Source organism: Sander lucioperca, chromosome 12, assembly GCF_008315115.2.
Source record: "Sander lucioperca isolate FBNREF2018 chromosome 12, SLUC_FBN_1.2, whole genome shotgun sequence".
Classification (NCBI taxonomy): Eukaryota; Metazoa; Chordata; class Actinopteri; order Perciformes; family Percidae; genus Sander; species Sander lucioperca.
In genome coordinates this window covers 38,083,121-38,337,181 of record NC_050184.1, presented here as the reverse complement: position 1 = coordinate 38,337,181, position 254,061 = coordinate 38,083,121, and the positions used below count along the sequence as shown (strand labels likewise).

The window sequence follows — 254,061 nt, the reverse complement described above, 5'->3', positions numbered from 1 at the left end:
AGATTTCTGGCTTGACATTTTCCCACATGTGAAGGCTTATTTCCAGCTCCTAGAATTATGCCAAAATTTAAAAAAATGACAGCTGTTTTCCTTTGAGAAGAAGTCTCCTCTGCAAAGACCTTTGTAATGATTCTCCTAAGGGACCACTTTATTCAAACAGAGGTGTTGACAATCGTGTGGTCAATCAGGGGCCCTCTTCTGCCTGGAGAAGATAAGGATGGAGACAGTCCTGGAATACACTGAACCGAATCAAAAAACAATCACTCAATCAAGTTCACTTTTCACTCCAAAGTGTTTGGCGTCATCTCCGACTCTGTCAGAGACCAAAAACATGGCTACCATCAACATCAACACAGAGAGAGATGAGACCTAACTAAACGTTCCCTCTAGGGCTGCACGATATCAGGAAAACATGCGGTATGCGATAAAATTGCTAAATATTGCGATGACGATATCACTTGCGATAATTAAACAAATACTTACAGTAAATATACAGTGTCTTTCTGCTTTGCTGGCTAACACCTCACGTAATCCAATACCACCTCAGTCAGTAGCGTCTACATGGGAGATAAGCGTCTAAAGCAGTAGGGCTTCATCTGATTGGCCAAATATTTTTACATGCAGTGTGAATGCATGGCACATGTAATAGGCTATCATCAGTGACGGACTGGCCATCTGGAATTTGGGCAAATGCCAGAAGGGCCGCCCCCCTATGGACCCCAATGGCCACTACTGATAATTTGTCTTTGGTTAATTTTGAGAAGTTATTTTATGCATGCAGCCACAAATATTCACAATTGTAAGTGTGTGGAAAGATACACTCAGGGTTACTAATTTCCAAGCTAGGTTATTGACAAAAATTGGGCTGGTGTGTTTAATGCCAGGGCTGTTTTTTGATCCCAGTCCGTCACTGGCTATCATTTATTGCAGTTCAAGCAGTCTTTGCGATATGCATACTTCGATATCAACATTTGCGATAATGATAAATTTGCGATATATTGTGCTGCATTACATTTGTCTTTCTGTAGGATGGCCTGAATTAGGCCATGTCTTTAAGAAGCGCACAGAGCACAGAACAACACCTGGTCTTACAAAGTTGGCTCTGAAAAGTTAAGGAACATCTGAAGGAATCATTAACTGTCAGCCAAACCATGAATAACAGAGACAGAAGAAGAATTTGGGATTCACCCTGTGTGAATCAATAACCCAGAAAATATATTGTGGGAGAATACATTGCCAGTAAAGTGCACTTTTAGTTATCTCAAAGGTCCAATTACTGTTATTATTCTTCAAGCTCTTTTCCACAAAATGCTACAAGCATGAATCACCACTGCAAACCTGTCACATTCCACTTTTATATTGGACATTGAAGTCAAGGCTCTTATACAGAGCTACAGAGCTTAAAAAGTTAAACATAAATTTATCTATATCACGATAAAATAGTACTTCATTTATAGGGTTGCTTTACCTAAATCCCACATAGTTTCAGCTTTATTTGCAGTTTTAACTATCCTATCTATCTACTTCTCCTCTGCCTCCAGCACAGTGCAATGAAAGTTAAAGGAATTTTGATTGTCAATGGATGGATATCTCAAACACCTGGTCAAATAAAACTGAAACTATTTGCATGGCTAAATACCACTAGAAATAAGTGAAGAAAGTCTTTTTGTTATTTAGGTGAACCCTCCATTGTATGTATCAGGCCTGTATTGAATGTAGAAGTTGTATTGTAGAGGTGTAACATTAGCAGTTGCAGCATAATGTCCTTAAAGAGGAACTCCAATGATTTTACACATCAAAGTCTGTTTACAGGTCTTGGGAAGTTCTACTGCCTATGAGGAAAAAAAAGTTGTACAAATCCCTTTTTATGAGTTAATCAAATATTTGTGCATGATGCTAAACTTCATTTTATGAAGTAGCTACAGCTGTGAAAGCTGTGTTTGTGGTCTAAGAGAGGGCATGAGCTACAACCTACAAGTGCTCTGTAAACAAAAGTCCTGCTGTTGGAAAGTGCAGACATTATTAATTAATGTGTTTTGTTTACTTTATGTTAATTTCAAAAGACAGATTGTCCATGACATAATCTGTTCATGAAATTTCAAAGCATTAAGCGTAGCGAGGTGAATTAATTCATCATATATATCATAGCAAGCTCTGCATATGGTCATAGTACGATAGCCATAACCACTTTTCATAAAGGAATACAGCTATTATCTCTGTGTGATTTGTCATTCTAATAGCTGTAGAAGACATAGAAGAATAAGCAGAATGGCAGACCTGTGACTCTTACTGTCAAGCTGGATGTTAATGGAAGCTTGTGAAGACAGATCTGATCCACTGGCCCTTGCTGGTACAGATGGATCATACATGGATGTTGAATTGATACGAGAAAATAAATTACACCAACAATGCTGTATGAACATGATCCAAATATTTGGTAAACTACAGTAGTACAGTATTCTAATGAATAATAGAAACAATTAAATATTGAATATATTGCACCAAAATCAGTAGCCATTGGGATTTAGGAAAAACATGGATTGAGACATTTCAAATTTCAAAGCATACATGCAACATCAATATTTATAGTATGCGTAGCAAACAGGGGTCCTGAGAACTGGCCTCTCCTGCAGAAGGGTCTGGGATACATACTGTATTTTCTGCAGGGTTGTTGTAACAGTCAAGAATTTAAGCCTGTTTCTTTCTCTCATCTTTATCATCTGTTTGTTCTCCTCTTTGTTTGCACTTAGTTTATATGGTCTGTTTTTTTCAGAATGATGGATTTTCTGTATGCACAACAAACATACAAAAGGATCAGATAAGGACAGGATAAACAACAAAGCAAATCAGAAATAGAAAATCAGTGAAAACAAACAATCAAGGGGAACAATGTTTTAATGGTTTTAACACAGCATGAAGATGCTTTTGAAATGTTTTGTTTCGACCCACTAATAAGAGTTATGTTTAAGGATGTGCCATTTGAACCGTCAATCAGGGGAGGCTGCAACAGAAACAAACTTTGAAAGCTTTCAGCCGCGGGAGTATTTTCCTCCCTGCACACATTATCTCTCCATCCATCCTCCTCTTTCCTGCATCTTCTCTGTGGCGAACAAAGTGGTTGGGAACAGGAAAAACAGGATAGTCTCTAATTCAAGCATAAAAGATGGATAGAAGGCAATGGAATGGTAGATATCTGCATCCTGGAAAAAGAAAAACAGATACCATGAGGAGAAGCAATTTGAGGGATTAAGTAGAAAGGAAGAGATCACGGTAAATTAGAGATGGAGGAGTGGGACTATCTAGTGAAGAAAAAGTAAGAAATGGGAACACCAGTGAAATAAAGTGCACGGTTCAGTAGCATTGTGCCCATTGCCTTGAAAGTGATCGTCCAGAGAAAACAGACTGTAAGCACAATTTGATAGTTGTGGGAGGCAGTGTGGTGGTGTGTACACGGAGCGTGTACATGAGTGAGCAGCGCAGTGTGGAGCGTGTTTCCATACAGATGGAAGTTTGTTTAGAGTAGCATGAGTGTGAGAAGCGAGTATGCAGATGGAGATGCAGATGTGGTGAATAGCACTCTGTGCGCTTTGGGGGTCTCTGGGATAAGCTGGCAGTATCAAGATGGTTTTGCCCTTTGAATTTCCCCTACTTTTTCAATGTCAGCCAACACTCCCACTGGATCTGGACTCACAACCTGCAGTGAGTGTGAGTGTGTGTGTGTGAGTGTGTGTGTGTGTGTGTGTGTGTGTGTGTGTGTGTGTGTGCGTGCGCAGCAGAGGATGCATTGCATCTCGTACATTATCTATGCATGTGCACATTCATGGGTCGAGTTAGAGCTGTGTCTCTGTATGTGTGTGCATCTGAATGTGTAGAAATGACACATTTTCAGACCCCCAGACCCCCAGACGCCCCCAAAACCCTTGGTTTGGTCCTGTGTTGTTGTTATTATTGTGGCCACAATGGACATAAGTTGTGTTTTTATTCTGTCATGCTGCAATGTTATGCATATAATCTTGTTTGTGTTTCATTGTATTTATAGTTTATTGTTAAAGGAATATTTTGTCTGTTTAAAGGAAGAGTTTTGGGAAAGACGGTTATTCACTTTCTGCCTGACTGTCTGAGAGTTAGATGAGAAGATGTATACCTCATTGATACCACTCTCATATTAGAGTGGTATCAATCTTCTCATCTAACTCTCCACCAGAGAGCGAATAACGGTATTTCCCCAAATTTCTAAATTGTGCTCTAATATAATTTCATTTCATTTTTCCTAAAATACAAATATCCCATGTATTTTGCTTTGTATATATTTTGCATGTACTGTATATGTATACATTATATTGTTTTACCCAATATTGAGGCTCTGTCTTGCAGCATCTTTTTAAAGACCTTTTAGTTGATATTGTGCTTACATAGTGCGTATTTCTATTTTCACTATGTCTTTGATCACATTACCACAACACACACAGCAAACCTGGGGTCAGGTGGTATTCCAGCAAAAGAGTAATATTTGGTTTCTGGTGCTCCAGGCAAAATATAATCAAGCTGCCATGTGTAGTCAGTAGTGTGCACTGCACTTGATTGATGCAGGCGAAACAGAGGGTATATACACAATGCACGTACAGAGTAGGAGGAGTTGGAGGTCAAAAGGAGCCCATTAGCTCAATTTTGTTGTGAGGCCGCCTATAGCTGGTTACTCTGGCCATGTGTACCTGTACGTCTTAATGCAGTACAGATTTTGTGTGTGTGAGGAGAAGAATGGCAGTGGAGTGCAGATAACCACCAAATGAGTTGCAGCTATTTGTTTAGACAAATCTCCTTGAAGGAACATCCTGGAACATCCCTCTGTAAAACCCAAAAGATGGACTGAGTAAGACAGTGTTACATTAACACGAAGACATTGCAGACGAGTTGCGGCTGGAAAAAAACAACAAAAAACACATTGACAATATAGGTGTATCTATTTCACTTTGTAAATACAAAGACAGACAAAGAGGAAACCGGAGGAGAAAAGCAAGCGTTCCACTCAAGTGTTTTAAGCGAATGAAAGCAACGTAAATAGTATCAAGGCAATCATTTCTAGATGTTTCACCTAACAAGGACTAAAGGTGGAAGTTGGATTGTAGCCCAAATGTGGACACACACATATAAACACACACTCATCTAAAATGTGCAGTGCTTTCTGTCAAAATGAGCATTTGTTTATGTCATATCAAGAAACCAGTGTTCCCCTGTGGAAAAGTAACTTTTGTGTGTGTTTGTGTGTATGTATGCACTTGGAAAAGCATGCATGTTTCCACATACCTACTTATCACACGTACTCCTGCATGCAGTGAGAGTGCTGACGTCATAGTGCTAATGATGATTATGATGATGGCGTTTATTTATCTGCGGAGGTGGAAAAAGGTAGATCGGGGTTGAATGAGTGCAGTGTCAGGGGCTGCAGAGAGCGGAGCGCGAGCCAGGAAGAGAGAGGGAGCAAGGAAGAGGGAGAGTAGGGAAGAGGGGTGAATAGTTCTCTGTGTGGGGAGCGAGAGAAAAGAGAGAGCCTCTTGTGGTATGTTTATATGTCAATGTAGTTCCTTGTCTGATTGATCGTATCTGTGTGTGTGTGTGTGTGTGTGTGTGTGTGTGTGTGTGCGTGTGCGTGTGTGTGTGTGTGTGTGTGTGTCACTGAGTGGGTTTTCAAATTACAACTACTGGACTTCCCCATGCTATAATTTATTTTTTATATTATTATCTGGCCTATGCTAAGAGGGGGAATGTATTAAAAGGCCTGCTCCTGGTTATTCCACCATTGTGATTAATCACAGCGTAAACCTACAAACCTCCTCCATTTGGCAGGCAGTGTAAATCCGAGCTTGGCTAGATGCTGCTTTGGACTGAAAGATACCAGTGGAGGTATATTTCATAGGAGAATGAACCAAATCTGATGTGCTTAATGGAAATTAAAGGTAACTGCAAACAATAATGCCACAATTAGGCTACTCAGCTGTATTTATAAAATATACCCAATATTCCAAATTATTGGAAAATATTTCCAAAATAAAAAAGGCTTGTTTGTTTGCTTAATTCATGTTTTTCTGAACTGCACTGACCACTTAAATGCAATGTTTGCTATAATCAATTTATTTAATTAGACATATGTATTTATACAAGGGTGTTATCAGGAAACAACCCCTCACCAGCAGACACGCTCTGCTCTGCTTTGAAGCGCGGTTTAAATAATGTGGGAACAATTGCTTTGAGTTGTGAGTGCAGATATAATGTGTTTCCTGAGTTTTAAAGCCGCTAAGGGGCTGATTAAATCAGGCTGGTTGTTATTATTCAACTAGCAAAGAGGGTGAGGAATGGGGGAGAAGATTGTCTTGGGATAGAAGGATGAAAAAGAGGATGGAAAGAGCCAAACAGAATACAGAGACCATAGGAGAAAATGTGTCTACGTTTTGTTTTCACCATAAGGAGGAATCTGTTTAGTTATGTGGTGGAAAACCTGTGATATGATAGCAAGCAGGAAATGTCAAAGTGATGAGGGTGATTAAAAAGGAGGGCAGACACACACACACACACAATGACATGCACAAACAAACATGCATACATAAAAGAGGGTTTTCAGGAAGATGGTGTTCATCTCCTGTTACAATGAAACATTAAGTGTGTCAGTCGCCATAGTGTGTTTGTGAGGTGTCAGGTTAGTGCCCTTCACAGAGGGCCCTACTCACTCGTGGGGGCGTTTCTGCGTTTATGTGTACAGTACATGAAGTCTTGTGCATGCACACCTACCACTTTTTGTTTGTTTAATGAAGCCGTCTCATGTGTAAAATGAGTCTTAACACCTGATAGGGTGCAGGGTGTCAGCCTGACCAAGGGTGCTAATCTGATTCAGTAACATTGTTAGACCATGTCTAGACACACATGTATGGTAATTGTATTTGTGCTAAGCATAGCGAAATCATGATCAACTGCCAGCAGATAATAAAATAAATAGTCTGATGGTGCCAATATCAAGTATATGCTGTAGTGTGACCGTGTTTATGGCAGTGTTTCTCAAGTTGCATGACCCTACAGTTCCCATGGATATGAGACTGAGCCAGCTGTGGAAACCCGGCAACACTTTGTCCATTCAGGATGATATACCAGTTTTCTACTCCTCTCCTTGGACAGAGGTGTCACTTCAACTTAGAAGTTTGGGATGTTGAATCAAACTGTTTTGTGCCCTGCTGAGCAACATGGCAGCACAAGCTCTGTCTCTTTCTCCATCTGTTACTTCTTAGTCTGGGCTCCTGTCTTTATGATGATAAGGCTGTGACATCGCAGTAATGGTGCTGCATCAACCAGCCAAATGGGATGGATGACACGTTTCGGTGACTGACTGGACTAGCTGTTCTCTCTCCCACTTCCTTTCTGCTGTGATGGACACAGAGTCCTGTGACACAGCAAATGCCATCTCTTTGAAGAATGCCACGTTACGCCTTTCACAAACTGAAGAATATTAAGGGAGAACATATACATTGCTGTATTAGGCACTGAGGTAAGGCTCTCACTACAAAGTAAATAGGAGGGCCCTGTTCTTCCTAGCTTTTCAGCAGATGTCCTGAGTACAATAGGTCATATAGAGAGCAACGTAAACAACCCAGCCAGGCTCATAGCATCACTTAGCCATCATGCAGGCAATTAGCCTGAATAATTCCATAGTTATGAATACAAACCATGTCATTTGTCGTTGGTGTATAAACATTTTCTCAAGATTGAAGACATCCTGAGGAAGAGCATGAAGTTAAAGTAAAAGCAAAAGGTCTTGATTAACTTTTTATGGTAGTGTATAGTATAACAGTGAATGGGTGTGAACAAGGGTATAAAGAAAGACAGAAAGAGTTATATTTAGATTGTAGTCTTTGTGTGTCTTCTGTGAGTTGTCCAGTGGAACAGAGCAGGGATTAGGGCTAATTTCTGTATCGCATTTCCATGAAAAATGAGCCGGTGATGTACGTAGTTGACAGGGAACGAAAGGCATCAGAGCTTTGGCTTTTTGATTGTCCTGACTCCCTCTCCCTCCCTGACTCACCCCACACTCCCCACTGCCTCTCCTTAACCAAAATCTTAAAAACACCTTTAGGGGATTCTTTCCACGATTTTGTGTAATCATTTAATGACTGATATTTTAGTGTTGACACACAAGGAGAGTGTAGAAGAAATGTTGGTTGGCCTGCAGTTAGCTGAAATGAGCCAGAACACTACACAGTAATTACCATGTAGTCAAAGTGTGCACGGCTAAAGTTAGAGCAGGAGCGGAGATATAGCTAAATAGATTAGTTCTTATCCTGTGTGAAGACTAAACGGTTAACACTAGCGCTTTTAAGTGCAACATACAATAATTGCTTGAAAATAACATCATGAGATCATAGCAAAATCTGAAAAATGAAGCCATATGTTGAACACATAGACACACATATATTCAGCGGGGCTCTGTGTGTTCTTTTTCTAAGATTAGGGAATTGGATGATAGGAAGCCATGGATAAGGATGGTGGAGGAGCTTTGAAGTGGGTAAACGGAAGGGGCCATGTAGGTATGTGCACTTGAGGGGTTGCTGAAAGACACTTTAGGTCAGCAGCAGTGAAAGAATGTGAGAAAAAAAAATAGTATAAGTGCAGAACTTTTCTCCTCAGAGCCAATAACAACTTGAGGATACAAATGTTGAAAGTCAAATGTTTCAAAAGCCAGTCTGTTTATCAGTTTATAAGGCACATACAAACTACAAGGGCAACATACTGCAAGTCATAAAACTAGGCTGCGCCCGTTGTTCCATCTTCATTCCTTCTTCATGATTCTCCCAGCTGTTCCTTCAAAGCAAGAGAAAGGTTGGAAATACAACAAAAAAAGTTGAGAAGGCTTATTGCTTCATGCCCTCTGGATTTACCCAATGACATGGACTGATTGGTTGACTATTCAAAGATGGCGAGAGATAAAAGAGGAGATTGAAGGTAGGTCATCGCTACACTGTGTTTTTATATTGGCCTCGTCTTAGGTGGCTTTGCACCTCATCAGGTATGTCACTGATTAGCCTGCCCTGAGGCCTGGTATGTTCCTGCCGCTAGTTAAAATCACACTATGCTCTCGGTCTGCAGCCTCCCAGTAGGATCACCAGGATCGAGCACACTACAAATTCACCCCTCTGACAGTGGAAAGTCAGCATACTCACTTCTTTCATTAGCACACATTCAATACAATTGTGACTTAACATGAGCACAGTCTGACTGCCACAGAACCTCAGAAACCCACTTCAGGTTTTGTTAGAACAATGGTATTTCGCCCCCCTCCCCCCCTCCGGCCCAGACTTCAAATTTCATTCAGGAACCAGACAGCATTTATGAAGAGCAGCGCAGACAAGAATCCTGTTGAGCTGTCACAGTGAATGGAGATATATAATCAAAGCTGAGTTTTCTGGTGGATTTGCAGAAATCTGTTTTCATCAAAACTCTTTAGAAATGCTTCACCCGAGGAGAGTGGGGAGAGCACTGCAGACATTCAAAACAAGGGAGGGGGTCGAAATAGATAGAAATCAGGAAATAGTGCCAGATTATATGAGACAGAAAGAAGGGACACAAGAGAAACTGCTCAGGATTGTATATGACTAATATGTCAAGTAGATAGTTGTACTTAACATAGACAATAGTTCAGTAGGAAGGATTTGGAAGAAAACACAACATTTAAATGTCCCATTTCTCAATTTGAGAGTTTTAGAGGGATTGAACATGTATTTTATTATGACATACGTATACTCTCTAAATAGTCTGGCAGCAGGTGGGAGAGGAGATGAATGTTCACAAAGCGCACAGAACTGAATCAATGGTCGTGGATAAGACTAAAAAGATGTAGTAAATTAAACTACATGAGTGTCGCTGTAAAATATGCTTTGTCTTGGCAACCAAGACAACACACTGAACACAGAGCTGGAAAGTGGGGGGTTGCTGAGTTGTCAGAGTGCCAAGACGCTCAAATTTCAGGGGAGCAGAGTTGTGATGACATCAGGGCAGTGTAATGCAGGTTGTCATGAGCGCAGCATACTTGCCTTGATGTAATGTAACTCTGGCAGTGACACCTGAACTCACAGGAAAGGCACAGACGGTAAAACATTTAATAGCATTAGGGATAGAAAGATTGAAAGAGAGAAAGGGCAAGAGAGATTGAAAAAAAGAGAGAAAGAACAAGGGAAATATTGACAAGCATGGAAGAATGCCCATCAATAGCCAATCAATCACTGCTTTTACCTCTCCTCCCTTCCTTTCTTCCTCTCCAGTATACATCTGGCCAAAGTGCTGCAGGGACCCTTGCTTTTTCTCTCTGATGAGAGACAACATATCCCAGAACACCCAGCGGGCAACATAAACCGACTAATTTATAATAAACATAAAACCAAACAGAAATAGCTCACAGACTCCTGTCACTCTAACTTTGCCAAGAGGCTTTTCAGTGCCGGGTCCACACTGGACCTCTGACAGGGCAGAATACCAGGGCAGGGCCATGGAAAGGGCTTGCTCATGTAGCACAGGTGGAATCAGTTTCTCTCCCTGAAGCTAAGATCATGGCTCCAGTAAAAGCATATGCAGATGTGTATGCATGCATAGCCTCCATACCGGTATGCACATACACACGACTATGCCTGAAGCCTCAGATTTCCTCCCCTGGGGAAAAAATAGAAAGCACTACGGACTTACAAATTTCTTTTACAAGGTACAAAATTAGTGCTGGAGTCACATAAAACAAGCAGGCTTTTTTTTTTCTTTTCAAATAAGGAACTGTTTTTTAAGGTCAGAGTGGAGACCCCTTGTATGTATTTTGATCTTAGAGTGATAGCACGGTGACCAAGTTAGTCAAGTAAGAAAGAAAGTCTAACTGCATGACCCCGGTTCAAGCACCATGTTAGCCTGCACATGCTCCTTGGAGTGTCCTTATCCATGGTAGTGAAACTCCAGCAGTTGAATGGATACATGCTCTGCAGGTAAACTAGCAATCAACCCACAAATAGGAAAAGTTAAGCAACCAAAACAGAAAATGGAAAAAAATAAAAGTGTTCTTATAGGGATCAATTAAGTATCACTTCACTTTTAGCAGAGCTGCAATGATATATACCTTATGCTCTCACTAGGTGGTAGTCCTCTGGTGTTAAGCTCCTGATAACGAGGCAGGCAGGAGTCAGATGCTTTATTTTATTTTGAAAGATAAGGTGGTGATGAATTGTTTCAACAGCTAACTGCTCAGTGAACTCCCTGGTTATCAAACTATATCTGCTATATACAGTATCACTCTTCTTCCTTCCACTCCCAACCAAAACCTCACCATCCTCCCCACCCTCAATTCGGCTCTCCACCTTATTCTCCAGCCAACTCTGCACTCTCTCCCCCTTAGTCCTCTGCATGCCACCCCCTTGACCATCTTCCTACATTAATTTCTGCCAAGCAAACACCACCACTAATTTCTCTCAACTATCCGTTCATAATTCTTTTCTGATTGGGGCTTTCACTGCCAAGGAAGACATTGTCAGCCCTGTAAAGAGAAAGCCAGGAGGACAGAGAGAGAGAGAGCCCAAAACACACACAGCCAGGTCCCAAATAATGGAGAATTGCTGGCCACTGACGTAGCTTAATGTAGCTAAGCCATAGCTGTGGGGGAAAAAAAGCTCCATTAACAGAGCAGAGCCGGCTGACTGGATGCAGCTGTGCTCCGCAGAGCCTGATCAGAGGCAAGTTGATTAATTATGATCACCTGCAATGCACTTCCTAGCATAGCAGAGCTGATCAACATGAAAAGAGGGGGCATATTCATATGAAGTGGAAATTACCCATTGGATCTTGAATTACGCTGGACTAGTGTGTGTGTGTGTGTGTGTGTGTGTGTGTGGGCTTGCTTGCGTGCGTGTGTGTGAAAGAGTGACAGAGAGAGAGAGAGAGAGAGAGAGAGAGAGAGAGAATAAGAGGAGGACTCTGGAAATAATCAGGAGCAAGGATTGTGGCCATAAATAAAACCATGTTTTAATATCAGTGTTATGTTATGTCTTGTGGTTTGACTCAACCTTTCAAATTAGCATTTATTTTAGAAAGGCAGATAAAAAAATATTAAACATGGTGTTTCAAAAAGACACAAGAAGGAAAGGAAGGAGGTGCAGGTGAAGGAGCAGAGAAAAAAAAGAGCCACAAGTTTAGTGAGTGCTGGAAAGATAAAACACACCTGTATGAGTGTACATGATATAAGAAATGTCTAGATTTGGTTTGGATGACAATGGATAATTAGGGGAAATTACATGAAATAATGTCACAGAATTTCTTCTTTATCAATCTGGTCAGTCAAGCATGTTCCTTCACTATAGTCTAGAAGCCAGCAGGGAGGGACATTTGTGGAACATTTTACAAAACCATAAAAAAACTATTTCTCACATAGATCTTGTGGTATTTTGACATGCAGATAGTTTTGGTTTAATTTGTGCTGCAACGCTTTCAGATATCTGTCTGTGTCAGCCTCCACCCCAATACAATGGAGGTGGAAACTATTTTGTTTGTGGTGTGCACGCAGTATTAAAACATTTAAATAATTTAATAGCAATGCCTTTTGCATCCCCACTTACCATAACCCCAACATGCTGTTAACAGTTTTCATAGGGACTATTTCAAACTATGTGGATTATCCGGAGTATCAGGGACACTGCTTCTGGAAAGAAAAGCTGGCGTTGAATTTTCCAAATATGATTTTTCAATGCTGTCAGCACCACAAACGAAATACCATAGAACTCAGTATCAGAATGGCATCACAAACCTATAAAACTGGGCATATAAAACCAAAACTATCTGGATAGCTCAATAACACTGGGGGGTAAGTGAGTTTTTTGTTTTTTCAAGTTGGGTGAGCCAACCCAAGCTCTTGCAGCAAAAACTGCACAGAAGGTTGGACCCGTTCACAGGTTTATACAAGGACTGGGGTTGCAGAATTTCGGGAATATTCAAGGTGGAAATCTTCCATGGGAATTTATGTGAATTAACAGAAAATAATGGGAATAAAATAGAAATATAGTGGGTTATACAGCTCAAGCTGTATTCATCATGCCATATGTAGATGGAAACAAACATTTTACCATATCATAAGCAGACATAATCAATTAATTTGACAAATAAATACACCAATTTGTCAAATACATACAATGAAATGTGCCATGTGGTGAGCTGGCATGCAAGTTGGGTAAGGTACTTTGAAAATCTAAGCCAACAATGTGGGCTGTGTGCAAACTTTAATCTTTAAAGTGAACAATTAATTTATAAAAGAAATGTTTTACAATAAAGAATGCATGGGAATAGATTAAAACTTTAAAATACTTTAGCATGCTCAATCAAGCCATATGGTAACAGCTAGCTAGCAAAAACTAACAGGTTTTAACAAGTTATAACTTTAGGCTATGACCTGCTGGTTAACTGACATCACAAAAAATACAAAATGTATTCACTCCAGTAATATAATCAAAACTTACATTAAAGCATGTACTCCTTTGGCTCAGACAGTGCAGTAGTGTTGGCAGTAGTGTGGGCTGCACATGTGAGGGGTGCATGCAGAGTGTTGTAGTTTTACTGAAATCCTATTTGTTGGGATGCTGGCAAACTATCTGTACATGTGATGGAAGAGTGCACTGCTGAATTCAGTGCATTGTTAAATTCAATGAAATGGTAAATGGACTGCACTTATATAGCGCTTCTCATCGACCACTCAAAGCGCTTTACAACACAAGCCAGCGTTCACCCACTTACACACACATTCATACACTTGTGGCAGAACCATGCAAGGTGCCACCTGCTCGTCACGAGCGATAAACATGCACACTCACACAAATTTTGGGTTCAGTATCTTGCTCAAGGACACTTGACATGTAGAATGCAAGGGTCAGGGATCAAACAGCTGACCTTCTGATTTGTGATGACCGCTCTACCTCCTGAGCCCGGGCATACTTTTCACTAAAATGTGCCATAAGACCTAGTATTGCTTTTTATGTGTATTTCACCCCCAAATAAGTTCACAGTGACTTTTATATTGAAAGTTACCGACCCTTTGCAACACTAACAAGGACTGAATGGTGGTCAGTAGAGGTTCAAGTGGCCTGTGATTTTGTTGAGACATCTCACTCTCTCCACAAACGTCTGACCATCAGCCTCATGGCCCGGCTCCAGTGGAGGGTTAGCGGGGACGCAGCAGCTCGGGAGGGAGGGGGAGACCGAGAACAGTGGGCTGACAGGGGAGAGTGTGTGTGTAGCTCTATGTACAGTGATGAGAAGTGATGTGACTGAGGTACAGTGAGGTAAATAGTGAGTGGAAGAAGATGATGAGAAAAGCTGGCCCAGGGTGGGAAACAGAAAGTTAAACAAAAATTGATTGATTCTAAATATCTGTAGAGTGAATAAATGGAGAGGGAGTAAAACAGTTAAACACAGCCAACTGGCAGAGGCCAAAGTACACATGTATTCATTTCCTGCACATTTCACACACTACTCACTGTAAGATTGTGATTGATTGTTGACAACTATATCTAAAGAAAAGGAGCCTCATCAAGAAGGATTTCTTCGCTCAATGTGCAAATACTCTAATAGAAAAAACAGTTTGTAACTTTCCCACAGAATTAGACACGATAAATTGGCCAGTGCCATTACAATGGGATGTGTCCCTGTGACCGCATCGGAGAAAGCGAGGCCAGCTAGGAATAATTGTACAATATATGTGAGCTGAAGGTCACTGTATACTCATAATATACCATGATAACATCCATCTACTCCTCCTCCTGCAGCTGCTGGCTCAGAGGCAGTTTTTCCTTATATGATTGTGTGGTCAGAGTATTTTAAAAAACAGATGAAAAAATAATGGATGGTTTGGTTTTACCAGGTGAAAGTATAATAAATGGTTTGGTTTAATGCTAAATGAGGATCATTTTAACAAAGAGCAAATCCAAAATCCTTCACGTTTGCCTTAGAAACTTGTAGTCTAAATCCAACAGCCTGATGATTCCTAGAAATCAAATGAAAAGACCAAGAATTATTTTGATGTTCCCAATTATGTGGAACAATCTGCCTGCCAGATTCTTGCAGCCCAAGTTTCCCTGCAGCTTTTACACACTACTGTCAGTGCAGTAATAACATGCATACATAGAGATTCATATATTCTGCATTTTGTCCTTGTCTGACAGTGTATGCAACAGCACACACGCATTTGCTCCAAGTTACAGTGTACTCTAACTCTAAAAAGCGTTGTTGCCACCTAGTGATGAAACGTAAAACAGCAACTTGTCATCCAATGTTGCAAGCAAGATGTTGATGGAGCGTGAAATTGTAAAACAAACGGAAGGATCAGTGAGCTTTAACTTATTTGGAGAAAAATAAACTTTATCCCCAGCAGGAGGCCAGAATAGAGCTTCTTTCTTTGAAGCAGAGGCAAAGAATCGAGATAAATCTTAACTAATCTTAGCAGAAAAAGGTCCTGTTTTATGAAGGCTTTATACACTCAGTTGCCAGTTTATTAGGTACACCTGGTTAAAACTAATATGGCCTAATACAACAGCCCTGTAATAAATCTGATCTTTATGAAGCTTATAATGTTGTTTTTGTTGAAACTGTTTTAGAGAGGTGTTGATTCAACTGTATGATCATTTTGAAGGATGTAGTTTGTGGTGCTGTTGAACTGTATTGCATTATACAGAGGTGTTTCTGTTATATAGCTTACACTCATCGATATAAATGGGGTGCACAAAATTATAGAAACGCGTGTACAAACTCATTTGAAAGACGTTTCATATTCAAACTTCCGTGTAAAAAGATAAGGTAGATTATTACTTTATTGATAATATTTGTGTTGTACAGTATATATATACCCGCTCACATATATGATAGACAACTACTTGATGTACACCTCTTCTGATACAGTATATATGAAATAGCTACATCACCATTTTTATAGTACAACTGATCTGATGTAAACACACAGAACACGGAACAACACAGAACAGTACATTATATAACAGTCAACTTGATATTGTAGTTACAGTATGACAAAAAAGGCAAGGCATTAAATGAACATAGCACATTTTGGCTGAGTGAGAAGGCTGTAACATAGTCATAATTTGGAAAATAAATAATGATCCTCATTGACATTCATAAGAATTTCTAAAAACACTTACCTATTTCCAACTGAATGAACCTGATGAACTCAGAAAATATCCTTACAGTAGGATTTATCATCTATTTATCATCTGGAATTTGATCCAAAGTAAACCGTTTTAAATCTGTCTCATGAAGGTCATCATTTATATGTGAAACACACCGGTGTGGATAAAAGGCTGTTTGTACAGTGATCAGTAAGCTGCATCAACTAGAAGAAAAGAAAAAAAGGAACCGGTCTGACGTCAGTGATAAGACCTGATACCATGGAAACTGACATGCATGGAAAGCATGTTCAAACTCACACCTCTGATGAATGTGTGTTTAGAGGTCAGTTGTGAGAGGCCCTTTACTCTGGATGTTCCTCATGATGGACTGGACCACCTCTGACGTGGTGCCCTGACCCCCGATATCGGCTGTGTGCAACTGCAAAAAAACAAAACAGGGTGCTCATAACCGGGGCCCAAAATGTATTTAAGTTAAAAAGCACAAAATTCCAGAAAATGTCAAGTCTTATTTTATTTGTATGATTGCTTTATATATTTTATTAAGTGTATGTATTAGGGATGGGCGTATCGATCCTGTGGTATCGATAGATCGATATACTCACGCTACTCAATTGGCATTGATTTCCTTAAAAAAATATCGATATAAACTAAAAAATAATAATTGGGGGTGTATGCATCACTTTCAGCTGTTTTAGATTACTTACTTAAATTACTATGTGCCGGGACACCCCTGTACCTGGCGGCGTATTGAGCTGGCCCATGTCACGTGACAGGAGACGAGCGAATGAGCGTCAACGTGCGACACAGCCGACAGCGACACAGCCAAGGGCCTGAAAATGTGTATGTTTTTGTTCATATTTAATTTATTTCATTCATATTTATGTTATTTATTTTAATTTTAATTTTACTATGTATTGACCATAATACATTTTGTATAAATGGTCTGTATTTGTCTTGTGATTTGTCTTAAATGTAATAATATTTTTACTGACAAAAATTGCCAATAAGAAATTAACGGTATCGGTATCGGTATCGATGAAAATGCAAGAAAAAGTATCAGTATCGTATCGAATCCTAAAAGTGTGGTATCGCCCATCCCTAGTATGTATGCACTTAATAAAACCGTTTTCCACTCGGTGAAAATAAATACATATCACATATCTTTTAAAAATCCTGCCAAAGCAACAAGCAGTCTAACTTGGATGATAAGCAGATCAGGTTTTTATGAGCTCAAGGACGGTAATTAATGTTACTGCCACACAATGTAAAGTCAGATACTGTACAGTGTAGCATTTCAAAAGAGCTTTGTGAAATTGACAGGGCACGATGCTGCTTTGTGTGAATGTTATGTGATGCCCACGAGGAAACATGCCAGACCTGCCACCAGGGCCTCTAAGCCTCTGACACACAACAATGAGCTAACTATACTACAAAGTTAACCCTAGATTCCACTCCCCCAGCGCGTCTACGCTGTGTTCCGGCGTGTTAGGCGGCCACCACCAGCAATCGCGGCCACTCAAGACTTGTGATTCCACCAGCCACGACGCAGTACGTCCCAGCAGCGTCTCTCCACCCCGCCAGGTCTATTTTGACGGAACCGCAGGGCGATCAACAGGCCGGGCAGGGAGTGAAAGGGCTAGAGTATCCGGTCAATTTTCAAAATAAACACCATGTGGAAACTTCCAAATCGTATATCATTTCACTATTTTAACAACTAAAACACAGCTCCAAATCTTTGATCCATGTCGTTCATAACTGGACTAAATGGAAGAAACCATTTAACTATGTAGACTACTAACTTTGATGGTAGAAGCACAAATATCCAGGTAAAATGACCTAAACAATGAAACCTGCGAGTTGGGCAGGCAAACACTCCGCTTCTGAGACGCTCCCGCTGTGGTATGACGCACGGCGGACAACGGAACAGAACCATGGCACAGCCGGAATGCTGCGCATGTGCGCCTGGTGAAATTTTGGGGGTTAGCTTTGTGGCAGCGAAACAGGTGAGGGGAGAAGCCGGTCAGTGAAGGAAGACTTACCCTGGTTTCATTCATGGTGGTGAGGATTGCATTTCGGATCATACTCGCGTAGTCGTAAAGCCTGGAGACATACAGAAGAAAACATTATTTATGTACTGGTGTACCACAGTGACAGCATTAGAACTCAGATGAAACAACAGAAAGGTATGTACTGAAAGTATTTTATCTGGAAAAGCTTACCTAAGGTGGTCCAGCATCATGCAGCCGGCTAGCAGCATGGCAGTAGGGTTAGCAATGTTCCTGCCAGCAATACTCTTCCCTGTGTTCCTTGTAGCCTGAGAGAACCGGAAAAATAAGACAAAAAAAATTCGGAAGACAGTCATGACAGACATGATTCATGTACTTTTCATTCTATAAAACAGAGGGGACACCATGAACTGCCAAACACTCACCGTCTCAAAGACAGCATAGTCACGGCCATAGTTAGCCCCGGGCACGAGGCCAGGCCCTCCCACCAGGCCTGCACACACGTTGCTCACCACGTTCCCATACAGATTGGGCATCACCATCACATCAAACTGCTGTGGCTTGGACACCAGCTAAAAACACAGACCAACAAAGTGGTTAGTGAATAATTTAGATATATCAACATTGAGAAACTTTTCCAAAACTCAGAGGTGTGTCATTTAATCTTCTATCACCTGCATGGTGGTGTTGTCCACAATCATGCTGTCAAATGTGATGTCTGGGTAACCAGAGGCCACTTCTCTGCAACACTGCAAGAACAAGCCATCGCCAAGCTTCCTGTTGGAGCAGAAAGGCCAAACTCAACATTTTCAGCACTAAGAAACTCACAATATTATGTAAGACTCAGGTGACCAGACAGTTCTGGCAAAATACATTTGTCTCAGAGTAACTCACATGATGTTAGCCTTGTGTACAGCAGTGACCCTACTACGACCTTTCTCCCTGGCCAGTCGGAAGGCATAATCAGCGATCCTGAGGGAATTGTTCCTGGTGATGATCTTGAGGCACTCCACTACCCCTGATACACTCTAAAAGAAGACAGGGAGAAGAATGATAGCTAATGTTCAAGTAGTTGGTGCTGTTATTAATGTAGTAACATTGTTCTCATTTATTTGTGAAGCAGCTTGTGTAACTGTGTAGAACTGACTCGGATCCTTCATCAGGCAACAACATTAATTTAAGAATGGCGTAAATTGTATATCGTTCTAAAAGTTTAATAAAGTTGGCAATTAAGTATTTAATGTGGATCTGTCATGTCTGGCCAATATCATGATCTGCACCAATACTAATCAAGTATATCAGATCAATGTTTTTCCCTTCATAAACGAATGCTGTACTTTTAATAGTGTTATGGGTGGCAGCTCACTCCCATTTCAAAAGGAAGAGAAGAAGGTGGGAGAGAAAGACAGACATAGAGAGGAAAGAGGTCTTTGAAGGACAGAGTATATGTGTGTTTCAGCAGACAGTAGAATTGAGTGTTTCTGTTCTGTCTTACCTCATGCTCTAGACTGCTGTACTCTCCCTCTGTGTTCTCCCTGATGATCATGATGTCAATGTTCTTGTGGCGAGTCTGGACTCCAGGGAGCGACTGGCAGTGCATCACATTGGCATACAGGTCTAAGCTTGTGCTGTTGGACCAAATTATGAAAGGAATGTTAGCCATCTGACAAAAGAGCCTATATCAACTGAATAGTTCATTAAAACGCTTACCGCAGGAGATTATTTCTGGATTTGACAGATGGCGCCATGGTGTGGTTGGTTTCTATGTTACCTATCAGAATAATTACAAAAAGTCACAGTTAGTGTCACACTTGGTCATGGTCTTATTACAAAATGACATGCTTCTCACAGCTGTGCTCTGTTTTCATGCTCTGATTGTGACACAGAAACAAAGGGGGTCTGCTTGCCTTTGAGGGCAACTCCATTACGGCGAATAGCAGTGATGGCATTGTTGATATCATCCTCACTCTCCAAAGCAGAGTTGACATGCACCACCTCAAAGTCCACCGGGACACAGCTGAACCTACAGCATGAGTACAAACCACATGGTGAGGCAATCCTCACTGGCCTGTGGTCAACAATTTGAACATGTTTTAGTTTAAGTCTTACCAACCTGAAAACTTCTTTGACATGATTGAGCAGCTCTGGACCAATTCCATCTCCAGGTATGAGCGTCACAGTGTGTCTGCCTCCATACTTTGCAGGAGGGGGCTGTAACATTAGCATTTCGTACGTTATTAACTGCATTGAACTTAAAGTACAACACTGGTGGTTTTGCACATTTTAACCCAACTACAATTCACTTATACATAAGCCTATAAGTTGTTACTAGTGTGTTATATATATATAGTTTATCATGTATCATTGTCATCATTTTGTAGGGTTTTTTAATATTGTAAATTTAGAACATTTTTTTTTATTAAACTGAAATTACGATGGAACTACTAAGCCAGATATAGCCGTTATTTGTTTGACTTGTGATATTCCATGATGAATTTAACGATACTGTGATGTACACCAATGGTGACATTAGATCCTTTATTCCTACATCACGCAGCTCTAGTATGAAAGGGTAATTTTCGGTCTTGTTTGTGAAGTGATGCATTGTAGTCTAGTATCCATTTATACAGTCTATGAGTAAACCACATCAGAGTCAGCTACTTACAATGTTGTTTCCCTGTTGTTGAAGACGGACAGCAAGGAAAGCAGAAGGACAAGAGTTATGTTGATAGCCACATAAGAATCCAGGTAGTAGTGAGTATAGAGGCATTATAACCTTTCCTCCCCCAAGAAGGTGAAAAAAACAGTTATAAACCACGCCATACAGCTTGGAAATAAATGCTTTAATGAGTAACTTAGCCGTGATTCTAGGGCATTGCTAGTAACGTTACCATTATATACAAATGGACAAAATCACATCTCCTCATTCGAAGATTGAAACCCACAGAGACAATCTGATTCACTCACACTACGCAAGGTCTTATTCCTGTGACTTGTCAGAGTTGTTCCAAATACCTGAAATACAAAAAAATGGTGTGCAATAAGAATACTAGCATGCTTATTCAACTGTATGCTAGTATGACCTTGTGTTTAGATTAAATAATCGACTTTAGTTTGGAGCCACACAACAACAACGTTTACAACCAATGTGACCACAGCGACGTGTCTTATCTTACTTTAACCGTATTTCCAAGGCGTCCACCCCAGAAAGGATTAATTATTTTGGACATCGAAAGCACAGCACTGTGAGCAGCCATCTTGATTCTTAACGCACTGGTCGCGTGAACGAAGATGAGGCGTTGTGCTCACGCGATAGTTATAATGGGTTTTGTCAATGCAAATATTTATTAATTTATTTAAATATAGTGGTAGCTTTCGTGACAATGTAAAGTGAAAGAGAGGAAAGTCGTGATTTATTACATATCTGTTCAACAATTTATATAAAAAAAAAATGTTTACAGCATGATTTTGGTCACGTGAACAACTTTGCGCAGACTCCGTGGTCACGGACTGGGGGTTGGCTATATATCCCGGAAGACAGGTGGAATTTACAATCATCATTTTTTTTTCATGCTTGTTAAACGCGGAGTAATACGGCTTGTTTTATGTTGTTTTAATATTTAATTATCGGCTGAGTATATTGACTTCAGTCTGTGTTCTCACTGAAAGCTGATTCATACCAGAGGAGCCTCAATGAGGAAACAGCGCAAGAAATAGTAGAAGTCCCGAGTGGAAAGAGCAACAGCTTCTCTTTACCGTTCATTAGCTACATAGCCTATACGAGCAAAGGTGCAAAGAAAAGGAAACACTCGCCAGAAGCGTGGACACAGTAGGTAAAATGTCGTTTCTCATTTGCAAGTTCGTATAAGTGATTAATTAAGTTGTCTACGGAATTACCATCTGTTGCCTTGTCTTTGGTTTGGGTTCATGTCACCCCCTTCAAACGTCATCTCTGCAGAGCCATCTTGCATTGCCACTGTAAACATTTAACGCTTTCTGTTAAAGATGTCTTTGACAGCTTTAAATAAAATGACCCCAGAGTTGTATTGCAATTTTTATGATTTTAAGTGTTACATTAAGTACAAATTTAATAAAAGAATACCAAGTATTTTCCTTGAAGACTTACATACATAAACTGTTTACAGTTACATAAAAACTTCATTTATAAATTCTACACAATGAAATGGTATAATTGCCTTTTGTGAAAACGCTTAGAGCTACCTTTTATTTGCACTGTTTTATAACTTCTGTCATGATAAATGGAAATTGAAAAATGTTGATTATGAAAGTTTTTGACAAAAAAAAGCCACTGTAAAACTGTAACTACACTTCGCAAACTGTATAAATCAGAAATTCAAACCACCATAATGAAGCTACTTTCTTTGTCTAGGTCTATGAGACGGTGAACCATGAGATTAACAGGTTGGTTCAAACTTTTATTACGTTTTAGTACACTCCAGTGGGAATTTATTGATCTGGAGGTAATCCCATGTGTGTTGCCTGAACTGGTGTGTCCTGTTTGTATTGACAGGCCCCCTCAGAGCTGTGGTTGTGTTGCTGTTGGTGGGGCTCACCTGGCTGCTGGCAAACACCTTCTTTGGAGGGGAGAGTGGCTCGTCTGTGTGGCATTTCTTCAGCAGTAAGAGAAGTAGTCCTGAAAGGCTTAGTTGATAGACAACAGATTAGTTGAGAACAATTTATCAAACAAAAAATACTTACATTCACTGGTTCTAGCTGCTTAATGTGATGATTTGCTCTGTTTTATATAATTAGAAAATTTAATATCTTTGACTTCTGTACTGTTGCCATCACCATGGGCTCTGGGAAACGTGATAAGTGTTTTTTCACTATTTTCTGACATTTTAGAGACTAAAATTTAAAATAATCGTTAGTAGCAACCCTAAAGACAACTTATTGGCTAAGGTTTAATGCACGGGTGATAAAGGGTATGTGTATAATATGATGATTAGTTAATTTGAGTGTAAAAAGTTTGTGTTTCTTTCAGGTGCAAGCAAGGAACCAACACCTGGTGAGTAAAAGAAACTGTATGATATGACAATTTTATGACTACTTTTCCTGTCAAGTATGATCGTGATAATGTTGTGTCTTTATGTATTATATGTCTTAGCTGAACCCCGTCCCCGAAGGTATAAATGTGGACTTTCAGCTCCCTGTCCCCCAAAACATTTGGCTTTCCGCCTGGTGTCTGGTGCTGCCAACGTCATCGGGCCCAAAATCTGCCTGGAGGACAAGATGTGAGATCCAGTGCTTACCAGTTTCTTTCTGTTCATCTTTGTCTTTGTCTCCCCTGTTGTCTCTGTCGCTTTTTCTTTTTCTTTTTTTGGTTTCACACTGTGTTCTTTTTTTTCCCTCTGTGCTTTCATAACCAGGCCTCCAAGCCTGTCTGGGGAGCTGAATGCAAGTATTCTTCCAGTCTCTGTCCCCCATTTCTTTGTTTTTGTCTATAGTCTTGGTTGCTATATTGGTTGTTGTTTCTCAAGTGTCAGGCAGCGTGTAGACGTGTGTAGATTAATGTGTAGGTGCAAGGCAAGGAAGTGTTCTAACCTTAACCTTTTGTGTTTTTGTCTCACAGGTTAGTGAGCAGTGTGAAGAACAACGTTGGCAGAGGACTAAACATAGCTTTGGTGAATGGTAAGAGTGTCATCCTCCACCATTAACCGACTGTGTTGCATTAAGCTCCTGTGGTGCTATTATGATTATCTGACTGATGTTCCTTTGCTTCAGGTGTGACAGGAGAGCTCTTGGACACAAAGACTTTTGATACGTGGGCGGGAGGTAATAAAACCAGACGCTAATGTATAGTACATATTTCACATCTAGTATACTGTATATGGCTTGGCAAGAACAAGTTCAAGTACCACAGTTCATGGCTCATGTGATGTTTGTTCTCAGATATTTCTGAGCTGTTGAAGTTTCTCCGGCCGCTCCATGAAGGAACACTCGTGTTTGTGGCTTCCTTTGATGATGCAGCTACAAAGTAAGAATTCATGATGTGCTATCAGTTCCAGTCCAACACCCCTCTCTTTCCCCTTTAGACTCGCCTTAAAGCAGTTTTTCACAGATCAAATTGTCAGCTGAAGCTAAATGATATTTAATGTTATAACTTATAAAATATTTTGTAGAGTAAAATAATGATGTGGCACTGATACGGACAATAGCATTGTCATAGCTAAACAACAGCATGACCAATGCAGCTGAAGCCTAGAAGTCCATGTTTGCAGCCAAATTCAACATTGTACACTCCACTTGTGTATGAACAACTTTGCATTTGGTACAGATGTCTTTTAAGTTTATCACGGTGAAAGAGCAAAAGCTCCAATTGTCACTGAAGGAGGTGAACAGAGCAGTTACAAATTTTAATTTTAGGACAAATTGCCCTCTGGGTAATGAAGTGTGAGTTGTCAGAAATCAAGATTTTATTTTTAATATTGCATTTAAATCTGGTGGATGATTCATTTGTTTTTGAACACTTGATGCCTTTCAGTGTATCAAAATCAGCATGATCATAAATCTCTCCTTTACCCTCAAAGGCCTTTATGGCTTAAAAACATATCAGGGTTGTAAATGGTTAATAAACCTTGAGATTGTGTTAAAGCTGAAAAGGAGCCTTCTGAGAAATGGTAATGGCCTGCATTTAATTGCAATCAAATGTAACAGAGGTTAAGCACTTAATTTATCCTGTAAGCCTCTTGCTTAGAAGAACAGCAAATCCACTTAATAAACATTACCCTGTTACTTTATCTTTTTTTTCAGGTTGAATGACGAGTCTCGCCGACTGTTTGAGGAGCTTGGGAGCACGGCAGTGAAGGAGCTGGCCTTTCGAGACAGCTGGGTGTTTGTTGGAGCCAAGGGCATTGAGAATAAGAGTCCCTTTGAGCAGGTATGTTGCCATCGATGCTGAATAGAGCTAAGCTATCGGTAGAAATGTTCAGCTCTTTTGATTTGACGCTGATTTGCCTGCAGTTCTAACATATGTAGTTTAAAAAAATAAATCATGCCTTGGTCATTGTAGAAAATACAATCCAAAATGACTCCCCAGACAATATTATCAAGATTTGTTGCTTACAGTTACAATTATGATGCAGGCGATTCAATGATATGCAATCGAATACGGAGAGGATTTAGTAGAGCGGGCGCCCATATATAGAGGTTTACTCCTCAACGCAGCGGCCCGGGTTCGACTCCGACCTGCGGTCCTTTGCTGCATGTCATTCCCCCTCCTTCTCCTCTTTCATGTCGTCAGCTGTCCTGTCAAATAAAAGCCTAAAAATGCCCAAAAAAAGAATACGGAGAGGATACAACCATGTACCAATACAAAATATTGGTGTGCCTTTTATACTGTAGATAATTTATTGCAATTTCAACATATAGCGATATTGAAGGGGTCCTCTTATGCTTTTCCTTATTTTTTTACATTATTTATATATATATATATATATATATATCTATCTATATCTATATCTATATATCTATCTCAGTGAGGAAAATAAGTATAAGTATTTGCACCCCATCTACACCCTGCTATTTTGCAAGTTCTCCCACTTAGAAATCATGGAGGGGTCTGAAATTGTCATCATAGGTGCATGTCCACTGTGAGAGACATAATCAAAAAAAAAAAAATCCAGAAATCACAATGTATGATTTTTTTAACTATTTATTTGTATGATACAGCTGCAAATAAGTATTTGAACACCTGTCTATCAGCTAGAATTCTGACCCTCAAAGACCTGTTAGTCTGCCTTTAAAATGTCCACCTCCACTCCATTTATTATCCTAAATTAGATGCACCTGTTTGAGGACGTTAGCTGCATAAAGACACCTGTCCACCCCATACAATCAGTAAGAATCCAACTGCTAACATGGCCAAGACCAAAGAGCTGTCCAAAGACACTAGAGACAAAATTGTACACCTCCACAAGGCTGGAAAGGGCTACGGGGAAATTGCCAAGCAGCTTGGTGAAAAAAGGTCCACTGTTGGAGCAATCATTAGAAAATGGAAGAAGCTAAACGTGACTGTCAATCTCCCTCGGACTGGGGCTCCATGCAAGATCTCACCTCGTGGGGTCTCAATGATCCTAAGAAAGGTGAGAAATCAGCCCAGAACTACACGGGAGGAGCTGGTCAATGACCTGAAAAGAGCTGGGACCACCATTTCCAAGGTTACTGTTGGTAATACACTAAGACGTCATGGTTTGAAATCATGCATGGCACGGAAGGTTCCCCTGCTTAAACCAGCACATGTCAAGGCCCGTCTTAAGTTTGCCAATGACCATTTGGATGATCCAGAGGAGTCATGGGAGAAAGTCATGTGGTCAGATGAGACCAAAATAGAACTTTTTGGTCATAATTCCACTAACCGTGTTTGGAGGAAGAAGAATGATGAGTACCATCCCAAGAACACCATCCCTACTGTGAAGCATGGGGGTGGTAGCATCATGCTTTGGGGGTGTTTTTCTGCACATGGGACAGGGCAACTGCACTGTATTAAGGAGAGGATGACCGGGGCCATGTATTGCGAGATTTTGGGGAACAACCTCCTTCCCTCTGTTAGAGCATTGAAGATGGGTCGAGGCTGGGTCTTCCAACATGACAATGACCCGAAGCACACAGCCAGGATAACCAAGGAGTGGCTCTGTAAGAAGCATATCAAGGTTCTGGCGTGGCCTAGCCAGTCTCCAGACCTAAACCCAATAGAGAATCTTTGGAGGGAGCTCAAACTCCGTGTTTCTCAGCGACAGCCCAGAAACCTGACTGATCAAGAGAAGATCTGTGTGGAAGAGTGGGCCAAAATCCCTCCTGCAGTGTGTGCAAACCTGGTGAAAACCTACAGGAAACGTTTGACCTCTGTAATTGCAAACAAAGGCTACTGTACCAAATATTAACATTGATTTTCTCAGGTGTTCAAATACTTATTTGCAGCTGTATCATACAAATAAATAGTTAAAAAATCAAACATTGTGATTTCTGGATTTTTTTTTTTTTTTTTTTTTAGATTATGTCTCTCACAGTGGACATGCACCTATGATGACAATTTCAGACCCCTCCATGATTTCTAAGTGGGAGAACTTGCAAAATAGCAGGGTGTTCAAATACTTATTTTCCTCACTGTGTGTGTGTGTGTGTGTGTGTATATATGTATGTATATATATATATATATATATATATATATATATATATATATATATATATATATATATATATATATATATATATATATATATATATATATATATATATATATATATATATATATATATATATATATATATATATATATATATATATATACACACACACACACTACATACATACACTTCAAAAATAATAGCAGTCCAACATCACTAACCTCATAAATCAAATTTTTTGGTAGAAGTGATATTTCTACATGACATAATTTACTAGTAAGTGTTGTAGAGTCATAGAAAACCAACAGTCATGACATGCATGCTGCTCATTCTGTGTAATTGAAAGGGGCATGTTCAAAATAATAGCAGTGCTGTGTTCAATTAGTGAGGTAATTGATTCTGTGAAGAAACAGGTGTCAATTATGGCCCATATTTAAGGAAGGAAGCAAATGTTGTGCATGCTGGTTATAGTGCATTTCACACTGACATACTCAGCAAAATGGGTCTTTCCAGACATTGCTCTGAGGAACAGCGGACTTTGATTAAAAAGTTGATTGGAGAGGGGAAAACATATAAAGAAGTGCCGAAAATTATAGGCTGCTCGGCCAAAATGATTTCAAATGCCTTGAAATGGCATCCAAAGCCTGAACGACGTGGGGAAAAAATGGTCAACTACCATTCGAATGGATCGAAGAATAGCCAAAATGGCAAAGGCTCAACCAATGATCAGCTCCAGGAAAATCTAAGAAGACTTAGTTACCTGTGAGTACTATTACGATCAGAAGAAGGCTATGGGAAGCAAAGCTATCAGCTAGAAGCCCCCGCAAAGTACCATTGCTGAAAAAAAGACATGTACTGAATAGGTTGAAATTTGCCAAAGGACACGTTGACTGGCCAAAGGAGAAATGAGGCAACATTCTGTGGACTGATGAGAGCAAAATTGTTTTTGGGTCTAGGGGCCGCAGTTTGTCCGACGACCCCCATGCACTGAATTCAAGCCACAGTACACTGTGAAGACAGTTAAGCATGGTGGTGCAAAAATCATGTTATGGGGATGTTTCTCATACTGTGGTGTTGGGCCTATTTATCGCATACCAGGGATCATGGATCAGTTTCAATACATCAAAATACTTGAAGAGGTCATGTTGCCTTATGCTGAAGAGGAAATGCCTTTGAAATGGGTCTTTCAACAATGACCCAAAACACACCAGTAAGCGAGCAAAGATTGATGTTATGGAGTGGCCAGCCCAATCCCCAGACCTCAATCCCATAGAAAACTTGGGGAAAAAAATGCTGTTTCTGAGGCAAAACCCAGTAATGCAGAGGAATTGTGGAATGTAGTTCAATCGTCCTGGGCTGAATACCTGTTCACAGGTGCCAGAAGTTGGTCGACTCCATGCAACACAGATGTGAAGCAGTTCTCAGAAATAATAGTTATGCAACTAAATATTAGTGCAGTGATTCAAAGTAAAGCAAACCATTGAGACATTTTTCAGTTTATACAGTAAATGTTTGAGTTTGTAAAGAAAAATGAACAGCCTAATAATCCTTTTTCTTCACTTTCTGTAAAGGTATAACACAAACTTGATCAATTTTGGTCATGTTTTGATTTAGAATTGAATGTGCAGTGTTCCCAATGCATTGATACTATGGAATTAAAAGCTATTCTAAGGATTTGGAGCATTATTCACTTTTTTAAACACACTGCTATTATTCTGAACACAACTGTATATAATGTCCTGTTGCCATGATGAATCATGTCATCTGCATTCCATTGATGAGGGCTTTTGATGTGCTCGTGCACACACTTTACCCAGAGTTAACTTAACTCAGAGTTGATTGACCTAATTCTTATCCCCTGTTTTGAAACCGGAAACTCTGAGTTTGACAATTCAGAGTTATTCAACCCAGAGTTCAGTTTGTTGTTGTTAAACCTGTTTTCTGAAATACCCCTCTGATCCCAGTCTGTTTTCATGACATTAGTTCTGTTTGGTTATGGTTGTTCCCATCAGCGTATGAAGAACAGTAAGAGCAGCAACAAGTATGAAGGTTGGCCCGAGTCTCTGGAGATGGATGGCTGTATTCCTCTGCGGCCACCCCTGGAAGCATAATACCACCCGATACTCTCACATACAGTACATCAAAACCTGGAGTGGCAGGAGTGTATCCAAATGACTTTTTAAAAAGCTGCTGAGTAAATGAAACCTCCAAGATCTGGACCACAAATGGCGTTTTTATTTCTCCTCTCGTGGCAGAGGCATGAATTGACTGATAGGACTTGATATATATTTAAAATTGCTGGAACTTGTTATAGATGATTTGTGCATTGAGCTTTGTGAGCCACTTTTGAGTGGAAGTAATGTTGTAGAAACAAGAAGGTTATGGGAAACTTTAGAGTCCACATGTTTGATGACCAAAGTGTAACCGCAATGAGTGAATAAATACAGCTGGAGTAGGTCTTCCAAATCCAATTAGGAAATGGACATATTTCCTCTCTGCAAGCCTGTCTGTAGGGTGTCAATATTCTGTGCATGATATTTGATGTTCAGCAGGCAAAAGACACACCTAACTGGTTTCACATTAAGGCATTTGGAAACCTAATCCACATCAGCATAATAACATTTGAGGTATACTAGTAGTTTAAATGTCCTAAGCAAAAGTTTAGGCAGATTTTACATTTAAATCTGTTTAATATATTTTCATTTTGTGATATTTCAGTGATATTATGCTTAGTGTCAGCTCCCATTGTTTCCTTAGAACTTGACAAACTACAGTTATTGCTTGCCACATGTTTACAATTTCTTCAGACAAATTTGTCCTAGGTCATTTTCCTCTGATACAACTATTTATTTAAATACTTTATTAGGAAACGGATTCATAGTGTGAGTTCATCATACCACCGCCCATGGTTTTAATGTTTTCTCAGGCCTGCAAGAATCTTTCAACCGAGTGCTTTAAAGATTCAACCTAAATGTGTGGTTGTGTATGTTTTTTTTTTTTTTTTAATTGTTTAATGTATCCACCTGGCATTTTGCAAGCCTAACAATGAAGGAAATCTATAGAAATAAAAATATTATTTGACAAGTATGGTTAGAAGTCAACATAGCTGCTTTTGTCTGATTTATGTTACATGTTACCTCTAAATGTAAATATTTTCTACAAAGCATCACAGTCTGTCTTTATATTGTGACTACAATGCTGATAAATAAAATTGTCCGAATATTTCTTGTTTTTTGTTTTTGTTTTTTTTCTCTCCTATGGGTCCTCCTGAGTGGGCTTGAGTCAACTGGCATACTTCAGGAAATTCACTAGGGGGCGACACAAGTCAAAGTATCTCTGAGGTTAATCAGTTCATTCTGCTCAAGGCATTTTTGCTTCACTAAGCATATGCCGTGGTGGTGATAAGAAAACACTGCAGACTGAATGAAGAACATTTCAGGTTTGACGGCTAATTCGGTGACAGGCAGCACAGAATCGTGTTGCTCGCTGAAATTGTGCTGTAACGTTATAATGTAATTAAAAACGCGATACATTTTATTGTTACACTGAGATGTGTTATGGGGCCTTCAAGTGTGGTTAGAAAAATCGGGATTTGTACAGGGGTATATTTATGAATGACTTCAGTGTTCTCAAGGACTGTGGGTTATGTGATGTTCAAAGGGAGAGGCAAGAGACTTCGAGCATTATTGAGGTAGAATAACCCTAAGACTTTTTTTACTTACATATTTACTTTTTTATTTTTTTATTTTAGCTCTCTTTGTCACAAAGGAGATAAGGTGCACATTATTTATTTCATCCCAAGTGTCACATCAGAAAAACTTAAATTCTTTGTAGCCTACATTATGAGCATTACATATAGGGGTAATTTGTTTTAACAGTCTCCACATGTCTCACAAGAAAAAAGTAAAATAAATAGAAATGTACAGTATATAAAAGATTAAAATGTACTTGGTGAACATATGGTCTGTATATAATGTGTATATGTAGTTCAAAATTGTACTTAAGTACTTCAGAAAGTTGGGTCAATTTGGAGTACTCAATTTCTGTTATAACCCAATAAGCAAATACATTAAATTTACGTTTTGTGTGTTGTTCTGGCATATATTTGATTATTTTCACTACAGAAATGTCTCTTTCCAGAAAGCATGACCTGGTTACTCAAGATAATTATCTGGTTGTGAACAGTTTAATGTAGGAACATTTTTTTTTACCTGTGAAATTGCTGAGCAATAAAGTAACTATAGAGTAAATGGATGATAATGATGATTCCTGAAAAGAGACATTGCTGTTGTATTTTTAAAAAAAAAAAATGTTTAGGGGTTTTGAGCACCACAAGCCAAGTGCCATTTAGTTCCATTATATTTGACAGAAGGCAGACATCTCTATGGCCAATGTCTCCAAAACTGCGCAACTCACACCAAACCAATCTCGCTTGATAAATTGCACTACAGGTAAGAGGAAAAAAATATTTTTGATTTTGGCGTGAAAATTCCCTTAATATGGGCTGCTGTTCTGAAGCTGAAGCTTACGAGGAGCATTTAAATGCAGCATTAAAGTCACATAACAAGCCGTTGATACAAACGTGTACCACTGCCCTCTTGTGGTGGAGTAAGCTAGCTAGCTAACTGTTGGATGTGTTCGTCCTCAGGATGGTGAGAAGCCTTGTGGCTGGCAAGTGAGAAGAACAAGCAGAGCAGGCAGAGCGTGCTCAGTACACACGCGAACCTGCTGAAGGCTGTTGGAGTCGTGCGTTGTGAATCATGTACATAAGTTACTGATATTATTCGGGAGCACATGAATGGCCAGCCGCACAATTTGGAGCCGTTAAACCGAGCAGCGAGTGTGAATATCTATAAACCAACGGCCAGCATCGTCTGAATTGGAGCACGTAGCTACACCAAGTGCTCTCTGCCTGTCTCTCACACAGACGGAGGCTCGACGACTCCGGTGGGGATATCCAAGCCGAATACACCGCAGCAAAGCGTAAATGTAAAGAGGAAAACAAACGGAACCGCGAATTTTTCTAAAGCTTTTTCGTAAATGTATTTTTTTTCAGTGGGTGTACAAATAATAATTTTGCAGACAGAAAGCCCAGTGTAAATCTCTTGTAGTAACGTTTATAAAAAGCTATAGGAATAATAAGAAATCCAGTTATAGGTGAGTTAACGTTAGCTAACGTTAGCTGTCTGGGCAGAGCAGCTCGTTTTTTAAATGAAGATATCGCTGGACTGACGAGCTATGTTACATTCGGGTGAGTGATGTTTGTTGTTATTTTAATGTACAATGCAAACGGTATTTTCCGTTATTCAAAGACGGTGCCCCCTAATGAGGCATTGTTATTTTGTTCAGTCAGTCTCAAGCCCAGCTACGAGATTGCTTAATTAGGTATTTATCCTCTCCTATGGCTGCTTATTATTCTGAATTAATTGTGCTGTGTAAAAACATTAAAGTCAAATGCAGACCTGCAGACAGACTAATGTTAAGCCCATAATTTGAATGATTTGCCTGTGCCCGGGGCACTAAGGGCCAGGAGGTACGAAAATTCTTGATTTGTATTGGTGTCTGTCGTCTCTGTCACTATGCTCTTGTCTTGTACAGTGACTGCTGTACTTTGTGTCTTTCACCGTTTGCATGGCGTTTCTAAAGTCAGCTGAGCTTCCAGATAGCCAATAGCTGCACTTCATGGTGCGTGCACATCCAGGCTTCACTGTGCTGTAGCCTATAAATAACATACGTCGATTGCATTTTGCTTCAGAGCACGAGTACTGCACGACCAGTCGCATCATGGGTTCTTCTTTGCTCGAAGCAATTTTTCACAATATAGGCTATAGGCTATAATGTCTTATAAGTACAAGAAGTACATAATTATATAACATCAAGCATCCTCTCCTCAACTCATCCTGGATTGATATTTTATTGATATGAATACATTGCATCGGCTTGTCCCACTGGGAGTGATAGTGGTGTACTCAAAACATTAGGGAAGATGCTTCCTCTCCCAAACAAGGCTGACAGGTGCTAAATACTCAAATCAACAATTTGCTGATTTCCATTATCCATAGAAGTGCAGAGACCATTTACAGGTGTAAAAGAGGCTCAGCTGATGATGTGAGCTCCAGGAGTAGTAAGCTTACTTTAGTACCATGTAATCCTGATTCATCATTGGCTGATTAAGGAGCCTTTCCCTTACCTGGATTTGAGGAATCCTTTGGCATGGGATGGTTGTGCTCGCTGAGGGGAATGAAAGAGAACAAAAAGGAGGGTTAGATAACACATATTCTCTCTGTCTCTCTCCCTGAGTGAACAGTGCTCTGTGTGTGCTACCTACACCCCACTCTCCCATGCTTGACCTGGATTGGACAAAAGTCCTTGTTGTGTTTTCAGCCTTGAGTTTCCCTAATGGGAAGAAAACAATCACTGTGTGTTTGATTCTAGTGGCCATCATTTAATATTTCTTTAATCAGATTTCAAAATGCTGCTTATAGACAAAAGATACACAGGGAAGCAACATGTTCTGAACCAACTCCTGCAGTAAGTGAGAAGGAGTAGGAGTCAGTAGTCTTCATTGCATTATCTTTTATTTTACATTTGCACATATATTGTGCTGGATTTAGATGAATACTGCTTTTTTGTGGGTGATTTTTAGGATATGTTCATTAAGACATTAGCTAGTGGGTTCAAATTGTAGTGTTCCACACATTCACAGTTTGATCCTGGCAGCTTCCTGTTTTTCAATGTGACAGTCAGCTCTTTTAAGGTTTACACCTACCACTTACAGTGATGTAGCCTGGTGTGACAGAAGTCATGTCTGTTAGACATGGCCTCAATGAACAAGCATGGTCTTTGTTTTTTCCCTGCTATTGTGAGTCAACAGCTGCGCTGCAGAGTTCAGATGTAGACCTGTGATATTCAGAACAGTTGCTCCTTGACATCAAGCCCATTTGAATTTTGGCCAGTAGCTCTCAGACCTTGTGCTACCTCTGCCTCGTCTCCCCACATCACTCAGACTCCATCTCCTCTTTAAATCTCTGTTAGACTAATGCTGAATTAGAAAAAGACTGGGTAGATTCAAGTGTTGCATTAATTATTTGTTGAAAAGTTATTGTTACAGGCAGGTATTGGTTTGGATTTGATCTACACACACAACATGACTGAGGGGTATTTACACTACTCAATCAACTAAAGTCAACACCTTTTTTATATTTATCTCCTTTCCTAGTCTTCAGTCAAGTTTATCTGCTGAATGTGCCCATTAATTCCTGACTCCCTGTCTGGTATAGCAAAGCTCACTCAGTCTAGTAATCAACAAAAGTATAATATGCAAACTATTGTAGCTGGCAGTTGATGAAGGAACCTTGCTAAAAGACTGCAACACATGCTTATGATAATACACTTGGGCTCTCATAACTTTACACCTGACAATACACCTGATGATGATTACAATCAGTTAAAAGTTTGCCATTTCATTTATAATTAGTCATTTAAAGTTGAAAAAGTTGGAAAGTTAGATTTTACTTAAAAGAAAACATCTAAAATGCAATTTTTTTTTGACTTTCTTAAAATTTCAGGAAATTCATTGCGCAGTAGCAAATTAAGATAGCGATAAGACATTTAAGAAGTCATTGTGTCGTGGCCGGGTTGGGTCAATGGGTAGAGCAGGCACACATATATTTGGAGGTTTATGCCTCGACGCAGAGGTCCAGGGTTTGAATCCGACCTGTGACGATTTCCTGCATGTCTTCCTCCTCTCTCTCCTTTCTCGCCTAGCTGTCCTGTCAAATGAAGGCGGAAAAGCCCAAAAAAATGATCTTTAAAAAAAGAAATCATTGTGTCCATGGTCGTGGACTTAGAACTAGTGCTGCAACTGACAATTATTTTCATCATCAATTAATGTGCTGATTATTTTCTCAGTTAATTGTTTGATGTGACAAATTTCATTAAATAGTGAAAAATCAGGGTGACTTCTTTTATATTGCTTTTATGGTCCAACTAATGGTCCAAAACATATGCAGTTAACTATCACATAAGACAAAAAAAGGAGCATACTGACTCAAGTCGCAATTCTCTGGACTCGTGTCGTGACTCTACTTGAACTCAGGTAATGGTGACTTGGACTCGGACTCGAACACTGGGGACTCGAGACTTGACTCGGACTCGACAGTTGGTGACTCAACTACAACGCTGCTAGCTTATCAACAGGTTTACAGCGATTTAGTCATTCACCCTGCTCTCCCTCGGGCCTTTACACCCAGTCTCACCCCGACACTGGACATACCAACGGAAACTATTCCTATGCTAATGTTATCACCTCATGTTTTTAACCTTTTCCAACCACTAAAAGCATTCTTTTCCTCTCCTCTCCTCTCCTCTCCTCTCCTCTCCTCTCCAACTATAGCTGCTTTTGTCCGGGCTAAAATTTAGCTATAGTCACTGCTTTCATTCACACAAACATTGGCACATATTTTATCAGGCAAAATCCCCCCCAGCCCCCTTTTTGTCTGTGCCACCCCCTCTCTTTATCTCTCTCTTGTTCTCTTTCACACACATTTTTCCCACCCCTTCTACTCGCCGGCCCCTCTCGCTCCATCTCTCCTTCCCTCTCTCTCTCTGTTTGAAACTCTGCTGTCCGCCTGCTCCCACCAACTACAATCCCTTCCTGTCCCCCCTCGCCACTTTTTATTCACTCTTTTCATCTACTCGTCCCCCTCAATTGCTAAAACGGCGCTGTCTGTGCGCTCACAGACGTACGCACGCACTCACGCACGCACAGTCCCCTGGCTCTTCCTTTGTCTGCCTGCTTAATTTCCAGTGGCAGTTTGGTTCCAGGGGATTAAAGTGTGTATCCCCATGAAGTAAGGGATGAAAAAAGTGCAGCATGCAGATAGGGTTGCAATGGATTTGTTGCGTGCTTAAAGTTATAGATTATGTAGGAGATTCTGTGTAGTGCACTTTTGTTTGTCTTTGTGAAATTGATAGTGTACAAACGTAAGTCATGTAGGGCCTTTTTCTCTTCTTGTCTCAAAACTTTGAGCACAGAACAAAAAGTTCTAGCGAAAACAAACATTGCCTTCAGCGGGTTTTGAGAATAGAATAGAAATCACATCTTTGGCAGTCATACATCAAAGGAAGGTGTCACAATGATTTTCACTGCACATTTCAGAAATGATGAGGCAGCTGCAGGTGTTCTCCCCATGCAAGAGTCTCAGGGCAGGTAGTGGGCACCACGTCAGATGTTCAGTTCTCATGTCCTTACAGCACTGCTAGAAAAATGAACAGACAATGATTCTGCCATGTGAACTTGATGTTCGGTCATTTTGCTGCCAAAGAGAGATGTCAACGTTTCAGCTGCTACGTTGGTTTTGTTATCTTTAACTTTGGTTTACCACGTTTGCCCACATGGGCAGTTGCTTGGTCATTTTCCTGGTGTCAGGAAATTCCTTTCGGCATTCTTTCATTGAAAGGGGACATGCTGTTTGGGTGCGAGAGAGGGTTTGCTTTTGGTGTGTGTGTGTGTGTGTGTATGTGTGTGTGTGTGTGTGTGTGTGTGTGTGTGTGTGTGTGTAAAAGATAGAGTGTGATGAGAGAGGGACAGACAGAGAGAAAGAAAGAGTGAAACACAAAGTTTGTTCTAGCCTGCTGGTGTGTGTCTGATATCTGTGTGTGTGTGTGTGTGTGTGTGTCTATGTGTGCTTGTAGACTGGGCGTGTGTGAGAGACAGTGATGAGGTTGAACGTGTTTGATGTACTGTGATAACTCTGTCCGGTATGTGGCTTCCATGGGAACTCCTTGCCCTGGGGACATAAGCTCCTGTTTAAAGGGCAACTTCCCTCTCTTTATTGCCTGTTGTTTCCCCCCCTTTATGTTCCCCACATCCTGTTGGCCTTTACCTTTTTAGACTGTACACTACAGTATCCACTGGGTTGCCGAAATAAGTATTTGATTTAAAAAAAAAAAAAAAAAAAAAAAAAATGAAGATTGTTTGATAATTGATCATTTAATTAATGTTTAATCATTTAATTACACATATGCTGCCCCCATCTTCTGAACTGTAAGGATTTGCTGCTTTTCTTGTTTAACAAATAATATATCACTGGGTTTTAGTAAAGTCCAACTGATATCACAGACATATCGGTATTTATCGTATTGGTGTATATGTTGTCCGATATGTGCCGATATGAATTTTTGTTTTACAGACCACGTGCATGATAAAGGTCGCTCGGGATGATTTAGAAATGGTGTCATTATGTAGTTTGGCCAGCAATTGACTGATACTAAACATACAGTACTGATGTTTATTGAGTTATTTCTTTTTATGCATTCTTTATTGTTTCAGTGTTCATTTCTAGATTTGGTTGACAATGTAATACATTGTTTGCATAATGTAAAATAATGTTAAAAATGATTTAATATAGTTATTTGTTTAAGAGAGCAGCCTTCTAAGTACCTTTTACATAGTCATATTGGGATTGGGAAATCACATACAGTTTAATGTGATAGACAATTAGTATCTTATGGGTCAATGATTTTATAATACAGTTTGCTGCAGCATGGTATTAGGTGTGGAATGTGTTGCAGGAAGCTACTTGCTTAATTACAGTTTGTCTCTAAGAGCATTGTGTCTCAGGAATGTTGCTGAACTGGAATTCTTGTTCAGGAGCCTCTTAGCAGATGGTCTAATATCAGCCTATTGTGTTTTTAGTTTGACTGACAACTACTAGCATTGCACGTCAGACTCATTTGCTCTGGGCCTGAAGAGACAACAGCCATGATGTGAGTGTTAATTGCCGCCTTATAAAAGAGATAAAAGCCGCTGTGAGCCACTAGACGAGCCCCCAGTGGACAAGATGGGCCTTGTTCATTAAAATAGAAGAAAAAAGTCTAGACATGCTGTGACTTTAACTGAGCCAGTCTGGCAGTGAAGAACACATTGCAGGGGTCAAGATAGACATGTGTGGTCCTTGTGGATAGGTTCATACCTAAGAGTACTGTAACCCAAGCCTTGGCCGTGGCCCTTGAAAGTCCCACGTGTTCAGTTGTAAACTAATATGCAAAGTGAGTTAATACCTTGACCCGGACTGCACTTTTTACTTTCCAGTTACTGCACCATTACTCTCCCAGGACAGACACATTCTTGTGGTGCACCTTTTGTTGTTGGTATGCATTAGCACGCTCTCTTCCTTTTTAATAATCATAAACAGAGATGTTGGGCCTTATTGCATCCGTAATTGGTAGACCAACCCTGTCTCTTAGATATTGGCTCCAGAGTGATTTTAGGCTGTAATTATAAAAATAATAAAAACAGCTCTGATGCAGTCACTGAGACATTATTGGCTGCCAGAGGGCCGAGAAGATATAATACCTAGGGACAGATCAGATCAGAAAGATGCCCACCAGTACACACACACACACACACACACACACACACACACACACACACACACACACACACACACACACACACACACACACACACACACACACACACACACAACTACACCTAAACCCAAACTGTGAATGAATAACAGTTTTGCAGGGATATTGCCATGTCAGAGGAAACCTGCTGTGTTCGGTTTCCCATAACACTGATGGCTAATTTAAAGCTGTCTATTATCACCCTGCCTGAATAGTTGACTGAGTATGCAGTGAATACTGTTGGCTGATGCCTTTTGATGATGATAATCACAGTCATAGTTGTGTATATTTATGAGCCCTTTGTTGCAGATGTGTGGTAGTCATTCCAATACAGTTCAGCAGTCCCTCTGCATATGAATTATTCACTCAACCAGCCAATAGTTCATCATCCATATTTAATGGTTGGGATCGCATACTCCAAACTGCAGTTTTCTGGTGACTAATGGAGCCATTGTACACAACTTAAGTCACAAGACGCTGATAACATGCACTTGATGCTTGATGAAGCCATGTGCAATTCCAGGCTAGCTGGATATTCTTTGAGTAGTTTAAATATCAAAGTTTAGCCCATAACAAAGATGAAGCTTTTTTTTGGCAGATTCACAGATTCAATGGTTGCTCTCCTATATGGGTTTTGGGATATTCTTACCATATACGGGTACATGCTGGGCTGCCAGAGTTCACTAATGACTTTGAATTAACATTGCCCAATTAATTACCTCAGGTCACTTTGGCAAGCGACTGTGGAAAAAGTGTCTTACCCTGTATCAGATCACTGGAAACAATCACACCAATTATGGAAATCTTCAAATCTACTCACATTAGGTTTCCTTGAATGTTTGCAGCATTTTGCTACATTGTGAGCTTAATGGTTTAAAATGCATTAGCAGACGTTTTACAGGCAATCAACACTTCACATTCTCAAGGGAAATACAGTGTCTCTTTGCAAGTATTAGCAGTGGTTGGCATTACAAGAAAGAGCGTTGAATGATTCCCACCTCTTCTTTTTAGTAAAATGTTCAGCATTTTATATCCAATCCTATCCAGTTCACACATACTTTTACACAGACTTACTGGGCAACTCTGACAGTCAATTTCCTTACAAAGCTGCTGTGAGGATTTTCTGTAACGTTACTTCTTTGATCTTCTTGGGTCCGTTTCGTCCCTCTGAAGTAAAGGGGACCCTCTGACTTTCCTACTTAAATGTATCTCATCAAATACTAACAGTATCACACTTGTATTCTTCGTAAGAGAATTAAATATGGCAACAACTTCACAATAATTCCCTCTCAGGCTGTCTGAATATTAATGCGATGTTTTGTTTTTGTCTTGCAGGTTTTACTTGAAGATATTCACACAACAGTTTGAAATGAAAACACTGCAGCTTTCCCAGCAGGGTTGAAAAAACTGGTTTAGTGTGTGTTCCTAAGAGCTGGGAGACGTGTGGTTTACTTTCATTAGTACTGCACCTAAGTGGAAATAAAGAGCATGTAGGACATGGTGAGGAGGAACGTGAGGACAGAAACTATTCTCTAACAGCTGTGTTCTAACCCTGCTGTGCTACTGTAAAGCATCTAATAAAAGGAGACAGGGAGGCAGACAGCGGAGGAAACGTGGGAGAGGGTCACCAGTTTGACCAAAGACGGCCTTCAGTCACCTGCAGCACTGGAAGAACAGCCTGACAGACTAGAAGGGGTGAGTGGGTGACCACAGAAAGAGAGAGAGACGGGGACTGACGGAGGAGCAAAGGTTTGGAGGAGGAGGAGGAGGAGGCGGGGGAGGTCGAGGTGTAGTGGGAAAGGCCGTTCCCCATGGCTACTGACCCAGGAGAGCCCACAGCCACCGAGGACTCCTCTGAGAAACCTGATGGACAGAGGGAGGAGGACACGGAGCAGGAGGGCAGGGCCAACCCACAGAGGGAGAGGACACACAGCACCTCCTCAGACTTTTCCTCCTCCCACACTCAGGAGAGGAAAGCGACAGGAGGAGAGGATGGAGGCGGAGGAGGAGGAGAAGGAGGAGGAAGAGGAGTAGGGGAAGCCAGCCAGGAGGGTAAGGAGAACCCAGTCAGACCGATTTCCTTCTCCACGCCCTGCTTACTAGTCGACACTGGCCAGAAACGACTGAGGAGGGAGAAGCGCTTCTTCAGGAAGAGTGTGGAGATTTGTGAGGAGGACAATGAGGTGGAGGTGCTCCCAGAGGCGCCCCACAGTGCCCCCCACCTGGAGCTGCGCTCAGACTCAGTCTTCACCAGCAGTGCCCAGCAGCAAGGGACTGCTTCATCCTGTGCTGCCATGGGCCATGATCCATCCTTCCCCAGCTCCAGCCAGGAGCCGGGCAAGGAGGTACCTTCCTCCGCACCCACCCAAAGGGGGAAGGAGAGGGACCGTGAGCAGGAGGAGGAGGCGGAGATGAAGGCTGTGGCCACCTCTCCTGGAGGCAGGTTCCTTAAGTTTGACATTGAACTGGGCAGAGGAGCCTTCAAGACTGTGTATAAAGGCCTGGACACAGAGACTTGGGTGGAGGTGGCTTGGTGTGAACTTCAGGTAAGACAAACTGTTATCCTTTCTTTTCACACCATGATGCCAAATATTCAAAATGTATAATGAAGAATTCTGTATTAGCAGGCACAATTAGCTGCAAGATAAAATAATCAGTGCACTTAAAGAATCCAGGATGTGTACACAGCCCTAAATAGAAATATTTTATATTGACAAATAATAATTCCAATAAGGTCGCTTTGGAGAACTTTCCGTCCAATTTTGTTCTTTTGAAGTGAATAGTATTAGATGTTTCACAGAGCTCTTCCTCCTGAAATCTGGAAATCTCAACACGTTATATCGATATTCATACTGCGAGACTGCAGTTCAGTGAAGACCAGGGTGAAAAGGAGGAGCATCGCTTGTAGTTAAGTGACAGCACACAGTGAAAGTAGATACTTTGCCTTTTCTGGGACTGTGATGAATAATATAATCATGGGCAGCGCTTCTTCTTGTTGTGATAGGGTATCCTTTTAGAAGCGGCATTTTCTTCATTAGCCTGAATTACACTAATTCAGTCATGACACTTATATATATATATATTATATTATATAATATTAATTTTAGGGATTGCATTAAAGTGCTCATATTATGCTTTTTGGCTTTATCCCTTTCTTTTATTGTGTTATATATCTTTTTTTGTGCATGTTATAGGTTTACAAAGTGAAAAAGCCCAAAGTCCACCCCAAAGGGACTTACCATCTTCCAGAGAAAACACTGTTCACAAACTGCTCCAGCATCGCACAGAAGTGCGATGCCTCACTCTGTAGCTAAAACAGAGAGCTCAACACACCAGGTGAAAAGAGGAGCTGCAGCAATGTGCAGTACAACAAAAATATGTGTTTTGAAAATGAAACCACATAAACATATTCTGGTACAACCTCTAAATACAATTATGAACCTGAAAATGAGCATAATATGAGCACTTTAATGTGTTTTAGGTTTAGTGCTTCAAATCAGGCAAGGGACTCCTCACAGCTCTTGAGAAAAAACATCTTGAGAGGTCAAGAAGGTGTATGTTCACTCTGCCTTGTTACATACTGGAAATTGCTTTTGGAAGAAGCTAATTGTGTCACTAATCATGCAGTCAGCATGAATCACAAGTTTTAAAGTGAGAAGGTATGTTCTTATTAGAAAGTGTATAGTCAAAATGGTGTTGCTAATTAGGCTAGTTTTAGCATGCCCGGGTATAGCGGAGGCTACAGTACACATGTCACAGCCTACTCTTGTATTGTATTATATAATGAGGTCTGAAATGGAAATAGTCATCGTGTGAATGGGAAACTCTGAATGGGGGTGCATTTTGTGAACACAGAGCAAATAGGAACATTGTAGCAAATGTACCACAAACATTACTGTAAGAAACCCTTTGTCATGCATTGGCATTGTAGTGGGAGGAAAATAATGAAAATGATAAATGTCTTATACCAGAGCACTGTCAAAGTCTTTACTGTAGCCAACCGGATTTATCATGCAGAGAAGTAATGGACAACATTGTTAGATGGTGTGAATTCAACATGTGGTGGGAGACAGACATGTGGAGGAGAGAAGAAATGCATCCCTCTGACTCTTGGTCCCACAATAGAGAGCAGTGTTATGGTAAGCCATCTGATTTGACTGCTGGCTTTGTGTGAGAAAAGTCAGTCATGTGTTTGGTTTGGAGCTAATTCCAAAACAAGAGCCTTGACTAATCCTTGAGATCAAGGTCTGTCTGTTGGACTGACAAGGAGCAGGCATGCTTCCATCACCTTTTCTGGTTTTACTCTAGTGAATTAGCTTCACATCAGCAGTTGGTCTCTGCGGCTTGATATATCATACTGCCATAGCTCCTGTTCAGTCCTACTTAAATACTTGATGTGTCCTTTTTTTCCAAGGGATCTGGCCAGCTTGCAAAGGTAGCCTATTTCACCTTGAATGATAATATTATCATTAATATATTTTGCCACCAGACAGCTAGGGCAATCTTTCATGACACCAGCAAAGACACCACACTATATTTTGCCTTGGCTCAGGAGTATGAGCACTTTTTTTTTTTTTTAAATTAAGAGACCGTACGCTTAAGCTGATTTACACACCCATATTGAATCTGCAATATCCAATTTTGTCTCCACATTTGCATTGGGTCAAAGTAAATCTCATGGAGAAAAACGACTTACTTTTACTGGTTGTCTGTTTACAAAGTATAAGGACATTATTACTAATAATGACAAATAATTACTGAGACAATTAGAATCACTCTATGCATATTAGGGGTGTGCAAAAAAATTTATTCACATTCGAATCGCGATTCAAGCTCTACCGATTCAAAATCGATTCATAGAATTCCAAAAATTGATTCATATTTTTTATTTTACTGTCTAATTTAAATTTATATTATAAACAGATAGGAAGACAGCCTTTTAGAGAAAAACAGACTGAGATTCAGACAGACACAGAGCAACAGCAAGGTGAATAAGGCAGAGTGTGAGAAAGAAAAGAGACACAGGAGGTGACCGTGAGTGGGAGAGAGAGAGAGAGAGAGAGAGAGAGGGGAAGACGACGAGCCAAGCAGAGGATTACCATGGCATGCCTCCCAGAGAGCAGTTGTGTAGCTAATGCTTAGTTACCGCATGCAGGGAGACACACGTGCACACACACACACACACACACACACACACACACACACACACACACATACATACAGACAGGACACCGTGGCCTGGTCACACGGCTGATCCAGTGCAACATTTTAGTCACTTAGGTGAGGTCACATCTATCCTATTTACCTCACCTTACCAAGCTTGCATTTAGCATTAGAGTGGACAATAGTGATCAGAATAGTAATGATTAGATATGATTGGCTTGCTGTGTTAATAATGTCAGACTTGATGTAAACATTAATTTGTGCTGCTGGTTACAAAGATGAGCAATCTTCAATAACACAGTACAGTGTGGATGATTAAGGATGATAATGAACAACAATATTATTGTCTATATTTGTATCTAAATGTGTTCATTGTGATAAAAGACAAAAAATTATATGGTTTGGTTTGGTTCCGAAACTGATATCGGATATCGGGCCGAATACTAAAAAACTAAAATAGCTGAATCGGGTATCGCTGACAATGAGACAGATCTACTCAATTCAATTCTGTTTTTATACTATATACATTATATACTGTAATTTGAATTCATTTGTAAGTTTTGACTAATTTGTTGCTGCAATTAAGTTTTACACTTCAATTGTAATTCAAATATTTTACCAAGTTGCTGGTGCACGATTTATTATTTTAATAATAGGCCTACATATCTATGTATTTATTTGTTACATTTTGTTTTAAAAAGTTAGAAAAACTATGTTTAAGTCAAGCCTGATGTTGCCTTATACATAAAAGAATGATCTCAGTCACTTCCACACAGTGAGGTGTCATGACATGGCTCAAAGGTATGACAAAATGTGGAGAACACACGTTTGCTCGATTAAATAAAATTTTATAAAATAAACAAAGTTAAACGTGCTATCAGTTTATCAGTAATGTGTGTAGTGTATGGATGTGTGAAGGTGTAGCAATGTTAGAATGCAAAAGTAACTCAACCAAAGTCCAAGCAACCTTGAGGAGGGAGAGAGAGAGTGACTGCCCAGGCACTCCTATTTATAGACATGTGAGCAATCAGTTCATCCAGGTGTCAATCATCAGTCCTTATAAGCCAATCCCAGCAACCAAAGGGACGTAATAGGTCTTGAGGCCTAGGAGCCGTCACAGAGGCATAAAGCTTATTAATTAAACACTGGTATCAGATCGGTACTCGGTATTAACCCAAATCCAGGTACTGGGGATTGGAAAAAGTCAGATTGGTGCATCCCTAGTTTGGTTTTAAGTCTACAAGTTGGCTCAAATCTTCAGACAACAGTCAATTTCAATTACAATCTAAGGTCCCAGTAATCAAAAAGCATGCACAGAAGAATGTATCATAATGCATAAACAGTCTGTTCAATGTTACCAATTTGAGGGAACTGGATGGGATAGGATGATAAACAGCCTGTACATGACGAGCCAAAGCACTATTTAATGCCATCTCCACTATCCTGTGAGACTGCAGCCTGATAGCACCTAGCTTCTCATCTCCTGTGTCCACAAAGAGAGGGAAGCCAGGGGATTATCTGTCCAAATGCAGTTTGAAAGAGTGTGTAATTAAAGTTCACAGTGCGGACACCATCTCTCTTCTTTCCTTTCTCTTTCCCTGGGAATTCCACGCCTAAGATGGCAGAACTATATATTTCCCTTGCTACTGCCTCCGTCGTATATTTAGCCATTGTTCACCCTCATTGGATGTTTTTGTATGTGTCTTGTACCAACATGTAACATTTATTTGTGCAAGCTGTTGCTCTCTGTCTGTCTGTGTCAACAGATGCCACTGTATGTGTCTGCCTGTCACCCTCTCTCTCTCTCTCTCTTTCTCTTCCTCTCTCACCCTCCCTCCCTCCTTCTCTCCCTCCATCACTTTTTGTCTGTGTGAGTGAGCATGCAGAGTGATCCAGGGAGTTAATTACAGTGGGTGCCTGTAAGGCTGGAACAAAAACCCTGCACAGACAGCATAACTCGGGCGGCAGAAACCAGACTGGTTCAACCCAGTCGTCCCATACTGGTCCAGCTCAGTTCAACTCAGCCACACTCACAGGGCTACAAACACAAGAGCAGCAGTCAAGTCTACAGTACTGAAGCTTGCCATGATGATGATTACCACCATAAATATTTGATTTAACATGTATTGTCATGGAGCCTTTTGGATTTATGTCTGCAGATAAATGCCAGCTTATAAGGTTGCCTGCTACAATCGGCGTGCCATGTTTCTTAGTAAAAAGGCTCATCCTTATTAAGGCCATTAGAGCACTTGGAAACGGTTAAGGATTATATCAACATTAGAGTTCAGTGTGCAGCCCTTGTGAAACAAAGTCTAGACCCCTTGTTCACCTATATACAGTTGAGACCCCAGTTTGGTGATTACACAATGATAATTGATGTAGTTTCTGGTCATAATTCTTTGGCTCATTGTAACAAATAGCAGCAGCAAAAGGGAGTAGTTGGAGATAAGCTTGGTTGTTTCCGATTAAAAGACTACTTGGGTTAAATCAGGTAAAGCATAGACAGACTATTGATGGGTGACTAAAATTAGGAGAGGTGGGATTAAATGGACCACAGCTGAACTCACTAGACCCAAATGGAATCGATTCAACCAAACTCACCAGATGCATGCTCAACTAGGGCACATGCAAGTGTCCCGCGGGCTGAATCCACATTACCTAAGCGACAATAAAGATTCAATTGCTATTGAATGTTTAAAAAAATACCACATAACACTGGCATTAACTGTATGACCTAATTAATACATCTGAAGCACTTATGATCAAATTATTATGACGTGATTATTATCTAAGGCGTATGCCACACAAGGGAAGAACTCTGAGTCAGATTTTAAGATTAAGTTGTAAGGAAGCATTGATGTCCATTAATAAACTGTTGCACACCTTTTTATATAAGGAGCTGAATTGAGTACATATACTGTAGATGAAGACCTCCTGTTAAAAAGTGGTCACCTAAAAAGAAATGACTAGTGCAGTGCATTGGCTAAAGGCATCTATTAATGTTAGTGAACTTGGTCCACTGGCCTCGGGTTCTAATCTGGCGTGTGGGCCAACCCTTTTCCAGCAATCTATCTTGGTAGTCTGAGCTGTTGTAGTTTACAGTAATCCAATCCTTTCCACCCGCCACCTTGATTTTTGACATGCTTTTTCCCACACTGCAGGGCCACACACACCACATACACCCTCATAAATGTACAAATATCTAGATACAGCAAAACTAATGCTCTCCTATGTGTTGATCGTGCCCTAAACCAGCTCTTATTTATCCCACCGTAGCTGAGGCACACTCCTCCTTCAGACGAGAATGTAACCAGGGAAGCCAGTTAATCTTCAGTCTGTATGATATCTGATACTCATGCAGTTTTTGCCAAAATAGATGTTTTAGGGCTCACATGCTTTGGCATTCATGACCCCAGCTCTTACCACCTACCCAATGTGCCTTGTAAGCCATATCCTGTCTATTTCCCTCTGTGTTTTATGAGGCTACTTAACCTACAGTTTGACTTTCTGCTCTACCACATGTCTGAGCTAAAAAAATCTCATGGTGCATAACCAGGTCTTACTCCGTTTACCCTGCCACGGAGGTGCCTTGTGACAACAATATTACATGACTAAACTGACCATGCAGGTGTGGACAAAATAACAAACACCCAAAATATAATCTTATTAATTACAATTACCCTGTAGTAAATACTAGAGTACATTTCTGAAACTTCTATTGTTCTATATTTGTTGAGAGACTGTATCGAAGGGGTGTTCCTGTATTGTAAGGGTTTCCTGATTTTGTAAAGTGATTGTGATAGTTTGTCCTCTAAATGTGGCCAAAATAAGAGCAGAAGCAGAAATCAATACAGCAATACAACAAACTACAGCAATAAACTGCCATAGAGCTGAATCAACATGACACAATCTCAAAATAAATTGAACATCATAATCTTCTTGGATTGCATCATATTTTCTGGTGTTCTTGTTCATTTCAGAATCAATAACATGTAAGCCATGAAAAACCTTGTGCAGGCTACCTTTTTTAAGTTTCTTGGACTATGGTGATTTTGTCTTTGTCTATTCTGCCTATGGTACACTCCACCTTTTAGATTCTGTGTACCACAGAACTACGATGGTTCCCATACTCATCATTGTACACTTTAGGATTTAGTAGACTGATCGTCACTAAGTCTACATAGACAACTTAATTTGTATATTTTTGTAAACAAGGCCATGCTGGGTAAACTCCCCTCATATGTAATCTCCAGACAGAGACCTCCAGCAGTCTTCAGCTTTGTTCCACCAGGTGGATTCCTTACCATGTTTCAAGGGTTTGCACCCTTAATAATAATGATTGATTAGTGATTCTTATTGTGATGATTACTATGTGCCTAAAGCTAGAGTATTCATACAGTTGCAGAAATGGCGAACAACCAGGCTGATTTAGAGGAAGAAAGACATGACTAGTCACCATAGGGCAGTGTCATGGAAACCTGAGCTGTCCTTTCTCTCCCTTACTTTCTGCCTACTTGTTTCTCTATTGCTTTCTCATTTCCATTTATCTGAGGCCTCCTATCAGCAGTAATTGTATTTGGGTGTGTTTAGCAGTTTTGGCAATGGAAATAGAGTTGTGACATATTAATGAAACACTTCTTTTCTAGAGATGTTTTTGATGTTGTGCCTCTCTTTGGGTGCGTGTGGGTGGCTGAGTGTCTAGACACAATCTCACCAACTGAACTCTCTGTGACCTCTGCTGACTGTCTGATGCGACACTCAGTGGGAGACACGATAGATGCTGAGGAGGCAACAGACAGGGACACACAGGCAAGCACTCTGTCTCTCACTGTGCCACACAGTTAGGCAGAGTTATGCTCTGACTGAGTAGGGAGACAGAGGACAGAGGCACCCAAACGCAGACAGTTCTCACTGACAAAATAAAGAACACAACAAAAACACATTTGTAAAGGTGAAGTAGAGACAGGCAGTAGTGAGACATAAGCATGGTTATATACACCTGCACACAGTCAGGTACACACACATACAGTAATTGCATGTGTAATTAGTATGCATGCACATAGTAACTTGAGGTAGTTGGTGTTGAAGGAATGAAAACATGAGGGCAGACCTAAGCTGGGTAACTTGTTCTTAGCCAAAATAGTGCTATGAGGAGCAGCCTTTTTGTTGATGCTACTTCCCTGTTGAGAGGGGTGGAGCCATTGCCTCCACCAGTAGGTCCAGAAAAGGACACTGAACCAGTATAGACACAGTGCATGCTAGAAAAAAAAAAGGATAGATCGACGTAGGGACAGAGAAACTGCATTACATGAAAATCTGTTTATTTGCATCCAATCATTTGGAGTACACCACCTCCCTTTGGGGGGAGCTTTGTGTAAAGCAAAAAGCTCAACATCAATGGAATCGATCAGTGGAAAAGCCAATGTTATGATGACTTCCATTTATAGTTAGGTCTGTTTGTGACCCGACAATAGCTGCCATCCGACTCCGTCGCTGATATCAAGTCAGACACACTGTTTTGTTTTTTCTTATATTTTTCTTTTACATAAATGGTTAAAGGTTGCTTGTTGTTAAAAACAAACACGTGGCAATGAACTCTTTAAATGTGCTTTCTATTCAAACTTTTCAGTACCATCGAAAACAAAAAGCCCTCATAGGTTACAAGGTCAACAAAGGTCAAAAGACCACAGACCTGAAATGCTTTGTTATTTGTACACATGGAGACAACGGCAGTTGCTTGTGATGAGTCTAAAAATACACACTGACTTAGTGGGGACAGGATCTTCTCCACTGTAAAATGCTTTGATTGTGAGCATTGTGTTTGATTATTCAAGACAGCATTTTTCCATCTCCGTAACAACTGCAAAAATTCGACCCATCTTATCATTTTGTGATGTTGAAACTGTAATCCATGTATTTGTGTCTTCCCGACTTCTACTGCAATGCCCTTTTTTCTGGTCTTCCAAATTGTGCCAGTAGAGGCCTTCAACTTGCTCAGAACACTGCAGCCAGAATCCTGACAAAAACTCGAAAATATGATCACATAACACCTGTTCTGGCCTCTCTTCACTGGCTCCCAGTGCAAGCTAGAGCTAATTTAAGGTTCTTCTTTTAATGTATAAGGCCCTGCATGGACTGGCACCACCTTATTTATCTGAGCTTATTACACCATATACACCGGAACACTCTCTCCGCTCCCTTGATGCTAGTCTCCTGGTCATTCCCCTAGTAAACAAAAAAAATCAGTTGGTTATAGAGCATTCTCCTACCGTGTCCCTCATCTTTGGAATGGCCTCCCACTACATGTTAAAGAAGCTCACTCAGTTGACATTTTTAAATCTAGATTGAAAACCCACCTCTACTCATTATGCTACAGCCAACCATAACACACCATTCTTTCTGCGTCCTTCACAAACTAACCTTTTTCACTTATTCTCTTATGTTGCTGGTTTTATATTGTTTATTATTACTGCTTTAATGCTGTTCAATTGTTTTGTTGCTGTCTGTTATTTCTGTTCCTTTAATTGTAAAGTGCACTGAGATGGTGTTTAATGGTGATTTAACACTTTAAATAAAATTTGATTGATTGATTCAATATTATCACTATCACTATTATCACTTGAATATTCATAATTTTGTATTGACTTGATAATATATATGTGGCGTAAATACGTTTTTTTGTCTGAATACAGCAGATTAAATGAATTAAAGAGAGCACTGAGGGTAAGAAAACAGAAGAATACACAAGAAATACAAGATATTCATTACATTCTTTTCTCTAGTGTTTAGGGATAAGTCAATGGCTGTGTCATGTTCCTGTGGGATGCTGGCCATGCCAGTGAATTAAATTTTTGCCACATCCATTCTGGCCGCCGTACTAGTGATGTTTGGCAGATGCAGTAGAAATGTGTTTTATTAAGCCAATACTTGGGTGTTGTCGCACCACTGCTGCAACTCTGTATTGCTAGCACCATCTAGTGGCAGTAGGTGGTAGTGCACAGCCTCATGATGTTTTGTGGCATGGACAGAATCGCGTGGCAGCATTCTTGTACAGCTTATGGACATAAATGAAGCACTGTTTGTAGTAATAGAATTGCCCGCCAGTGTATAGGAAACAATGTCTGTAAAGCTCTGTGGAAGCAAATGTTCACATTCATGCCATATCATTTGGTGTGTACCTCTCACTTCAGGATCGCAAGCTGACCAAGGCGGAGCAGCAACGCTTCAAGGAGGAGGCAGAGATGCTGAAGGGGCTCCAACACCCCAACATCGTCCGCTTCTATGATTCCTGGGAGTCTGTGCTCCGCGGCAAGAAGTGCATTGTCCTGGTCACTGAACTCATGACTTCAGGAACACTTAAAACGTAAGCACAACTTCCAAATATCTAATATTCTTCACTTAATGACAGCTCACTATTATTGTGTCATTTAGTTTTGTCGTTTTTTCATTTGCATAAAAAATAATCTTTTAGCCAAAGTCTCTGATTAGCATAAAATAATAAAATCCTCTAATCCTAGTACACCTGTTCTGTATTTCTTGGTGGTGTCATGACACCCAGTAGAGTAAATGTCACCCACAAGTGTATAGTATAGTAATAATGCACTAAAATTACCAAAAGAAACAAAGCTGATATACAGTATACATCATCATTTACATGTCTTTGAAAGGTCTAGAAAATGTAAAGGAGGTTCTCTGACTGATGCCATCTGTAACGGTGTTCATTTTAGCTACAGTGCAAACCAATAGCTGTAAGCCTGCCTTCATTGTAAGCAAATAACAACATATGGCTCAATTGTTCAGTAAATATTTGGCAGTGCTGCTCAGTCTTCTCCCAAAAAATAAAATTTTCTTTTCTTTTTAGTAAGTTGTACTTTACATATTTCGAAGAACCAACTTTTTAAAAAAAAAAATGTATTAACCTTTATTTTACCAGGAAATAATCCCATTGAGATTCAGAATCTCTTTCAAGGGAGTCCTGGCCGAGACAGCAGTATAATAGTTCCATATTTAAAATATACAGTAAAAAAACAGACAACATAAAACAGAAAAAGACAGTTGGCAATTTAACGTCATCTCAGCATAATCACCAGCAGCGCCCAGTAACACTGTGTCATTGTTGGTAGGTAGTCTAATTTAAGATGATTCTGCAATTTATACCAGGATGAGGGTGCAAAAACTTTAAAGGAACTTTCACTGAAGACAGTTCGCGTTCGGGGAATGTCATACATGATTTGTCCATATGAACAAAGATTACATTTCCTGGTAGTGACTTTAGGAGTCAGGAGAGAACATATGTATGTTTACACAGTATGGCCTTAAAAAGAAAAATATACCAATGATCCAACCTGCAATTGTGCAAAGAAGGCCAACCAACACTCTCATACAAGCTACAGTGATGAGTACGAAAACTAGAATTAGTTACAAATCTTAGTGCTGCATGGTATACTGAGTCCAGCATTTTCAGAGAAGATTGATTTGCATGCATGTATAAAATATCACCATAATCCAACATTGACAGAAATGTTGCTTGTATAAGTGTTTTTCACGAACTAAAAGAGAAACCCCCTTTGTTTCTATAATAGAAACCCAACTTTACTCTAAGTTTTTCTGTTGGAGACTCTATATGCTGCTTGAAGGACAAACTTTCTTCTAAGAAGAAACCAAGATATTTATAGACTGATACTCGTTCAATTACTTTCTCATCTAGTGTAACAATCTGACAAGCATCGTCTGTGTTCCTCGATTTAGAGAAGCACATCAATTTAGTTTTGTCAGAGTTTAGTACAAGTCTCAAGTTATGGAGATTCTTCTGAATAATGTTAAAAGCAGATTGCATGTCTTCTGAGGCCCTTGTTAAGGATGAAGCAGAACACTACAAAATGGTGTCATCTGCATAAAAATGACACTTTGCTTTTGTTACATTCTGACACAAGTCATTTATATAAATAGTAAATAAAATGGGACCCAGAATGGACCCCTGGGGGACACCATTTTGTATAAGTAATGAGTTTGAGGACACACCATCAACCTGAACACTTTGTGTTCGGCCACTCAAGTAGTTGCCAAACCATTTGACAGCTTTTGATGACATTCCAATATCTACCAATCTCTGAGACAGGACAGAGTGGTCAACTGTGTCAAACGCCTTTGACAGATCTAAAAACAGCGCAGCACAATATTCTTTAGAATCAATAGCACTTATTAAATCTTTTAACACTTTCATAGTGGCAGTGACAGTGCTGTGTTTTTTATGAAAACCCGACTGCAAATCATTTAAAATGTTTTTTGTTGCTAAATAATCTTTCAACTGGTCACTTATAAGCCTTTCTAAAACCTTGGCTAAAACAGATAGCTTAGATATTGGCCTATAATTATTTGGATTTGATCGGTCACCACCCTTTAATAAAGGAGTGACATATGCTGACTTCCATACACTAGGTATTAATCCAGTTTCAATAGTCAGGTTGAAAATGTGAGTCAAGGGTTCTGCGATATGTTCAGCAGCAATATTTAAAAAGTATGGATCCAACCCATCAGGACCAGAGGATTTCTTAGTGTTTAACCTTATAAGAGCATCATATACCTCCTGTGTTGCAATAGGAACAAGATCAAAATCGAAAGGTACATTTTCCCTAGACAAAGAGTAATCCTCTTATCTCATCTGTTGTTGTGTTGCATGCTCAAACAACAACCCAGAAGATATAAAGTGCTGGTTTAGGGAATCTAGCGTATTTTTCTTGCCTGTAATAATTTTATCATTCAACTTCAATGCATTTGGCAGCACAGTATCCCTTAATTAACTTAATATTAATGAACATAATAATAATAATTTACTTTATCTTTATGGGACAGAAAATGCATCTAATCAATCTAAATTCATTATATACAATATTCAGAGTGATTCAAGTGAAGTTGCATGCCCCATTATCATGATGCATTGCAATTCTATGGTATTGATGATACTGTTTTGTCTCTCATTGGGATCATATAGCTGTCTATCAGTGGCTGATTACAGAATGTTTTGAGTTTGACTACTCAACATCTTGTTTTGTCTTTCTCTGCAGTTACCTGAAACGCTTTAAGGTGATGAAACCCAAGGTCTTGAGGAGCTGGTGTCGGCAAATCCTGAAGGGGCTTCACTTCCTTCACACCAGGACTCCTCCAATAGTCCATCGGGACCTGAAGTGTGACAACATCTTCATAACAGGCCCCACAGGCTCGGTCAAGATAGGTGACCTGGGACTGGCCACTCTTATGCGGACCTCCTTTGCCAAGAGTGTCATAGGTAGGCTTCATAAGTAGATCAACTACTTCCAAGAACAATGCCAGGCATGTAGTAACTACATCAGCAAACTGAGCAAACTTAAAATATACTTTCTCTGCATTCAGCACTGGTCAGACTTTTACAGAGGATATCAGCTGCCTGGAGGTATAGATTTTTATTGACACAGTCACTTTAAAACCCATGTGGTCCACACTTAATGTAAACAGAGACCACTGATGAGATGTTGGCTCTGTGTGCCAACTTGATCAATGCACTGTGAGTACCATTTAGCTCAATAAAGTTTAACTCAGGAAGCAAGAGCAATCGCCAGGAAGATTGTTATCAGAGTTTCCCTTCGTTCGTTGACTTTGTGGCACCAGTGCTTTGCAGACATTGTTATGTGACAGTAAATACAGATTTTAAACCCTGATAGCCATGACATAGTATTTAGCTGTTCTGCTTGTAATTGACTGCGAACCACCATCTGGTCTTAACAGGAACCCCAGAGTTTATGGCTCCAGAGATGTATGAGGAGCACTATGATGAGTCTGTCGATGTCTACGCCTTCGGGATGTGCATGCTGGAGATGGCCACTTCAGAATACCCCTACTCTGAGTGCCAAAATGCTGCTCAGATCTATCGCAAAGTCACAAGTGTGAGTCTCTTTGACTGCATATAAACTCAGCACATTTGAGGTGATGACGTGTAATTTGAATTCTTTAGTAGTCTATTTAAATGTGACCCCAACTAAATGTCTTCAATGATTATATACAGTATCCCAGAACCTAATGCTATAATTTTCTGTTAATTAATTTTCAATGTTTCCAATATTTCTGCAGGGTATAAAGCCAGCCAGCTTTGATAAAGTGAATGATCCAGAGATCAAAGAGATCATTGAATGCTGCATTCGTCAGAACAAGAGCCAGAGGTAAGCAGGTTTACTTTCATAACATGACATACTACACTGTCTCATGCAGAATTCCTGATCAGGATTATAAAACAAGCTGGTGCCGGTTTCACCATCCCTGGTCTTTTTGTTGCCTCTCCCTTGACAGACTCTCCATCCGAGACCTCCTGAACCATGCATTCTTTGGGGAGGACACAGGGGTCCGGGTGGAGCTGGCAGAGGAGGACACAGGCACCCAGGACTGTCTGGCTCTCCGGATTTGGGTTGAAGATCCCAAGAAGCTAAAGGGGAAGCACAAAGACAACGAAGCCATCGAGTTCAGCTATGACCTGGAGAATGATAGCGCTGAGGAAGTGGCTCTAGAGATGGTGAGACACAGAAACAATTCATGCCTGACAAACAGGGTTCATGGGAGGGTCCGGTGTAGGATAGGGTAGACTGGGAAAAGGCTTTGATGCTTCAAAGCTTGCAGGAAGTTCAGGTGGGGGAAATCCTTCAGCTCATATATCAGTCATTTCAAGGTTCCTCCTTCTGACCTAAATTTCCATCAGCCTACTTCTTGTTATTAATAACTCACAGTTTCTCTCTCTCTCTCTCTCTCTCTCTCTCTCTCTCTCTCTCTCAGGTAAAGTCAGGATTCTTCCATGAGAGTGATGCCAAGGTGGTGGGAAAATCCATCCGGGACCGAGTAAATCTGATCAAAAAGTCACGGGAGCGTCGACAGCAGCAGCTCCTCCAGCAGCAGCAGGGCTTCGAAGAAAGAAGAGACTCCACTCTCACCTCCTACACCTTATCTCATCCATCCTGCCCATCTTCACTGGGGCCAGGGCCAACTGGACAGACAGGAGGAGGAGGAGGAGGGCAGGAGTCTGAAGAGCCTGAGGTGGACCAGCATGTCCGACAGCAACACATTTTCAGTGGGACAAACCTTAGTTTGCCAGGTAAAATATGCACCTTCATGATGTACTTCATACGCCAATAGTTTATTAGAGAGGTACGCAATGAGTTAATTTGTTTTTACATTCCTTCTCCTTTTTAAAAATTGTCTTTAATTCAGAAGGTGAGAGCATTGGGTCTGCCAGCTGTGAATCCTATGCAAGTGGACAGAGCCAGGCGTACTCTCAGCAAGGGCAATCGTACACCCACTCCCAGACTGCTCTCCCCCCTATAGCATCTGTACGTCTATACGTTGTTTCCTTCTCGTTTATAAATCACACCAAACTGATTAATGAAATCATTGTATTGATAAATCACATTGTTCATTAACTGTGTTCTTGCATTACAGAGCACTGGCACATTGCCTATTGGTCATAGTTTTAGTATGTCCAGCATGTCCGTAGGCCAAAGTGGAGGGGGACCTGTTGGTCAGACATTTCTTCAGCCCATTACCATGGTTCCACAGGTATCACCAAGTCTCCCTCAACAATATTTTCAGGTGAAAATGGTGATGATACTAATTAGTATTAAAATGAAAGCCATATTTACACTGTGGCTACAACATTTAACATTATTGTTAATGTAAGTAAAGCTATAGTTCCACTACTCTATCACATGTTGGGTTCTTTTCCCTTAAATAACTATTTACCCAACCATAAATCATCCTAATAATCCTCTGCTACTGTGTGCTGTACAGGGTTTTCCCCAGGAGATTTTTAGCGCAGGTGGTAAGATGTAATGGTCTAATAGCCTCTCTAATTAAATGTACTGTATAGCCTTGCTGTGTGAAATAGTGCTTCTGCTCTTTTTACCTAAAGGTTAATGTTTCACTTCATTAAAGTGTATTGTATTGTATTTACTTTTTATAAATGTAGCTGTGCAGTCTGTATTTCAGGTAAGGCAGCCCACCTCCGCTATAAAACACTGTGGAAAACCCTGTTGTATAAAATTAATTGTGTTGATAATTGATGCTCCTTGCCAGCGCTTATTCTTACCACATTTTTCCACTTTCTTTTTCCTCTTCTTTCAACACCAATCATCATTCTGTCATTATCACTGAGTAGTCACAAACATTCTCATCAGATGCCACTCCCCATGGGTCATTGGCCCCCTCACAGTCATACATACCCCCTGTTTCACTACAAGCACCCATTAATGTTCTCAATACATCCATGTCAGTCAGGGATCCTGCTGGACTAGAGGGGAGCATTGTGCCCCTCGCTCAGGAGACCCAACCCCCTGCCACTCCCATGCAGCTCACTGACATCATTCCCCAGCCAGCACCCCAGCAAACACAGCCTGTCATGATCCCTCAGCAGACTATTGTCCAACAACAACAGATAGGGATGGATCCCCAGACCTCCACCTTTCAGCAGCAGCCGCAACAGCAAATGGAGGCCCAGGCCACTCAGCTCGAACAACCAGTTAGTGCCACTATGCCACCAACGGAACATCATCCACAGAGTCTTTCAGCTATTGCTGTCCAGAAACATCAACTTGAGCCTCAGCAGCAGATCTATGTACAGCAGCCTGTTCCTCCTGTCCACACAACTCCTCAGCAGCAAGTATTACCTACACAACCAGGTATGGAGCAGCGAGCTATGTCATTACCACAGCCAGGGGAGCAACCTCAGACTTACAAACAGCAACCAACAGGGGATCCTCGTGAACAGACCATGATACAACCACATCTGCAACAACAGTTTCAGCAAACTCTGTTACAACAGCAACAACTAATTGAGCAACATCATACGTACGTCCAGCAACAGCTTGATCAGCAGCAACAAAAAGCACTGCTTCAACAGCAGCAACAACAACAGGCCCAACTACAACAACATCAATTGGAGCAGCAGCAAGCACTTATACACAAGCAATTGTTGGATCAACAACAGCAGCAAGCTCTTATTCAACAGCAACAAGAGCAGCAGCAACAGCAAGGTCTTGTACAACAACAGCAACCACAACAAGCACTTTTACAACATCAGTTAGAGCAACAACAGCCTCCTTTACAGCAGCAGAGTCAGTTATATCAACAAATTGGAATACAAAAAGAACCAGAGAAGCTACAGCAAAGTGGACAACACCATCAACAAATTGTATTGCAGCAGCAACCCCAGCAGACGCAACAGCAAAAGGAACAATTGCAGCAGCAAGCCTTACTCCGACAAATGGAACAACAACAGCAACAAGCATTGATTCAACAGCATCTGCAACAGCAGGCTATTTTACAACACCATCAGCTACAACAGAAAGCTCAGCTAAAGCAACAGCAACATGAGCAGCAACAAGTGCAACTCAAACATCAGATAGAGCAGCAGCAGCAAGCTCTGTTGCAACAACAGTTCGAGCAACAGCGTCAGCAACAAGTCCTGTTACAACAACAACAAGCAGAGAGATTACAGCAACAGGCTCTGATACAGCAACAAATTCAAGAGCAGCAGCAGCAAGCAGCCATAATTCAACTTCAGCAAACTGAGAAGCAAGAGGCTGTCCCTATTCCACAAAGTAACAGTGAGCAGCAGATTCAGCAGCAACCAACTGATATACAGCATGTGTGTATCCCAAAACTAAACACTACTCCGTTCACACCTCATACCACTCTCACACAGCAGCAAGTGATGGAGCAAAAGCAGCAAGGAGCATTGATCCAGCAGCAGCAAGCATTTGTTGCCCAGACGCAGCATCACAGCTCTGTGATGGAACCTATTATCCCAGTTGGAGCTCCACCTGGCAATGAGGTGATTCAGCACCAAACTCAAATTGTCTCACAGGCCCAGGTCCCCATGGCCGTTCAGACTACACACATCCCTGTCCAGACATTAGCTGTTGTCCCAGCTCAAGTCCTTACACAGCAAGAACAAAGTGAGGCTCGTCCTCAGAACCAGGTCCCAGTCCAACTTATAGCCCAGTCCGCAGTCCAAGCAGCTCAGGCTATGATTGAGGCCCAAGGAACTCCTCCTGCGGCAGTGATCCAGGGACAGACTCACATCATCCAGACCCAGCAAATTCCTTTACAGACTAGTTACCCAGGACCTGCCACTCTCACACAGAGCCAGGTAACTGCTCAGCCATTGATCCAGACTCAGCCTCTGCACCTGACAATTGGTCAGTCCCAGGCACCACATGGTCAAGGCCCAACTGTGGACATTCAGATGATGGGCCAACAAAGCCTAGCTACTGTCCAGCCTCCAGCTGCAATTACCTCAATTCCAAGTCAGATCCAACATGAGAGTCTTGTTCAGCAAAATGCACAAATGCCAGGGCTCATGCAGCCCCAGCTCCAGCAACATACTCAAGGCCAGCCACCTAGTCACATGCATGCTCAGGCTACTGCTGGCCTTTTTCCCCCTCAGTATGTCCCTCAGCCTACCCACCAAGCCATGTCATCTGTACAACAGGATATAACTCATATTACACAACAGCAACAAGAGCCAGTACTGCAATATCAGCAGAGTATTCTGTCTCCTAGCTCCGCTGGAAATGTTGGAACTACAACAGAAAGTCTCAGTTCTGCAGTTGACCCTGCAAACTTTGTTGCCACTCCTCATCCTGTGCAGCAGACTGGGCAAGCCTATGGTCCAGGCCAAACAACACTACAGCCAGTTGTTCAGGCCCAGCAGCAGCCCCTAGGAGGCACTGCTGACCCTTCAGTTATTCAGTCTATCTCCCAGCCTCCTTTGCCTCAGTCTGCAGTGCAATACCAGCTACAGCTTTCTCAAGCGCAGCAACCACTTGCTCCACCTTCTCCGCAGGCCCAGTTATTGGCACAGCCCATCCCAACTCCCATCCAGCAACCACTTCCTATAAAGCAGGCTTTGATAGCCCTCAACGAGAGTCAGCTGCCCTCACAGTGCCCACCTGCTTCACATCTGGCGACCCATCCTTCTGCACAGATAGGCCCCAGTAATGTTGCAGAGCCTCAGTCTCAGAACAGGACTCTGCCCCTCTATAGTCATCTAGTGGCAGGCGCCCCTCCGTCTCCGCAGCACCAAGCCAAGCAGATGCTGCCAGCTCACACACAAACCAGCTTTCAGGTGCAAACACACTCCCAAATGCAGACACAGACACAACCTCATTCTCACACTCAGACATACATTGATACACCTATTACTGAACAGCCTGTTCAACCCCATGCTGTCTTTCCTGCACAACAAATGCCCCTCAGCCCCTCTCATATCTCATGTCCCCCAACATCACTACCATCTCTCCCATTCTTACTATCCCATCATCCTCCTGTTGCCCCTGTGCCAGAGCTGCCTACATCTCCACCAGAGGCCCAGGTAACCTTACCAAGGCAGGCTGACTTTATACCCACCTCCCCTCCGCCTGTCACTACTCTACAATTGCTTGAATCTAATGTCCCCAAACTGCCCCAAGCCTCGCTGCAAGACTGTGACCTTTCCCTGCTGGGCATTGTTCAGGTATAGAAGAATGAGCGTTTGCTTTATTAATTAAGACATAATTTGACTTTGCTGACATACTTGCAGAATGATTGAGAGTACTGCTATCTAATATTTAAAAACACTTTGACTTTGCCTTTTTGATTAAAACTAAATCTTAAAACATGAGTATATTCATAGTAAAAAAAATGTAAAATCCATTGTTACATTATAGCTTTACTTGCAGCTGACGTTGTTAATGTTTTTTTGTGCAATTGTTTCTTTGTGTCTGTATTCATGTTACTCTACAGGATGGTCCGTACCTGTCAAGTACAGAACATCATTCATCGTCAGGGTATGTCTGATATCATTACAGTCTGATGTTAGCTCTGTTTACTGGTAGTTGTCGTTGCATGTCCACACATTCAGTATGTCCATCTGTCAAGATAAAAACTATGAGTACTGATACTAAGGGATTTTAGCAGCTTAACAAGGCAAAACATTTAGATGTCAAGTGTAATTGGACTTCTAAAAGTGTAAACACATTGGGCCTCATGACAGAACACTTTTGTATGCTATCAAGTCCTGTTGTTGGAAGTCGGCAAACATATTTTGTAGTGTTAGTATAGTAGTTTTAACTATCAGTGTAAACTGTCAGTGACGTGTTATCAGAGCAGCGCTGCACTGTAACAGAAATAAAGAGGGTTAATTGCCGTACTGAAATATGCCAATAAAAATCATATAATCTAAAAAAAGAATCTCTCAGTAAATTGGCATGCCAAGATAATTATGATATGGTGAAGAGAATATTCATTTTGAATTAAGTTTGCGTATATTTATGCATTTTCTTTTTTGTTAATGTCGGCATAATATTTAAACTCCAAATTCATGATTCCAGGTCAAATTAGTGTTTTTTGCCCTGTGGAGAAAGGCAGACCTGTACCTGTACAGGACTCGTACGACAGGTCTAGACCACTCTTGAAGTTTGTTCATACTTAGTCGAAAATTGGTGAATGCCACAAATTCTCTTAAGTCATTTGTCACAAAAGAATGAATCTGTTTGTACGAGTGGATCTTGCATGAGGCCCATTGTTTGCCTGTATCGACCATATCCACATAGTGGTCAACAATCTCTACCAATATACCTGTACAGTGTAATGCATTTAGATTTATGTTTTTGTGTTTTGTAAAATACTCAAATGTACAGCATGTTAGTGAATATATGTATCACATATACACATTTTCAAACAGACAATGCATGCACGTCATTTGCATCATGATGTTTAACAACCCTATTACCTTTAACATCCACAGGTCTGTTCCAGCTAATGGAGAAGAAACTCTTCAGCTCTTGGCCAATGGGAAGTTTGAGAAGTTAAAGACTCAAAGACGAGCTTCCTGCCAGAGGCCTGAGAAAGTTTCACATCAGTTTCAACTGAGTATGCTCCAGGTGAAACAACCACAAAAAATAACCCCCTATACACTCACCTAAAGGATTATTAGGAACACCTGTTAAATTTCACGTTAATGAAATTATCTGATCAATCAATCACATGGCAGCTGCTTCAATGCATTTAGGGGTGTGGTCCAGGTCTAGACAATCTCCTGAACTCCAAACTGAATGTCAGAGTGGGAAAGAAAGGTGATCTAAGCAACTTTGAGCATGGCGTGGTTGTTGGTGCCAGACGGGCTGGTCTGAGTATTTCAAAATCTGCTCAGTTACTGGGATTTTCACGCACAACCATTTCTAGGGTTTACAAAGAATGGTCTGAAAAAGGAAAAACATCCAGTATGCTGCAGTCCTGGGGGGCGAAAATGTGTTGTTGATGCTAGAGGTCAGAGGAGAATGGGCCGACAGATTCAAGCTGATAGAAGATAAACTTTGACTCAAATAACCACTCGTTACCACCGAGGTATGCAGCAAAGCATTTGTGAAGCCACAACACGCACAACCTTGAGGCCGATGGGCTATACCAGCAGAAGACCCCACTGGGTACCACTCATCTCCACTAAAAATAGGAAAATGAGGCTACAATTTGCACGAGCGCACCAAAATTGGACAGTGGAAAAATGTTGCCTGGTCTGATGAGTCTCGATTTCTGTTGAGACATTCAGATGGTAGAGTCAGAATTTGGTGTAAACAGAATGAGAACATGGATCCGTCATGGTGGTGTAATGGTGTGGGGAACCCCTTTCACTTTCAGAACTGCCTTAATTCTTTGTGTCATTGATTCAACAAGGTTGAATAGAAATAAATGTTGGCCCATATTGATAGGATAGGGTCAAACATGGTATTAGTATGGTGTTCCTAATAATCCTTTAGGTGAGTGTATTGCTAAATTCATGTGTACCAATATCTTTTTTTAAAGGACAACTATGTTAATGTAAAATGTTAATTTGTCTTGTCCTTCTAGGTGTCAGGCAGTGGGGACAATATGGTGGAATGCCAGTTGGAAACCCATACCAACAAGATGGTGACATTTAAATTTGACATTGAAGGGGATGCACCAGAGGACATAGCAGATTACATGGTAGACTGCTCATGTATTTCCATCATCTGCATTGCTTGTAGAAAGTAACTTTTTAATGTCTTAATAATTACTGCTTGGTTGCATTTTGTTTATAGGTGGAGGAGGACTTTGTCCTTGATGTGGAGAAAGAGAAATTTGTCGAGCAGCTTAGAGCCATAGTTAAGAAAGCTCATGAAATTCTTCAAACACATTCACAGGTATGTTGATTCCCATCTATCACCTTATCTCCTCTCTTATTTTTCTATTTTTGATTGGTTAATGATGAATTTGAATCTTTATTTCTTTATTAGACTGGATCAACTGACCAGTTGCATGTGAGCACTCCCACTAGCTCTTCAAGTGAGTAATGCATATATTGTTTCTAAGTCACAAAAAAACAGAACTACAGAATGAGAAAATGCTATATACGTTCTATAGCTTAACTTGTTATAAGTAGTAAAATATCTTTATGATTTTCAGTAGACTCAGTGCCCCATTCCTCCCCAGTGGGACGCTGGCGCTTCTTTATCAACCAGACCATCCGCCATAGAGACTCTCTATCCGGTCAGGGAGCAGGCACGCCACCACCCACTTCAGAGATGAGGATACCTCAGTCTTCAGTGAGAGGTGAGTTCTACCCAGGTACATTTTAATGCTGTGGCTTACTAATATGATTGACTTGGCAGCACTACAGAAACTAACCATGTGTTCCTCTCTTCAGCTGTAGAAAGTGAAGGATCCCAGAGTCTGGAGTCCTTGACTGGAATGGCCCCTCCACCCTGCCCCACCCTTTCTGCCACCTCCCCTTCAATCTCCACTGTTTCAGCCCCTGCCTCCATCACCCCCTCAGCCACCGCTGCTCCGGCTCCTCACACAACTGCCTCTGAAAGCATCTCTGCACCAGCCTCCACTCTTGAAGCCTCTGTCCCTGTCACTGCTTCAAGTGGTCTTGACCTGCCAGTCCTCACCTCAGCTTCTGTTGGCCAAATGTCCAGTGTTCCCTCATCCATAGCAATACCTGCTGCTGCTAACCTCCCCACCTTGTCTACTGCTCCTATTGTTGTGTCTTCCACACCCACCACCATTCTCCATGATGTTCTCACTTCTCCTGGAAGCAGTGATTGCTACAATGTTGGTCAAAGTATAGGGGATACAGTGACAACTGCTCCAAGGTTATATGTGCCTGCAGTGGACCAGTCTTCAACCTCTTTTCATTCCCCTCCTGCTGCTGCAGTGACCTCTTCTGTGGTAAGCCAACTTGACATGGAGCAGCAGCAGACACTCACTCAGGTGGCCAAGCCAGCCCCACAACAGCCACAGCTACAGGCAATACAGCTTGAACAACAGGTACAGCAGATGCAGCAGACAACGCCACAGCAACAACAGCTATTACAACATCAAGTGTACCAAGAACAAATTCAGCTGCAGCAGGAACGAGCACTGCAACAGTCTCTACAACAGTTACAACATCAGCAACTAATGCAGCAACAAATACCACTTCAACAACAGCTGACTGACATGCAGGTAGTGCCTCTTTCGGGTCATACAGAGTTGTTACAACAGTCTGTGCCTCTGCAGCAATTTCTGCCATCAATGCCCGTACAACAGACCCAACAACCCCTTCTTCAACAGCAAACACCACAGTTGCTGCAACAGCCTCAGTTACAACAGTTACCACAGCAGGTTATGGCACCCCAAGCTGCTGCAGTGCCTCAACAGCAGGCCCACATTGATCACCAACAGTTAAACGTACAACAGACAATACACTTACAGCAACAGCAAATGGTGCAACAGCAGCTACAGCAGCAGCAACCTCAGCTTTTTATGGGTGCTGTGGCTTTAAAGCCAGATCAAAGCCAAATGCTGCCCCTGTCAATTAGTCAACAGTTTCTTCAACAACAGGCACAGCTAAATGTTAGCGCTGTACTGCAACAGCAGATTCCACAACAAACCCAAATCCCTGCTGAGCTGCCACAACAACATATACAGTCACAGAAACAGCTGCAACACACTGAGCAGCAACAAGAGGTGGTTAAAGCCATGGACACACCCAAGAAACAGCAGCAGTTTGTGCTGCAGAAGCAGTCCTCTTTACAGATGTCAGAGTCAGAGGTGTCCACAGGAGAGACAAGTTTCACAGAGGACATATGCAGCTACTCTACCCCTTTTCACCCTTCCTCTGACTCCTGTCTGCCGCCTCTCCAGCTAGGGACTGCTGAAGGCCCCGTACCCGCTCTCTCCCTCACAATGACACCATCCCCTGCTCAGCCTTCCTCTGTGGCCGAGTCAGACAGTGAAGGCCCCCCCAAAATTGAATTTGTAGACAACCGCATAAAGACATTGGATGAAAAGCTGAGGAACTTGTTGTATCAGGAGTACAGCAGCGGGGCAGTGCCGGCCGGGGGAGCGGCCTCTGGTCCTACATCAGCTGCCTCCACATTAGCAGGAGGAGAGGAGTCATCTGAGCCACAGTCGCTCCACCGCTTGTCTTTCCCCCCACCTGCCTCCTCCTCAGATACTTCCCCTCACTCCTCATCCTCCTCTTCCTCCTCCACCTCCTCCCGTTCCTCCTCTACCTCTCCTGACCCAGAGAGAGATGGCAGAGGAGAGAAAGCTTCCTCAGAAGTGCCCAGCTTTGTGGAGATGGGCCCGGTCGAGCAACAGCCTGGCCCATCTCTCCCCTCCACCTCTGCCTCGTCCACCCCACCTACCTCTCTCCTGCCTCCCAGTGACGATGAATCTGCTGGTCCCCAGCGTCCACCTGTACCAGGAGAACCAACCATTCTTGTGAGTGAAAACCACAAATTCTTCTTTCATTGTACTGAATTTACATTGTTTTACTGTTAATATTTCTGTGTATTGCTGTGTAAAGCTGTCTGTGATATTTGTTATGCTTAAATGTTTGAATGTCTCTCCGTTTTGAACGTCTCAACTCCATGCAGCCACTCTTAATTGTCTTAACTGTTCTAGGCTGTACCCCCACACTCTGACACCAGTACCACTGGAGACGCATCGTGGCCCCCCAATCAGCACCCGATCCCCCTCCGGCATGGACAGCAGAAGCACAATGCAGGAGGTGGATATTTTGGCCTAAACCTGACATGTCCTAGTATCAGAAATCCTGTTAGCAAGAAATCCTGGACTCGCAAATTCAAAAACTGGGCATGCAAACTGCGCCACTCCGCCAGCTTGTTCAAGAAGCCCAGAGTCCAGCAAGGTAGCGTCCTCTTAGGGAGCGAGAGAGAGAGCGAGAGAGAGAGAATGGGATGTTGGGGCATGGACTTAAATCTAATATCTAATACTAGTTTTAACATAGTAAAATAACTTTCTTAACCATCAGGAATTAATAACGAAATAATAAATGTTAATGTTAAAGGATGTTACAGCTAAATAATTCTGTTTTTGTAAATTGTAATGTGATAACAGTCTCCATGTAATGTTAGTGTTGATGTCACTACATACATTATTGTTGTGTTTTATTTGTTTCTTTTCTGAATTTTGTTTTACTTAATTTAATTTTCTTGGCAATCTTTCCTTTTGCATGGGTTACTCACCCTGGGGCGAGAACAGAGGAGAGTACAGGGTGGAAGATTAGGAAGAGGTTGGCATCAGATGCCCATCCCAGTGCAGATGAGCTCTGATGTAAAGGCCAGCTGTGTCTGTGCCCAGGACATACCCCCCATTCCCCCCACCACACACACACACACACACACACACACACACACACACACACACACACACACACACACACACACACACACACACACACACACACACACTTTTCTTTGCCCCAAGTCCAAAAGCCAGCAGCAACCATCTCACCTCCACCTGCTGGTTCAGTGTAGACAGTATCATGACGTCATAACACAGATAAGATAGATGCTAAATTGCTAAACTGATATTATGTAATCAGTCCAGAATATGTGTACACTTTCTGTGTCCGCTCCTACAGTATAGCATTGCTCCATGAGACTCTACTATATACTACTATACCACTATAGTTGTAGTAGATGCATTTATGAAGATTACTGGCATTGTCTGTATAAAATATTCAGATTATGATGAAAGTCATAACTTGTAGTATATGTTGTGCACATTACCAAGGGTTTACAAGTTACTATCAGGTTCAGTTGTACATGGGTAGGCTTTACATACGTCTAAGATGTATTACACTGTTAAAGTATTTCAGCCATCTTGCATGTGTTTGTGTTTATATGTTTAATATGTGTAGCAGTACCTTAGGTCCTTTGCTACAAGGGCACCTGCATGAGCATGTATGTTATGTTCTACACAAGTGACTAATAATGGATCGTTATCTGTAAGTAACACCTTTATCAGGCTGCATATTTATATGTTGGTCCTAAATTATGCAGTGTTTATCTATGTACTCACATTGCTAATGCAGTAATCCCAAATATCAAACAAACAGAACAATATCACTGTGGATCTGAGCACAGATCTCAAATGTGATATTGGGCTTTGTTGTCTGGTATGTGAGTGGGAATATGGTGAGAATGAGAGAGTGGATGTGTGGGTGGGTGGGGGTATACTGTTGTAAACATTCAACTGCCATTTCACAATGTGTTTTTTTTGTTTAATTTGAATGACTTATTATAATTTTGTTTTTATTGAAAAAAAAAAAACATTTACCGCACCTTCCCACACACCCATTGCACATTTCTCTTGAGCATTAATTTTAACATCCATAACTTACATTTATTCTTCAGTTTGTTGTTTATTATTTAGAAAAAATGACAGAACTCAACATATGTTTACACATAGACCTGCATGCAAGTCATGTAAATTACAAAGTTGATGTGTGACATTAATGACATTAACACTGTGCCTTTGTGTTTGTGCCCCACGTCTATCCGTGTGCATCTTTATCTATCTCTGTCATAAACATTTTACTGTGTCTGTTGCTTCTGTGTGTGTCTACCTTGTCATTTATGTGCTTTATACCGGTGTTCCTGTCTCTGGGTCATTGTCTCCCCTTTTTGTTTTTCATCCCTATCTCTTTATCAGATGGGTGTTCCAGCAGTCAGGCACTTAGAGAGGAGAAGGCGGCGCCACCCCTACATCCACCTCATTCCCGCAAAGGAAGATTTCATGTATGAGAAAAAGAACTGATTTTATCTTTGCCACTCAATAGTCTGAACTTTCATTGCAGTCTGAACAAGCAGCTAATGTTTCCCACTTCCTCTGCCATCAGGTAACTCCAGTGCCCCAGTCCTCTCCCCCGAAGGCTGTGCCATCAGGCCATGGTAGCACTCACAGGAAAGTCGGACGCTTCTCTGTAACCCAGGCTGAGACTAAGAAACAGGACAGGCAGACTGACAGCTCCCCGGTGTCTCCTGATTTGGAGAGGGAAAGGAGAAGATCTCGTGCAAAGGAGGGAGAGAAAGATGAAAGTAAAAGGACCCCAGCAATGGCTCACCTGCCTCGGGGTCATGGGCACAGCCATTCACCTCTGGGCAGCAGCGATGATGATGATGTTGAGTGTGAGCTGGAGGATGAAGACCTGAGAAAAGAACTACACAAGCTCAGAGAGAAGTAAGTCAGTGAGGGGAAATATTTAACTCCATTGTTTTAGAGTTTACCAGATGTTTGGCTCTCCATTTATTACATTTTCTATTTCATGCCTCCATTTATTGTTGTTTCTTGCCAATATAACCCGTCTTTGTAGGCTTTTTTGTTTTGCATTTTCATTGTTTTAATTTTTTTAATTTAAGTTCATGATTTTCCTAATTCTCACCACCTTCTGCTCTCTGTTTTGTATCTCTTTGTCTACAGGCACATCAAAGAGGTGGTATCCCTTCAGTCCCAGCAGAACAGAGAGTTGCAGGAGCTGTACAGACAGCTTCGTTCCCTCAAAGACCAAAGGCAGAGTCTGCCTGCCTCCCTGTCTCGAACCCCTCCTCTTCCCATGGGACCTCCTGTACTCTCTCCTCGTAGGCCCAGGCCAGCCAAAATCAAGATCCGGCCCCGGCCTCACTCTCACATGGATAACAATGGAGTTACGCACTCTGGTACGCACTTTTTTAAAATCTTTCTTACTCACTTTTTTCTGTTGCTTGCTCTCTGTGTGACTGTTTCTTGTATCTCCCGTCTAGGGATTCAGCAGTCCAGTAGTTTCTCAGGTGGTGAACAGAGTAGACTGCCTCTATACTGCAACCCAGAACACTGCACTTCACTGCCTGCTAAAAGAGGTACGGTTTGTCATCAATGTATGATACATCAATGTATCATCAATGTATGAAGACACACAGAATTTAGTGACAATCAGTGTTATGACACGTGCCCTCATTGTTCCACAGATCACAGTCCTCTAAGAAAAAGCACATTCACAGATGAACTGCACAAACTCGTTGATAATTGGACAAAGGAGACGGTGGGCCCCGCCCCGCCCAAGCCTTCGCTGAATCAAATCAAGCAGATTCAGCAGGTGCAGGAGTTGGGAGGCTGGAGCCAGCCGACAGAGGTAGGACTTCTCACTATAATATCTATCAATGATTATTACCATATTAACCTTTAATATATGGTCAGATGGATTGTTTATGTTTTATTATAAATGCTGTGGATATGGTTGTGTTTTTTTATTATCAAACAAATCACTGTCTCTTTCTCATAAAAGATGTTTCTATCATAAAATATTATTAAAAGAAGCCAGACAGCATTCAGTGTGAGCAGTAGCAAAAGAGTTTTGGGCAGAAAAGGCAGAAATATTCCTACTTACTTAGATTTGTTTCAGGAGCCAACAGTACCAAAGCATTGTTTTTGCTGTAATATTCCCTTAGTACTCATTAATATATTCCATACAGGTGGCTCCACCAGGTTGGTTTCCAGTGGCATCACTGAACCCCCAGGCACCCCCGACCCCTGCTAGCTTGCCTGTGGCAGCCCCTTCCCAGTACCCAGGTGGAGGAAGCCTGTCCACCCTGCACTCTCCGGGACCACCACCGCAAATGCACATGGCTCAAGTGCCACCAATGCAGCAAAGTTTACACCTCCATCAGTCTCTCCCCCTCCAGCAGATGACCTATCAGCAGTCCCCAATCTGTCAGCAGATACCACAGGCCCGGATGCAAACTGCCATACAGTCCCAGTCACAACCACAGACACAACCCATCACCCAGCTGCCCCACTCACCACCTCAAAGCCAACCACTACTGCCTTCCCAAATGCCCACATATTCAGTGTCCACAGCTGTGTCAATGCTGCCTGGCAGTGGCACCACTGCACCCACAGATAGCACTGCTGCTACTGGGGTGACCTCCTCCACCTCTTCCTCCTCTTGCTCTACTGTTGTTCTACCTTCCAGTGCCAAAATTCACCCAACACCCCCTACCTCTACTCTTCCTCTGGGACAGAAATGAAACCAAGGTGAAGTGTGAGGTCTATATGAAGGTGCAAGAGATGGAAATACTAAGTGGATCAGGACGTAAAGCAGATCCACTTTGAGTATTAGTTTTGTGTATGCATGAGATAGTTGTGACTCCAATGAGTATATGGATTACAGTGTACTGCTGGATGACATAGAGAGGGAATGTGAGAGATGATAGATTCTAGTATGTACAGACAGAGGGAAATATGGAACACAGCAGCTGGGGTTTATGAATCATGGTATGTTTGGGTGTTGAGATGTATTAATTCCTAAATATATGATTTTGTGCGTTTATGAGTGTGGGTGAGTGTTTATGGATTATCCGAGTACATATCCCTTGTGTCCTTTTACACAAATTAACATTCATGTTTTTGTTTTCAAACCTACTTAGTTGGACTTGAACTCACGAAATATTTGACAATGTGTTTTAATTTGTTAGTGCTTAATACAGTGAAAGGACTATCAATTCTAAAAGTGCAATTAGTAATGGTCATCTAAATTGATCAGCATGTATTGTATGGATTTGTCAGTAAGGCATAACATTTTTGTAAAAGCACATTGATGAAAACCAGATGCATAGAGGATCTTCTCATGATTGGCGCATGGTCTTTGAAAACTGTAGGTCTAGAGCACAAGGCATTTCAATGGGCAATGAAAAAAATGTAAACAGCTATTATACAGCAGAGCATGATAGAGTTACCTGGCTACCATCATTACCACAATGCGACTAAACACACTATTGCAGTGTTGTGCTACAGCATGTGCTTCATTTGTATTATTTATGTTTAGCACTTGTTTCATAGAAACAGTCTAAATTATTATTTAATATAAATTCAGATGAATTCATAATATGATGGCAAATTGAAATATGCCATCTATGTTCAGTTGATACCTGGGTACAGTCAGCCCAAGACTGCATGACATTATGACTATCTTGACTTGCCAGAGTGCAAAGTGCTTGCACTTGCTGTATATTCATGAACCTCACATTTACTATTTGCAGCCTACTGAGAAAATTGATCAGTCATGAGTAAATTTGCTTTTGGTATGAAATGCTTTCACATTTAACATTTTTGTTTTCAGTTTGAGCTCCACATATCAGTAGTATATCACAGTGTCATGCTGAGGGGAAGATGGAAAAAAAAACAAAACTGCCAAGTAACTATAGACTGGGGAGATGGGTTATTCCCATATTGCCTTTTAAAAATTACTAGATTTTTTGTGGGTGTGTGAGTGTGTATTCTTTCTGTGTGACAAAGCTTTGTAATAGTCCCATGGTATATTGCATTATAAATTGCATCCCTGTTTCTTTCATCCAAAGCGGCCTCTCAAATGTCACTGTACCCAACTGAAAATGTTTACTCTGCCTATGTTTTGGGCTTGTTTCCTCGAGAGAAAAAAACAAGTGAGAGGTTAGACCATATACCGGTTGTAAACTTAATGTCCAACACAGTTGTCAGATCCTCACTTGCCTATTTGTCAACTTTGTTTGGCTTTAGACAAATTCCTTGTTTCAACTGTAAACTAGTTAGTTTTTGACCATAGGCTGTCGGTGTGAATGCATCAGTCAGAAGCTGAACTGTGGGCCATTATTGTGCTTTATGTACACTGCAAAAGGTTTACTCGTGAAAATGTCCCATTCTTCTATTTCTAAACACTTCATCTGTAGATGCAAAGATACACAAAGTAATACATCTGCAGCGGCTATATTACTGTACATTTTATTGGGTCATCAGTGCACTTAGCCATCCACATTTGACCATCAGACATAAAAGTCAAGACATAAAACATGAATGCTTAATCAGGAGTAGTGTGTGCTAAAGAGTATGGTTGTTCAGTAACTGCATAATCTAGAATATAACAACGGTTTTCTGTATTTGTTGCTTTTCAAGACAACCCACATTTTCACAGAGATGTAGTTCATTATTAGTGAAGGTGAGATACTGTGCTGTCATGTCTAATACTAACATGTTGACTGCAAGCTACAGCTTAATGATCATGATACATGATGTGGAGCTGGCTTTGTCCTTGAAGTGGTACCAAAATGTTATCTAAAAGATAAAGATTATTTTTGTATTTTGAAATGGGGTTGTACAAATTGTAAAATTGTTTTCTCATCATTATAAATCTGAGGTTATTTGAAAATAGAAAATGGTTTTCATCTGTGTTTACATGGGACTCCCTTGATATACCTCTCTGATTATATTCAGAGAATGTTTGGTCATTTTTTACATTATTATTTCATCATTATTTCAGTTTTGAACCATGCAACCTGGAATATGCATAACATACTTATATAAGATGTCCTGCTGAGCTGCATGTCAGATTTAATTAATTTACAAAATAATGCAACAAAAATCTGGGGAGTCCCAAAATGGCATGACTGAGAACCAATTATAAAAGGACATTTGGGCAGAGAAACCTTGAAAAATAAAGTATGTTGCTGGTGATTTAGCCTCTGTAAATTGTAACTAATTCAACTGTTGATTTTATTTATGTTTTGTAACTAATCAAAATAAATGATGTTAAACATCAAAGTATAACATTGTGTGGATTTTTTACATTCCATAATTTAGCTTGGCATGCAGGGTACTCATCACAAGACCAGCATGAAGGCCAAGCAGAGCCACTTTACATTACTTTCAAAATCTAAAAACAATGGTAGTAGGTATGTATTTAAGGCAAATTGTGATTCATAGTTAAATAATTACAAATACAAAAACATAGGAGGACCAATCCTGACTGATTTAGTTTAGTCTAATCCAGTGTTTCTCAAATGGGGGTCCGTGTACCCCTAGGGGTACTTTGGAGTACTGCAGGGGGTAGTGAGATTCCTTTTTGAAATGTTAATTTAAAATATATCAGTCATGCATAATTCATCAAATTAATTTAGTTATGGATTCTAAACATTTGAAGGAACATTTAAGTGTGTTTCAGTTACAAGCTTGTTAAGTAAATCAGACACTAATGGTGCAGAGCTGTAATGTACCTCTTTGTATAGCCTTTTTTTTTCTACCAAAAATGCTTTGCACTCGTCAGGGGGTACTTGGCTAAAAAAATATTTCAAAGGGGGGTACATTATTGAAAAAAGTTTGAGAACCACTGGTCTAATCTACCTCCAATAATCAAATAAAGGTGTAGTCGTATCGTTCCAAATTAACATTCGAGTTGGCAAACATAAAAAAACAACATTACAACCATGATGTGAAATATTGACATAAGTAAAGCAGAGGGTTTATTGGGTGTGCGCATAATTAGACTACACATGTACAAAGTATTGTATTGGGCCCTCCTATATTTTGCCAATCATAACTGGAGGACAATCCATAGGGTCTTGATTGACACCTTAAAAGTTTTATACTGACAGAAATTAAATCCTGAGATGACGATAAAGGTTAAGATAAATAGTTAATATATAATAAATAGTTAATAAATATATATATATATTTTTTTTTTTTTTTTTTTTTTTTAAATAAAACATGTTTTCAGGCTACTGTAAACTATAGTATCTATCACTTTGTTGCCTACAAACGTTCCGCAAGGTTTTTACCATAGACTGTATAAAATAGTTTTTTTCCCTGAATGCAACTCATTATTTGACTGTTTGCAACTTTATTGTTCTTTCAATAGCAGACAGCGACAGACAACCGTCTGACGTCCGTCTGTCTTTGAAATGGCGTTGATGTAGTTTAATACGCCGTTATTTGTAGTTATTGTGCTCGTTTTGGTCGCTTCAGATTTTAGTTTTCTGGTCCAGTGTAAACTTCTGGACCTGGCCTCTATATTTGGGCATTACGGAGTTGATAAACAAAAATGTGGTAAAGCAAATTGTTTATAATTTACGTTGCATAATAAGGCCGCAGCTACCCCGAGCTTGCGTAGGGATTACAACGGCTTTTGAATGCTTGGCCTCCCGCAGCTACATTTTGGTGAGTTGCTAGCGTTAAATATCAATTCATATATCAAACGACGCTTCTTTGTTTAGCTCAAATTAATCAAATGTGTTAGCTGCATGTAGCGTTTCATTCAAGTTTAAAAGCTAAATGAATTGCACCAAGTGTTTACTTGTGTAACGTTAAGTTAAAGTTAACATCTTCGCAAATGCTTAGCTAGCTAGCTAGCCACATCGGTAGCTAACATGGCTAACGTTAACTTACTTGGTAAACACGTTACTGTTTTATAGCAATACAACATTCACGGGCATAGCGTGTTTACAAACAGTGAGTTGACGTTACGATCTGCCTGTTGGCTAACGTTACTGCTAACAACTAACGTTATTTAGCAGAAGCTAAATGTTTCTGATACAAAATCTGGTAATGGAAATAAGAAAAAGTTGCCTCTCCATTGATGTATTTGAAGAATATGAAATAGTTTAATACTCTTAAGGTTAATGTTATGCTACCGAAACCCATAACGTTAGTTTCGTTAACGTTACCCAGCTGGTTGACTGCACTTGCATCTCAGGTTGCAGCAGGAGTAGCTAATGTGTTTCTCATTACTCACATTACATACTAATGAGCTTGCAATGGAGTTGCGTTATTGTCCTGTCTTATTGCAAGCTATTACACATTTTTTTCTTCTTCTTTCTGTTGTGTTTTAACAGGTTTCCAAGTGAATCCCGGTGGACATGTGTATCAGTAACAGGAATCTGGAAGTGAAGTGACAGAAAACAGCAACATTACCCTTACTGCATAAAAGCATTTAGTTTGTTAAATAGTCCCTCCCACGTGAGTTAGATTTTGACATCTTAACATTAATAAGGAGTGAAAGCTAATTCACACACACACTTAATATGGCATCGGTTCCAGTGTACTGCTTGTGTCGCCTGCCATATGATGTGACACGCTTTATGATCGAGTGTGACATTTGTCAAGACTGGTTCCATGGAAGGTGGGTCATTTTCAGAATAAACACTGTTGATCATATTGTTGCCTGTGTGCAATGAGATTCAAATATAATATTGTGTGATTTATAATGTGGTTCATCTGTTGTCTTAGTTGCACAGTTTCCTGTGGGTATACTCTGTATCCGACCCACCAAGGCATCCTTTCTGTGCGATCTTTGTCTGATAAGAATGTTTTCTGTGTAGCTGTGTTGGAGTAGAGGAGGACAAAGCAGCTGAGATTGACCTGTATCACTGCCCCAACTGTCAGGTCACCCATGGACCATCTGTCAGTGAGTAACCATTCCTTAAGTATCCCTTGCTTAAATTGTTGGTTATGATCTTACTTTTACATAATAATGCACTTGTTAATCTTTTTTCTCTTTCTCTCCTTGTCCCAGTGCGCAAACGCCGTGGAGGCAACAAGCAGACAGATGGTGGTGCTGCTGGAGCAAGAGATCCAGGTCGGCCTGTTAAGACTGGCAGCCCACAGTTTGTTAGGGAGCTACGGAGCCGCACCTTCCCAGGGTAAGTCTCCCGCAAAGGCACAGTTTGTTATTCACAAGTTTAAAGATAAAACCATGATTCTGAATGACAAACATAAGGTACTTATTATTGTATTGTTATTGCAATAGATTGCATTATAATGTAATAGTGTTGATCCAATATAGATGTTATTGTGCTTTAAAACTTGTGCATATGTCTGTTTGTGTTTCTATGACAGTGCGGATGAAGTCTTGCTAAAGCCGTCAGGGGCCCAGCTGACAGTCGAGTTTCTGGAAGAGCATTCATTCAGTGTTCCTGTCATGGTGCTGAGGCGGGATGGCCTCGGCATGACCCTTCCTCCAGCATCATTCGGTGTCAGCGATGTAGAGCACTATATTGGTAAAGTTTTTAGTATTAAATTTAAATGCAAAGATTTGTACTGATTTATGGTAAGATTTTTAGGCTAAGGCATATTATGGACGTTAAAATTGGTTTTCTCAAACTTTTTTCATTTTGTCCTAATTGCAGGTTCAGACAAACAGATTGATGTGATTGATGTGTCTCGGCAATGTGACCTAAAGATGCGATTGGGAGACTTTGTTGAATACTACAACAGCCCCAACAGAGACAGAGTGCTCAATGTCATCAGCCTGGAGTTCTCTGAGACCAGGTACACAAAGATATTCTCTCGACTGTTCACTTCGTCATGATGATGCAGTGTCTTGTTACTTGAGTTTTTAATGTTACTTTTCTGTAATAAGAAAAAGAAAGAAATGCGAACTTCATTGTTTAAAGGTCGAGTCAGCAATTCTAATCCCATACACTTTTAGTCAAATTAGACAATATCTCCTCACGGTTTGCTAACTGTTCGTTCTGTGTGTATGCTGAAAAAAATAATAATCTGGTGTTCATACATAGCCATGGCTCTGTAAAGGCCCTGACACACCAAGGCGGCTGTCGGCCGTCGGTCCAAGTTGGGCCTGAAATGGGAAACAAACAAAGTGGCTCGGAACGAGCCACACAACACTATTTCATACAAACAGCAACAGCCACGTTTGTGCTTGTGCACAGGACAGCGGAAGGGAGAGGGACTGTAAAAAAGGAGCACTGATGGGGGGGGGGGGGTGTATTTGTTTGGGTGTTGAGTTCAAATATCAACAATGTTTCTCCAGAATTGCTGACTCCACCTTTTAGATGAAGTTGTGATGTTTTGAAGACTAAAGATACGTGTTGGACTTGTTATAGGCTATCAAACTTGGTGGAGACTCCGAAGATTGTGAGGAAACTGTCATGGGTTGAAAACCTCTGGCCTGAAGAGTCTGTGTTTGAACGCCCTAATGTGCAGAAATACTGCCTAATGGGAGTGAAGGACAGCTACACAGACTTCCACATTGACTTTGGTGGCACCTCGGTATGGTACCATGTCCTGAGGGTGAGGAGAAAAAAAAGTCTGAAAACATTCAGTTACACTGACTGCAAAATTTTTTTTTATTTTTTTTAAATGAATTGGTATTATTTCTAACAGCGTGTCCCTTTTGTTTATTCAGGGTGAAAAAATCTTCTACCTAATATCCCCCACCGCAGCCAACTTGGCACTTTTTGAGCGGTGGAGTTCCTCATCTAACCAGAATGAGATGTTCTTTGGAGACCAAGTTGATATGTGTTACAAGTGCTCTGTCAAACAAGGAAACACCTTGTTCATACCAACAGGTGAGTTGTAATGCTTCTGTTTGTTTTGTTACTTATAGGACTAAATGTTTTTTAGCAGAGTTGTAATAATCAAACAACTAATGTTTACACTTGTCATTTGCTTGTCTTCCAGGGTGGATTCATGCTGTGTTGACACCAGTGGACTGCCTGGCCTTTGGAGGAAACTTCTTGCATAGTCTAAACATTGACATGCAGCTGCGGTTAGTTTCCTCAGGACTGTTTCCATGCCGAGTACATGTAATCATATTGTAAACCTTTTTGATTGAAATGTTTTTTAATGTTATTGACATATAAAAAACAACACTGACACTTAATTTAACTTGCTAATTGTTTCAATGCCATTACATACTAAAAGCAGAAAATGAACCAGGTAAAAAACACTTAGCAGATCCTTGCTGCGTTGGAGACACAGCAGAATCTCAGACATTGTCCAATCTTAATGACTCTTCAGACAAACTTAAACATGAATGTGCTAATAGAAGATTTAGCCCTGAATTACTGTAGTTACTCACTTCTAGTTCCTTAAGGCTATTGCTATTTATTTCCAGTCACATCTCTATAGAGGTAATCTGCAATTTTGTGGCAATAACCAATAATGTCTGACTTTTTCTGTATTGTGTTATCATTTTTAGAGCATATGAAATAGAGAAGAGATTAAGCACAGCAGACTTGTTCAGTTTTCCCAACTTTGAGACTGTGTGCTGGTATGTTGGAAAGCACCTTCTTGATACCTTCAGAGGTAAAGGAGTTCAATACATTTCATAATATTCATGTTAGTGTTTGTCATTTTGATATTATTAACCCTGTGCTATTCTGTCTCACAGGTTTGAGAGAAAACCGCAGACATCCTGCCACTTACCTGGTTCACGGAGCTAAGGCCTTAAACAATGCCTTCCGCAGCTGGACCCGTAAAGAGGTAGGCAAAGTCTTATCTTATTTGTACTATTTTGTATATCATTCTTTCGTCATTTCCCTCTTTGTTTCATTACTTAGTTTATTTTAAGTTTATTAAAAAAACTAATTGTGGAACATTGGAATGCTTGAATTTGTTTACTTTTGCACCAAACTGCATGCAAGCTCCAACAAATGGAGCAGAGGAAAATTGTTATTATTAGATAAAATCATATCTTTATGTAAATCTTTACAAAAAATTTTATTAATTTGAAAAATGGGAAAATGCACACATTTTTTATCTCAAAAAAGGGATGTAATGGTACACAAAATTCACAATAAAATTCAAATAAAAGTGTGTGTGGGCTGGAGCTTGTGCTCGTTTATACAAATAAACGAAAATGCATATATATATATATATATATATATATATATATATATATATACTAAAATGCACTCATGAAGGGAAATTGTAGCAGGGCTCAAGCACTTTGACCATATGCTTTAATTCTGTATTCTCTACGACTGAGTACAGTCTCATATCCGCAGCCATATAGCATTAGTTATTACTTTGGCAGAGTCTGAATCTGCAGTGGGAGGCTGCTTAACGCTGTGGGGAGAAGGACTTGCCTTTCCAGTCTGTTTTTGTTCCGTTCAGCATATCAACACATTCGGGTGATGCGTCGTAAATGAAATGTTTCCACAGATAGACCAGACTTAGCTAAACAATGTTGGCATACAGTTTAAAACAAATTGTTGTCCATTGAGCTTGACTAACTCGGCTAACTGGGCAGTGTTGGGGAAGTTACTTTTAAAAAGTAGTGTTTGCTCGTTACTCGTTACTTCTTAAAAAAGTAATCCGTTACTTTACTTAGTTACCCCCTATGGAAAGTAACTTTTTACTCGTTACTTTTAAAAGCAGGCATCTCTGGCAGAGACTGAAGTTAATTATAAAAAAACTATCTTTGACCATAAAGCCAGTGAAGTTTATCAATGAAGTGTCTGAACTACACTGCAGACTGGATTCTCTACTCACAGAGTGACGGCTGATTCATTATGAACGAGTCCAGCGCGGGTTGAATGCACATCAGCAGGTCGTCGGCATTACATGGTGTTAGTGTATACTATGTAATGTCTGTATTGACTTGTACCGGGGTCCGTGCATTGTCGTAGACACATGCAGTCACTTTTTCTGGAAATCCTTGCGTGTCCGTGCAACCGACACAAGTCCACAGCGGTCCGCTGCGTGCATGTATGAGGCCATCACCACCGCATCCATCTGTGAGGTTGTCAGCTTTGTGTCTGCCTGGCTCAGAGCGCCATCTAGCAAAAAGCCACGAAGCTTAAAACGCTTTCAAAAGTTAGCTTTGGCTGCTTCTCGCTTGCCATGATTACTCTGCTACCAGCCTCTGTCACGTCCCATGTGGAGCTTGTGAGCGCGCAGCTGAGAAGGCAGTGTCGCTGTCAAATCTGTCCCTGGGAAAAGTAACATTGCGCCGAATTGAAAAAGGAACTACGTTTCGTTACCAAATTTTCAATAGTAGCGTGTTACACTACTTTTTACCCAAAAAAGTAGTTACGTTACTGTAACGCGTTACTTTGTGTTACTTTGTAACGCGTTACACCCAACACTGTAACTGGGCTAAGTCAACTAGCATGCTGCAGCTGATACAACAACTAGTGCGCTGCCGAATCTTTCCGGGTAAACTCATACTCTGTTGCATGTGCGAGTAGTCAACATAAATAGACTTTTTTGACGTGTTTGGGTCAGAGGGCAAATCAAACAAATGTTGCATACCGATCCGAACGTCCTGTACTAAAATGGTTCGCGACTAATACGCGAACCATTACAGCCAATATTGCCATTTTGGGAAATGCGCTTATTCACTTTATGGCGTAGAGTAAGAATTTCATTACCATTCTCATATCTTTCCATTAAATATGAAGCTACAGCTAGCAGCCAGTAAGGTTAACTTAGCACAAAGATTTCCTACCACTACCTATGAAGCTCACTCATTTGTTTTTGTTTAATGAGTATAAAAAGATACACTGTGGTTTTACAGGTGGTTATGTGTCTGACTATTTATTGGCTTGGAGCAGTTGCAAGGCAACCAGAAGAGGTTCCAGGAAGTTACTGGTCACAGCCAAAAAATAATCTAGCATATAACCCCCTGTAAAATGGCAAATTTTCATTTTACACAATCAAGATATAAAGTGTTAATTTTTTAGCTTTGGAGGTGCTTGTAGCCAGATTTTGTTACCATTTCACAGAGCCGTGCTAGCTGTTGTTCACAGTTGTCTCCCTACACTCAGGCTTTAGCAGATCATGAAGTGGAGATTCCAGAAACCATCAACACTCAGACACTAGTGAAGGACCTGGCCAAGGAGATTCGTCTGGTTGAGGTAAATGGTAGAATCACTGAAAATGTGTGCATGTATTTAGCTTTGTTTTATTTATTTTTAAATGTGTATATAGAAATATTACTATTACTTTTTGTTTTGTTTTACTGACTACACAGTACTTTCTTTTGATAGGACATCTTCCAGCAAAACATTGGCCGCACTGGACCTCAGTTTCCTGGTTCGCCACTGTCTAAAGCTCCTCTGACCACCTCCCAGAATTCAGGACGCCCCCCTGGAAAAAAGAAAGGACCCAAGCCCAAAGAGGTGATGGGGAGTCTTGTGTCCCCAGGGACCAAGAAGAAAAGTCAGAAGGGGCTACTTAAGGCAGAAGCCGGAGAACTTGACCTCATTGAGATCCACACCAAACATACACTCAAAAAATTTCAACCTGGCAAGTCGAAAAACAAGAACAAGGTACGGTGTTTGTAGACATTCGTGATGGCCATGGAAATGCTTATCCAGCATTTCTTTGTGTCTGAGTGTTTTATCTTCATATTTTCTTTCCAGTTGGAGTTGCCTTTAGAGGAATTTGAAGGGAAGCTAAATAAAAGCAAACTGAAACTTGTGCTGACCAATGGAAAAATCCAAAGGTAAGCTTTGCAGCCATTTGGTGTGTTTCTATTACTTGTGTGATCTTATTGTCCTACCAAAGGTTTTGGTTCATACCTGCTGATCTTCTGGTTTTAGTAAAAAGGACAGCAGCAGTAATGGTGCAGGAAGGGCAGGAAAGTACAAACATCTTGCCATGGAGGGATCCAGTCTGTCTGACTTGGAGTCCGAGGATGAGCTGCAGATTGACGAGACCCCTCCTCCACGACGCAAGCCTGCAGGATCAAGCAAGAAAAAGAAACTAAGCGGTGAGAATTTGACTTTAAACAAGCATATTGTGAATGCTTAGCATAATGTTCTAGCTCTTATAAGGACATACATTTCTTTAATCTTTACCCACCAGTGAAGTCTATGAGAGATCAGTATAGCTATTTAACGGCTTGGACTGTTGGCTAAATGTAGAACCTTATATAGTTTAGTAGTATGGTTTCAAAGCCACCTTGCTACTGTAACCTAACTGTGTTAAAATGTGCCTTCAGGTCTTCCTAGGAAGCTGCCCAGAGCCAAACCCTGCTCTGACCCCAATCGCATTAGGGAGCCAGGAGAAGTAGACTTTGACATTGAGGTGAGATAATTATGGAAAAACAGATTTTCTGTAGCAATCCTTAAGCTGTAGTAGCCAGTATTAGTCACAAAATGAGTCAGTCTCAAAGATGTAAGGAATCATTTACTTTACATGTGCCATTGCAGGATACAGCTGTAAAATTTCCATGATCACTGCTTTATCACGCTAATTTCCCTACAGTGATAAATACTGTTTTCAGTTTGATCAGGCTGGTTCACAGCATTACAATCTACAGGCTTGTTGCACAACATGAACAACCCATCATTGATGAGATTGCCAGTTTAAATTATGTATTTTGAAACAGCAAGCCAATCTAACAGTAATTGTTATTTATTATTATTTTATTGTGTCAAATTTAAATAGTAACAATAGCATGTTTGTGCATGTGGCTTCAGGAGGATTACACCACAGATGAAGAGGCACTAGCCGCCCACGGGGTGAAGGGTGGAGCGGGGGGCATTCTGGACTTATTAAAGGCCAGCAAACAAGTGGCAGGCTTGGACTCTGCAACACTCAGGTTAGATCTCCTTGATCACAAGTTATTCTTTGATTATTTTATTTATTTAACAGTCAAATTGAGGAAGAGTCTGGGATGGTATTTGGATTTTATAATACATGTATTTACATAGATCCATTTAACTTGAGTTTCATGATGTTTGAAGTTATGTATTTGAAGCACATTTCTGGAGCTTTGGATACCAGGAATGGAATAAATGTCTCACTGTGTTGTTGCAAGAATCCAATAACCTTTGAAATGTGCATAGTCCAATATTTGCAATGTCTCTGACACTACGCTATGTTTAGGAGGTTATTTTTGAGATGATGATTGCTAACCTCCTTTTTTCAGTGAGGAAGCACCAGCCTCTCCCAGCACTCGTGATGCCATACAGGGAATGCTGTCAATGGCCAACCCCCCTTCCTCATCCTCATCTTCCTCCTCTTCATCTCCCCTATCCATTTCTGGAGGCCTGGCAGAGGGATTAGGGGTGGTCAAGGAAAAGGGGGGCAAGGCTGTATGGGTGACTGGAGGGGTCAAAAAGACAAGAAGTCCTGAGAAGAAACCTGTCATCCAACGGCCGGGGAAACGGCCAATTAAACGGCCAGCTCGTCACCTTAGTGACGAGGACAGTCCAGATGAGCAAGAGACTCTGGGAACCTGTTTTAAAGATTCCGACTATGGTGAGCAATACACTCAATGACTTACACCTGCTGATGCTAGTCAAAGCACTACAAGTTTTATTGATCAAGGCAATGTTTAATTATGTTCATCAAATGTTTGTTTAAGTTTACCCGTCCTTGGAGTCTGATGAGGAGGACCATGCTAATAAGGCTAAGATGAAGCGGAAGAAAAACTGGGATGACACACCTTGGAGCCCGAAAGGTACCTGGCTTAAACAATGCGGGAAGAAAGATCAGAATGCTTTTTAGCTCTCGGATGGTTGAATATTTCATTTTTATTTTTAGCCAGGGTGATGCCCACCCTTCCCAAACAGGATCGACCAGCCAGGGAAGGGGCTAGAGTAGCATCTGTAGAAACTGGTCTTGCAGCAGCTGCTGCCAAGCTGGCACAACAAGTGAGTTGGGAAATAAAGTTATTTGTCTTGTGAATGTGGAGTGGTAGCATCTTTCAATAAAAGAAAATCCCTTGTTTTTTTATTTTGGTAATAAATCAGGAGCAGCAAAAGCCTGCCAAAAGGAAGTACACCAAAAAGCAGCGTCCTCCTGCTCCGGTAGCCCCTCCTCCCCCTGTTCAGACTGAGCCAGCCCCACCCTCACCACCACCTGCTCCAGAGTCTGCAGCAGACTTGAGCCCAGACAGGAGGATGGATTACTACTCTGCTAGTCTGTTGGACCATGAATACACAGCGGGGCCAGGACCTTTTGGCCCTGGAGGCCCTCGAGGCAGCGGAGCCATGGCCCCTGGTGTATTCCTCACTTCACGCCGACCTTCACTTTCTCCGCAGAACAGCAGCTCTCACTCTGGTGCATCGCCTGCAGGTTTGGCCAGCCAAGGCACAACAGGAGTTGGTCAAGGTAAGCATAAACGTAAAGCATTGACAGCATAATTTCATATCTCTGTGATGGCATATTTCCTCATGTATTTTCTCCTCTCACTTTAATTTAGGGAAACGTCCAAAGAAAGGACTTGCAACTGCAAAACAGAGACTTGGAAAAATTCTGAAAATTCACCGTAACGGCAAACTTCTCTTGTAAGAGATGTTGGAAATGTGGCTGAAGACTTTTAAGTTAGAATGAATGAAGAAAAAGGCTTTTGTGAAAGTAGGTCTGAAGGAAATAGAGATAGTGATCTATATTTTGTACTCTAGATACATTTGTTTACTGTTTTCACCTGTTGTTGAACCTCACTATATCTTGTCCTACACCAATTACTCTGCCCAGCAAATCAGCAGCCTGTTTTGGCACTCCATTTATCCATATCTGCATAAAGCTATTTTAAGAGGCACATCTGTGTGACTGTGTGATGGTAACAAACTCCTAATGATCACATATCATTTTACATTGGCAATAGGAAATTGTGAAACACATTTTAAAATGACTGGTGGACATTGATTTAACTAACTAGATTAACTAGCGTAATAAATTGACCCCTTTTAGTTAGGCTATTTTAGTGGCTCTTTATGCAAAGACATTCTACATTTTAAAAAGGGAAGGAAAAACATGTTCTAGTCAGGTAAAATGTAATGGCTTTATAGCCCTGACACACACACACACACACACACAGTCATGCAGTTGTAGTCTTGTATTTAGTTGTCTCTTTACCTCATAAACACACTCTTGTGTATGTATGATGATTCCAGGATACCTATCTTTACATACAATAAACAGTTTTACAAAAAAACAAAAAACAGAATGCCACATATAAATTCTTACTGAGGAATTTGGAATGTGTTTGTATAACTCATTTTCCTCCTGTTATGTCCCTATTATGTCTAGGAGCAGAGGACTAACAATTAAAATAAACCTGTGGGAAAAACAAGGGACAGGTGGAAACAATTCAAGGATAAATCCAATAATTAGTTGTATAGTTTATGTTTTATACTGTAGCTCTACACATTAAGTACACATTACTCAACTGATGCCAAGAGTAACATCAGACAGTTCTATTTATTCTGATCATTGTTGTTAAACAAGGCAGCACTTTGCCATCTCTTAGCCGGTTTTAACATGGTATGTTTTTACCACCTCATCTTCTTTGTCCCTTATTTAATTATTTTCAACCACTTAATACCTGCACAAAATGTTATCCATGTTAGATTTTTTTTTTTTTTTTTTTTTTTTACAGTTTGTTGTCATTGTAAATATTTGTAATATTTGTAATTTATATAGGTACATTAGAAGAGCAGAAAAATGAGATGAAGAGACTAGTTTCCTGCAAGTTGCCATAATTTGTCCCCCAACTTTTGGCAGCATTCTTGGGTCAGATCTGGACATGTGTTTTCTTTTCACAGAATGTACTAGTTATCAAATGTTGGCAGAAGTGTAGATTTAACTGTGTTAAAGGTGCAGGACATTAATTGATATGTAAATATATGTTGTAATTTAAGTTCTTTTTATAGGTCAAAAACTTGGAAATCTTTCTTAACATAACTTGTACATGATACATTGCTGTATTTGGAAAATATCTGAAATAGTTCATTTTTTTATATTTGTACGCAGTAATTGTGCTTAGTTTGTCATGTTGTCAGTGTAATAGTGGAAATGTTCTTGAAAAAAATGCCCTCATTTAATTTCATCCATTTCGTTTTATATTAATTATTGTTGATATTCACTCTTGTTTTGCTGTGTACTGTGTGTTTTAAACATGTTTAAAAACTACCTGAAACAGATAAAATATACCTTGGGCAAATCTTATTTTTTCATTGAATTTATTTTAGGACCACCAAATCACCCAAAGTGTGATTTGTGCGCCAAATGAATGTTTTAAGGTTTACTATGCGTCAGTCTACCAGAGAACTCCATTTTCATTGCAGTCACTAAGTGGGATTTAGAAAATTTTCGGAATATATTGGAAAGTTGTCATCACGAGAAGTAATATTGTGTTGTAATAAATGCAACACATTTTTTTTCTTCAAATAAGAGTACAATTGAATGTTCATAAGTCTAAAAAACGAAGCCTTTAAAATACTTTTGAATGGTTAGTGGTAACTACAGTTGCCCCCAGTGTTTTTTTGTTGTACAAATGATTGTACAATTATTTTCTCATCTAAACATTTCCATTGCTCAATTTAAAATGCAATGTTCCCCGTCCAAATAGGGGTTAAATGCATTTGTTATAAAATTGTCCATTCTTTATTCCCACAGGGAGTTTGAATACATTTTCATATTAAACTGAATTAAAATATATTTTTCATAACCCTGGAGAGCTCTGCTGTGTGCTTCGTGTGCACATCAAATCAGTATGGTTGAGGCTGGAAATAAGAAAAAAAATAAGGCTGTATGCCCTCTTCCAGAAGAAGACGCACTAGCACCGTTATTGTACAACAGTTACAAGGGAGTGCCCTCGGTAAACGCAGCAGCAGGTATTCTCGCGAGATCCAAACTGCCCTACCACTCGGTAGTGCAAGATGGAGAAGCAAATGTAACACGCATTCGAGGTAAGCAGAAATACTTATTCCATATTATTGACATGGGTTTTAGCTAACTGGTGACATACATGTATCTTCCTTAACAACTACAATCGATGATTCACACCCGTCACTGCGACCCGAGACCACATAAGTGTCTTTTTAAGGGTAAAGTACGGATCCCCTACTCTGCTATGTAAACCGCCATTTTTAATGTAGCCCATGATCCCACTGATGGAGCATTGTGCGAAGCTCTCAGTTAGCTAGCTAACGTTAGTTAGCTCGCGCGTAACCCACAAACACCACATACACACTCATGTTCACTCTGTGTGGGTATGTGCGCCTCTGTACAACTAGCTACAAGTCAAGTAGGTATCCTCGTTCAATGACTAGCTAGCTAGCTAGCTAGCTAGCTAGCTAGCTACTCCATTTCCTCGGGAATGATAACAATAACCGGTGAGAGTTAAAATGTGTGTCAGGTTGCAGATTTGACTTTTCGTAATCTTCTAACGTTAGCCGCCAAAGCTGAATTGAGCCGAAGTAACTAGCGTTAGCCTAAACTGCTAACGTTAGTGAACCTAGCTAATGTCACCTAACTAACGTTAGCTTTTAACTTTGCTAACGTCAGCGCCACCATTGACTTAAACATAACTGCGTAACATTGGGTAGCTAACGTTAACAGTTAACCTCAATAATATTGGCAAACAGCATGAGCTGCTTTACACGGTTACAACTAACCAAACGTTAGCTAACTTGTAAGTAATTAACGACTTTTAGGCAGTTTAACGTTACTAACGTTAATGGTATTCAAACTAAGGTAACGTTAACGTTACTATCCACGGCCATAACTATATTTTCTGATGCAGACGATCTGACCAGTATACGTCAGTAGCTAATATTAACGTTAATGCAGCGTTTTTGTTTGTGGATGTAACGTTAAATATTCAGGGAGGTGTCGTAAATTAGCTAATTGATAGGGGAAGCATCACACTGTCAAATAGGCTTAGCTACAACCACTGACGCACATCACATATACACGTCTTTGAAATCAAGTAACGTTAGTGATGCCTCTCAGTAAACACAGCCAAAACTATTTTAATGTAAACTTAAGTGAATCGGTCAGCATCCCCTTTGGTCCTTGTCATTCTCTCAATCACTGACCATTGCGATGACATGACAACAAAAGAAGTGGACTTGTTGTTAAGAATGCTACATAATGTATTGATTTATTCTGTAAACAATGGCTGAGTTTATTAATTCATACCACTCCTTCGATGATACACTACATTTTATCTTATGGAAACCAAAGGCTTACTTTAAAGCCCAGGCAGCTGAAGAGTGGACCTGTAAATGTTTTGTCTGAAAATATGAGTGTATATACTCCAACTTTGGGGGTACAACTTTGTTTGACTAGAACTCTGCTTCCCACATAACACATCAATCGGCATTATCACAGTATTTCTTAATATAGTTGGGTTGGAAGTTGCCATACATACTTATCATTTTCACCAGCTTTGTTACATACACTGCACATTTGTCAGTAAAAGTGTTTTGCCAATGATCAAGCTGCCTGAATTTACTTTCATAACTGATTTGATTGTTTGTGTGTTTTTTAGATAGTTATAAGAAACTGCAAAACAAGCCAAGGATGAGAATGGTGGAGCTATTGAACCAAAGCAGTTTCTGGTATGTACTGCTAACTTATGTACTTTATTGACTACAACTGTTCTGGTGAAACACATGGATACATAAGGGTTACAGTGACTTGCCATCAATATTTGCTTTCTATACCCCCTTCAAAATACAATAACCACCACTTAGGGTTAATATCTAAACCAGGGGTCTTCAACGTTTTTTAAGAGAAGGACCCCTGAGCTGAAAAAGAGACTGAGCAGTGACCCCTCTAATACATGTATTCTATAAAATTGAGTTGCATTTTAAACTGGACCTACAATAACATGTAAGGCGGCCTAGAGACTTTAGACATACCTTTTTATGGTGCATACAATAGATAATTAAATAATAATTGTTGACATATGCATATATTTATACATAATGTTTTGTTAAAATGTGGAACAGTTAATCCTTAAATTTACCTGTATCTGTGGATGGCTTCCTTACCTATAGGCCAGTAAGCCTATCAATCATCAATTTTCAAACAAAATTAAAAAAAGATTTTTCTTTACAAATAATGTTGGATTCATATATATATACACACACACACACACACACACATACACATGTATACGTTCTGCGCGTGCACAAGACATAATACCTCTCCATAACAGCAGGCGGCGCTACCTGTATTGTTGCCCAAAAAATTTAAACCGGCAAAAACAAACTGGCTGCTCCCGGATTTTACAACCGGGCATAATGGCGGCTTCATTCGGAATACGATCTCATATTTTACGAAGATAGCTCACCGAAACGTGTTTCTGAAAACATTTTAAGCGAGAAATAGGCCATGCAGTTGCTGAATCTGTCTTCATTTCAGATCGAAAAAGGTCAGTTTAAAAGATTTTCGTCACATTTTGAGAGGCGTTAGTCAGGCTCATCCCGCTCAGCATTTCCGGGTTAGCGCTCCACCAATCAGATTGGCCATTGAGTTCGACTGCCCGCCTTCCGATTCAAGGCTGACGGCCCCTTCAACGGACGATGGCACGGAACACACCAAACAGACTCGAGTCACTGACCTCGCCAGACTGTCGTCCGGCCGATTATCGGGTTGGTGTGTCAGCGCCATTAGAGGCCGACCAGTATGAGATTTGTGAATGTTTTAGTTGATTTCTGAGAGTAACAAAGAAATAACAGTACATTTGTTTATGATATTAAATAATTGTGACTACATAAAGCAAAAGTGAGAAATTATATTTTAAATTAACTTGAGTGGAAATCAAGTAATTTTAAATTAGCCAATATCAGCTGATATTGCAGCATTGTCTCTTAAGAACAAGGCAATCATTTCTCATAATAATCCAGAGATGTTGTGAAGAGTTTCATTAGGTGGGTTCCCACCTGTTGTAATGTATGCTTTGAATTTGTATACAAGTGAACATAATAGGGGGGAAAATGAAATATTGTCAAAAGAAGTGTTTGTGTTTCAGTTAAGAGAAGATCTGCTAAAAGATTGGAAACATTTTTAAAATTAATTATGATGTTAAGGGACCGATCCAACTCCATATCGTTTGTGTCGACAGAGAAAACGTAAATTTGTTTTAGTGCTACGGAGTTTCATTGATGGGTGTGTCTTGGATAAAGATTACCTATTTGACACGATTACCATATGCCTTCAGATATTATAATTGAAAGAGGAGCTTGCTTTACTTTAGGGTTAGGGTTAGTTACTTAAACATTCAACACCCCAAAGTATGAATAGAGTTTTTTAGTGGCTTCAGTAAATCACGTTAAGCCACTGTTAGGGAAATTGTGTCTGAGATTTGATGTAATTTACAGCAGTAATAATGAGATTTAATGTAATTTACAGCACTAATAATAGGTAACTAATAGGTTACTTTTTAACCTTTTCCACCATCATATTGTAATGTAAATAAAACTGGTCCTTTTTTTGAAATATCAATATGTTAACCCCCCAAAACAGACAGATTCCAATATTGCGGTTGAGTTTTATGTAGATTTATCAGGCTGGCTGAAGGAGAATGAGGCACTTACTTGAGATTAGCAATATTGGCCTGGCACATATGTTAACATGTATCTACTGAACTAACTGTGAAAAATGATCAAAATTAATCAGTGCCATCATTAGTGAACTTTTATCTTCGGCAAAAAACTAGGATGCTGAGTTCCTCTATGCTTTGTTAGCTGGTTTACTCATAACCAAATGTACTCCAGTTTTAGTAAATATGTCCTAAAAATGCGCGGGTATACTTTGTATGCATGTATCAAATACTGCAGCTCTGTTGGTGCATTGTGTTAATTATGCTTTACTGTTCACAAGTTGCATGTTTATTACTTGTGATGCAGATAAAAAAAAACGCAATTCTCCATGGTGAGGTTGACAGTTGTGGACCTGAGCGATTTAGATGAAAATCATATTAAGGATTATGTAACGTTAGTCAAATTCATGATTGTTTTAGTGTTTTTGGTCGTTTGCTGTGGATGTTGTCAGTTAGCGACCTGTGTTGGTCTTGACCGTATAAAATATTAAGGTGACGCATTCCACAGAGGGCCAACTGCCCTATATTAACACGCATTGCATCGATAAACGGAGGCTACTCGTTCCCAGCCGTAACGTTATTCATTTTTTGCACACTACCCAGTCATGATGACTGTGCCAACAGCTAGCTAGTGCCTATGTGCTATGAAAACATGCGCGGATACGCTAAAAAATAATACAACGAATGGATGAACATCACTATTTATCCAGCCGGTAGTCAATATCCCTGAACGAAAACTGAAAACAAAACTCACAGTGTCACGTTAGACCCGTCCGGCAATGATTCAGCGAGTTATTATGCGTTTCAGCTTGCTATTCAACCAACGGTAGCTAGCTTGCTAGCTAGCGCGTGCTACGACTGTCCAGTCGAGGAACCAGGGTAAGAGCCATAACAAAGTAACGATACCTGGTTCCACGTACTTGACACACACCCATGTATGTGTCGCTGGTCACCGAGTGGTGTTTACAGTTCCGTTATTACTTGGAGTGGTGTTGGTGCAGGAGTGGGGAGTGAGGGCTTCTTTTGCGGCCTGCGCAGCCCCGACCTAAAGTAGTCGAGAGTCAGGTCAGGACAGCGTGGTGGATTTGTGAGATCTGATTGACAACTCTGGCACAAATGGCTAAAACTGCTTGATTTTTGGTTAGCTACATGTTATACGTTTCCGTTGATTACACACATTTATTGTTTGTGACTTAGCTGACTTTTATATGGTCTGGTGATATTCAAATGCTTTGTAATGTTTCAAAAGAGGATCGTTTGCTAACGTTACCGGTAGGTCAGCTATAGTTAGCTGGTCAGGGGCTAACATCAACTCCGTAGAAACGTTACCGATCATTTTCTTTGTTTCGTCAGACGTGTTGCTAGCCAGTCACCAAACAAACCAATATTGTTTGTGACTAGTAGCTGCAGTCCAACATGTGTGTAGCGACTTGTTAACAATAGCTAGGTAAATAACAGTATGCTGTTTGCAAGGGTGGCGTTAGCTAGGTAGCTATAACTTAGCTAAACCTGTCAGCGTCAAGTGACTTGAGTTGATGATGGGCAAGCATAGAGAGAGGCAGCGATCTCTTTTATTAAGATATCATTTGAATCCGAAGTACAAAAAATGTTAGACAAATGTTTTAGGCCATTAAATAGGGCCCAGCCTGACTTTGTGTTGTATGTTGATAGTATGTTGCTAGTTAGCCACTAGCTAATGCTCTGCTTCAGTCTGCTTTGTGATGACCAGACCTTGATTGATAACGTAAACAAATTTCTATCGTTGTCAACATTTTGACCAGTGCCTGTGATCAGTCATTTGTGAGCTGCAATATATTTTAAAGTAAAATACTCACGTCAAAATTTAAGATTGATAACTGATTGTATTTTGTCTGTATTTTGTTTTTACTTACAGTAAATATACCATAGTATTTCCATATTATATAATCAGAATACACTGTTAGGCATCCTGTTATGAATTGGATACTATCCAATTAATTCACAGCTTTACTTACAGACTAGGGCTGCACGATATGAGGAACATATGCGATAACGTTGAATATCGCTATGATGATATTACTTGCGATAAATTAACAAATATTAAAGTATACTCAGTTCTGCATTTCTACTACTTTCAGTATTATGCTAAAAATACAACAAATTGCTTGTTGAATTTAAAACAAATAAAGGAAATAATTTCTAACATTCTTTTACTGAATAAATTAGGGCAAAAAAAGGCATCACTAAAAAAAGTTAGTTACATTTTAAAGTTTTCTACTGGTAGTTTCTTTCCACATTCAAAAAAAATATATTGCGATAAGTTGCAGCCTTTTGCGATTTGTATATTGCAGCAGTTACATTGCGATAACAATACAAAGACGATATATTGTGCAGCCCTGCTACAGACTTTTTGGAAACCTCTTTCTTAGCATTGATGCATTTTATAACCTATTGTATATATTTTTTTCAAATTGGGTTTGTATGTGGGACACTGTTGCTAGTTTGAAGTTTTAGTAAGAAAAAAAAAAGTTGCACACTCTGGCTCCATATGCATTTCTCCATTTATTCTGACGACATTTCGGCCCTCAGGCCTTCTTTAAATCCAGAGTGTGCAACACTTTTTTTTCTAATTTTCAAGTCTAATACCAGTGATCAGCACCTCACGACAGCCCTCGGTGTGCATTGCTTTTCTATATTATAGTTTGAATTCTTTACCATCGTTTTGCAGGTGACGTAACTGGAACATGCTGTTAAGTGGGTATCGCCAAACTATTTTCTGTAAGTACATTTTAAGTTGTGTACACGTCTAGAGTTATTCATTCTGTATCTGAATGTCTCATTGGTTTTAGAGTATTTAGATGTTTAAAGTGTAATGTTTGGCTTATTTACAAATTATAATTCTAACTAGTTCTATATCATAACACATTGAAATTCAGCATCACATGTTTTCTGATGTACATGGAAATTTATCAACAGGAGCAACAAATAGAGATTATCGACAATGAAGGTCGACAGAAGCAAGTTAAAGAAAACTCCTACGGAAGCTGTGAGTATGCTTAATACTTGCTGTGTGACCATTCCTAGCCTCATTAGTGCCTAATTTCCATACAGTAGTAAATAGCTTTGCTGGAGGTTTTATATTTGCACAAACAGCAGTAGATGTCTGTCACCTGCACCTACGTTATCTAACCAGTTAAGTGTGGCTGCTTCTTTTACTATTCCTTTACTTGCAAAATGATGCGCTGACCAAAAGAGCACTGAAAACAAGGAGTAGGCAGTCAGTTGCTAACCCTGGTGACAATAAGGCTGTACTTTCTATAGGTTTTTCACAACAAAAGTCATAGCGGTGGTGAGCATTTAAGGAGCAGCAGGACATTTTAGCTTTTCATAGCAGTCACACAGCACTTACACACACCTCTGAGATTATGTTAAAGGAGAACAGATCCCAAAATTGATAAGCTTTTATCTGTTAAGCTGCCAATATGCTTTATCAGAACTGCTTGTTGGATGGTCGACTACGTTGAAGTCAATAATTTTAGTGCAGTGCCACATCTCAGTTAAGGGCGAAGATGGTCATAGTTTGACCTTGCTAATAAGTTACTGATAACTTAAAATACTGATATTGCAGGTCAACGCGGTTGCTCCCTACTGTGAGTTCACAGAAGAAATGCAAATTTTAACTTCTCGGCATGTCACAGCATCACTAAAGTGTGTTATACTGTGCTATACTATGTTAGTAGAAAAGACGCATAGGTGGTCTGTGTACTGACTCTGACTAACCATTTTGGGTGCTCCTTCTTAACCAACAGCCTGCTGACTGTAGGATACTTATAGAGAAACTCAAGGCATGCAGTGATGAGCAACTGCTGGTTGAACTGCAGCACATCAAGACCTGGAATATTGGCAAGGTAAGTCCCAAACAAAAGAGGGAGAGGCACCTCTGTCATAACCTGACACGCCAGATGGTTTGTTACACCTAACCATCTGAGAAGCCATCATTGGAAACTGTTTGGGAAAGGGCTGTCACACACGCGCCTAAACCACGGCCGTAGGTGCCAGTAGCGCCTCACCAGACGCTGATTGGTTTGGTTCACTACTGTCCGGACACAAACGTATAACTTGAAGCCTGGCAAGATGGAATTCTCGTGTAATTTGTTGTCTTGCGATTTTTGATGATATTGCGAGAATTTAGCTGCCGTGCAAGGTGACATCCGTCAATTTTTTCTTTGGAAACCCTGTCGTAACTATATCTATTACGACAGGGTTCCCGCTGGTCAATGATTGTGTGGAATATCACGGACATACAGAGGTGTAGTCCATGAATTTGACAGGCACTGTGACACGTCTTAGACTATGTCTACACTACATAGTCCAAAAAAATGATGCTGCTTTCATGAAAACGACATGTCCACATTAGCGGATTGTTTTCGTAGAGGCCTCATCCCTCAAAGAAATACACCTGAACAAAGGAAAAAAGCCAAATCTGTTCTTCTTTGTCATCTTTTCAGTTGGCAAACAACAAAACAACACATGCAGCCCGGCTAATTAAAATGTAATTTAATGGTCACAAGGGCTCGTGGCCTAAGGGTAGAAGCTCCTCCTGAGCCTCGGTGCTGACCAGGTGTATACGGTACCTTTTTCCTGACCTCAACAGGGAGAACAACAGTACTACTGTTAATGGTAGTAATTCTCATACTGCTGTGCCACACATTATTTTAAGGTTGTGACATCCTCTGACACAATATATAAATATGTAAATATATATATGTAAATATATATATGTATATATATATATATATACAGACATATAGGTTAATGACAACAGCTCTGCTGTATAATTTGCTATATTGGCATTTCAAATTACTGGTAACAGAGAAAGTTAGAAGAAATAAGAAAAAGGCTTTCCGTGGCCGGGTTGGCTCAGTGGTAGAGCAAGCGCACATACACTGAGAGGTTTATGCCTCGACACAGTGGTCCAGGGTTCGAATCCGACCTGTGACAATTTCCTGCATGTCTTCCCCCTCTCTCTCTCCTTTCTCACCTAGCTGTCCTGTCAAAAACTAAAGGTGGAAAAGCCCAAAAAAAAACAAAAGACAGCTGATTTCTCTCTGTCAGCCCATTACATCTCTGTTCAGTACACTCCTGCCCGGTATGGCTGAATTCACATTTTATTTGTTCTTTTTCACCTGTTTTTGTCTTTCTGTAGTCTCGCAAAGAAATTTGTTTGAAATAGTGAATTAATCTGGCTCATCAATGTTAACCGTCAGTCAATCTTAAACTGCGGCGCTGCAAATAATTTGCAAAAGTCTCCATCCAGTCAAACATTTTTTTTCTTTGGTTTATGCCTCCTAAAATGTCTGACCTTGACTATACTAACTTGTAACTGTGCAAAGTTTGTCACTAGAGAGGTAGACTAGCTAGACAAGCTTGATTAGGTACGTCACTAATCCTTAAACCAATCACTGTCTAATGAGGAAAAGCCAGCAGAGAATTTTAGTGCAAAAAGATTCCTCATCTGAGTCTAGAGGTGTGTCTCAATTTGGATACTTCCTTGACACTTACATGTAGTACACTGTGTACATTATGTCCTCACTTGTGTAGTGTGTAAGTTTTGACAGGGTAGTTTTGTCTCAAATTGCGCACACTGACTGGAAATTACTCTTTTTCTTCTTTTTAGTGGTAAATTGTAACTGGGTGGAGCATTACCACCACCTATTGTCGCCCAACAAAATATATACCAGCTTCTCACTATCTGACTACAGTATAGTGGTACTTGTTGAAAAAACACATGTATTAATTATATTTGTATAGTTTGGTTTTCACCGTTTCAATTGCAATTGCTGTAGCTGCCTCGCTCGCCATTTTTACAAGTTTTAAAATACGTTGGTGGTCCCGTAGCTTCCGCTACGTAGCAAAGATGTCGACCGTTGAGGGCAAGTTGTGTTCAGCGTTCTACCCTCAATATTTTGACTGTTTTGAGTGCAGCATCCGGGTACTCGTAGTGCACTGCATTTAGCTATACTTTGTCAGTGTGAACACACTATGTACTCAAAATAGCAAGTGTTAGTACAGGTGTGAGCGATTCGAGACAGCATAGGTTTAATTGACGGCAGGTTCAGTCAGGACACAGAAACTATAGTTGCAGACCGTGAGCCGTTTGGGCCCTGAACGAGTCTCATCCTAGCACGATCCAAAATTTTCTCCAATGAGGGAGAGAGTTTCCAGGCCCTTTTTTTTCAGAGTTTTTTTTATCATTTTATGTGGGTAAATGATGCTAAACAAAATGTTAATCATAACAGTATTTTTTACAAACTTGAAAATGTGTCCAGTGTTTCCCATACATTGATTAATATTGTGACGGCCCGCCACAATATTAACTTGACCAACACGTATTGATTTTCTATTTTTTAACATGTAAAATGGGTAAAATCCCATTTCATTAAAGAGCTACGCACAGCGCATTGATTTGCTCAGCGCCTTCTTGTCCTTCTCTTTGTGTTTTTGAGACTCCCTTACAAACGTGTTTGTGAGAATATCTCACAAACGCATTCGGACCCGTCTGTAAATAGCCCCACGGCTGCCTCCTTTCCATGCACGACTGCTCGACCACAGTAAGCCTCTGGCTTTACCATGTTTCTACGGCAACTGCTTTCACTAGTGCACCTGGATCTCCCTAGTTCAAGGTGAGTCTGTTTCTCTCTTCTGTTTTTCATGTTGAGCCTAATGTTGGCAATGATAGCTGACATTGGCTAACGTTAGCACTTGTTACAGCGAACCTATACATAATGTTAAAGTGGCTATATGTAACTTTCAGTTTGTGTTGATTTAAGCAGCCACTTTGGACAAAAGCGGCAGTGTTTTTAACACACCATGCCGGTGCTGTATTACCCACTGTATAGTACTGAGTTAGCTTTACCAGGAGGTCAGAGGACAGAAAATCATTAATTTACAATGAAAGAATAAGTTACAGATGCATCGTTGGATTTCAAGTGTTGCATACGATAACTTTGCCTACTTTGGATGTCTCGTGAGCTAAAGCAGGTAACGTTATCACTGTCACTTTGCCACGAGCCAAAGCATTAAGAGTTTGATGTAGCAACTAAAGTAATAACATAGATTCATATATTGCAACATACAGACCCTTTACACAAGTAACGTTACAGGGGGACAAGGAGCAAGAAAACAGTAGGTCAACACAAACACGGACTAAAAGGAATAAAATGTCCGTGCTAAATGGAAGGGGGCGTAATTTAATGTTGGCTACTGACGTACAACCACATTGTGTAATCTAAAGTTATTTTATGAATGAAAGACATATAGCACACATGAGGGCCAATTCAGGGTGGGTTTTGAATCCTTTACAATCCCGTAATTGTCTGCATCTGTTAAAAGCCTAACCGAAATTCGCGTTTTCGCCCGTTGTCTTTCACTTTCCCTTTTTAGCTTGTAGTTCTTTGTTTCCTTCTTTTCTGTCATGATCCTGCCTCAGTGTCAGCCATAACTACAACATATAGCTTCTAAAATAACATTAAAATACAATTAGGCCTATATAAAGAAATCTCCTGCTACCTTTTTACCTGGCTGGATACAATTACACAGGCTTTTCCTATGTTAAAAAGAAATCTGTGACCCATCAGAATGTGTTACTGTAGGCCGTCTACCTGCCGAAAATCATTCTGTGACTTCGCGGGAAAAATCAGACCCGGGCAGAGACTTCACTAAAAACTATATAAAAATAGCGTTCTTTTCACTGTTAGTCTCGTTTGCTGTTACAGGTCATTTAAGATCATTGTATGAAAACTGACAAAGCTTCAGAAACATTAAAAAGTTGCATATAGTCACTTTAAGTTAACTAACTTGAACCAGCCCGGTTCTATGTGAAAAAACAAGGGCAGAGAGAAAAGGACTTAACATACGTGGTGAGATTTCCAGGTGAACTAATGGAAGACATTACCGTAGGCTTGGTTCGGAGCAGGCTGTGGGTCCAGAAGACTGACGTTTTCTCCAGATTTCATGCTCTCCTTGCCCCCCTCCCCTCAAACCCCTCAACAGTGAAAGAAATTAAAGGCATACTATGCAGTTTGCGTTTTTGTCAAACAGCTACGCCTAGAGTCGCTGTGGAGTACTTGTATTTAACTTTACTGTCGTAAATGCCACTCACGCAGAGCTGTCTCTGCACTCACGGCCTGATCCCCTGATGACCCTGTAGGACTGGTCTTATTATCAACAATGGATGAATCAACAACTTTGTAAATTAGATTAGATTCAACTTTATTGTCATTGTGCAGAGTACAAGTACAAAGACAATGAAATGCAGTTTGCGTCTAATCAGAAGTGCAAAAAAAGCAGAAAAGTGCAATGTGATACAAAGTATAGGCAGGTGGTGGTAAAAACTGACATACAACATAGAATGCAAGCAAGTTTACTTGACATGTTGATAAAACCGGGAGTACAGTCTTCACGTTGGCCTTATTAAAGTCTCCTGCGATTATGTGAACACCGTCGGGGTGGGTCTGCTGCGGTTCGTCCAGTCATTTTAAGCCAAAATGGGGGTAAACCTAGGCCAAATTGCAACAGAAGCAAACTCAACTGATTTTGTATCCTCAATATGTCCTGAGTAAGGAAAAAAAAACCGAAGAATCCCATTAGGGATAGTTTCGAAAAAGGCCTAAATATAGCCTATTCATACGCTTATTCATTCTTTTCTCACGTGAATAGGGAACAAATTTTAACCTTTTAGATATCACTATGAAAATTACTGATTTGATTACTTACATCAAGACAAACAAAAAATGTATTACAAGTTTTTTGAAATTGTTTAACATGGACAAATGGTGTATAATTTAATTATGTATGTATGTGCTAATTTACATAAATACTGTTTCTGGGGGATGAGTCTGAGGGAAGAACAGGAGACAAGGGTAAGGAGAATGCAGAAGACAAAAGGTAGGTAAAATAAAAAGGATCAATAAAATTACGTACAAACTACTAGAGAATGGCTGGTTTAAAGTACTTCTTCCTGCCTCTATGTATTAATGCTCATGGGTAGCCTAAATGGGTTCCATTCAGACCTTAGCATTAAGTGTTTTACTGTTATATGTCAACAAGATTCAACAAGACATTTTCACCTGGCTATACCCAATGTTTAGATCTGTTGTGGTATTTATGCAAATTAGCACATACATAATTAGATTATGTACCGTTTGCCCATGTTAACAATTTTAAAAAAAAAACTTGTAATACATTTTTTGTTTTGATGTAAGTAATCAACTCAGTAATTTTCTAAAGGTTAAAATTTTTACCCTATTCACGTGAGAAAAAGAATGAATAGGCTTATGAATAGGCTATATTTGGGTCTTTTTCGAAACTTTCCCCTAATGGGATTCTTCGTTTCTTTTTTTTTTCTTTCTTTTTTTTTTTTTCCCTTACTCAGGACATATTGAGGATACAAAATCAGTTGAGTTTGCTTCTGTTGCAATTTGGTCTACCTTTTTTCATAAAATGACTGGACTATGGTGTCCAGCAGGAGAGAGCGCCGTGTTTACATTGGCGAAGGGTGGAATATACACAGCCTTAACGATCACTACTGTTAGCTCTCTCGGTAGAAAAAAAGGCCGGCATCTTACAGACATGTACTCGAGGTCAGGGGAACAGTGTTTATCTATAATTGTCCCGTTATTACACCAGTTCTCATGCACGTACATACAGAGCCCCCCTGCTCTGCTCTTACAGTCCTCAGTCCTGTCCCAGCGGAGCAGAGGGCGGCCTGCTAGCTGCATGCTAGCATCGGGTATCCCCAGGGGAAGCCAGGTTTCAGTGATAATCAAAACACAGCAGTCACGAACATAGCGATTTCCAGCGAGTTGTAATTCCAAGTCGTCTGTTTTATGCACCAGGGATCTGGCATTGGAGAGATACAGGCTCGGTAGAGGTGGCTTGTGTGCTATGCTAGCTTTAGCATAACACCGTACCTGCGGCCCCGCTATTCCTCTCCCTCGTCCGTCTGCGCCACCTCCTAGACCCGACAACAATCCACGAAGAGCCTGGCGGTCTTGCTATGTCATCTGGGATGTTGTGCGTATAATGAAAGACACTCGAAATATATATCTGGTGCTGGTCACTGATGTCCAAAAGTTTCTGGGGGGTGAAGCGGATGTTTGCAGAACCGACAATAGTAAAGCAATTTGTGATTCTCGCGAGATTTAGCGGGGTGTCACCTTTTTCAGCCCTTCTGAGTTTGCAGGTATGTTCTTAGCTGAAGCCGACAATGGGACAATATTTTTATTTTATGTTGCAATGCAAGCTGAAGCGACGTAGCAGATGACGTTGAGAAGTTGCAGTGAGGAATATTTTAGGAACACCATTTTTGGTAGTGTAGAAAGGTAGTGAACCACACCAGGGTTTCCCGCAGCACTTTGCAGCTCGGGCGGCCCGCCTAAGCTGGGAACCCCACCGCCTTAACTAGGTCGTCAAAAAAAAAAAAAGTCTGCTGCACAAAAGGCCGTCAAGTGCATCTCGGACAATAGTGCGGATGCTCTTCACACCGCGAGCGGGCACTCGCGCCACACGGCCGAAATGAGATAAAGAAAAAGAGACGTGGTCCGTCGCTGTCTGGAGGATAACTAGCCAGTTGATATCGCGGGTGTGTCCGTGAGACAGATGTTAACAAGTCATTTTTTGCAAGTCCAAGTCAAGTCTCTAGTCTTTGAGGGGCAAGTTCAAGTCAAGTCTCAAGTCTTTGAGCTCGAGTCCAAGTCAAGTCTCAAGTCTTTGAGCTCGAGTCCAAGTCAAGTCTCAAGTCTTTGAGGGGCAAGTTCAAGTCAAGTCTTTTGCCATGAGTCCAAGTCAAGTCTCTGGCCATCTGATCTGTCCCTAACACTGTATTGTTAAATCTTATGAATTCAAAGCACGTCCTGTTGCTGTCACATCATATGGATACAACTATAAAGATACAATGTGCCTGTTCCCAGCATTAGCACAACACTTTGCAATGGTTAGCTTGTTACCTGTGATATGTGCTAAATGTAATGTCTCTTTCACTCAAAAAAATGTCGAAGTGGAAATCAAGAGAAAAGTGGCAGCGCCACACTAGTTACAGAACAACATGCATCTCAGTGTCAGTCCAAATTACGCACAATAAGCAGTTTGAAATCAATTGATGTAATGCCATTTATTTTCTAAGTGTTAGTACGCTCAGTGAAACTGAGTCCAGCGCGAGGGAGACCCGACTCAGAGGAGGAGAGGTTAGTGAGGCCAGCGACTCCACGGCAGGTGACAGTGCGCACGGATCCGCTGCGTCACGCATGGATGAAATAATGAAATAGTAAATAGGGCTACAGTAACAGAAATATGTGCAGAATTAAGACGGTCAAGACGGCCCAGTGTTTGGTGGACCGGGTACACCTTGTTCACTTAATAGTCTACAAATCAACCACAGGATCAATTACGCATCACATGAGTTTGCCCACCTGACACAGCGTTTGTTCCTGGGGAGATGGATCCGGCGTGTGTCCCGCCTCCTGTGCGCCATGGATTTCTTAGCCTCAGCGACTACTAACTATAAAGATACTATTTGCCTGTTCCCAGCATTAGCACAACACTTTGCGATGGTTAGCTTGTTACCTGTGACGATATATGCTAAATGTAACGTCTCTTTCACATTACTGTGTGAGTGACTGACCTATTTGGATGTGTTTTGAGACGCCTGATGAAGTCCAACGTTGTTGATCTGGCATCATTTATCTTGGTGCCACACACCTTGCATGTAGCTGCTCGCTTACTGCCTCTGTTTACCAAGTTATTGAAAGCAAAACTGACAAAAGGCACAACTCCAGGAGGACTTGGTGTCGCCATCTGCACTGCATTTTTTGATATGTGCGCGCACATTGGTGCATGCGTTACGTTGCACATTATGACAAAGGGCAGGGGACATACAGCTCGTCATACGTTTCCCCGTATATGCGCCAATAAAAGAAAATGGAAATACATTTAGATTTAAAAAGCAATAATTGTAGGAAAACAGGTTGTTGACGAGTCTCGAGAGTCCGAGTCAAGTCTGAAGTCTTTTGGGTCTTGTTTTTATTTCACGCATACTTTCATTTCTTTCATTCACACGCATGTGAAGCTATGGGCTAAGCTCTGTTATCTCAGCGGAGTTTGTTTTGGAGAAGAATTGTCGGGCAAAGTGGAAGAGTGCGTGTCACGGAGGATAATGGGAGCAATGCCAGTAAAAATGTTATAGCACTTTTTTTTAAATAGTTTAATGAGCTTAAAATTGCCCATTGCAGCTGTTATTTTGAAAAGCTGGTTATTTATTCATTATTTATTATTATTTAAATGTAATATTTAGTGTAGTGTGTAGTACAGAGTCTGCACTACACACTACAGTGTGTAGTGCGTGTGTACTGCACTACAGAGATGTATTAATTATATATTAAAATTTGATATTTAGTGTAGTGTGTACTACACTAACACTGATGTACCTGATCAGAGGTTACTTAAATTGGGACGTTCAGTCAAAATCAAGCACGTCACCTTCAAACGGGATCTCTGTTTGCAGGGTTCAAGCTGGACCCTCCCGGTGATCATCCTGTCTGGGGGACCGGCTGCGCAGTGAGAAGCCACTGCTGACAGGCGCAGAGCTCTGCCGGAACTCCGACTGCTGTCTGTCCGTGCGGCCGTCTGACGGCATCAGTATTAAATTGAGACAGTTTCATTAGCGATTAAAAATGTCTCGTTATCGCGTTAAATAGTAGTCTAATCGGTACAGTTGGTTTTAACGCCTGGTGCGAAGTGTAGGCCTATAGGAGTACACATGAAAACCCTGAACAAGCAGCGTCGCTCTGCTCCGTCTTTCTGCTGTGCCCCATTCACGTAGTAGTTTTACACTATGTAGGTTAAACTCTGCAATTAATCCGCGGTTCACATGTATGTATGAACTGTGGTGGTCCGTTACACTGTAGGCTATATTCAACATCACTGATTAAGTAGCCTAAGTCAATCCTAAATTTTTCAACTTGGGAGCAAAACATGCTCCTTGGGGGGGAAAAAAGTGATCATAAAGCCCTGTTCATGCTAATTAAACAACTGGACCTTGGAGTAAAGTGTTGTCGTATCTGGCCCATGTCCCGGATGTAAAAGCCCCCTTACTGGACTACTGAATATAATAATATTCCATTATATTTTGTATTTTGAATTGTTACCTGCCACCAGAATTTTGTGATTTCCTTGCAATAAATATTGACATTTTTACCATAAATTGGTGCCTAAAAATGTATCAGAATGCAGGAATTGAAGTCTTTTACCCTCAAAATTTCCTGGGGGAGGACCCCCGTTTGAGTCATTTTTTTATTAAAAAAAATAAGATTTCTCTGATTCCAGCTTGTTAAATGTGAATATCTTCTAGTTTCTTCTCTCCTCTGTGACAGTAAACTGAATATCTTTGAGTTTTGGACAATATAATATAGTATATTTTCCTGCTTTTTTGTCCTTTGCCAATCACACCTATGGTTATGAAGTGTAATGTTTTCTATTTTGAAATACATTCTATGAATCCATAAATTGTCAGTGATGTTAAATATAGCCTACATTAGGCCTAGTAGTGTAATGGACCACCCCTGCGGTTTGGAGTGCATGTGAACCGTGGATAAATTGCAAATTTAACGCAATTTAATGAAATGCAGTTTAACTGCAGCTGCTACGTGAACGGGGCTCAGCAGAGAGACGGAGCAGGACGACACCACCTCTGCAGCTTGTTCAGGGAGTCAGGGCAGTGCCGATAGTGAGCGCATGTGGTTTTCATGCGTACTACCGTACGCCTCGCATGAGGTCTTAAAACCAACTGTACCAAAACACGGAATTGGACTTCTATTTAACTTAACTACGAGACATTTTCACAGGTTATGAAACTGTCTCAATTTAATACTGTTAGACGGCAGCGCAGCCCGCCGCCGGTCCCCAAGGCAGCATGGTCACCGGGAGAGTCCGGTACAGCTTCACTGTGCAAACGGAGATCCCATTAGCGCTAGCCTCACAGCGTAGCGTTCAGATTTAGTTAAATTAGTGCCAGCCGCATGTGTATAGTGGCTGTGGATGAGAGGGAGGCTGGCTGCTGAAAATCTGACGTTTTGGCGGTCGTGATTTTCTTTTGGCGCTGGCTTAAAACCTCTTTGTTGGGCGCCAAAGCTTTCCCTATGCAGGAAAAATCCTGAAATGGTATTTGAGACTCAACTACTCCATTGGTAACTCAGTTCACATTGACAGTACATGCAAATAACTTCAGTCTTGTAGAGAGAACCATCTGGAAGGGCTTTGAAACTCAACTTGCCATTCAGAATTACCCTTTTATTTACCCATTTCTGCTCAAGGAGTTTTGTTTCTGCTAGCTATCCACTCCCGTTCATGGATGTATTAAGACCCGCTCCTGTTCCACGAAGAAATTTGTGGCGTTAAAAGGAATTTGCATTTTCATAACTTCATAACCTTTTTCAGTGCTAATCTGATAACCCTAAATATAAACAGATTGGAAGTGTTTAAACATCTCATGGATGGTGGTTTTCCACAGTTTTATTTGTACACTGTTGCCACGTGTCCCAACTATAACAACTATTGACCGTAACCACTTGATGAGCCAAAAAAAACAAAAAAAAAACAAAACCAGAAAGCAAGCCAACTAAAAAATTAAATCTCATTATCATCCATGTTGTGAAGAGTCATGGCATTTCACGTCAGGTTTACTGTAGGAAATCTGTCATGCTTGGTTCAGACTTCATCCATCCCAAAATCCTTCTTAAATTCAGAAAGCCCTTTTGTTTTTAAGAAAATAAAAAAAACATGGATACTTGACATTTACTTTATTGATCACTGAAGATTATTTTGTTTGTCTTGAACAGTGTGAGCTGTACCACTGGGTGGATCTACTGGACCGCTTTGATGGCATTCTGTGTGATGCAGGCCAGACAGTGGAGAATATGTCATGGCTTCTGGTGTGTGACCGTCCTGACAACGGACAGCTCAAAGCCCTGCTTTTGGCAGTGCTCAACTTCACAGCCCTGCTCATTGAGTATAGCTTCTCTAGGCACCTCTACAGCTCTATAGAGGTAGGCTTGAACCTAGTACACCCTGGAACACTACTCTGCTTTTCTGGACTGTGTATATGTCACAGAGGGAATAGTAACGCAGCTCACCCTCTTTTATCTTTCACTCTCACCCCTTTTACAGCACTTAACTACCTTGTTAGCGTCATGTGACATGCAAGTGGTCCTGTCTGTGCTGAACCTGCTCTATGTGTTCAGTAAGCGCTCCAACTACATCACAAGACTGGGATCTGACAAAAGGACGCCTCTACTGGCCCGTCTGCAACATCTGGCTGAGGTCTAGTGAATGCCATTGTTTTCCTATTGACTTGATTCCACCTGTCCCTCGAGAAAGAGCTGTATTGTTTAGTGTCTTTGTTCTCTTCTGTAGAGCTGGGGAGGAAAGGAGAATGGCTTTGGTCTGGCTGAGTGCTGCAGGGATCTGCTTATGACGGTAAGAATTTTACAGAGTGATGTTTAATAACTGTCTCTATCAACTACCTACAGCTATGGGACTATTAGTTTTAGGTTTACGAATAAAGGCTGTCTAACAAGATTAATTAACCACTATTTATAAACTGTCTTCCCTTACTGCTGCCGTCCGGTGGTACATGAGCAGAAGTACCCGCCCAGTGCCACCACACTGCACTTTGAGTTTTACGCTGAACTAGGCCCTGAGGTCAAAGTAGAGAGGAAGGTAAAGACATTTATTCATGCAATCATTATGTAATAAAAACGAAATATATTTATGGAATATTGTGTTTATGGCTCAACATGTATGTACTCTTATTTCCCCAGACAAGTAGTAACACACTACACTATATTCACATCGAGCAGCTTGACAAGGTACAGTCAGATTAGAATTGTTTCATTACAGTTGAGTAAGAATACCTCAGGTTCTTCAGCTTAGACGTGCTCTGTGTCTCTCAGATTTCAGAGAGCCCATCTGAGATCATGGAGTCGCTGACAGTGATGTACAACATCCCTAAAGACAAGCAGACCCTGCTGTTCACACATATTCGACTGGCTCATGGTTTCTCAAATCACAAGAAAAGGTTGCAGGCTGTGCAGGCCCGACTCCATGCTATCTCTATACTGGGTGAGTATAAGCCTTCTTCCTAAGATAAATGAGAAAGGGTTTTGTTCCTAGTTGTAACTTCTGACGTTCTCTGTCTTCTTTGCAGTGTATTCAAATGCACTCCAAGAGTCAGCCAACAGTATTCTGTATAATGGCTTGATAGAGGAGCTGGTAGATGTATTACAGATTACAGACAAACAGCTTGTGGTAAGAAAACAATTTGCTTTTTCAGCTTGATCACTGTTATTACGCTAAATTCCTATTCCACCCCAGCAGTAGCACTGTATTTGTAAAATGACATCAGATATTTGTTGATGCTTTGTCAGACCTTACTTTCAGATGATCCTAATGTGTGTATTCTCCAGTGTCAACTCAGTATTCTCAGTGTCAATGCGGAAGTATCATCAAGTCCCGTTTTCTGAAATACTGACTTTGATTTTGTTCTTCAGGATATCAAGGCAGCATCTTTGCGCACTTTAACTTCGATTGTCCATTTGGAGCGGACGCCCAAGCTTTCCAACATCATCGACTGCACCGGCACTGCCTCCTACCATGGCTTCTTGCCTGTGTTGGTGCGCAACTGTATACAAGCAATGATTGGTGAGAATGCAGCCAAAACATTTTGTCTAAAGTTTAGTGTGTGTGATGCACAAGTTTATGGGACATCTAAAATGGAAGACTGTTTAACTTTTAATTTCTATTTCCAAGATCCCCTGATGGAACCCTACCCGCACCAGTTTGCCACTGCACTCTTTTCATTTCTCTACCACCTGGCTAGCTATGATGCTGGAGGGGAAGCCCTTGTATCCTGTGGCATGATGGAAGCCCTCCTGAAGGTATATACGGATCCTACCCCTAATGCCATTATCACTTGTAATTTTTCTTTTCTTTTAAATTGTGTCTTCCCTTTTATTATCTTACTTTATAGGTTATCAAGTTCCTGGGTGATGAGCAGGACCAGATCACCTTTGTGACGCGAGCAGTGCGGGTCGTGGACCTCATCACCAACCTTGACATGGCTGCCTTTCAGTCCCACAGCGGCCTTACCATTTTCATTTGCAGGCTAGAGGTTGGTTATGCACTTTGCATTTCTCATTCATGACACAGCAGCTTTTAGCAACAGAGTCACTGAAACTTCTGCCAAACTTCTGGACTCACTTATTCTTCTCTCCATCACGCTCAATCACTTTTTTATATGTAGCATGAGGTGGACCTGTCCAGGAAAGAGTGCCCTTTTGTCATCAAGCCAAAGATCCAGAGGCCTAGCACAGCTGTTGAGTCTGAGGACATGGACACAGACATGGAGAGTAAGTCACTATTCCTAAGAACTAGGGAATGTTCTCACCTTCAGAAATTAATATCTGTAAGTCAAGGCTATAATTTAAGCTCTAGGCTATTTGTCAATGTCACCAAGTTGTAAAGAATCCCCCGATTGTTGCCTTGATTTGCCAACATTATGTATTCTCATAGTGTCAGAAGTTGCCATGGAAAGCAGCCCTGGACCGTCCACATCTTCTGGTTCCAGACCAGAAGCGGACCAGCGAGCACAGAGCAGTGCTGCTAACACTCCTCGTGCAGGTACACATAGCAAACGCACAAAAACAAAAAATCAAACACTTGCCGCAATTGTACCGTATCATCACTTTGACACTCGTCTCTTTAGGTATGCAGTGTATCCCCCAGAGGGCAGCTCTGTTAAAGTCAATGCTAAACTTCTTGAAGAAAGCCATCCAGGACCCTGCCTTTTCTGATGGTATTCGCCACGGTGAGTCATTGGCATCCTCTTCTATAAAATTAGAGCTCAAGAGTCTTGTACTAATCTTGTTTATACATGTTGAACAGGTTCATTAAGTGTTGCCTTTATATGCCTCTATACATTTCATAATGCAAATGTTTGTTGTTAATATGTGTATGTGCGCCCTCTTTTTCTTACAAGTAATGGATGGGTCATTGCCTACCTCACTCAAGCACATCATCAGTAATGCAGAGTATTATGGCCCGTCACTGTTCCTCTTAGGTGAGTTCACAGTAGCACTTTAGTAAAGCCCCTCAAGTACTCTTCTGACTGAGCAAAGTTCTGTCACTTCGGAGATGGAAAATGTGTCATATAAAACTGTATAAACTGCAGAAGTGAATTGAATGTAATGAAATTGTACTGTTTGGTTATTTAATGTAAAATTTGTTGTCATTGTTTTGGATTTTGATCTTTTTTCTTTTTCCGCCCTTGCTCTTGTCTCTGTCTTTCGGGTTTGTAGCAACGGAGGTTGTGACGGTGTTTGTGTTCCAGGAGCCATCCCTGCTCTCCTCCCTGCAGGATAATGGTCTTACTGATGTCATGCTGCATGCCCTTCTTATCAAAGATGTGAGTTTCCAGCACTGCCATTTTTTTGTCTGTCTCCTCCTTTTTCTTGTAGTTAACAATAATTCACTATTGTCAATCTTATTGTCTCAGCACTTGTACTAAATTTAACATCTGAAATTGTTAAATTGTTACTTAAGTCTTTCAGAGATGGCTGAAAGACTTAACTAACGCTTTGAGATTACCCTTGCTCTCAGCTCTTCATTCACTTTGGAAATGGGTCAGTGTAAAGGGGTTGCCCTGTGTCAATAGGTCAAGGGGTTCAGACCTGTGGATGTATTCATTAGTAGAACATGCATCAGACGACCTCCGATTTGTCTGGTCCATAGGCTGACCCAGGTCAGGTTATGGCATGTTGATTGAGTTTTGTATAAAAGGGTCCCCAATGCGAACTAGGACTGTTAAAAGGCACAGGTTGATGTTGGGTCTTTTATGGGGAAAAGCTCTTTGGCACTTTCACCCTCTTACATCTGTGTTTTTTAAACTTTCATTGCTTGTTCTTTGTTTCTTTTTTTCAGGTTCCTGCTACCCGTGAGGTGTTGGGCTCTCTCCCCAATGTGTTCAGTGCCCTGTGCCTGAATGCAAGAGGCCTGCACTCTTTTGTTCAGTGCCAGCCATTTGAGCGCCTCTTCAAAGTGCTTTTGTCCCCTGACTACCTGCCTGCCATGCGACGGCGACGCAGCTCGGACCCATTGGGTGAGTTGGGCTGTATGTGCTCTGTTATTCAGATCTTCGCCTGTGGAAACTGCTTGAGTGGATGACATGTTCTGTTTTTGGCTTCAGGTGACACTGCATCCAACTTGGGCAGTGCTGTGGATGAGCTCATGAGGCACCAACCCACCTTGAAGACTGATGCTACTACTGCCATTATTAAGGTAGTTTACCTTTTATTTACAAGCAATCTTTCTAGTGTCGCTACATGGTTTTGCAGGATAATTAAAGCTTAATTGGTGTTACAGTTACTGGAGGAGATCTGCAACCTAGGTCGAGCCCCTGAGTACATCTGCCAGAAACCGTCTATCCAGAAAGCAGATGGCACTGTGGCGGTGCCACCAGCACGCTCCAGCCACGCTGCTGAAGAAGCTTCAAGTGAGGATGAAGAGGAAGAGGAGGCCCTCCACACATTCAGCCAGCAGCAGGGGGAACCAGAGAGCAACAGACAGTCAGTGCCACTTGAACTGTATGACGCTGAGTTCATAACACAATAGAATAGAACAACTCTTTATAGACTTAGATTTTTTTCAAGTCAATTGACTTAATGTCAAATATTTTAGTTGGTAGTCATTTTCATGATGTTTGGATTCTTGCAGGGTGGTGGGCACTGAGGAGCGGATACCCATTCCTCTAATGGATTATATTCTAAATGTGGTGAGTGTGTGGATTCTTGTGACAGTTTTACTTTTGTCTTGGGCATGTTGTGAAATATTCCAAGCTATAAAGCAGAGCTCACCTAATTTCTCCATTCAGTCACTGTGATGCACATGTTTTCTAGATGAAGTTTGTGGAATCCATTCTAAGCAACAACACCACAGACGACCACTGTCAGGAGTTTGTCAACCAGAAGGGGCTGCTACCTCTGGTTTCTATTCTGGGCCTGCCCAACTTGCCCATAGACTTCCCCACCTCTGCTGCCTGCCAGGCTGTGGCTGGTGTCTGCAAGTCCATATTGGTGAGCGCAAAAGAAAGATTACGGTTGTGATAATTTTCTTTATTGTATTTATCAGGAATGGTGCACATTCAAATGAATGTGATGCGCCAGATTAAGCCAAACGACTTATTTTAATTTAGAAGTAAAAGAAACATCAGTTTGCTGAATTAAGTCTTGTTTTTCCCCTAAATTCTCCCCCTTAGACTCTCTCTCATGAGCCTAAGGTACTCCAGGAGGGCCTATGCCAACTGGACAGCATCCTGACGTCTCTGGAGCCACTTCATCGACCAATTGAGGTGCCTGGTGGGTCTGTACTTCTCAGGGAACTGGCCAACGCGGGCCATGTCACCGACGCCACGTTGTCAGCCCGTGCCACACCACTGCTACATGCTCTTACTGCAGCGCATGCCTACATCCTCATGTTTGTCCATACTTGCAGAGTAGGACAGGTAAATATGGATGTATTTTTTCTTAACAAACGTAACGTTACCCTGTTGTACCTTTTTTAATTTAGATACATTTGTAGAAAATTGTTTGTTGTTTTTGTTGATCAGTGCTTAAAATATATAATTACAACCATAGTACTGTATATCAGTGTTGTAAACAATAAAACGAGCAGAATGGTGAATCAGTTTTATTCACACTGTATTTTACAGAATTACCTTCACTGCTAGTTTTGACTATAGAATCAAATTTACTCCTCACAATCCTCGGTTGTGATGTGTGCAGTTATGCTGAATTTGCAAACAAGCAACAAGTTAAGGGCAGATGATTACAAAGAATTGTATTTGTTTTTCAAGCTGTGGAGGGGGTTCTTCAAATGTGCGACCATTTCAGAAAGTTCAACAGCTCTGAATGTTTCTGTTCTCTTTCTAAACAGAGTGAGATCAGAGCTATCTCAGTCAACCAGTGGGGCTCCCAGCTGGGCTTGAGTGTTCTCAACAAGCTCAGTCAGCTCTACTGCTCTCTGGTATGGGAGAGCACTGTGCTGCTGTCCCTTTGCACGCCTAACAGGTGAGTCTCTTATCCTTTACCCCTTTTCTTTAAACTGTTAGGTTAGCTGTAACCCTGTAACACCTCTTGACTGTGCCCAACAGTCTGCCTCCAGGATGTGAGTTTGGCCAGGCTGACATGCAGAAACTGGTGCCCAAAGAAGAGAAGCCATCTGGCAACACTGCAGCAACCACAGCCTCTGGCTCCAGGAAAACTGGTAATTTAACCATTTAAATTTGTTCACTGAAAACCACCATGTTCATGGAATGCCCTCCAACAACTTAAATCTCCTTTACCTTTATCTAGTAGAATCTGAGGCAGTGTCTGTGGATTCATCCGCTGGTGGACTGTTGGAAGGCATGGGTCTAGATGGGGATACCTTGGCTCCCATGGAGACGGACGAACCCACTGCAACGGACCCTAAGGCCAAATCCAAACTTACCCCAGCTATGGCCACCCGCATAAAACAGATTAAACCGCTACTCTCTGGTGAGATAATTTGTATGACACAAGTTTTTTATTTTTTATTTCTGTTAATATTTTTAACAGATTCTTTTTTCAAAAAAAGAAAAAGTCTTAAATTGCCTTAAATCCCCAGGAATTTATTGTATCTCACTAACCTTGTGTCTTTACAGCTTCATCTCGATTGGGTAGGGCTCTGGCTGAGCTCTTTGGCCTGCTGGTGAAGCTGTGTGTGGGCTCCCCAGTGCGGCAACGCCGCTCCCACCATGCTACAAGCACAGGCACGACCCCCACGCCTGCTGCCCGGGCCACTGCCTCTGCCCTGACGAAGCTCCTCACCAAGGGTCTGAGTTGGCAGCCCCCACCATACACACCCACCCCTCGTTTCAGGTAAGAGCAGACTACCCCAGCTACCGTTGTCGGTCGTTATGTGCTTTGCACAAAGAGGTGATATGGAGTGTTTTCTTTTTTTCTGGCAGGTTGACTTTCTTCATCTGCTCAGTGGGCTTCACATCCCCCATGCTTTTTGATGAGAGGAAGTACCCCTACCATCTCATGCTGCAAAAGTTCTTCTGCTCTGGGGGTCATGATGCCTTATTTGAGTAAGTCCATGCATATGACAAGAACAGTATTGTATCTTCAAAATATGCTTGCAAATATCCGTATTTTAATTTCTGTGTTAAACAGGATTTGTATTGCTTTTGTGCAGGACGTTTAACTGGGCCCTGTCAATGGGTGGGAAGGTGCCTGTGTCTGAGGGTCTGGAGCATACTGACCTACCAGATGGGACAGGGGAGTTCCTCGATGCCTGGTTAATGCTGGTGGAGAAAATGGTTAACCCCAGCACTGTGCTGGACTCACCCCATTCCTTGCCAGCTAAAATGCCTGGGGTCACACCCACCATGCCCCAGTTCAGCGCCCTTCGGTTCCTCATTGTCACCCAGAAGGTCAGTATCCACAAGCTATAGAATTCCAATGAGTCTATTGCTTCCTTCGTAATGTGTGGCATTTAATTGGGTAAACTTGTGAAAACATAGTTGTTAGGGAAATGAGAAAAGATGGAAACCATATAATTTCTCCCTGCTCTCTTTAAAAAGAGAAATAAAGAAAACAGGTTGTTGCATTTTAATACGTTTAACATGTTGAGAAAAGAACTGCGATGCAACAAAGTTCCAAGACCTCTCCAAAAAGGATGAGAGAGAGAATTGTTGGTGCTTTTATTATTTTAACACTGTCTCTCCTTCATCAAGGCTGCATTCAGCTGCATCCGCAGTCTGTGGAACAGGAAGCCGCTGAAGGTGTATGGAGGCAGGATGGCTGAATCCATGCTGGCCATCCTCTGCCACATCCTGAGAGGGGAGCCTGTCATTCAGGAGCGCCTGGCCAAGGAGAGAGAGGGGACGGTGCGCCCAGATGACGAGGCAACCTCCACTGTTTCTTTGGCACCTAGTGGGGCCCCTGGAGCATCTACAACAAGTGGGGAGGCACCTGCAGCGACTGGAACAACACCTGCAGGACCAGCAGGAGGATCAGCTGAGGATTCAACCAATTCTACCCCCCGCCGTGACCCCCAGGTTAACCAGGCCCAGCTTACACAGGTATGTAGGAAAGCTGTCTGACACTTGGGCACGTTTGTCCAATGTTTTCTTTTATCACTGTTGACATCCTGTAATGTTTATACATCCTTTTTATAATACAAAAATGTGTATGTTCATTTGTTTCTTCATTTCTTTTTACTTTCGGCTGTGGTTTGTTCCTGCAGCCACTACCGCAGGAGGTTTTGCCACCACAAGTTAACTACATAATTGTATATTCAGGGTTTTCCCTGGCTCAGAATCAGTCTTTGGGGGGAGACATACTAGGGTTGACGATATCATCGACTATATCATCTTCCATCGTGATGCCACGCCCCCACCCTGTCAGACACACTAATCCTAGTCACGGGCGCTGGATGGGAAATTGACAACTAGCAAAGACACTTGCGTCGGGCTTTGCGCTGCGCTGCGCAGGGTGCAAGATAGGGCCCCTTAAGTGGAAGCTACTTTTTTTTTTTCCTCCTTACGTGCAACCTATTTGTGAAAAAGACCATCGCTTTGAGCAGACTGGATTGGCTGTAGTGATACAGTCTCTCTCTCTCTCCCTGTCAGCCGTAGCTCGCTCTACCTGGACTACTAACGTATCAGCATGCAGTAAGGTCATGCTCTGCGCCTCGGCTTGGACACAGCGGTCTCGAGCGAGAGAGAAAAGGCATTAACGTGGAACGCTATCACACTTTCCTTTCTCCCCTCATTGGACTAAGTTTGTGAACACTGTGCGTGCATCAATAAGTAAGTCTGATGTCCTGTGGGTACGGGACGATGTAGTTCAGCTGAATGTACATTAGCAACAGTAGGCTAATTCACGAGGGTGCTATTTTATGTGTGAGCTAATATCGCGCATCTGTTCATGTGCGCTGCAAGAGTTATGTTTCTGTTTATTGAATGCGTTATTCAGTGCAACTATAACCGAGAATGTAGTTTAATCTCAGTAATGCTGGTATATTAGGTTATTACTGTCGCTCTGTTAAAGGCAAACGTTCCACTGTACTGTCGTTACGCAGATCATGGAGATGTGATTGAGTATAGACTTTACGGCACTGTAGTTAAGTGAAAGTGGGTCAAGTTGTAATTCACTGCCCCTACCAGCAGGCGGCAGCATAGTCATGTAATACTGTCTATTTACAGAGGGCATTTAAATTTATGTCTGATCGTTTCTATGTTAACTGTTAGCCCATAGTAGTAGAAATAAATATTTATGTAAAGAGAGATAGTAAAATAAAAATGACAATGTAGTGTGGTACATTGCAAAGGTCAGATATTATATTGCATCAAAGTCTAGTCTAAAAATGGCATAGCAACCTGTGCTTTAAAAAAAAATCAAGAATTGAACCGTGACCTTAAAATCGAAAATGTAATCAAATCGAGGATTTGGAGAATCCTCGATTCCCCAAACTACCCCTAGTTACTGCTATTTACTGTTGTAGCTAATTTGTACAATAATAGAATTGTGTTATGAATACAAAACGTTATAAAGTGTAATGTTTTCTATTTTGAAAAACATTCTATTGATCAGTAAATTATTAGTGAAGTTTAACGGACCGCCCCTACTAGGGCTGAACGATTAATTGCATTTGCGATAATATCGCGATATGTTAAAACGCGATTTCCTAATCGCAAAGGCTGTGATTTGGTCACGTGACTCGCGAGTGCAAATCAGTCTGCACTCCGCAGAAAAAGCATCAACTTAGCACGCTCGCTACGCCGTACCTTGAGCTGATTTCTGGCATTCAAACAACTCTGAGTTGTAGTTTAAAACGTTTACAGCCATTTTAATAAAATTAAGGGTTTTATTCTGGCTCGAGTCCATACATGCAGTTAATGGATACAGGCACGCAGAACTGAAGGCTCGGTTGGCAACGATTAGCTCTGATTAGCGGTTAGCTCTGGTTAGCGGTTAGCTCCGTTATAAAGAGATGGAGTGGAGGAGCTGCCACTGAGAGGGGTAACAATCAGACTGATAAATGACGTTCGGGGAGCTTTCACAGCAGCGTGGCCGCGGTGTTTCAACAGTTTTATTAGTACAGTTAATCCCACGGCAAGAACACCAGCAACTAGCTAATGCAACGATAGCCTCTCTGAGCAAGTGCACACGGCAGCACGCAACTTCACGAGGGGGAGGGGCTGGAGGCAGCTCCTCTCTGTGCACTGTAAAATAAAATACACTGTGTGTGTGTGTGTATAGATATATACTATATACTATATTTTTACTTAACTGTCTAGTGTGTAATTGTGTGTTCATACTATAAATTATTATAGTATTCTTTGTTGAATAATACAGAAGACAAAGAGCTTAAAAAAAGAATCGAATCTATTTTTATACCGTGTATTCTCCGTGTAAATTCATGTACCGAACCGAGACGCCCGTACTATTTTGGTTCAATACGAATACATGTACCGTGCCACCCCTAATACCAAGTGTCTTTGACTTTACATTTTTCAGTCCTCAGAGCCTCGTAATCCCCCCTTCTATACATTTGCCCTTCGCTCATGACACCATCTCTGTTAACTGTAAAAATGCTTCTTTATCTTTTTGTGTGGTGCTTTAGTTGATGGATATGGGTTTCTCAAGAGAGCATGCCATGGAGGCCCTACTGAACACCAGCACCATGGAGCAGGCCACAGAGTACCTACTTACTCACCCTCCACCACTTCTTGGTGGAGCAGTAAGAGTAAGTCTGCATAGACAGAAACACACACATACTTTCATTTTTTTGTAACTTTCATAAGTCAAATTCAGGCTGCTAACATTGTTCCCCTTGTTCCAACTAGGACCTGACGATGTCCGAAGAGGACCAGGTGATGAGGGCCATTGCCATGTCACTTGGACAAGAGGTCAGCATGGAGCAGCGCTCTGACTCTCCTGAGGTGTGTCACCCTCAATCACATGGAAAAAAAGATTTCGCTCTAAACTATCTGTTGCTTAATGAAACCTCATGAATGAATAACTTACTGATTAGCTGAGCAGCTGTTAAGATTATTTCTGTGCCTGCTTTAGGAAGCAGCACGTCGACGTGAGGAAGAGGACAGGAGAGCCAGGGAGCGGGCAGAAGAGGAGGAGGCCCGCTGCTTGGAGCGCTTCATGGAGGCCGAGCCACTGGACCCCAAGGAGCTGCATACCTTTACTGACTCCATGCTGCCTGGCTGCTTCCATCTTCTGGATGAGCTGCCTGACACAGTCTACCGACTCTGTGACCTGCTGATGACTGCCATTAAGAGGAGTGGCCCTGAGTACAGAGAGCTCATCCTCGGCCAGGTTGTCCACCAGGTCAGTGGATAAATGCGTGTTTACATTGCAGTCTGCTCTCTGGAGCCTATTATACATTTATGTTCAGAGTATAGGGGACATTGAAGATGAGTTCAATCCTGTTTTATGTTTCCAATTTCCTGTTGTATTGATGATCTCTGCAATTAAGGCTATCATATTTTTTGCTTAATATTAAATTGAGAGATGCAGCTTTGCATTCAGTTGAATACAATTTGTCTTTGTAATTGATTGTTAGACATTTTAGAGTAAATGCTTTCAGCGAGTAACATGTCTTGAATGCAGATGCAGCTTTGTAAGCCATTATGTATGTTTGTGTTATCGTTCATTACAAGGGACCGTGGTAACATCTTTAAAAGTCAAGTCTTGGTTATAGAAGCACAACATTCATTTACCAGCCTGATTGTGTTTATGTTGTGTGTAGGTGTGGGAGGCAGCAGATGTGCTCATTAAGGCAGCTGAGCCCCTGACTACCAGTGACACAAAGACTGTGTCTGAGTGGACCAGACAGATGGCTACACTGCCCCAAGCCTCCAAGCTGGCAACACGAATTCTGCTGCTCACGTTGCTCTTTGAGGTAACGGAAAACGCATTGATGAAAGTTGTAGCCTTAAAATGTTCACACAGTAAATATGTTTTTGTCATTGTTATCTACACATCCCAAACAATATTTTTTTGGTTTCTGTTTCTGAAGGAACTGAAGTTGTTGGGTGCCAGAGTTGTGGAGAACAGTGGGATTCTTGATTTGTTGATTAAGCTGCTTGAGGTTGTGCAGCCCTGTCTGCAGGCTGCTAAGGAACAGAAAGACATCCAGACACCAAAGTGGGTTTTGCTCAGCCCTGTGTTTATACTAATCTTTACTTGCAAATGTTACACCAGCTCTTCACCATGAGAGCCCTTATTTGTGTTGTGAATTGGTATTTATCATATTAAATGACTTCCTTTTTCTGCAGATGGATCACACCAGTACTGTTGATTATTGACTTCTATGAGAAGATGGCAGTCTCTTCAAAGCGCAGGGAACAAATGAACAAGGTATAAGTCAATCTTATAAACCAAACCACAGGTACAGATTACAATTGTAAAGTTAGATACTGAAATAGGTATGCAAAGTTCCAAGCACAGGTATAGACAACCATGCGCTATGACTACATGAATACTTATATACACATGTAGTAGTTCATTGCATCGTCCTGCGATAGGCCTTTTGACTGCATGCTCATTGCTCTTGGCTTTCTTTATTTAAGACTTGAATGAGCTGTATTTAAACAGGCATATTTACATTTGGGTACTGAGTATAGAAGAGGTGAGCAAAACATGGTAATAAATGCAATCATAATACATTTATAATACATTTTGTTGCGTTTGTGTCAAAAGTCATTGAATAAACTGTGTGCATTACATTGTAAGGTGTTAGTGGTATTTTGTGCATTTTTTTTTTTTTTTTAATTATTATTAAGTTCCCTCTCTGTCCTCCTTTAGTATCTGCAACCCAATGGGAATAACTGGCGATGGTTTGATGACCGCTCAGGCCGTTGGTGCAGTTACAGTGCATCAAACAACAGTACCATTGACTCAGCATGGAGGGCGGGGGAGAGCAGTGTGCGCTTCACAGCTGGTCGCCGGAGATACACTGTGCAGTTTAACACCATGGTGCAGGTATACACAAACACTTTCTCCACTGCCAAAGAATACCCCCAAACTACAATCCATTGATTCTTTGATTTTATGTTTGGTTGTGTTAGTAGAGTTTGTTTTCCTTTTGTTTAATCAACACCTTTCTATCATGCAGGTAAATGAAGAGACTGGTAACAGGAGGCCAGTGATGTTGACTGTCCAAAGAGTGCCTCGCATGCCCAAGCCTGCCAAGGCTGGTAGCATTACTGACTCAGAGAGAGAAGAAGGAGACAGGAGCAAAGCGGAGGAAACACAGACTGACCTGGACTCAGGAGCAGCAGTGGAGATGAGTGTTCCTAAGGAGGATTCCAGCCAGCTTAAAGAGACCACATCTGGCCCCTCATCTTCCCTGGAGCCTGACAACTCTCAGAGTGCTGATATAGTTGTACAAGGCCTGACTGAGGACATGACCACCGTTCTTATTCGTGCCTGTGTCAGTATGATAAGTGTTCCTGTGGACCCAGACACTCTCCACGCCACATTGCGTCTATGTTTGCGTCTTACACGCAATCACCACTATGCCATGATGTTTGCTGAGCTGAAGAGCACACGGATGATTCTGGGGCTAACGCAGAGCTCTGGCTTTAATGGCTTCACCCCGCTTGTCACTCTGCTGTTTAGACACATCATAGAAGATCCGGCCACGCTGCGGCACACAATGGAGAAGGTTTGAGTCTATTCTCATACTTTTTAAATGGATCTCACAGTATATGAAGATACTGTCTGATAATTGTGTTGCATCACCGTTGCATTTTCAGATTTTTCTTTCAAGTCTGTTGATACCATAAACAAATTCCTCAACAATTTGTTACCAGGTGGTGAGGTCTGCCGTGACCAGCGGAGCAGGTAGCACCACCTCAGGAGTGGTGTCAGGCAGCCTTGGTTCCAGAGAAATCAATTATATTCTTCGAGTCTTGGGCCCTGCCGCCTGCCGTAACCCTGAATGCTTCGCTGAAACCGCCAACAACTGTGTTCGCATAGCTCTGCCTGCGCCCCGGGGAGCTGGCACAGGTGAGTGTGCAAGTTGGTCTGGTAACTTTAGATTAGAGTCAACATTGCTAGTACTGTAAATTGGATTGATAGATTTATTTAGCTACCAAGTTGTGTCTACATTTCTTTAATCCTAAAACGCTTATACTCTTTTTACAGCCTCTGATGACGAGTTTGAGAACCTTCGAATTAAGGGGCCCAATGCTGTACAGCTGGTGAAGACCACTCCTCTGAAACTGTCCCCCTTACCCTCTATACCTGACACGATCAAGGAGGTCATCTATGACATGCTCAATGCTCTGGCTGCTTACCACGCTCCTGAAGAACGTAAGACATGTTAATAAGATCCTCACAGCTGTCCATTTGAAGGGCGTATATGTAGATTTACTGGAAATAGTAATTTGAACACTTCAGTTAAGTCTCGCTCTCTTGCTCTCTCGCTCTCAGCTGAGCGTCCAGAAGAACGTGCTGCAGCAGTGCCTGGTGGACCAGACCTGTGCCAGATATTGCAGGATGTTGGTGATGACGTTTACCAGCAGTATAGATTAACCCGGCAGGGCAGCGACTTTGACTCCCAGTCTGCATTCCATATCAACGTGAGTCTTAATGACAAGTTGTCTTATATTGAAACAGGAAATGTGTCATCTCCTCAATTAACAATAGAGCTGTCTCTTCCTCTCAGGCTCAAGTGTTTTCTGCTGATGGAGCTGTGGCTGAGTCTTCCCAGTCTGGCACACCACAAGGAGAAGGTGAGTCTATAAGGTTTTTTGAAAGTATGTGGGAATATTTGTACAAAGTAACTGCACATATCAGATACTCCCTAATCACATTGTTTGATTAGCTGTCTATGTTGTTACTGTTTGTGTTGCTCCAGATCCGCCATATTAGTGTATGTACTGTATATGATCTGTGTATCCTTTCATTTCATTGTCCTAACTTCTTCAGCTTCCACACCAGAAGAGATGCGAGAGGAAAAGAAAGAACAGGAGGGTGAGAAAAGTACCAGCTCAGAGGAGGGTAAAGCAGCTAAGGTAAAGGCAAGCAAGCCTCTAATGCCTACCTCCACCATCCTGAGACTGCTGGCTGAACTGGTGCGCTCCTACGTGGGTATCGCCACTCTAATCGCGTCCTACTGCTACACTGCTGGACAGTCCGAGCTTATTAAGGAGGTTGGTAGTTAAACAAAATCATGTCAGTCTTTCACACCTCTGTATTGTCTTGCCTTTACTATAATTATTTCCTCTTGTTTGATCTTCCTGTATCCTAACAGGACTGCAGTGTTCTAGCCTTTGTGCTCGACCACTTACTGCCCCATACCCAGAATTCGGAAGACAAGGACACCCCAGCCTTGGCACGTCTCTTCCTAGCCAGTCTGGCAGCTGCCGGCACGGGCACTGATGCCCAGGTGGCCCTGGTCAATGAGGTGAAGGCTGCCCTCAGTAGAGCACTAGCAATGGCAGAAGGTGCCGAAAAACACGCCAGGTAAGTAGCATAAAAAATAAGTAAACCAACCTGATGATAATGCTGTAACCCTTGGTTGATTGATAATTTATAGAGATCTGTACAAACCCATACTCTCATTTTCACTCTTTGTCCTCACCCATCTTTCTCCCAGGCTTCAGGCAGTGATGTGCATCATCAGCACCATCATGGAATCATGTCCTTCCACGTCCAGTTTCTATAGCACAGCAGCAGCCAAGACACAACACAACGGCATGAACAATATCATACGTCTCTTTCTTAAGAAAGGACTGGTCAACGACTTGGCCCGTGTGCCCCACAGCTTGGATTTGTCCAGGTATTTGATTACACAATAGTAATTTGATTTTACATTTAGATAGTAGTAGACCAGGAGCCTGCATCACAAAATGTGATCTGTGAATTAGTTAAAGGGGCCCTGTGGAGTTTTCTTGTAAACAACGAAAGTTACATTTAGTGTTGCTCACAAAAACACATTGTGTGTATTCTTGAGGTCTAACAAATAGGTCTATTGCTTCTTTCTCATAAAACAAACACATATTTTAAATCCTGCTTGTAGTCTTCTTCTTTCCTGCCTTTGTTGGCGCATTGCTGCATATCTTGGCATGTTACTTCCAACTGTTGATCGGTGGAATAGTGTGACACCATTGACTGGACTGTGTATTGGGTCACCAGCGTGCATGAGACAAGGAGACACTCGTAGAAAAACTGCTCCGTAGCACTACTAGAGGTCTAAAACGCCACAGGGAGCCTTTAACTTGGGGTTTAACCCAGGCTTTTTGGTATCCTGAAGCGGTCTCAATTTAAACTGGGGTTAGATCAACATTGCAACCGGAACCCAGGGTTGACAGTCTGTTGGTAACCCTGGCTTTCCTGGATCACCCATTTTAAGCTTAGTAAACCAGATAATGCAAAACTAGCATGACAATCTTGAACTTGCCTTTTTAGTAGTTCTATTTCAGAATCAGGTTGGCTTTGCAAAAAAGTACTTACTCTATATTCTTTCTTTATATCATTTGTATTAGTCCCAACATGGCTAACACAGTAAATGCTGCCCTGAAGCCTCTGGAGACTCTGTCCCGCATTGTTAACCAGCCCAGCAGTCTGTTTGGGGGCAAAGGAGGCTCCAGCAAGAACAAGGCAGAACATGACACTGTGGGCACTGCCAGGGACAGCAACAGCAACACTCAGGACCCAGGTATGCATATCAAATGAGATGAGATACCTTCAACACTCTAGATCAAGAAATTCCAAATATGTCTGTTGCTGATTTGTGGCATCTACTCCAGGAGAGTCCGGTGAGGCAGAGCCTGTGGAGGGCAACCACAGGGTGCAGGGAACAGACAACGACCTGATGGATGGAGAGACAGAGGGAGACACGGTGGTTATTGCTGGTCAGCCAGAGGTTCTCAGCACACAGGCTATGCAGGTGATTGGCATTGGATTACACACAATACTCAAATAGTATTTCAACACATTACCTCATCTGTAACATCTATAATTGATGGCATAAAGATGGGCATTACAAAATGTGGATAATTTAGCTCCAAGGTGTTATGGCCCTTTCTCCACTATTTGTTTTTCATTTCCTGTGCTTGTAGGTAGAAAATGAGTTGGTTGATCTGATTGATGAGCTGCTGGAGAGAGATGCTGGCACTGTCAACAGCACAATTATAGGTAAGCCACTTGACTAATAAGGGAAAAGTGACTGTAGATGGTAAACGGGTAAGGACAATGTGGGAGTAGTTGTGCGCAGCTAAACCTCAGTGGGTAGTTGGTGGATACAAAAACAATCTATAAAATTGCAACACAAGGAGTTAACTGCACACTGGAATCATGCTCCCTGTATTTCAGAAAGGCAAGGAAACCCAGAGCTGATGTATCACTTGTTGTGTGTTCTGTTAGTGGGACGTAGTGGTGAAGATGAATCGCAAGAGGATGTGTTGATGGATGAGGCCCCCTCCAATATTAGCCAGGCATCTACTCTTCAGGCTAACCGGGAAGGTAAGACATTGGCACAACAGAACTTTGTGTGTTCATCGTAGTAAATAACCAAACAGTTGTTGCGACTGGTTTCACTGACGGCTTCTCAGTTTTTAAGATCTTCTTGTAAGGGACTCTGCGTTTATCTCTTTCATCAGACTCCATGAACATACTGGAACCAGAGGATGAGGAGCACACACAGGAGGAAGATTCTAGTGGCAGCAATGATGATGAAGACAGCCAGGATGAAGAGGAGGAGGAGGAAGAAGAGGAAGAGGAGGATCAAGTATGGATTAATGCAATGAGGTTCAGTAAACAAGTCTTGATTCTTGCTTATCCATAAGACTCATGGCTGCTACTTTTCCTCAAGGATGACGAAGAAGGAGATGAGGATGATGATGATGAAGGTTCAGAGATGGAGTTGGATGAAGACTTCCCTGACATCAATGCTGCACCACACATCCGCTTCGAAAGGTTTGACAGGGATGATGACCTCATCATAGAGTTTGACAACATGTTCTCCAACAATGGTAAGCAGGATGATTTATTACCAACATTTACTCTCTTCTCACAACACTCATGATGTGAGAAGAAAATAAATTTTTGTTTAGCTTTATTTGTCATAAACTAGTGCTGTCAAACGATTAAAATATTTAATCGCATTAATGTCAGTTAACTCACAATTAATCGCACATTTTTATCTATTCTAAATGCCCCTTGATTTCTTTTTGTCCCATTATTTTTTTCTCATTTTAATGCTCTTAACATGATACGATACTTTTAAAACGGTGCCTGAACCAAAAGATTTATTTATTTATATTTATAAATTATTATATTATTTATTATTATTATTATTATTATTATTGTTGTTATTATTGTTATTATTTTATTTATAAATAAAAGGAGCACCTTGTTCAATTGTATTTGTCTGTTCTGTATGTTCAAAAATATAAAACAATAAAATGTTGATTAAAAAAAAAGGAACACAAAACAGCGAAAACAACCACAGGATGGGAAAAGGGTATTTTACAATAACTTTGAATGCACCACGAGGCTGGCGAGGCTGAGTCTGTATTTTTCAGACAACGGCAGCTACAGTCAGGTGTTAGAAGCCTCTCCAGTGAAATTCAGTCACACTTCACACGGCTTAGCTGCTGCTAAGTGTAGTGTTGACTAGCATCCCGTGCGGCGATGTTTCAGTCCAGTCTAGCTAGATCCGGTGTGGTGTTGTAGTTTTTCTAACATTACTAGTTGTTGCAACAGCATGTGAAAAAAAATTACAAAGTTTGCTAGGCCAAAAAGAATGTTAATCTCGCGATTAAAAAATTGACGCCGTTAAAAAGGCTTTGTGTTAACGCTGTTAATAACGTGTTTAACTGACAGCACTGTCACAAACATTACTCGGGGTTGTGCCAGAGCTGTCCCCCTAATGTCTGCCTACTGTTTTCTGTTGTTTTTCCATCAGCTGACATCCCTCCCTCCCCAGGCAACATCCCCAGCTCCCACCCACTGATGGTGCGCCATGCAGACCACGGTTCCCTCACCCTAGGTGTGGCAGGCACTAGCAGCCGCCTGGCACAGGGCATGGGTCGCAGCCAGCGAACACTGCGCCAGCTCACTGCAAACAGCGGACACACCATCCATGTGCACTACCCTGGCAACCGCCAGCCTAACCCTCCGCTCATCTTGCAAAGGTGAAAGCATGTTTTTGTGTGTCTTTGTTAAACAAAACATCTGTTTTGCAACATCTATTACAAACCATTCTTTGTTTAAGGGATCATGCTAAATAAAATGTCTGTTCCTCCTCTACTCCATTCTTTAGATTGTTGGGTCCCAGTGCTGCAGCAGACATTTTACAGCTGTCTAGCTCTCTGCCTCTGCAATCTCGGGGTAGGGCCCGCCTTTTGGTCGGAAATGAGGATGTGCACATTATTGCTCGTTCTGATGACGAGTTGTTGGATGACTTTTTCCATGAGCAGAGCAGCACGGGGGGACAAGCAGGTGAGAATCACTATGGGTTATTATTGTAACGGTCTTTAGGTTTAGTATTCGCTTGAATTCCTAACATGGTTGTTCTTTCTGTCTCTCAAGGCACCCTATCTAGTATTCCCACTGCCTTAACTAGATGGACAGATGAGTGTAAAGTGCTGGATGCTGAGAGTATGCACGACTGTGTAGCAGGTAGGTTGGCATGGTACCTGTGGGATCTTAAAAGTCTTTAAAATGCCTTAAATTTAAAGTTCTAAAAATAAAGCCTTAAAAATCTCCAATTTCGTTTACCATGGTCTTAAATAATTTCATGTTCTTTTGTAGGATTAAATAAATACCTTAGCATCATAAATGGTGTTTTAGTATACAGACATTGTGCGCAAGCTCTGGCCTAAACATCCAAGCTCGGGCGCGATCAGTTGTCAGGGAAGCTAGTAACTAGTAACAAGCTAAAGTTAGCTTGTCGGTTAGAATGGGCCACTGTCAGAAGTCTGGCCACAGATGCGGACAAGTTGGCAGTCAAGCGGATCGAGAGAGGGTTGTGTATAAGACGAGGACAGTGTCTGTGTGTCGGCGTTGCTCCACCTTTCTAGGGTAGGTTGGAAACTTATCCAACATGCTAATGTACATTTGATGGCATTACCCTGATGTGCCGATCACCGGGCTGAGGAAAATCAAACCCGAGCCCAACTCTTTATCCCCTCTGCTTTCATGCAGCCTTTAAGTGCAAAAAGCTGAACGGGATGAAACAATCACTGAAGCGATTGGCATATTATATTACCGTATTGGTCCGAATACAAGACTTTTTTTTTTCTGGAAATGCGTCTGAAAAACTGGGGTCTGGTTTTAGAACATAAGGGACGTCACCTGCCAATAGAGAAGTCAGCTGGTAAAGTCAGCTATAAACTATAGAAATGAAATGATCCATAATCCATTTTATTTTAATATTACAAACAGCTGGTTGAAATGGCAGAGTTTTAGACAGAGCCTCAACGACCGCCCGAAACCACGGTAACGTTGTATGGTCAAGCGAGATAGAGAGACTGAGAACAAAGCCGTGAATCAGAGAATAAAACGTGTTTTCGCCAATTCATCACTAGAAGTGTAACTGTTGCAAGCATCTCACTATCACTAACGTTAACCACATTCATATTTAGATTCAACATATGATATATCCAGCTACAAAAAGCCTAAAAGTCTGAAGTTAGAGCCGAAGTACAACGAGGCGTTGTCATGGAGATGATACACCGTCTAAAAATACAAACAGCCCGAGAAAGTCTTACCGTGGTCCTCAAAGCGGCCGCTTCCAAGAGATTGACAGGAGAGTGTGTGTGATTACATAACTGAAAAACGTAATGATGGGATGCCCATTACCAGAGCAGTCAGTCAGCTGAAGGCCTTGGAAATATTTACCGTTAATTTAAATGTGACAGTTTCATCTAAAAAGATATTGAAAATATAATTTTATTTAAAATATGTTAAAAACAACAGCCTACTTGTTTTATTCAATGTGTTTTTATTAGAATTATTTTCAAATTATTTTCTTTAAAAAAAACAAGATTTGGTCTTCAAAAAGTATTTTTCCAAAAATGAGTCTTGAAAGAGGGGGCGTCGTCTTATAATCAGGGTCATCTTATATTCGGACCAATACAGTACATTACATTATATATTATCTTATTTAGCCAAGGTGGAACTAATTGTAACACCTCATAATGCACGTTTTATTTTTTATTATCCTGTTTTTTTTAGTTATATTTTATTGGCGTTTTTTCAAAGTTTACACCATAACAACACATACACAACCAACCATGCACATAACTCTTATCAGGATAACAGGATCTACATTCATGTACATGTACACACACAAACCTATACAAATGTCCACACACATAAAACCTTGCTTAAGAGAGAGGAGGAGGGAAAAAAACAAAAAACTGCTTTTTACTTTAATCAATACAGTAGCATGAATCAGTTACTCGGTAGACCTCTGGATTGGAGATTCTAAAGGTATTTAGTAAATTGTCCCCATAGTTTGTAGAAGCTCTGAATTTTGCCACTCTGAAAATCCACACTGGTTTTCCATTATATGGCCTTGAAGTTGGCATTAAATTTCATCCTTGGTGGTATTAAAAATGTCTTATAAAGTCTTAAATTTAACTTGAAGAATCCTGGGGGTACCCTGGGTTGGTGTTATACTGGAGACTTGTTTCAATGGAGACAAAATTCATTAATGTTTTTATGACCTATATTATTGAAAATATTTACGTTTTTGAGAATTTGATCACTTTCATTTGGATATGATGGTCAAGTAGTTAGAAGTATTCACTGTTCTTTACACCCAGCTCTACTACACTTTGAACACATTTCCATAGACCATTATTAAATCTTGTTTGGAGTCCCATTTGTTGATAATTAAGTCCTGTGTAATGTGTTATAAAGTGTGAGACATCACTGAGGGTAGGGATTCAGAGAAAATCAATAGGAGTGAATGTAATAATTTAATCCCAAATTAATATTTTTATATCTTTCCAATTTATGACCAGTGGAATCTGTTTTACTGATTTAGATCAATGCACCAGGCTTAATGTCTTAAGATAAAGTGGTATTAATTGGACTTGGTGAATTGTTAACTTACAGCCACATTGCCACAACTAAGCATCAATTCTGACATCTGTGTCTGTTTTCAGTGGTGAAGGTGCCTATCCTGCAACATCTGGAAAGTCTGCGAGATGAAGAACTGGAAGAGCGTAGGGAGAAGAGGAGGCGGCAGCTGGCTGAGGAGGAGGAGTCTAAGCAAAATGAGAGGAGGGCCTCTGGAGCTGAACAGGCCAGGGAACAGAGCCTGCAGGTAATACATGGGTGTTGGCTGTGTAGGAGGAGGAATTTTCAAACCTAGAAGTGCATGCATCTTTTGCCATTTTTATTCACTTGCTTGCTAATGTCAACTGTTTTTACCCATAGGGTTCTGGATTGGGGACAGTTAATGGTGCAGAGAACAGTGCAGGTACTGACATTTGTATAGATTTTGTCTTTTGTTTCTGTCTTAATGTTAAAATTCTTGTCGGGAATGGACACATCTCAGTGATGGGCACCCAGAGGAAAGCAGCCAGCAGAGCGTGCTGTGGGATGAGGTAGTAGTTTGTATAGTTTTAGGATCACACCAGATCTGGGAGATAACTATACAGTCTACTGTCTTTCTTATGGCAGCGCTATACCAGCTGGACATCTCCATTTGCTGCAGAAGTTCCATTCTCAACCTGCAAATAGCTCAGATAGTTAACAAACTGAAAATATCTGCTCTGCATTGCTGTTGAAAGCACATACTTACATATATACATGATATCTCTGGAGTACAATTAAATGTTGCCTCAAATGTATATTGAATGCATTGCAGCTGGCTGTGCTGTGGTGAGGTAGTAAGTTGTGTTGTTGTTGGGGATCAGAATTGTTCACCCCATTCAGGAGATAACTATACAACTTACTGCCTTCCTTAGTGAAGGCCCTTGTCATCTACCTAGAAAATGATCAGTAACTAATCACTATATTGCGATATTGCTATTTCAGTTCTGTTTGTGCAGTTCTCCTATGTGCTTGCTTTGGAACAGTTTTGGCTGCAATTGTGTATAGGGAAAATTTTTCTATAATTGTAAAATGTAAGGGGCAATTTGATAAGTAAGCAATGGTAGCTGTTGGTAAGCAGAGAGAAAAACAGCTAGTTACTAGCAACAATTCATTAGTAATCAATGTTTAGTCACTGTTTTTTTTTCCACTCAGGAATGTATACAACCTATATCCCTGTCTTCACAAAAGTTTTGTCTCTGGATTTTGCAGAGGGTGAGCAGGCTCAGGGTGGTACAGTGTCATGTCTGGAGCCACCCAGGGTCTCAGAGGGCTTCCTCACTGCTCCCCCATCTGGAGAGGTCACTCCCACCACACCTGCTCCTCATGAACAGGCCCTAGTCTCCCTTGAGACTGCAATCAGTCAGCAGGTCCACCAGCCGATTGCTGACCTGCTACTGGCTGAATCGCATGCAAGCTCACTGGCTGTTCTGGCAGGGGCAGGCCTTCCACCCTTGTCGGCAGCTGACAGGCCAAACAGTGAAGCAGAGGCATCTCAGATGGAAATGTCCCCAGCACCCACAATCAGTGAGAGAGTCGGAGGAGGTGGTGCATTGGATGAAGGCAGGGAAGGTACTATCTTTGAATACTCTCTTTATACAGACTGGCCAACTGTAAGAACACATATCTGTAATGTAAATTATGTTGTTGACTGTGCTTGTAGCTAGTATCTGTCGTAAAATCTTCTGAACATGGTAAAATACAAATCAATTACCCAAGGAATTTTGCTGCAATACATTGATTCACACCATTTCCTAACCTTACCTCACTGTTTTCCCCCTCAGCCTCCCTAAGTCCAGACATTGTGGAGACCTCAGAGCCTGCGGTAGTGAGTGTGTCACAACTGGAAGGGTCACCCATGGATACCAGCAGCCCTGCCTCTGCCACTCAGGAAGAATCTGCTCCCAACCCTGCCCAGGGTGCCCAGCTGTCTCAGGAGCTGTCTGGCAACGGAGAGAGTGGGCTGACTGACCGGCAAACCAGTGCAGAGACTGGGTTAGTAGCTTGAAGTATCATCCCTCATCAAATAAACGCAAATACAGCAGTATTATGTACCCTGTATCTCTTGCCAAATAACCATACATTTTTATAAACAGTTAGAGATTGTGTAAAATGCCTCTTCTCTTTAACCGCCAGTGCATGCAACTTTTGTTTCAGACCAATACAAAATGGATTATAAAATACATTTCCAGTTAACATTCAGTTAGGACATTTTAAATACCTTACACTCTGTCTTTTGATATGCCTTTTGGTATGCCCTTTGACTGGTTTCAATTTGATAATGTGTACATCAGCTGAGTAATTCATCACACATATTGCTGTAGACTAACGATAGCCATTTTTTTCTTTAATGATTATAGCTCCACTTCTGTCTCATCACCTGGGGAAATGATGCCCAGGAGTGATAGCGCTGACAGCCAGTCTCAGGCCATCCAGGAAGAACCCCTCCCATCCACCAGCAATGACGATGAGGACCCACTTGCAGGTAAAATATATTGCTATCCCACATTTTCTGCATTAAAAAAAAATAAAAAATTACATCTCATAATGTTTTTGTCTTGGTAGGCATCAGTCTGCCAGAGGGTGTGGATCCCTCTTTTCTGGCAGCTCTTCCTGAGGACATCCGTAGAGAGGTGCTGCAAAATCAGCTTGGCATCAGACCACCCTCCCGTCCTCCTGCTACCACCACCCTGCCTTCCACTACTGCACCTGTACTGGGAGGACCAGGGGTTACAGAGGTCAGCCCTGAGTTCCTGGCAGCCTTGCCACCTGCCATCCAGGAGGAGGTGAGAGACTTTTTGCTAAAATGATAAAAGATTACAGTAGACACAATTCTTACCTTTAGGCCTGCCAACTGGGGAAAAAATATGATTTCTAAGTAAAGAAGTCACAGATTATCAGTTCTTTTAACTAAGCATGCCATTGGTTGTCTTAGGTTCTTGCCCAGCAACGGGCAGAGCAGCAGCGCAGGGAGCTAGCCCAACAGCCCACACAGGGAGACACCCCTCTGGATCCAGTCACCTTCATCCAGACGCTCCCCTCAGAGCTCCGGCGTAGTGTTCTGGAGGACATGGAGGACAGCGTTTTGGCTGTCATGCCCCCGGACATTGCTGCTGAAGCAGCCGCGTTGCGTAGAGAGCAAGAGGCACGCCAGAGGCAACTGATGCATGAGAGGTTGTTTGGTCATAGCTCTTCTTCAGCCCTATCAGCCATCTTGCGCTCACCAGCTTTCACCAGTCGGTTAGGGAGCAATCGTGGCGTCCAGTACACCCGTCTTGCTGTACAAAGAGGAGGCACATTTCAGATGGGAGGAACAAACCACAGGTGAGAGGAGACAGTGATCTAATTGCCTGTTTTGAGAATTTACATTTTTTGCATTTTTGTTAAATGACGAGAAAAGTAAACTATTTATGGGTGACTTAAGAAATGTTTGACTTGATCAAATCATACTGCATTTTTGACAGGTGACAAACTGAATATAAGTTATCCTTTTTGTTTCCTCAGACCGTCCAGTTCCAGTGTGGACTCCTTGTTGCGACTGCGCGGTCGATTGTTGCTGGACCATGAGGCCTTGTCTTGCCTGCTGGTTTTGCTGTTTGTGGATGAACCAAAGCTTAACACCAGCCGTCTGCACCGCGTGCTCAGGAACCTCTGCTACCACTCTCAGACACGTGGGTGGGTCATTCGCAGCCTGTTATCCATTCTGCAACGCAGCAGCGAGAGTGAGGTGTGTGTAGAGACCTCGCGTCTAGAAGACTCTCGTGGCAAGAGGAGCACCCAGGGAGGCTGTGGAGGAAAAGGCTCTGCTACCGCCTCCCTCTCCTCTTCATCCTCCTGTTCTTCTTCATCCTCCTCTTCCTCCTTAGAGCTACTGAACAGGGTGGAGTCTCGCAGCTCCAGTCAGCTTTCCTGGCTCTCTGTTTCTATGGATGCAGCCTTGGGCTGCCGGACAAACATTTTCCAGATTCAGCGAGCATCAGGTAGGAAGCACGCTGACCGGCACTCAGCTGGAGGTTCGACAGGATCTGGAACACTGGGAGTGTCAGGTGCTGCTCCAGGTGTCACGTGTGCTGGAGGTGGCGGTTCCACTGTCCACATCCATCCACAAGCTGCTCCAGTGGTCTGTCGACATGTGTTGGACACACTCATCCAGCTAGCTAAGGTGAGAGTCCACCCATCTTCATCTACTGATCTCATCTGATTCATCATCTATTGTATGTTGTAAAAATAAAAGATGCCAATTGAGTTATTATAATTGAAGTGTTTTTGTTTTTTTTTGTCTGTCCCTGCAGGTGTTCCCTAGCCACTTCACCCAACAGCGCTGTAAGGATTTGTCAGCATCTTCTTCTGACCTGGACTCTCGTCTTTGTTCAATCTCCTCTGTGGGAGTGGGTGGAGGCTCCAGGTCAGGGTCTCTGAGTAACCCCAGCTCCAATGCCTCCAACACCCAGAACTCCTTTGGCTCCACTGCCGCTGCTCTCCAGTCTCTGGGAATCTCCACTGATTTTTGGGACCTGCTGGTCAAGCTGGACAACATGAATGTCAGCCGCAAGGGCAAAGCCTCTATGAAGACATTGCCTCTGGGAGGCAGTGCAGAGGCAGAGGGGGCTCAGTTAAGCCTGGAGACCTCCCCTTTAGGCCAGCTGATGAACATGCTGTCCCACCCTGTAATCAGACGGAGTTCCTTGCTCACTGAAAAGCTGCTGCGTCTGCTCTCCCTCATATCCATTGCCCTACCTGACAACAAGGCCACTGAGGTGCCTGCTGGACACCCCACCCCACAGGCTGCCATCCCAAACACGTCAACCAGCTCAGGAGTCACAGCCCCGATCACAACGCAGGGTATGGTGTCAGCAGGCTCTTCCCAGGCAACTGTGACAGGCCCAGGGGCCTCTGTGGGAGGTGTAGCCCAGGGGACATCCTCAGGAATAAGTCTAGCAGCCTCTCAGACATCCTCTACAACAATCTCTATGCCCACGTCCACTGGAATAACCTCTACAGGTAGTTATTTTTTCCAAAATAAAAAAGTTAATTTAGAGATTACAATGTAACAGTGATTTCAGTTGAAAATAATATGTATTTTTGGGGCGTTTTGCCAAAATAGGGAAACTGAGGGGCACTACTAGCAGTACAGAGAGTGACAACAAGATGGCCTCCAGTGGACTCACAGAGAAACAGCTTCAACTCTCTGTGGAGGTATGGGTAAAAAGTGTCATAGGGTGATTCATGCTGTCATCAGGAAATGTGTATGCATTACTGCTCATGAGAAAATTGTAACCCTTTTACAATTGAATTAATAATAATCAATTATCTAATAACCCTTTTCCTCCTTTTTACAAGGTGTTGACATCCCACTCATGTTCAGAGGAGGGTCTGGAGGATGCAGCGAACATCCTGCTGCAGTTATCTAGAGGAGATGGTGCCACCAGAGACACTGTGCTCAGACTGCTGCTCAGTGGAGCTAGACACCTCGGATACACTCTTTGCAAACAGATCGGTCAGTGCTGGGCAACTACACAGATGCCAGTTTTCGTGCTCCTATTTAAGCAAATAACAGTCGCACACATTTTTTAACATTTTCTCTCTCTCAGGCACATTGCTGGCCGAACTTAGAGAATACAACTTGGAGCAGCAGAGACGGGCACATGCTGATTCGCATTCCCCGGATGCCCCTCCTGAGGATTCCTCCATCTCAGGCAGACTCAAGGGCAAGATGACTAGCAGGTTAGCCAGTGATGGTTCTGGGACACCCAGTTTGTTAGGTTGTCAACACACTTGGCAAGAGAGACTGTGGTATCCGTTTTTTCATAAAACGAAATTTGTCACAAATACAATTTCCTTTACCTTGTATGCGTTTGTTGGTTGGGGTACAGGTTTGACGGCTCGGAAAGTGTGGTCATTGTGGCTGCACAAAAACGCACACTTGGGGGACGTGAACTACAGCTTCCCTGTATGAGCTCACTAACCTCGAAGACGTCAACGCAGAAGTTTTTCTTGCGAGTGCTGCAGGTCATTATCCAGCTTCGTGAGGACACACGGCGCGCAAACAAGAAAGCTAAACAGACAGGCCGATTAGGTAAGAAGATGTTAGTGTTCTACATGTATGTGTACAATATCCTGAGGAGTATGGAGTTTAAAAATCCCTCTCCTCCATTTCCAAATGGCCAGGCTCCACCAGTTTAGGCTCAGCCAGCAGCATCCAGGCTGCGGTGCGTCAGCTAGAGGCTGAGGCTGACGCCATCATCCAGATGGTGAGAGAGGGTCAGCGGGCACGCCGGCTCCAACAGGCCCCTCCACCCACCGCCTCTTCTGCCTCTGCCGCTGTCGCCGGATCCTCAGTGGCGGCACCCCATGCCCCCACTGGTGCTGCTCCCCCTGCTGGCACGGCTGCTGCTGCCACGGTTAGCATGGGCTGCACTGACAGCAGGCATACTCCTACTCACACACTGCACACACTTATAGTAGAATACAATTTAAAAGCTGAGAAAAAGCACATCTACATAGTATCACCATCACAGTATAGTTGTTTCAAATTGCTGTGGTGGTCATCATGATAAATGCTATGAAATGGCCATTAGCTACTGACATGCTTCATGTCTAATTTTGCTTAGCCTGTACTGGCTTTGTGCATTTTGGAAAATTATAAGCTAACCCATTACTTGTAATGTAATTACTTGCATATCTGTCTTATCAAATAAATAAAAAAAACTATAGTTAACTGTTTATATGGTATTGCATTGTATCTGTTAACAACATACTGTGTGCAGTCACCGTACAGCCTGCCATGCTATAATTGGTTTGTGCATAGAACTAATGCCATGATGAACATTGACAGAAAGACAGATGTGCCAGTGATCGATTGCCTCCTATAATAATGTCTTTGCATTGACGTTCGACTGTTGAAATGGTCTAAATATGAATGTGCTGTCTGCTCCAAACAGTTTAAACTGTTCTACTGATATGTTTGCTGGCTGACATGGCTTCATGCTTTTGGCCCGTCCTTCCTTACTCAGTTCCAGTTCCCCTCCTCTCTCAGTGGATCATGAGAATGTCATTATGCATGGCAATATCAGTCAAGATTGTTACTATAAAAAAATCATTATCATTAATTCTTCCATGCTTTTCCCGTGTTGTTCACCCTGGTTTGTTTTCTGTAGTCTGAAGTGCAGTCAATGTCAGAAGCCCAGGCGGCCCAGAGAGATGATTCACCAATGGATGTTGACCAGCCATCTCCTTTAGAGCAGGACCCTGCACCTCTGGGTAGGACTTAGTTGCAAAATGCTACTGACCATTTAAAACGTTTGCTGATTTGTTTTTTTTGTTAGTAAATTACCCCCACATCCAGTGAGCACAATTTGTCTAGCCTTCTCTGTTAGTAACAGCAGTGATGATTCTAGATCATTTCAAATGGAGGGGCTAGGCTGGGGCCACCCGCGGTACCAAATATATTCATTTTTCTTTATTATTAATTTATTAATAATAATTTTTTTTGGCGGAAATATTACTGCTCCAGTCATAGTTGATGACAGCATGACTGATGTAATTGTTCAGTCATTATTGGAATTTTCTTTTTCAGATGAAGACGGAAACGGCCAGTCAGAAAGTGAGGAGAGACTTCCAGACCTCCCACTGCTCAGCGAGCAGCTGTTGTTGGATGAACTATGGGACATGCTTGGGGAGTGCCTGAAAGAGCTGGAGGAGTCCCATGACCAGCATGCCGTACTGGGTACTTGGAATCTTTCTTAAATACATTTCTTTATACTGTATGTGATTTTATGCCTGTTGAAGGAGCATGGATGAGTGATTTGTTTTCTTTGTTTCTCTAGTTCTCCAGCCTGCTGTGGAGGCCTTCTTCCTAGTCCATGCAACAGAGCGAGAGAGCAAACCTCCTGTGAGGGACACCCGAGAGAGTCAGCTTTCTCATATCAAAGATGAGCCTCCACCACTGTCGCCAGCACCCCTCACACCTGCCACACCTTCATCTCTAGACCCGTTTTTTTCCAGGGAACCATCCTCCATGCACATCTCCTCAAACCTGCCACCGGACACCCAGAAGTTCCTCCGTTTTGCCGGTGAGCCTGAAAGATTTAATTAAGGAGGATAAAGCTTTATTCTGATGTGTAGTACATTGTCTAACAGGAATAATTCTTCCTTCTAGAAACTCACCGCACAGTGCTTAACCAGATCCTGCGCCAGTCCACCACTCATTTGGCTGATGGGCCTTTTGCAGTACTGGTTGACTACATACGCATCCTGGACTTTGATGTTAAGAGGAAGTAAGGAAGATTAGCTTACACGTCTATCTTATACTGTCTTAATACACAGTTAATGGCTTTTTAAATCACTGATGTGCTGGCTGGTCTTTCTCAACATCTCCACAGGTATTTCCGCCAGGAGTTAGAGCGACTGGATGAAGGCCTGAGGAAGGAGGACATGGCTGTGCATGTAAGGAGAGATCACGTGTTTGAGGACTCCTACAGGGAGCTGCATCGCAAGAGCCCAGAGGACATGAAGAATAGGCTGTAAGACTGCATTGCCCCTCTATTCACCTGCAAGTTTCTCAATTCAGAATCACTCAGCCTGAGTCATAATCTGCTTCCTTTCCATTACAGGTACATTGTGTTTGAAGGCGAGGAGGGCCAGGATGCTGGTGGCCTGCTGAGGGAATGGTACATGATCATCTCCCGGGAGATGTTCAACCCCATGTACGCCCTGTTTCGTACTTCCCCAGGCGACCGTGTCACCTATACCATCAACCCCTCATCCCACTGCAACCCTAACCACCTCAGCTACTTCAAGTTTGTGGGTCGTGTGGTTGCCAAGGCAGTCTATGATAACCGGTTATTGGAGTGCTACTTCACCCGCAGCTTCTACAAGCACATCCTGGGCAAGAGTGTCAGGTATTTAGCCACTGGCAGTTACCACCAAGTAATGTAATTGTTCAAGACGTGGTCCAACTACACTAAATATCTCAAAATGAAATTCTTGAATATGTGCATAATATGGCTGTATTTTATCCATGTCTTACCAGGTACACAGACATGGAGAGTGAGGACTACCCATTCTTCCAGGGCTTGGTATACTTGTTGGAGAATGATGTGTCCACGCTAGGCTATGAGCTAACATTCAGCACAGAGGTTGGTGTCTGTTCTCTGAATGTTTCAATTAGTTTCAAGTGGAAAATTGATTATCATACTGAATCCTCTCCCTAACTGTAGACATTGGGATTGGGCCTCAAGGGTTTGAATGCCAAATGCTTTATGCTCTCATATAATAAGTGCTGAAAAAGTGTAATTTGCAATCTGATGGCCTTAAAATACTGCTAATGGATACCATGTGTGACTCTCAGTTAAATTCTAAGCTGAAATGAATGATACTGAAAGCCTGCATGTGCTCTGTCTGTGTAGGTCCAGGAGTTTGGAGTGTGTGAGGTAAGAGACCTCAAGCCAAATGGAGCCAATATCCTGGTCACAGAGGAAAACAAAAAAGAGTATGTGCACCTGGTATGCCAGATGAAGATGACAGGTGAGATTGTGGTTCTTTTTTTACCAAATATTTAATTTCCCATTAGCAGTAGGGCTGTAATAATACCACTATTACTGATAAAAACACAGTCAGTGGAAATGGGTAATCTATATATTTTGATCAACAGTTGTCATTTTAGATGTTCAGGTATACATGAAAGATATTCTCAGTGGTGCATAAAGAAAGCACTAGGTGGCAGTACTTTTCTATTGTGAACTGATCAATGTGCAGCAGAGAGCTAAAGGTGTTTCTCTCTCGAAGCTGGCTGATTTATCATGAGCAGGACTTTAATTGATAGAATAACATTAGTTGCCTGAAAAATGAAGCATATTCTCACTACTACAGAAAGATAGCTAAGTGAATACTTTTCCGTGTTTTCTAGGTGCAATCCGCAAGCAGCTAGCAGCCTTCCTTGAGGGATTTTACGAGATCATCCCCAAGAGGCTGATCTCCATCTTCACTGAGCAGGAGCTGGAGCTGCTCATCTCTGGCCTGCCCACTATTGACATCGATGACCTAAAGGCCAACACTGAATATCACAAATACCAGTCCAGCTCCATCCAGGTATGGATGAGTTTAAAAAAAAAAAGAACAGAGACAACATTATATTGGGGCACATTTATAACTACACTGCTTTTGTCTTGTTTCTATTTTTTGATACTATAGATCCAGTGGTTTTGGAGGGCCTTGCGGTCTTTTGACCAGGCAGACCGGGCCAAGTTCTTACAGTTTGTCACCGGCACGTCCAAGGTTCCCCTCCAGGGTTTTGCTGCTCTGGAGGGCATGAACGGCATCCAGAAGTTCCAGATCCACCGTGACGATCGCTCCACTGACCGCCTGCCATCTGCTCATACCTGGTAAATACAGCACGTTTGCAAGGCATACATAATTAAAACATTTTTGGAAGAAACAAAATTGTGAAAATCTAACTTGAATGTAATGTAATGTTTTTTCTCTTTTTCCACTCTTAGCTTTAACCAGCTGGACCTCCCAGCTTATGAGAGCTATGAGAAGCTGAGACATATGCTGCTGATGGCCATTCAGGAATGCTCAGAAGGATTCGGACTGGCTTAAACTATGAGACTCTTTAACACACATACAGACATGCATACAAACACTTGATTTAGATTTGCCTACTCTTGACACGTTCACACTGATAACCTTTGAACGCACGCACACACTATCATAGACATTACTGGATTACTTGTTGAATGGCCTAGACTTACTGGTTTCTATTCCATATAAAACATAAAACCAGCAAGTAAAATGGACTGATTGACATTGCGTACAACACAGAGAGCCTCATGTTGACACAATTGTGTCTCCCTTCCCAATTAAATGGCAAATGCAAGAGTGGATTCAGAGGATAAAACATGGACTAATATAAGAGACGCTTTCTTCATTTAGTTTGATTTCTCTGTACAAAAGGTTTGGGAGTTTATTATGTTTAATCTTTTTTGTTCTCTGGCTGTGTAAAAAGAAAAAGAGAATGTTGTTTGAACAGGATGGTTATAAAACCTTTGGGGAAAAAATGTTGGTTTCTTGTTGCAAATTTGTGACCTCACAAGCCTCGACGATGGGGAACATTTTTATCGGGGGTATATGAACAACTTGAGAAGTTTTGGAGATATTCACAAAAATGCACTTTTCAAAGTTTTGTGGCATTTTTAAGGAAGGATGGTACATAAAAATGAATAGAAAACCTGAAGGAGATAAAAAAACAAAAAAAAAAAAAACATTAACTATAAATTCTAGAGTATTTTTGGCTATTAAATCGCTGACCCAGCCTTGAGCCTTTGAATCAGAGTGGAATAACAACATGAATAAATGCATAAAATTGCGTCCATTGTCTCTTTTAACAGTGTTTTAATCATTATATACAGTGAATTCCTTTCATCCAAATTGAATGTGTTAATTGTGTGTAATCACACCAAAGTACTAGTTAATTATTGGACTATTTCAATAGATAATACTTCCTATTGGCAGTATTTTGATTAAGTTTATCATACAAGTCCCCAATGAAGGAATGTATTTTGGATAGTCAAAATTACAATATAGATATCTGGAATGTTTTTCATTTTGGATAACTGAAATTAGGTTTGACTAGTAACAATTGTAGATATCTGAAATGGGAGTTCTTCCTAGTAATAATTCTATTGCAGATATCTGGAATGTTCATTCTAGATGGGAAGAATGACGTGGATATCTGAAATTGAAAGCCCCATACACATGAATGGGAAACGTGATGTCATTTGTACTAGTAATAATGACATGGATATCTCGTGGATATCTCAAATGACAATTGTAGATAGGAAGACTGTCATTGTGGGTATCTGAATTGTTCTTTTTGACTAGGAAGAGTTGAATTTTGGATATCTGCAATAAATATCCAGTCTAGCTATTAAATGTTAAAATGGCTTGCCATATGTGTAAATATTTAGCTTGCTAGTGTGACAAGGTGTTACACTAATCTCTACATAAGAACTAGTTCCTTTGTGTGGTGCAACACTTTAATTTAGTGAAGTGTAAGCCTACATCTCCACTTAGTAAAATTTGCATTTTACCCATAGACTGTATATTTACAGTCTATTAAGTCTGAACTTTGGAAGTGCTGGTGCAACTGGCTCATGAATGTAACGTCATAGAGCTGGCTCCTGGTATCCCGTAGTCCAAAGTGTTCTTCTAGGATATCAATAACTCTTTTTCAACAAAGGGAGAGATGGCATCTTGAGTCAAGATAGTGTGGTTGAAAAATCAATTATGTCCATAGCTAGAATTGGCAATGAACAAGTAGTGCAGGTTTTTTTTTTTTTTTTTTTTAGTGCACTTAATATATTACCCACCACCTGTAGAGTGTAACGTTAAGGATGTCCATGTGCTTCATGGAAATAGACTTGAAACCACTTCATGCTAACTGTTTAACAGAAAACTGCCCACACCCTGTGACACTCCATGTTTTCATGAAGAAAATGTCATCATGGATTTAAAGCTGACTACTTTCTGTGCTCTGTGTAGCCACAATACCAAGTTAAATCATACTTGTGTTTGTTCTGCCTCTCTGGGTTTCCTTCCCCCGGTTGGCTTTGCGCTGATCCACTAAAGCCCTTGCATGCCTGCAGTTTGCACCTGTCGTTTCTGTTTTTCTCTCAATCCTCCCCTGTGTATCCATCTTCTTTTACCTGCACTTGCGTGGTGAATTTGTTCCACTTGAGGACCCACTACAACAGTAGAAATAGAATCACCACCACCACTGTTGCTGCTTCTTTGACCCTCCCCCCACCCCGACTGGAAACCTACACACTGGTTGCAGAATAGGGAGCATCCATGTCTGATTTGGTATGTGCTGAGGCGTGATAAATGAAATTACATTGCTGTCATGCAGGGATTTTAGACCCCACAGTAAGCCCTGGTTTTACAGTACATTGGCTAGTCAGGTTTTTGCCCCCCCCCCCATCCCTCTTCATGTATGAAGCACAGATGCAATTTTCCTATGGCCACGCTTGGTTTACATATTCTGTAAGCATCTGTTGCTGTGTGGAGGCTTTTCTTTGTAATTAAAGAGGAAAAATAAGTCATGCAGGGAATTTGCCTATAGCAAAAGATTTCACAATCCATTTCCTCACAAATGAGTTAACTTCTTTGCTACTCATGGGATTTTAGATTTCCTGTCAAAGGAATGCTGTGGCATCTTTCACTGAATATCTTTCCTGTAACTGTCAGTTGGAGATGGAGATATCAGTGGTGCTGCCAAATGATCTGTTGCAATGCATTGTGCACGCCCCTCCACTGGGTGGAGATCATCAGACTACACAGAGTAAACAGGATGTTCCCTGATAAGCTTCTCCATGTCAGTGCATTTTGGTTTCCAGCAAAGTCACTCTGATGTTATCCATTTCATGCTCTGGGAACAATTCAGGGGTGACATTTGCAAGAATTGAAATTATTTGTGTGTTTGGGGCCACTGATGCCTTTAGTCTGCATGTGAGTAAGAATTTGTCAGACAATGGTACCTCAACTATTTTTTCATACTACAATGCAAGAAATAAATGGCTAGAGAATTGCTTAAAAGGCAGCAGAAAGCTACAGTACGTTAAAAAACAAGAACTTGGTGGTGGTAAACAAAGTGCAGATCTGCCCTCAGTGATTAGTGGTGCTGGGGAGGAAATGAAGGCCAGTGGAGTTGATTAATAATGACTACTTTGTGTATGAGCCAGGAAGCTTCCAGCCTAATACATTTTACTGCTGCTGTCTTCAGTGTCTGTGGAATAAATCACAATATTACAGCGCTCACAGTGCAAAATAATAAAAGGCTTCTTTAGCACAGAGCCAAAACGGGCAAAGGGACAAAATCAGTTCATTGGAGTAATTGGTTTAATGTATCTACTTCGCTAGAAAGATATTTATACTGAAGGAAATTGATGATAGTGCTTAACCCTTTCTTTGCAGAGTTTGTTGAAGTAGAAAATAGACTCAAAACAGGAAGTTGCAGACCAGGTTTATTTCTCGATTAAAGACAAAGAATCACTTTTTCATCTTAGTTTTATAGTGTCTCGCAGAGTTCTTCAGAATATGCGTTTACGTCATATTTTTCCGTTCCAGACATCCCTGCCGCCAAACTGTTATGCCCAGATTAATTCAGGTCAGGTTGACCAGATGTTTATGATAATATTAATTGTCCTCTTCATGCTAACAGACTTTTGGCTCTGGTATTCCGCGATTAACCGTCTCTAAGACCATCAGTTTCTTAGACAAATACATAATCACAATCATACTAATCAGTTTATGCATTAATTAAAGAAATACAGTATAAATGTATCATCCACTTCTGCTCCTTCTCGGTTGTCTTGATCCTCCGAAGCACTACAGTAGAAGGAAAAAGGTGAGGCTTGATGAATATTCATAATCAGTTAACACTGGCTTCATTTGCAGCAGAAACCAGTTAGCAGTGTTGCTATTTACAGGGTGTGAGCACCATTCTGACAGCTTGTCATTGTGTCTTCCCATTAATTCAGTGTGGTTTATTCATGATAGCTGTTCCAAATATAAACCGTGCCAGCGGAAACTTAATAATCAGACTCATGATTTTGTGTTTTGTCACATTTTTCTGCACTTTTAGAATGTCTTGCAGTAAATATTGTAAACCATGTTCCAAATGTATAGATAAAGGAGAAGCTTGACATATCAAGGTGGACAGGAGCAGCCCGCAGTTTGGACAGCAGTGTGAAGGGTTAGGGAGGGTGTTATGTTCTGGTGGGAATCTGTCGGGTTTGTCATCACCTCCTGATTAGGCTGCTATCACTGCTCTGCCTTTGTGCACAAGGACCGTGGAGGAGAGTAGCAGAAATTACTGTAGTGACAAATCTTTTGCCTTCACATTGTCTTTAGACTACTTATATACATTGTGCATCTGTTTGTGCGTTTTGTCCTTCAGGGAGGAGTGGAGAGTCAGCTGTGGAAGAAGTTGGGCTCAGGTGGGTGCATATAGGCTGGCCTTTGGTCACAGAGACATGCGCCGAGACCACAGAGTCCAGACCCAAACCAGATGTGACAGTCTGTCTACTGTAAAGGTCATAGTCTTTATTACCTCTGAGCTTCCAAGTATTTGTGGTCGCTGTCTCTGCACCACATTGCATCTGCAACCCCCTACCCTTCAAGCTTCTCCCTCACCTCCCCTCAGTGGCACAGCAGTGGGCACCTTGTGGCATTTTAGAGGAATTAAGCCACTGCATTAAATTTTCCCCTGTCATATTACAGATCATGTAATGTGGTCAGCTACTGAAGGTTATTATTTTGAGAAGTAATATTGTTGAGCCACTGAGAGAGGTGTAATAAGGCAGGAGGCAATAACTGCAGTGGGCTTTGATAGCACAATCTGAAATAAACAGCTTATTTATCTGTAAAATATAGCATACAAGTGTTCACAGTGCACTCCTGGTGACTACTTCATGGCTACCTCATTACACTTTATTAAAAAATGCAAATTATGAAATTATTTGCTAAAGCACAGCAATGGGTAAATTCTATTTTTAGAGGAAAAAACCTTAAAGTAAAAGAAGTAAACTAGTTAACATCACAGTCGTTCCTTGTTAAACAACATGGCACACTATTTGCGCAGTAGCAAATTCTATGCAAAACCTCAATTTGAATATCAATGAAAATTTGATTACATAATCTGCAAATTGCCATTTCCCCTCTGGCTGACTGCCCTCATTTTTAATCTCTAACAACAACAACAACAACTTCTCTTTGGTGTGCTAACCTTTGGCGTACCACTGCACATTTGTCTTGAGGCTGACTCATTGCTATTTACATGCAGTTAAGTATGCTTAATGTGATGTGCTCTGGTGAATGAAGTGCTTGTCATATCTGGCAGCCGGGCCACTCTAAGCATGGCAGGAAACTAAATCAGCGTCATTTCCCTTCAATTAGCGCGTGATTAATGGCAGGTCAGAGACGGCTGGCTGACCTTCTGGCCACCTAATGACTTAAACTCGATCAATGGATCTCCAATCGCCAACACCGGCCACATCAGCAACCGTGCAATCAGTGGACAGGCCCCTGTAGGAGCAGAGAGTTGTTGAATCTAGCTCTGACTACCCACTTATTCCTATCCCTTCTATCTCTTGCCTGTTACCTCTCTCTTTATCTCTGTAAAATTGTCACATTAACACTTTCTCTCCCCCTGTACTGTTGTCTCACTGTTATCTTTTTTTTTATCTTTTCCTGTCACTCTGTGGCTCCAAGCACTTCCTCAACACTCACTGTTTCTCAACATGTTTTTGCTGTCTTATACTGTACTTTCTTTTAATCCTGCATTCCCTGCAAACTCTAGTGCAGGAGTCCAGACTAGAGATGCAACAAAAGGTTATTTTGCAATATTGATTACTTTTATTTTATATACATTTTCCATTTTAATTTTTTTTTCTTTTAAAAAATAGTGAAAATGTCCATCACAAGTTCTCAGAGCCAACATTTTGACTTGTTATAGCGGGGAAAGCACAATTGTTAATACCAATAACAGTAATGGTGGATCTGTTCTATTCAAGTGTCCCAGTAAGCCGTGACAGTGAGCCAGCATGTAGAGGTGTGGATAATAAAATGAATGATGTCACTCTGTGAAAAAGGTCTATGATATAAAACAGTAAATCCTCACATTTGAGAAGCAGGAACCTGCAAATTTGTTTTTGCATTTTATTCTTAATAAACAAAACAAAAAACACTTATTAAAAATGTTTTGATTTTCAATTGATCAATCAATCAATTAATTAATGAACTGATTGTTTCTGCACAAGCCTAGATCAGCGCTCATATTAAAGCCCTCATTTAGCTGTTAACGGTTTCCTTCTAAAGGCACTAAGGCCTCACCAGCAGACCCACTGGCCTGATGTACAATGTTGGACCACTTATGTAATGACAGCATCTTCCCAGGTGGAGCAGTTGGTGTAGTTACTGGAAAGTTATTTAGGCTGCAAATATACTTTTGCTGCCAGGGGGAATGTTGATTTTTAGGGGTTTAAGAGCAACCAACAAGAGCCTTTATCGATGCGCCTGGCTTAGACAAACATTTTATTTTAACATAACACTGAGGAAGAGTGTACTGTAATGTGAACGCTTTTACTCAGTTATAAAAAAACACTAAAGCAGCTTTGACTACAGGTTGTGTGCTTTATTCAATAATGTAGGAGCAGATGTTAACAAAAGATTAAAAAAAATGGATTACATGTAACAAATACCACAACAGAAGAACAAATCTGATTAATATTTGCCCCTTTCTCAACCTTAAAGTTGTTGTACTTACAACCTCTGGACAGTTGAATAATAAAGCTGGTCTTAATTTAATTGGTCAAAACTCTAAAGTGAAACAGGTGTTTGGAGAGTGGGTCTTGATAATCCTATAGCAGTCCTATAAATGGGTTGAATTTTTTATTTAAAAAAATGTTGGACGGAAAATTGAAGAGAGAGGTGGACTGACTTAAAGATCATGTCTATTTATCTCTCTCCATTTTTGTTGTGCTTTGTGTGTTTTGTTTGTTTGATGGTATATCTCTTCTCTGTCCAACTAGTCGATCGAGACTGTTCTTCCTCGGACTCTGTATGTGTTGGCAGGATATTTGTGTTCAAACTTCCTCATTTCCTGTAATTCACCTTACTGTCCCTTTCTTCTTGAACTGTTTATACCATGAACCCCATTCTTTTGCCAATCAGTATTGGTCAAAGCTTAAATACTCATCACTTATTTCTCATAAATTAGAAAAAACAAATCTTTTTTTATTTAGCCAACTATGAGCTTTCTTTAGTTTTTTCCATCTGTTTAAAATTCCCTTTTCTTTACTGTTACATTACACACAGTAAAGATAGTCTCTTTTACACCACTTTTTAACCTTAACCTCATGTCCTAAAGCCTGATTTTCCCAGACTAAAGGGCTTTTAGCTAATATTTCTTTTTCCAGAGATCCAATGAGCCCTTGAGGACATGACAATAATTTCAGTTTTTGTAGCTTTTTATAACACCTGTCTGTATATATTTATGTGTCCACCACACCTTTCTCTATGACACAGTATCCTTGTCCCTTTCTGCTTCAATATGTTGTGCTCTCTCGATCAGTACTTCTTTCCCTCCCTCTCTCTGAACCTCCCCACCCATACTGCAGCCATTTACTAAATTGCCTCCTCACTTTTTAAGCTGATGGACTTGACTGATGGAGAGACTCACTCTCTCTCTCTCTCTCTCTCTCTCTCTCTCTCTCTTTCTCTTTGTCTTTTGCTGACAGCATCTGTTTTTCCTGTAGCTCTGGACTTTTAAGTTGTTCATTCATATCCTTCCCTTCTCCCTCTCTCTCTCGCTCTACGCTCCCGTCTTCCTACTCATATTTCATTCCATCTCTCCTGCCAGTCTGCCAGCTGACTCACCTACAGTCCAGTCGGGACGAACGAAAATAAGCAAAGAGATTTTGTAAGGGCAAGGAAGAAGTCTCTCACAGATTAATGGTTTTGAGTGAAGGCCTGGCCAGTAGCTACTGTATGAAGGAGTGACAGCTGGGGTAAATGTCTCCTCTCAGAGAATTCAGAGGTCAGCGAGGTGGTTTTACTCTCCTGTTTGAGTATCTCTTTAACACGAAACTCTATGATGAGGTGAAACAATGAGAAAGACAGGAAAGACATTATCTCTATTGATTGGTCTAAGTGAGTTATCCTACAAGCTAGATGCTAATTTTCCTCCATCTTCTACTTGCAACTGCCTTATAAATACTACAGTGTTGGTTTATGTTTTAATTGCTTGGTCTGAACAGAGGCTTTGGAGATGAAATGACTCAGACAGTGGTTCCAAATCCCATTGACCATTAGGCCTAATAACTTCCTGTAGATAAAGTACAATCCAGTAATAGCACGATAAAATCACCTTTATGTTATGTTGCCTTAGTTAGTTCGTTAGTTAGTTAGTTGTGTGGTCCCCCAATACACCAAAAAGTACTGTTGCAGTGATAACACCTTTTTCAGACATGAACATACCTTTTACATTACATTGCAAACAAATCTGCCACAAAAAAAGGTTTCCTTCCAAAAACTCAGTTCAGGTTTGTTTTATAAGCATTCACGCAAAAGAACTCATCAGAAATCAAAAACATTTTGGGGCGGCCTCTAGCTCACCCAGTAAGAGCGTTCGCCCCACGTTGGCTGAGTCCTGCAGCGGCGCAGGTCCGACCTACTGCCCTTTGCTGCGTGTCATCCCCCATCTCTTTCCCCCTTTCATGTCTATTACTAATAAAGGGAAAAGCCCCCCCAAAAAAAGAAATCAAAAACATTTTACCAAAAAGTGTTGTCCTTAAATCATCATATAACAATAAAACATGAGATGGGCTTCATGTTTAATCTCACCTAAATCACACAGTTTTTCTCTTCAGGGAGACTGTTTTTGTCTTTTGCTTAAAATCTAGTTCTACTCTATTTCTAGATCAACTAGTTCCCCTGCCTTCCTTATATTAAAACCCACCTTTCTTTTCTTTTCATTCCTGACTCTTCAGGGTCTGCCTTCAAATGTTACAAAACTTGAACTAACTAACTTCTTTATTGTGTAAAAAATCACCAACTGTATTCCAAATTGTTATGTCCACCCAATGTTCTTCTCCAATCTTATATCCAATTCTTGTCTCCACTCGTGGCATTCATCCAGCCACGGTTTTGACCCTGAACTCACAGCCTTTCTTCAGCCATCCAGCCTCTCCTGAGGATTATGGCAGAGGTTCTCACCTATCTAAACTGGCGTCATCAATCATTATTCCCATGCTGTCTTCTCCCGTGGAAGCTTTTGTCTTCGTGCCTGGCATATCCTCGGGCACCAGTGGCAGATGGGCACGCTGGCATTCAGGTTGGAAAGGCACAAAGAAAAACTACAGCAGCTCAGTGGGAATGGTGTTTTCTGACTGGACATGGTGCTGCCCCAATTACCTGAATTGTTGCAAGTACTTTATTTTTAGGAACAAGTTTGGAATGAGTGTGTATGTGTCCTTATGTCGGTTGTTTCTCGCCTCAACCTTTTTCTTTCTTTCTCTTCTCTTGTTTCAGGCACATATCAAAACTCATTTGTATTTCAGTGTTTGCGTATTTCTTGGAGGGGTCAGCATTGCCAAATCTACAACAGAATGAGTATAATTTAACTGAAGTCTAGTACATTTTGAAAATCAGATTGTTCAAAGTGCTCTACACAAAACGACATAAAAATTCAATTAGATGATTAAAATAAAAATAAATAATTTGATATATTCTTGCAAGACTGACTCTACAGCCATGCTAGTGGCTCTGTGAGGCTGTAGGGAGGCACAGTGGTGATGAATTCTATGTCGACATACTAAAATTCAATTAAATTTTATTTAGAGTGTCAAATCATAACAGAAGTAATCTCAGGACACAGATACAGGATACAGCTGGAGTATTTCTAGACCACACTCTACAATCTGTAGAAACCCAACAATCCCCCCAAGAGCATGCTTTTGGTGCTAACATGCTCGTAATGACAATGCTATCATGGATTTCTCTATGTACGACTTACTTAATGAATTATTCAAAGAGACCAAGATGGTGATATAATTAAGGACCTTTATTTAAAACAAAAGCTCTTGAGTTTACTCTGCAGAATATGCCTGAAGACATTCTAATAGCACGCAGTACTTTATACATTAGGTAGGCTACAGTACGACATCTGATCTCATCCGGCCATGTTCAAAATGTTCAATGTGATAACCTTTCCTGATTGCTTCTTTTCTGACCGAACCCGGCCCGGCCCGTCGGGTACGGTCGGGACCCGTCGGGCTCGGTTCGGGTGTCCATGCCTTACTGCCCAGATAGCAAGCACATTTGGGCCGATTCCGGCTGAAAAGCGCTACTGTCGGCTCAGTACCAATACCTTTTGCAGGTATTTTGGTCAATAACCAAAGTATCGGAAAACTAAAATTATGACCTGATGATGGTGCTAGATGAAAAATCAGAGGCTCACCAAAGTTAATTGATCCTAAGGGGAAATGTGAACCTCACAGTGGCACTATAGGAAAAGTCAGGGGGTTATCAAAGTCAGTAATCACCAAATGTAATCGATCCTGACAGGCTGACATTGCCATCCAGAGAGAAACGGCGCTAGTGTGGCTACTAAAATAACAAAAAAACATAGTGAACAGAAAGACAGCATAAAAGCAATCATGTAGTCACAACAGCACCTGTGTAAACTCAAAAGCACTACAGTTAGTATTTATTGTGTTTGCAGTGTTTGTATCTACTCAATACTTAGTAGTTAAATATGGTACAAATATCAAGAGTAATCTTAAGACACTATTTGAAATATATGTCAAAGTCCTCATAACAGAGAGAGGTAAACTGTTCAACAGTCTGCAGGCAGCAGTGGGAAAAGATGATTTTAACTCAGAGCGTGGAATTGAAAAGAGTAATTGTTATACGAACTCAAGGGTTTTGGAGGTGGACTAGAGATGTGGGAGGTTTAAAATATAAACTGGTGCCCGTCCATGCATTGCTTTAAAAGCAAGTAGAAGAAGATTTACTTTTGTATTTTGTATGAGCTGGAGGGGAAATAAGGCCAACTGACTGGCACATAAATTCACAGTAATCAAGATGCAAAGAGGTACAAGCATGTTAAACAAAACTCTGTAGATCTCTATCATCATGCATGCTGGATCACAGTCACAAACACAGCCAGACAAACCCCAGGATTGCACAGCCATTTATTACCCTGAAATCATGCATCTCGTCGACCCAGCCCCCAGACTCAGATAAGAGACGGCAGTAATTCCTGACACATTTTTATTCACCATCGTTACGTAACATTCATCCAAGTCATGCCTTTGATTACACTATAATGAACTGAAGCCTAGTCAATGTCTTAGTGGCAGAATGAATTAAAAGAGCTTATGGAAGTTGAGCCCAGTGGAGCATAGAGATTACCAACACAAAACCTCCTCCGGCCATTATTTCACCTTTTCTGTTAGCTCCAGGATTGGTTCATGAGGAGAAGGGAGTTGAAGTGCTGGATGACCATAGGCTATGTGCTCTATGCTGATGTACAGTATGCATTGTTATGCTTGGCACTGCATGGCTGAATATAAGAGCAAAATTACTAAGAGCAGCTGGACCTACAGTACTAATTCAGACTGTTTACAGGGAGGAAGAAGAGGACAGAGGGAATAGATAGAGGACAGAAAAGAGGAGGGGAGGGGGGTACAATAAAGGAATGGTCAGAATACACAGGGAGTGAGGTGAAGACAGAGTGAGGGAGGGAACAGAGAAGGAGGGATGGAGGCAGGCAAAGAAGAAGGGTGATGTCACCTCTAACAGGCAGCCAATGAGAGTGAGGGAGGGAGAGAGAGCCGCCGAATGAGGGTGTGTTTTTCTATCACTGCAGCATCAGCAGAGAGGAGAGTGGCACAATCAATTTCATAGAGAAGAGGAAGAAAAGGCACAAGTAGATAAGGGAAAGAGGGGAAAAACAGACGCAAGGAGTTGCCAGAAGAAAGGAACATCTCTGAGAAGGTAAGAGGATCTTTTTGTGATGAGACAAACAGTTTGTCATTAAACAGAATGAGAATGGGAGAGAGCTGCTGAGCAGATTCATTAGGCTGTTAGGTGGAGGTGGCTTGTTATGAAATCACCTTTTCCTCATCTACCACTGACTGTAAAAGACTGACTGACTGACAGTCTGGTTCATGTAAATCCTTTTAAAAGCTCCTTTTTTTTTTTTAAATGTATCCTCTTTTGAGAATTTGTCCTATTCCCATCAGTTGTGTTGATGTTTAGGAAAACTATGAAATTACAGCTATTTCAACACACTTAGTTTGAAAAATAATAATTAGACGGATTTCAAAACACATCTTTATATCAGTGGTTGTGGAGGTTGTAATGAATTATACTACACTGTAACACTGCCTTACTTTGAACTGTAAAAAGATATTTTGAGTATCGAAGCCAGGTGTCACGGATAACCTGTTGGTGCAGAATATTTTTAGGGAAGGTTTTTTCTTTTGATTTTGTGTACTCGGCGCTTCAATATTCAGTGCATTGCATGCAACAGGGTCTCCTCTGACATTAATATTGAATATACAGCAGTGCTGTGTGCCATTGTATCCGCCTGGCTGAACACTTAATTGGCCAGATTACAGATCATTTTACAATGAGTTATTATTTTATGTCTAAAGTTTGGATTTGTATTTATATGTAATTTGGATTACTTGTGTAAAGAAAAATTTGATCTTTAGTTTGTTTTTTAATAATTACAGTGTATTGAACTGCACTTTAAATCTGTTGCAGTATATATATATATATATATATATATATATATATATATATATATATATATATATATATATATATATATATATATATATAGACTGCCCTTCTTTAGAATTTCCTACCAAATGTGAAAATATATAATACAAATACACTTTAAATCTGCTCCATTGCAATTCATATTGCATTGTGCAAACTGTTGGTAATTTCTCAGGCAAATTATATGCTTTGCCTCTCCTTCTGCCTTGCTACTTTAATATGAATATTCGTTTTCTCACCACATTCCCCTCCCCCGCTAATAGCTGAGTGGCTTAATGTTAAGTACTGCCCATGATTGCAATGTGCTGCTACAATTTTCATTGATGTGGATGAAACTCCGCTGGATGGTGAACAGCACAGCGGAGTAGACTACAACAATTTTCTAGTCTACCAGTCTTATCTTCTGCAGCTGCAGTAAGGCTGTTTTGCCAGAGCTGGCTAACCTGAAACTACAGACCTTGGAGGGAAAGAAAGACAAGGAATCTAAAAAAAAAACTGGAAGAGGGAAAGAAAAAAGAGATTCAGATATCAACAGGAGACAGAGCGTAAGAGAGCTATTTATATGGAAGGAGATATCAGGGTGAAGTGAAAATAAGGGTGGGGCAGCGCTCGCAGCAGACTATGTGGAGGTGTGCCAATGAAAAGGAGGCACTCACCTGGCTGTATGCCATACAGCTGCCTGCTGTCACCCTCTGCGGCCTGCTACACATCTGTTCTACCCAATGGCACACAATAGACAATGTTACACCAGTTGTGTTAATGATGTAGAAAACTACTGCCAGAAGCAGCTGCTGAAGGCTGTGAGCTTTTTTCGTTTCTAGGTTTTTGCATGCATATCTGGTGTTTTGTGGGTAAGTATATCTTTGTGCATCTGCTTATAACATGCACTCCTATCCTAAAAATATGACCTGATTCTCAAAAATATGACCAGATGCACAAATAAATCTAAGTATGCCTGCTCATATCATGTGAGTGCAAGTGTGTGCTGGTGAACCTCCTCCCTCCCTCCCTCCCTCCCTCCCTCCCTCAGTAGCCTGCAGCTTGTCCCAGATGAACCCAGTTAAGGGACTGGAAAGGAGGGAAGGCTCTGCGCCTGACAATGACTTGTTACCATCTGTACAACATCCATAAACATACTGCACTGCACACATTCACACAATAGATCAAGATACAGCTGCTGCTGCTGCTGAAAAGGGCGTGTTGGAGTGAATGAGTATGTGTATGTATCTGTGTGTCTGCGTGTGTGTGCATGTGCATCCTCTCCGTGACAACGATGCCCCAGAGACCCACTGCTGGTCACATTATCATACTATTTAATGCAGTGGGGTTTGTATGGCAGTGGCTGCTGGATCTCTAGACAGTGTTTGGAGCTGCTAGTGTAGCAGGGATGTTGTTGTCACAGTAGCTGGCTAGACTTGGAGTGTATGATTACCCTCACTACAGTATGGTGCAGAATGTAATCTCCCCTCGGACATGGGCTGGTTAATTGAGCTGTTCCATCAAAGAGATGGATGGAAACAGGGATTTATGTGAGGAGAGAAGGACAGGGATCTGCAGGGAAAAGAGAGAGAAATGGCAGGGGAGGATGGAGTAAGCAAAAAAAAAGATAAAGGAGAAGGAGAAGAAGGTGGACTTCCTTTTGAAATGCAAAGCACTTTGCATCTTTTAATACATGTTCACTGCTATAGGTATTGAAGAGAGTAGAGAGATAGGGTATATAAAAGGTGAAGGTCACATGGGAGGATGGGCTGTAGCAAAAGAAAGAACCATAGAAATGAAATGCGAAAAGATTAGGCGGAGAATTCTGATTATGGTTGACGAAGATTATGAGAGAAAAGCCCGGCAATGTATGGTTAGATATTTATGCTTTTCATCTATTAATTTTTATGAGATGATAATGTCAAAGACTGGCCAGTTTCCAAATGCCTTTAGTCCTGCAGTTGAAGTGGAGAGCTGGTGTTGTGTAGGAGGAGATCTGCTCTCAATCTGCCAGGTAGGAGCAACTCTGGGGAAGAGCAGTGCTGCGCTAGCCCTTTGCTCCTAGGCCACCTGTTATTGCCTCAGGGCCCCTTTGCCAGTCATCCTGCTCACCAAACACAGATATATCAATACACACACATAAACACATTTGTACAGGCAAAATTTTTGCAACACACTCACAAATAAATGCTCTGCAAATACTTGCTGCAGAGATCCTGTTGCAGTGCGCCAAATTAAAGATTCTCTAATGTTGACTCCCTGGCCTGATTACTTAAACGTCTGCTACTGATCAAAGAGCACACCCGCCACTTTCTGGGGATTCATCCATTAAAGCAGTGACGGGGTAAAATAAGGGTTAAGAGAGAGACTATCTCTCTTAGACAGAAGTGTCAACAATAACCGTTTCATCTCTGGTTTCCTTTTTATCCTCATTTGAGAATAGTTGTTGTAAAGTTACAAACTCACAAACAGAGATTCAAAGGCTTCTGAGTGAACTCCCTTGAGTTATCTTCCAGCCTGCGTGCACCTTTTTTGATGCCGTGCATGTGTGTGCTCGTGCGCAGTTGCATGTGCACCTTCAAGATGGAGAGGCAGTCCCCTACCCCACCCTTTCTGGTTGCAGCTTTGAGGCTGTTTGATTTAGACTGTGCAAATGGGAGTCACCCCACTGGGTGTCAAATGGGGGATTGTGTAGACATGCTGTCAGGGTTTGGTAGAGAATACATTGTGGTGATTTAGGGAGCTAAGGGTCAGTTGGATTGACAGGCCAGTCACGGGTAAATGATTATAGAGAATTGAGGAGGAGGAAAGGAGGCCAGAAAAAAAGGGGAGAATAAAATTTGCACAGGTAAAATGAGGCAGGCAGGGAGGAAAACCTAAAGATGGAAATGATTGATTTAAAAGGCAGCAGGATGGTACAGGCATGGTGAAAAGGCTGTTATGGAAGATGAGACAAAGTGGAAGAAGACTGCCATGGCAATTTCTCTGAACCACCTTGTTCCAGTCATCATTTAGGAGTCCTGTTCTCTCTTCTTGGACAGCTAGAGTCAACCTTTCAACCCAGGTAATCCATTTTTCCTTTTACTGCCTCTGTATCGCTATTCTTTCCCCTACTCTTCCCGCCATGCACTTCTTAAGTTTCACTTGTCATATCAGTATTCACGCAGCGGTGGACAGAAAACTCCACATTGGGGTCTTAATCAAAATAATGACTGAGGCTCCTGATAGCCTTCCCAGAAAGAGGCTCTCAGACAAAGACTCATAAATCCAACCCTATTATACAATTGAACCTGTGATGAAGACTAGGGCACAAATAGAGGCGTCATTGATGGAAATGAATTTAATTTGGCAGAGTGAATTACCTTATTACAGCTTTCAGAAGTGATGGTAAGAGAGAGGAGAAATTGTAGAATTCCCCTGGGTGACAAATATCATATTGGTAGTTAAAATTACAAAACTGGAACCCCATAGTGGATATTACTTGAAACCAGGAGAGAAATGAATTAATGCCAAACCAATAATGAAATTGAAGGTGGCAGATATTGTAGAAAATATCTCAAAATTAGGGCATAAAAAGCCCCTGCATTCTCTATCACTTTATTTCATTATTATGGTGCAGATAAATGTCTAATTCTCCATCCATCCATCCATCTTCGTTCACTTATCCAGGGTCGGGTCGCAGGGGCAGCAGCTCCAGCAGGGGACCCCAAACTTCCCTTTTAATTCTGTGAATTATAATTCCTTTAGTCCACATTGTTTAAAATAAAGAACCAGACTGGAAAGCGGCAGCAATAAATCTACACATTTGACTGAATATGAATTAGGGGAGATATGAAGCTCCATGCCTGACCTTCTCTTTGCCATCTTGATGCTGTCCTCCTTTTTCTGTCTCTGACAAAATAATGTCTTTGTCTCAGTGAAACAGAGAATTCCCCTTAGCGTCATTCCATCTGGACAACAGTCAGCTCTATCAGAAAGGCTTTGGTGTCCACATCAGTGACTATAATTGCACTAAATTGACCCTCTGTCCAGTGTGTTTTTCCCAACTGCGTCCATGAATTGTTCTGTCAAAGACATTTCTATGTGCATTTGTGTGCGTGCATGGCTCACCATTAACAGTGGCCAGAAAGAGATGACCTCATGAATGAATTAACTATACATCAAATACCAATGTTCTGTTATTGCCTTTCATTTGTGAAAGATAATGTCAAGTGTCTGATGGACACATTGCTGAGATACCGTCTAAGTTTAATGGCTTCTGGGTAAAATAGCTTAAAAATAAGGATGTGTACCTCCTTTTTGCTTCACAGAATATTAATAATGCTTTTATTTTGCCTCTCATTCTTTCCATTATAAAGCTCTTCATCATTTAATTTATTACAGAAGCTTTTAGCTAATGCTCATCTTCATCTGCCTCATCAAAATCCTTGATTTATAACTTGTCTTAGAGTCCGTAAAGATTTGATCAGAAAGTAGACAGTAGTTTAACCAAAAAAGGAAACTAAATATATTATAATTATTGATTTTGTTATCAATATTATTAGTATAGGTTAGTAGTAGTATTAGTAGTAGTACAAACAGCCTCCAGTTTTATTATATACTGATATTTTACAGTTAGACAGTTAGATAAAGAGTACCCTCAATCCACATTTCTAACAACTATAGTTGAAACTAACTATAGTTAGTAAAACTAACATAATTGTACATATGATCTATTGTGCTTTATGCCGTATACAATAAATTATTTTATTTTTTAAAGGTCCCATGGCATGAAAATTTCTCTTTATGAGGTTTTTTTTAACATTAATATGTGTTCCCCCAGCCTGCCTATGGTCCCCCAGTGGTTTGAAATGGCGATAGGTGTAAACCTATCGCCATTTGAGAAAATGAAAGCTCAGATGGGCCGATCTGGAATCTTGCTCCTTATGAGCTCATAAGGAGCAAGGTTACCTCCCCTTTCTCTGCTTTGCCCGCCCAGAGAATTTGGCCCACCGATGAGAGAGAGACATCATGGCTTTCAAACGAGCAAAGTGGCAGTTGGTCAAGGCCACGCCCCCACCCTCCATCTTGCCCCCCCCTCTCCTCCTCAATAGCTACAAACACAGAAATGGCACATACTAAGTAAAGCTCATTGTGGGACTGGCTCTAGTGGCTGTAATTCTGCACCATCCTTGACCCAACAGATGTCCTTCCACTTAAAAAGAATTAGAATGGTGGGCCAGGAGGGCCGCAAATGCTAGAGAGAGAAAACACAAAATTATATGTAATTATATAATGCTAACTGTAAAGTTATATTATTTCTTAATGTTACATGAGGATTTAGCTTAGCCTGAACTAGCCAGCTATGAACCAAATGAGGCAGTTAGCTTAATGCTAAATGAAAGTGCTTTTTGACGAGTTGTTTGGGCCAATCGTAGCGCTTGAATGCTATGCAGGGCATGTCTTATCCCTTATGGGATTCATAATAATGCGGTAGGACTACAGATGTAGTTAGGTTAAAAGTAGCTTAATTAAGCTAATCTCCATTATGCTGCCTTCAGGTTCTTTTGCAAATTCCAATATAGCACATATAACATTATAAGCTAATAAGAGTATTTGTTATATATGTGTTATTTAGGAATTAAGTGTCATTGTACAAGTCTGGCTTTGATTACATTGCTCAGGCTGTTTATTAAGGGGATATGACAGCATTGGTTTACTAATTTATTGATTTGTTGCTGAGAGACCAGCTGCATTTTTAATGAAACTTGGGGGCACGATATATTTCAGAGCTGTAGGATACTTCAGCACTGTCGCTTTGCTCTAAGTTACATCATGCTAATACTAAGCTTCTTTTTTTTTTTTTTCAATACTGTTGGAATTTTTTCTTCACCTGTGCTCTGTTTCCCCTTGAAAATGTTTCTTAATGTGCTTGGCATGACTTTCATTCTAGCCCAATTTTTACCTTTGCCAATACTTAAGCTTAGCAAAATCGTTTATTCTAATAGTCAATAGACGTCAACGGAATAGCAGTGTTTAGCCACCATTCATACTTGAGTGCATCTTTTGCACAGGTAGTATTTGAAAGTCCTTACTGAATGTTTTGTGTGGAGGCTGTAAGTCACAGTTTCACCAAAGTTGAGGAAGTTCTCCTGAAAGACATTTACATTCTGGTACTGATGCATTATCACAGTCAAGTAGTTAACATGTTTGCTCCCTAAAAGCCTGGACTAGATTGCAAAAGCATCACAGAAGCACACCCAAGAGTTTACTGATCAAGAGGATGTCCTTTTCAGTCTGGGAACTTTGTGCTTCAGTTAAAGATTAATGAAGTCTTTACATTGCACTGATAACAGAAAGCAAAGTTTTGTATGTTGCATAAAGCAAACTTGGAACAACTGTGTTTTTGAGGCATTAGAGTTAGTGTGCTGAATTGAATGTGACTGCTTGACATTGATTGAGTGGCACACATCATTGTCTCAATGTGGAACACAGTGTGGTTTAATAGTGTTCTGAATGCATCTAAAGGCTTATTTATTTGGAGTGTTTATGTTTAAGTATATTGATTTTGTTTCAGTTGTCTCTTCCCTGCTCTAAACCTACACTTCATTTGAATGAACCATAACCGAAATAGATGGGGTGTGAAACACAAGCATCCATTCAAACATGAACAGACACAGTGGCCTCAAGTACTGCAGGTGATGTGAAGTAAACAGGCTGTCTGTATTTGTCTCCTCTGCATGTCTCGATGATGTTGTGACTGTAGTTTCTCGCAGGCCCTTCATCTGCTGTGTCAGCCATGATATATTCATTAGGGTTGGATTACAGAGAGTGGGAGGGGGATCAGGTTTTGAGTGAGTTATAATCCCCATACACTGGCCTAATTTAATCTCACCTACTGTGCCATCCTATTACACACTACACCCACCACATGCGTTCAGGCGCTGGCTGGAGTGGAGCAGATGAGGGGCATGCAAGGTTAAAACAGGTTAATGTCAGACAAGAGGCATGGAGACAAAGAGGGAGGGTTGTAAGAAAAGAGCTACAGAGAAGAGGCAATGATTATGAACAGCAGGAGAGAGATCCAAGTACAGAGAAGGAAATGTCAAGGCGTAAAGAAATGTCAGAGACAAAAGTGGAGGCAGATGGGGTAGAGTAGTGTGCTCTTTAAGTTTATTTTTATGAGTAACATGTTGCTTCTTAACCCCCCCAAATGAGTGGGAAGCTTCATCTTTCAGAATGCATACACGGACATATCTTGCATGTCTATCATGGCTTATTATACATGTATAGAATATAAATGCAAGAAACTGTCTCTAAAAGAAAGATATTTTTTCTTTTGGCATTTTAGCCTGTATTGAGAGTGAGGGTAGAGATTGTAATAATGTAATAATCATAATTATTGGCATAGCATGTAATGTATTTTATTTCACCTGTTTGTATTGTATTACTCAGTCTGTGCCCTTTATCACACTTTATACTATATAATATATTTATCAATCCTTCTGCTTAGTATATTTTGGGATGCCTCCCCATCTTATTATATTTATTTGGCGAAGTTGCAAATTATTTGCATGTCAGGGAGACTATACACAGTGAAGTAAGGGTTTATATAACCTATTCTCCTGTTGTCTTTACCATTTATGACCTACATCCCTCTCATCATCCCTCCTTATCTGCTCATAGCCAGAATAAATCAGGCCATGCTAACCTGCTACACACTTCACGCACGCACGATCTACCTGAAGAGGAATCTGTAAATCTGTCTTTGTTAGCCTCTTCTAAATGCAGACTTATAAATCAGGTTGGTGTTTGAGTTGTTTGAGTTTGCTCCCTGAATTGATCAGGGGTAATTGGGCATGGCGCTACAGAGAGCCTCACACAGTGCCCGAGCTGCAATAATGAGACATCATCCGCCATCATGCTCTGTTGCAGAGCAGGAAGAATTGAGCAATTGTGTTTTTGTGGCCAAACTTGCAGGGCGCAGTTTTATGTAGCAATTTTTGTAAATCATTTGTTGAAATCTGTGCTGAAGAGATGACTGACTTATGTAGCAGGAAGCGATAAGGAGACATGGGCTGAGGCTTCTTCTTAATATGTGGAAAAGATAAAAGGCGCAATCCCCAAGAGAAAACACAGGAGCAACAAGAGGAAAGAGTAGATTTATTCAAGGGTGCAGATGTCACAACGGGGGAAGGAGAGAGATGAAGAGAGAGCAGACAAGGGCAGAAAACAAACCACATGAAGATTAAAACAGAAACAGGAGAGAATAGACAGGGGGCCTGGACATTGTTAACGAGCTTAACGAGGTAATTATACACATAAGCAAAGACCTCATCCTCCAGGCCTTACACAGTTGGGTGGGGCAGGGGAAACAGGAGAGAAGGTGGAGTAATGGGAGGGAAAGAAAGGACGTTTATTATCAGTAACCTTTTAATAATGTTGATTGCACCATTATTAAAGTGGGATCCTGCTCAGGGCGACGAGCAGGAAGTATGAGAGTATGAAGGTAAAGATGGGAGGACAATGTGGGGAAGATTAAGAGGAGAAGATACTGGGAGCAGAGAGGTGGGAGGGTAAAGGACAGAGATCCTGTAGCGATTAAAATGTCAGCGTGTGCAGAGGGAGATACACACACACACACACACACACACACACACACACACACACACACACACACACACACACACACATCTTCTCAGGCTGTGTGCAGAGTGCCTCTGTGACACATATTAAACAAGGAACACAACCCCAAACACAAATATTAGAACTGCCTACAGACTGAACTGACAGGATAAAATCAGCATGTGTTCAGTTGGGACAATTTCATTCTCAAAGGGTGCCATACATAGGCGCCGATACCGTGGGTGCTCCGAGCTTGAAAATACTGAGCACCCAGTGCCAGACTGCCAGTAGGCTACATTCATTTAAAATTAAACATTGCAGTTGGTGCTAAGTGGAGTGTCTGTCATAGTGTGCCTAGGCTACTAGACAGGTGGAATTGATTCTTAATTTCCCACGAAGCTGATCGTGGTTACGTGTTCATTTCCAATCCTATCTGTATTTGTGAGAAGTGGCGTTGTCCTGAGGTGAAAGATAGTCTACTTTACGGCTTTATTATCGAGTCAATAAGCGTGTGTTCGTGTCGGCCGCTGTCCATTTCCTAAGGTTCTGAAATGCAAACATTTTTTGACTACTTTTTTTTTAAAGGGCGTGCGCCCATGAGCACCCACGGAGGAAAACATAAATCGGTGCCTATGGTGCCATATACTGTATCATCCATCTTTATATGTCCTCGTCAGGTTTTCTCTCCTTCGCTCCCCCCATCCCTTTCTGTCTTTCTATTCCTCTTCTGTCTCTCCTCCATCCAGTAGTCCAGTCAGTCTGGGTTTTATTTATGACTGTAGTGAACAATGCTTTGACCGGCCCGTGTTCAGAGGGGGACAAACAATCCAAAGTAAGTGTTAGTGACAGGGCTGTTACAAGCTGTGCGGCTGTCATACACACTATTCCCTGTGTTCCGGGCCCCTTGGCCTGCCTGCAGGGCCCATCTGCCTCCACAAGTGTCAGAAAATCTAGTTTCTCCTTTCAGTTTGAATAAACAAAAAAGACTCTGAGGTGTTTGAGAAATGTTGTCACGCAAAAGCTGTGTTTGCTTGGCTAGTGCTCGCTGGCAGGATCTGCTGACGTGCTGTGTGGGTGTCCTATATAGGAATCAGCACGATCAGCATGTATTAAGCCATGCTGTCATGGGATGCAGATGATTTAGATATCTGCCGCTATAGCAGGGGATTTAATGTACCAGAATATTGGCACTGGTCTATTTTCTCCACGAGAAGATGTGTATATATGTTGCTCATATATTTGACTGTGGGAGTAATACACAAGAGGATCAACAGCTGGCCGTGAGCATCTTTGTTTTGTGTGTGTCTACAGTATAGTGGATTGTCAGACCTTGTTGGCCTAACTCTATATGAAAAGCTCATCAACTGGTTGTTTAGCCGCAGGGAAAGGTCACCACAGCTTCCTCTGCATCCCTGTGGCCGCTCTCTCTGTATCTACCTGTTTTCCTCTCTCTCGTTGGAATTGGGGCCAAATCCTTTCTGTCATCTCTCATAACTGAAGCAAAACAGGAGGGAAAGAGAGATGATAGAGTGCGGTGGAGTTGTGGCCACAGCTGGGGCTTCAGTGTACGGGGCAAAACCCCAGGAGGAAGATGAGGGGGAAAGAAAAGAGGATGCAGGAGGAGGGGAGTGAGGCAGGAGAGGCGCAGTGAAGCTCTGCAAAACAATATAAATAGAGATGAGATGAAACCGCTTCCTCACTTTATTTTTTTTTGCTTATTCACTCTGTGTGCCTCCTTGAATAGATAATATAAAGCCAAATATACTTGTCACTCCTTTTAACCGTCTGACAGGAGATGACGCACACATACATACACACACTGATGCAAACACAGGCGGGATGGAACAGGTTGTCTGTTTACTCTCTTTTATATTGTGCCTTGCTGAAAATTGCTGTGCGTTCCAGAAAATGTCACGTCCTTGATCTCTTTGCACCACTACATACTGGTACGTTGAGGGGCTGGAGCTGTGTAGAGACGTGGGGAGAGGGATTTGCAGAGACAGGGGTCTGCTGCAGAGACGGGTCTGTGCGCCTCAGATAACACTGCAGCCTTTGATGGAGCTTGGCCCTCCTCTGTTGGAAATCACAAGCCGCTCCGCCTCAAATAGATCTCCGCCACGGACTCCATTGGTAATGATTGGATTTAGTTACAAAGCAGAAATGGTTCGCTGATGATAATGATAACAGATGCGAAGGGAGTTAGTCAGCCACTTAGGTTTGAGGGATTGTATCGATGCTGTGCCAGCCTGCAAATTTCCCCTCAGACTGGACGGTCTGTCTCAGGTTTGATAAAAGTTGATGGCAGAGGTTGATAGAATGCTACCTGTAATTGCATTGTGTATGTTGTTGGCTGGGAGGATGTAATGAAGATGCAGTGCAGCACAGATGGAAGACAGTGTTCCATAAACTTCTTGCTATATGGAGGAAAAGAAGACAGAGAGGGAGGGGTTGGGGTAAAGGAGTTCAGGGAGAGGAAAAGGGGAGTTTCGTACTGATATAAGGAGCGAGAGGCAATCAGCAGGGAGCAGAGAATATAGAACAGAAGTGAAAGAGATAGAAGAGCGCAAATAACAGACTTCAGACTTTCAGCAAATACGACAGTCAGGAAGGAGGAACTCTTTCAAGTGTGGGTAGCATGTAGACATAACAGGGGAACTGGAGAAAGCCAGAAATGGGGAAAGAGCAAGAGATGGAGACACAGGAGAAATGAGATGAAGGTAGGGAGTATAAAGTAGATACATGAGAGAGAGAAAGAGAGAGAGAGAGAGAGAGAGAGAGAGAGAGAGAGAGAGAGAGAGAGAGAGACAGACAGACAGACAGACAGACAGACAGACAGGGTATGGGGGGATGGGGGGATGAGGTGAGGAGGATGATCATGTAGAAGGGGGAGGGGAGTGAAATATTTTTTTCGTGCGGCTGAGCTGGAGTCAGGAGGTTGTCATGGTGATAGCGGGGTGAGAAAAGGAAAGAGATGCAGGGGTATTGACACCTAGACCTAGACACTGCACACGCACACGCACACGCACGCACGCACACACACACACACACACACACACACACACACACACACACACACACACACACACACACACACACACACACACACACACACACACACACAGACTAATACAACAAACAAAATGAGTCATGCATAACAATACTGACCTGTCACATCCTAAGTAAACATACACTCACACTTTCTCACAAAAACCCATCAGCACACACACCAAATAAGCTGAGACCATGTTGGAAGCTCAGTGGCCAGCCAAATCACCATACAAACTCAGTTTCCCATGTCTCTCTGCTGCCTTTTTTCCCTTACTCCACCTTATTTGAATGGCAGGCAAATCTCCTTAAACTGACTTGTCTTGCCAGACTTAAACCAACCGTCAGTCTGCTGTGTGTGTGTGTGTGTGTGTGTGTGTGTGTGTGTGTGTGTGTGTGCATGCAGGTTTGAGCGAGTCTTCACATATCTGAGCTTTGCGGTTTTCCTGTGTGTGTTGATGACACAGAGAGATGAGAGAGTCAGAAACAAGCTGATGTAGAGACAAGAAGCAGCGGGGCATGGTTTTCTGAGCCAGCGCACACACTTATATAACAATAATTTGTAGTTGTATATTGATGTTTTTTAAACACAAAACTGCAGTAAAAAAGCACATCTGCAGTTACTGCTGAAAGAAATGTAAAATGTATCACTTCCTTGCATCAGAAGATTTTTAGACTTTTTAGAACAGCAGATGTCAGGGTTTGCATGAACTGAATATAGGTTCCTTTCTGTAGCCTATTAGTAGAGCATGTTTATAGAGAATAGCAATTTACTAAGATGACTTGAATCATGTAAACCTTTCTGACGTCAGAGGTTCTGCAAGTCTGACTGAAAATATTTTGATTTTAACACAGATAAATCTGAAAGATTCACTTGTCATTGCAGTGTGGCAAGAGACTAAATTATAAATGAAATACAGCAAACTGCAAACACAGCAGGAAGAAAAAAAAGATTTCCAACAACAAACAAATCAATAAAATTGCTCACTCAGAATGTTAGCACTTATATGAAATGTGGTTTTAGTTGCGTCCTAACAGACAACAGAGTGCTGAATGATGGAGTTAGGTTAGGTGAATTGCCCCACAGTTTATGAGACTGTGATCATTTTTAAAATTGAAGTCTTGACTTGGGAGAGTAGACTGTTTAAGAGAGCTACAATATGTTATTTCCTCTTCACTACTTCCTTGTTCCTTCTCACCCACACACACCATCACCCTCTTCTCTTTCCTCTCTGATTCCACTCGATAGACATTTACTAGCTGTTTAGGGGCGTTACATCTCCTGTCTCATCCCCAGAAGACCTTGTATTTGATTAGATGAGGAGCACTTAAGGGGAAGTGCTGCTTTTGCAACTTTTAACAAAGTTAATGGGATTGCCAAGAAGCCGTTGTTTGACCTGGTTAATCATTTTGAAGATGCAAATCACCTGGTCCTGTTTTGCTAAAACTGCATCTCCATCTCCACTGTAGTCAGTTAAGTTGTGACATCTGATTGGTTATGCTAATGCTGTTTTCTTTTGTTGTAAAGAATTTCCAATTGTTTATATTTCTCTTTTTTTCATTGCTTTGATTAATATAACAACTGTGGCAAAGCTGGTGTGAGGTTGTACTGCCACATGGGTGTGAGCATGTCTGTATGTTTTTATTCACAGACTTTCTGTAATTTCATATGACTTCTTCACGCCGCCACAGGCTCGAAAAAAAATCCAGCCACTTTCCCACAGTCGTTGAGCCACTGGGGCCCTTCCATGCAAATGTGTTAGCAAAGCACTATGTGCGGCCTTGCCCTGCCAGCAGCTCATTTCCCTGAAGTGGTGGAAAAGACTTGGGAATCCTTGACAAATGTTTCTGGAAATGTCTAAATCTTAGCAATTAGCTGTCTGCAGAGAAGCTTAGGGCTAAAAATGACCTAATTGTTATTGTGAAAACAACTTACCTGTGGTTAAGAATCTGAGAAGCAAAGACATGTCACAATTTCACATTAGGCAAATTACATTTTTGTTTTGTTTCTTTAGTTAGAGTGCTTTTTTTCTCATGTTAGACATCTCAAATGTCTAACCTGTTGTGATGGAGGTCGTAGGTCACGTACACACTCCGCCCCTCTCCCCGGGATGTGGCGTGCCGATTGTCCCTGTGGAGGTGGCCACGTGTCCTTGCGTGTCACACGAGTCGCTGGCAGCTGAGTCCTCCAGCGCTATATGGGCCACTTATCACCTGACCCGAGGGACCACTCCCTCCTCCTCTCTGTCTGTCTGCTGAATGACGGACTGCACAGCCCCTCCTCAGACATCACTACCTGCAGCAGCCAACACAAACCTGCCCCACCTGCACACTTGATGCAACACAGACACAGAGGCACACATATGCTCCCGTTCACCTGAGGCTCATTAGATAACCTTAGCACCACAGTCTTCTCTTTAAGGCTCATACAGCTTTCTCTTCTGCTGCTTTATACTGTATTTATGCATGGCTGACTTGAATAACAATGTGACCTGTATGGAAAAATAAAGTCATGTAAATGCTTATGTTTTGTGCCTTTACATATATGCCATGTTATTGTTATTCAAGCATGTGCTTCAGTAGCTGATTTCCCTCTGGTGCTGTTGCATACTGTCTGTGTTGTTTTAGCTGGTTTGTCATCTCCAACAGTGTTAAGCTGCTGCATCTGGTTTCAGGGCTAACACTGATGGATACAACACTGATGTCAGCTTCTTTTTACTGGCCTGTCTGGCTCCAGTTTGATCCCCAAAGGCTTTACCAGCACACTCACACATAAAATCTCCCTTTCACCTGTCTGATTTCCCTCTAATTTTACTCTCTCTCAGGGATGACTGGCTGCATACAAGAATCTCCACTGAGCATCACTTCAAACAAACAGCATATGTCGTTACAAAGTATAGAGAAAAACAAGAAAAGAAAGTGGCAGTGGAGGTCAAAATGAACGTCAAATAAGAAAAGGCACAAGTAAGGCTGTTAGCTCCAGGAACAGGAGAAAAGAGGAGAGGCTGACTCTAAGAGATAAAGAGAGAGAAAAAGCAGGGGCTGTAGGACGGAGCAGGAGACACAAAAGGAAGCAGGGAGGGGAAGAGGGAAGGTCACTCCTAATAGCTCTTCCACGTAATTTCATAATGTCATAATTGCCCCTATTTACTCAAGTTAACCCTTAGCTATCTACTGTATGGACAATAAACCATACTGCCACAAGAAAGGATCTTCATAAGCTGTATGTGTTTGTCATTGCATGTTCCTACTGCACACACAGTGCATAACAATGTGCCTGAGAGAATGTGTGGTGTGCATGGGGGTGCTTGCATCTCATCCTATATCTTCTGCATGACACGGAGGGTGTGTCCGTAATTACTGTGCTTTGTGCTGCATGCACAGAATCTGAGTAATGTTGCTTCTAATGAAGCAAACGATGCCCACAGGCCACCGTGCAGCAGTGGTAGAAGACTTGCTTGTGTGTGCATACATTGTGTGTGAATGTATGTAGGTGTATATACAGAATACATATGTTTCTCAATTAGTCTACACAAACGATCTGATTTGTTTCTTGTCTGTTTCTAGTGAGACCGACCAAGTCTGTTTTCTTTCCATATTTATTGAGATCACAGGTGAATTGAAATGAAATAAATAAGAGATTCAATATTGCAGCACTGCCCACGTGTTGTGTCCTAAGTCTACAGTCATGATTTTATCAACACAAAGCTACCATTATGATCCATTCTCATACATCTCCATTTCCTGTGACTAACTGACTGACAGACAAGCCATAAGCAAATTACCTTATCAGTTGTGGATCTAAGTGAGCAGCAGCTAACATGCTAGAAGAAGAGAGAGAGCAAGAGGCGGCACTCCATCTGCAAGACCGGCTCCATTAGCTGACAAGAGAGATTAGCTGACCTGCTGACACACAGGATGATCTCTACTGATACACACTGCAACACACATGGGCTCATGTGCACACAAACACACACATGCAGGGAATCTGATACACTATTACATTAGTGGTTATGTTTTTGATCGTTACAGGGCTTTTACTGGCCAGTGATCCCATAACCAGATCTCTCTTTTTTCACATCTGTCATTCACACTTTTTTTTTCTTTCTCTCTTTGTTTTTTACTTCCTATGAATTTTTCAGACTTTTTGTTGTTGACGTTGCCAGTCCTACCTTTGATCTCCCACCGGTGTTGCCCTTCTTTCTCCTTCCCTTCATCCACCTCTACTCTCTTTCCTTAATGAGTCCACTCCCATCCCCTTCAATTATTCACCACTTCTTTTATTCTACCATTCCCATTGTGTCTTAAGGGGAAAAAACATCAATAAATAAATCACGCCAGAGGTAGCTTCTTATGTAGTCTTGGCAATAGAAGGGATGACTGTGTGCACGTTTATTGGTGTACAAAGGAGAGAGAGGGAGAATAGAGATTTGTAGAGGACTTTGGGAGTCTTGTACTTCTTGTACTAGTCTTTTGTACTTTCATTTTCAGTTGGATGAGTCTAAATGATTTCCCCTTTATAAATCATTGAGTAACTAGTTAAGGTGTTATGTGTGTCCATATGTCTGTTTAAGTATGTGTACTTGGTATAAATGTGAAGACATCCAGTATTTGTACTGTGTGTGTGTGTGTGTGTGTGTGTGTGTGTGTGTGTGTTTGAGGGAGGGCCTGTCAGTGTGGGGCAACAAATGAGTGAGCGTGTGTACGTGCATGTGCATATGTAAGTGATACCGCAAACCTGTTAGTGTCCATGTGTGTGAATAACTGAATTTGTATGTACAAGGGGGGATGCTGTGTGGAGACCCTGTTGTTATGGCAACCAGTATAGAGCGAGAGTGGGCGGTTGCCCTCACGGCTCCTCTGACAACCTTTATTTTCTCCAGCTTTGTGTCACTCCAATATTAACCCCTAACCCTTGTCAGACTGGAGGGGGGTGGGGGGTTAAGGTGGGGTCTTCAAAAGAGGTGCAGGCGTTTGGAAAATGAGGAAAATATGGCGTGAATTCTATCGCCGCATTTGACACTAGTGGGAGTAGCTAAGCATCTAACGGCCAAGCTTATGCTAATAGTGGTATTGATAAATGTGCTGTCTGTATACCATGATTCCAGATAAGCTGTAGCTTTGCAGCTTTTTTCGCTGGTGAATTTCCATTTGCAGTTGACCATGGATCATTGGTCTTCAAACATGTTACTCTGCCTTTTAAACAACGAGTACCGGCATGAGGGAGATATTGGTTTCCCACTGTACTGTAAAGCACCTTTTCCATCAAAGTTGCAAATATTGAATTAATCAGCAGCTTTGCCTATTGTTCAAGCCGGAGTGCTACCACAGCAGTTTATCAAATTGATGGAGAGAAAAGGCGTTGTAAATAGAAGAGAAGAAGAGGAGAGGGATAGGGGCTAGGAAATGTGCTGTGAAAAGTGATCGGGGGGAATTGAAGAAAGCTTTTAGTGTCAGCTAACAAGGGGGCTGAGAGAGAAGGAGAAGAAGAAGACTGATAAAAAGGTGACATGAAAATGGGCACTCATCGTTCTTGGACAGTTCCTATTATAGGGCTCTGCTTCTAGGTAGAAAACGAGAGAAAGGCTTAAAAGAAATGCAATCTTCACTGCGGTGAATGATGAAAGACATGTCTGTATTACGAAGTGAATTGTGGAGCCGAGCAGAAACAGGTAGCTGGTATTATTTTACATGATTTGTGGTATTTTTCTGCTGTCGCGACAAAGTGGGTCTGAGACTTGTCTCACTGCAACAGGCTCATGCATTAAGTATGACCCTGCCAGAGAGAGGAAGAGGGGAGGAAGTGAAGGAGAGAATCAGACAGCCTCACCAAAGACACCAGGTATAGATGGACAGCATCAGTCTGGGACCAAACCAAATGTATGGCGAGGGGTGTGAATGAATTATGAATTTGGGTGAATTTAGGGCAAATTGTGCCGACAGGAAGGGGATTTCTATGAATAATTCACTCTGTAAGGGGCCTGATCATCTACCCCCCACCCACATCACCTTGTTTCTCAGTCCCCCCTCTTCACTTTTACTATCCATTGACCCTTATAATCTCTTACTGCCTTTCTCCTGTAATGCCTATCAGTCCATTTCTCTTAGTGAGTGCTCTCTTTGTTTATGTCTAAATCACTCCATCTTCCCCTTGTCCCTCCGTCCGTCTCTTTTCAGCCTGATGTTTCTTCAGACAGACTAACCCTGAGGGAAGAGTAGGGGGTAAAGGGGGGCATGTATTCATTTATTTTTCTCCCCCCCTCCTTCCGTCCCGCATCCTCTCCCCCTACACATCTTCACAGCTGGAGGTGGTTAATATTTAAAAGCAAGGCATGACAGGACACAAGACCTGCACACATGTTTGAACATGCAGACAAACACACATACACACACGCACGCGCGCACACACACACACACACACACACACACACACACACACACACACACACACACATACACACATACACACACACACACACACACACACACACACACACACACACACACACATACACAAATCCAGTAGAGCAGCAAATCTGATCAAAGTACAGAGAAGCTTTCAGAATTGATATTTGCATGAGAGAAAATTTACCAGGCTACATGTATCAACATAGCAGCTCCTTATATGCATATGTGAGGATATGAAGCGAACTGTAATGTTTCTCATGTATATGTGGGTGGTTGGCATGATGGGGATTAGAATATGTGTGAAATTCAGAACATGATTTGACTCTTGAGGTCTGATCTTGTGTGTGTTGCCCCCCATCCCCGCCACTGATAAGAGAGCCTATTCAGTATTCAAAGTCCTTGGCAACACCCAACATGTCTACTTAATGCTAATTACTACATTTTGCAGAAGAAGGGTGCAGTTTTCTATTTAATGTAGTTAATGTACAAGCGGGTTACACACCACAATGGCGTGCAGCAATTAAATTCTACTAATGATAGCGACACTAACAGCATAATATAAAATGTTTGGGTTATTTGTGTTTTTTAAGCAATATGCCTTAAAGCTGGAATTCATGAATAATTGAGGAAGTTGCAAAATTGACTTGGTCGATTTGGCTCGTTTGATACACGGCTAATCTCTGCAGTTAGGCTTTCTTGTAAAATAAAAACGACCACGCCCTCAAATCTCAACAAAGCGCTGCTTACTCTACAATCTTCCTGCAATTGAACGACTTTTGATGGCTCCCGTTGACATCCCAGTGGTGATAATAGTTTTTAAAAAGCACTCAGAAACACTGGCGGGTCATCTCAGCCCAGCTGCAAGTAGCCATCCCAGGCGTGACCTTTGACCCTGTCCAATGAAGCAGGTAACAGGGCTGGGATTGGATCGTTGACAGCTGCACAGCGGACACGCTGAAGAAGTGAAATCAGGCATCTGCTTCCATGTCAGAGACTCTCACCCCTGTGATAATAGAGCTCCACGAGGCTCCATGCAGTGCACACAGCTTGGAAGTATGTCTGTGTGTTTGTGTGTGCGCTAGCGTGTCAGGCCACATCAGTCTGTGCTATCAGCATGTTTGGGTGGCTGGCCTCATTATGTGGCAACCTTCCATGCCACTTCTCTTCTCTTTCTGTCTGTGTCTGCCTCTCTCTCTCCCTCTCTCTCACAGTCTCTCCTTTACACTCCCCTCCCAACCCATTATAGTGTTCCCCTTTACTGCTTCTACTCAACATGACTGGAATATTCTTTGGCAAGGTCTAGTCTACATCCTGACTGGAGCCCAATGGACCATGCCCTTTTATCAGTCTGATCTCGTCTGTCAAACCACTCGCCACTCGAGGTGTGTGTCTGTCTGTCTGCCTTCCTTTCTGTCGGTCTATCCATGCGTTGCAAGCTTCTTTGTATTTGTATGTCTGTTACTCCCCATGAGTGTGTACCTGAGTGTGTGTGTGTGTGTGTGTGTGTACGTGTACGTGCAGTACACTTTCTTAGTGAATTGTGATTGGCAGCAGAGGCGTTGTTAGGCCTGGGCGTCCCTGGCTACAGCCCCGGCTATTCAGTTTTATGAATAGCCCCGGATCTCTTGCCCTCTCTCTCATCTTCAGGTTTATGAATGACGCGCTCTGCTGTGGACATGCTGCGGCAGATGTGACGCGTTTGTGCTCAGTGTATTTCTGCAGTAGTTTCGGTTTTCCACCTCCGATGTAGAGCAGCGTTCAGCCACTTCCCTAGCTAAACTGTGTGTCATTCAGAGACCAGAGTCTCAAACGGGGCTCTGAGTCAGTCAGAAGGTCTGAGATCTACCATATCAGCAGAGCAATCACGTAGCCTAATGCACAGCAGACTATGGTGCAGGTAGATTATTTTCTGAAATATAGTGACTGTATTCTTGTAATAGCCTATTATCACTTTATTTTTCTTTTTTTATGTGCACAAAGTTTTGAACATGAGCAGAAATCTTGCTCAAACACATATTACAGTCCAGGGGTTTATTAATAAATTAAAATGAATTGATGTATCATTGAGGTGAATAACTGTCATATGCACATTTAAGGAGGTTACTTCTCCAACAAAAGACGCAAAAGAGGAGGGAAGAGTAAATTATGCCTAGGCTATATGTGTGCTGACTCAGATATAATTAGAAAAGTCGATCTACAGGAGAATAAATAGTTGAAAGCAATATAGAATGCCTAAGAGCCTTACTGCAAAATATTCCATTATGTTTTTATTTTTTGAATTGTCCCCTATGTTTTCCTTTACATAAAGATATTTCTAGCATAAATTGATTCAGAAAAAGGTAGAAATAGGTGCATAAAAATTCACCTGAATGCAGGAAATTAAGTGTTTAACGCTCAAAATTTTCTGTGGGAGGACCCCCTGACCCCCCGCTTCATAAGTCACCTCACAGATCTGGAAACAAAACCTTGATCTTTGGGTTGCCAGGCCAGTTATGATTAGGCCAAATGTTGGTGCCATCTAACTAACATCTACAAACTGGGGCATTAATGAACATACACTGGCTATTAACAATCTGGGCAAACCAATTGCTGTTTTGCATTGCATTAAGTTTATTTAAATGGGTCCGGGCTAAGCCCTGAACCTCCTCAAGTCCTAGAAACACCCCTGATTGGCAGCATGACAAGCGACGGCGTGCCAGATCGTTAATCAGCGTCCTGCTTTGCTCTACTCGGCTCTCCCTCACCGTGTCTTTGGAGGGGGCACTGATAGGCAAGCTTCCACCTTAGATCACAGAATAACACAAGTACTAATACCCTGACTAGCCCTGCTTCATTCATCTGGCTCTAATGGCATTTTGGAGAGGTAGGTTTAAGACTGGATCACTGTAATTGGCCCCCATGTCTTCAGAGAACAACAACCACTAAAGCTGCTGATGAAAGGACAGGAAAAGAAGTAGAATAAGAAAAGGAACAAGAAGAAAGTGGACAAATGATGCACACTGATTGGAAGAGCGTGTACATGTGTGCAAGTGGATGGATAGGATTAGCGTCACAGCTGTCACCCTTTGTCATCCCTCCTCCTCTCTTTCCATATCCCTCCACTCCTCCCATCACCTCTATTCCTTCCTCCTCCACTCTGCCTCTCTCCTCCCTCACCTCCACCTCTCCCTCTGTTCTCCTCTTCAAACCCACTTTTCCTCTTTATCTTCCCCTTAAGTCCTCCACCCACTTCACCCCTCCTTCTTCTTCCTCTCTATGTGCTTGTGCCATTCTTCTGACAAAGCAAGCAAGTTAGTGTAATAGCTAATTTAATCCCAATGCTGTTCGTTTAAACTGCCTTATTAAAGGCTCAGCTCTTGCTTGGTTCTTAATTTCATCTAGTTTGGCTCTGTTGATGTACACAAATCCCATATTCCTTTTGCTCTCTTTAAGATATTTTTCAATACATTTTTCACTAAGTGACATGGAAATATCCCCTGTAATTAACTGACCAGCCTTCACCCACTAGATAACAGAAAATTAATGATAATCACATCTCTCCATCCTCTTCTCGCCACCACTCTTCTCCATCATCTTCATCTTCTCTCTTCTCTGACCTCCCCCCCACTCTCCAAGGTTACCCATCACTCCATTGTGGCATTGCCAACAAAACAGCGGCGTGCAGAGCCAGGACTCTTTCAATCAGGCTGCCATTACTGCAGAGCTGCCAAATAAGCATCCTCTTTCTATTATCGCCATTTTCTTTTGTCTTAATCATGGTGTGCAATAACAGTTCTTTTTGTGTGATACTGAGTAGTGTAAACAGTCAGCGGGCTGCGCCACGTGGTGCCGCGGGGGAGGACAGCCTGCATGTTGTGGCGAGGACCGGATCCAAGGGTACAGATGGAGAACGGATAGACTCCTAGCAGGGGTGGCTTGCCTCACTCACCATGACTGATAGCATTTTTATCGCACACTTATCACAGCACTATCTCCCAAGTACACTACGGACTGTTCAGTTTGTGCAAAGCAGCCCAGACCAGTCAACCTAATTATCAACTATTTGTTTGTCTGTCTTGCGTATTATTTGATTTGACACTTCATCAGTCTGCATTTGTCTGTCCACAGCCCATCTGGGTGCTGAAAGGCTCTGTTCGGCTTCTTGTTGTGGTATTCTGTCCATCTGTCCTGCTGACTGGCCTTTCCATATGGGCCACTGGTCATGTATTTAACCAGAAACAGGTTCAGTGATAGGCATTGTTGGTTCTTTTTGTTGGGAATTTGTATTGTTGACCCTTGATTGGTGTGTTAACTCCGTGCCTCTGTCTGTGTATAGGTCTGACCACATGGTGCAGGGTAATTTTTCTCCCATTCTGACACATGGCCCCTCTCTGCCCCCTCCCTCTCGCTTCTCCACTTGTCCTCCCTTCACCTCCCCCCTCTCTTTTATGTTTCAGAGGGGAAACCAGCAGGAGGGCGTGGACCTGACTTATAGAAGAGAGCGAAAGGAAAAAGAAGAAAAAAAAGTAAAAAGACGAAGGACGTAAAAGGCAAAGTCGAGGCCTCCTGGAAAAGAAACAAAGTCTCGCACTTGCTCTGCACGAGTGTGTGTGTGTGTGTGTGTGTGTGTGTGCCCTCTCTGTGCGTTTTACTGTACGTGTGTGTGAGCAGGTGGGACTTTGATGGGACAGTGAGCAATGCCTCACACGCAGCGACAGCAGGTTTGCAGTAGGGGGCAGTGCTCCTCTCGCCTACTCCCCCTCCTCCTCCTCCTCCTCTCTCTTGCTGCCCAGCCCAGCCAAGCAGCCATACACATACCCTCCAACTGTGAGTACAGATTCATATTGTACCATTCATAACTATTGTGGCTGAATGCTTCCATGAGGTTCAAAGATTTATTTGTTGTGTTAATTACATTGTTGATTCATCAAAGCACAGCTAATAATGATCTTTTATCATGATTAATTAGTGCAAATGAGCAGAATGAACATGTGTTTCTCCTTTAGTAATTTCAATATTCAGGGTTGGATTGCGCTGTTGTGCTCGAAATACTACACTGTCTGAGGTTTCTTTGGTAAGCGCTCATCTGTGCCTGTGGTGTGTCTAATTACTTTGTAATTGATCCCTTCATACTGCATTGATTAGTCCCACTATTGATCTGGTTTCCTTGGTGCAAACCAGAATCTGATTGGGGAGTAATTTAATCAACAATTGAGTTACACAACAAAAATCCAGCAAGGTTTTTCCACAATCACTCTCATTTCTTTCTCCTCCTCCTCCTTGATGCAATATGTGGGCATTAGAAATACAGCTGAGCTTCTTGGCCTGCAGGGAAATTGATCCTCATCTCCTCTGCTGCTGTTGGCCTGCCCACAGAGCTCCAATAGAGAGAGAGAGAGAGAGAGAGAGAGAGAGAGAGAGAGAGAGAGAGTGAGAGAAAGAGAGATGGAATATTGTTTTCACTGCTGCTTTTGTTTTTCACTCTTTATCTAAGACTACTTACAGTGAGTCACAGTCCTTCACCACCCACACAGCCTTCAAAGTGTGTGTACAAACAAGATATCGCACATATGTGGACACATTTCCATAACCTGTAAATGTTGATGAAATGCAGTAAATCTTCCAGTCTAATTCCCAAAGGGGGGAGGTGACACAGAGGTGAGAGGGCCGAGGAGGATGAAGGGAGGACGATGAGGAGGAGGAAGGAGGAGGTCAAAGATATAAAAGGTCAAGGTGTCCCCTGCCTTTCAATTAATGAGCCTCTGCCACATCAATGAGAGTCACTAGGGCAGTGATCGGGATCAATAAAGGAGATGCGTTGTGTCAGGGAGGCCAGGGTTAAAAGCTACGCCCCATTACAGGAGACACACTGCTTTATCGTCATTATCATTGTTGTTAAATTGTCAGTCTATCTATCTATCGATCTATCTCTCTATTTTAATTCAATTTGTTTTATTGGCATGAACAAAAAAAAAATTAAATTGAATCACTCTCTCTCTCTATGTCTGTCTGTATGTTAACTATCTTGTTCTCCTTCTTGTTTACTGTAACTAAAATGTTTTTTTCCCTCATTGCCTTTTCTCTGGCCACCAATGTGGACTAACAGACCACATAAGTGATCGTAAGTGCTTTTAACTTTATTGACGTCTATTTGTCTTAATGCAGGTGCTGGCAAAGCTTATTGAAAACACTTTCATTATGCCAAAGAGGTTATTTTCCATCCAGCACACAGTGAAAGTCATGTGCTGCACTTTAATGAGTCAAGCATTAGTGTGCAGTTGCAGTGTTACGCTTGCGTGTGTGCGTGCATCTGTCTTAGTATTGTGGATGTGTGTTTGTACGTGAGGATGTGTGTGTGTTGTATATTGTGAACATGCGTCTTTTTCTGTACGTGGATGTGTGTTTAGCCTCATCGGCTCACAATAGGTGAGATCCATGGATGTATTACGTAGGTGAGATCCCTATAGATACAGGGAGGAGAAAGTGTGAGGAGGTGCTGTCTGTAAGGAGGCAGCAGGGCTGTCAGATCAAAGGCACAGGGAAATAAAGAGGAGTTAAAGCACTAAGCACCGGCTCCTCTACTCCTCCTCCTCCTCCTCTGCCAATAATGGAGCTGCGCCTGCAGCCCATACTTCAATTTGATCAGCTGAGGAAATGAGCTTATTTCCTCTTTCAGTGGGAATTCTTTCATTAAATTCCCACACTCTCCCTATTTGTCTATTTATGAATCTACCCCTTGTTTGTTTTTTTCCCTCTACCTCTGTCTCCCTTTGTTCTTTGTCTGTTGCTCTCATGCTCTCTTTCTTTGCTGCACTTCCATATATCTCCCCTGTCCGCTCAGCTCAGCTCTCCATCTCCATCGCCGCCGTCTTGTCATCTACTGCAGCCTCCCCTTCTCCTTCCTGTGTCCTCCTTTACCCATTTATCTACATAATGTAAATTCATCTCAGGCTCTGTCTCTTTACTTTAAAGTCAAATTAAAGACTCTACCAACAAGTATCAAGCTGTGACCTCTATTCCACTGCAAACAGTGTCACTGAAGCTATGTGGAGAATAAGATTTACATTTCTGTCTATAGGTATTGAAAAACAGAACATAAAAATACGACATGGGCCATAAAGCACGTGGAAAAATCAAACATGCTGGTTCAATACAGTATTCCCAGCATGTTGGTTTTTATGAGTCTGGTATCGAGGCATTGCTTTATGGCTGTTATGGAAAGTGGCGACGGAGAAGGAGAAACCCCTTCTGGTGGTCATTACTTTTGTCCTTCAAAATCTCTGCTTCAATTCCTCACAGACTCTTTTCAACCCTCTGCCTATCTCTCAGGCTCTCAGGGAGCACTGTGCCATATATCTCTTTTACATGAACTCTTCCTCTTACATTATGCTGTATCAATTTCCTCTCATATCAACCCATTTTCTCTGCCTGCTCTCTTACTCTCAATCCTTTCCTCAGTCTACATTTCATCTCTTCCTCTGGGGAGTCTTTTTAAGTGATATTGACTGAATATACTTATTGGCAGCTGTTACAGTAAACTATGAAAATGAGTGGTATATCTGTCTATTCTGTGCTGTTTGCTTAGATGTGTGTGTTTCAATAGGGTAACATGTGTGTATGTCATAGCTGGAGTTATTACAGCAGCATGCAGAAGAAAAGCGGGTCATGTGAAGACTGCAGCACTATTCTGAGTGTGTGTGCATGTCTTTTTAAACCATATAGGTGTGTAATAGCACATGCACGCCTGCTTTTATAACTGGTGTTGTGACAGCACTAACTCTGTTTTTGGTCCTTGCAGTCAAGAGGCCTCCAATGATCATCACACATCCGGAGTCTGTCACCGTCTTTAGTGTTGAAGACCTCGTCATGAGCTGTGAAGCCTCCGGCAACCCTCTACCCATGTTAGTCAGCACACACATACATCCATAAACATATACAGTCTGAAGATGCTATATTAGTCATGGAGGAGCCTAGTCACTGGTTATCTTTTTAGACAACTGAGAATGGCGACCATCCCTCTCCTTGTTCAGCTGACATCTACATATTAGTATTACATCTAGAGCACAGCTTCTGCCAGTCAGAGTTCTCATTTCAACAAGGGATAAATGTCATTAAGCCCGCGAGCAATCTTTTCAGAGTGTCTTAGCTGCACTGAAGTGGAAAACTGCTCCAATTGCCAAGGAAAAGATGAATATTGCAATTACACAGCACAAGCTTATAAGTCCTACAGGGGCATCTTGTGTACATTTTGCATCAATTAATTTGTGCCCTCCAATTCAGTGACATGTAAGGACATCTTGTGTGTGTTTTAAGATGGCTTTTTCAAAGGCACGGAAATTCTTTTTTTGACTTTGTTATTTGAGTGAACACTCTCCCATCAGTGTTACTGATTCTTCTTCTCTTTGCTCAAGTTTCCGATGGACAAAGGATGGAGAGGAGTTTGACCCAGGCAGTGACCCAGAGTTGAAGGTTTCTGAGCGCCCTGGCTCATTCGCATTCTACACACTCAGTAATTCTATGGACAACCTGAAGCAGTACCAAGCCAAATATGTCTGCTATGCATCCAATGAGCTGGGGACAGCCGTCTCTAACGAGGCCACACTCACCACTGATGGTAAGAACACGCTGACGGCTGATTAATCCCAAAGCAACTGACCGATTATTGAGACAGAGTCATTACATTTTGACGGTTAATTTGAACATTCAAATTCCATCATGCTCAGTGAGTATTTTGCTGATTTGTTATTTTTGGCTTTTGCCATGGGAGACAAATCACACCATTTGAAATAGCATCAAACTAATAACAGCTCCTCTGATATGTTTTCAAACGAACTACATCACATTAGAGGAGTTACATGTCTTATTAGATGTCAGTTTCAGTGTTAGAGCTCATGTAAATGCCTTCAAGGTCCAGATTAGAAGCGAGCCGTGTTGTTGTTGGTTTTTATCAGCAATGACAGAGCGATTTACAAAGCTGTGAGCGGAGCCAGCATATAAACCTTTTCCTTGCCCTGCTTTATAGAGAGCTCATTTGTTAGCAGATGGAGGCTCACACCGAGAGCTCCAAGTACCGCCACCCAGAAAATAATTACATGCAATAACATTATAATCAGCAAATACTCGCGTACACACATGCACAGGCACACACATGGGCCCCTGGGCAAAAGTAAAGAGCACCTCTGTGTATCCATCCACCTGTGTGTGTGACTGGCTCTCTCCTGGGCGACCTCCTTCCTTCACAGTTTCCCTGACAACGGTTTCCCCAGAAACGCTCTTGAGTTGATGTCATATGAAGCCCTCTTCAGTAGCTCCTGTGGGGTTATCAACAATGGGCAGAGGGGAAGTGGGGAGGAGGAGGAGGAGGGTAAACACATATGACTCACAAATCACATCATTCTACCTCTGCAAGGCAAAAGACAACCTGGCGCATTCTCACACACTGCTCCTCAGATTCTTAAAGTTCCTCAAATGGGGATTTATAAAACATACTCCCTGTCCACTGCATTGTATGTTTAAGTTAACTAGTGATGTGGATTGCTTTAGAAAATCTTTACATGACACCGACAAATGTTTGCACATGTGGTTGTCTACATGTTTGTGTACACGTGTGTGTATCTATGCAGCAGACTAACAGGTAGGTTTTTCCTCACTTGCCTCCCTTTAGTTCCCCCATCCCAGCAGAAAGAAAAAAAGGTGAATGTGAAGTCTGAAGAGGGAAACAGTATTGTTCTGAAGTGTAACCCCCCGCAGAGCTCTATGGAGCCTATCATTCACTGGATGGACTGGAGTGAGTACATTACCTTTCCATCTTTCCTTCCATTACATCCTTCCCGTCTCTTCAATAAATCTGCTACTTAGACTATCTATCTATCTATCTATCTATCTATCTATCTATCTATCTATCTATCTATCTATCTATCCTTTGTTGTCCCCCCCCTGAGCAGAGTCTATATATATATATATATATATATATAGTCTTTATCAACATTTTTTTATTTCTCTCATCCTACTGCTACTACTCTCTAGGCCTCCCTCTCCTATTTCCTCTAACTATTTTATTCTCTTGTTAAACTCCTCATTCTATCTCCCTTGTCTCTCATTTTTCCACTGACTCTATCTGTCATCAATTCCTCTCTTGTTCTCTTTCTCATTTCCTCTCTCTGAAGGGCTACACCATATCCAGCTGAGTGAACGGGTGGTGGTGGGGAAGGATGGCAACCTATACTTTGCCCATCTGACAACTGAAGACAACAGGAATGACTACACCTGCAATGTCCAGTATCTGGCGACACGCACCATTCTGGCAAAGGAACCCATCACTCTGACTGTAAATCCCTGTGAGTTTTGCTCTGGATTAACTGCCTGTCTTACAGTAGACTTGACTGAAATGACCTGAACTTCCAGAAATGCATCTTTAGGCTAAGAATGCTTTTATTCAGATTTTAAAGCAATAAAGTGATGGGCAATCCATTCAGTAGCTGTTGAACCATCTGACAGACCAACATTGCCATTTTGTCATTTGGGTGAAACAAACCTTAATGATCTAGTTTAGACCGTCCTTGATACATGCATTGTGTAAAGTACATTCATTTTGAAAGATGGGCTGTGTGGATTGACAGTGACATCCCTTAAAAATCAGTTTCTAAATTCTCAATCAATTCTTACTTTTTAGAGAGAGAAATCTGATGACAACTTCTGAGGCCTCATAGTTAAAATCATACCCATGTGGTGGCATGTTGTGCTGACCAAAGCATTACAGTATCCAGAAGACGGTCACAGAGCCGACAGGGGGCCCTTGACTTCCTCAGCCCTGTGGTAATTAGATGCAGCTCACACTGAGACGTGGCTGTCAGCATCTGTGGCCCAAGTAGAGGTCAAAAAGATGAGCACATGTTAACATGAGACCTCTGTGTGTGTGTGTGTGTGTGTGTGTGTGTGTGTGTGTGTGTGTGTGTGTGTGTGTGTGTGTGTGTGTGTGTAAAATCCGTACAATGATGTGTTGTTAAAAAGCTAAAGTCTTCTCCACATGATTCCACACCCTGCATTTGTGTGTGTCAGAGTCTCTAAAGTGGCTGCTGTGTCAGCAGCACGACAATTTGAAAATTACCCATAAATATGTATGACTCCTTCCCTCTGTCTTTGTGTTTCCACCTCTCTTTCTCCAGCCAACTCCGTACTGCGGAACAGGAGGCCCCACATGATGAAACCTACTGGAAGCCACAGCACTTACCATGCTCTCAGGGGCCAGACTGTGGAGCTTGAGTGCATCGTCCAAGGCCTGTGAGTGTGTGTGTGTGTGTGTGCATATGTGTGTGCCCCCATCAATCAGAAAACTTGAACTGCATCCTTTAATCAATCTTACCTGCCTTGCATCCATCTCTCTCCCTTCCTCCTACCTCTCTCTGTTCCATGTGTCCCTTCCTCTGTTGCATCCCTCCATCCACATCCTTTACATTCCTGCTATACCTCTTCCTCTCCTCTTCAGTCCAACTCCCCAAGTTTCGTGGCTGAAGAAGGATGGCGAGAAGTCTGAATCTCGGGCCATTGAAGAAATGTTCAACCGCCGCCTGCGCATCAGTAATATCTCAGAGAGTGACGGTGGCGAGTACCAGTGTATAGCTGAGAACTCCCAAGGGAAGGCCAGCCACACTTACACTGTGGCTGTGGAAGGTATGTCACACAAACACACACACACACACACACACACACACACATACACACACACACACACACACACACACACACACACATGTATTGTGAATTTACAACATAATGGTAACTACAATAATCCAGATTCACACTACACTGTTCACATTACTGTATCTGTATTTATTAGGTTTAGCCAGGTGCCAGGTACATAACCTGCTTCACAATTAGCAACTAATACAAAATCATTATCTGTCAGCTGTTCCAAGATAAATTAATTCTTCACCTTTGTTCTTAGATGAATGTTTACAAAGTATTCAAGCTATTTAGGATAGCAAAGTTCACAAAGTTAGGACACTTGCAAAAGCCAGATAAAAAAACACAGAGATACTGTATTCTGACTTTTAGTCCCTATTATGGGTCAAACTCCTGCACTTCTCATAATGCCACCTGACCAGCATCTTTCGTTAGATGCCATATTTAAAGCTTGTGCCCTTGTTCGCAGGCTCTCTGTAAGAAACTTGTTCTCTGACCCCAGGCTGAGACACCCGGCTCATGTCATATGAGTAATTTTCTCTTGACAAAGACAAGAAGATATTACACTGTCACAAGCTGAGTAGTACTCCCTGTGAGTAGTAAATAGACCTTAACTAACTAAAATTAATGGTGTGTAACAATAAAACAGTTTGGTGATCAGTTACTTCATTTTGAGAGAGTTTGACAGTTTGTAGGGTGTGACCTATCAATCTCAAATAGACTCACTGAGTACTGTCCTGTAAAGGTTTGGTACTGTGTAACTTAAAAATGTACTGTATGTTTTGATTGTACTGTGTGTAATTAATATATTCTTTCCCTTGTAGCGGCTCCCTACTGGATCAAGGAGCCACCCAGTCAGTTATATGCCCCAGGTGAGACAGTCAGACTAGACTGCCTGGCAGACGGCATCCCCTCTCCTACCATCAGCTGGACGATCAACGGGATCCCCCTCTCAGGTCTGTGCATACACCCAACTGCAAATACATACCTCAACACACAACCTTGGGCACTGTGCACTGTGCTGACTGTGTGTTTTTGTAACAGCAACCGACAAGGACTCCAGACGTTCTCTGACAGCAAGCGGATCTCTAATCCTAAAGGATGTCAACTTTGGAGACACTGCCATCTACCAGTGCCAGGCCTCCAACAAACATGGAACCATTCTCATCAACACCAATGTTTACGTCATTGGTGAATGATTGATTTCTCACTTATTAAACAGAGTTGTGTGAGTGTGTGTGTGTGTGTGTGTGTGTGTGTGTGTGTGTGTGTGTGTGTGTGTGTGTGTGTGTGTGTGTGTGTGTGTGTGTGTGTAGGTCTGTTTGTGTCTTATTTCTCTTGTGTGTGTTGTTACAGAGCTGCCTCCCCAGATCCTTACTGAGGATGGGAATACATACACAGTTCCAGAGGGCAAGAAGGCTTTACTGGAATGTGAAACCTTTGGCTCTCCTAAACCTAAAGTCATATGGTGAGGCACATAACCACCTTATTTGTCTGTCAACGCACTTTGTAAACTCTGTTTTTAAAGGTGCTATCGAAATAAAGTTATTATTATTATTATTAGTATTATTATTATTATGAGTGTTACTATTATTATTATTATTATTATTATTATTAATAATAATAATAATTTCCATTGTGTTCTATTGCATTGTAAATTATTATGTATTCTAGTGTGCTTTTATTTTAACAAATTTCACAGAGATATTATTGCGTAGGTAGCTCTTCACATGCATACATTAACAGCCAAATGCTGTTACATCTGGACTGTGAATAATGTCAGTGTCCAAGTAGGTTTTTTTTTTTTTGGTGAAATAGGCGAATGGCAATTGAACTAGTGAATTTATTAGCCCCTGAAGTAACTAAAAAAGTATAGGTGTATTTCCTACTGTGCTTGCCAAGTTTCTAATGTGTGTTGTGTGTCTTTTCCAGGGAGAGCAGCAGCACCTCCTCCCTTCTGGCGGATCCCAGAATGAACCCGCTCACCAACGGAGTCCTTGAGATCTCTAATGTCACCCACGACGATTCGGGCTTCTACACCTGCTCTGTACAGAACACCAACTTGTCTGTCAGTGTCGAACTGGAAGTGCTCAGTGAGTAGAAACACACACACACACACACACACACACACACACACACACACACACACACACACACACACACACACACACACACACACACACACACACAGCAGCTGATGTTAGTTGCACCTCATGCAGCTTGTCTCATCATTGTGTGTCTGCTTGCTTTCTCCAGACAGGACAGTGATCCTGTCACCTCCACAGGATCTGAAGGTGCAGCGTGGAAACACAACAATCTTCACTTGTCTGGCCCTTGTTGACCCTAAACTCGGCTCTCCACAAATTCAGTGGAGAAAGAACGATAAAAAGATATTTGACTCCCACAGTAATGAAAAGTAAGACTAAAGACTACACATTAGAGAACTGACAACAATGAGGATGTTAGAAATTACAGATAGGATGATTATTATATATTTTTGTTTGTTTAGTTGTTTTAAGCCTAATCAGGAACACACCCTATATTCATTACATTTATTTTCCCCATGTAGTAGTGTTCATCTGTATTGTTCCTGTTATATGAATAAACTGACTTACCATGGTGAAAGCAATAGTAGGAAAAGGGAGATATGATAATAAATAAAGAGAGGTAGTCATGTTAAGTAGGAGAAAGATGAGGATAACAATTTTGACCATATTTCCTCAGATACACAGTTGATGGACCAGAGCTGAAAATAACTAATGTGGAAGCAGATGATGAGGCTGTGTACACCTGTCAGGTCATCACTAAGCTTGACATGGCTGAAGCCAGTGGCACTCTCACTATATGGGGTAAGGTCATTGATCATATACTGTATGATGTTCAGTAATTTTACTTTTCCTATTTGTTAAAAGACAAGCCGTGTGCAGGCAGTTGTGTTGATGATATTATTGTTGTCCCCCTCAGATAGTCCAGACCCTCCTGTCCTCCTCCAGATCACTGATCCTAAGCATCGTGCAGTCACCCTCAGCTGGACTCCTGGAGACGACCACAACAGCCCTGTGCTAGGTTTAGTACAAACAAACACACACGGACACACATACTCACACTTAGACACACACACACACATCTGTCTCGTTCGTCCTCAGTCTTTCTTCTCTTGTGAGGCTATACACTGACTCACACATGCGCACACACACATGCACAAACAGTATTTAAACAAAACTTTTCATCTTGTATAACTCCGATACTCAGAGCAACAAACCCATATAATTTATCTGCCTCTGGCAAAATAAAAAAGGCGGCTCTGTTTTCACTACTTGGCCAGGATTATTATTTGACCTGCAGCACGAAGTGTCTCAGTATGACTGAATTGAATGATGTTTTCTATGTTTCTATTGTTTCCTTATTGTTTACATCCTGTCTTTCTCCATCCCTCCTGACTCTTTCTTTCTCTCTCTGCAGAGTATGTGGTTGAGTTTGAGGACCAAGGTTCGAAGGAGAGAGGTTGGGAAGAGCTGAAGAGAGTAATGGGAAACAAGGAGCGTGCTAGCCTACCTCTGTGGCCCTATATGTCCTACCGTTTCCGGGTCATTGCCATCAATTATGTTGGAAAGAGTGACCCTAGCAGGCCATCTGAAATCCACAACACACCTGCTGAAGGTTAGAGCCTGTGTTTTATAACCACAAGTTTTCAATCTCAAAGTGAACCCCGAATAACACTACAATGCACTTTTTTTTCTCCAATCACAGCTCCAGACAATAACCCGAAAGATGTTAGGAGTGTATCCGAAGACCCAGACACTCTGGTCATAACCTGGGAGGTACATCTGTTATCTAAATGTATTCATTACCTGAAGCAGCATCCAACTCATTTTAAAATGTTGTGAATTATTGGTTGCTGTTGCTATCACTGCAGGAAATGGACAAACGTAACTTCAATGGACCTGACTTCAAGTATCGGGTGTTCTGGAGGCGAGTGGTGGGCAGTGGGCCCAACTGGCACACCAACTACACAACCACATCACCATTCACAGTCAATGACATTGGCAACTTTTCTGCCTTTGAGATCAAAGTTCAGGCTGTCAATGGGAAAGGAGACGGACCTGAGCCAGACCCAGGCATTGGCTACTCAGGAGAAAATGGTAAAATATACGTATATTTTTTTAAAAGGTTGCTAAACAGCTTTTCCACAGGTTTTGTTTTACTTGGAATATTTCTACTTGGTATTAATTCTCACCTATCGCCCTCCTGTCTGTCATTGTCTCTCAGTTCCATTGGAGGCTCCAACGAATGTCGGTGTTGAACTAATGAACAGCACTACCATCAAAGTGAACTGGAGGCCAGTAGACAAAGAGACGGTCAGAGGACACCTGCTGGGATACAAGGTACTGATCCTGTATCTCCTCTGTTGTTTGCCCTAACATATTCAGCCCCTGTCCTCATGAATTATACATATTTTGGGTTTACAGCTGAGGCAGCCAGATCTTAGCTTGGCAAGGCCTTCAGAGTTGTCTTTAGTTTCAAGGTTGTGAGGAATAGAGCCTTTTTTATTTATTTTTTAGATTATCTCACCTTCAGAAGGTATCACAGTCTAGTCGCACTGCTTCCCTTTCTCTCTTTTGGGTTGTTGATGCATCATCCATTCAACATCCTAGCCATACTTTATCCTTTTTAAAACTGCTTTAAAAACAGTTTTAATGTCATTAGAAAATGTCTCTTGATATGACATGAATTATTTTTTTAAAATTTCCAATATAAACTTACCCATGATTTCCTATTTAATCATGACTGATTTTGTGGCTCCAGATCTACTTGACCAGAATCGGCTCCAGGGGCCACCACCGAGGCCGGCGGTCCAGGGAGCCAGAGAGCACTGTGGTGGTGGAGACTGGGCCCAGCGAGGAGAAGAAAGTGATCAGTGATCTCAGACCATACTCCCACTACGCCCTGGCTGTAGCTGTATTCAACAGCAAAGGAGAGGGACCCCGCTCTGAGACGATGCCCTTCAAGACTGATGAGGGAGGTGAGAATGATAACAAGAGGAAAAATTGGGGGTAAAAGAGGGAAGGCGGCGATGAGGCTGAAATGGGGGGAGGTGATAGATAAAGTGGGTAAACAGGTTTAATTACAGACAGGGAGACACAAATGGGGCAAGATGGGAGGAAAGGAGAGATGGATAGTGTATTACAACAGAGAAAATGACACTGATATCCAGAGCTTGAGTGGGTGGAGGGCAGTTAAGAGAAGGAGGGTGAAATTAATAGATAGGGATAGATATTATTGAGCAGGCAGTTGTTTGAGGGAAAATAGGTGACAGTATATAAAAATAGTATCATAATTCATTTTAAGCCTAGTGCATTTTCATTTGGTGTTGCTGCTAGTTCCTGGTCCTCCCATGTCCCTGATGCTGGACAGCCCATCAGAGACAGAAATGACCCTCCACTGGACGCCTCCTGGCCACCCCAATGGAGTCCTTATTGGATATCTACTGCAGTACCAACAGAGTGAGCATCGTTTACACCCCTAGCCCACAAAATAACCAACATCAGACATATCAATGATTTTGTTAAGTGCTATAGAAGCTATAAGTGCTTCTATTCTGCATTGAAGACATCAGTGAAAACATCAGTAGTATGAATAACACCACACAATTCATTTCCAGCTAAATCAATAACACTAGAAAAATGTCAAAGCATAGCCTCCTAATGATGCTCATCAGTCAGTCATGTGTCACCCATAATGATGTGTTGAAGATCAAGTTGTGATTGAATGTTTTTTCTGCTGTGCTGTGGTCAGTTGTGGAGAGTGATGACAGCCCCATGCAGGTAGAGACAATAGACGACCCCACAGTCATCCACCTTACCCTGAAAGGCCTGGACCACTACAGCCACTATCGCTTCTTTGTGAGGGGGCGCACTGCTGCAGGGGACGGAGAGCCCATCATGAGGGAGGGCGCCACCACACTGGATGGAGGTACAAAGACAATTTACAGCGTTCTTCACTATCACAGATCTGACACAAACAGGACCAGATTGTATTAGATCAAGAATTTGATTCCACTGTCTGAATGTCTCGCAGTGCCTCCTGCCGACATCCACCTGTCTGTTGGGGAAAACTTTGTTAACCTCAGCTGGGTGGCCAAAAAGAGACACAGGAATGTTTGCTTCCAGGTCCACTACCTCAACAAAAATGGTATGATATCTACACTAATAAGTGCATAGGGAAAACTTCAATATATTCAACCTTTTAAAACCATTACTCCATCTTGGGAATAGTTTCACTTTCCTAAACAATAACAAGGAAATCAAGGTTCATGTCATGTCTCTGCAGATGGCAGTAAATTGAAGAAAACAGAGAAGGTGAACTCCTCTCAGTCTTTCTACCAGCTCCAGGGCCTGACTCCTGGCTCTCATTATCATCTACTCTTCACCTACAGCAACACCACCTTCTTCGAGACTGAAATCAAGACAGAAGGAACAGGTACTTTGAGCCTTCATTCATCCTCTTTCCTTTCATCTTCTCTGTTCATTCCTCTGGGCTTCCCACATCTAAATATAAAGCCTGATCCTACAGAGAGTGTCTTGCAGTTCTCTCCACTGCCTTAAAAGACTCATATGAGAAGAGAGCTTGGTTAGCCATATGCAATGATCCATTATGTGTGTTTGTTTGGCGTATTGTGATGTGTTCTTTGGTTCCCAATGCAATGCCACCCTGTCAGAATGCATAATGCTCTGTTTCTTTTGCTTTAGATTCTTCTCCCTCTTTTATCTTGTTTCTCCTACCAGTTTCATCCTTTCCACTCCTCTTGTACTTTCATCCTGTTTTTACATTATAAAAACTCTTGTCTTTTCACCTCCCTCTTCTTTTCCCTCTGAAGGAGTGACGGAGGTGCAGCCAAGCTTTGCAACGCAGGGCTGGTTCATTGGTGTTGTGAGCGCCATTGTGCTGCTGCTATTGATACTGCTCATCCTCTGTTTCATCAAGAGGAGTAAAGGGGGGAAGTATTCAGGTAAGGGCAGCTCCCCAAAATGAGTGTTAAGCATTCATCAGTAGAGATGTTGAACAAAAACACCGGTGACACCGGACAGTCTGGAGCCATAAAGCTGTCTGAAAAATGACACTGTGGCAGAAAAAGAAGCCTAGCAGTTACAGGAATGCACCACATTAAACAATAGTATTTTCACTGGAAAGAAGAAGACAGTAAAATAAGACTGCACCATGTTTAAAATTCTGTGTGTGATCAAGTCGCTCCATATCCAAATAATTGACCAGTTCTCACTTGGCCAACCTTCTCCCTTGCAGCCTTCACATCAAACATGTAGTGAAACAGACCTCTAAGCCTGCACTTTCTTACTGTGACAGTAAGAGGCTCTGCCCTGAAAAGGGCTGTGAAATAATAATCACAAACCACCAGAGTAACTGCAACCTGCAGGCCACTGTCTGACTGGTCAGAGAAGAGCACCGGCCTTTCATCCCTTTCTACACGAGGGAGAAACAAGTGGCTGGCTCCTTTTAAAGTACACTTAATTGTGCAAAAAGCAAGGGCTAATTGAATAATAAATCTGACCATACCAACTGGCATTATACTTGTGAACAATTAATTATTTAAATCATTTGAATAGTAACTATAATGCTAAATGTCAGACGAGAAATTAAGTCAAATATTAAACTTTAAACCACATAAATAAACACATTATGTCTACAAATAGCCTACATCTTTTTGCTCACTTGTCTTTTTGTGTGACAGAATGTCATTATCGATGTCTGAGACAGTGGCTTAGAGAGAAACATGGTTGAGATCCTTCTGATAATAAAATCCAATAATCTCCTTTGCAGTGAAAGATAAAGAAGAGGGTCCAATGGACTCAGAAGCACGGCCCATGAAGGATGAGACTTTTGGAGAGTACAGGTTTGTCATTTAAATGCACATCGTCTCTTTGGGTGTTACAGTATGTTTCTATAGATAATTTAAATTCTAACTCCTAATAAAGCCCTGATTCCCTCAGCACTGTTTGCTTTTCCTAACCCTTTGTGTTCCTGTCATTGTGCCTCTTCTCCCTAATGCCTGCCTCTGCTAAGCAGATCTCTAGAAAGGTATGCTGTGATGTGATTCCAAACCCAATCCTTATTTATTATCCCCTGCCGATGCCTTACTTACCTACTGACTTCCCTGTAACATTTTGTATAATCATAGAGTAAAGTATTATGTTGTATATGTGCTGCAACTATTAATTATTTTCCAGATCAAAAAGCTTGGTGAATAACCATTATTTGTTTTACACACCTTATGATAATATGTCTTGTTTTTGACCTCTTCTGTGCTCTCACATACTGTAGTGACCTTGAGGAGAAGCGCACGGCCAGCCTGCCGTCCCTGGGCGAGGAGAGCAAGCTGTGCAGCGAGGACAACCTGGACTTCAACGGCAGCAGTGCCATAACCACTGAGCTCAACATGGATGAGTCTCTGGTCAGCCAGTTCAGTCGGCCCAGCGAGGGTCCAGAGGCGCTGCATGGCTTGCCAGACAACTCCCTGCTCAACCCCACCAATGGCATGTCCAACTCAGTCACCATCCTCGATTAACCCCCACACATCCACCTGGGGCCATCAGACCAAAACATGTCAACACATATGTGCCCATACGCTCCTGTTCCCTACTGACTTGCTGATCTGTAGTTTAACGACTAATATACAATCAATATATTGACTATTCAGATGCCCCTGGCAGTCATCTGAACGACTAGACTGTTTTGACCAAAGGAGTGTCCAAAGTAGTGGACAATGTGATACAAGTTTGACTGACCTAAAGATGTCTTTTGACCCCCCTTCAACCTCATTTTATCTGTGTAGTTTACAACATGTCTTAATGACATTAATTTATCTCCCTTTCTTTTCTTTCTTTCTCTCTGCAGACAACTCTATAGAAAGATAAAAACAGAATGTTGTACATGTAGAAATATCAGAGGGATTGTAGGTATGGTCATAGAGATGCAGAGTAGTGCATTGAAAGAGGAGGATGATTATGGTAGAGCCTAGTGTGGGGAAACAGACAGCACATGCTGCTGTTAAAAGTCTTAGATATTTATCATGCTTTATATTATTTCGCACATTTGTATGTCTAATGCCATTTGATGTCTCAGATTGTACTTTCCAGTGCCATTTTTAATACAAAACATCATTTTTTGTTATCTGCCATTTTTATTTATATTATCAGTTTTTTCACATTGTTTTTACACTATTTATATAAAACCCATGACTTCTCTTTATTGAAATATTTCACAAATCAAGACGTTTTCATTGAAACTAAGTGAAGCCAAGTTTCTTACTATAAATAACATTGTATGCATATGGGGAACTTGCTGTGAACATGCTGAGTAGCATCTGGTGTATATAGCTGCATCTACATCTATCTATTTAGCCATAATACAGTATTATAGATATGTACATGCTCCTTATAAGTTACTGTGCCTGCTGGGTCTGCATAGAGCACCAGATTGATGTCATTACTCTCTCGCCTTCCCACCAGAAGTGTAATGTCATTATTGGAAATGATATTGTAATTCTTTGTGTCGAGACCTATGTGTAGCTTTCTGTATCTGTCTTTGTCTCTTTATACACTGTATTAAAAACATTGTTGTCTCTATTAACACTCTTTTCATACCTGTCCATCTCATACTTGGCAAACTGTTTGAGGAGCAGTATTTATGTATATTTACAGATCAGAGAGTGGAGTCTTGTGGTTGAACACTCTCATGTTTTATTTTCAGACTCTCATTAATGCAAGTTGATATTGCAGACAGGTGTAATGATTGCCAGTTGATGTATAATAAAGGCAAGCAGTTGGTATTTACATCAAACACGGAGAATGTATTCTTTTCAGAGCTGGGCAGATATTGTATTTACATGCTACTGATTAAAAAGAAAAATCTGAGCTACAAGGTGGTTATCAGAAGAACTGTTTTTTTCTCCACAGAATGTAAATACAACCCTTAAAGATTGTTTTGATGAACCCAACCGTGTTTGATATAAAATGTGAAAAATGTGCAGGTTTTAAACCACTTAACTTTATTTAAAAGTGTTGCAAGTTGTCATTTTTCTTCTTTGTACTATTGCTATGAATTCAAACTTTCCATTTTTGACAAATAATTGCAGTGAGATTTGGCTGTTTTAGCAAAGAAGTAGTTCAGTTGAGGGGGAAAAGGGAAATAAAAAGGGGAAAAAAATGCCACATTGTTCTCTAAATGTTTGCAAAAATTTCAAAATCAAAAAGATTTACATTAGTGTCATTTAGTAGTAGTAGTAGTTCCATTACAATGAAAGCTAAGATTGCGTTCATGCCCATAACCATCTTGCATTGCAGCTCAGTGAATATCTGTGGAGTTTTTGTCTGATGCGGTTATGAGAGGCGGGGATGCAGCGAGCTGGTTTGTGCATACCACAGGGAGTACCTATAGGCAACGTTGCTGCCTCAGTTTCCCTATTCAAATAAAAGCTTGACACTGGTCAAACAACACCTGACCCTGAGGTAAAGTATATGGGACTCCCAAACCGGCTAGTGACACTGAAGGAGGTGTGTGTAAGCTCCCTGTTGTTGGTTACAAAAACACACTCAGGACAAATAAAGCTTTAAAAAAAAATCTATTTTCATACAGGAACGACGAATGACACAAAATATGCCAATATTCTAACTTGACTATCTGCTGCTAAACATCTGTGTTTGTCAGTGTTCGGGGCAAATGTTAGCTTTGAATGAGAAATGAGTGTACACACACAGATACTCACTCGACTGCCACTCACTCTTTGCTTTTCATGTGTCAAGGGGAAAGCTGAGGACACTGGTCTTTGCTTTTCTGCTGTTGTTTTTCATCTTTTTATTTATTTATATTTAAACGATTAAAAAAAGCAAATTGGTTTGTTTAGAGCAGGTTCTTCAGAACTCAAAAAAGCAGACATATTTTAAACAATGCCCGAGTGGAAGGGGAGGGGTGAGAGAAAATGGGAGGGAGTGTGTGTCACAGCTGGGTATATGTGTGCCTCTTTGTGGTGTGTGGGGTGCACAATGGGACTGATGGTATTTATATGTATCATGGGTGAACGACAGGGGTTGAGTGGACTTGTACCACATATGGGGCCAATATAACTGTAACTGCATTATGAATCTACCATTGTAACTGGATTTATGACTGAAAAATAAAATATGTGGAACAATCTATAACAAAAAAGGTCCCTTTCTTGTCCTAAGTATCAGCTTATAAAACCAATGCATGTGTGTCACTTCAAAAATAAGCAGCAAGTATTGATTAATCAGGATTCAATTCACATTGAGTGTGAGTATAACAATCAATAGATTTTATTAGCACATTGTCACAGGGGGACAGGCAAAGTGTGGTGGTGGTTCAGCGGGAGCTGGTGTTGAATTGATAAAAGTATTCCTTGCTGGGTTTGTTGGTGTATAGCTTCTTGTTCAGGTACTCCTGACTGTGGCACACAGACACACACACACAAACACAAACACACAGTGACTAAATATTTCCAAAAATGGTTATTTAAATCTGAATCCTACATTTGAGTACTTCATCACCTACACCCAAAATACATTTGCTGACTACTGCTTGAATAGTTGGTGTGTGTATATATGTGTGTGTGCAGTGCTTACTATGCCTGCTGCTCTCTGGCTAGCTGCGTGTTGTAAAGGTCTGTCTGAGTCCTCTTCTCTCTCCTCAGCTCTTCTGCTCTCCTCTCCTGCTCCTCTGCTTCTCTGGACAGCTTCAGGAGCTGGAGTTCCCAAGCTGCATCCTGAATCTTTTCAGCATCACGTTGTCTCTAAAGATGACAAGAAATAAAGATATAAATGCTAAACCTGAGTGGAATTGTTATGTTGAATACTGGGTTAAAACACTTTCTTTCTTATGAAAGAGTGGTTCCCAACTTGGAGGTTGGGATTTTACCAAAAGTCTGAAAGATAAATCTGAGGGGTTTACAGAAGGCTAATAGGATAAGAAAGAAGAAAAAAAATATATTTCTGTTTTTTTAAATACTCTTCTGAGAAGGAATAATGCCTATTTGGTCATATGCAACCTGTGAAGAGAGGTTCAAAAGTAGAAAAATAAATAAATTAGTGGAAATATTTAATGGATGGGTCATTGGTGTGTTGGTTTTTGGACATTTTAGACCAGCATGTTAATTTTAGGAGAATGGTGTTCATTCCCCCGGTAAGAAGTTTTCTTTCAATCTGTCACCCATCTTTTAAAATTAAGGGGTCAAAAGGTCAAAAGTCAAAAGGACTATGGCTGCCCACTGCTCCTAATTAGTTAGGATGGGTTAAATGCAGAGGATACATTCCTTGTATGTGTAAATGTACATGGCAAATAAAGGAAATATATAAAAAGGTTGAGAACTTCAGTTTTGAAGGAATTCTGCAGAAAGATAGAACTGAGGAGTTTGGAGCAGTACCTGTTTCTCAAGACGCTGCTCTTCTCTCTCCCTGTGGATGGCACTCAGCTGCTCAGGGCTCATCCCCTTCCACTTGTCTACCAGAACCCGGGGGGGCCTCCCTCCTTCCACCTCTCTCTTTGCTGCCTCTGCACACTCTGTCATCATGTCGGATGTCAGAGTGTGCTGCATCTCTGCAAGGTTCTCCCTTTCCTCTCGTCTGTGCTGCTCCTTCAGTTTCTCTGCCCGCTCTGCAGCCTGTGGGGAGCGGGACATGGTGAGGCCTTACCACTGGGGCAGTTGATTGATCATTCCCTTGGTAATTAGAATAGCAGGAGCTTCACCAAACCCATCCTCTAATATGTGGTTACTTCTAACATAAAGTCAGCCATATGGTGAATGTCCTCCTGAGAGATCCACTCAGTCAGTTGTATTTGCTTGTGCATTGTGCATGTGAGTGGTTATTAGAGAAACCACATAATTGTCATGAAAAATACCATGACCTGAAGCATTTATAATGATGCCTCCCAATGGAGGATTCAGCCGAGTGCATTCAGGCAAATGAGGGGAGAGCTAAATGGGGGCTTTTACAAACAGACAGGGCCCACGCATATATCAAAGCAGTTTAATCATCCATGTTGCTTGATACTAACTAATATGATGGCCACCTTCATGCAGCAAGTGTGTACGCATCACTTAACGTTTTTTAATTACCAATTTTAATTTCAAAATCCCACCTGAGAACACCATGCCAGGGCTCAAAACCCCAGTGGATTTTGCTTTGAACATCCACATCAGCAGGCTGTGTGTGTGTGCACATGTGTTTACTGTACCAGAGCTTGATTGTAGTTGTCGAGTGCGATGCGGGCAGCTTTCTTACACTCCCCCTCTAGTGCATTTTGCTGCACTCCCCTAAGGTCCTGATGTACCAGCTCTTTGCTCACTAGCATCTCTGTGACACACACACACACACACACACACACACACACACACACACACACACACACACACACACACACACATATGTTGGAAATCAGATACTTCACCTACTGTGTGTTTTTTACACCTGCATTACCCATGAAACCCATTGTACATTACTTCACATACTCATACGTACATAACGGCTCTCTGGGATAAGCATCCATCAATGCCACCTGGCAATAAGGGCTGTGCGTAGGAGTGTGTGATTGTTTGTGCAGGAAAGCATGAAGCAAGTGTGTGATGTACAGAGTCTAGCATACAATAAGTGTGTGTGTGCGCTTGTGTTTGTCTCTTTTCACCTCTGTGCTTGTCTCCCATGTGCCTTTTCTCATTGTCTTCCTTCTGTGCTCGCAGATCCCTGTCTGTCTTTTTCATTTGTTCTCTCCTCCTTTGCTCCTCTCCGATACCCTCTCCCTGTACATGAAACAAGGACACAGTGCTTAACAAGGGGGGGGGGTAATGTGATTAATAATTTAAACATTCGATTGGATTTTGTTCCACTGGTTTTTCATGCACACCAAGCACCTACCTGAAATATTTTCATACTGGCAGGCCCCAGCTCACCCTCTGGAATGGTGATCCTGAATGCCCCCTTCAGGCCACACTTGAGATCAGCATCATGTGAGTCCTCTTCACGCTGATGAGTGGCCCAATACTGGGTCAGGTCAGTGTGCAAAGCTGCCCGCTTCTCTCTTTCATCAATGTCTTGCTGCAGCAGTGCTTTATCGTGATATTCTCCCAGCTTGTCTACAATGCAATGAATATAAGGACACTTATGATTAATGCTCATTAGTGGTGAAAGGTGATTTCATAAATGGAGATGGCCTAAGGCAATATTCTTATTTGGGACTTGGTGTAAATGGGCAAATAATGGTTGTGATTCAACTGATCTCATTCTGACCACTCCCTGGCTCTCATCATGCCCATAGTTTACCAAAAGCGTTGCCCCGTTGTATCTCCATGTTTTGCTGATGTTTTTTCTCCTGGACCTGTTGGTTGAGAGCATCAAGATCAAGGCCCATCACACGGAGCCGGGTGTTGAAGATCCGGGCCTTGCGTGCCGTTTCTGCAGACCTTCGCCTCTCCACAGCCTTTTCTAAGGACTGCTCTACAGGCAAATCAACTTTGTACATGTTCTCAGTTTCTAATGAGCCTGGAGGAGACACATCAATGCTGAATTATATGGCTGATACTCTTGCTGCAAAGGGATTACTGTGTTAAATGAACTATTACATCCTGGTTCATTCATCTTCCTATCATGACATGACAAAATCACACAAAAACCTTTTTCAATTTAGTTGTATTTTCTTTAAAGATAGAAAGTGATCACAGATCTAAAGCAGCACTTACCTCTGACATTACAGATTTGGCAAAATTATTTCAGTCAATTTAGGGACAGCATACAGCCCCTCAGTGAATGAAGCAGTTTCGCTGGTCAGATTCTGTTGTGTTTAGATGCCTTTGGTAACCATGGTAACTCATGGTCATCTGCTGTACGCTTTGTGCGTTGTTAGACATAAATCACAAAAGTGAGTGGTGCATATGCGCAAAACATTAAGGGTCTTTGAAATTAACATAACGTATTGTGTAATTTACATACTTAAACGTTAGTGGTGGAATAAAATTGGCACAATTCTGAGGTCGTGAGAGCAACTCCAAACACCTCCATTTGGTCTCGTGATAAACTGTGAGGTTTCGTTACTCGCGCGCTCCAGGATCTTCCTGTTGGATTGTAAAATGGCGCATTGTTGTCACAACCGCATCGCGTCTATTTGATTAAGATTATGAAGCTATTTTGATTATTAAACTAAATATGCAGTTCATAATGTGACATATCCATAGGCCTGCAATAGATTGAACAGAGAGGTTCATTTATTTGCGTGCATATTTCGTATTTGAGATTGCTTGTTCTGTAAACATTGGTTGTTAGCATTAGCTAGCTAGCTAACATTTTACGAGCTAATATCCACTGCAGTTGTTTTCAGAACAGCGGCGCAAATATAACGAAGATGGGTTATTTAAAACTGATAGAGATCGAAAACTTCAAGTCGTATAAAGGAAGACAGATCATTGGACCTTTTCATAAGTTCACTGCAATCATCGGACCCAATGGATCTGGTATGTTATCATTGCAAACGTTAACTCGCGACTAATGTTTGCTAGCATTGGCTAACGGTAAACGCAGTGCTCTAATTCCCCGCTGTCTTTAGATATGACAACTTCTGGTTCATGGCATATAATATATGGCTTGCCTTGCTGGACAGCAGTTTGATTACCTTTCGTACTAATTAACCTACAATCTAACGTTATCATTTTGCACTCTGTTGATTATTTCAATGTTATGATTTGTGACTATCAGCTTGTATGCATGTGTGCATAGCAATTCATTTGTTGTGTAAATGATCAAACTTTGTTTTTGGCAGTGTAAACGTTAATATTATCACATTTTCTCTTGCAAAGTTATAGTTTATCATGTTTGATATATAGCATATAGCACACATATAGGTAATGCCCAGCGCGATTTACATAGGACGAGGACAACAATCTTGGAAAGACTTCTTGATTCTCCAATGAAACGTCACAACTAACTACAGCCTTTAAAATTACCTGATTTTAACATAAAAAGGTCATGACGATAGATTGTACCTTAGGTGTACGTAATAAATCATATTTGTATATATTGTGTTTTCATATTAGATTTGTATAGGTTATTAAAAATGTGAATGCTGATGTTGTAGGAAAATCCAACCTTATGGATGCCATCAGCTTCGTGTTGGCGGAGAAGACCAGCAACCTGCGTGTGAAGACTCTGAAAGATCTAATCCATGGAGCACCTGTAGGGAAACCAGCTGCCAACAGAGCCTTTGTCAGCATGGTGTATCAGGAGGATAACGGAGAGGAACGCTCCTTCACAAGGGTCATTATTGGTATGAACCACCATTGGCAGTCATGTTGGAATTTATGCTCCCTTTTCATTCATGCTTATGCAAATGAAATGAAAAACATTGGTCTAATAACTTTATTCTGTCACTTGTACCAGAAATTAGAAAGCATGCACTTTGCAGCATTAGAAATGTTGTGTGTAGTGTAGCATCAGTGCAACTATAAGCCATATGTCCAAGTACAGCTGCACAACCATGACAATGCTACTGCCAGTACATATGAAAGGGCCTCATTTTCAAACCATACCAGAACTTTATTTTTGTCATTGTAAAATCAAAGGTAGTTAGGCAACACATTATATTATGTAAATATCTGTTTATTATAAGACAATTGTCATTCATTGGACACGTTCAATGAGAGACCATTGCTTCCATCTTGTATGGGCTTTTGATAAGCTAATGTTTCTGATGTTTTATCTCCTTTAATGTGCATGTGGGCATCAGGTTCCTCCTCTGAGTACCGCATCAACAACAAGGTGGTAGGCCTCCCTGAATACAGTGAAGAGCTGGAAAAACTTGGCATTTTGATCAAGGCTAGGAACTTCCTGGTTTTTCAGGTAAGATTCAAATCCTGAATCGATTTTACGCACGAGAAAGTCGCCGGAGGACACCAGTTTCTGAACATAGCCATACAGAGAGAGTTTTGTGGAGCTGATAGTCTTAATTCGCTTTGTATCAACTCATTTGGCAATGGCTTGAATGTAACGGACGTTCATTAATATAAAATATATAAAGTTACGCACTAAAGCTTTAATGTAGCCATGCACATGCCGTCCGACTGGGTACCACAGCTTTGAATGTGATCTGACTAATTAGAGCAGAGACCCTAAATATCAGTTTTGTAGTGTTTAATAAATAGCTTGTTACATTGTGTTGGCAGTGCTATTGTTAACCGTAATTCCCTGCTTATTCTCCCTCTAGGGAGCTGTGGAGTCTATTGCCATGAAGAACCCCAAGGAGCGGACAGCTCTGTTTGAGGAAATCTCACGTTCTGGAGAGCTGGCCCAGGAGTACGAACGCAGGAAGAAGGAAATGGTGAAAGCAGAGGAGGACACACAGTTCAATTACCATCGTAAGAAAAACATTGCTGCTGAGCGCAAAGAAGCCAAGCAAGAGAAGGAGGAGGTATGTACTCAAATGACATTTACTTCTATGTATTTGTGTCCTGTGTGTATTGGAAATTAAAAGTAACTTTAGCCCCTTGAATTTAAAGTTTTGGTTTTAAGGATTAGTTGTTAAGATGTGCTTTTGATTATTTTTGTAATTTGATTACCTATGTTGATTTGCTGGATATTTTGTGTTATCTGTCTTATGTAATTTGCCCTTTAACCCACCGTTATAGCTGCCTATTTTGGTCATGACACTCTTGAAAAGAATATTTTTAATCTGTGTTACTTCTCTAGTGAAATAAATGCAGTCATTATACAAAACACATAATTTACCCCATCACACTGTCTGTCTTTCCTCCCGTCATTCTACCAGGCTGAGCGGTACCAGCGTCTGAAAGACGAAGTGGCCAGGGCTAGTGTTCAGTTGCAGCTCTTCAAGCTGTACCACAATGAGACTGAGATTGAGAAGCTGAATAAAGAGCTGGGCCAGCGGAACAAGGAGATCGATAAGGACCGTAAAAAGATGGACCATGTGGAGGAGGAGCTGAAGGACAAGAAGAAGGAGCTGGGCAGGCTGATGAGGGAGCAGCAGACTATTGAGAAAGAAATCAAGTAAGTGACAGTGTCATGATGGCCTTCTCACAGCTTGCCTAATGTACTTCTCAGATGATCTACTGTATAACTAATGGCATTTAAATCCTAGGGCTTTGTTAATCACTTGACTTTGCCCACAGAGAGAAAGACTCTGAGTTGAACCAAAAGAGGCCGCAGTACATCAAGGCCAAAGAGAACACCTCACACAAGATCAAGAAGCTCGAGGCTGCACGCAAGTCATTGCAAAATGCCCAGAAGATGTACAAGAAACGCAAGGGGGACATGGATGAGCTTGATAAAGAGATGAAGGCGGTGGAGTTGGCCAAGCAAGAGTTTGAGGAGCGCATGGAGGAGGAGGCACAGAGCCAGGGCCAAGACCTGACCCTGGAGGAAAACCAGGTCTGATCTGTTAGAATGTTGTACACATTTAAGGGCCCCTCGATTCATAATTTATTATGATTCAGTAATTTATTATTTACAGGATTTTATTTAGTTGATACAATTAAAGTAGTGGTACTTATTCTCCAGGGAGATATTTATACTATATTAAGATTGCAGTAAAATATCTGACTAACATCCTAACTGACTGTATATTGTTAAAGACAACTCATTTTAATTTTGCATAGGCCTCTTAAAATTCATTCAGTGGTTTGACATTAAGATGATGGTATAATTGGAAAGCTAGCACATGCAAATCCCATGATTTGGTGTGAATTGGATCTCAAATGTTTGTCTTGAAATCAGATCTACCTCAAAATATAGATGGCTTTGTATGACCCACTGCTTCTCCCCCTCCCCCACCCCCCCAGGTCAAGCAGTACCATCGTCTAAAGGAGGAGGCCAGTAAACGTGCTGCCACCCTGGCACAGGAGCTGGAGAAGTTCAACCGCGACCAGAAGGCCGACCAGGACCGCCTGGACTTGGAGGAGAGGAAGAAAGTGGAGACAGAGGTAAATAAGATGATGATGGCAGCTTTGTCTGTGACTGACTAAATTGATTTAGTAATAGATTACAATTTAATAAATTACACTGGAATTGTACCTTGAATGATTTCATGTAAAATAAAAATTGATTGACTTTTATATATATATATATATAATTATTTTGTTTCTCTCCAGGCCAAAATCAAACAAAAGATCCGTGAAATTGAGGAAAACCAGAAACGCATTGAGAAATTAGAGGATTACATTACCACCAGCAGGTATGCTGCTCCAATTTTTGTTCACCATCTCAACATTAGCTTATTGATTTCTTAGGTTTTTTTCATTATGCTCCTCTATTCACTCTTTTGTCCTGTAACCTCAGGCAGTCACTGGATGAGCAGAAGCGCATGGAGGAGGAGCTGACTGAGGAGGTGGAGATGGCCAAGAGGAGAATCGATGAGATCAACACGGAGCTTAACCAGGTGCTTAATACACACACACACACACACACACACACACACACACACACACACACACACACACACACACACACACACACACACACACACACACACAAGGAAAGAAAAGCTAATGACTTCATCTTAGCTGACTTCCAATGATTTCAGTGTGCTGTAGTTGTTAGAGACCATTCTCTGGAAGACCTTGAGTTCATGATTGCATCTGTTACCCTCTAACAGTGTTGTTAAGCAAGACTTCAAGCTGCATCAGGAGAAAACTAAATTTCTTCATGTAAATCAATAGAAAAGATCTCACTGCAGACATTTCCACATACCAGGGAAAAGCGTGTGACAAATAAAATAAATGATGGCTAGGTGTGCCACTAATCCAAGCCAGTGGGCCAGCATGCCTGCCACTGACACTCCTGTTGATATTGTTATTATAGTAACACCTGTGATCGACAAGTTAAAATGTCAGCTGTGAAAAAGTCTGTAACAAGTCCCATTATTATTGGCTTTTGCTGTAGGTAATGGAGCAGCTGGGAGACGCTAGAATCGACAGGCAGGAGAACAGTCGCCAGCAGCGCAAGGCTGAGATCATGGAGAGTATCAAAAGACTCTACCCTGGCTCTGTGGTAAGGCATCTGTGGCATTATTCAGCACAATATTATCAGATTTGTCATGCTTGCAAGACTACAATTTTTTACTTCCCTTCTTCATTTAATGAAAGTGTTAAATATACCGTACTAAAAAACAATGCTGCTCTCTCTCTATCTGCAGTATGGTCGTCTAATCGACCTGTGCCAGCCCACTCAGAAGAAGTATCAGATTGCTGTGACCAAAGTGTTGGGCAAAAACATGGACGCCATCATTGTTGACTCAGAGAAGACTGGCAGAGATTGTATTCAATACATCAAGGAGCAGAGAGGAGAGCCCGAGACCTTCCTTCCTCTCGACTACCTCGAGGTGAATACTAGAAAGTACAGATGATAGCTCTACTCAAGAGTATTGCAGTGGTTAGAGTATACAGTCTCAAAGTGGCAATCATGAGCTAGAAGAGGTTTAAGTCAGGCTCACAAAATGTGTCTAGTTCCAATGGAACTACACTTGTCAAATGAAAAAAAACATCAAATTTGCCTTGAAGCTTCTTGTACCACTCTGATGACTGATGATCCACATCCACCTAATTTGTATTGTTATATTAAAGCTACTAATTGAAACACCATAATGTGGCTGCATAGTTTACAAGCTACGTTTTTTCAGCCGGCTATATTAGGTAGGGCCGCAACTAAAAACTTTTTTCATTATCGATTAATCTGCTGATTATTTGACTTGATTATTGACTTATTTCTTTGGTCTATAAAATGTCAGAAAATATTGAAAAATCCGCAATGAAAAATGAATAATAATTATAATAATTAATAATGAATAATACCATTAATAAGAAAAATGTCCATCCCAGTTTCTCAAAATCCTAGGTGATGTCTTTAAAGGTATTTTTTTCCACAGTCCAAACCCCAAACTTATTCAGTTTAATATGATATAAAATGGAGAACAGCAGGAAATCTCCATATTTAAGAGGCCGAAAACAGCATTTTTAACGATTTATCGGTTATCAAAATAGATGGCGATTATTATTATTACTCGACTAATCGTTGCAGCTCTAATATTAGGTTATTGATTAGGTTATTGATTTCTTGCTTAAATTCTACTACCAAAAAAAAAACTTGATAGGAATTTTCTTATTTCTCTTGTCTTATCAAAGGTGAAACCAACAGATGAGAAACTGAGGGAACTGCGAGGAGCCAAACTGGTGATTGATGTGATTCGCTATGAGCCTCCTCACATCAAGAAAGCCCTCCAGTATGCATGTGGCAACGCCCTGGTCTGTGAGAACGTAGAGGATGCACGAAGGATTGCTTTTGGAGGGCCATACAGACACAAGGTATTTGACTTCATTTAACGCACTTACTGAGGTTTGACATATATTATCAACATTTTTGTATTTTTGTATGAAAATGAAAGGATTGGCTAGCATGGCCACCTGATGATTTGGTAGATGTGAATTTTGTCTATTCTTCCACTTAACCTCTCCTTGTCTCCGTGTGTCCAGACGGTAGCCCTGGACGGTACTCTGTTCCAGAAGTCTGGAGTCATCTCTGGAGGAGCCAGCGACCTGAAGGCCAAGGCCAGGCGCTGGGATGAGAAGGCAGTGGACAAGCTTAAGGAGAAGAAAGAAAAACTCACTGAAGAGCTCAAGGTAACTTTGATTATTATTGGTCCTCTCTGTCTGTCTGTAAGTTAGTTATCAGGATATCCTGTCTTTTGAGTCAAAATGTTTGTAGGAATGCAGTAGAGGTGTTGAAATTAATCAAATAATCGATGCATCGAATCGTGGACATGGAAGATGCTGTATCAATAATCGGCCAGGCCATACTCGATTATTTCTGTTTACAATTTAATGTAGGCCTAACAACATTTCTGTTTACATATTCTGTTATGTCTTGCACATTCAGGAAGTGCCATGTGCTCAGTGCTGTAGTTTTATGTATCCAATTTCTTTAGTATTAGAGCACTGCAGAATGTTTTGTTTTTGAAGCTTGAAAAAAGCTGTGAATTAAATATCCTATATGGCTTTAATAGAAAAATGTATTTGACGCATCGTGATGCATCGAGATATCAAATTGCTGACATGATAATCGTAATCGAATCGGGAGATCAGTGAAGATTCACACCTCTAGGATGCAGTTGTTATTGCCTGGATAACCTCAAAATGTGAAATGTTTTTGATTTACAGTCATTGACTGCAGTTTGATGGATTGTCACTTGGAAGTAAATTCACAACAATTTCCACTTAATGTTTTTCTTTGTAGGAGCAAATGAAGGCCAAGAGGAAGGAGGCAGAGCTGCGTCAGGTGCAGTCTCAGGCCCACGGTCTGCAGATGAGACTCAAGTACTCCCAGAGTGATCTGGAACAGACAAAAACCCGTCACCTCTCCCTCAACATGCAGGTACAGCCTGGCTACACCTCAACATTTTTCTCTTCCTGATTGTTATTGCTAAAGTGACTGCTGCATTAAAAGTTGTTTCATTTGTGCCATGCAGGAGAAGTCTAAGCTAGAGAGTGAATTGGCAAACTTTGGCCCTCGCATCAACGACATCAAGAGGATCATCCAGTCCCGTGAGAGGGAGATCACCGACCTGCGAGACCGCATGAACCTGGTGAGACTAACACCAAGTGTGGTCCATTCAGAAGCCTGTCTACGAATATGTGGTATTGCAGTGATGTCAATATAAACTTTTTTGTTTTCCAGGTGGAGGATGAGGTGTTCATTGAGTTCTGTAAGGAGATTGGAGTGAGGAACATCAGAGAGTTTGAGGAGGAGAAGGTGAAGAGGCAGAATGAGATTGCAAAGAAGCGGTGAGTTTAGTGATGAGTCAGTTTAAGTGTCAGTTCTTTCCACAGTGTTAGTTGACCTGTTGCAGGTTTCCTATGTTGTCTAACCTGACACGCAACATTTTGCTTCAGTCTAGAGTTTGAGACCCAGAAGACCCGCCTGGGTATCCAGGTAGACTATGAGAAGAATCAGCTGAAGGAGGACCAGGAGAAAGTCATGATGTGGGAGCAGACCGTCAAGAAGGACGAGGCTGAAATAGAGCGACTAAAGAAGGTAAAAACATGAAGTGAACGATGAAAACTTCTTATAATTAGGGCTGTCAAAATTAACGCGATAATCCTGATCCTGAATCAAGTGTTCAAATTCAAGTGTGTGGCTCTTTCAAGAGTTGAGTCTTGAATCTAAAGAGAGACTTCCCGTTCTGAGTAACAGGCTTAATTATTCAAATAAATCACTGATCATTAAAAAGCAGATCAAGCCCCCCCCCCCTCAAAAAAAAAAAAAGAACCTCCATGACCAAAAATGGATAACGAAAAGGGTCTTTTGAATGGCAAGCTGAGTTTCAAAGCCCTTCCAGATGGTTCTCTCGACAAGACTAAAGTTATTTGCATGTACTGTCGATGTGAACTGAGTTACGACCGGAGTACGGCGAGTCTCAAATCCCACTTGAGCATTAAAAACTTGAAAAATATCCCTTTTAAACAAATAAAATGATAAAAATGTGTGAATTAACTATGGACAATTATGCGATTAATCACGATTAAATATTCGATTGACAGCCCTACTTAAAATCTACTTTGTCCTCAACTTTGACATCAAGTTAATTCTCACTTGTGTGTGTTTTTGTCATATTTCTTGTCTACCTGCAGGAAGAGCACAGACACATGAAGATCATTGATGAGACAATGGCCCAACTGCAGGACCTGAAGAACCAGCACCTCACCAAGAAATCTGAAGTCAATGATAAGAACCATGATATGGAGGAGATCCGCAAAAAACTGGGTGGCGCCAACAAGTCAGTGGCTGCAAAACACACAAACTTTAATATATATTTTTTTAAATTAAGTCATAAAATATAAATATTTCCTTGGCGTTGTACTACAAATGTTTTTGTATCTAACAGGGAGTTGACTCAGCTCCAGAAGGAGGTCACGGCCATTGAGACCAAACTGGAGCAGAAGCGCAGTGACCGTCACAACTTGTTACAAGCCTGCAAAATGCAGGACATTAGGTTGCCTCTTCATTCTGGAACAATGGATGATATCAGCCAGGGAGAGGTAAACGCAAACACACTCATACAGGAGCTAACTTTCATAACCTAGGGAGTGAAACGGAAAATGACGTTCTTTTGTTTTGCTTTTCCAGGGGAGCTCCCAGACAGAGGAGTCCAGCAGCCAGAGGACGTCCAGCAGTGTTCTCGCTAAAGAGGCTCTCATAGAGATCGACTACAGCAACCTGTCTGAAGACCTTAAGGTAGCTAGTCCACACAACACCAATGCCCTACATTTAAACAATTCAACTTGACCTCCTTCACTCAATAAATGTGACATCAGCTCTCTAGATTTGTGCTATTTGGTTTTCTAGGTGACGATAACGAGAATAATATATCACTTTTCTCTACACCGTTAAAAGGTGCTTGATTATATACTAAAGAGGAAAAAGAGCCAATTACAGCAGAAATGTGACGTCCGTAGTTTAAGGTACACTTATTTAATCCCGTTTAACGTCCTACAGGATGTACTGTCAGAGGAAGAGATCAAGGCGGAGACGAACACGCTGCAGCAGCGTCTGAACGAGCAGCAGAGTATCCTTCAGAGGATCAGCGCACCCAACATGAAGGCCATGGAGAAACTCGAGAGTGTCAGGGACAAGTTCCAAGAGACCAGTGACGGTGAGATGGGAGGATAATGATACAGACTGGGATGAGAGAGAGCGAGAGAAAGGAAGTGATGCAGTTCACAGTACATTTCTAGTGCTCTTAATAATATAATTCCTGTGATCTCATGGTTTTTGTGCGTCTTTCTTTCAGAGTTTGAGGCTGCTCGTAAAAGAGCCAAGAAGGCCAAGCAAGCCTTTGAGCAGATCAAGAAGGAAAGGTTTGATCGTTTCAATAATTGCTTTGAGTCTGTGGCCACCAACATTGATGAGATCTACAAGGCCCTCTCACGCAACAGCAGTGCCCAGGTATGCCTCCATTTAAAAAAAATATATATTTAACAATGACCTACATACAAAATGTTGTTTATGCTGTGGCAGTAAAACACAAGTCACAGATCATGTACCTGAACTACTAATTTGGAACATTATGTATTGTAAAGCAAAACATTTTACAATGAGTATGTCCCTCTTCTGTAGGCTTTCCTTGGCCCAGAAAACCCAGAGGAGCCATACCTGGATGGCATCAACTATAACTGTGTGGCTCCAGGAAAGAGGTTCAGACCCATGGACAACCTGTCTGGAGGAGAGAAGACTGTTGCTGCCCTGGCTCTGCTCTTTGCTATTCACAGGTGAAACAACAGACGAGTACAGAGTCTTAATACATGTTTGATTTATTAACATTGCTTGAAAGCCGGTGACGATGTCTGCACCGTTTGGTAACAACATTTCTCCTGCTTGTCTCTAGCTACAAACCTGCCCCCTTCTTTGTCCTGGATGAGATTGATGCTGCTCTGGACAACACTAACATTGGCAAGGTCTGTAAAATGATATGTTTCAGTGACTTGAGTGTTTTATCAATGCTGCTTGTGAAGGTTTTTTTTTTTTTTTTTAAATGAATGCTGCTCATCACATTTAAATACAAACTACAACTCATAATTTCCCCCTGTACCCTCAAGGTGGCCAATTACATCAAAGACCAGTCGGTGCAGAACTTCCAGGCCATCGTCATTTCTCTGAAGGAGGAATTCTACACCAAGGCCGACTCACTCATCGGTGTTTATCCAGAGGTGTGTTTCTCAATATTGTCTATACACAATACTAAATGAAATACAGCCATGAATCTTTGGCTGTTGTATATTACAGCTTATCTGCTAGTCTTAAAACATATTAAAAGCATTGAATTCAGTTCCCTCAAAAAGTCTTGAATTTTTTTTTTCTTGCCTGCTGTAGACCATTAGTCACATTAGTTATCTTTTTTCTTTCTTCTGTGGTTGTGGGCTGTTGGGACATGTAATGTGTCTAACTACCATAGAGATTGGTGTGACAGTGGATGGTGGATGCAGGAGGCTGTTTTAATCCTTTTGTGTTCAGTCAGCACCATCAGACCTGTAGCAAACAGTCACTCATAACGGGCAAATGTTAATTTGGCAAAAACTTAAATTAACAAAAATAAATTAATGAGTTTTTTATTTTATTAATCCATCCATCAAGTGTGCACTTCTTTGGGTCCAAGTCAAGTTAATTGATTAATTATGTAATTAGAAATTATTGTGTTATAGAGCTGGGAAGTATCACAAAAATGTGATTATAAATGAATGTACAGAATAAATAATAGGCTTCGTTGTCCCTACTGGTTTTCCCTCTTTCTTTGACTGGTATGGCCTTGAGAAAGGTATTAAACTGCATTCTGTATGGTATTAAAACGTCTTATACAATACTGCAGAAAACTTGTCATATAGATTTGGAATAAGTCATCATAATAAGTCAGATTTGGAACGTCTAGTTTCAAACATGGCATCATTAAAACGTATACCGGATCTGTCAAGAATCCAGCAGAAACCTGCGTGTTGGTAAATAAACAACACATTGGACATATCTGCTGTACATAGGATTAAAATATTAACTGTTCTTCTTTCTCTTCCACTCACAGCAAGGAGATTGTGTCATCAGCAAAGTGCTTACTTTTGACCTCTCCCAGTATCCTGATGCCAACCCAAATCCAAATGAATAGGACGAGCACACCGGCATTTTGGCAAGTTGGAAGTTGGAAGTTCCTCTGCTACTCACTCTGGATTGATAACATATTCAGTAGTCACAGATCATGTATTCAATAGGTCTTACATGCTTTTTCCTATTGTTTTTTTATGTTTATGTATTTTTTTTTTTAATAATAATTGGAGTAGTGAATTAGTGAGTTTTTTTGTTGTTGTTCCTTATAGACAGCAACAACCATTATAAAAGACCACCCCTTCTCATTTCGGCCATACACGAGTGATTGTAATAATCCATAAAAATGAATTATAATCAAGTGAAAATGAGAGGGAATCAAACCTTTTTAACAGACTGTAGAATTTGTATCACGTAAAATGTGTCGAATTTACCCGAAACAAGTTTTTGTTCTCAGAGCTTTTATACTGTTTACGGTCCTCTTTTCATTGGTGTGCTTTAAAGCCTTTGCCTGGGATCTGTTGTGTGTACTAAAATATGTATTTCCATTTTCATGTGCTACCTTTTTTTTTAAAAGCTTAATCTGGAAACTGTTGTTACAGTATGGTGGATACATTCCCGTGTGCTAAAGAAAACCCCCTAGGCAGTGCTATAATATGATCATGGAGCCAAAACTGTCATCAAAAGATTATGTCAAAGGAAATACATTCTGAATCAGCCTTAGGAAAATGGGAAAGTCAAGAGAGACTATTTTGTCAGGTCTGTTTTATTGATTGATTTGCTTCAATAAATAAAATTTGAATTATTTAAGCGCCTTTTATTTAGTTTACTTTATAATGCAACCATGCAACTGGCGCTGCTTGACAGCTTTGTGAATCTGTTTTTCTTTCCTTTATTTGAACCTATAGTGCAGAATGCATCTTGCTGCATTAGTTTCCATACCATAAGGGGAAGTCTGTGCTTTGCTAGGCAAGACTATTTTTAGAGGATCTCAGTTTTCACACCGTAACTTCAGCTGGGCCAGCGTCCAAAACATGCATCTTCTCATCTAGGCTACGTTACAAGGCTTTTCCATCATTAGATTTGATAATTATTTAATAGAGCAAACTCACCTGTTGTGTAAGGGTTTGTTCCTTCTCCATTTTGCACAAAGAAAACTAACAGAAATGAATGTTTGGATGATTTATTTATTTTGCCATGGTGAACACACCTATGTAACATCAACCATAATGGCATAGACCTGGAAGTGAAGAAGACTCAAGGTTGAGCTAAACAGTTAACTCAAATTATCTCCAAAATCGTGCAACATAGCGTATGTATGGCAGCAAAACACAGGCTCATCAGAAGATAATGTAAAAAATAAAGTCCTCTGTGGGCCTGTCAGTGTTTGCATCAATGCATGAAACAAGTGCAATAAATTATGCCCATACAATTACAAATAAAATTTGTTATCAGCCCCAATGAGCTGTAAAACTAAATCCACCATACTCCAGGTATGCTGAAGATACATTTTCTGTATAGGTCCAACTAAGTGCCCCCCCTCAAAGGTTTGACATATTAATGTAAATTAAAAACAACCTGTAGCAGTTGAGCGACTTAAAGTGACTTGGGAAAAAAATCACATGCACTGCTTGACTACAACATGGCTTTCAATTGAACAAATACTTTAATACAGTGAGATCTTTGGATAATTATTTTAGAGATTAAATGTACCTCTATGTCCAAAATAAAAAACGATGTTTCCTCTACAAAATCTGCTGATACCAACTGCACACAAGAACAGTGGTGAGCAGGAGAAAGCTCGGTAATTAAAAGACAGCAAGTCCTGTCAGGGGACGCTGCTATACGGTACCAACAAAGAAAAAATACTTGCATTGTCATCCTAGTGCCACAGCCCTTTTGAAAGCATTAACTGAATACTCAGTTGAACTCTTCTGGGCCTTCATGTACAGAAACAGTTTGTTTTCCCAAAGTGGTGTCCTTTCCCCCTGTCCTCACTGAACTGCAGCACGCTAAAGTCGGCTGCCTGTTCCTTGTATTCAGTGAGTTGTTTTAGTCACCAGTCACTATCCTACCTCCCTCAGTGAGGCTTCAGAAAGACACTCAGCTCACTCACATGGTTGTCCCATAAGTCATATGGAATGGATAGCCTCAACAAACGCTACAAAGAAAGAAGTGTGTCAGTCTGTTAGCTCTGAAATAAGTCAGTATTTTTTATTACTTCAATAAATCTGAAAATTAAGAAGATGTTTCAGCGTCAGATATATTGTTTCTCCTTGGTTAAGTTTCAACCACACTTGGCAATATATTAAACCTGAGCCAACCTGCCTGTAGGCCTTGAGCCAGGCTAGTAGATACAGACTGTCACAGGGGCAACAAGCTTGGTAAAGCAAGGTGAGGTGAAGCCACCTGCAAGTGTAAAAAATCACAAGATAACCATGTAAACTCAAGTGACATCCTCTAAACATTAGAGTCGGCCTCCTGTACGGAGGGAATCGAGGGGATTGGACGTCTCTTTCTCCTCACAGCCGGATCTGGCTGGCCTGTTGCCTGTGCTGCCACTGCGGTGGCAGGAGGAGGGACAGGGATGGGGCGTCTCTTTTTGACAGAGGTGACGCTGCCGGCGCGTTTGCTGAGGATGTCCTGAGCCACGCTTTCCATTTCATCGACAGTTGTGTGCATGGCATCAGCCATCTCCTGCTTAGTCACAGAGAGAAAGCCAGGGTCTTTGGCCAGGGAGGCCAGACCGCCCTGTTCTAAAGCCTGGAAAAGAAAACAACACACAGTGCCCTTGCTTACATACAGTAACATTTCTGGTAATGCATCAAGCCATACTAAAAAATTAAATACAGCCTGAAATTCAACTATAATATTTTGATGAGGTCATCTAAAAACTGAAATTGAAATGATTTCGGTTTGTATATAAATAATTACTGTGATGTGTGAAGTTTTTTCTGAATCTGCCTTACACCCATATAAAACTCAATTGGGTGTAACACCTCAAACAAAAGTTCAGCAATCCACAGATCTTAAAGTAAGTGCACTGTGTCCCCTGACAAATCTTTTTAAGGAGAAATAAACAGTAGTTCAATTCAGGACAAGCTTAATTTGTGTCCAGGAAATTACCCTGGTGCTAAAACAAGAAGCTATTTTTATGATCACCTATTAATGAAGGATCTGACAGCAGATCAGGACATTTCCTGCTGATAAAACAAGGCGGACACTCAGAGATTCTTTCTTTCTTACCTCCTGGACAAGCTGGTCGGCTGCAGCACAGGAGCTCTGGCTCTGACTGTCACCATAGTTAGGGTCATAAGGGAACTGCAAAGAAAAGATATGCATCCACACTTTGTCTATACAAGCTGTTCATCATCATTTACACTGGATGAGTTAACCTTAGATAAGATTTTACCTGCGTTTTGTCTGTTCTCACTGTAAAGTTCCAGGAATGCAGGTTGCCTAAACAAGGGAGAATCAACAAAAACTTAATTAATATAATTTTGAAGAACAGAGAACTCCATCGCCTTTTCAGTCTGCATGGTTCCTCCTTATTTGCCAGATTTTATTCAAACATTATTTGCTGATCTGGAATTGTATATCTTGACCCATGTTTAATGTAAAGTCCATGGAAAAGCAATGTACACTATTATTATTGTTATTTTATGTGTAAAGATAAAATGTTTATAAAATGACTTATGAGGCCTGGTCAAATTAGAAAATTGTTTCATGACTTCTTAGCCTTTCATTGGATTCATAATTTCTATTTCTTGTGTGCATTAGTCTCACACCATCTTAGTGTTTATATTTGTACTGCCCTATTATCAGCTTGTCGGTCAAAGTTTGATTGATTGATTGATTGATATCCAAAAACCTCTTGATATACCTGGCTCTGCATCCTCACTGGGATTGTAAAAATCTTCTGGACTGCCTTCTCTATCAAATGAAAATCTGAAAGACAACAAAATGTTTCACTCATCAGACATTTCACCCTGAGCATATGTCATCTGATAGATTGGAGTGTTTGGCGCTCACTCTGCGAAGGCGTTGTTGTTCGTGTTGTTTTTTGTTGTGGTTGTGGGGAAAAATTCGGTAGTGGGCACCAAGTCAGCAGAGTTTGGTGGAGACTCGGACTGACTCTCAGAGAACTTGAGGGGCCGCTGGCTGGTCATCTGCTGAGACTGAGTGATGACGGGCTCAGCGGAGAAGGAGTCCACCCGGTTACCAAACAGACCGTGTGTACGCTGAAAGACCGAGCAAAACAAGCAAACAGATAATACACAGATAATCAAATTGACCAGTCACTCTGCATGCACTGTATTTTGCCTGTATATCTGTTCGCCAAGTTGCAGAAAGTGTTTCTCACCTGGTAGATGCCTTCTTCTCCAGCCTCCTCCATAGCTCTGTCCATCTCTTCCTCATTCTGCAGGTCTCCTGAAATGGCCCTATGCATCTCTGGAGCCACCTCTTCGTCGATACTCCTCAGGCCTGCCTAGAAAAATATGGAGAATGTGGGGAAATAGAGAACAAAAGGCACATGGCAGCATGTTAACAAAGGAGAGGCAGAAGAGGAAAGATAAAGTTGAGTACCTGTGTAAGAAAAGCACAAGGTGGGATATATGCACTTAGCACACTTAGAAAGTGCATTTGTAACAGTAGTGCATAAAAAACACTTGCTGATACAAAATTGATTTATTTACATCATAAAAGGGTATATGCAGGAATCCTGAAGTTAAATTTAGTACAATCTAAGACCTCTTCGCCACTTCAAGTTCTAACCGGTTACATCAACAACACACAGCAGCAGTTTAATGTAGAAGTGAGATGGAAAAGATATTAAAAAAGAAGTCATAGTATCGTACGTCATAACAAAAAGTCATAGTAGTTTCTTACAAAAAATGTCATAGTATAGTATGACATAAACTAGAATTACCGCCTCGAGGTTGTATGCCTCCGCCACCGCCAACCAGTCAAGTTGCAGTTTACATCCATGTCTGTCCAGACTCATAATATGTAGTGAAGACTTTGAAGGAATTTAATCAAAGGTATTAAGTGTATTTTTTGGCGAAACATGGATGCTTCACACACATCTTTAATCCGGTAGCAGAGAAGATCTATACAATCACCACAGTTTCAAGGTGGGCTCCCAAGAATAGTGTCATCAATTTAGTATCTGACCAAATATATGAAATATGCTCACAATCTCCCTTCTGTTCCTCCTGAGTTATGGCGTTGAATAATGGCCAGAAAAGTGTTTTTGCAGAACATTATGATGCCACACTGAAGATGACCTTTAAACTTTTGGATATAAAATCTCATCACTCCATTTTATACTATTAGCCATTTGTGTGAGTTTGTCATAATTACAAATTAATTCTTAAGTTAAGGTCAAAAACGTGATTAGCAAGGTCACAGTAACTTTGACCTTTGACCACTAAAACTTCAGACTTTTTAATACTTTTTAAGATCCCGCAGACACCCTGCTTAAGAGAAATAATATGAATAGCCAAAGCATGCCATTCTGAAAAAAAGTTTTTCAGTTATTATGCAGTAATTTCATGTCCGACATTATACATTATTACTTAATTTTCATTATAATAATGATTTTAACCCCATAATGACCGCTCACCTGGATCTCCGGGCCTGAGGCATTCTTCTTAGAGGGCCGGTAGCCATAATACTCCTCCTGATGCTTCAAGAACTTACGGAAATGATCCTGGAGCAGGAAGGTGGAGTAGAATTTTCCTACAGTCACCTCATCATCTGTAACCAGACAAGTCACAGTGCTGTCAGTGTGAGAAATACTGGATTATTTTGTATAGTTAAAATTGAACTAATTCTATTTATGTTGATAGACTCACCTCCTATAGGGGGGATGACCTGGTCTAACAGTTTCATACTAGTGCGTTTCCAGATTGATTTTATAATGGCTCTCAGCTCCTCATTGGCCTGCTCAAAGTTACCTGTTCAGAACAATCCATAAAACATTTATTGGAACATTTATTGGAATTTATTGGAGTATGTACATCAAGTTGAATCAAACATATACATGTTTTGATGCTCTGTACCTTCTGTTTTGATCTTGAGTGCAGTCCTGACCAGAGCAAACAGGGTGGCGTTGAAGGTGACGGTGCCATCACTGTTGAGAGGCATGTTCATGCCAACCAAGCGCTGCAGACCAGACAGGAAGTTGAGAGAATTTGGCACCAGAGAGGAATAGAAAAAAATCTAATACAATACACTTTTTAAAGTATTAATATTAATATATTGTTTTTTAACCCACTGAATTTAATATTTTTTTATGATCATCATCCTAAGTATTATTTGTCTATATTATTTTAGGTGGAGGATGAGAGGTCCTTGATAGGTGAGAGATATGTAGGTATATATAATTTTTCAAACTCTGACACTGTCACAATCCTTTGTATTGATATTTTCAATAAAGACAATGTGGGGAAAAACATCAAACACTTTAAATAGATAATCTTTTTAAATTATATATTGCCCCATTTTATCATAAATACTTTATAATAATTCACTCAAACATGTATTTTTCTTTTCTTTTACCAAAAAATAAATGTTGTTTAGCATATGATAGACCTTGTAATTTTTGTTGGTGAATTTTACATTGACAATTGTAAATCTAAACCTAATAAAACCTAATCTTTTCTAAAATATCCCAAATTATATTGTAAGACCTGTTCATTATTAATAGTTTCATTTGGGATATTTTATATGTTTCTTATGTAAATGCTCTTTTTGTGTATTGTGTCTTTGTATGCTGTTATAGTACAATGTACATCAACAGTGATCGTATTGTATTGTTAATGTTATCATTCAACACACATAAAACCTTTCTCTCTACAATGCATGCACCCCATGGTCTTTGACCCCGTTTATGACTGACTGCACTGTATGTACCTTGCATGCAGCACGATGAGGACAGAACTTGCCAAAGCCCAGTGGAGGCTGGATGCGTCGCAGCAGCGTCACAACGTCCAGATGTTTAATTCTACCCCTGTTAGATTAGAGAAACATCTTATAATATTTTTAAAGACACCAACCTAAAGCTGGCCTATTTCTTGTGTTGACTGAGCATAAATAAATTAAATGGTAAAGTTTCATGAGTGGTGTTCGGGCTTACGTGGCTTCAGGGTCATATTCAGCCCAGATCTTCTTAAACTCATCCAGATGGTGTGGACCAAGAAGAGACCAATCACGGGTCAGGTAGTCAAAGTTGTCCATGATGACAGCTACAAACAGGTTGAGGATCTGAAGTAATGAGAAAAAATGACGTGTATTTACACAGTTTTAACCTTTCTGTGCAAATAGGATTTTGTTTTGATTATAAAATGATTGTTGAACTAGAAAATGCATTTCCTGCAGAAAATGCTTGTGAATGCTGAAAAGCTAAATTGCAAAGGCTAAACTGGATTGCTGGCATAATTGCGTAAGAAGTAGGTGAAGTAGTGAGAATAGAAAAAAACAATATTCTCTCCCAGAAAAATAATAAAGAAGCACTAAACTTAAACAGTGATAAAACAAAAACTATATGTAAGTATAAATGGTAGAAAAAGTTGCATACAAGCACAAATGTCCTTAAAGAGCTGAACATTTTGATATTTGTCATAAAAAAATCATAGTATAGCATGTCAGAAGTAATTGTAGAATAGTAAGTCAGAAGAAAGTGATACAAATTCATAGTATAGTATGTCAAACAAAATCTGGAAGAACATGCAAACTCCACACAAAATATGTGTATATATGTATGTCATTCCCCCTCTCTCTCCGCTTTCATGTTTGAGCTGTCCTGTTAAATAAAGGCCTAAACTGCCAAAAAAATCTTAAAAGGTCAAAGCATATTATGTCGAAAAATGTCAAAACTCATAGTATAGTATGTCAAAAAAAGTGATAAAGTTATGGTATAGTATGTTGAAAAGAGTCATGAAAAAGTCATAGTATAGTATGTCAGAAATAGTCATAGTATAGCATGTCGAAAAAAGTGATGAAAAAGTAATTGTATAGTAAGTTGAAAAAAGTAATAAAAAGGTCATAGTATAGTATGTCAAAAATAGTCATAATATAGTATGTCGAAAAGAGACAAAAAAAGTCATAGTATAGTATTTCGAAAAAAGTCATAGTATAGCATGTCGAAAATAGTGATAATTATAGTATAGTATGTTGACAAAAGTCATAAAAAGGTCATAGTATAGCATGTCGGAAAAAATTATAAAAAATTCATAGGATAGTATGTCACAAATAGTGATGAAAAGTAATAGTATAGTCTTTCGAAATAAAAGGTGAAAAAGTCATTGTATAGCATGTCGAAAATATTGACAAAAAAGTCATAGTATAGTATGTCAAAAATAGTGATGAAAAGTAATAGTATAGTAAAAAGTTATAGTATAGTATGTTGACAACAGTCATAAACTCATAGTATAGCATGTCGAAAATAGAGATAAAAAAGTCATAGGATAGTGTGTCGAAGTGATGAAATAGTCATAGTATAGTATGTCAAAAATAGTCATAGTATAGTATGTCGAAAAAAGTGATGAAAAGTAATAGTATAGTATGTCGAAAAAAGTCATAGTATAGCATGTCGAAAATAGTGATAAAAAAGTCATAGTATAGCATGTCGAAAATAGTGATAAAAAAGTCATAGTATAGCTTGTTGAAAATAGTCATAGTATAGTATGTCGAAAAAAGTAATAAAATAGTAATTGGATAGCATGTTGAAAAAAAAGTCATAGTAGGATGTCAAAAAAAGTGATTAAAAAGTCATACTATGTCGAAAAAAAAACGTTAAAAAGTCTTAGTATAGTATGTCGAAAATAGTCATAGTATAGTACATCAAAAAAGTGATAAAAAGTAATTATAGTAAGTTGAAAAAAGTAATAAAAAGGTCATAGTATAGAATGTCGAAAAATTCTCATAGTATAGTATGTCGTTAAAGTTATAGTATAGTATGTTGACAAAAGTCATAAAAAAGTCATAGCATAGTATGTCGAAAAAAGTGATAAAAAAGTCATATATAGTATGTCGAAAAAAGTCATAGTGAAGAATGTCGAAAAAAAGTGATAAAAAAAGTCATAGTTTAGTATGTCGAAAAAAACTTAATTAAAAGGGCCAGCATGGACTGGGAATCGAACCTGGGTCAGAGTCTGCAGTGACTACTTGCTAGATGCCTGTTGGCAGCAGTGCTAACCACTAAGTCAGTATGTGGAAAAAAGTGATAACAAATTCACAGTATAGTATGTCGAAAAAAGTCATAGTATATATACTGTATGTCGAAAAAAGTGATAAAAAAGTCATAGTACGTATGACGAAAAAATTCATAGTATAGTATGTCGAAAAAAGACATAGTATAGTATCTGAGATTAACTTAAAGAGCCCTGTTAAACGTCCCATTGAAGAAGCCTGAAAAAAGCCTAAACAAAACGTGGTATCAATATAATGACTGTAAGCACCAGAAAGCATTTGCGAACATATTGATATATAATTTGTGTGGATAAAGGTTAAAAAATGTGGGTATATCAGCAATTTGAAAAACTGGTACTCTGTGCTTTCATCCAGAAATGTCGAGGTTGTTTAAGGAGGCCTAAAGAAGCACTAAACTTAAACAGTGATAACACAAAAACTGTAAAAGATATCAAAACGCTGAATCATTTTCTAATAGCTGAAGGTTTTGTGAATAGTTAGAGTTTGAATGACGTCTGTAAGTGAAAGTATGTGGGAGCAGTAGCATTTAGAAGTGGAAGAAGCCTGAGGAGGATTTAAAGATTGCTCCATTGACTTTTATGTAAAAAGAAAAAAGCTTAATACTTTAAAAACTATAAATGGTGGAGAAAAGTTAAATACAAGCACAAATCACCTTAAAGAGCAGAACATTTTGACATTTGAATGTTTTTTTGTAGCTGAAAGTATGCAGAAGTAGTAGGCGACCGAAAATCGTCTGAAGAATCGGATAACAATACTGTAAATGCTGCTGAATCAGCATTCACACAAATATATAAAAACACTAATGCAGCTAAAAGATAAATGTTGCTGCTCACAAGGAAGGCACAGAGACAGTAGAAGCTGAGGAAGTAGAAGACAGCGAAGTTGGACCCGCAGGTGTACTCCTCTCCTGGCAGAAAGTCAGACTTGGGGTCACACTTCTTCCCATACATCGAAGCCATCATGACCTCCTGCCAAGCCTCTCCAGTAGCACATCTGGAAACGTAAACCATAGTGAGATCCTGGCTCAGACCTTGCAGCCAATGAGCTTTTAACCAATGATCCAGGCTTAGAGACTCACCGGAATAACATCAGAACAGCCTGAGGGAATGTCTGGAAGTTGTTGTTGCGGTTGATTTGGGTACCATCCACTAAGGCTACCTTTCCAAAGATCTGAAGGGTTGTTAAAATCAGTGCCAAATACGGAAACTTGTTTTAGTGGAATTTACGCATATTTACGCACATTAACAATCTATAGAGGTTTACAATGATTTCATCCAATAAATAAAAATGTTAGACTTGAGTACCTGCATCCCTATGACAGCGTAGATAAAGAAGAGCATTATGATGAGCAAAGCTACATGAGGTAGAGCCTGTAGACACAAACACAGATAGGTCATTAAAAGTGTGTTAAAAGTGGAGATACAAATTGAAAATGATTAATTTATGACTACAGTGTAACAGACCTGGAAGGACTTGATGAAGGTCCACAGAAGGTTACGGATGCCTTCTGAACGGTTCAGCAGCTTGACCAGACGCATGACACGGAAGAGTCGGAAGAACGTAATGGAAACTGAGGCATTTTCAGACGCCTATTAACAAAAATAACCAAAGGATTTAAGGAGAAGAACATTTAAAACAAAGGAAAAACATTTATGGTTTTTAATACGGAAAAAGTTTAGGCTTACCGCAATTGCTTGCATAGGATTTGTCTCCTGTACAAAGTAGATGAAAAGATGACACACTGTAGTTACATGGGTTATGTTTGATAGAAGTTATAATATCATTAATAGGAGGCACATAGCAGACATAGCACTGACCTGTTAAATAGTATTAAGGTATGATTTACAATCAACACCCAGGGTTAAAGAGCAATGTTTCCACCTTCGATGAGTAACAAAGCCTCCAGTCTTAGTTGCTGAAAACTAGAACAACTGCAACTTCTAACTCATGCGAAATAAACTATATGCAGACTTGATATTAACAGTTTTCAGTCAATCCAGCCATCATTAGAGTTTCTGTGCTGATATATTTAGTGTTAAGCCCTGTTTATAAAGTATTTGAGCTGTACTGGAACACAATATATCAGCTTGAGGTCTTATCTCACATTTGCTCTGTAGGATTAGACAGACAGTAGAAACGCAGATGTTTCACCAGCAGTTTGAGCCACACACGGTTCAGAACAGTAGTACTACAGTTTAGTAGAAAACATAGTGGAGTGCCCACACAGCAACCCTCATGCAGCAGTGCAGTGCAGTGATCAGATATTTACAGCACAGCCATGGAGACAGTACAGTCCTCCACTGGCAGCCAGGGCACTCTGTGGAGGATAGACAGATGAGGAGTGAGGTGTGTGGAGGACAGAGGGATTGAGAGGGAAAATATGCAAAAGAAGAAGAGGAGGAGATATAAAAGAATTAGGAGACAATGTGAAACTGGATGGAGAAAACAGAAATTGCTACAAGCTTGTTTGTGGATGGAAAACATCACAGTCCATGGTGAGAACAATGCAGTGCAACAATGGAGAAAAACAACAGTGAGTGGCCAGAAAAAAAACATTGGGTTTGTGTAGCATAAAAATAACACAATAAAATAATTTACTGATATTGTGCTCTTATAAATTTGAAGTGCTCAGACAACACACAAACATTGAATCACTGAAAATATTGTAATGGATCCGGTGGGAATAATGGAAGATTTGGTTTGGTGTTTGGTGATGGAAATGGCGATGCTTCTGAGGTTGCACAAGTAACTGAGAGGGGTGGGAGCAGGAGAGTTGGGGTAAGAATGGCCAACGACAGTACTGACCACGTTCTGTGAGCTAGTTCTGCTGGCACCAATCAGCTGTTGGGCCACGATTATATGCTTCTGTATCAGAGCATTGAATAAATACATTCAGTCATTTCAAATCGAATCACACTATTGACTGGGAATGTCTCATTGAGACAACACCAGGGACTTACAGCACCTGCAATAGGATCTGTGGAATTCATTAGAATAGATTTAAAAAATATAATAATAATTCGTACTCACATCGACTTCACTCAGGATGACATCAACAACGCTACCGATGACGATAATGAAGTCAAAGACGTTCCAGGGGTCTCCAAAGTAGCCCTGCACAGACAGATAAAGCATTGCTGACAGACACAGTAGGACATTGGATTGGGTGGATAACCATTTGAACCACAAAGTGTGAAGCTGTTACCCTCGCTTTGAAGGCCATGAGCTTGAGAATCATCTCCACAGTGAAGAGCACAGTGAAGATCAAGTTCAGCATGTCAGACAGTTTAGTGACATGGTCCGACTGGTTACAGTGCTGTTCAAAGTGGAAGCAAATATTAATCTCAACATGTTACAACTATTCATTTGATGTAGTATTTGTACAAAATGTAGTTTTAAGATAATTACATATAACTTGAAGAAAATGCTAACATTAGAGCGATATACTGGCTTAAAACATTCAACATTTAACTACATAAGAGTGACATGACATTGTCATGAACGTGTCATAAACATTATAAACAAGTCATAAACGTTTATGACATAACGCTTCTGTCATTAAGTGTCATTCGGTGACAAGTTAGGGTTAGGGTTACGGTTAGAGTTACGGTTAGGGTTCATGTGTCATGACAGTGTCATGTGTTCATGACACATGTCACTCTTATGTAGATACCTTCAAATAAAGTGTTACCGAAGTTTTTATTTATTATAAATTTATAATAAATAAATACATTTATATGTATAAGTATGTGTTCATCTTGCTTTTTGTTGAGTACCATAATATCATAAACAATAGAAATGATGGCAAATTGTCATAAAATTAGCTTTGAATAATAAATCAATCTGGCCCATAGTGAAAAGTGGATTTCATCCTCTCAGTGTATTGTCTCGTCCTCTCTTACCATAGTTACATAAAAATAAATCTGAAAATTAACATTTAAAGTAAGATTTTATAAATAAATTGGCATAATAATTAGTCTGGGATTTCGCTGGAAAGTTGTAATGTCCCACGTTTTACAGTTAAAGTTTTCACTTTTCTTATTAATTAAATGATTTAACAAACACTGAGCTCCACTGACTATGACAGAAACACTTACAAAACATTGACACAGAATATTGTCTGCCAGTAGCCTCGAAACAATCTCAATGGTTTTTTTGTGTTGCAACGTAGCCTTAATTTACATACCTGCATCCCCAGACACAAGGTGTTGAGCATAATTAGGAAGAACATGAGGTATTCAAAGTAGCAGGAGGTGACAATGTACCAGACTCTGTACTGATAGGGGTTTTTGGGGATGTAGCACCTCAGAGGTCGAGCCTTCAGGGCGTACTGCACACACTGGCGCTGAAGGGGAGAAAGAAGGTGGGATAAATAGAAGAAAAAAAAATTCCTAACATGTTTTAGATTTTACTGAAAATGATTGGACTCTCTCACTGTCCTACTGTCCACTGTTTCACCTCTGAGATGTCTTGGCGTACCTGGTTCTTGTCCAGCTCACAGTCCTTATACTCCTGCTCGCCCTGCTCCTGGAAAGTGACGATGACAAAGCCCACAAAGATGTTCATCATGAAGAAGGCGATGAGGATGATGTAGATGATGAAGAAGATGGACACATCCACGCGGTTGTTGAAGACAGGACCCATGTCTTCTTCATCTGAATCAATGGCTCTGTATAACAGTCTGGGAATAAATGGAGTGATGTTGAGAGACGAGGAATAATTGGCAAGACAATGGGATACCACAAGGCTAATTTGTGTAGATGAAATCTATAATTCAGTGAATTAAAAAAGATATATTGCCTTTATTACCATCTCTGGCTCAAGAATATGGAATTACTTATTATTATTATTATTAACTCATTATCCACATAATAAGATATTCTATCTTCTAACTCAATCAAACAGATAGGATAAAAAATGCTGTGCTTACTTTGGCCAGCCCTCAAATGTGGAAACGGTAAAGAGAGCCAGCATGCCATAGAGCACATTGTCAAAGTTGAAGTCACTGTTGATCCATTCTCTCTTTGCCAGCACTGTATCTTGTAGGGAATTCTCCATGTGCTTCACAAAGTATCCCCTGAGAGCAGACACAGAGAACGGCGACTCTTAAATAGCATTACAGTTTAGATAGATGAAATCTACAAAGTGTGAAAGATGTTTGCCTTACTGGCATTCCTCCCCTGTCATTTTCGATGGGTCTGTGCAGCTGTAGAATTTACCCTAGGAGGGAAAGGATTAGGGACACATTTATAAGGAGCAAGGCATTTATACTTACAATAGGTTCATTTGGAAATATGAGCTTTACAGTATCATGCTACATATAGTGTCAACATCATCTTTAAAAGAGTTACCTTGAAAAGTTGCACTCCGATACAGGCAAACATAAAGTTCAGCAGCATGGTGACAAGGACGATGTTGCCGATGGTTTTGATGGCCACAAACACGCATTGGACCACATGCTGTCATAAAAGACAAACAATGACCACTTAATACTTAATACATGTACTGTACTTAGTACAATTTTAAGGTCTTTTTAAGGTTATTTATACTTCTACTACACAACAAAAGGAAATATTGTACGTTTTACACATTTAATTACTAGTAAGTTTTCAGGAGATTTTGCATTTAAACATTTGATAAGATTATAAAACAGAATGCATTGCTCATGACCATTTAGAAAAAACACAGTGTCTTGTATGGCCCCCTGTCATGTTTCAGATGTCCCAGGCCTAAAGAGGTGAAAGTATCAAATATTACACATAAACAGCACACAATTGAGCTAAAGAGTTTTATTTAGGTACAGGATCTAATTACTTCTGCCACCACTGGAAACATAGACATATCCACAGGGAGAATTACTGTATTTATGCATGTGTGTACCTTTAACCCCTTGGCTCTATTGATGGCTCTGAGAGGCCTCAGCACCCTTAGCACCCTGAGAATCTTCACCACAGAAATAGCACTGGATCTGCACACAACACATGTCAAAAAGCAGTCTTGATATGCACATCTTGGAATACTAACATTTTGTAATTTAGGAAAATAAATAACAATAGAGATGTTTTATATCTAATATGGCAATCTCAAAATGTTTACTCACTCCATCCCCATAGAAAGCAGAGAGACTGTAACCACAATCAGATCCAGGATGTTGAAGGAGTTACGGCAGAAGGAGCCTTCGTGCATGAATGCTCCATATACTGTCATCTGTCAGTCAGATACATAAAGTCACACCCAGAATATTAAACCCAACAGGTTTGTGTTTAAGCTTTTCTTTTAGTCAGAGGAACAGATGTGTTGCATTAATGTCAAATAAAAGTGAGACACTTAATTGATTTTAACAATAGGTGGATCGACAAAAAATTGATCGGATTTACCCAGATTAATCAATAATGAAAATAATTGCTAGTTGCAGCCCTAATGTTGGCAATGTGAGTTTAGTGTTTGTAACTCAGCAGGGCGATAATTGCTATCATTGCGAATTAAGTAGTTTCACAGTGATTGTTCAGGTTCTGAATATGCTACCTCAGTAAAAACATGCAAGACCTGCAAAGAAACCTGCCTCATTCTGCTTCAACATGCTTCTCCCCTTATAAAATTCATTTCATTTTTCTCTGCCAAGAATAGAATTAGAGATTGAGTTGTTTAGTTTTCTGTAATTTTTGTCACAAAATGATCAAATTTAAACACAAAATATCAGAAAAAAATGTGGCATTTGTTATCTGGTATCTTGACTTCAAAGAACCACATCAGTCAAACCCAACGGCAGAACATGATGTATAGAGCACTTTACCTTCAGTACAATCTCAATGGTAAACACAGTTGTGAAGACAATGTCAGCATAGGCCAAGATCTAGAGGGAAAGGCAAAAAGGTTTGCTGTCAAATTTGGCCTTCTTTCAACAGATAATGTCCAATTAAATGTGTAGTGGTAGACTTGGTTGTACCTTGTTTCTGTAAGACTTGGGATCGATGGGGTCCTCAGCCGCCAGGGAAATGGAGGAGAGCAGGATGAACAGAAGGATTAAGTTGGTGAAGGAAGAGGCGTTGATAATCTTGTAGCACAGTTTACGGAACCTGGATGCCAATATGCAAAGACATACAGTCATCAGTGCAGTGAGTTCAATCAATTCACTGTTGTGTTTTCATGATAGTTTGAGAAAACACTTAAATATAACGACTGTCATTCTCAGGCTGGTATGTCTGGTTCCTACTTGTTCTGAGGGCCAAAAATGAAAAAGGAGCTGGCTTCAGGCAATGGAACGGCTTCTTCCTTCAGCTGCAGGTCGGCCATCGGTCGGGGACGAGGGCTGATGGGGATTTCAGGCTCTTCCTCCTCGTCATCACCTACCATGTGGAAGAAAACACACTCAAAATGCTATAGTAAACTAATATATTTGGAAAAAAGAAAATCTCTCTATACTGAATCATGTTATAGACTTTATATGGTAGTCACCAGAGTCGAGTGAAAAAAGCCTAACTTTAGACTCTGCTTTAAACTCGTCTGAGTCTAATAATAATGAGGGGTTACTATACTTAAACTGTAACATAGCCAAGAAAGCAGCACTGGTAAACAGCCAGTGTAATGAATATGGACTCCTGCATTCATTTATGCCCTTCTGCCACAACTACATCACTGAGAAATGTGAGAGGTTAAAGAGTTTGAGATGCAAATAAGCAGGAAGATTAGACATTTGTTACCTGGGAAGTCGTCAGGTGGGAATGGATCTTTCACTTCATTGACATTGGACTCAAACTCGTCAATTTTGAGCTAAAAAAATAAATATGCATTAGCTACTTATGCTCCTGATTAATAGATCATTGTTAATATGTGATATGGTACCAGAAATAACACTAACCTTGGCTGTGGTGGGTATACCCTCCATCTTAGATCTCTGTTCTGCCAGTTTCTTAGCTATCCTCTCCCTGTCCTCATCAGTCTTGTCAGGCATTTTGGATCTGGAGGGTAGGAAGGAAAGGGAATGGAGTAGAGTTTAGCAATGAGAAGACAGAGCAGATCATCACACTTAAGTTAGGCATTCTTTTAGTTCCAAGTTTCGTCATATGTAGGTTAACACAGGGTCAACGGTACAATGAAATGTGTTGACAAGACAACGGGTCAGCTCAGCAATAAAAGCACTAGATGCCACAATAAGAGAATTAGTAGTCATAAGATAAAATGAGATACAATTACAATAAGATGTAAGATAACATAGGATGAAAAATAAAATACAGCACTACATACTTGCACAAATGTAACAAGAAAAGGGAATGAGATGTGGGATATGAGAGATAAATAAATAAGTGAGATAAATAAATAAATAAAAGTAATCAGTCATGTTGATAGTGCATTTTATGTAAACAGTAAACAGCAGGTAATCAGATATGTGATGTGGAATTTCAAGGTTTATGAGTTAAGAAGCCTGATGGCCTAGTGGTAAAAACTGTCCCTAAGTCTGGTGGTACGTGCAGTCATGCTCCTGTATCGTCTGCCAGACAGTGTGTGCTGGGTGGCTGTGGTCCTTATTCACCTTAGTAGCTTTCTCCTCAACTTCTCCTCTGCCTTTTCTTTCTGTGCTGAAGTCAGACTCTCAGCCTCTGCCAGGTTGTCGACGGCGATGGCCAAGAAGACATTGAGGAGGATATCTGATTGCGCTGAGGTCAGGAAAACCAAAACCTTGTTTTTAAAAAACATCATTGCTGTGTATACAAGTTTTAGCCATACTAGCGGCATGGCTCTATGGATGGCAATGTTGGTATGATGGTTGGCCCACCACTTTGGTCCAGACTAAAATATCTCAACAACTACGGGATGGATTGCCATGACATTTTGTACAGACATGTATGGTCCCCAGAGAATGTATCCTACTAGTCTCGCATTGCCAGACCTATCTCCACATCCAACTGATCTTGGTGATCCCCAGACTTTTCCTCTGGTACCACCAGCAGGACAACATTTTCATATATCCATTGCAACTGAGTGGATTGGTATAAAACTGTGTACAAATATTCATGGGTCCCAGAAAAAGGTATCCAAATTTGTTTGCTTTTCCTCTAGCACCACTGTGATTTTGAGTGAAATCTTGACAACTAATTGCATAGATTGACATAAAATCTTACACACATACACACATTCATGTCCCTTCAGGATGAATTGTAATAACTTTGGTGTCCCCTGTCTTTTCATCAAGCAACATCATCAGGTTAAAACTCAGCTGTCCATGTGTTAAATGCTAATTAGCAAATGTTAGGATGCTAACATACTAAACTAAGCCGGTAGCATGTCTGTACACTCTTAGCCTTGTTTAATCCTAGATGACATCGTGAGTGTATGTGAAGGATACAGTTTCCACAGACAAAAAGGACGATAAAGTAGATGGAGACCAGGATGCCAGGAATGACAGGCCCTCCATAGGCCATAATGCCATTGTACATGATGGTGGTCCAGTCCTCTCCTGTTAGGATCTGAAAGATAGCCAAGTGTTAAAAAACAGTGATTCATTAATGTCAGGTATGAAAGGATAAGTTAGATGCTGCTACTGTGAATGCACTTCATTACATAATGGGTCATCAAAATCAGGCAAGAAAGGTTTAACAAAATGAAAAGCTGACAATGAGAAGAGTTTAAAGCAGAGCATCCAAATGAATCCATGTCTAGCATCACCTGAAACACACAGATGAGGGCCTGAGGGAAGTTGTCAAAGTTACTGCGTCTGGGTCTGTGGTCGGTAAAGTTGAATTTCCCCCCAAACACCTGCATGCCCAGGAGTGAGAAAATGACGATGAAGAGGAAAAGAAGGAGGAGCAGGGAGGCAATGGAACGAACAGAGTTGAGTAGAGAGGCCACAAGATTACTCAAAGAGGTCCAGTACCTGCAAAACAGTTGGAAGAAGAGAGGTGTTAAATGACATTAAATCTCACTACAACTAATTTAATGCAACAAGATCCTTTGAGTGGACATAACTCACTTTGTGACTTTAAGGATCCTCAGCAGTCGGATACACCTGAGTACAGAGAAACCCAGGGGAGTCACGGCTCCTGCAGAGAACATGATCATCTCCAGGATACCGCATAGCACCACAAAGAAGTCAAAACGGTTAAACAGGGACATGAAATATGCTCTGGGACCCAGAGCATACATCTTAACAAACATCTCGATGATAAACAGCACCAGCAGTACACGACTGGCCACATCTGTTGAGATAAGAGAGAGAGATGAATGGATAAGGCTGGGAGCGATATAATTCATTATTTAAACATGTTCACAATAATTCATATATTAATCACCAACCTTGTAGGGAAGTGAGGCTGTCAGACTGGTGGTGGTGCTCTGTTGCTATGGTCAGGGTGTTGAGGAAGACGAGGAACATCACTATCCAGTAAAAGCTCTTGGTTTTCACATACAGCAGGCACTTCATCCTGAAGAAACGGTTCCAGCGACGGGCCAGGCGGCTAAACACAAAAATAAACCTGGCTTAGTGTGCCGAGTCACCGTTATTATTACATGTAAAAATGTATACATTTACATAGCTGCTGACTCACTAGTAGTAGACAATTCGACTCTTTCCTTCCAGGTCATACAGGCTGTCTGTATCAGAGTCACTGATTAAAGGGAGGAGTCCTGACAAGAGAAGAACAGTTGTAATTCAACAGTATCTCTATATGGGATGGGTGGCTGAGGTGGTTAATAGTGCTGACCTTTGCCCTCTCGGTCGGCATCCAGGACTTCAGCATGAGTGATCCACTCCATGTAGCCATGCAGGTCTTCATCTAACTGCTGACGCTCTCGCAACTTCTGGAACTCTCCACGTGACTTGGCCTTCTCTCGCTCTTTGGTAAACTCTCTGAGGGTAAAGACAGTAAAACAGCATGTTAGCTAGTTCATGTGACGATGCAAGATGCAGACACTAGAAAGGCAGAAGATAATAGTTGTCTTACCCACTGAGCACGCCCAGAACCAGATTGAGCACAAAGAAGGAACCCACCAGAATGAGGGGAACAAAGTAGATCCAGGGCCATTCATTACCTATGGCATCATTAACCTGAAAGACATCTCTGGGTCAGCCACAAACATTGTATTCTGTTAGGTATACTTAACACAATGAATACCTAAAATCTAGACAGTTGTAAAGGTTTGGTGGCAAGAGCATAAATTCCTCAACACTGAAACTGAAAACAACCAAGACAATGTTCAAGCAATCACTGACCCAGTAGAGCACTTTGGTCCATCCCTCCATGGTGATACACTGGTAGACTGTAAGCATGGCAAAGCCAATGTTATCAAAGTGGGTGATGCCATTGTTGGGACCCTCCCAGCCTGGCCGACACTCAGAGCCGTTGATCGTACAGCGGCGTCCATTACCAGCCTGAGCACAGGGTGCAGGCAGCTCACCTTCTGCTGTGGAATAGATATCTGCGGGCAAAAGAGAAGAGATACATATCATTTTCTGAATGTAGCTTCTGGGAATTATAACTGGTAATGTCTCAGGTATGACTATAAATCACAACATATATAAAAGCCCATGTGAAACAGTGTCTGATTGTGCCCTTCATACGTACTTGTGCCAGCATAGTAGCAGGTTTTATGCATTTTGCATTTGAAGAGCTCCAGTCCCATGATGGCATAGATGGTTACCAGTAAAAAGACCAGTAGGGCGATGTGCAGCAGAGGCAGCATGGCTTTGAGGATGGAGTTCATCACCACCTGCAGGCCTAAATGTGAACATTAAAACAAAAACATTACAAGAAAGCACAACATCTCAGCAGTGTCTTTTCTTCACATAAACAGTATTTCCACATTAATCACACAGTGTGACATGGACACAGGGTTTTTATACAGTATTTGTGGATTACAGAAGAGGCTCTTACTGGGGACTCCAGAGACAAGACGTAAGGGCCGCAGCACTCTGAAGGCTCTGAGTGCCTTCATGTCGAACCCCCCACCCTTTTCCATTGGCACACCTGCTATCTTATTGATGGTATCCAAAGCAAAGGTGAAGAGACTGTAGGAAAAGATCATACAACCATAAGTACCTACCCCTACATGATACAAAATGGGCATTCAGCAGAACAATATTCTAGTTTTGATATTACTATAAGATATGACATTTTCAACTATTACAATTGAAGTGTCAATGGCAGTTTCGTAGATGTGGTAAAAGGGAGGCTGTGGTAGAGATATCCACCTGCAGCTCAGAGCTCATCTTACCCCATGAAGACGATGACAAAGTCCAATATGTTCCAACAGTTCCGTAAATAGGCGCCTTCATGGAACACGAGCCCATAGGCCACTATCTTAAGAAAGCACTCTAACGTGAATATGATCAGGAAGATGTACTCCAAACTCTCCTGCAGCAAGAGAAACACAAACCAGGAAATAACATTTTATAAAGCTCACAACCTTCAGGTTCAATCCTCTAGTAAACTATGGGATGATTGGAGTAAATGACAACTTTGGCATTTAATTCCCTGCTAGGAGGAATAGCAGTAGACGTAACTGGTATTAGATAAACTTATAAGGATTAATTGCCACTTAGCTATTTTTTATGCAGATTAAACACAACCTCAGAAGGTTTAAACAGATGGGTGGCCACACCACAGTAATCACATTATGATTAATGAAACAAGCCACAGTTTAGTTTAGAGATGGTAAACAGATAAACATCAGTGTGGTTAAATAAAATTATCTGTTTGCAAGTCGGGCCTGTATCTGTGTTTTTATCATTAGTGTTGATGTTTTCAGAGACAAAGGAGGTCGACAAACAGCAGACTTACACAGAGCTGAGTATGGCTTTCCTCAGTAGTGACTGCTACTGACAACAAACAAGTAGCAATAATAGCTACGCAATGTCAGGGTAACCTTATTACAACCAAAACACTCCATTGCACATATTTGCTTACAAACTGCAGCTTCAAATTGTCATCATTAGATAGACTACTTCTTCTTTTTGCTTTTCATTGTTGATGTAAATACACATTTTGCAGGAGAAGAAGCTGTAATATGAGAACATTATGATAGAGCTCCCAGGGAATCCAGCCAAATCAGAGAGTTAATTTGAGGTACAGTATACTATAAATGAAACCTTGCATACATTCACAAAAATACATACATTTACAGACTAAAACTCAAGAAATGTTATTCAAATTAAACAGCGAGGGGCAACAAGTAGAGCTGTGCTTCTATGTTGTAGTGTATCAATGTTACAAGCCATTATATTTAGTATATGAGTATGAATGTGGTTACATGAGGAAACATTTGTGGACTCTACTGTATCCACCTGCGTCAGTAGAGTGACGCTGCCTGGGCCGACCTACTTCTAACAGAAAAAGGGGGGTGAAGATGACCAGATCCTCTTACACCGTTCACCTCTGAGGAATGGCACAGTAAGAGGTAAGAAGGATTTGGGAGAAGGCTGGTAAGTGGGCCAAAGCAAAGATATTAAAGAAATGGGGTCAGTTTCAGGTCCAGATACCTGATGACTTGATGCATTTAGCTGTCAATCAGCTGGGCACCAACAAAATTGATAGCTTTAATCTAGTAATGAGGTTATTGACTGGATGGGGGAAAGCAAGTGATGGCTGGCTATTGGTGCTACATATTGACATTTTAGCTGGTTGTCAGGCATCTCAGAGGCAGTGATCCACATGTCAAGTCTCTGAGAACGAGCCTTCTCAATACCATAACACCAAATATCCAGAAATTGGCAAGATGTGTACACTGTGCAAGAGCAAACATATATATTTTGCTCACTTTGATCATCCCTGGTTGTATTTGTTCAGTCGCCCACCTTTTAATACACTATATCCACATCCCCACAGCAGTGTAAACACACACCCAGGAGGTTGAAATATAATAACACCTGTAAACACATCAGCAGCATCCAGTGGTCAAACACCTGCCACCAGATAGTTTACACTACTTTAACTTGAGAGACTGTGAATCACCTGTCATCTAGAGTGAGAAGAGTCATGAAACCTTTTGGCTTTTTACACAGAATACGTAACAAATGTTTCCACAATTATTGTGTTTAGCAGAAAACAAAACAAACAAGCAAACCCTGAAACTGATCCATTCATATGTAACAAGCTCAGTTTTATAGGCTTATATATTTCAACCAGTTTGGGGGCATTTCAATTAATACATTCATAAAAACATACATCACAGGACACCTATCTTTGTATTAAAACATACTTTGTATTTATTGGGGGATCCCAAATAAAGACCTGAGTTGTGTCTAATGGCGCTTGGCACTCAGACCAGTGAGCAGCTGAAACTCTTAGATATGAAAAGTGTGTCATACATCAAAGACAGGATTTGTGTTCACACTCATACTCACCAAGCTTGTGTTGGTGTTATTACTGTCTTCTTCAGGCATGGGCAGGAATACAGCCAAAGCAATGCAGTTTGCAAAGATAGTCAATAAGATGATGATCTCAAAGGTTCTGGATGGGGAAACTCAGGATCATAACAACAATACACGGGTAGGACTGGTAGACTCTCTGTATCCCAATAAGGAATACTAATAAGGGGATAGAATTTCTCCGGAACTATTCTTGATGACAATATTTGAGTATATTTGTTAGTATTTACTGTCAAATAAATACTAACAATGGATGGGTAAGAAAATAGATATTTCTTTATCTGTGCATGTTTTGTGATTTTATGTAGCAAACCAAATTAAATAAATGAAACAGGTCTACAAACTCTGCTTACATTACCCAGTGCCTCTAAATGCTGCTTGAAACATCATCCCTTTCACAGCCCTTCGTTAGCGGGCAAAGCGCTCACAGTAAATGTAATCTTGTCTGCTGTGCTGCTTCATTCTCGTCCATAGGGGGCTCTCTAAGAGAATTCCCCTGCCAGGTCAGCATCATGTCTCCCTGTGATGCCACAGGACAGCTGCACAGCCCAAGAATATGACCAAACCATTTAAACACAGATTAGTCATCAGGAGAAAAAAAAAGCTGTTTGGTTATTCTATGAGACATTTATTTATTCCTAAAGCTGTAAGTACTGTACTTTTTTTTAATTGTACAACAAGAAGGAATGAAGGGGTTCAGTCTATTTCTGTAATTTTGCTCTAAACACAGCATCCATGCCCTGTGTTACAGAATCACATATCAATGGTATTAAACAGTAAAACCTCATGACCTGGCTGAGCATATGGAGACACAGTTCAGTGAAACTGTTCAGAGAAATTATATTATTTACACCACATATTATTATAAAATTCACATTAAACTCTGTGAGTCCTATTGTCACGCTAGGGCTGTCTTTGGATAAATTAGTGCATTCTATTTTGGATGTAAAATATGTATTATCCAGGAATGGACATCAGGCTGAAAGCAGGAAACTCCCCTACAGGGGCCATAACATCACTCAGCAGCCTGCCTTGTGTTCAGGCTCCAAGACTCACAGGGTGCCAGCATTTCAGAGCAGCTATTTCCACATTAAAAGCAGACTGTCAGCTATCAGGACACTAACAGGTGGCTTCATTAATTGTCTGCCAGTTCTTCCAAATAGATTGGCTTAAGAAGCTCTCAAGGTGAAAATATGAAGGCTACAAACTTGAATTTGACACAGGGCTGCCCGATACATAACAAAAGTCTTAACACTTCAGGGATCGCCTTAACACAGATTTCAAAGAGACTTGGCTTGGGCGTGCTTACCACAGGTGAACTACATGGCTGATAATGCACTGGCCTGCAGCCACTTCATTTCTGTAGCTGTCAGTGTTCTTAACCAGAGCTACATGCTGTAATAACTGTATAATGGCTTGAGTATCATACTGTATATTTAGGAGTAAAATACTTCCGTTTGAAGGGCACATTTTTAAGCCAACGTCTACCTAATATTACAAACACAAAAGTCTGTGAGTTGTGTAAAACGTAGGCAGGTGTGTAAGATATAAAGGATACTTCCACTCAACAATGCTGATGCAGGCCTTGCGGAAGGGATTTTTGAGGTTGAAGAGGAAGAGGGTTCTAGCAGGTCGAGGGTTTCCCCCTGTGGCCTGTAGCTTCTTCAGCTTCTCCCTCTGCTTCCTCTTCAGCTCCTCTTCATTCATGATAACAGGCTTGGCCTCTGCGTTGGCTGCCATCTTGACGCCTACACCTGAGACAAGCTCCCAGTCCTGTAGAAATGTGTCTTCTCACTGTATAATCCCAAACAGAGGCACTTTTTAACTCCCCGTTGTGAAGGCCTGCTCTGGGTTCCAGACCTGCCGATCCTGTGTGCGCTCCTCCGCTGCCCTCTCTCCCCTCTTCCTCTGACTCTGTCTCCCTCACGCAGAGCCACAGGCCTCTCCTCCTGTTTGAGGGCCTCTGACAGAAAAAGCCCCTTCGGCAGGGAAAAATAACAGGAGCCCAGAGCGGCTGGAGTAGCAGTTGGTCCTGTAGTTTAAATTTAGACTGTGAACCATTGACAGGCCATGCTTGGGGATGGTTAAGAGGGTGGGGGGGTGGAAGGTGGGAGTAGATGGAATCAAGAGGGGGTTGGGGCAGGGCAGCAGTGGCGGAAAAGAGCACAAAGAAGGGGAGAGACAGTTTGCGGGGGCTTGCAGTAGCATAATATCACCCAGCCTCCTGAACCTGCCATCCCTTTCCAAACAGACCCAGCTGCTCTGCTGCTGGACACTGGTGTTGAACCCTAAACTGTGAAAAAATAGTGAACAGAGAGGAAGGGAAACTACACTTGGATGTTTGTGCCTCCAGTATGACATTGTGCAGGTGGAAATATTTCTGCAGGACCAAGAAATGATTAAGGAGACCATTTAAGATAGTCCGCCACAGAATGCCAAACTTTCAGGAATCCTTCCTGCCAAAAATATAGGGATGGGTTACATGTTTAGTTACACTGTAGTAAACCCCCCAATTAAACATTTATAGGCAGTATATAAACATTTATTAAATGGTTTATAACACACTATAATGTAGGTGTATGCAGATACATTTTTTATGCATTGATTTGTCAACAAATATAACTCCTCCTGTAGGGCACCCATAAATGGAGGCTAGCGTGTTAACATATAATGAAGGCAAACACAGTTGTAATAATATAAAATGTTTTTATAGGAGAAGTAATAATTGCTGACAAATACTGTACATTAATAAGACACTTACAATGTCTGGGTTATGGTGTGTTACAAACTATTATTAAATGTTTATATAGTGCTTAAATAGAAGGTGCTAAAGTGACTGTGTTACCAATGTGTGTCACAATGTAGAAAATGCGAGCAAAAAAAAAATATATCAAATTGATGTTCAATGTTGCACAGTACTACGATCTAAATCCAGAACTTCCAACACCTCATTTTGTGAATTTATGATTAAATCATGCAAAGAATCATTCATTTGGACCACAACCTTTTGTAAAACGATATAAAACTATGCTCATATCATGACACAATTTAAATTTGAAAGTCGACAAATGATAATATTAAACTATCGCCCAGCACTAAAGAAATTAGTTTGGATAGTGCTTTATGGGATTTTGGAAGAAAATAAGTAGGATGTATGTAGGATACAACTGCTTATGTATTTTCAAATTGACAACATAATCTTCAATATGACAGAGGAGAAACTGTTGAATGTTTTCCCAAAAGCTGAACACCACACCAAATGTGAGGATTGATTTAATGATAAAGCAGTACATAGAGATACATAGAGTAGAGCGCAAGCTGAGAGCACACATATTGTGTACTCTGTCACCCCCTATTGTCAATCGACAAAAGCAGTGACTCTTGCAGCAAACATGCAGAGGAATGAAAAAAAAATCTTTTTATATATTTTGGGGGGGGATCTTTTTAATTTCACATCAAGCCGAATGTATAGACATGAGTGGTGCAATACTCCAGTTAGGCTGGAGATAAATATAAATACAAAACATGGATACCAGTGATATGAAATTATACTAAACAAAAACACTTTAACGATAAAACAATCCATAAATATAAATAAACTTCAGTAGTTCACATTGTAAGGTAACGTGAGTCAGTGTGTTGTAATAAAATTTCCCCAACAGACATCTTCAGGAATAGGACACGAGAGGGAATTCACTGACATAATGATACACGAGGGCCCTTGAAAGCCATACGGCATCCTGATTCTGTCACACTTAACCCCATTATCAGCAGCTTTACTGATTTAGGACATTCTCCAGTGGCAGAGAATTAATGACACTGAGGATTGCTTTAAAGCTCTGTCATATGCCCCATTCTCCATTTCTCTCTTTGCATGGGAAAGTATGTTGAAACGCTACAGTGAAATACAGGACAAAAATGTGGCCTTGTGCCTACCTCACTGAACAAACCGTTTTCCGATCAGTTTCCACATGTACATTCAAGATAAAAGATTTCATTTTTTTTTTTTTTTTTTTTTCAAACAACTAATACCTGGTAGATGATATACCTGCCAAAATGGATTGTTATACATTACAATCTGTTATTGTTTCACAAGCTGTTTACAGTAACACATTCACCCACACAAGGAGAGAAACAAATAGAGGCACATATTGGGGCTATCTTTAAAAGGTAGCAACAGAAGCTTTAAAATTACAAAGCCTAAAAATGTACAATCCTTTAATTTATTTATTAGTGCAAATTATGCCAAATATGTCCAGGTTACTATGTACAACAACGGGGGACAAATAAATGATAATAATAACCATAAATAAATTATGAGTGGTGTAATTGTAATCAGCAATGTTTGACAATAGCATAGGTAAGGCATTATGTCTACCCAAATAGCTAAATTGACCATTCACATACATAAAGCTTACCTGTTCTGAGATAACTTTATAAATTATGCTACAAGAAAAACAACTTATTATACCAAATTAGCAAGAAGCTAACAAACAAATTATCATGAGGAAGCTTAAAAGCTATTAAGTCTGACTTTTGAGAAATATGGTTCTTACTTTATCAACACATTCAAAATCTGTTGCATTGTAAATTGCTGAAATAATTGAGATGATGTTAGCCGTTAACAGTGGGCAAACATGCAGTTTTTTCACAACTCCATTTTAGCCTAAAATGTCACATATAACAAATAAAAAGCATCTGCTGTTAGATCAGTGTGTTTACATTTTTAAGGAAATACTTATTCAGGGGGTGCAGTGCACAGCAATGACAAAGAGGTTAGTAATAGTGCAGCTGGTGACAGTGTAATAGCGCTGAGCCCAGGGAAGTTACCTACTCTAAACTGGCTTTAAGGTCAACTGTAGGGTTTAACTAAGCATCTTGTGGCGGTCAAAAACTGTCTTGCGCTGTTCCTGGACCTGCTTTTTCCAGCGCTGCTGTGCTCCCTCAACCCGCTCCAGCACTGTGTTTCCTTTGGCCTGAGCACTGTCCACCGGAGGACGCATCTCCTGAACATATAGACACAAAAACAAATACAAAAACAAATCAAGGACTTCACATTCAACTAAAATGTAATCATGTGTTGATCACAAGTGATATTTGTTTGAATGGTTACCTCAGAGTCCTCCTCGTTGTGCAGTGGCTGGGTGTAAGCGTCATGTTTGCGAATAAGAGGATCAACCAGCAGCAGGAACAGCATGTAGAGCAGCAGTGCACCCACGACAGACAGGTAAATGATGATAGTAACCTGGGACAGACAGAATGGAAAACATTTAGAAATACTAACCTAATTTGAAAATACCACGCTGGCATCAACCCCTAACAACGTTGCTTCCTGCTTGTCTTGAACAGAACCTTGCAATGAAATCTTATCTGTATTAGTTATTAATTATTGTGACAACCATGTTGGGTGCGATACGATTTCAGTTTTAGGTATCAAAAATCCTTTAACTCTTCATACTATGTGCCAGTAGAAGCAGATGTTAAAATCGGCTCTCTGTAAACAGACACTATTGCACGCTTCTCTTACAATTTATTTTTGTTTTGATTAAGAAGACACACTAAAAATACTTTATAATGTTTTAAATGACCTGTGTTAAATGACCTGTGTTAAGTGACATAATACTCTTTATTGTTTTATTTGCATTCTGTACATTTGCACTCTTTCCTACTTTGTACTGCAGCTGCACAACAATTTCCCTCGGGATAAATAAAGTACTACCTTATCTTAATCACACCAACCCTGTTGAACCCCAAAAGTCAGAGTTAAAGCCCCCAAAGAAAGCTGGTGGTACCTTGATGGTGTTGCTACTTCTTTCCTCGTACTTGCACTCGCACAACAGGCAGTAAGCTTCCACGTCATGGCCAGGCACCGGCATGGGCTCCACTACATGGAGGCAGTTACTGTAATACAGTAACTGTGTCAGGATGGATGGGAAATTCTTAATCATGTCTCTCTACTGGACAAAAACAAGATTAAAGAAAGTCTAAATAATTTTTCTTACCAATCCTTCTGGGACACATTTCTGTTATATATGTGGCCAGTGATGTTTCTGTATGGTGGGCAGATGCACTTGCAGCGAACATCCTCAAAGTTCTGTAATTGTCAAGAAAATTGGGTTTAAGTGGCCCCAAACTTAGTCAACTGCTTACTTGAATGTTATAGCTCACCTATCTGTTTACCCCATAGCACTAGCCCTTTCTTTCCCTTATTAACAAAACTGAGTTGTACAAACAATTTGGCATGTAAACAAAGTTATTCCATCTTGAAAGGCACAACAATTCTGAATTGCCACATTAGATTAGATTAGAGAAGCACCAAACAAAGTCAAAAGATATCCTTTAAGATGTTTCGCAGGTGTTGTCCAACCAATAATTTACAGAAGCGTAAATACTTGAATGCAAGCGTTACTATTAACAGGGAACTCAGAGAAAGGGTGGTGCATTTGTTTTGGTCTTGCCTGCATACAAAACTGTGTCAAGTGTCACAATTTACTGCTGATATTATCGACCCTCAATTTACATTACTGACAAAAGTATTATTTGGATACACCAGGAATTCTTGCTCTCAATTATCTACTCTGACCAAACTTCATATTGATAAATAAAAATGTACAAGAAACAAAATTTTTCAATGTCAAACAACACATTTCATCTATAGCTGAATGACCCAACAAAAAGCTGATAAAACGTATGCCCTATCACTTGAGAGCTTTACATACCTATACAGAACTCTAATTATACTGTTGGTTACTTGCTTTCTACTGGTTACATCTGTCTCAATTTAGTTCAATAATGGGGAAAAAGACAACAGAAAAACACATTTAAGGTTACTGAGGACCTTTAAATAAACAAAATAGCAAATAGTATACGATTAATATATTACACAATGAAAAAAGGTAAAGTGACAGAACAAAAATAACATTATATTTACTACCAAAGGGGAAGGGGACATATTGGTCAACAATCAATTTATGAATGTCACTATTGAGAGTTTATGAAAGTATGCATCAGGTGTGGAGCTGCATGCTTTACCTTTGCCTGTACAAAAGCAACAGCATCCAGCAACAAGAAGGTCAATATTGCAGGTACAACAAAGGTCCAGGATCCTTGCCTGCCAGACGACATTTTCCCACGAGCAACACGATTTGCACGACGGGTGCAGAATCACCAGCAGCGCTCTGTCAAAACAGATATAACGTTAGCAGTTAGCCAGTTAGCGAGAACAACGGCGACATAAAGGACTGTACTGCGATAACACTGAAGCTAAAGACAACCTTATGATGGAAGAAAACTATCAACACCGGTAACTTACGTTGTAAAAGTAGCTAGAGTGTTTGTTGTAGCTATGCATTTAGGGTGAAGCTACGCACTAACGTTGGCTGTATTTAGGAAAGATCGCCTTAATAAATGTTGGGCTTTCTTCCGGGTTGTCGTCATAACGTTACGTGAGGCAAGATGAAACATGCAGCGACACTCCCACCTACTGGACATTTAGGACTTACTACTTTTTACTTCTACTCCACTACTTTCAGAGTTGATTATTGTAGGTTTGACTCCGAGTTAGTTACACGTTTCTTTACAGACATATAGTTTATATTTGAATCTACTGTACCATGTTTCACGTTATACTGCTGCTATACTATATTATGTTATGCTATATTATATTACTATATTATTATAGTGTTATACTACTATTACATTGCACCTTATACTATATCGTATACCCCATACTATACTGTACTTAATCATTCTATAATATGTTAATATGTTATACTGTCTTCGCACATCATATACTATACTGTTTACATATATACTAGACTCAATGTTAATCATACCATGTCACTTTACCTCGTAACTTGTCACTTTAACTTCTCACTTACCTTGTCTTTAATTGCTCTTGAATAGTTTCAACCTTTATACTAATTGTATATACCTCTTATTTTATTTATTCTTGTTTTGTTACTTCTCTATATATTTGTACTAATTACTGTCTTTGTGCTGCTGCTGCTGCACCTGAATTTCCTATCTTTTTAAAAAAATCTTAGTTAGGCCATGTAACAGCTATAGTTACAAGTTTCTTTGTACATCATGGTATTGCTATTTTTTACTGCCTTTACTGTTTTTCTCTTCCTCACGCAGAAACACACCTCACCTTTATTTTAGAGTATCTGGAGTGGCAATCATCTGTATAATATTCATTTATGATAGCATAACATGATATTCAGATAATATTCTGTATTCTTTTTAAAACACATGGCCAGGGCATTTGTGACTCATCAGAATATTTTACCATATCTTTCAGTCAACATTGTTTTTATGTCAAATCTGTCTCCATGGTGGAATTTGAAATGTAAGCCCCAGTTTCTTGACCCAATCAATACCTCTATTTCCTGGTAATCCTGCTTTCACATCTCTCTGTATAGTAAGATACTCATGCCTTTAATAAGCCATAGAAATCAATGGCTAACAAATTCAGCCTGAACCACTTAAGCTTGTGGTCACAGAGATCAATTGAGACCAGGGTAATTTCTCTAATGAGCTATGATATCAGTGTGAACAGCACAACCCCATCCTCTGTGTAACCTCAATCATGCATGATGTGACCCTTGATTCAACCATTTAAAACAACTGCAATGCTGCTAACAACTTGTTTACTGTGTGTAAATATAGAATGGAGTTATTGGAATTCTAAGTTTATTTATATACAATTTGGGTTATTAAGATGTTTGTTGGTGGAAACAAACTGTTACTGAAACTCTGTTGAGTAAAGCAGGCTATTTGTATGAGTAAACAGTGGCATACATTAGTGCGTATGAGTGATGGGAGACTACGTAAAAAGCTACTCATATGACACACAAACACAAGCGGTCTTTGGCCGGAGTATATCCATAATTCACATCAGAAAACAGGGTTTGAATCAGTGTGAACCTTGAAAGAAAATGTCAATATTGGCATGACTGTTTTTTAATGGTTTACTGTAAAAGAAAAATTCATGCCAAGCTCAGGTGAAGGATTTTGCTGTTACATCTGAAAATCAGATGTTTGTATTGATGTATGTATCATATTTTGAGGAATCAGTTTATATCAGGTTATAAACACCCTTAACAAGCACATTGTGCACAAGCCTAAAATAAATAAATAACATACTCAAAATAAAATGGTTACTGTTCTTTAATTCATTCAATAATGCATGCATTTATTCATCTGGGTAATAATCACTGTGTCTTTTTGTAGCCATAATGCATGTTGTTTAATAAACCAGCTCATAAGCTCTCTTTAGTGTGTGTCTTTTGCAAGCCCTCTACTTGTATTTCATTCTCTCAGTTCTGTCATTGTAAGCCACTTAGTTCTCTGTCTTTTCTGATGCATGGCTGCCCTTTACACCCTTTGGCCAATTACAGCATAAATGACAGTGGCCGGAGCTCAGTGCCAGGTCTCATTATCGGTTCAGAGCTCTCATGAAGAAGCAAAAGGTGATTCATTTCCTTTTTTTAGGTAGACATAACCAATATAATTAATTTGAGAAAGAAAAGAAATCCAGTCAGTTATGTAAAAAAAAGTAGGGCTGTCAGCGTTAACGTGTTAATCGCGATGCGATTAATTTTTTTTAATCGCATTAATCGCATGCCGGCATTTATTAATTTATTTTACACTTCACTCAGCTTTGCGTCGTGCCTAACAGGCTACTATTTTGACCCTTTGCAGCACCGTTACTTATCATCAAGCTGCCACTTCCTCGTATCACATCCTGCTGCTGCAGGCATGATGTAGAAAGATAGCAGCAATGAAATCCTGAATGGCGCTTTTTATTTTCCAAAACTCCCGGACGGGTCATAGACAAGTCGAAAGCCATATGCACATTTAATTGTGTAAAGCCGAATTAAAATATCACCGAAGCACGTCAAGCTTGAGCTACCACCTACGGAGCTAAGCATAGTAGTACAGTTATTAACGTTGATGCTACCCGCTAGCATGCTACCCACTCAGGCAAAGCACTATTTTGGAGAGTGCTACTTGCCGACCTGTGGATGAAACCAAATCCCAAAAAATTACTACAGCTCTTGCGAAACGGGTGGCAACTAACTACAGACCTGTCAGCATCGTAGAGGACTCAGGTCTTAAAGACGTACTACGGTTGGCATGTTCTGACCTGTCTCGTTGCCATCGAGGGGGACAGTAGTTTTCACGGATACACAGCCTGTACGACACGGAGAAAGCAGCCCAACTGGAACTGCTGCAAAGTGCTGCAAACGCTGTCTCATTAACCGGTGATCACTGGACATCAGTGAATAATCAACATTATTTAGGAGTTACTAAGCACTATATTGACTCTAGTAAGGATAGGGATTTTTAGTTTTTTAGTTAGGTACTTGGAGGAATTGTGCAATAATGACAGATTCACACATTTTTCTTTTTTTTTTACAGTAAATAAATAATTACAAATCTTAAAATCAAGTTCATAAAGTAACTTTCTTTGCATTCATTTGATTCCCAATCAAGATACACTGGTAAAAATTGCTTTTGATTGTTAATATGTACTTAAAAACTGTTTGAATTGCAAAATAATAGAATTTTAATCATGTGATAAAATATGCGATACTATAGAAATTCAGCGATTAAACGTTAATTAAAAAATTAATCGTTTGACAGCCCTATAAAAAAGTGTATTAGCAAATATAATTCATTTGAGAAAGAAATCCAGTCAGTTATGTAAAAAAGTTTATTACAAAACTGTAATTGATGAGACAGATACAAATGTTTTGACAGCCTGCGGGCAGTGGGCTGCGCACACAACCTGACTATAAAACAGCAAAGCAAAATGATCCACAATAGAAACACTGCAGATAAATCCACCTTATAAACAAGCTCAGATGATGTAAAGTTTTCTTATTTATCAAGGTATCTGAAGTTATTCACTGAATCACATTATTCAAAGCATTAATTTTCATGGGACTGAAAACAGCAGGCAGTTTGCCCACTAGGAGATGCTGTAATGCCCAAGGCAAAGCAATCTGAATCCAGACCAGCAGACTTTAGAGTGGTCTGGAGGGATGCAGATAATATTATGTAGGAGGACATAATAATGTAATGTAAAAGCAGATTGAATATGTTGTGAAATCCACAGGTGAAGCTACATAAAAAGCACATAAAACAACATTAATGTTAGTTAAATTATTAGCTAAATTGCATTAATGGAGGTCTGTAAAGAATACAAAAAGGCTGAACAGCTTTTAGTGTGAATGATCAAATTGTATCATAGCATCCAAATAAAGTCATTCATGTCCTACTCAAAAAAAGGTACTTGTGTCTGTCCTTATTCTTTCACTTTCACCCCTTGGCCTTTCAGCATTGTTATAAATGACCTTTATCACATCAGCTGCAGTGTCATGTTGCTCTCCACCCTTCCTCTGTATCATGCTTTTGTAAAGAACACTGTTTGAATAACAAGACTATCACTGGTAAGTGTTACCTCTCCTCTCCCCTCCTCTCCTCTCCTCTCGGCTGAGGTGATGCATTGTGGGCAGCAGGACTATTCTAATAGACACACGTGGTGATTACAGTAGTGGGAGGCAGCAGACAGTGGTGGTCCAGGGACAGCACAAAACTATAAATCACAACTCCTGGTTCCACCCTCCTGAGTGTAGCTCAACCAAAAAGCAATTCTGCCAACATGTGTTTGCACATTTGTCTTCATCAGCCACTGGCTTGTTTTGGGCCCCTGCGACTGAATTTTCTTCCCCCCACGGTAATCAAACATTGAATACTTCTCAAGTGTTTTAGTCAAAGTCCACTATATTAGACAACAATTAGCCACACTGATATAAAGTGAGAATAATTATTCTATGCAAGCAAAAACAAGAATGAACCCACAAAATACATAAATAATATAACCTGTTTAACCTCCACTTAGGTATTGTTTTATTTTAAGGTTTAAGGTGCATCAAAGAGGTGGCAATAGCAAAGGTGTTAGAAAAGTAGGCAGTGATGGTGATTCAGAGTACAGTGTGTGTCCTCTTCCTGCTTTATGCGTACGGACAGCTGCCTGTCAGCCAGCTGAGCCCATGCAGGGAGGAGGTGTCTGCTGAGGAGCTGGTGTCAGCAAGGTGAGAGCAGAGCCCAGCTCTGTTGAGCTGAGCTGAAATGGATGCAGAGGAGAGAGCGTCTCCTGCCTCTGAGGGACACAGATTTTCAGCAAGGAAACAGACTGCTGGAGCAGGAGACTCAGCCAGACAGAACATGAAAGCCAAGAGCGGCCATGACACATGATGGACACAAACGCAGGGAGAGAAGCTCCCTCCTCCTCCTTCCCTTTCCCTTCCTGCTCGCTATTCCTCTCCTTCAGCGCAGAAACAAAACCCCTAAGAAAAGGGGAAAGGGGGAAAGGAGAGATGATGCTTGAATCGCAGTGGCTCCCAGTTGAACCCTGCCCCCCTGTAATGCTTGGTCTTTGATGTTGCCCAAGATGATTGTAGAGATGCAGGGAAGCTTCAAAGAGAGCTATAGGCCAATCATAGAATTGTGGCATGTTTGTAGGAAAATAAAAACCCAGCAAGCTGCCAGAAATCCACATGCATCATTCAAGAGAGACCAGGGGTCAGGCAAGAAGACAGCTGAAAACAATAGCGAGAAATAAAAGGTGACACGAATTGAAAGGTAGATAAATAGCTGCAGGGGAGGAAGGAAGTTTGTTGTTGGAATAAAAGGATGCGATGTAGGCTTTGGTCTTGGAAAAGCTGCCAGTTGGTTTAACAAGCCTTGGCAGGCCAGTCAATAAACTGTCAGCCATTAATGTCCACATTTCAGTGACACCAGCGCCCAGTGTACGACGGATTTATACATCCAGTGATGCATAGAATCCTTAAGAATAAAAATGCTACACACCTGGTGGATCAAGACAGCGAGCAAAACAAAACAGATGCATGTTTGTTACATATGTCCCACCAACACATACATACAAATCACATACAAATCATATATGACACTTCTTTCTGTGTCAGATTCCTCAAAGAATAAGAGGAAACAAGCTAAGCGGTCAAAGGTCACACAGAGTCAGGGGTTTGGCTGACAAAACAATAACAGATCAGAAAAGGTTGTCAAGTCTAATCCTTCCGAGAGGGACCTCACCCATAGTTTATCTGTCTGTGGTGAGGGAGGGGGTCGTTATGTGGTAAAGGGGCTTTCCCTTAATGGGATGGCGATGATTAGCAGTGATCTATTCGATGCGTCCTCTGCACCATATCTCCAGCGATTCCCTTGTTGTGGCAGTTTGATCCACCTGCCCCAGCTGCAGGCCACATCTGCAGGCATTATGGGTTTTGTCTGTAGGGGCCTCCTCCTCCAAATGCCACTGTGACTCATCTTCTCTGTTTCGGCATTTACTACAACCTGACCTGGCAGCTCAGTGGTGTGCCACAATGGACTAGCCCCCAGCACTTTCACAAACACAAACCTAAACAACAGCATACTTAAGACATAGATGCTATAGAGTGCACGCAGCATAGTATAACAGGCAACCATCGTCTTCAGACAAGGGAAATATTGATGCTTTTCTGTCTCTGAAACCCCAAGTGGCTTGCGGTGAATCAGATGTAAACAGGGGGATCTGAGACCCAACTTATCATCTCACAGCTTCAGAAATCAATAGAGCCCCACGTTCCAACTCTAATCTCGGCACACGTGTGGAGTGAGCTTGGGCTGACTGGCCCTGAAGTGGAGGCAGGGTAGCAGAATGAGAAGTAAAGGAGGCAGGCACAGAGGAAAGAGAGTGAGAGATGTGAGGATTGAGGAAGGGGACATCTATCAAGTAGAAAATGAGCATTGAGCAATTCAGATTGGGAAATGGGAGGCTGAAGTTAAGGGATTCTTTTACCCAAAAAACAAACAATATTTTCTCACGTTCCTCTATTTGTCCAGGATTTTCATCTTTGAGTTTTCTGCCTCTCCTCTAATAGAGTGGAAGTTGAATATGTTGGGTTTGTAGTGCTTGCAGCATTAGAAAATTACATCAATAATGTGCATTTACTCTGGATAAAGAGTTTTCTGGGGCAACAAGATGTTGCTGTCTTTTTTCAATGCTGTGAGCACTACATACACAACTTCGGTAACTTCAGATATGTCAAAACCTGGGCAAATAAAACCAAAACTATTGGCGTGGCAAGATACAACTAGACGTAAATAAGAAATTATGTTTTTTGGTAATAAAGGTGATCTGACCCGTTAAAAGAGCACCCATTTACCATTGCACTGCTATAACATTGACAAAGTCATAATGGACAGTTAAAAGGAGATACAATTTGATACAGAGATATTGTCTTTTTACCTCCGCCAATGAGGTTAATTCTTCCATGCATTTTTCTTTCTTGTGAAAAATCTATTTTCCAACTCGACCACCAACAGTTGGGTTGGATATTTGGGTTAGTTAAGCTAGTAGCTGCTAATGTAGCATCAAGCTGCTAGCCTCAAGCTGAGATAAAGAGCGGGCTACAGAGGTCTGGTAAGCTCTAACTCTACACCAACTGATCGTTCTTCATTTTCAAACTTGTAGCCTTCAGCTTCAACTGACGCTGACTCATGTGACACATGTTGAGGCAATTTATCAGATTTTACTCAGCTTCCTTTGAAGCAACAAAAAGCTTTATACAACTTTTTTCCCCGTTTGTACTCCCCAAGACCTGTAGACTTTGATGTGTAAAATCAACGGAGTTCCCCATTAAGTGAGAGTTCATGTGTAGCCTACACACGGACACACCTGCAATGCAACATATTAGTGCAGTGAAGCTACATTTAAAATTGTACAATGTTTGACATGCTGCACAGACCTTGCATTGCTTTATTGGCCAGTCACTCTCAGTTTCTCTCATTTGCCAACGTGCTACTGTATCAGTAATTCAGTGCATTTTTTACCAACCTAATTCAAAGAATTTCTTTGCACCAATAAAATTCCCATCATCTCTCCCACTGCTTTGCATTGCGAGCAAAGCTACCACACCATGTTGAATGCCTTCTATGGTATCTCACTTTGTCTCTGGACTTTATTGACTTTATTAATAGGTTCTCCCTTAAAAGAGGAGTGAACAGGCCATTTAACAGACCTGAGGAAAGCAAGAAACGGGGATTGTAAAAAGACAAGGGAAGCAGAGGAGGGAGGTGGAGGTTTAGATATAGAGAAAGAGAGAGAAACTGAGAAAGAAAGGAGAAAAGACAGAAAACCAAAAGGAGGTGGGGTTAGAGGGAGACGCTCCACTGCCTGGCTGACAAACAGAGGGTCCCTCCAGAGCCAGGCAGATGAGAAGAAGAGGAGGAGAAAGGGAGAGGGTTGAGAGAAAAGGAGGGGAGTTTGATGTGGGCAGTCAACTCCACCACCCTCCAACAGCCTTCCCTCGCTTCCTCCACCCCCCAGCAGAAAATCTATGCCTGCTCTCTTAGTATTCCTCCCATCTCCTGTGAAGGCTCTGCGGAGGGGAGAGCAGACAAGTGGACTGCTAGTGAGGCCCTGGCCAGCCGTGTGTGATGCTAGCTGGGAGTTTTCTTCCATTCCTCCTTTTTAGGATGGGGTGTTTGCTCAGGGCTGACAGGACAGACAGAGCGCCCAGCCACTTGAAAACCTCCACTAGGGACCTGAACTGGACACATCCTCCCCGTGCACCTCCCTTTCCTCTCCCCTCCCTCCGACGTTTTTTTTTTTTAAACCTGTAGATCGATGGGTCTACTGAATGGACCACCTATTTTCAGACTGGACTTGAGGATCAGGGAGGGCGCTGTAATGAAACAATTAGTGCAATTCCATTCCATTCTTGATGGAGGCTAAGATATTAATTCTTTGTATGTGCTCAATAGTTTTTGTGAGCATCAGTGTTTCAGCCCATTAACTGAAAATTGAATAATGTACATCAATGCTGACCATTTTCAAATTGATTTCCTACCTTAAAGGTTGCCATTTGGTTTCATTTATTTCAGTAAAGAATGAAAAATCAACTTGCAATAACTCCAAACTTCGTTGCATCTTTTGTCAAAAAGAGCACCTTGTTACCTTTTTAGTTACTCTGATGAAAGACACATTAGGCGGAAAAAGCTTGGTGTGCTGGAGAAGAGTTGTCCACAGTGTTTTCATTTGAATGGACTTCATGCTGATCTGGCCTCGCTGTGCATTCTCAAAGTTAAAAAAAATGATCTTCACATGCGGATGGAACCAGCTCGAAAGCTCCTCCCTGTATGTGCATTCAACATGCACTTGAGATCTAAAAGTTGGTGTCAGAAAATCTTATTTATGGAGCAAATGAGAAGCAAACATGGATGCTGTGTAAAGGAAAATGTAAATTTGGTCATGTCCTTTTTCAAAAGCTTGCTTCTCAGCTGACTCCCAACAAACAAATGTTGGTTGACCCAATACTGTGATTTATTACTATATGCCTACAAAATGTCCATCAGCTTCAACCATACTTTGTGTTTAGTGCTAATTAGTAAATGTTAGCATGCCAACACACTAAACTAAAATGGGAAACATGGTCATTGTGAGCGTGATAGCATGCTGCACAGAGCCACTATTACTTGCATGCAAATGCAACTATACAAACAATCCCTCTGACAAAAAGGAAAGTGACAAATGATCTACAGTAATAGATTTCCTATATCATGCAAAGCTCAAGCTTCACCACATTGATATTTTCATAAAACAATGGTATTTATGAAAACAATGGTTGCCTGAAAAGTTGGAAATCATTTCAAAACAACCTTTAGAAAATAGTCAGCAATATTGTAAACTAAGCTACATGCAATTCACAGGTTGTGGGTGTAATGCTAAACCACTCGTAAAGTTCTTGGTAGATGCAAGGTTTCTGGTTCGAATCCTCAGACCACAGGGAAAAATGTAATATAGGTAGTAAAAGTGAATGACAAACCTCTGCAAGGCACACAATTCCCAAGCAGCTAAGTGGCAAACAGAAAAAAAGTTGTGTGAATAGTAGCCTATATTACCGGTAATGTGAAGCAAAGCATGTGCGCACATTTGCCCTTCCCTGGATAAAAAAAAAAGTTAAAAAGGTAAATAATGTTACTGCTCGCCCACTCAGTTGACCTGTCTGAGTGAGCATTTCATCTTTAACTGCAATTACACAGTTAAGCATTGTTCTCTGACAAAAATGACAGTTATGTTATTGATTACATGTGTACCTATAATCTTCATTATCACTACTGCATCATGACTGCTAAACAACAAACACACAAAGCTTTGTTGTCCTTAACATCCTCCTTCAAAGTACCCCGTTTCTCTTTCACCCTAAGCCTGGTTCGTCATGCTTGTGTGATCGCGCTAAAGGTCACAGCTTGTAGCTACTGTCATTAGCTGTCACTCTCCCACACTTCCTCTCGCTCCCTGCCTCTCTCCTCCTTCACGTCGCTCTCTGTCACACGGTTCTTTCTTCTCTGGAACACAGATCAAAGTGCCATCTTTAGTTGGACATTGAAGGTTAAGAGAAGTGAGAAGCGATCCCAATGCAGAGTGAGCCTGCTGTGTGTCTGCATGCATGTGTGTTATCTGATGTGCAGCGAGTAGAGACAAGTTGATCAAGGTGGCTCCTCTGGGAGCACACTATCTTTATGTGTTACAGCATGTCAGACAGTAGGCCTGTTGCAATTATAGTTGTGTTTTGAAACAGATCCACTGCCTGAGGGGAGAGGAGGAGCAGAAGTGTGTTTTTCGGCACTTCAACAGCAGCTAATCAAGGTTTAATATTTGGAATAGCAGTAAGAGCATAGCTTAATTGTATTTTTCATCAGGGATTTGGAGAACAGTAGCACAATACTGTTTTCTGAATACAAACAGTGTTTAATGAGCTGTATTTAGCTTGAGCATGTCTATTAATGCACTTGGAAGAGAGGAAATTTAGCTTGTTGCTGGAAATCCAACTGACAATATGAAACAGCAAAGGTATTTGACGTGTATTACATTCCATCGCACATGCAGTGTGACCGCATGTGGTTAATTGAAACATGTCTGGGTGAGAGGAAGAAAAGAAAGAGGAGAATAAGTAAAGCGACAGCAAACACAGGTGTGGCGTTTTATCTGTTGGGGAGGTAAGGGGTAATCACGGCAAATTTTAATCAGTTCAGATCAATTATTCATGGTCAGGGGCCTAGCGAGCTGATTTCCAAAATGCCCCTTCTCTCTCTCTCTCTCTCTCTCTGACAGCCCTGTATGAATTATTCAGACTGCATTTATACAAAGAACTCCATCTCTGATACCTGATCAGTCAGTTAGAAACATTATGCAACAGGGAATGTCAATTAGAAATAGGGGAATGGGCCTCCTGGTATGTGCACAGTAAAAAGAAAAACAAAGCCACTCAATGAGAAGCAAGAGGATAACACACACCATGAAAAGTCTTGAAGAACCCCAAACTTCATGGTTTTAGGAGATTATTATTTACAGAGAGAGGAGTTCTCAGCTTTAATGCGCTCAACCAAAGTCAAGATGGTCCCTCTGCCGTGTCTCCACTATTCATCCATCAGTTTATCTTTTCCCTAAGTCAACTCCACCTATAATGTGCACTCAGTGCAGCTCAGACCAGGAACTCAACCCAGCAACCCAGCTCCATGGTCAAGCTTTAATCATTTCTCTTGCAACTCCCTCCTCCAACTCCCTACAGAACACTTCTTCCAGCTCTTTCAGAATGATGCTGTTGCCTCATTTTCATCCTCACCAAATCACCCTTGTCCGCTTCCTCTTGCAGTGTGTTCACTGGCTGCCGCAGGCTGTTTGTAGTTAAATTAAAAACCTAGTGCTGGTTTAAAGATCACACTCCTGTATCCCAAGGCCATCTGGGCTATGTACAGCCATTTAGCTCTGCTTTCCGTGGCCATTTTTCCACATTGCCACCACTCTTCTCCTTGCTGGGTCCCAAAAGGTGAAATGACCTTCCCTCTCTGGTCTAAAAAGCAGTTACACCCTGTCGTCCATCATTTACTGAAAACTCATGTTTTTTTAAACATCGTAATATCCCCACTGAATCATTTTTCAGTGCAAATAACTGCCTTTATCTCTTTTTTGTCTCTCACTACTTAGCTTATCGTGTTTCCCCCTAACAGACTCCCACAGTATCTTGGCTCTTCAAGTTAGACAGTACTGTCAGGGCACATTGATCCTAAGTCTTGCTTTCATTGTAATGATGGCAGTAAAGGAATTTTACTCTGGATGAGATTGTCAGCCAAATGCTTCAGTTGTAAGTGAAAAGAAAACTAGACTACATCCATGCTGCCCCAAAAGTCAGTCTGATAACTTACTAGTACAAGGACAAGAGGAGGTAGAGGGATGAGTGTATGGAAGAGAAGGGGTGGTCAGGCGGAGAAAGGCAGACAAATAGACAGTGGAGAAATGAGAAAGTGTAATTCTTGCTTGGCACAATTTATCATGCTGTACCTGACAGCCACCAACCATAAGTCACCAAATAATCACTCTCAATAATTCAGAGGGATCGCTCGTGTCTTCCCTTCCCCTCTGCCTGCCCTTGTAATGCATTCCCATGAAACAAGGTCAAACCTCATGCTCATTGACACTCTTCATAAATGCAGTTTGAGCAAACCAGGTTTGACTCATCTGACTGTATTGCTGCAGTGCATGACGACAGGTTAAAAGGACGGGTGGAGGGAAAAGAGGGACGTATTGTTCATTCCTCCCAGTGTTTCTTAGTGATCCGGCATCTCATCGGCTGGACTAAGAGGCTTTCACAATTGACATCTCCATGGGAACGTCCCACTGCATCACTAATATACAATTCACTGCTTCCTTACATTCCAATAATATCCTCATGTACTGTGGAGACTCTGAATCAGCCAATGCAGTTTTTGTGTTTCTGTGTCTTGAATTTCCACCTATTTAATAAAGAGATAAGACCACAGATCAATGCCAATTTTGTCAGTGGTTATGAATTCTGCAGGATGGAAATATATTACAGAAATGGGGGTAAATGTTATATATTGGTGACATTGGAAATATAAGTTATTAATTGCATGATGCCTGGCCAAAAAATACATGTGTGAAAGAACTGAAAGATAATTGAACACAGGAACTAAAGGACTTGATCATGGCTGAAAGAGATTATGAGGCAGATAAATGTATCATTTTCCCCAACAGCATGTGTCTTGGTTGGGATAGCTGGCCAGTCCATTCATCCTCGTCATGTTGCTGTCAAAGCCCCAGTGCAGACGAGTGATGACCACCCTTGTCAGACCAAGCGCTGTCTGTCTCCCTCTGAATGATAGAAATGTAGAGTGTGTCTGTACTGAAGGACGGATCAATTTCTTTTACTCTGTCCTTTACGTCTCCGTGCTTTTTGTTGTCATACCTTGAAAATCACTGTAATCTTACCTCCCCTGAAATAGAAGATTTGGATGTTTTTTTCCATCACTATATGAATCTTAATCCACACCTTTCATACTTCGGTAGGGTTTTCGCTCTGACAACTGTCACTGTTGTGTGTCACTTCTCGACCTTTTCTCTGTGTGCGTGTCCATCATCTCTTTTGTCTGTGACTGCTGGCTTGGGTGATCATGTGTGCGCTGTGTGTTTATTTCACAGTGTGGCACAGGAGGGGATCGTCACCAACTTGGGGATGCTCCGAAAATGTCATTGTTTGGTTGTGCTCTGCTTTCTGACGCAGTTTATAAAGCAGCGACGATTTTTCTTCCCCAGTGTGGCCTTCTGCTTTGTCTGCCTGGAATCAGGAACGGTAAATAAGTGGTAATGGGAGTGAATGGGAGGGGAAGTCAGCCAACGTCTTTCTGTCATCACTTTAGAAGGTTGCGACCCTAAAGCACGGTGGCACAGAGCTGCTAAATTATTCAGGCTGTGTCTCAAGCCCTGATCTCTGGAGTAGACGGGCCTGTGATTGCTTGGAGCAGACTGACTGACATTTGCACATGAAAATCGCCTCTGTTTCCCCCAAACGCCCGTTCTGCTGAAAGGAAACATTAGAGGGACCCTGGTTCTGTATGATGGGGGCTTTGGGTTATGGGAGGGTTGGTGGTAAGAAAGCATTGCTTTTTAGTGTGTGGCTGAGCAGTGAACAATCAGACTCAACTCCTGAAGAAGAAAAGTTCACAGGTTTGCTGTGTGGTGAAATTGCAGTTTAGGATAAATGAATATCCTAAAAGTGTCAATATAATGAGCAAAAACGCAGATTGGAGTGGCAGAGCAGGACCTAGGGGACTAGCTGACTCATAAATCATCTTTCTGAGTGGGGTCAAGGGCCATTTGACTGAGACATGAGCAGAAATGTGATTTTAGGTATGGGAATATTTTCTTACCAATAATACATTGTACATATCCAAGCATACTTATTGATTAAATGCCAGCATTTTGTGTACATAAAAATTCCAGATAGGATTAATGCAAAAAAAAAGAATCAATGTGTTCCAAAAGGCATTTGCATGCTATCTCAGTGTGTGGTTGGACATATCTATAATGATGCATTACACTGTACAAGGTTTAGTCATGCTGCAAGAGCATAACTGTTCTGTAATTGCAAATCAAGGTTTGTTTCATTATCATTTATTATAATAAATCTTCAGTAGATTGTTAACCAAAACAGTCTACAACCCAAGTTGTTTACTGTTATTTGGCCAATTAAAGCTGGAGAGCTTTTGATTAATCAGACTCCTTCCAGAGTGCAGTTAAAGTGAATGAGCAGGAGAAGTGTGTGTGAGGGAGGAGAGTGAGAACATCCTTCTGTATGCTGGACCATGTCTCTGAGCTGAAGGCGAACAGAGCTGGGGTGAGGGGTGGGAGGAGGTGGGAAGGTGCAGAGGATAACTGGCCCTGCTGGGAGGGAGGGAGGAGGAGGAGAACACAGCTAAAGAGAGGGAGGGTGGGAGAAAGGGAGAAGGAGAGGGTGGACCATCAGACAGATGACAAATTGTGATTAATAAATGTGGTTCAGGACAGCAGTGTGGAGGGTTGTTATTAATAGAGAGAATTAGAGTGGCTGTGCAACTCAATCTGCACACTGTCAGTCTGCATCAGGCCCCATAATCAGAGCCTAATGAAAAAGCACAGCACCGGGATGTAGACACATCCACACCCTTGTACTCTGCTTAAAAAACTACTGTACAGTAATGCTCAGGTAAGGTAGGGAGAACATAATACATTTTATGTCAGGGTGCAAGAACAATGTAATGCATGGACTAGTGGGCCTGAATAAACATACTTCATATTCATCTTTGAAATATTTTTGCTAGAAATGTGACATATTTTTTGTGATGCAAGACCTCCATTTCTTTTCCTTTTACTCCATGATATATTCTACAGCAGCCTTATTTTCAAGGGTCAAACCAAATACACACATCAGATTTATCAGTGATCTACCTATACATGTTACAGTACAGACATGACTGTAAATGCAGCAATGTCTTTTTGCTCAACTGTACAGTTCTCATAGATTCCCTGGTTTTAGACTTGTCCCAAATCACCTCTTTATATCCCTAATGACCTCTAAATTGATTTACAAGAGAGTAATATCTCTCACAGCAAAGAATGGGAGCTTGAAAGCTGGATTCCTGTCAGTGTTAACTGTGGAAGACGTAAGCAGTGGTCCCCTGGGAGTTATGGCCCTCCGGCAGCTATGTACGTCTTGAGGACGATATGTCATCATCCCTGAGAGCTGATGCTCAGTATGTGTTGGTCACACTCCCTGCACTGGTGTGGATTGTGTGACAGTGCCACTATCTCAAAACAAAACACAATATGTCACAAATACCTATATATTATATATGACTTATAGTATATCACTGACTGAGATAGCTGAGATTGTTCTACCCATTACTACTCTGCTTGCAAGAAATATTTGTTTTGCACCATGCATTTTATAAATTAAAAACGTATAGAGTTATATAAAAGTTTCTGTGAATGGCTGAATTGAAGAATTAATATTTGTGATGGAACTCAGTCCGCTGTCTCAGGAATGGCGTAACGTACTCCTTTTACAATCAGTCATTTCAGATAGATAGTGACGTGGTCAGAAGTGCAACATTGGAACTTTCTTATTGGTTACAATCAGGTAACAAGTTATTTCAACAAACAGTCATGACATCTCATTTTAGAAAAACACCTACAATACCACCTCCTTAACTGTCTACATCTCGCTGGATACTTCTGTCAGCTGTTTTTATCTGCCCATATGCTGGTGCACTCATGTTTTTCTACTCGTAGAGATACACATGAAACAGTCTAAGTGAGTTTAAGGTATAATACAGCATCATTATTAACACAATAATAATAATAATACATTCATTTTATTCCATTACAGTCTTTAAGAAACTATGTAAGACACTAGAAAAAACAGCCATAGCAGAAGAGAAATACAACATGAGTAATGTAGCCATAAATAAGTTCCTGCTCCTCTATTACTTGTTTACACAGAAGAGAGAAAAGCTAGAGCTCGAATTATGCAGCCGTGTGCACAAAAGACAGAGATTTATTCTTGGTGTATCATAATATAT

At 41.0% G+C, this 254,061-nt stretch overlaps 10 protein-coding genes across 34 annotated transcripts; 6 read left to right on the top strand and 4 right to left on the bottom strand.

The window, feature by feature from the left end:
* Positions 1-15,839: 15,839 nt before the first annotated feature.
* idh3g (isocitrate dehydrogenase (NAD(+)) 3 non-catalytic subunit gamma) lies at positions 15,840-21,617 on the bottom strand. Its single transcript, XM_031283989.2, has 13 exons — positions 21,370-21,617; positions 21,161-21,208; positions 20,859-20,870; positions 20,307-20,404; positions 20,101-20,216; positions 19,904-19,964; positions 19,689-19,821; positions 19,088-19,221; positions 18,868-18,970; positions 18,619-18,765; positions 18,407-18,501; positions 18,227-18,287; positions 15,840-16,605 (listed from the first exon to the last, which is right to left on the bottom strand). Exons 1-13 carry the CDS (start codon positions 21,448-21,450, stop codon positions 16,504-16,506), a joined length of 1,191 nt encoding a protein of 396 aa, XP_031139849.1. The 5' UTR covers positions 21,451-21,617; the 3' UTR covers positions 15,840-16,503.
* An 84-nt stretch (positions 21,618-21,701) lies between these two features.
* On the top strand, positions 21,702-30,563 carry fam3a (FAM3 metabolism regulating signaling molecule A). 3 transcript variants are annotated; one of them, XM_031284022.2, is made up of 10 exons: positions 21,702-22,026; positions 22,584-22,615; positions 22,725-22,832; positions 23,199-23,222; positions 23,361-23,448; positions 23,787-23,845; positions 23,939-23,989; positions 24,107-24,191; positions 24,968-25,094; positions 29,352-30,563. In XM_031284022.2, exons 2-10 carry the CDS (start codon positions 22,603-22,605, stop codon positions 29,448-29,450), a joined length of 654 nt encoding a protein of 217 aa, XP_031139882.1. In that variant the 5' UTR covers positions 21,702-22,026; positions 22,584-22,602; the 3' UTR covers positions 29,451-30,563. The 3 variants fall into 3 exon arrangements, with proteins under 3 accessions (XP_031139882.1, XP_031139872.1, XP_031139861.1); XM_031284012.2 differs by having other exon boundaries at positions 21,705-22,022; positions 23,322-23,448; XM_031284001.2 differs by having other exon boundaries at positions 21,705-22,026; positions 23,322-23,448.
* Positions 30,564-31,946: 1,383 nt separating this feature from the next.
* On the top strand, positions 31,947-72,831 carry si:dkey-151g10.3 (serine/threonine-protein kinase WNK3). Of its 6 annotated transcripts, none has more exons than XM_036007879.1 (25): positions 31,947-32,590; positions 40,087-41,297; positions 51,105-51,277; positions 53,979-54,199; positions 54,676-54,833; positions 55,018-55,106; positions 55,234-55,453; positions 55,711-56,026; positions 56,143-56,261; positions 56,371-56,520; positions 57,086-60,442; positions 60,712-60,755; positions 61,715-61,850; positions 62,815-62,931; positions 63,027-63,128; positions 63,222-63,270; positions 63,418-63,537; positions 63,632-65,697; positions 65,881-66,127; positions 67,936-68,021; positions 68,123-68,463; positions 68,704-68,939; positions 69,024-69,119; positions 69,228-69,391; positions 69,732-72,831. In XM_036007879.1, the coding sequence occupies exons 2-25, from the start codon at positions 40,563-40,565 to the stop codon at positions 70,284-70,286; spliced, it is 9,897 nt and encodes a 3,298-aa protein (XP_035863772.1). In that variant the 5' UTR covers positions 31,947-32,590; positions 40,087-40,562; the 3' UTR covers positions 70,287-72,831. The 6 variants fall into 6 exon arrangements, with proteins under 6 accessions (XP_035863772.1, XP_031139839.1, XP_035863771.1 ...); XM_031283979.2 differs by having other exon boundaries at positions 63,418-63,552; XM_036007878.1 differs by having other exon boundaries at positions 63,394-63,537.
* Positions 72,832-73,918: 1,087 nt separating this feature from the next.
* On the top strand, positions 73,919-85,713 carry phf8 (PHD finger protein 8). Its single transcript, XM_031283955.2, has 22 exons — positions 73,919-74,223; positions 74,898-75,184; positions 75,384-75,469; positions 75,578-75,704; positions 75,901-76,061; positions 76,191-76,332; positions 76,908-77,094; positions 77,210-77,372; positions 77,485-77,572; positions 78,005-78,111; positions 78,197-78,288; positions 80,577-80,666; positions 80,799-81,080; positions 81,174-81,256; positions 81,354-81,523; positions 81,755-81,840; positions 82,236-82,357; positions 82,688-83,019; positions 83,126-83,221; positions 83,305-83,414; positions 83,514-83,874; positions 83,966-85,713. Exons 2-22 carry the CDS (start codon positions 75,087-75,089, stop codon positions 84,052-84,054), a joined length of 3,072 nt encoding a protein of 1,023 aa, XP_031139815.1. The 5' UTR covers positions 73,919-74,223; positions 74,898-75,086; the 3' UTR covers positions 84,055-85,713.
* A 623-nt stretch (positions 85,714-86,336) lies between these two features.
* huwe1 (HECT, UBA and WWE domain containing E3 ubiquitin protein ligase 1) lies at positions 86,337-138,655 on the top strand. 11 transcript variants are annotated; one of them, XM_036007876.1, is made up of 82 exons: positions 86,337-86,456; positions 88,043-88,112; positions 92,808-92,857; positions 93,056-93,125; positions 93,889-93,987; positions 104,971-105,177; positions 105,299-105,451; positions 105,545-105,607; positions 105,773-105,850; positions 105,952-105,999; positions 106,084-106,252; positions 106,338-106,438; positions 106,681-106,831; positions 106,940-107,067; positions 107,160-107,300; positions 107,433-107,538; positions 107,702-107,809; positions 107,895-107,996; positions 108,168-108,248; positions 108,487-108,593; positions 109,109-109,286; positions 109,374-109,465; positions 109,550-109,752; positions 109,901-109,958; positions 110,083-110,259; positions 110,442-110,687; positions 111,119-111,252; positions 111,336-111,448; positions 111,538-111,720; positions 111,867-112,083; positions 112,173-112,295; positions 112,403-112,640; positions 112,944-113,291; positions 115,838-115,960; positions 116,061-116,156; positions 116,287-116,556; positions 116,978-117,130; positions 117,248-117,375; positions 117,507-117,588; positions 118,036-118,212; positions 118,346-118,897; positions 119,046-119,241; positions 119,380-119,547; positions 119,668-119,816; positions 119,903-119,969; positions 120,166-120,389; positions 120,491-120,702; positions 120,836-121,018; positions 121,725-121,897; positions 121,989-122,128; positions 122,301-122,376; positions 122,605-122,703; positions 122,841-122,968; positions 123,053-123,212; positions 124,148-124,376; positions 124,505-124,683; positions 124,774-124,863; positions 127,359-127,519; positions 127,633-127,675; positions 128,503-128,862; positions 129,075-129,285; positions 129,651-129,775; positions 129,856-130,076; positions 130,226-130,614; positions 130,795-131,452; positions 131,583-132,291; positions 132,395-132,486; positions 132,631-132,787; positions 132,882-133,014; positions 133,164-133,366; positions 133,459-133,691; positions 134,448-134,550; positions 134,867-135,016; positions 135,117-135,362; positions 135,449-135,566; positions 135,672-135,812; positions 135,903-136,190; positions 136,322-136,427; positions 136,698-136,815; positions 137,198-137,379; positions 137,482-137,672; positions 137,787-138,655. In XM_036007876.1, exons 4-82 carry the CDS (start codon positions 93,081-93,083, stop codon positions 137,887-137,889), a joined length of 13,692 nt encoding a protein of 4,563 aa, XP_035863769.1. In that variant the 5' UTR covers positions 86,337-86,456; positions 88,043-88,112; positions 92,808-92,857; positions 93,056-93,080; the 3' UTR covers positions 137,890-138,655. The 11 variants fall into 11 exon arrangements, with proteins under 11 accessions (XP_035863769.1, XP_035863766.1, XP_035863764.1 ...); XM_036007873.1 differs by having other exon boundaries at positions 133,152-133,366; XM_036007871.1 differs by having other exon boundaries at positions 109,550-109,770; positions 111,541-111,720; positions 133,152-133,366.
* A 10,935-nt stretch (positions 138,656-149,590) lies between these two features.
* Positions 149,591-190,602, top strand: l1cama (L1 cell adhesion molecule, paralog a). 5 transcript variants are annotated; one of them, XM_036007880.1, is made up of 29 exons: positions 149,591-149,847; positions 173,112-173,481; positions 174,761-174,775; positions 176,453-176,555; positions 177,066-177,268; positions 178,319-178,441; positions 178,821-178,991; positions 179,820-179,934; positions 180,140-180,324; positions 181,161-181,292; positions 181,381-181,527; positions 181,693-181,804; positions 182,269-182,429; positions 182,593-182,752; positions 183,061-183,185; positions 183,301-183,402; positions 183,799-183,996; positions 184,087-184,157; positions 184,253-184,478; positions 184,606-184,721; positions 185,143-185,359; positions 185,718-185,840; positions 186,133-186,309; positions 186,415-186,528; positions 186,667-186,816; positions 187,217-187,345; positions 188,173-188,245; positions 188,419-188,430; positions 188,674-190,602. In XM_036007880.1, exons 2-29 carry the CDS (start codon positions 173,352-173,354, stop codon positions 188,915-188,917), a joined length of 3,834 nt encoding a protein of 1,277 aa, XP_035863773.1. In that variant the 5' UTR covers positions 149,591-149,847; positions 173,112-173,351; the 3' UTR covers positions 188,918-190,602. The 5 variants fall into 5 exon arrangements, with proteins under 5 accessions (XP_035863773.1, XP_031139760.1, XP_031139780.1 ...); XM_031283900.2 differs by having other exon boundaries at positions 187,214-187,345; XM_031283920.2 differs by lacking the exon at positions 174,761-174,775 and having other exon boundaries at positions 187,214-187,345.
* Positions 190,603-191,215: 613 nt separating this feature from the next.
* On the bottom strand, positions 191,216-195,415 carry ribc1 (RIB43A domain with coiled-coils 1). Of its 2 annotated transcripts, XM_031283948.2 has the most exons (9): positions 195,348-195,415; positions 195,098-195,245; positions 194,682-194,900; positions 194,277-194,494; positions 194,047-194,161; positions 193,600-193,718; positions 192,788-193,024; positions 191,991-192,157; positions 191,216-191,812 (listed from the first exon to the last, which is right to left on the bottom strand). In XM_031283948.2, exons 3-9 carry the CDS (start codon positions 194,878-194,880, stop codon positions 191,731-191,733), a joined length of 1,137 nt encoding a protein of 378 aa, XP_031139808.1. In that variant the 5' UTR covers positions 194,881-194,900; positions 195,098-195,245; positions 195,348-195,415; the 3' UTR covers positions 191,216-191,730. The 2 variants fall into 2 exon arrangements, with proteins under 2 accessions (XP_031139808.1, XP_031139804.1); XM_031283944.2 differs by having other exon boundaries at positions 195,098-195,397.
* Positions 195,416-195,499: 84 nt separating this feature from the next.
* On the top strand, positions 195,500-207,806 carry smc1a (structural maintenance of chromosomes 1A). Of its 2 annotated transcripts, XM_036007882.1 has the most exons (27): positions 195,500-195,865; positions 196,486-196,674; positions 197,134-197,246; positions 197,611-197,814; positions 198,172-198,410; positions 198,533-198,791; positions 199,202-199,342; positions 199,511-199,593; positions 199,698-199,797; positions 200,301-200,408; positions 200,554-200,739; positions 201,539-201,718; positions 201,887-202,033; positions 202,647-202,784; positions 202,879-202,995; positions 203,088-203,194; positions 203,303-203,444; positions 204,041-204,186; positions 204,295-204,448; positions 204,537-204,644; positions 204,906-205,062; positions 205,201-205,355; positions 205,527-205,678; positions 205,795-205,864; positions 206,006-206,116; positions 206,980-207,099; positions 207,142-207,806. In XM_036007882.1, the coding sequence occupies exons 1-26, from the start codon at positions 195,757-195,759 to the stop codon at positions 207,058-207,060; spliced, it is 3,696 nt and encodes a 1,231-aa protein (XP_035863775.1). In that variant the 5' UTR covers positions 195,500-195,756; the 3' UTR covers positions 207,061-207,099; positions 207,142-207,806. The 2 variants fall into 2 exon arrangements, with proteins under 2 accessions (XP_035863775.1, XP_031139793.1); XM_031283933.2 differs by having other exon boundaries at positions 206,980-207,806.
* A 1,650-nt stretch (positions 207,807-209,456) lies between these two features.
* On the bottom strand, positions 209,457-232,311 carry LOC116039109 (dihydropyridine-sensitive L-type skeletal muscle calcium channel subunit alpha-1-like). Its single transcript, XM_031283888.1, has 45 exons — positions 232,130-232,311; positions 230,548-230,653; positions 228,420-228,559; positions 228,080-228,213; positions 227,771-227,923; positions 227,419-227,624; positions 227,150-227,253; positions 226,910-227,055; positions 226,754-226,832; positions 226,503-226,663; positions 226,180-226,405; positions 225,876-226,083; positions 225,556-225,676; positions 224,743-224,857; positions 224,071-224,170; positions 223,913-223,982; positions 223,426-223,558; positions 223,159-223,288; positions 223,006-223,065; positions 222,313-222,419; positions 222,093-222,180; positions 221,564-221,671; positions 221,380-221,432; positions 221,143-221,289; positions 220,692-220,893; positions 220,399-220,557; positions 219,418-219,528; positions 219,243-219,326; positions 218,482-218,529; positions 217,898-217,924; positions 217,676-217,801; positions 217,517-217,582; positions 217,291-217,382; positions 217,046-217,205; positions 214,138-214,265; positions 213,915-214,011; positions 213,062-213,164; positions 212,855-212,956; positions 212,623-212,756; positions 211,360-211,485; positions 211,029-211,237; positions 210,880-210,944; positions 210,409-210,455; positions 210,243-210,317; positions 209,457-209,759 (listed from the first exon to the last, which is right to left on the bottom strand). Exons 1-45 carry the CDS (start codon positions 232,309-232,311, stop codon positions 209,457-209,459), a joined length of 5,541 nt encoding a protein of 1,846 aa, XP_031139748.1.
* A 1,520-nt stretch (positions 232,312-233,831) lies between these two features.
* Positions 233,832-238,036, bottom strand: tmem9 (transmembrane protein 9). 2 transcript variants are annotated; one of them, XM_031283870.2, is made up of 6 exons: positions 237,884-238,035; positions 237,604-237,749; positions 236,574-236,665; positions 236,364-236,472; positions 235,685-235,816; positions 233,991-235,577 (listed from the first exon to the last, which is right to left on the bottom strand). In XM_031283870.2, the coding sequence occupies exons 2-6, from the start codon at positions 237,694-237,696 to the stop codon at positions 235,437-235,439; spliced, it is 567 nt and encodes a 188-aa protein (XP_031139730.1). In that variant the 5' UTR covers positions 237,697-237,749; positions 237,884-238,035; the 3' UTR covers positions 233,991-235,436. The 2 variants fall into 2 exon arrangements, with proteins under 2 accessions (XP_031139741.1, XP_031139730.1); XM_031283881.2 differs by lacking the exon at positions 236,574-236,665 and having other exon boundaries at positions 233,832-235,577; positions 236,364-236,525; positions 237,884-238,036.
* Positions 238,037-254,061: the final 16,025 nt, after the last annotated feature.

Excerpts from the sequence above, each read along its gene's own strand:
- idh3g (XM_031283989.2), bottom strand. The coding sequence starts at position 21,450 with ATGGCTGCTCACAGTGCTGTGCTTTCGATGTCCAAAATAATTAATCCT. Across the intron at positions 20,217-20,306 it reads CATGTCAAAGAAGTTTTCAG|GTTCAGCTGTGTCCCGGTGG; the intron begins GTTGGTAAGACT and ends CTCATGCTGTAG. Across the intron at positions 18,502-18,618 it reads ACTATGCTGTCTTTGAGACG|GCTACAAGGAACACAGGGAA; the intron begins GTGAGTGTTTGG and ends CGGTTCTCTCAG.
- fam3a (XM_031284012.2), top strand. Across the intron at positions 23,223-23,321 it reads AAGCAAGGAACCAACACCTG|CTGAACCCCGTCCCCGAAGG; the intron begins GTGAGTAAAAGA and ends TATATGTCTTAG. Across the intron at positions 23,846-23,938 it reads AAACATAGCTTTGGTGAATG|GTGTGACAGGAGAGCTCTTG; the intron begins GTAAGAGTGTCA and ends CCTTTGCTTCAG.
- si:dkey-151g10.3 (XM_031283965.2), top strand. The coding sequence starts at position 40,563 with ATGGCTACTGACCCAGGAGAGCCCACAGCCACCGAGGACTCCTCTGAG. Across the intron at positions 61,851-62,814 it reads TTCAACTGAGTATGCTCCAG|GTGTCAGGCAGTGGGGACAA; the intron begins GTGAAACAACCA and ends TTGTCCTTCTAG. Across the intron at positions 68,940-69,023 it reads CAATGGAGTTACGCACTCTG|GGATTCAGCAGTCCAGTAGT; the intron begins GTACGCACTTTT and ends TCTCCCGTCTAG.
- phf8 (XM_031283955.2), top strand. The coding sequence starts at position 75,087 with ATGGCATCGGTTCCAGTGTACTGCTTGTGTCGCCTGCCATATGATGTG. Across the intron at positions 83,415-83,513 it reads CTGCCAAGCTGGCACAACAA|GAGCAGCAAAAGCCTGCCAA; the intron begins GTGAGTTGGGAA and ends GTAATAAATCAG. Across the intron at positions 83,875-83,965 it reads CACAACAGGAGTTGGTCAAG|GGAAACGTCCAAAGAAAGGA; the intron begins GTAAGCATAAAC and ends ACTTTAATTTAG.
- huwe1 (XM_036007866.1), top strand. The coding sequence starts at position 93,081 with ATGAAGGTCGACAGAAGCAAGTTAAAGAAAACTCCTACGGAAGCT. Across the intron at positions 93,126-93,888 it reads AGAAAACTCCTACGGAAGCT|CCTGCTGACTGTAGGATACT; the intron begins GTGAGTATGCTT and ends CTTAACCAACAG. Across the intron at positions 111,721-111,866 it reads GATTAAACCGCTACTCTCTG|CTTCATCTCGATTGGGTAGG; the intron begins GTGAGATAATTT and ends GTGTCTTTACAG.
- l1cama (XM_031283900.2), top strand. The coding sequence starts at position 173,352 with ATGCCTCACACGCAGCGACAGCAGGTTTGCAGTAGGGGGCAGTGCTCC. Across the intron at positions 184,479-184,605 it reads TGGCTACTCAGGAGAAAATG|TTCCATTGGAGGCTCCAACG; the intron begins GTAAAATATACG and ends ATTGTCTCTCAG. Across the intron at positions 187,346-188,172 it reads TAAAGGGGGGAAGTATTCAG|TGAAAGATAAAGAAGAGGGT; the intron begins GTAAGGGCAGCT and ends TCTCCTTTGCAG.
- ribc1 (XM_031283948.2), bottom strand. The coding sequence starts at position 194,880 with ATGTACAAAGTTGATTTGCCTGTAGAGCAGTCCTTAGAAAAGGCTGTG. Across the intron at positions 194,162-194,276 it reads CCAGTATGAAAATATTTCAG|GGAGAGGGTATCGGAGAGGA; the intron begins GTAGGTGCTTGG and ends TTTCATGTACAG. Across the intron at positions 193,719-194,046 it reads CATGGGAGACAAGCACAGAG|AGATGCTAGTGAGCAAAGAG; the intron begins GTGAAAAGAGAC and ends TGTGTGTCACAG.
- smc1a (XM_036007882.1), top strand. The coding sequence starts at position 195,757 with ATGGGTTATTTAAAACTGATAGAGATCGAAAACTTCAAGTCGTATAAA. Across the intron at positions 199,798-200,300 it reads TCAACACGGAGCTTAACCAG|GTAATGGAGCAGCTGGGAGA; the intron begins GTGCTTAATACA and ends CTTTTGCTGTAG. Across the intron at positions 202,785-202,878 it reads ACCTCTCCCTCAACATGCAG|GAGAAGTCTAAGCTAGAGAG; the intron begins GTACAGCCTGGC and ends TGTGCCATGCAG.
- LOC116039109 (XM_031283888.1), bottom strand. The coding sequence starts at position 232,311 with ATGGCAGCCAACGCAGAGGCCAAGCCTGTTATCATGAATGAAGAGGAG. Across the intron at positions 223,559-223,912 it reads CCCACCTGACGACTTCCCAG|GTGATGACGAGGAGGAAGAG; the intron begins GTAACAAATGTC and ends TCCACATGGTAG. Across the intron at positions 211,486-212,622 it reads CCTCAGGCCCGGAGATCCAG|GCAGGCCTGAGGAGTATCGA; the intron begins GTGAGCGGTCAT and ends ATATTTTTCTAG.
- tmem9 (XM_031283870.2), bottom strand. The coding sequence starts at position 237,696 with ATGTCGTCTGGCAGGCAAGGATCCTGGACCTTTGTTGTACCTGCAATA. Across the intron at positions 235,817-236,363 it reads GAAGTAGCAACACCATCAAG|GTTACTATCATCATTTACCT; the intron begins GTACCACCAGCT and ends TGTCTGTCCCAG. Across the intron at positions 235,578-235,684 it reads ACAACGAGGAGGACTCTGAG|GAGATGCGTCCTCCGGTGGA; the intron begins GTAACCATTCAA and ends CTATATGTTCAG.